Consider the following 288,358-nt stretch of genomic DNA (forward strand, 5'->3'; position numbering starts at 1 on the left):
GGATCTAGAGACTGTCATACAGAGTGAAGTAAGTCAGAAAGAGAAAAACAAATATCGTATGTTAATGCATGTATGTGGAACGTAGAAAAATGGTACAGATGAGCCAGTTTGCAGGGCAGAAGTTGAGACACAGATGTAGAGAATGGACATATGGACACCAAGGGGGGAAAACTGCGATGAGGTGGGGATGGTGATGTGCTGAATTGGGCGATTGGGATTGACATGTATACACTGATGTGTATAAAACTGATGCCTAATAAGAACCTGCAGTATAAAAAAACAAACAAAACAACTAATACTAAACTTTCATTGGGTTATTTGTATGGAAATATGTTAATATAAATGTTTCAGACATTGCATGAAATTTCTAAAAATCCTATATTTGTATTTGTATGGAAATATGTATGGAAATATGTTAATATAAATGTTTCAGACATTACATGAAATTTCTAAAAATCTTATATTTGTATTTGTATGGAAATATGTATGGAAATATGTTAATATAAATGTTTCAGACATTACATGAAATTTCTAAAAATCTTATATTTGTATTTGTATGGAAATATGTATGGAAATATGTTAATATAAATGTTTCAGACATTACATGAAATTTCTAAAAATCTTATATTTGTATTTGTATGGAAATATGTTAATATAAATATTTCAGACATTACATGAAATTTCTAAAAATCTTATATTTGTATTTGTATGGAAATATGTATGGAAATATGTTAATATAAATGTTTCAGACATTACAGGAAACGTCTAAAAATCTTATATGTTCTGGTATAATGTTATAAGTAATAATCCTAGTTATTACTTTAAAATGTATATCTCAGAAATAACTAATTTTCTTGTCAACTGCATTATTATGAACTTTCATCAAATCTTTAACCATGGTCATTTTTAAGTCTTTTGTCATTTACAGACAGTTCTGGGTGTACTCTGATGATTTTGCAAATATGTTCCTATAAAAGAGTTTCATCTTCAAGAAATTCATGGAAAAGACTCTGACAAGTACAGGTTTCTGGTAACTGACTGTACTGCTGAACTGAATGAATAAGCATTTTCAGAACTCTAATGAAAAACTGATGAACTCATAAAAGTGCTAACAAAAGATCAAGATGAAAAAAAAGAAATTAATTACATGGGACTGAGTGAACTGATGAGGATGAGTATAATTTTTGTGACTTTCTGTCTGAATTAAAAAAAAAAAATCCCACAAGGACTCAGAGGAAAAGAATATACAAATCAATTTTCACTGCAAAGTAAAGGAGCTGTTACAGTGGAGGATTACTGGACTGAATGTCAATATTATGACATAGTATGAGTGTGTTTCATGTTTGGTAATTGCAATCATTGTTGCTTTTGTTGTGGTCATCCATGTACAATGCTTGGTGTCAGTCTATCTATCTCTTGTAAAAATAAAATACAGTGTGTGTGTGTGGAAAAAAAAAAAAAAAAAAAAAAAAAGAAAAGTTAGAAGAAATAGGTGAAATTCATTTGAATAATACAGTTTATTTAAGCCAATATATCTAAAATATTATCATATCAACATGTCATCAATATGAAAATGAAATACTTAACATTCTTTTTTTTATACTGACTTTCTGAAATCCAATGTGTATTTCACACATATAGCTCATCTCAATGAGAACTAGTCACATTTCTCTTGTATCCTAGCCTTCTTATTGCTTCCTATTCATCCATAAAATAATCCTCCCTTAACTTGACCCAGCTTGGGTTGGGCTCTGCTTCTTCAAAATGAAGCCGAATACAACAGCCAGTAGAGTGTTTGGTCACAGTGTTTATTGCTTATTTCGTGTCTTAAGGAATTATTTGGTATAGCACCAGACTATTTTTCTTCAGTCATGTGCCATTGGAGATGTTTGGGATTATTTGTGCTTTATGGGATGATAGGGTTTACCTTTATCTTCCTTTCATGTACCCTTTTCTATTTGATGTTACCTTATGTTTGCAAAAATACTGGTAAAATGCTTCCATCTGGCAATTGAGAGTTCCTCTTAACAATACCCTTTGAGACTATTATTAACATTGTTAACATTAAATGTCCTCGCGAGGGGCTATCTCTGATAAAAAAAAAAAAAAAAAAAAAAAAAAGAATATATATGGCAGCACTATTTACAATAGCCAGGACATGGAAGCAACCTAAGTGTCCATCGACAGATGAATGGATAAAGAAGATGTGGCACATATATACAATGGAATATTACTCAACCATTAAAAGAAACAAAATTGAGTTATGTGTAGCGAGGTGGATGGACCTAGAGTCTGTCATACAGAGTGAAGTAAGTCAGTAAGAGAAAAACAAATACCGTATGCTAACACATATATATGGAGTCTAAAAAAAAAAAAATGGTTCTGAAGAACCTAGGGGCAGGACAGGAATAAAGACGCAGATGTAAAGAATGGACCTGAGGACACAAGGAGGGGGAAGGGTAAGCTGGGATGAAGTGAGAGAGTGGCATTGACATATATACACTACCAAATGTAAAACAGATAGCTAGTGGGAAGCAGCCGCATAGCACAGGGAGATCAGCTCCATGCTTTGTGACCACCTAGAGGGGTGGGATAGGCAAGGTGGGAAGGAGATGCAAGAGGGAAGGGATATGGGGATATATGTATATGTATAGCTGATACACTTTATTATACAGCAGAAACCAACACAACAATGTAAAGCAATTATACTCCAATAAAGATGTTTAAAAAAAAAAAAGAAGATAAAAATAAAACCAAAAAACTGGATGAAGTATTACAATGGCTTCTTCTATGAAAATCATCTTGAAACTTGAAAGTGTCACTCAAGTCATTAATTTATTCATTTATTTAATTCATTTAACAAATATTTATTAAGGGCTTGCCACATGCCAGACGCTATTATAAATGTTGTGATATAACAGTGAACAAATTACAAATCTCTGCCCACAAAGCTTACACTATAGAGGGAAGAGGCAGATAAATAAGTAAAACGCAGAGTTTATTTGCAGATGAGAATTGGTACAGGAAGAATATACAAAGGAGGAGGTCAGAGAGTGCTGGTGTGGCTGGGGGTTGCTTCTTCAAATAAGATAGGCAAAGGAGGACTGTCACAGAAAGTGATTTGAATAAAGGAAGACCCAGAAGAGGCAAAGTAAGATTTGTGTTATTTCTACTGTAAATGGTTGGAAAATTCAACAGTGAAACCTACTGGGTGTAGTGTTCTCTTGCAGGAAGGTTTCTAATTGCAGTCAATTTTCTTTTTCAGATATAGGACTATTCATATTTTCTATCTCTTCTTGGTCAGATTTAGTGATTTGAGTTCTTCAAGGAAATTGTGCACTTCATCTAACTTTTCAAAGTTATTGAAATAATGTTCATAACACCTTCTTTTTATCTTTCTAAGGTCTATGGGATTTGAAATTATAAACCCCCAATTGTTTCTGTTATTGGTAATTTGTGTCTTCTCTCTGTTATTGATACTTAGCTTATTTAGGAAATAGTTCTAAAAATTTACTTTTGTCTTTTTATACTATGTTGTACATTTGTTCTCTATTGCTTTGTTTCTTCTCTGTATTATTTTCTTCTTTTAACTTATTTGACTTTAATTTGCTCTTCTGTTGTCTAAATTTTGTAGATGAATACTTAGAGACCTGATTTTCAACCTTTTATCTTTCCTAATATATGTTCTTAGGACAATAATTTTCCCTCTAAGCAACTGCAGCTGCATCACACAAGTTTTGATATATTATAGTTTCATACCATTCGGTTCAAAATAGTTTTTATTTCATTGTGATCTCTTGTTTGATCCATTTTTTATTTTACTTATTTATTTATTTATTTTTGGCCATGCCATGCAGCTTGCAGGATCTTAGCTCCCCGACCAGGAATTGAACCCGGGCCCTCGGCAGTGAAAGCAGCGAGTCCTAACCACTGGACCACCAGGGAATTCCCTGATCTATGTATTTTTACAAGTATATTGATTATTTCTCATATTTGTGGACTTTCCAGTTGTCTTTGGGTATTAATTTTAGTTTTATTCTACTCTCGCTGGAGGATGCATTCTGTGACACCAGCGTTTTTAAATTTGTCAAGATTTGCTTTATGGCCCAGTGTCTTGTTAATTTTGGTAAATGTTCCATATGCTTATGAAACAAATGTAGTTTTGAACACAGAGTTCTATAAAGGTCAGATGTATTAATCATGTTGTTCATATCTACTACATTCTTATTGTGACATTTGTTTGTTTTGCTCTACTTACATTAGTTACAGAGAAAGGTGTGTTAAAACTTTCACCTATAATTGTTGACTTTTTTCCTCATATTATTTCTCCCAACTTTTGTTTTACGTATTTTGGAATTATTTTATTAGGTACAAACACTTTTGTTTTTATTCAACTTCCTATTAATAGACCATTTTATAATTATGAAAAAACAATCCCTGCTTTATCTCTGGCGCTACTTCCTGCCTTTCTCTCTGCTTTTTCCAATAGTAATATATCACAGCAGCTTTTGATGCATTTTGCATTGTATATATTTCCATTATTTTACTTTCAGACTTTGTACTTTCCTTATATTTAAAGATATGTCCCTTTAAGCAGCCTAAAGCTATTTTTTAAATACCGTTTCATGATTTTTTAAAAAAATTATAATGTTTAGTATATTTATATTTAGTGCAGCTACTATGTTTGGATTTAAATCTGTTACCCGGTTTGTCATCTCTCTGCCCCTCCTATACTAGACTCCCTTTTCTTTCCTTTCTTGGCTTCTTGTAAAGGAGCAGTTACAGTAATTTTTTACTGTTCTCTCAGTGGTTACTCTGTGACATCACTGCAAATCTCTTTGGCCTATTAAATTCTATTTTAAATTATTTCTGTCACTACCTTAGAAATGTAAAGATCTCAGAACACTTCAGTACCTTTTGTGCTTCTGAGTTTTGTGCATTTGTTGTCATATATTTTAAATACATACATACAAACATATGTATATATGTATGTTAAGCCCCACAAAACATGATTAATATTCTTGTGTACAGTCAATATTCATTTAGACTTTCTTTGCTCTTATTCTTCATTTCTTCCAGCATTTCAGTGCTTCCATCAGGGATCATTTTACTTCAGCCTAAAGAAAGGCTCACAGTTTTTCCTTTAGTATAGGTATAGGTCTGCTGGTGATGAGATCTCTATTTTGGTCTGAGAGCGTGTCATTTTTTTTCTCTTTTGAAGAATTATCATGAAATATAGAAATCTAGGTTGGCATTTTTTCATGCTTTTCTTTGCAATTTGAAAATATCATTCCATTATCTTATGGCTTCCTGTGTTTCTGTTGAGAATTTAGCTAGCTTAGTTTTTTGCTCCTTTTTTCTTGGGAAGTTCTTGATGCGCCGGGTATGGCTGTTGGCTCATTTGTAACATAAGTAATACTTCTTCAGTTTGTGCCTTGATGTATTTTCATCTGTTTTGGAAGGTTCTCAGCCATTATCTCTTCAAGTATTACTTTTGCCCTCTTATCTTTCTTCTCCTAGGATTCCAGCTATATGTAACTATACCTTTTTACCTAGTTCTCCATGTGTATTACACTTTTTAAAAACATGTATTTTCCATTATTTCTCTCCCTATGACTCAGCTTGACTATTTTCTTCTGATACAAATTCTAGTTTAGTAATATTTTCTTTAGTTTTGTCTAATCTGCTCTTAAACCTGTCTATTAAGATGTAATTTCAATTTTATTTTTCAATATTAGTTCCCATTTGATTCTTTTTATCATCTCCATTTCTCTTCTGAAATCTTTCTCCTTATTTTTTTTTTTGTGCTTTTTTTATTTTTATTTTTTAATTAATTTATTTATTTATTTTTGGCTGTCTTGGGTCTTCGTTTCTGTGCGAGGGCTTTCTCTAGTTGCGGCAAGCGGGGGCCACTCTTCATCGCGGTGCGCGGGCCTCTCACTATCGCGGCCTCTCTCGTTGCGGAGCACAGGCTCCAGATGCGCAGGCTCAGCAATTGTGGCTCACGGGCCCAGTTGCTCTGCAGCATGTGGGATCTTCCCAGACCAGGGCTCGAACCCGTGTCCCCTGCATTGGCAGGCAGATTCTCAACCACTGCGCCACCAGGGAAGCCCATCTTTCTCCTTATTTTTTGAATTATATTCATCTCATATATTTTAATGTCTGAGTCTGATAATAATATTATCTCGATCTTGTATGGGTCTCTTTCTGTTTTCTGCTTTTTATCTTGGATTTTGGGTATTTATTCTTGTCTCTTAGATACCAGTTAAATTTTTATTGAATCTTGGATATGGTATATGAAAAATTATGAAGTGTTGTCTTCCTTCAAAACTAGAAGGCAGATAAAAAGGAACGAAATTGAGTTATTTGTAGTGAGGTGGATGGACCGAGAGTCTGTCATACAGAGTGCAGTAAGTCAGAAAGAGAAAAACAAATACCGTATGCTAATGCATATATATGGAATCTAAAAAACAGTACTGATGAACCTGGTGGCAGGGCAGGAATAAAGACGCAGATATAGAGAATGGACTTGAGCGCACGGAGAGGGGGAATGGTAAGCTGGGACGAAGTGAGACAGTGGCATTCACATATATACGCTATCAAATGTAAAATGGATGGCTAGTGGGAAGCTGCTGCATAGCACAGGGAGATCAGCTCGGTGCTTTGTGTGGACCCAGAGGAGTGGGATAGGGAGGATGGGAGGGAGGCTCAACAGGGAGGGGATACGGGGATATATGTATGCATAGAGCTGATTCACTTTGTTATACAGCAGAAACTAACACAACATTGTAAAGCAATTATACTCCAGTAAAGATGTGAAAAAAAAAAAACTAGAAGGCAGCTAGTGTTGGGCAGATTACCTTAATTCAGTCACAAATTGAAATGATTGGAGGTGGGCTTTTATTCTGTGTGACGGATGGTAAATTCTAGAGTGTAGTCCTTTGTGATCCCAATTGAAATTGTAGGTTGTTTACTAATGCCTCTTCTCGGTAGACCCTGAACTCCAGTTTCTTACCCTCAGTCCCATTAAGAGTTCCAGAAGCTCTGTACAGCTTCTTAGCTGCTGCTTGAAAACTGACAAATGCCTCAAGGGGAAACCTGCATATACGTGAGGTTTATCTAGGACCTTCACTTTCCCCTGGGATCTTGGCTCTTGAAGTCTTTGCTAATTTGGTGAGTTTTCTGATACCCGTAAACAAATGTTTAAAGACATATTCTGCATTTTATAATTGTCTTTGGCAGGAGTATTGGTCTGCAGTAAGCTTACCTACCATGACTGGTAGGTAGTGCTTACCACAGCATTTTGTTTTTGTCTTTTTGATATGCCAACAATTATTTTCTGTTTCCTTCTCTGATTTCTTCCATTTCATCATTTTTCACTTTGTCTTCCTTATTTCAAATCTATTTCATTGAGACACTGACTTAGGATCTGTTTTATTCCTTTCGTCTCATTTCAGTGAATTCATTTGCACAGATGAGTCTCAAATCTGTTTGTGTAAGGCACGTTTTGGGTTTAATCCCTTTATATGTCTACCTATCTTTCTCTCAAAGACAGTCTGTTGATTAAGAGTGGGGATCGGGGGGGCTTCCCTGGTGGCGCAGTGGTTGAGAGTCTGCCTGCCAATGCAGGGGACACGGGTTCGAGCCCTGGTCTGGGAAGATCCCACATGCCGCGGAGCAACTGGGCCCGTGAGCCACAATTACTGAGCCTGCGCGTCTGGAGCCTGTGCTCCGCAACAAGAGAGGTCGCGATAGTGAGAGGCCCGTGCACCGCGATGAAGAGTGGCCCCCGCTCGCCGCAACTAGAGAAAGCCCTCGCACAGAAACGAAGACCCAGCGCAGCCAATTAATTAATTAATTAATTAATTAAAAAAAAAAAAGAGTGGGGATCGGAGTCACATGAGCTGGAGTCACGTCTTGACTTCATCAAGTTACGAGCTGTGTCTCTTTGGTCAAGCTATTTAACCTCTTAAAATCTCAGTTTCTCCATCAAAAATATGGAAATGATATGAATAGGATTATTATGAGGATTAAATAAGGTCATGTGTATAAAAATACTTGACATAAGCCTGACACAGGGTAAGCACTTAAAATTGTTAGCTATTATCATTCTCAATACTTGCTGAAAGTGAGGTACAGAGGTTGATATTAGGAATTCAAAAATATAGTATCTATCTTTAGTCTAATATCTCCCATTCTCTACTGGAGGTATTTCTATTAACGTGTCTCAACAATTCTTAAACTAAATATGTCAAAACTGAAGTCTCTGCTTTCTTGACACAGAGTCAGTCATTCCTGCTATTACCGGTGGCACCTCCGTATATTCAGCTCTCAAAGATAACAAACAGAATAATCTTTTTTCTTTTTTTAAGATTTTTTTTTTTTTTTTGATGTGGACCATTCTTAAAGTCTTTATTGTACTTGCTACAACACTGCCCCCGTTTCTATGTTTTGGTTCTTTGGCCACGAGTCATGCGGGATCCTAGCTCCCTGACCAGGGATCGAATCCGTACCCCCTGCACTGGAAAGCAGAGTCCCAACCACTGGACCACCAGGGAAGTCCCAACAAACAGAATAATCTTACACTTCCCCTAACCCTCTGTCGTATCTGTCACCATCTCTAGCCAATTACTTTCCTCTGATGTTTTTGCTTCTTCCTTTTATTTCTTCCTCCTATGCTTTTATTCCAGGACTGGGCCTTTCCCACCCCATGCATAGATAACTTTAACTAGCTATTTTTAATTATCCAGGGTTTTGCCCATTTACCTATTATATCCTGTACCCCAGTATGAAAATCATCATCTTGCAACACAATTCCACCAGCCACTTCCCTGCTTAGCTTTACAAAATTTCTTTGTGATGTCCATGATATCAAATCCCAATTCCTTAGATTCGTGTGGAAAATATTGTAAAGTCCTAACCAGTGGGTCAGTTCACTTCTGTCTCACCAAGACTAGTTCTCATTAGTGAAAAGAAAAGTCTGAGTATGGCAATAATGAGCTGATCTGGGCATACCTAGCACCCAAATCTTGGTCTCTAATCATGATTCTTCAGTAAAAAGAACCAGATCTTCCTGGAGAAGTGCTTGATTCCAAGGCTAGGGCAAGAAATGTAAGACCTTACAGAAAAACCAGAATGAACTTTTCGGCCAACCCAATACAAGATGAACCTGGAACACCTTGTGGTACCAGAAAACAAGGAAATGCTTTAAAAAATGAGGCTTGTCAAAAGAACACAGGATCCAACCGGAAGGAGCTCCTAGTGGCCAAAAGCGGAACAATTTAAGCAACAGAATAAATAATAATAGTATTGGATTTAACCCATGGAATAAAATAAACATCCACGATCCACACTTGCATAAATAAATAATCAAATAAATAAGTACAGGAGAAGAGACAGCTGTTCTTCACAGTAGAATTTCAATTAACAACCGTAGAAGAAAACAGAGAGATAGAGGATCATCATTAGGCAAATACTATACTACTAATAAATGTTGATCCACCAATGACACTAAAATTAGGGGGCAGTTATTTGGGGAAAACAGGATTTGCATAGACTCAAGGAATCTTCTGCCAAGTCAGTAAGACATGCTGATATCATGACCCCCAAGGCGCGATGTACCGAGAAGGACACAAACATCATTGTTGTGATGTTCTAGCCGGAAATGCATAACCTCATTGCAGTCATGGGAAAATATTGAACAAATGCAAATTGAGAGACATTCTACAAAACAACTGATTAGTAGTTTTCGAAAGTGTCAAAATCATGAAAGACCACAAAAGACTGAAGAACTGTGATGGACCAGACAAGAAATGGCAGCTGAGTGCCATGTGGGATCCTGGATAGGATCCTGGAAAAAACACATTGGTGGGAAAATTGGAATTTTGAATAAGATCCGCAGTTTCGTTAGGAATCCTGTGCCAGTGTTAACTTCTTGTTCTTGATCATTGCAGTGTGGTTTTGTCAGATGTTAATATTAGGGAAAGGGAGTTGACGGGTATAAGAGAACTCTTTTTACTGCCTGTAAGTTTAAAATTAGTTCAAATAAAATGTTTTTAAAAATAAAAGGCCGATCTACTTTCAGTCTTTCACGTGATTCCCCACCTTCATGTCTGTGCTCTATTCTCCAGGAATGTGCTTACCTTTATTTGTCCATTTCTCTAGAGTCAACATCCATCTTAATGCAGCTTATTTTTATTTTTCAAAAATTTTTATTGGAGTATAGTTGCTTTACAGTGTTGTATTAGTTTCTGCTGTACAGCAAAGTGAATCAGCTATACGTATGCATATATTCCCTCTTTTTTAGATTTCCTTCCCGTTTAGGTCACCACAGAGCATTGAGTAGAGTTCCCTGTGCTATACAGCAGGTCCTCATTAGTTATCTGTTTTATACATAGTAGTGTATATATGTCAATCCCAATCTCCCAATTCATCCCACCCCTGCCTTCCCCCCTTGGTAACCAACCGTAAGTTTGTTCTCTACCTCTGTGTCTCTATTTCTGCTTTGCAAATAAGTTCATCTGTACCATTTTTCTAGATTCCACATAAGCGACACTATACGATATTTTTTCTCCTTCTGACTTATTTCACTCTGTATGACAGTCTCTAGGTCCCTTCTGACTTACTTCGCTCTGTATGACAATCTCTAGGTCCATCCATGTCTCTGCAAATGGCACTATTAATGCCGCTTCTTTAAACACAGTATACAGAATGGGTGGCATATCAGCTTTGGTGTCAGACTGCCTTGAGCCTAAATCCTGACCCAGTCTGTCATTAGCTAGGGGACTTTAGGTATATTGTATTGGCTTTCTAGTCCTTGGTTTCCTCATCTTTAAAATGGGAGCAAAATTAATACTTGTTAAAAGACGGCTGTGAAGATCAAATGAGACACTGCTTGTGCAGCGCAAAGCACGGGGGCTTGCACGTAGTAGGTATTCAATCAAAGTTAGGACTTTTAGTGCCGATATAACTTCCTTTAGAGCTTGTCTCTGATTAATCTGTAAAACCTCTTTTCCTCTGTGTTCCCTCAGTATATATAAATTCAATTCATACCATTTAAATGTGTATTTGATATTTAATAAGCTGCTCTTAAGTTTAGATAATTTCCTCAATTAAATTATAAAATCATTTGATGCAGAAGGAGTCTTCTTTTATTGTGCCCCATCTGCCTAATTCAGTATTCTGCACACAACACCAAGATGAATGTTCACTGACTGATTATAAGTTGGTAACACTGTATTCTTTCAGCTTCCTAATGAGCTGAAGCTTTCATATACTGATAATATTTAACAAACTGAAAATAACTGCAACTTTGAATGTTGGCAAAAATATTCAAGTTTTGCACTGATTTGTACACTTTGAATTAATTTAATTTTTCCATGGGGTTACAGTCATATTATGGGGACATGTCTAGGAAATAAGTATATAAAATGTCATAAGGATATGCCATCACATGACAGTTTAGATGACCAGTGACACAAAAGTTCTTCATCACAAGTCATTGTCACATCTTCAGTCTTAGCAACTTTCATTCTGCTGTGTTCATTTATGAATGGTCACGATAACAAACTAAAAAATGCATATGTGATTTTTTTAAAAAAAATTAGATACTGATGAAAAGAACCTCTATTCCAGGAAAGGCATCAATTTCATTCTTTGGTTTGTGGGATGAAGGTCTTCGAGTTAGAAAGGAAAGTTGTGTGATTGAATTTAACAACGATTGCTCTTCGAACTTTAGGGAAATTGGAAGCTGACTTTGAGGAGGCCAGAGGTCCAGAGTATCCGGCTAGGAGAGTAGGTTTTTGCTTTAGGCTGCATGGATTTCTGTCTTCATTCCCTGACTCACTAGGCTAGCTTTATAAAACCGTAGGTATGTGTGGGTTTTGTTGGTTTTTTGGGGTTTTTTTTTCTTTAATTTAGCTATGCCTCACTTTCTTTATCTCCAAAATGGGAATAATAATGGTAACTACCTCATCAGGTTGTTGTGAACATTAAATAAAATATGGTGTATAGAATATAGTGTGTCATGTACTTCATAGTTGCGTAATAACTATTAGGTTTTCCTGCTACACCTTGATCCATCTCTCTCCTTCAGGCCATAGAATCTTAGTGGTTGACAGGACTCTTTCAGATTTTTAAGATCAGCCTGGCTGTTTTCACAGAGAAAGAAACTGAAACACGACTCGCTTAAGGTAGCAAAGCTATTATTATTCATTGAAAATGACTAGTTCAGGGGATGATAAATGAAATCTTTATAGAAATGCATCCATTGGGGTTAGTAAATAAACAGCAGTCCTTACTGAAATGCACTTGAACCTCACTCCTTCCCTTTTGATTGGTTTCATGACTACCTGTCTGAATGATGGAAGTGTGTAAGGAAAAGCACCAGCTGTTCATTGAATCACTATTGATTAATAAGCATACAGGTTTCAGGCCATGCAGGCTGCAAAATGTGAAAATAATCTAAAGGCCCATTGACAGAAGGATGGATCAATAAAGCGTGGTGTATTTATGCAATGGAATACAACATAAGCATCAAAAAAGAATGAAATATAGCTATATAAGACAAAATGCATTCATTTTAGCAATGCTTTTAAATAAAAACAGTCATTCCCAGGATATTACATACAGTACTTTTAAAAACAACTAAAACAGCAGAATATAATTTTCAGACATGGTAAAATGATATAAATGAAAAGCAAACTTACGATGGACCCATAATTTAGGATATGGTTATTTTCAGGGGAGAATAGGGAAGCGATGAGGTAATACAGAGGGAATAAATGTAAGTAATCACCAATGTTCTAGTTTCCATGATGGAGGTGGTTTTTTGGAAACGTCTTATGGAAAAACGCAAACGAACTTTTTGGCCAACCCAAATATATTACTAAAACAAACAAAGAAAATAAGGTCTGTGCAAATCAATAGTAACGGTGCATCATGAACAAAAATATTTTAAGCACAAAGGTGTGTATGTATGTGTATATATGTGTGTGTGTGTCTGTGTGTGTATATATATATACACAATATAAAACGAGACACATATATAATGTGTATATATAATGTCTGTATACCTATATATAGATATATGCATACACACATAGAGAGCCCAAGAGAGCGGCCTACATTGTGCTTTGAGTCTCCTCATACTGGGAATTTAAGATGAACATATCACATGTTGCTTGACCCTCGTAAGACTTTTCAGAACTTCCTTATTCACAGCAGAATGGTCAATACCCAGTGAGAACAGTTATGTTTAAGGCAAATTTAGCCTCTATTTCTGGTAAAGAAGGAAGTGTAATGAATGAGATCTTACACGTACACACAGCGCCTCCCATGGACGATCAGGGATTCAGCAGAAATCTGGGTCCTTTGTTCCTTGGTGTACATTGGTGCTCAGTTACCCTACAGCTTGTCAAACATTGGATCTTCCGTGGAGGAGGCCCTTGCGTGCGTATTACCCATCCTCCCGTTTTATGGATAAGCACACTGGGGTAAAAGGTTCTGTCTGAGCTCCCCTGCAAATACTTGAGGTGGGAGAGTCAGAGAGGTTCATCAGATCTGGGAGCAACCATCCCTGCTCCCCTATTTCTAAGTAGTGCTTCTTTTTTTTTTTTTTAATTTTTATTTATTTATTTATTTGTGGCTGTGTTGGGTCTTCGTTTCTGTGCGAGGGCTTTCTCTAGTTGCGGAGAGTGGGGGCCACTCTTCATTGCGGTGCGCGGGCCTCTCACCATCGCGGCCTCTCTTGTTGCGGAGCACAGGCTCCAGACGCGCAGGCTCAGTAATTGTGACTCACGGGCCCAGTTGCTCCGCGGCATGTGGGATCTTCCCAGACCAGGGCTCGAACCCGTGTCCCCTGCATTGGCAGGCAGATTCTCAACCACTGCGCCACCAGGGAAGCCCTAAGTAGTGCTTCTTTAATTCTTCCTCTTACTTTCGTCTTCTCTCTTTGTCTCGACAATGGTAGATGAATGGGTAGGACATGGCCTGAGTCGATGAAGAATGTCTGGAAAGACAAGGTGAGGGTATGATGAAGACAATGACAACACCAACGATAACTACCACCTCCCGACAGCTTACCTTGTGCCAGACACAGTCCTGCTTTGTGCTGACACATACTTTGTGCTTGGAATAGATTATGTCATTTAATTCTCAGGACAGGATTTAAGAGCTAATACAAGTAATTGCCTCATGGGAACAGAAATCTCCTCCTGTTTCTTCCTTTGCTCTTTACTACACTGAACACATGGCAAGTAGCAAAGCTGAGTATTCACTGAGAAGTCATCTAACACAGGGGTCCCCAACCCCCCGGGCCGCACAGCAGGAGGTGAGCGGCGGGCGAGCGAGCTGAGCTTCATGTGCCGCTCCCCATGGCTCCCCATCACGCCCTTTACTGCCTGAACCATCCCCCACCCCCGTCCGTGGAAAAACTGTCTTCCACGAAACCGGTCCCTGGCACCAGAAAGGTTGGGGACCGCTGATCTAACATGTGATGGTGAAAGAGGTTCCCTAAATGCAGCAGTAGCATAAGTCCTTGACTACAAAATACTTCTGATAATTAAACTTCTAGGTGTGAGTGTTTACTTGGTCTGATCGTTGGCAGACCTTTGAGGCCCTCAGGTTCTCACTCAGTGCTTTCTTCTGCTTCCTCAGGCTATTCTAAAATGATAGGGGATTTGCCAGCCGTACATTTCCTTGATCCATCTGCCCCAGCAGGGCAGGTTTGAAGGATTATGACTTTTCTCCTTGTGATGCAACACGTCCAGAGCGCCATTATCAGTGCCTGTGACTCAAGTATTAGGAATGAATGGAAGATGCATTTGTGGAACTTATTTGGTATTGCCTTCTAAAGCATGACGGCATGGTTTCCAATAATAAAGAACCGTATGATGGTCCATGCTGGACGTATAGTCAAGCTATCACAAGTGGTGTTTATTAGAAAGCTTATGTCATTATTCTAACATCATTCTATATGACATAGTATGCCTGGATCTTTATTCCTTTTGTGCTGCTAAACCTTACCTAGAAGCATACCAAGGGACATGAGAGAGGAAACTTATAGGCTTCGGGGCTTTTGCATGATCCTAAAGAGTATTCAGGACTATTCAGTGAGATGGGAGGGGTGGAAGAAGGTTTGAGGATCTCAGAGCAAATCACACTGTATACTCCTTTTCCCCCGCCCCCTAGCCCCACTGCCCATTTTTATAAATAAAATCAGGTCAAAGTGTACCCAAGGCTTGAAGAGATCTAAAAGTCAAAAACCAGAAGGTCAGAGGGTATATAAGAAGAGCTGGCATTGATATTTTTGGTGGGAGGCGGTTTAATGAGTCCCAGCCTTATGACTTTGGGCAAGTTAATTTCTCTAAGCGTTTATTTCCCTGGCAGGATTAGCAACTGTACCTTCTTCATAGGATTATTTTAAGGGTTACGTGAAATTATGTGTGTAAATGACTCAGCACGGTATATGGCGTGTATTGTGCAGTAAGTAATCATTAGACATAATGAGTATTGTAAAGAGAAAAATGACGTATCCCTTACAAGACTAAATGAGAATGTGTGTCATGTGTCTGGCATCATGCCTGGTACATAGTAAGTAAGGCTGAAGGATAGTTAGCTTTTCTTCCGTAGTGCTTGCTATTAAAACCACACAAGGATCCACAAAGAATGGGGTCCAAGGCTCTGATTTACCATCTTTAGGCTTTGTTATTTGTAAAACTATCTATGATTTACAGAGTGTTTTCCAACCTTTAACTCACTGGGGCCTCACAAGCAGCTTGTTGCTTCCTCTTCTGAAAAATAGGTTTCACCATTCCCCAGTTTTGCATAAGAGGAAATTATAGCTCGTAAAGTTTAACTAATGTGTACGAGTTATGCAGTGGGAGAGGAAGGGTCTGAACTCAGGTGTGCAGGATCCCTAAGCCAGCATTCTCGACACATTACCTCTCTAAAGATCATAGCTCATACTGAGCTAACTAGATCGAATTACAAATTTCTGCCTAGCCATTACCTTAAGTAATTCATTCAAGCTGTCTTCATGGTTCTCTTGATGCAACTGAAGCCATTAACTGTGTCCCTCAGAGCAGTGCCTGAATTGAAAAGCAACTACCAACCAAGAAGCCAGGAAAGTGAATGCCATGTAAAGGTATTTTGGAGGGAAGATTGCAGTTTGTTTGAAGCAAAACAACTTTCTGGAGATGCAGCAGCAACAAATCTATCAGCTCCTTGCAGTGTCATCAATCACAGAAGCACAGGAAGAAAAGCAAGCTGGACCCAGTACCCATCCTTGTAAATTATTTTTCAGGAAATCCTGCAAGCTTGGTTTTTTACCAGGAAACAATTACAGTTTAATATAGAGGACCACGGAATTCACATGGAACTGATTTCTATTTCTTTTTGTTCTGCTTACACAAAGGAAATGCAATTTTTCAAAAACAGCAGAGAAATACACACGCGCTGAACTAATATAGTGGCGCCTGTCACTTACAACTGAGGGATTGTGTCATTTCTCATTGGCAGTCTTGACAGCGCCTCAAATAAAGAGGTGTCTTAGCAAATTATGTTCTTGATATTGTTTACTGAAATGCGACGGCTTCATTTTAAATAATAAAGTTAACAGTGCAAAGACCTGAAGCTGGATGTGAAGAAAGTTTGCCATAGCTTAACTGATGGTTCATTATATTGCTCATGCCATTATCTTAATCTCATATTTTTATCATGTGTCTGTAAATGTGCAGAATTAAAAAGCCAGAGGTAATTTTGCATTTTATCTGAATCCAGAGGAAGCGATTGTTAAATTATCATCACTTTGATATTGAATAGCTTAAACCTGTACAGTGACCTTTGAATATGCAAATAGGGCAGCTTTGTTGCCAAAAAAATGTGGTTTGCTAATTGTTAAAAGGATAAATGAGAAAAAAAACGGAAGAAAACTGGAATTTACTTTGAAGCAAACCTCCATGAAGGTTTATGTGATAAGGATAAAGGAAATGTTTTATATTTATGTGTAGGTTCAGAAGAATGATTGTCTAGAGCTGTTCAAATCTGTGACTTTGCAGCTGTAATCAAAACCAGCGGGAGAGTTTCTGACTTACATCCTTGGCAGAGAACTCATGGAATACATAATACATAACCAGAAGAGTTAAGAGAATTTCAGTAGTTTCTTAGGTAACAGTGTTCATTCTCTGCTTTTAAGATGTTTGAAAAATAAAAGGCTATAACCCCAAATCAAACAATAATTAAACATCCGTCTCCGTTTTTAAATGAGCTTTTTAACACCAGCATGCTCACGAATCTAATGCTCCCAGAAAGGAGGGATGAATGCAGCTTCCAAGAGTGACAATGTCAGTGGGCAGGTTTTTTTCCTAGAATTTAACCATGTTGACCTTGAGCTGCAGCACCTCGGATGCAGGATTGTCAGGATTCTGCCCCCAGCAGAGAGAGTGTCCTGAGTCACTTGGGCTTTGACAAGCACCCGTGAGGACTTGTTTTCACTCCTTGGAGATTTGACTTAGGTCTCCAGGCCAACCATGATTCTGCCATGATACAATTGTGGAGTTCATTGCCTTTGCACCCTGGGAGTTATGTGCACAGCATTCGCCAGAGGGCAGTTCTCTATAGATGTTGACAGAGAATGGACACATTTCCTGACTTCCCATCCCTGCCCACGTGGACCTGGGGAGGCTGAGTGATCTCTGTTGCCTTGGCTGCAGCATATCACAATGATAAACGATGCGGGCTCTGGAGACACCTAGTAGTCATGTGCTCTTGAACAAGTTACTTCTCTGTGCCTCAGTTTCCTCATCAATAATAAGGTTTTCCTGTTACTGCCTATCTCAAAGTGTCGTGTCGCAAGCGTGCAAGTTAGCTATTAACATTCTGTAGTAGAACCGCCTGAGCCGTTGAGGAGGCGATTCATGACTCTTGGGTCCCTCTCAGAAAAGTGGAGGTGGATGAAGCTTGCATTATCTCAAAAGAAGCAGAGAAATGCAGTGAGAAAATGCTACAGATCAATGATTCAGGGCTAACCAGTTCCAGGCATTCTTCTAAGTGCTTAATATCTCACAGTAATGCCAGAAGTTAGACATTGTTTTTAATCCCATTTTACAGGTTCAGAGAGTTGATCAGTGGTAGAGCTTCAACCCCAATTGGTCTGCTACCCAGTCTTAATGCTCTTAGTGACTCTGTTAGAATGCCTCCCTAGGAGGTTGGGTTCAGGAGATGCAGTAGCTTGGAACTTTACTTATGCCATTAACTCGCTTTGTAGCTTTGTGACCTCAGAGAAATTATTTTATTTCTTTGAAACTTTATTTTTTCATTTGATAGAATTTCATGATCTCTATGGCTTTTTCCAGTTATGACAACCTATAATTCTATAAGGAGAGAATGTATTTAGGAGGGAGGGAAAGGGAGAGAGAGAGGAAGAGGGAGAACAGAGAGAGATGGATGAGACAAGAGACTTCAATGCATAATTCTAATTGAACACAGTGGTACCTTTGTAGCTTATAAGGATGTCAAAACCCTTTAACATAATTCAGTACATTCGTTCTTGTAAAATATAACTATATCACCACCATCATTTTATAAATGAAGAAATTGCATTATACAAAGTTTGTAACTTGCCAAGGTCACATAGCTAAGTCATAAAATCGAGCAATTTTACTGCCAATATAAAACAGCATTCTTTGGATTAGGCAGAAAAGTCAATATATAAAGCACTTCTGAAAACCTCTATTGCTTAATAATGCAAATAGTGATGTACTTCATGTTACGCAATCAAAGAGTTATTTGAAAGATACAAATCAGATGTCTTTAAATCAAACCCTACTTGTGCTGGCAACTCTTCAATGGGTAGTATCTCCTTTAGATTTTTCTCCTGCCTTATTTCTTATACTTTGTCTCCAGCCTTTATTCAGTTATTCAGAGCATAGTAGAAGTTCATATTTAAATTGACTCTGCAGTGAATCCACTAAAAATTCTGTGACTACATATTCATAACAAAGTTCATTCATTCTGCTGTACCTCTAATGCCAAAGTTTCTGTATTTATCAGCTGGGGACAGTGGTCTCCTCCTTGTCACATATATGTGACAAAGCTTAGACCAGAATAATTACATAGGAATCATCATCTCATTTGTAAGTATGAATTTTTGTTTATTAAAGTTTCTTAAAAAGTCTTTTTGTAAACACATGAATGTTCTTTTTCTATCATACAAACTGGATTTTTTTTTAAAGTTTTCTTTTTTTAAAAAAAATTAATTAATTAATTTATTTATTTATTTTTGGCTGCAATGGGTCTGCATTGCTGAGCACGGGCTTTCTCTAGTTGCAGCAAGCGGGGGCTACTCTTCGTTGCAGTGCTCAGGCTTCTCGTTGCAGTGGCTTCTCTTGTTGCCGAGCACAGGCTCTAGGCACGCGGGCTTCAGTAGTTGTGGAGCGTGGTCTCAGTAGTTGTGGCTCGTGGGCTCTAGAGCTCAGGCTCAGTAGTTGTGGCTCACGGGCTTAGTTGCTCCACGGCATGTGGGATCTTCCCGGACCAGGACTCAAACCCGTGTCCCCTGCATTGGCAGGCAGATTCTTAACCACTGCGCCACCAGGGAAGCCCCCAAACTGGATTTTGAAAATTGGTTTTGAAGATTCTGAAGTTTTTGACAGCAAACAAATTCCACCCTAGAGGAAACTGTGGAGCTATCCTTAAAGAGAAGGATGCAATTAAATCTGTTAGCAATAATACAATGATAAAAATTCTGATTTCTATTTTTATCAGGAGCCTGGATCTATTAATATTTATGCACCTTCATGTAAGTGTGTATGTGTAAAGCTTGTCCTTTAAGAATCGCAATTGTGAAATAGAATCAGAGGACTCATCCCTTTTTTCTTCTCTCTTTCTCTCTTTTAATTTCCCTATTCCTGGGGAATTATCCTTTGAGGAGTTCCATGACTGGCAGACGAATTTGTTTCTCAAATGGAGCGTTGGTTTTTGCAGTTCTGCTGGAGGGCTGGAGGAGATCGCAATGCCCGTTTGTTTCACAGATTCCCGCAAAATTCAACTTCTCCCAGTCATACATCTCTCTGACTACTGCTTAGCTATATACATTTGGACAAGGAGAAAAATGGTCTCGAATTGTTAGTACCGAAAAGCTCTAAGAGTTTTGTTTCAGCTGCAGCATATGGATATATTTAAAGGCAAATCCTTTACATATTTTGTGCTTGGATTTTAATTTCACTTGCTAAATCATTAAGCATACCTTTAGAGGAGAGTATTCCTATTAAAAAAGAAAAATCCCTAGGGATGGAGAGATATATATACATGAACACACACACACAATACACATATATATAAAATATATTTATATGTATATATTTCCTATTTATACATATTTTTCCTATACACACACACACACGTACACACACACACACACACACACACACACACACTGTTTAGGAAAGGATTTTTATCCAAAATGACTCTGTTAAAACAATCACATCTCACAAATCTCAGACAGCCAGTGTGCTGGGTTTCTAACCTCTGGAGAGCACGGCATTGTGGTTGACTCATGATAACCAGAAATGGTGGAAAAGTTAACTGCTTGGCAGTGGATCACATTTCTGTAATAAGCCAATACACATTTACTTTGATTCGTTTCAGCTCTGGCACAAAATTAAGCAGCAAATATAGACATTTCTTTAGTCTTCTGACACCAGTTTTGACCGTGAACTTCATTCAGATGGCACTTTTTCCTTCTTTGCAACTAATTTCAATGGGGAGTCAGCAGCTCATTTTCAAAAATTTCAGCGTCAAAATTTACAGGTTTGGAATTTTGATCAAAATCCAAATCTTTTGGCATTTAAGTTCATTTGCCTTTGGCAAAAAAAAAAAAAAATAAATCTTGTTTTCAAAAAGAAACAAGTCGTAAAAGAACTTTATTAAAAAAAAAGACTCGACCAGCTGTTTAAAAGGCTATTTTGATGATGTCAGTGCAAATGAATAAAAAACACATGGATTTAAATTCCCTTAAATTATACAAGCCTTTAAAAATTAAAGGAACTATGTTGGGCAAATGTGTTTTAGGTTTATTAACGCAGCAATCAGTCTTCCATGGTTTCTAAATAGCCTTGTATTGGAGGGATACTACAGTTATTTGTTAGACTTAAAGACAAGTGAGAACACAGAACACGGTTCGGTAAGAACCAAAAGGGTTATGTTTGGGGCCCATATGGGAGTGGAAAACAGCCGGCAAGAAAGCACGAGAGTCGCCTCCTTCTCCCTCTCCAATAATCCAGCAGTAACAGGGGAGAACAAGCGGTATACTTTTAACTTGCAACAGCAAGTCTCAGTGAGATTTTATTTGCTGCTTAAATGTTGATTTTCCTAACGTGTAGACAAAGTCCTAGTGAAGAGCTTTTGGATTGATACCAGTTGCTGAAAGAGATCTACCAACCTCAAGGTTTCTGCATGTCTCCTGAAAATCATGGGCTCATTCCTCTGAAACTGAGGGCTTTTTTAGCTTCCATAAATTGGGCAGGAAGACAGACTGTACACAACTTTACTGTTCAGTGCTTAAGGCAACACGGCACCTCTTTGCAGAAGATGTGGTGAAGTTTTGACAAATGAGTACATTCATACATGGACTCTCTAATAAAAGCATTTAGAAAGCATGATTGATGGCCCCAAGCAGTCCTTTTTGGTTCTTAATTTGGTGAAAAAATAAAAGTTTGTGTCTTCACCTGCTAGTGCCTTAGTGTCCTCTAAGCCATTTCTGTCATGGCATTGTGATATGATATTGGGACTTTGAGCCCTGAAATAGCAGACAGAAATAACCAAATCACGTCTGCACCAGCGACATCCTGATATACTTTTTGAATGATTATAAAGCACTAGATGCCAACTCCGTAGCCTTAGACAATAGCCACCTCCATTGGACGGAAGTGGAGCTGTTCAGCCCTCTGGGAACAATGGCAAAACTGACCCAGAGCCTCTGCTCTACAGAAGGCTATGTGTTTATAAGTCTGATGGTAGGGAAATAGCTGTTATTACTGCCTTTGCTCATAAGTATTGATACTATGTCTTACACTCACCAGTATGGGTAAATACTTAACATAGTGGTATATGGTAGATGCTTAAGAAATCGTAGTTATTATTTCACACACATTATTTCATTTATCATTTGCAACTCTTTTATGTGATAATTATTTTTATTACCATGTTGCATATGAGAAACACAAGATTCAGAGAGGAAATGTGACTTGCTTGAGACCACATAAGCTGCTAGAATATGCCACACCAAGAATACAAGTCATGTCTGTCTAATTCCAATCATACTCTTCAAATTAAAAATCCCCACCAGAGCGAATAAAATTTAAAAGGTGAACAATATGAGAACCCGAGCAGTTGGGCCTTCATAACCTGCTGGTGGGAATGTAAACTGGTACAACCACTTTGGAGAACTATTCAGAGATTTCAGTTAAAGCTGAATATCCTCATATTTTATGTTTCCACAATTTTGCTCCTAGATATAGCAACAGAAATATGTACATAGATTTACCAAAAGACATGTACAAAAATGTTCAAAGCAGCATTATTTATGATTGTCCCAAACCGGAAACAACCAAAATGTCCATCATCAGTAGAATGGATATAAAAATTGTGTTATATCCATCCAGCAGAGTACCATACAACTGTAGGAATGAGTCAACAACTACAGTCAACCGCATGGATGAATCTCATAAACATAAAGTAGAATGACAGAAGCCAGATTTAAGGAAGTACAGGAGTCCATTTATATAAGTCTACAGGAGTCCATTTATATAAAATTCGAAAATGAGAAAAAGTTATCTATCATAGTAGATGGAGGGATACTAGTTACCCTTGGGGAACAGATAATGATTGGAAAGAGGCATAGATTGTGCTTCTGGTCTAACTAGAAATGTTTTGTGTCTTGCTGTGAGTGCCGGTTAGATAGGTATGTTCACTTTGTAAAATTTATTGAACTGCACTTGTTTCTGCACTTTGCTGTACAAAGTGTACTTACCAGATTTACTTTTCAGTGCCAAGTTTGCTCTCACAAATTTAAGATATGACACCCAGGAAGAGGAAAGACACCATAGAGAAGAGACATCCTATTACCCTGTGTGCTAGGTCCACGCTCATCTCCCTGCAGCCAGCCTCGAGCTATGAAAGTGTGAGCCCTTTCAAATGAGCCCAGGGTTGGGATGACCTCTGGGCAGAGAGGTCTTAGGCTACCTGTGTGTCACCCAGGCAAGAGGGAGAACTGAGAGCCTTCCTCGCACGGATGCAGCACCACCCGTAGGAGAAGTCCACTCCAGTCATCCACATGTGTAACGTTTTCTAGATGCTGAGTCCACAAGAATTCTGGTCAGTTAACTAAGTTTAGTCTCACTCTTCTGACAGGGATGAGCATTGTAAAGCATGTGCAGCCTACACGCCTGTTTTGGTGGCCAAGGAAACACATGCATCTGGTCAGGGCAATTTGAATTGAGCGTTTACTTTCAAAACCCCTAATAAAAACTCTTCCAGCAAGGGGACACAGCCCTTGATGAGTTTTGCTTCTAGACTTGTTGCCTACTTTCTTTTCAGCTGAGCATGTGGCCATAGCCTAATCTGCATGGTTTATATGCACACCCAAGTTTAATTTGGAATCACAAGACCCCAGGGTCCCTGATGTTAAATAACCTGGGACTTCCATCTGTAGCACAGCTTATGTTAGTCTGATGTAGTAAAACTGGGCAAGAAATCCAAATCTAATTATAAATGTACAGTCAGAATGTCAGGTAAATTGCCCTTCCTACAAGTAAATTATCACCTTAGGACACAGTGGACTTTGGCATGCTGGGCAATCTTCCCCACAGTGCCCTCTGCCTGTAAGTACCCACAGTGGGGCGTTGCCAGCTGAATGTTCATTTAAGGAGTCTTGGAGCCCTTGACAAGTATTTTGCTGCACCTACAAAAAATATTTCATCTAAATTCTGTGACATACAGAGACAGACGAGCGAAGGCAGAGTTTAAACACATTTAATACTCATTTGCATCTTATGATTATGAAGTGCCCTAGGGCAGGGTTTTTCAAACTGTAGGTTTACAATTCATAAGTAGGTTATGAAATCAATTTAAAGGGTCATGACTAGCACTTTTAAAAACTGAAAAAGAAGAGATTAGAAAAGTTGAGAGTGACTTGTACGTGACGATTGTCAGTATTGCTTACAGCAACTTTTTTGTTTAATTTTTGTGTGTGTGTATGTATCATGTATAATGTGTTTCTTACTGGATGGCATGTGTTTTTTTTTGGAGTATAGTTGATTTACAGTGCTGTGTTAGGTTCAGATGTATAGCAAAGTGATTCGGTCACATATATACCTGTATCCATTCTTTTTCAGATTCTTTTCTCATATAGGTGCTCACAGAATATCAAGTAGAGTTCCCTTTGCTATACAGTAGGTCCTTGCTGGTTATCTATCTTATATGTAGTAGTGTGTGTATGTTAATCCCAAGCTCCCGATTTATCCTTCCCCCACACGTTTCCCGTTTGGTAACCATAAGTTTGCTTTTGATATCTGTAAGTCTGTTACTGTTTTATAGATAAGTTCATTTGTATTATTTTTTTAAAAATTAGATTCCACATATGAGTGATATCATATGATATTGTCTTTCTCTGTCTGACTTCACTTAGTATGATAATCTCTAGGTCTATCCATGTTGCTGAAAATGGCATCATTTCTTTCTTTTTTATGACTGAATAGTATTCATTGTATATATGTACCACATCTTCTTTATCCATTCCTCTGTCAATGGACATTTACATTGCTTCCATGTCTTGGCTATTGTAAATAGTGCTACAGTGAGCATTGGGGTACATGTCTCTTCAAATTATGGTTTTCTCCAGATATATGCCCAGGAGTGGGATTGCTGGATCATATGGTAGCTCTATTTTTAGTTTTTTAAGGAAACTTCATACTGTTCTCCATAGTGGTTGTACCAGTTTACATTCCCACCAGCAGTGTAGGAGGGTCCGCCCTCTCCAGCATTTATTGTTTGTAGACTTTTTAATGATGGCCATTCTGCCCAGTGTGAGATGAAACCTCACTGTAGTTTTGATTTGCATTTCTCTGATAATTAGTGATGTTGAGCATCTTTTCATGTCCTTTTTGGCCATCTGTATGTCTTCTTTGGAGAAATATCTATTTAGATCTCTGCCCACTTTTTTTTTTGAATCTATAATACTGTTTATTTATTTATTTGTTTTTTAAACTTTGGGGTTTATTTATTTATTTATTTATGGCTGTGTTGGGTCTTCGTTTCTGTGCGAGGGCTTTCTCTAGTTGTGGCAAGCGGAGGCCACTCTTCATCGCGGTGCGTGGGCCTCTCACTATCGCAGCCTCTCTTGTTGCCAGGCACAGGCTCCAGATGCGCAGGCTCAGTAATTGTGGCTCACGGGCCTAGTTGCTCCGCGGCATGTGGGATCTTCCCAGACCAGGGCTCGAACCCGTGTCCCCTGCATTGGCAGGCAGATTCTCAACCACTGCACCACCAGGAAAGCCCTTTTTTTTTTTTTTTAAATAAATTTATTTATTTATTTATTTTTGGCTGTGTTGGGTCTTCGTTTCTATGTGAGGGCTTTCTCCAGTTGCGGCGAGCGGGGGGCACTCTTCATTGTGGTGCGCGGGCCTATCACTGTCGCGGCCTCTCCCGTTGCGGAGCACAGGCTCCAGACGCGCAGGCTCAGTAGTTGTGGCTCACGGGCTTAAGTTGCTCCGCGGCATGTGGGATCTTCCCAGACCAGGGCTCAAACCCGTGTCCCCTGCATTGGCAGGCGGATTCCCAACCACTGCACCACCAGGGAAGCCCTGCCCACTTTTTGATTGGGTTGTTTGTTTCTTTGATATTGGGCTTCATGAGCTGTTTCTATATTTCAGAAATTAATCCCTTGTCAGTCACTTCATTTGCAAATATTTTCTCCCATTTTGAGGGTTGTCTTTTCATTTTGTTTATGGTTTCCTTTGCTGAGCAGAAGTTTTTAAGTTTAATTAGATCCCATTTGTTTATTTTTGTTTTTATTTTCATTACTCTAGGAGCTGCATCAAAGAAGATATTGCTGCAATTTATGCCAAAGAGTGTTCTGCCTATATTTTCCTCTAGGAGTTTTACAGGGTCTTGCCTTACATTTAGGTCTTTGATCCGTTTTGAGTTTACTTTTGTGTATGGTGTTAGAGAATGTTTTAATCTCATCCTTTTACATGTAGCTGTCCAGTTTTCCCAGCACCTCTTATTGAAGAGACTCTCTTTTCTCCATTGTATATTCTTGCCTTCTTTGTCATAGATTAACTGACCATAGGTGCATGGGTTTATTTCCGGGCTTTCTATCCTGTTCCACTGGTCTATATTTCTTTTTTTGTGCTAGTACCATACTGTTTTGATTACAGTAGCTTTGTAGCATAGTCTGAAATCAGGGAGCCTGATTCCTCTAGCTGTTTTTCTTTCTCAAGATCGCTTTGGCTATTTGGGGTCTTTTGTATTTGCATACAAATTGTAAAATTTTTTGTTCTAAAATCTGTGGAAAATGTCATTGGTAATTTGATAGGGATTGCATTGAATCTGTAGATTGCTTTGGGTAGTATAGTCATTTTCACAATACTGATTATTCCAATCCAAGAACATGGTATATTTCTCCATCTGTTTGTGTCATCTTTGATTTCTTTCATGAGTGTTTTATAGTTTTCTGAGTACAGGTCTTTTGTCTTCTTAGGTAGGTTTATCCCTAGGTATTTTACTCTTTTTGTTGCGATGGTAAATGGGATTGTTTCCTTAATTTCTCTCTCTGATCTTTCATTGTTAGGGTATAGGAATGCAAGAGATTTCTGTGTATTGATTTTGTATCCTGCAACCTTACCAAATTCATTGATTAGTTCAACTAGTTTTCTGGTGGCATCTTTAGGATTTTCTACGTATAGTATCATGTCATCTGCAAACAGTGACAGTTTTACTTCTTCTTTTCCAATTTGGAAAAAAGGATTTTAAAATTGTTTCCACAGGCCCCCAGCCCCCAAACACTTGAATGAAAGTCAGCATTGCTTGCTGATACTTCTGTGTGATGAGTTCTTTGTGAGAAACAAAAAAAAAATGTTGAGTTTTTTGTCTCAGTGGGTGCAAGGTGAAAACAGAGACAGCAGTCAGAAGTTGAAAGAAAAACTGTCTTTTGTTTACCACCAAAGCAGGAAAATATGGTATTTTCTTTTATAGCAACATCAAGATTTCGCTTGGCTTTTTTTAAAAATACTGACAAGAAATAGTGATATGGTGTGAGTTAACTAGTCTGTGTCAGGAGGTCAGCAAACTTTTTCTGTTAAGGGTGAAATAGTAAATACTTTGGGCTTTGTGGGCCAGGTTGTCTGTGTTAGAACTACTCAACTGTCTCTGTAACAGAAAAGCAGCCGGAGACAATATGCAAATAAATGGGTGTGGCTTGTTCTAATAAAACTTTATTTACAAAGGCAGGGCATGGGATGGATTTGGCCTATAGGCTGTTAGTTTGCTAATCCCTGACCTATGTAAAAATGCGAAACTTTAATAGAAGAAAAGGCTGAAACCTATTGACGCTCATGCCAGTGTTATGCTTTCCCAGTAACTGTTTCTTTGCAAAGCAATTGTAATTTTTCAGCGGTTTGTAAAGACTTTAGGGGCATTGTATATTCTTTCTTTAATCCCTTCAGCAAAGAAAAACTTCAAGTGATTTTCAAAACCATTGTGCTTTTTTCCCCCTTCCTGACAGTTGTTCTGATGTTACTCTTTTAAGAATAATCAATGTTTTTCCCCAGAAGAAAAAGTATACCTCTGATTGCCATGTGTTATTAGAAAAGAAATCAAATGCCCTATGACTAGAGACTAGCACTCTGAAACAAATCTAATTAGGGCACTGCCTGTGATTCATTTAGAAGGATAATGTTGGTATTCACTAAGCCTTATCCAAATATAAGTCAAAGACCTCTACATTCATATAATGTTTTCAATTTCAAACATGTTTTCCACTTAGCATAGTGCTCACTCTACAGCTCCACAGAGCACGGTTTTAAAAAGTCAATTTCACAGATTCACGGAGCTGGAGGGAGCTAGGGAGATCGCTGGTCAACTCGGCAACAGTGCATCCATTGGACATCCTGCCTCACCCACACCTGCTTGTACACATTCAGTAATTGCAGTCTCTCTCTGCCCCAGGGCGGTGCCTGCACTTCCTGGTTGGCTCATTGTCATTCAAGGTGTTATTGCTTCCATGTCCTGGCTACTGTAAATAGAGCTGCAATGAACATTGTGAGTGGCATGGACATATACACACTACCAAATGTAAAATAGATAGCTAGTGGGAAGCAGCCACATAGCACAGGGAGATCAGCTCCGTGCTTTGTGAACACCTAGAGGGGTGGGTTAGGGAGGGTGGGAGGGAGAGGCAAGAGGGAGGAGATATGGGGATATATGTATATGTATAGCTGATTCACTTTGTTATAAAGCAGAAACTAACACACCATTGTAAAGCAATTATACCCCAATAAAGATGTTCAAAATAAATTTTTTTAAAAAAGATGTTATTGCTACATTGAGGCAACACTTGCCTTCCTCTGGATTTTTTCTGCCTTTGGGGCAGCAGTACTTTATTCATCTAATCGCCGCCCTCCCCGGGAAAAGCCTTCATATATTTGAGGATAGAGGATAGCTGCTTGTCTTTCATGATTATTTATTTGTCAAAGCCACACATGACCAATTCTTTCCAAGGTCCTACTATAACACAGTTGGGAAAGGAGTCTCAAACTCAGACGTCATCGGGGGTGAGAGATTGAGTATAAACAGGTGAAAGCTTGTTGGCTGGGACTGAGGTGAACCAGAGAGGGGACCCAAGGGAAGAGACAGATGCTACCTGCGATCTACTAGTTGTTGCTGTGTCACGGTGTGGACCAAGGCTGACAGTGAGATTTCAGAAAACCTGAGGATCCAGATTTCTATTGAAAATCTCCCAACTTTTAAATGTCGGCAACTCATTTTTTGAAAATGTTTAAACACTCTGTAAGCCAAACACAACACATCTGTGGTCCAGATTTGGCTTGTGCAACCTTAAATCCAGAGTCATTTTACCATCCTGGTTGCCACATTTTGTACACATTTCAATTTAGTCAGTTGTAACTTGAGGAACATTAACCGTTGAAAAGAGGGAGAGAATTCCTTAATTGAAAGGAAAACAGAGAAACAGTAACTTCAACACAGATGAGCGCTAGAGCTCCAGTTTCCTGCGCAAAGAAAATTTAGGTCACGTGTAACATAAGGTTAAGTTTTAACTTTTTAACCATTATGAACTCTAAAAGTAGAGACGTGTTAATAGTCGATGTGATAGGTGGACAAGAAAACATATTGCTCTTGCCTAGAAGAGGTCTCCTAAAAATGGGAATAAAGCAGTAAAGGAGTATAATATAAAACCATTACCAGACCATATGTTTGTGATATAAAATGAGGAGTTTTCTTGCCAGGATATCACATAACCATGGCAAAGTGCCATTAGCTTCACTTTTTCTAGAAAGAGAGAAAGAGAGAAATTCAACAGACATTCTTGGGATACATGAGGTTGATGTTTTATTATATGTATTTAATTTATAAAATATATTCCTGGAGTTCATTGCCACTCACCAAAGTAAATAGCTGTATCATGGGGCTGCGAGGGTATTGTTTGGTCATTTGTAAGTCTGCCCTTTCCATGACACTTTGGTTTGCTGACTTTGGAAAGAGTTATCTGGAATACATTTTTGTTCCTGTGCTTCTTACGCTCTGTTATATGTTCTGATTCTCAAGCCAGTTTGCCCTTTCCCCCCGATTTCCTCAAGAATCTGTTAGGAGTTTAATTGAAAGGACAGAATGAACACTGAGCCCCAGCTGGACAGCCCCTGGTGTTCAGGTCCATCTGCCAGCACCTTATCTAATTGCAGACCTCTTCCTCATGAAAAGGGTGGTCTTGGATGCTTCTGCAAGTCAGTCGCCGCCATAAAAGTTTCTTTGTCCAAAGCTGGCAGCTCATAGAGTGGGGAAAAAAAGCAGAGAAGCTATGTCAAATAGTTTACATGCTACCAATCCATTAATTTCAAAACTGATGCTTTTTTCTAGTTCAAACAATCATCTTGTAAAAAAAAATTTCCTGACAAGAGAGCTCTGAATACTTTAGGATATATTATTAAGTTAAAAATTTGGATATCTTTTCTAGATGCATATTAAGAAGATATTTCAAATAAAATATTGAAGTTATCTTATGGAGACAAACTTATTATAGAATTTAGAATATTTTGTTATTTCTGGAATTAGTCTTTGTGATTATATAAAAAGAATTGCCAAGGAAAACTGTTGCCCCTCAGCTAATACAGATTAAGAGATTAGACATTCATAGACTTAAATTACCTGCTTCTCTAGCCAGACAACAATTAAAACAATACCATTTATAGTTACAATATACATTTCATCTATTGGTTAAAACCTAGAAGTAATAACACTGAATCTAATACTTAGAAGGAAAGATACTCATCCTCTTGTTTTATGTTAATACTTCTAAAGAGATTTAAATCAATCCAGAAAAATAAATAAAGTCTAGACAATTTGAAAAGCTGGACGATTGTCTCCATTTTCACTTTACTACTTCAATAAACCTAGTAGTCACCCCATAGAGTTACTCTTTCAAAGCCTATTTCTCAAATGTACATTATAGAATCAAATCTTTGAAAGTTTAGATTTTTCTTTCTACTATATATATATATTTAGATTAATCAGCTGTGAAATATAATACACCTATTTCCTACAAACTTTGCTACCTAAAGAAATTGTATTAAATTATATTGTATAATTTCTGTCTTCCTGAATGCCACCTTCCAATTTTCTTAATCTCAGACTCTGAAAATTCCTCTCATGCTGCTTATGAAACAGTTACTATCCTGAATGAAAGTGTTTTGAAAATCTTATAAAGTATAAGCTGTCTTAATGTACAATTTACGTGGATTAGTAGCAGCTTGCCCACATGCTTGTCTATGTTTTGGATGCATATTTATGTAAAGTGCCTGATATAGAATAAGCCATGATATTTGCTGTTTTGTGTGCTATTGCCAAGACACGACTTGTAAACACTAGCAGAATTTCTGATGCAAATGACAGTGTCATTTGGAAAGACTTCCAAGTTGATATCATTGCAGTTTTATAGATAAAGTTATATATACATATTGTATATGTAATATGTATATGTTTAATATATAGACATGTATACATATATATAACATGTATATGTTTAATGTATGTATACATTATTTTAAATTATTTAATTATTACTTTAAATTAATTGCACATATATACGCGCATATATACGCAGTTAAAAACTTTTGCTCTGTGAAGGACTCTGTTAGGAGAATGAAAAGACAAGCTACAGACCCGGAGAAAATATTTATAAATCATATATCTGACCAAAGAATTTGTGTCTAACATATGTAAAGAACTCTCAAAACTCAACAGTAAAAAAAACTAAATCCAATTAGAAAATGGGTAAAAGATATGAAGAGGCATTTCATCAAAAAAGAGATACAGATAGCATGGCAACTAAGCAAATGAAAAGATGTTTAACATCACTAGCTATTAGGGAAAATCAGATTAAGTCCATCGTGAGATATCACTGTATACCTATTAGAACAGCTAAAATACAAAGTAGTGAGAATACCAAATGCTGCTGAAGATGCTGAGGAACTGGGTTTCTCATACATTGTTGATAGGAATGTAAGATTGTACAGCCACTCTGGGAAATAGTTTAGCAGTTTCTTAAAAAGCTAAACATATACTTACCATACAAGCCAGCCATTGCTCTTCTGGACATTTGTGTTGGAGAAATAAAAACTTGTGTCCACACAAAAATCTGTACGTGATTGTTTGTAGCTGCTTTATTTGTAATAGCCCCAAATTGGAAACAACCAAAAGGTCCTTCAACAGGTGATAGTTAAAGAAACTGTGGTATATCGAACATGGAATACTACTAGGCAATAGAAAGGAGTAGACTGTTGGTACAGGCAACAACTGGGATAGGTCTCAAGGACATTATACCCCTGAAAAAAGCCAGTCCCCTAAGGTCCTATACCCTATGATTCTGTTTAACATTTTCAAAACGACAGAATTATAGAGATAGATAATAGTGCTTGCTAGGGGTTAGGGATGGTAGGAGAATGGGGGTGGATGTGACTCTAAAGAGGTAGCACAAGGGAGATCTTCCTGGTGATGGAATAGTTCTGTGTCTTGATTGTCGTGATGGTTACCTGAATCTACAGATGTGATAAAATGACATAGAATTTGGGACTTCCCTGGTGGTCTGGTGAGTAAGACTCCACGCTCCCAATGCAAGGGGCCCAGGTTCAATCCCTGGTGAGGGAACTGGATCCCTCATGCTGCAGCTAAGAGTCTGCATGCCACAACTAAAGATCCTGTGTACTGCAACGGAGACCCGGTGCTGCCAAAAATAAATAAAGAAAGAAAAGGGGGAGAAAGCAAAGCAAACAAACAAAAAAACTCACAAGTTAAAAAAACAATGACATAGAATTTCCAGGCATATGTGTCAATATTAACTTCCTGGTTTTGATATTGTACTATAATCATGTAAAATGTACCCATTGGAGGAAACTGGGTGAAGGGTACCTAGGAACTTTCTGTACTTCTGCAACTTCCTGTATAATTATTTTAACACAAAAAGTATTTTTAAAATCCTCCCGGAGTTATGTGGAATCCATAGACTATAATATTAGTTATTCTTAACAAGGTGAAAAACATTGTTTTAATGAATTTTTGCCCTAAAATGCATGTTAAGAGCCTGGGTTCTGGTGTCAAGTAGCCTTGAATCTCAGCTCTTTATTTAGCAGCCATAGGTCATGAAAAATAACTTATTGTCTCCAAGTCTCAATTTCCTTTCCTGTTAAAATATAATCATGGGAATAATAATGATAATAATACCTACCTTGTGGCATCTTTACAAAGATTAGAACGAATAATATATGTATCGCTCTTAGCACAGTGTCTGACTACTAAAATATACCTCAGTAAATGGGAGTTGAAATTATTTTCTTTCTTTCAGACCTTCGTAGAGTGCTGTACTAATTCTTTATTTTACTGCTGTATTTAATTTGATATATATTTATGACTTGACACTGCAGCTGGGCGGGAAACTTCATGAGCTCAGCGACTGAGTTATACTTTACATGCTGTTAGCACCTAGTAAATTACTATATAAAGTTAAGTTATTAAAATCTGTACTTATCGAATGCATAATCTGCTTTGCACAATCCAGTGGTCACTTTTCAGTGTCCCCTGGAACTTACTTCTCAGCACCATTTGACACAGTTGACTACTTTCCCATTTTAAATCCTGCTCTGGGCTGAATTGTGTTCCCCAAAATTCACATATTGAAGCCCTAACCCCAGGGTGATGTAATTTGGAAATTGGGCCTTTGTGCAGTAATTAGGTTTAGATGAAGTCATGAGGGTGGGGCCGTCATGGTGGGATTAGTGCCTTTATAAAGAGAGACACCAGGGAGCTCTTTCTTTCTTTCTTTCTATACCATATGAGAACACTATGAAAAGGAAGCCGTCTGCAAGCCAGAAAGAGCTCTCGCCAGAAACTGCTCTCACTGGTGCCTTGATCTTGGATTTTCCAGTCTCCAGAACTGTGAAAAACAGATTTCTGTTGGTTAAGCCACCAAGTCTATGGCATTTTGTTATGGCAGCCAAGCAGATTAATACAAATCCCTTTTGTCCTTTCTTATGACATCTTTTTCTTTTTGTTTCTCTTTTATCTCACTGGCTAATTCTACTCAGTCTCCTTTGCTTTCCCACCAGCCTTTAAATATTAAAACGCCTCCGTGTTCTCTCCTAAGATTTTTTTTTTCTATTTTAACTCTGTTCTTCCTTCTTAGATAATCTAATCAGTTGCAAAAGTTCCAGTTAATATCTCTGTGCCAGTAGCGTCCACATTTATACCATCAAGTCACAGTTTGCTTCTGAGCTCCAAACCCATGCATCTAAATTTCCACTGGGATGTCTTACAGTCACCAGTGTGTCTAAAACTGAACATGTATCAGCCAGGCTTCTGGCAGGAAACAGAAGAAATTTTAATAAAGAAGCTATTTGCAAAATGGTGGACAAGATTTAGAAAAAGCACCGTGGGTTGATGCTTTACTGTAGACCTAGTAACAGCAGGAAGCTGTTAGCCCTCTGAGTCTGTAGGGCAAGAGAAGGAAGTGGTTACAAGAACCCAGAGAGAGAGAGAGACAGGGAGAGAGACAGAGAGCACGAGAGAGCTGTATGGAGAGGAATGTCTGATAGATGGTGGGACAAAGTCAACCGAGGAAAACCCAGTAGGAAAAGACCCAGTGAAAATAAATATCCAGTCCTCACTCTCCTCTCTTTCTTTGATCTCTTTCCTCTGCCCCATTCATTGAACCCAATTGGAAGCGAGAGGGCAAAGTCATTCATTGAACCCAATTGGAAGCGAGAAGGCAAAGTCATTCATTGAACCCAATTGGAAGTGAGAGGGCAAAGTCATTCATTGAACCCAATTGGAAGTGAGAGGGCAAAGTTGTCTGTTGAGTAGGACATAAAGATCAGCCTCCTGGGGCAGAGAGCAGGATGGTGAGGAGAGGAGATTAAGTGTGGAAGAGTCAAAGGAAGCTCTCCAGTACAGAAAGCTGGAAGCGCAAACCAACTCCATCTCCAGTATTTCCTAGCTCAGCAAGCGTCCCCGTCATCCACACAGATCCTGAAGCCAAAATCCTGAGAGTTCTCCTGGATCTCTCTTTCCCTCTGCTCCTACATCCACAGCAAGTACAAACACAACCCACATAGCTTACAGATTTGACGAGGTCTCTCCATCACTACTACCACCACCCGGTTTGAACTCCCATGACGTCTCTCCCGGGCTACTGGAATAGCCTTCTGCCCTGGCCCCCTCATTCACTTGGGCCTCTCTCTCTTCCGTTCTCCACAGGCCGTCAGAGCAGTTGTGGCAGGCAGAATCACGGCCTTCCCAGAAGTCCACGTTCTAATCCTTGGAACCTGTGAATATCTTACTTCATATGGCAGAAAGGACTTGGCCGATGTAATTGAGTTAAGGGCTTTTGAGATGGGAGATTATGTTGCACTGGTGGACCAACCTAATCATGAGTTTCTGCTGCTTGCAAGTAGAGGCAAATGTGACTACAGAAGAATGGTCAGAGACATGTCACATTCCTGGCTTTGCAGACTAGGAATGGGGGTCCTTAGGCAAGGAAGACAAGTGGCCTCTGAAGCTCAAGAGGGCAAGGAAACAGATTCTCCCCTAGAATCTCCAGACAGGAACGCACCCCTGTTATGACCTTGATTTTAGTCCGCTGTGAACCGTGGCAGACTTCTAAACCATAGAACTATAAGAAAATAAATTTGTGCTGTTTTAAGCCACTATTTGTGGTAATTTGTTATCGTTGCTCTAGCCAGCTCTTACAATGATCTTGTGAAATCTCAAGTTTGACATTATCACTCTACTGCTTTAAAACCCTCAAAGGCTTGCCGTTGCACTGACAGAGTCTAAAATCCTTTACCTGAATTCCAGAGCCCTGTAAGATCTGCCTTTTCACCCTCATTGCAAACACTCCTCCTCAGACAGCACACCCCAGTTATGCCAGACCGTTTTTGGACCATGCCAAGCCTCTTTTGCATTAGGTTCTTGTACTTACAGCTCCTTTTGGCTGGAGCACCCTGCCACACCTCAACACTCTTTCATTGGGTGTATTAGCTTTTTACTGCAATGTAACAATTTACCACGAACTTAGCAGTATGAAATGACGCACATTTAGCATCTCACAGTTTCTGTGGGTCAGGACTCCAGGCAGCTAGATCCCTTCTTCAGGGTCTCACCAGACTGCGGTCAAGGTGTCAAAAGAGCTGCATTCTCATTTGGGGAATAGGGAACAATCTCCTTCCAAACTCACAGAGGTACCACCCAGTTCCTGACAGAGAGTCTGTTCTTTGCCACTTTCATCTTCAGGTGGCTGTCGGCATTCCTTGACTTGTGGCCACATCTCTCCAATCTCTGTCTCCACGGCCACAGTGCTTCTCCCTCTTTTTCGTGTCTTCTCCTCTTTTGTCCATCTCAAATCTCCCTCTGCATTTTTCTCATAAGGGCTCTTGTTATTGGATTTAGGGCTCACCCAGTAATCCAGAATGATCTCTGTATCTCAAGATTCTTATTATACTCCAGAAGCTCCTTTTTCTAAATAAGGCAGCATTCACAGGCTCTGGGGATTAAGGTGAACATAGCTTTTGGGGGCCACCATCCAAACTACTACAGGTCAACTGCTTGAATGCCTTTCTTCCCATGGGTCCTTCCGTTACATACTGCACAGCCCCTTGCTCTTCTGCGTGATTACAGTTGTGATCACTTGTTCAGTGTCTATCTTGGTCCACTAGAGCACAACCTCCTGCTGTCTTGTTTACAGCTGTGTTCCCAGCACCCAGCATATATTAGGTACACAATAAATGGATTTTTTTTCTCTCCCAAACCAACTAGATCATTTCTTTCTGTTCCACTTTGCTGAGTAGAAACAGCCTAAGTCATTGGTAATGAAAGTTCTTCCCACTAATTGTGAACTTGTCATCTCTCAAGCTGTCTCATTAAAAAAGCATTCATATTCTGAATTTAAATGAAGCCATTTCTCTTCTAATGCATTGCTTTACCTTAGGAACTTCAGACCAATCTCATCATGTAAGAGAAGGGTTGACATAACAGAGGGTGTAACACAACTCCTTTGCTCTAGTCCATGGCATGTAAATGTGGCACAGGACACTGTGTCTGCTTTAACAGCTCAGTTCTGTTAGGCTGCTAAGATTCCTTTTTACAACATGAATATTTAATCCTTTCAAGTCTGAACTCTGTCTTCCTATATGCTGTGCCTTGCACACTGCAGAGTGCAGAAGTGGTACTCAGCAAATAACAAATAACAAATAACAACCACAATGATGATTGTAATGCATACCGTAATATTGTTACTAGAAATATAATTATGTGAACAGACAATTTACAGAAGAGAAGGGACCTCAGAGCCCTTGTGTTGTCAGTCTGGCCTCTCTCTTAATCAGGGATAATAATAATAAAAATATCCCCCCCCCCACATCTGCAGTCAGCTTGTCAACATAGCAATATTTATAGAAGGCTCTATATAACAATGGCATCTCCATGCAGATGGATTAGGATCAAGGAGCAGCTGCAGATGTTCATTAACTGAAAGAAGAAAATGAATCTGAACAAAGGCACTTATGGAACCCCTAATTTATTAGTGCTGTAATAGGGAAGAGGAGCTCTCTGGAATGGTAACTGAGTAAGACCAGTTACAAAGATAATTGTACAAACAAGACACAGATTCAGTACAACGTACAGGGACATTTTATTGCCTGTAAGCTCTGGAGAATTACAAGGTCAACAGATATCAGACTCAACATCTAATCCTTCGTATTTATTAATTACATTCAACAAAGCACTTGCCAACAGTCTACACTCTGAAACTAGATTAATATTCTGTCACAAAAACCTGCTCAGTTCATCCAGAAAGAGGTTAAGATTTCTTTTACTTCTCTGTTGTATTTCACACAGCGTGTACACACACACACGCACACATGCACGCACATGCACGCATCCTTTCCACAAAGTACTTTCTGACTGTGGTCCTCAGAATGACTTCCTAACGTTCCAGGACTTGATGAAGTAAGGTATGTTAAACGCTCAACAAAATGTCAGACATGAAGGAGGTGCTCCCAGCTCTATTTTTTTCCTTCCATGTCACAGCTACCACATAACCAAGAGAATTATTGTCTGCGAGAGTCTCTGGTTTCTGCTTCTCCAAAAGAGTCCATAAGTACCTGTAGTTGTCTGAGGCCAGACATGGGGAAATCCTCTGGGAGGGGGTGATGGAATGCCTCCCTACCTTGATTATGGTGGTGACTCCAAAATGAGTTTACTTACCGCATGTAAAATATAACTCAGTAAGTTGGTTTTAAAGATTCCTTTGCTCAAATATGTTTGAGAAATATTATATCCTGTATTCTCCTCTCACGAATTCATGGTTAATCAATTAAAGACTCTTAATCCATTAAAGGCAATTGAATCATTAAAAGCCCTGAGCAATACTGCGGTGTACAACACTGATTAATTGTTGATTTCCACATTCCCTAAATCTGTGTTATTTCCAAATCCTCCCATTTGAAAAATTAAATCCTATTAACATAGTTGGATTATGAATTTATTAGCTGTGTGATCATGCATGAGTCATTTAAATTCTTTGTACTGCCATTTCCTCACCTGAAAAATGGGATATCTGTCTCTATCTTGTAGGTGTAGTGAGGATGAAATGAGTTAGATGTCTGTAATGCACTTAGAACAGTGCCTGAGAATGTGTTAGTTAGTCTTGGAACACATTCTGGAAAATGGAGAGCCTTCCTTCAATCACTCACTTAAGCGGAGAAAGAAAATCAGGATGAATTATTGTCTTATGCATCCCTGAAAAAGAGGGCAAAAGTGAGTGACACTTCTTAACGTAGAAGCTGCTCAAATGACCTGTATGTGAAGCAATGCGCAATGATGCTCTAGAAAGGAAATCAAACTTGAATTGATGCCCCAGCTGTGAGGTTTACTGACTGTGTAACTTGAGAAGTCACGTGATGTCTCTGGACCCGAGCTTCCCTTCATTTAAAAATAAGGTGGCTAATAGAGGCAAAAAGCAGGTTGGAGACTGACAGGGACTGAGGGGGGTGGGAAGTGACTGTTCAGTGGGTACAGGGTATTTTGGCGGAGGTGGGCAGTGGTGGTGATGAAAATGATGTGGTGTTGGTTGTACAACACTGTGAATGTACTAAAAGCTACCGAATTGTACACTTTAACATTGTTAAAGTGGTGAATTTTATATTATGTGAATTTTATCTCAATAAAAAATATAAGGTGACTGTACTGGATGATATTGAAGATCCCTGATAGTTTGTTCATTCATTCATTGACTTATTCAGTAAATTTCTATGAAGCCTCCACTATATAACAGGCAATATGTTCTCCTGTGAGGACACAATGAATAAAAAAGACATGGTCCCTAACCTCACTAAAATTGTATCTTTGGAGCTTGCCTTTCTAATGGTGCCCCTGGGTTAGGGTATTATATCTATTCCTTCTAAGTCGATGAGTAGTTTGAAGGTTGGAAAGCATGCTAAGGATTTGATGCTATGGCATGAGTTACTATTTGATACTTTAGACAGGAAGAATAAAGGGAAGGGACTATCATTTACTCAGCCCCAAGTAGCAGTCACTGTGGACTCGACCATACTTATCTCATTTAATCCTCACCAGATTCTTGTAAAATAGGTGTTATCATGCACATTGCACAGATAAACTAAGCCTTAAGGACATTAAGTAAATATTACTTAGGTTACAGATTTTATAAGCAGTATAGCATGGAGTTGAAATGCATAAACCCGTGGATTTCATATAATACTACATTTGTTCCCATAACGTAAGTTTTATAAGCTGAAGATTATTTATGTAAAATGTAGAGTACCTGTGACATTAAGATTTACAATGTTTCCGGTGAAGTTTGGCCTCACTATGACAGATGCCAGCAAACAGAGTTAACAAGGTGAAGAAAAGTAATTAGAGGCCAAAGAGCCAGTGATGCCTAGAGAAATATCCTTTGTGGTATTTACATAGTCAAGATAGTTGTTAATATTCAAAACTGTCATTTAGTATGTTTTGGGTTTGTTTTGGTTTGGTTTTGGTTTTTTTTGCAACTAAAGGAGGACATTGTTAAAAAATTTCTTTTGCAACTCCTAGAAGACTCTTTTAAAATAAAATCTTGTGGTTATCATAATTTTCAACCAGATTCTGGGCACATTACAAAAAAATAACCCTGACAGGGCATGTTCCCACAGTCCTTACAGTTTGCTTGCACACATCAAGTGACAATTGAAATGTAACTGGCAAGGAAATTGAAGACAGTTGGTTAGTAAAAGATACTAAGGACAGACAAACATGGACCATTTACTTAGGTAGTAATTCACTGACACAAAGCTCTTGCTACATTTAAGTTATATCATCAACTGGAGTGTTTGGTGGGTTGAAATTATTTGCTTTAATCAGTGTCTCAGTTTTTATAAAAGTTAGATTAACTCTTCACAATCCAATAATTTATTTATTAGCTGAAAAGGAAATTTCCTAAGCAAAGCATGGCTCCTACTTATATCTTATTTCCTTTTTGTTTTTATTTACTTGGCTACAACTGCCATTATAATGTAAAAGAAAAGTGGTGATAGAAAGTACATTGTTTCTGACTTTAAAGGAGATGTTTCTTATGTTTTAGTATTAAATAAGCTGTTTCTTTAGGTTTACTGGGAGAAACTCATAAAGTTAAGGAAGTGTCCTTCTGATCCCAGTTTGCATGGAAATTTTTGAATCAGTGTTTACTTTTACCGAATTCTTTTTTCTGCATCTGTTGATATGAAGATACTGAATTTTCTTTTTTATTCTGTAAAAAATTGTGTATTACATTAATCCACTTTCAGAGATCAAACCATCCTTACATTCCTGGTATAGTGTTGGCCCTTGCTTCTCTCTCCAGTTTCACTTGCCAGTTGCCCTAATATTCACAGTCAACAGTCTGGTTCTGTTTGAATTTTTTTCAGTTCTTTTAATAAATTTACTTTCACACATCATACATGATGTTTTTTCTCCCCAACACAGTCTTCCAGGCTTCTCTTTCTCCCAACACACCAACTTTATTAAATTATAATCTACTACCCTTAACTGAAGCAACCCTTTTTCCAGGAAAATCTATCTTGATACCGTCCACTCCTAGACTCGCCAGTTTAGCACCCTCTATTGGTCCTTTGATAGCACTTATATTGAGTTGTATATTGTACATTCCAAGGGAGAAGATACTAGGTGGTTTTAGTAAAATTTCCCCAATACCTCACAGAGGGCCTGGAAAACTGTAAGAAATCAGTAAATTCCAAGAGAAAGAAAGAAAGTGAGAGAGTGGGGTGGAAAAGAATGGGAAAATATCTTCAATTTCGATTTCTGAGATGGCTCTAAACATGAAATAGCTTGTATTTCTTTTAATTAGCTTAGAATGTTCTGGTTTCATTCAAATTATGATGTATATATAGAAAAACATAGAAACAAGTTCTGTGGGCCACCAGGAAGAAGCAACATTGATGGAGAATAAAGAAACGGTACTACCGTAAAACATTTCCTTCCTATCAATAAAAGCAAAGCTGTATTGTTTTTCTTTCTAATGTCACCGCATGTGAAAACACGTAAAACATTGATTCATGGTTAGGATCTTGAAAACTATCATTTTGTAATATAATCCTAGCATTTGTGATATATAGACATCACAACTTGGGTATTCTGATGTTAGAATGCCAGCAGCTCTGAGATTGTCACAGAAGGTCCTAAGCAACAACAGGACAAGAGAACAAAGTGACAGAAGAGAAAGGAACAGAACAAGTACTTCTAGGACAACCCTAGTAAGAATACAAGTTAAGGGTGTTGAAAGAAAGCAAAAGATGGAATAGACATGCACCTGCCGTTTCTAGATTAATAGAGTTATATTTCAGTGCCAATATCGCGTTCTCATTGAGATTCCCTTTTCCTTTCCACTCCATTCCTACTGCTCTCCCCTTAGTTTATACTCTTATCATTTCATACCTGTATCCTTGACTTCAATCTCTTCCTGTACCCATCTATCTTCCTCCTAGGAATACCTTTATTCACATCCCTCTTCTTCTCCGCTTCTTTCAGGTACCTCTCTATCTCTCTCCCCTGCAAGTCCCAACAGGCTTGGGGTTTTGTTCAAGACATAACAGGAAGCATATCAAATATTCTGGACTGAGCCATCACATTGCTTAAGCTTCAGACTTCCTTCTTGCCAAGAAGAGATCAGAGTGAGAGTTGTCACATTCTTGCGGTCCAGTCTTCTTTCTTGTCACCTTTGGGTCCAGCCTCTTTGTATAGGTTTCTAAATGCCAGATTAATAACCTCAGTGCTTTTTCTTGTCCATTTCTGTTCTTCCTACTCTTGCCATCTACCTGGTTACCAATACCCTGACCCCAAACCAAATTTCCCTGCCTATTATCACTTTGAACACAGAACTCAAATGTTCCCAGTTTTTTCATTCATCTCTGCCCCAGAAATTGTTTTGACCTCATGGCTTTTGTAGACACCTTAATTTCTTTCAGGAATTAGGATGGTCAAGCATAGATAAATAAAAAATAGAAGTCAATAAGGAAAGAGAGTAGGACAGACTCTGTTCCTGTTACGTACATGCTGATTCAGAGTTAACCTACCTGTTGCTGACTCCTACTCTCCTGGATGATTCTGCTTCAGACCTTGACTCGCACTTGACCTACCAGCCACCTTCTCTTTCTCTCGCAGCCGCCCAAGGTCTGCAGCATGCACACTCGCTTGCTGCCAGAAAGATCTGCTTTCATCACTTTATCTCCTCTCCACTTAAGAATCCGCAGAATTCAACTGCTTAACACAGTGGCTCTCAAATGATGCTTAACTCTCGCTGGCGGCCAGGTGCTCCACTGCAAACTACAAATAATGGGAATCTTTTTCTGTGACACAGGAAAATTAAGTGAATGGCTTGAAAATTTCTCATTCTAATACCATTTTGTATTTCTACTAGTCATAGCACACAGCAAAAGCCTAAACACTCAAACAGCCAGTGAGTAAATATTCATTGATTTGACTTCACCAGTTTGTGGTTTGGGATTTATGTGAAAATAAGGGAAAATTTCCAAGAGTAAAGGGTTTGGGGGATTTTTATGCTTGCTCTGTGGTCTCTTGATAATTTGGGAATCTGATACAATAATAATAAAACTAAATATAAAATAACTACTAGATATCTCTACTACATATATGCTATACTATATATATATAGTAAGTACGTCTACTAAAAGTATATATATAATATATATTCCATGTTATATACACACACACACACTTGTGGTCATGATTATATACAAAATATAAATAAATACATCTGCACACACACACACACACAGAGGTATTACTCATGGTGTGATTCCTTCTGTTAGTGAATATTTATAACTCCAGTATGCTTTAATTTATAAGTGAGAGCAATAATATTCTCTACATCTCCTTAATCCTTTTCTCCTTTACCTGCTTTTGCCTTTTAGTATTTGAAATATAAAGTCTGTGTGTTTTTGATTAAAATAAAAAATCTCTTTCTGTTAATAATCAGAATTAATTTCAGACAAGGCTAAGGCTGCAGTTTCTTTGGAAATATGCCTAGGGAGACCCCATGAGTGTCTGGTAACACTTAAACCTTCACTAAATACCCTATTATATATTTATCAAATAACATATCTGTTTATATCAAGCTTTACAATAACTCACTCTCATGCATTAGGCAGACATATGGATTGTTTAATGACATTGGCATGTCTTCTGTCTCCAGAGAAGTTTCCTGCCATGGCATCCACACACTATAAAGAAATTATAGATGCATTTTTTTGAGCAAGGAATGAATTTTGGAATGACAGCCTGGCTCCGCTCCATGATTTAAAAATGAATGATAAAGCTTTTCAAAAAACCTTGGCTAAAAAATTAGTTCTAAAATACTGATTTACAAAGATCCCTGAACTTGTTTTGGTTACTGGAAATTTAGTAGCCTTGGTAAATTATTCTGGTAATCTAGGTGACACTCATTATTCTGTTTGCTGCTTTGCCAAACCAGTAATCCAGGGACATGTTTATAATAACTGTTTTCCTTAATCCCCAGCTGAACTGATAAAGGTGATATTCTGAAATCAGGAGGCAAGAGGCATTCCAAGTAGTGACTGATGATAACAATTGCCGGACAGACTCCAGATGTCTAAAAATAGACGGACATTGGTTCCTACTGCCACAAAAAGAATCTGATGTCAACAGTGTCAGGAAATGCAACCTAACCAGGGTGAAAACACCCCATGGGGTTATATAACTCACTGGAGTCATTTTCAGGTTCTGCATGTAAATTGTATAAAACTCCCAACAATATAATCCTCAGGATGTGGGGATGATTGGCAGGCTGCAAAGCTTTTTCTTTAGACTCAAACAGTTCTTTGATACAAACAATATTTTTCATTTCAAAGGTAATTGTTGGTAGCCAATAGGCACTGATAGTCCCATGTGAGTAGCACAATAAGTGCATTGCCTTTCAAAAAACAGTATTGCTTTTCATGTGATAGAGACCATTTGTGCAATTGAAAACCCATTCAGAAAGCACACTGATAGACAGACCCTTTAAAATTCCAAGATGTAAATGTATTGAAGTGCACTATCAGACAGGCTCTTACACAAAAGCTCCTTGGGAAATAATCTAATATATATATTCAGCCATCATTGTGTTTACTTTTTTGGCAATAATTCCTTTCCCTTATTTTCCACTACACTTAGCAGAAAACCTCAGCTGTGTCTCAGCTGAAACAAAGGGAAGCCACAGCCCCAAATTTCAGTTTTTATCGCTGTCTCAATTACAGTGTTTCCCACTGTCCCATTTTTGTTTCTTACCAGAAATTTGTAATTTATGTACGGGATACAGAGATCGTAAATGATTACATACCTATCCCTGGACAAAACTGTCTAGGAAAGTAGATTTTTTTCAAGTAAATCTTGCAAATTGTCTCTCTTTATCTCCCACGGTGAGTTTATTTTATACAAAATAGCAAACGGTTTTTATCTTCTCATTTTATTTCTAATACTTTTCAGGGAGACAGCAGGCCAGTAAAAGAGATTCTTAGGCTGTTCAATATTTGTACTTATTGACAGAGCCGAAGAAAACATGTAATCAGAGAGTATAACAAAATGAACTATTAAAAAACATAAAGCCAAGAATAAAGGAAGCATTATCATTCATCAAGAGATTAACCATAATCCTATTAAGAAATCAAAGAACAGTTCTAAAAGAATTCCACATTCAAAATTCTGAGTGATCAGTTGTCTGAAAGAAAATCAGTTCTTACATCACATCAAGAACAATCTTTGATGAATCTCAACATAAATATTGATAGCTATGCAATTAAAATAATAAAAGTTCAATGACAATCTTAAAACATTATTTAATCAATTTCTATTAAATGAAAAATGAAAAGCTTATTTAACTGAGTCTTGGTACCTGGGAAGAATTAGGTCACAATATAAAACTGGTGTGGGAATCAAGAGACACAGTTCATTTTTTCTCTGAATCGAGTCACTGTGTGACCTTCAACCAGTTACTTAATCTCTGTTTCATTTTTACCTTGTGTGAAAATGAGAGTTAAACTACAAAATCAGCAGAGATGCCAGAAGGACTAAAGACATCACGTTCCTAAAAGTACCTACAGCTATTGAGAAACACAGATTCATGCACTAAAATTAAAAATCTGTATTTCAGAATTAATGCTTTAACTTACCTGTGTGCTGGGAAGGTTGCATGCTCTCTAATACAGATGTAGAGATTTCAAATGCTACTTTTTTTAAAATGAATGTCTTCAGGCTTTTTTAGTTTTCCTAGTTTGGTTTTTAGCTAATCTAGGGTCTCGTGGGCTGTATTCTCTGTACCAAAGTTATCCTCACCATCACGCAGTCTTCTAGCTACTTTGGCTAAACTCCAGGATGTTTATTAATGACCACACTATAACCGTGCCTTCTATATGCAGACCACTTTGCACTTTACAGTCGAATTTACATAATGCTTTCTTGACTAGTAAAGAGTTCTGCTTTAAGGGTGATGGTACACTTGCTGTGACTTCAGTCCTTTGGAGCTAGGGAGTTGATGGTTTGTCATCCAGAGATAGAAAATTTCTGGGAATTTGCCACTGAAGCTAAATGATACGATTCAGCAGCATATGCATCTTCGTTGGCTATAATAACACACATTTGGCTACAGCAGGGAGTGTGACCGCCAATGTCCACGGGTCAAGATATGTAAAGTGAGTGAAGTGAAACTCGTTGTTGAGACAATAAGGGCAGCCGGAGACTCAGTTCTCATTGTTGCCACGTGGTGACTCAAGCCCAAGAGGAAGCTCTACAAACATTTTAAGGAAAATTTAAAGTCTGTACACGTATACATAAAATACCCCAATTTTTAAAAATAGTAATCAAGCTATTTTGAGAACTCTGAGAAAGACCTCTGTGCTGGGACATGATAATTGAGCTACTGGAAGTCTCACATTGTCAAAAAGTGCCTTATGAGAACAGTTATTTCAATGGGAAAATGGAGATTCCATGCTCGAGAGTTTCAGACTCTCTATAACATGAGTCTTCATCCTGTAGGAGTTTTACAGTGAGGGTGGTTTTTATCGCCATATAAGTGTGGAGCTGTAATATCTGAGCATCACGGAGTGTTGACATCACGTAGACTTCTGCCCAAGAGCAACATCTTCTCTCACCACAAGCACCATCACTGATACAGAACTTCTTACTTTTCCATTACTCTCCTCATCACTGTTAAGATAAACAAATCATAAAGTCACTCAAACAAAAGAGATGGGTATAAACACAACTGCATTTTACATTGGTTGCTTCTGATTTCCATCTCATTAGAACCTGAAATACACCCACTGTTCTCAAATATGCAGCAAAAGAATGATCTTTTCATTTTCTTTAACTATTTTCATCTCACGCTGAGGCACCATGCCTGCTGATGGCAGAAAAAAATACTTCAAAACTTGCAAATTACAGTACCTCGGGCCCTTCCAGTTTCAAATAATTTCTTTTGGTCGGAATAGTCTCGTTTCAGAAACTATTAAGGCAACTCGAAGTTCAAGTCCTATCCAATCTAACTCTTTCCTCTCTCTCCCCAAGGCAGCTTCTGGTTTCCAGGGCTACTCTTCTATCTTCATGATGAGATAGTTGGGGCCCAGGGCCCTCATAGTCTTTCCTGGATCTCCACTGACCACCTGTGGGTATCCAGCTCTGGTGTCCAAAAATGAAGAGCTTGTTTAGTGAAGTCATAATGTTCATGAAATTCATATTCTTCGGAATGTATAAAGCTTGTTGAGTGTTCCACTGGGGAGTTAGCCATCACTCCTTGCTGACAAGGCCCTACTTCTGTGATGATGGTGATGATGATGATGGTGGTGGTAAAATACACATATCATAAAATTTATCATTGTAGCCATTTAAATATACAAGTAAGTGTCATTAAGTACATTTACAAGACTGTGCAACCACTCTAGTTCCTGAAGTTTTTTTGTCACACCAAATGGAATCCATGTACTTAATAAGCAGTTCTCCCCATTCCCTCTTACCCCCACCTCCTGACAGCCACCAATATACTTTCTGTCTCTATGAATTTGTCTGTTCTGTGTGTTTCATGTGAATGGAATCATACAACATGTGACCTTTTGTGCATCATGTTTTCAAAGTTCATCCATGTCATTACATGTATCAACGCTTCATTCCTTGTTAACAGCTGAATAATATTCTGTTTTGTGGATATATTGCTTTTTGTTTATCCATTCATCTCTTAATGGAAATTTGGGTTGTTTCCACCTTTTGGCTATTGTGAATAGAGCTGCTATAAATAATCATGTCCATGTTTCTATTTGAAGATTTTTTTTAAATTCTTTTGGGTCTACACCTAGGAATGGAATTGCTGAGTCATGTGGTCATTCTGTATTTACCCACTTCTACCTTTGCTGGCGTGCAGATCCTCTCATTCTCTGCCACTTCCCTTCGCCTCACCCTTAGTTAATGATGTCCACCCCACAGTTTCCATGCTGGGGACACTTTGCCTCTCATTACAGAAAGCTTCCTGGCAGACCTGCAAGTTTGCAACTCAGCCTTCTGGATGAGGAGAGGCCCTCAGAAATTTCTGAATCTGTTATGTACCACATGTAGGACTACAAAGCCAGCAGGACACCCTGCAGCCCATCCCTCATCTCCCTCCTTCTATGCCATATTGTCACCCCTGAGCCTTGTTGGAAGTGCTGGGAAAACAAAACATCTACTTGAATATTCTCATATTCTCCCTCCATCTCTGAAGATTGTAACAGGTTTTGGTTTTTTTTTTTTTCCTTATTACGCTCCCATCCGCCCTACATACAAATACACGCACACATAGCCTGCCTGGTGTTTCTACTCTTCTCACCTGGTAGGTTGTTTCAACTCTGAAAAGGATAGGACATTTCCCCTAGACTTGTTATCCTTCCTTTTCCTCTTTTTCTCCTTCCATAACTGGAAGGGATTTCCATTACATCATATCTTATTCTTTCATGAGGTATTATTTGCCCTTCGTTCTTGTAACTATAATGGCAGAAGGGCTGCAGGGCAATCTGATTTAGGGGGAAATGGAAAAATGTATGTTTAATAATTTTAGTATTAAATTATCCTCTTTTCATGTCTAATAGCAGTCTATGTAATGCAAATCACATCTCTTAATTAACTGGTTATTTTACATTCACTTATGCTTTGGGAATTCTTGTACTATAAGAAAAATTATATGCATTTTTAGATAATTCTAGAAAAATGAAGCTCTTTGGGAGAATTCCCACTGGGTCCACCTGGCCTATACTCATGTTCTCCAAGTTGTTTATGCCAACCATTTGACTCCATTGAAGCCTCAGCCCCAGAGCTGTGTTTTAGCTCCTGTGTTGTCCAAGGTTTGCAACCACAAGCCTCTCTAACTCGACCTGCATCCCAAAACCCCTTCTATTACTTTGTTTGGAAGGCAGATGAAACGCCACCCAAAACAAAGGTCCTGTCAAGGGAGCAGGGAGCTTCAAGAAGGAAAAAACTAGCAACGTCAGAAATTGAAGAGAGTTCAGGTAAAATGAGGAAAGAAATATGTCTTAATGACCTTCATGAGAGATTTTGGCAGAGCAGTAGAACTAAAAGTCCTAAATAAATAGCTGATACTTCCAGAATTTTTGTATTATCCTCCACTTCTTTATAGCACTCATTTCAGCTCTAATTCATTTCATAATTAATGGTCCGATGTTGCTTTCCTTCCAAAACTATAAGCCCCCTGAGTACAAAGACTGTACCTCTTGTATACTACTTCTCTGTTTTGTGCCCTTAGGACTGGACGTAGTTCCTGGCACACAGGAAATGCTGAGCAAATAGATGTGGAATGAGTGCAAATTAATGAAAATTTTAAAGACACACAACCTTTGAGGTATTGAGTATTAAGGATGCCAGTGGAAATTCCAGGAGATGTTAGTTCTAGTGCCGGTCCCATCATCAGCCAGATGTATAAACTTGGACATGTCACTGAATTCCTCTGACTCCCAGTTTTCTCTTGTAATAAACTGATTGGACCTGTGAAAGATTTTTCTGTCATTGGTTCCTTTTTAGTAAATTCAGCCTTGTTTTTCATGTATGAAATGAAAAGTTTTAACTTTATCTTCTTTAGAGTCACACATTTTATTCATAGCTCCCCAGGCAATGTATTGCCTGAAGTTGAGCTTGCTAGCATGGAGATATTGAGTAACTCATATTTGCCTTAACATCTTGTCTCATTTTCCGGTTTTGGGGATTCTACCTTTCTTCATTTCTCTTACGATTTTACGTTCCCCGGCCTTGTTTATTTCTTACTTGGTCTCTGCTTGTTTTCTTTTCCCTTCTTGGCAAGAGGAAAAACAAAAAAGGAAAATAGAGGCTGAGGCTAAGTATCTTGGGTAGCAGTGTGACTCTTACATGATGATCTTTTTCCAATAGTGAAGATTTTCCTTTGGGAACCACACTACTGTTTTTTCTTTCCAAACTGAATTCATATTTATACCTTATTAAGAGTTCATTTGCACTAAATGGCTCCTCGTCAAACCTCTATTTGGATTTTCCTGTGTGTGTGTATGTGTGTGTGTGTGTGTGTGTGTGTGTGTGTGTACCTGGGTTTATGCCACAGTTTCCTTAAAGGTTGAGCCCACTTTTTATTTTGAACCTTTTAAACAACATCTAAACTAAACACAGCAATTAAATTTTTTTAAAAACTCAGAATTGTGCTCCAGATAATACAGTTTTATTTCAGAGAGAAATGCTTTATAATGGCTAAAGATGGAGACACAAATCCTTCTTGATTATATCAAAGCATTCTGTACTATCATTTCCATGGTTTCTCAGCTACTAAAGAAATTTAATATCCAAGAGGAACCAAATTCAAGAAGCTTTAAAATAGAATAGAATAAGCTTAATATGCAATCCAGTTTTCTAGTCTCCCAGTATTATGATGTAGATTAAATCAGGCTCTGAGAGGACAGAAAAGATTCCAGTTCCTATTAGAAAATCAGGCAATTAGGAAAAAAAGAGTGGTTTAAGGAAAAGAAGAAACCTTGAGCTACTGTTAAATTAATTATGTGAATTGAATCAAAGAAGGTTGAGTTGAAATTATTTTTACAACTTTAGTCTTCTTTGGCAGAAGAATTAGAATGCAGTACTTGGGAGATCTAGAAAAGAAGATATGGGAAGGGAATTTTCAAGAGATGTAGTGGTCGGTTTCTCCTTGAAGTCCCATAACTCTTAATTCTTTTAAGTTTTCCTGCTGGGGAGCATTATTTTCCATTGTAAAAATGTCCTAAGTTCTTGCCAATAAAAGAGCACCTATATATTATAGTCTATTGAATCAAGACTGATGATATGGTAAGTAATTTACAGAGAGAGGCATTGAGGCCAGCCCCCAAAAGATGCTATCATTTCATGCAAAAGTGAGTCAAGGGTAAAATGAACTCTCAGAAATGTTATTCTTTCACTGGCCAACTCCTGTCATCCTACAGTCAGGACTTACAGTTGATGGGCTCAGAGGTGGGAGGTTGCTATTGTAGCTGTGTTTCTAAGTCTAGGAAGTTACTTCTTATATTTTAAATAGTAAGAGGATGTTGTAACATTTAAACGTTTTCTTTGGGGTATTTGCCCGCATCAGAGAATTGAAGATACAACTTGTATTGAAATAAAACTGCAGCCAGAGGGAATTCCTCCCCTTCAGACTTACATTCGTGAAGAATTAAGAATTCCCCTATTTTTCTAAATACAGTGATGGATGCATTTTGGCAAAGTGAAAATTGAATATAAAATGTTATGATGAATTATAAATATAGATATATTTCATTCTCTCATCTCAATACTTTGCATTAAATATGAGTGTTGTATTTCTTTCAAGTGACTAATTTTATCTGAGAAAAATAGTAAAATGATCATTTATTTCAGAAAGGACTTTTGGAAAAGTTTACACTCGTTTCCTTTCTATTTTTACATACATATATAACCCACTCTTGAAGAGCCAGGAAAATGCTTTACATGTTTCATGAACTCCATCAAGTGGGAAAGAACTTAAAGCAAATATTGACATAGGGTAGTGACTTTCCATATTACCTAGTGGGGAGAGATTTAAATTAGCTTCCTGAAGGATGGATCAACAAAACCCAATGGTAAGTTAAGTCTGCACTGATCTTTTGAGAAAGCTTGAACTCAAGGGTAGACTTTGGAAGTTTTAATGAGACTGAAATGGAAAACGGGGTGAGAAGTAGTTTACAAATCATCCATGATTATTTAAAAGATGTGTGTGTGTGCGCACGCATGTGTGTGTGTTTGCATGTGTGTATGTAGATGAAAGGAATATGGGGGAACAGGATAAACCAGAGTATCTTTTAATTATAAACTAAAATAAAATAATCTTAACAAAATAAAATATAACACAAATGTAATAAAACTGCAAATATGACATCAATACAAGATATTCAGCAAAGAGAGTCACAAAACTAGTTTTGCCTTCCCTATGAACTACATGTGAATATGTAAATTTTCTCCATGTGGAAGGGCTTGTGGGTCCCATGAAGAGTTCATAAAGGTGTTTATCCTAGGAAAAGTCACCAAGATTTCACATTTCCCTACAGAGAACAGAATAGTATATTAGGCTACAGAATCGTATATCATTTGAGCCACTTGCTCTTCAACCAGTTCTTCTGTCCTGCAAATCTCTTCATGGATACAAACACAGAAGATACATGATGAAAAGGACATTTAAAAAATTATTGGGTCGGGGCTTCCCTGGTGGCGCAGTGGTTGAGAGTCTGCCTGCCAATGCAGGGGACAGGGGTTCGAGCCCTGGTCTGGGAAGATCCCACATGCCGCGGAGCAACTAGGCCCGTGAGCCACAACTACTGAGCTTGCATGTCTGGAGCCTGTGCTCCGCAACAAGAGAGGCCGCAATAGTGAGAGGCCCACGCACCGCGATGAAGAGTGGCCCCCGCTTGCCGCAACTAGAGAGAAAGCCCTCGCAGAGAAACGAAGACCCAACACACCCAAAAATAAATACATAAATTAATAAATTTAAAGTACGTGCCGAAAAAAAAAAATTATTGGGTCAAATTCAACCCTGTGTTTAATAATGTTTAACTTGTCAAATTCCAGGAGGGCTTTAACAAGTGATTCAAGATTAAATTTAAAAGTAGATAGGGACAAACAGTAATTAATGTTGAAATATGTAAAATTAGTCTAAGATTTAGATTAATACTAAAAACTCATTCTATAAGGAACGGACCCCAAACTTGGCTCTGAGGTTTCTAATTAATAACACAAAAGTTAAAATAAACCAATTATATGATAATTCCAGATGTCTATTATTTCCCTCAAAGGAAGGAAAACCCTAACATTCCCAGTACTCACGCCAGGGAGAAGTTTCTCCCAAGGCTTAATAAAGAACACTGTGAAATGCTACACTTTTAGACTCTGAGAGCAATTTGGAGATCATCATGGCATGATCCTGGAAGTGTCTCTTGCATCGACCAACATACTACTTAGGATAACCTCACTGATTGGTTTTTGTTGGTGTGGGAAGGATTTTGAATTTACAGAAATATATACAGATTAATGGTAGGATAACAAACAGCTATGTAACAAACCCTCAGCTTAATTACATCTTAATTCTTTGCTATGTTTGCATTATATATATATTCTTTTAAAATGAAATAAAACATAGAGTTGAACTCTTCCCAGCCCCACCATCAACCCCTCCCAAGTCTTAATTTCCACCCTCTTTCTCCAGAAGTAACCACTGTTATGATTTTGCTATTTGTTATTCCCATGCGTTAAAACAATTTTTACTCGTTAGATGAATTTTAAATACATGTTAAAGAAGAAGTATATAAATGTAAGTGTACAGCTCAATTAATTTTCATAAAGTGAAAAGGCTCATGCAAACACTAGTTTAGAAAATAGAACATTTTCAAGCCCCTCCCCACCCAAACTTGTACCTCCTGTAACCACTATCCCCCTACCCTTCTCAAAAAGTAACCAGTGTTCTTTCTTCTACAACCATAGATCAGTTTTACCTGGTTTTGAACTTGATATATTAGGAATCAAAATGTATATCTTCTTCAACTTGGTTTCTTTTGCTCAAAGTGGTGTTTGTGAGATTCATCTTGTTCTTGCATGTGGCTTTAATTGTTCATTTTCATTGCTGTATAGTATTCAATTGTATTAGTATATCAGAATTGATTTAATCACTCTATTGCTAATGCCATTTGGATTGTGCCTAGTTTCCAAATACTAATAAATATTGCTATGGATGTTCATCTCCATAGATTTTTTTTTAAATAAATTTATTTATTTTTGGATGTGTTGGGTCTTCGTTTCTGTGCAAGGGCTTTCTCCAGTTGCGGCGAGTGGGGGCCACTCTTCATCGCGGTGCACGGGCCTCTCACTGTCGTGGCCTCTCCCGTTGCGGAGCACAGGCTCCAGACGCGCAGGCTCAGTAGTTGTGGCTCACGGGCCTAGCGGCTCCGTGGCATGTGGGATCTTCCCGGACCGGGGCACGAACCCATGTCCCCTGCATTGGCAGGCGGATTCCTAACCACTGCGCCACCAGGGAAGCCCATCTCCATAGATTTTTATTGGCCATATGTCAAAGAAGGAAATTGTAGAATTAATGAATGATACCAAATAGTTTCCAAAGTGACTCTAATGATCCCACTCCCACCAGCAGCGTTTGAGAGTTGCCATCGCTCTGCATCCTTGCAAAACTTGGCATTATCAGCCTTTTAACTTTTAGCCATTTTGATAAATATAAACTGTTACCATGATTTTTATTTGCATTTTCCTGATGATGAATGAGATTAAACATTTTTCTTCTATGTTTATTGGCCCATTTGGGTGAAGTGCCTATTCAAGCATCTTGCCCAGTGTTCAATTGAGTTGTCTGTTTCTTCTCTTAGTAGTTTGTAGGAACTCTCTATTATGTGCATGAGCTGTTTGTCAATTTATGTATGTTAGAAATATATTCCCAACTTGCCTTTTCATTCATATAATATTTTATTTGATAAATAGAAGTTCTTAATTTTAATGTGTATATCTTATAGTATTTTCCCTTATGGATATGCCTTTTAAAAATCTTATTTAAGAAATATTTCCCCACCCCATAGTGATGAAGATATTCTCCCATGTTTTCTTCTAGAACCTTTATTGCTTTTCCTTTCACATTAAGTTCTTCAAACTACTTAGAATTGATTTTTGTATACAGGGTGTGGTAGGGGTATAGTTTCATTTTTTTCCCCCATATGGATATCCAGTTGATTCAGAAACATTTAATAAAAAGGCCATTATTTACCCAGTGCTATTCAGTGTGTGTTTAACATAAATCATAGACAAGAGGATTTGCTTTCTTTATTATGAACCATTTGTCCATCTTTGTATTAATACCAGACTGTTTAGTTAGCTATTGTAGCTTTATACCTTGTAATCTTGTAGCCTTGATACCTGATGTAGAAATTTCCCTCACATTTATTGCTTCTTGTAGAAGAGAAAAGGATGAGAGAACTCACTCTTCATGAGTGTTTTTGTTATTCTCAGCACTTGTATTTATATGTACATTTTAGACTATCCCTATTAATTTCCACAGAAAAAATCTGCTAGAATTTTGTTTGGAAATGTATGGAACAAATTGTTATACTTGAAGATAATTTAAAATTTTACAGTATTGAGTATTCTAATTCATGATTATGTTATACTTCTTCATTTATTTAGGTCTTTAATTTTTCTAAATTTTTCCAAATTTTCCATGTACAAATATTTCACATATTTCATTAAATTAGTACAAATAATTCCCATTTACTCTTCACCCAGATTTACCAGTTTTTAGTATTTCCCAGACACACACACAGACAGACATAAGTATTTATGTATTATCTATCTATCTATCTATCTATCTATCTATCTATCTAACCTATCTATCTAATCTCTCCTTCCCAGTGCATTACATCAGAAGGCACATACTGTAAGTTTTTTCCATTTTAGTGATGTTACCTCTGATCACTTGACTAAGATGGTGTCCGCCAGCTGTGGTCCACTTTACGCTTACCATTTATTTCTCTTTACCATTTATTTCTATTTTTAATTAAGTTAACTAAGGAGAGATACTTTGAGATTAAGTAAATATTCTGTTTCTTTCCAAATATTCACCCAATAATTTAAACATTCATTTATGATTCTTGCCTGAATTAATTATATAATCATTGTACTGTTAAAAAAACTTTCAATTCTCCTTTATATATTTGTTTATTTCCTTTCAGCATGGAGTCAAGGATTATTATTTTATTCAATGGTAATGACTGTCATTATTCATTTTGAGGGTAAATTTGCCCCTAGTATGGCCAGTGGGGAGCGTCTTCAAGTTGGTTCTGTATAATTTTGACATGTCTTCTTCATTTTGGGAGCACTTTTGTCTTTTCAACATAACAAAATGTTCCAGACTCATCTGTTGCTTTTACTGTAATGACTTTGGGATTAGCCAGATCTTCAAGGAGACTTGTTTCCTCAGTTTGCTAAATTAAATTAACTTTTTTATTCTAAAATTTATTATAGATTCTTTTGGATCTTAAAATATACAATCATGAGATGTGCAAATGATGGTGGTTTTCTTTCTTTCTTTACAATCCTTTTATCATTTATTTTTCTTGCCTTATGGCATTGGGTAGGACATCCAGTACAATGTTTAATAGAAAAAGTCATATTGGGCATCCTTGTCTCATTTCTGATTTCAGAGAGAAATCTTCCAACATTCCACCTTTAAGGATGATGTTCACACTGTATTTTTTGTAGTTTCCCTTTTAAGATTAAAAAAATTCCCTGCTTTTCCTGATTGCTAAGGTTTCTTAACCATAAATGATAATATATTAGTTTCCTATTGCTGTTGTAACAAATTGCCATAAACTTAGTGGCTTAAAACAGTACAGATGTATTATCTTACAGTCCTGGAGGTCAGAAGCCCAAAAATGAGTCAGCAGGGGTGCACTGCTTTTCAAGGCTCTATGAGAGAATATGTTTCCTTGCCTTTTTCAGGATCTAGAGGTTGTCCACACTCCTTTGTTCATTACCTTGCATCATGCCAACTTCTGTTTTTGTTGTCACTTTTTTTTCTCTGACACTGACCTTCCTGCCCCCCTTTTGTAAGGATTCTTGTGATTACATTGGCCCAAACCTGATAATCCAGGATAATATGCCCATATTAAGATCCTTAAACTAATTACATCTACAAGGTCCCTTTTACAATTTAAGGCATTGTATTCATAGGTTCTGGGGAGTAAGATATGTACGTTCAGCCTACCACAAATAATAAATGTTATTAAATAAATTTTCTGCATCTGTTGAGATGATCATACTATCTTCTCTTTTAGGCTCTACATGTGGTAACTTCACTTCTAACGTTCTCATGTTAAACGACCTTCATTCCTAGAATGTTTCGTTGTGTTGTGCTACTCCATTTATAAATTGCTAGATTCTATTTGCTGATATTTTACTCAGTATTTTTGCATCCATCTTCTTAAGCAAAATTGGCCTGTAATTTTTCTCTTTTGATGTCTTAGTTGTTTTTTTTTTCAAAAATCACAGTTTTCTTGGCCTCAAATAATGATTTGAAGAGTGTTTTCCTTTCTTCTAGTTTCATTAAAGTTTCTGCTTTTATTATTTCCTTTCCTGTGCTTTCTATGAATTTAATTTACTTTCCTAAATTCTTGAGATGAGTGCTTAGCTCATGGTTGTTTAGTTTTTCTTCTTTTCTGATAAACATATGCTAAACATATATACATATAAACATGTTTATAAACATATAAATATATGCTAAAAATGTCCCTCTGACATGACTTTAGCTGCAGCAAACAAGCTTTGATATGTAGTCTTTTCACTATCATCAATTCAAAATACATTAAAAATTCTACTTTTCCTTTTGATTTTTTTCTTTCACCCACAGCTTCTCAACTGCCTCTTCCAGAATACATGCAAACATACATACAGATTTTCCTTATGGGTGTATTTATCTAAATTGCTAGTCTGCTATTATGAGCAACAGCATTCTCTCTGACTGTTTTTGACTATTTCTGTATATGTGTGGATCCATAAACAATATATGATGTTTTTCTGTGTGCTTTCAAATTTATATTTGTGTATATAAGTTTATATTTATATAAGATGTCAAATAAACATTAATCAGAAGTTAACAGGCAGGGAATTATTAGTATCAGATAAAACAGAACTTAAGGCAAGAAGGACTTAGTAAGAACAAAAAGTAATAAAAAAAGAATAATTCATAAGGGATACATAGGAATCATGAGTTTGTGTGCTACTAAAAATGTCATCTTGTATAAAGCAGAAACTGACAGATTGTTCACAATCATGATGAGATATTTCAACTCAAGCTTGTAAGAAACTCCATAGGTCAAACAGCCAAAAGTAAAGTAGTTAAGATAGATATAGATGTTTTGAATGAGACATTTACAAATAGCAGGGCAGGGGTTGGGTGGGGAAGACAGAGAGAGAGAGAAAAAACTTTACATCAAAGAAATAGCAAGTATACTTTCATTCAAGTACACAGTAAACATTTATTAAAATTGAGTTCATACATTCCACACTCTCTAATATAAAATTGAATTAATAATTCAACAAATTGATAATTAATATTAGAAAATTTAGAAATTTAAGATGGTTCTTCTAAATTTCTAATAGAAATTTTAAAATATTTTGAGTTGAAAAATAAAAGTATTAAATAATAAAATGTATAATATCTAAGATTATAATTTGAATAAATTCATAGGCTTAAATGCCTTTAGTTAAAAAAACAAGAATACTTGAAAATAACTGAGTTTCGCTTTCAATGCAAGAAGCTAGAAAAGTAACAAAAAACAAACTCTTAATTAGGGAGAAGAACATTTCAAAAGTAAGATAAGAAATTAATGTAAAATGAGTCAAAGAAACAAAAGAAAAGATCAACAAAACTAAATATGTTTGTTTAGTGAACTAGTAAAATAGTGACACTTCCAGGTGATCAAGAAAAACAAAAATATTTTTAAATATCATGAACTAAGGAAACACAACCACAGATATATCAATTTTTAAAATCGTAAGAGAACACTATAAAGTTTTAAAAAATTGAAAACTTTGATTAAGTATAAAACTTTCTAGAAAAATGAACTACAGCTACACATATCAAGATTAATAAATGCCAAAAACATAAGGTTAAGTTAAAAAAAAAGGTAGGATGACACAGTATGATTTATAATTTATGAGATACCCATATTTATATTTTAAATTTCTCAGGGTAGTTTTGTCTTAGATGGATTTTGTTTTCTAAACCTAATTAATAAATCACAGTCTTTTGTTCATTGTTAGCTTTGTTAAATGTTAAATCTATTACATTTATTATATTTATTCATCTGTTTAGTCTTATTCTTACCATCTCATTATGTATTTTCTGTTCACATTCTTTTCCTTTGTTCCTTTTTTCTTCTATTTTCTTTATTTAGGCTGTGCCGTGTCTTAGTTACGGCACACGGGATCTTCATTGAGGTATGCGGGATCTTTAGTTGAGGCATGCGGATTCTTAGTTGCGGCATGTAGGCTTCTTAGTTGCGGCATATGGACCTCTTAGTTGTGGCATGCGGACTCTTAGTTGCGGCATGTGGGATCTAGTTCACCGACCAGGGATCGAACCCGGGCCCCTGAATTGGGAGTGTGGAGTCTTACCCACTGGACCACCAGGGAAGACCCTCTACTATTTTCTTTTGAATTAATAAAAATTTTAATCTACTTTGTTTTCTTCTCAAGGCCTAGAAGCTCAATTATATTATTATTTCACCAGGTATTCTGGAATTTTTAAAAACATATAAGGTTAATTTTATTTTCTAGCAAATTCTACAGCTGCACAACATTTTTTCCCTTCTCTCATACATAACACAGAACCTATCATACTACAGCTATGAACTAATCATTTTAGTCTGTCATCTCATTATTTTCAGTTATATTTCACATTTCTAAAAACATATAAAACAGTAAATTGTTTTTGCAGTCAATAAATAATTACATTTAGTGACATATTTTATCAGTTTCTGAGTTCACTTCTCTGCTTGATGACAATCTAATTTTTTTAAGCTGAGTATCTGTGGTAGTTAACAATCTTAGTATTTGTATATTTGAAAATGTCTTCGTTTTGCTTTCATTGTTTTAGTTTAACTAGGTATAAAATTCTAGGTACAGGTATTGGCCTCAGCACCTTAAATAAATCCATTGTCTTTTGGGGTTTCTTATTGCTGAAGAGAAATCTTCTAAGTGCCATTTTTCTTCAGATAAGGTTTTGACTCCAGCTTTTAGGATTATTTTTAATGTCTTCAGTGTTTCAGTTCTAGCTTTATGGTTTATCTTGCACACTCCTCAGAATTCAGTAATTTGTTATGAACATTTTTGTCTTTCTTCACTTTTGGGAAATTGCCAGTTATATCTGTTCAGATAGTGTTCGTTCACCATTTCTTCTGTTCTCTGATTCTGCAGCCTCTCAAATCACTCATCCATATTTCTTTGATGCTTTTCCTTATCCCTTAGAAATTTATTTTGCTCTTTGTGATGAATTCTTTGTTAATTCTTCAGCATAATCATATAATTCATTAATTCTCTCTTTTCTACCACGTTGCTTCATCTTTAGAATTGTTTCACCTAATGAGTATTGCGTTTTTTTCTTTAATTTCAATGACTATATTTTTCACTTCCAGAGTCTGTGATTCAGTCTGTTTCATCTTCCCCGGGCTTGTTTTATTTATGAATGTATTAATGTACTTATGTTTTATTTATATATGTATTTATTTTATGTTTTATAGATTCTTGCTCTTGGTAAATAGGAATTATTAATTATTCTTTCATTTCAGACTGTGTCATTGCCTTCCCTCATCCCTACAATGCTCTAGTTCCAGGTAGCAAGTCAGCAGTAGTTGGGGTTTTTTTTTCCTCCCAGCTTTATTTTTTCATGAGCTGGAGAACACCCTGGCCCCTATTTTCAGGTAGTGATTCTAGCTTTGGTCCTAATATCATCTAGAACTCTTAATTTCCCATCAGTAGCTGCTACAACCTGAATGTGGACTCATGGATTCAGTCTTCTTTACCATTTTCCTTTTCTTCTATTTCTCATCTCTTTAAGAGTTTATCTTGGTGAACCTTATTATGACAGTTGTAATGCCTAGTATTATATTTTACCTCTTATTGCTGTGGTTTTGGAACTGTACATGTGGTAAAAATGTAGACTCTGCTCCATTTTGCACGTTTGGAAATTTGTTATTAGATTGAAAATTATAAATATGCTCCTACTCCAAGTCTGGTAGGATGTGTGTTATGCCTCCAGATAAATTAGTGGAGAATATCTTCAGGCAAGTAACCAAGAATTCTTGGTAACAATGAGATGATTTGGAATGGAAATAAGGAAACCTTATTGCCACTTAACAGTTCTGCAACAGGAGCCAGGCAACCTTGGAATGATATCTGTGACCCTCAAATTATCTGTCAAATGGGATTTGTTGTAGATGTATAAAATGAATAAATTTTGAACATTGCGGACTCCAAAATTCCGATTTAATATCTCTCATTTCCGACATTGTGGAGTTCCATGAAATATTAACATATTTTACAAGAAAAACAAACCTTCCTTGATCAGATAGGCTTGATAATTCTGTTTAAATGAAGGGAAACAGGTTTCTTTACTGCTGAAAGTCTCAGAACCTTTAATGTGCTCATAGTTGGGAGTCTTCCTGAGCGAGCCATCCATGCAACACTTCAAGTGTTGACCTTGAAATGCAAGGTCAACATGAAACATGTAGGTGTCAGCCTTGGAGCCTCCCTTCCTTTGCTTTTTAAGGAATACTTTCTTTTTTTTGAGAATTAGTGTTCTATGAAACAAATGTTTAAAATTCAGTGTTTGATTTTTTTTTTTTTTAAGTTAGAGTGTGCTTTCTAGAAGAGAACATATTGATAATAAACACAACTGACTGCCTGTCATCTTAATTTTGGTGGAACTGACTGGGTCAAGGTATGAACTCAAAGAACAATAATAACAAAAAAACTCTGCCTAGGACTTCAGCCCATTGTTTAACCTCATTAGCATCCTGCTCTAGTCACTTACAGAATTAAAGGTAAAAGGAAACTTGAATGGGACCTACCACAAATTCAGGGTCAGGATCCTTAGGCTTGGAAAGAGAGAAATCAGCCAGCTAAGGAGAACAGCTTCATAGGGTGATGCTAATGGGCCGTGAAGTGCTAGCTTCTGTTTTTATGGATGGCTACTCTAACCAGTTAATTAGGTTAGATGAAGCCAGGACCTCTATTTCTTAAAAGGGAGCAGATGTCATTTGCCTATTTTTATCCAACATGATGATAAGTAACCTGGATTACAAAGAATTTTCAAATAGCACTGGTCAGCATTCTCAGTAATTATAGGATTTGGGGAATGATTTTTAAAATGAAAGTGTACTGGATCAAAAATATGTGTATTAGTGGATAATATTTTTAGTCGTAGAGTCAGACACATGTCATAAAAAGCACTAATGAGGTATAGTTTGTATATTTACATCTATATCCTTATATAAGGATAGTAAGCTTACTATAAGCTTATAAACTAAGCTTATAGTAAGCTTAGTTTGCTATATTACTTAAATTAATATTTTTATATCATTTGTATCTTTCTTATAATCTTCTATCTGGCTAATCTCTTGAGTTCCTATAATGCACTTTCTTGAAATCTGAAATCATTTCTGAGAAACCCTTGGTAAATATCCTCCTTGTTTGCTATGAAGTGAGCTCTGAGAACAGAGATATTGCACCACAAGCTGAGACTGAGTTCTTAATTCCTTCTTTAGAGATACTTCCCCTCTGGCAATTCTGCAGACACAAGCTAAAAAACAAGGTCGTAATTTTGGAATCTTACAACTGTTATAAGGGACCCCAGAGGTCACTGACTTAATAATTATGCTTTCTGATTGTAATCGGTAATAATCATTTAAAAGATGCTTGTAGCCTGTATCATTATTTCTGATGAATTTTAAATATAGCAAGCAATATTCTAATTAATTAATCTCCATAATATTTATTTTCCTGCCTTTTGCATCATTTCTCCCCAGGCATCAGAAAAACGTAAAAGAAGAAACCTCTACAGTTGTATAAAGTCATTTATTTCATTATCAGTTGTTTAACATGCTCGGCCCACCTACACCTCCCCCATCTCCAAAAAAAGAGAGAGAAGGATTTGAGCTAGCTTAGGGAAGAATGGCTCCCTAGCAAAAGCAGAATTAAGTTTGGACATCAGACGCCCCCATAATTTGACCCTAACTTTGCCCTCCAGTTGCAGCTCTCATGACTCTGTCTTGAAGTTTATATTCCAACAGCACTTAATCTCATGCAACTGACTCATTGTTGGGTCTTATTTCTCCACCTGCAGGAATGGTCTCTCTTCCTACCCACGGCCTGCTTGTCCCTTGGCCTGGTGAACTCCCACTTGAATTCTAAATCTCCCTAAGCAAGGTTAGGGACTTCCCTGGAGGTCCGGTGGTTAAGATTCCTCACGTCCACTGCAGGAGCCGAGGGTTCGATCCCTGGTCGGGGAACTAACATCCCGTATCCCACATGCTGTGTGGTGCTGCCAAAAAATAAAAATAAAATGAAAATAAAACTCCCCGAGCAAGGCTTTGCTGACCTTCTTGGGTTGATAAGTGCCTTTTTCAGGGCTCTCATAATATCTCATGCAAAGATCCACCTTTGCAGTTTTTGTAATGCATTATGTTTATGTGGTTTTTTTCCTCTCTGCTTGAAAAGAAGTTGTGCATCTCATTCTTCGTGTCACCAGTTTGTAGCACAGTAGGTGCCCAATTAATATTTACTGGGCTCATGAGTGCCATGTGTGATAATTACACAATAAAATATTTTGGAGTTGGGTAGGTAAACCCCACTAAAATGAGGACTGAAAAATAAAGCTATGTAAGACAATGAAGAAGGTTTGAAAGATTGGAGATAGAAATCCTGAAGGCTTTAGTGGAGGATAATTACTGTCTCGCATCAGTGAGGCATTGAAGTGTTCCATATCAATGAATTTATCGTATATGCCCCAGTTGGTAAGTGACATGCTGAGTAGGATTAAGAAGTTGGCTCTATCCTTGCGCTCTTTACACCAAACTGTGTTGCCTTCGTGGTTCTCAGATTTATTTCACATCTCAAATATGGGTTCTTTTTTTTTTTTTTTTTAAAGAAATTCACGTTCTTTTATTTATTTATTTATTTATTTATGACTGTGTTGAGTCTTCGTTTCTGTGCGAGGGCTTTCTCTAGTTGCGGCAAGTGGGGACCTCTCTTCATCGCGGTGCGCGGGCCTCTCACCATCGCGGCCTCTCTTGTTGCAGAGCACAGGCTCCAGACGCGCAGGCTCAGTAATTGTGGCTCACGGGCCCAGCTGCTCCGTGGCATGTGGGATCTTCCCAGACCAGGGCTCGAACCCGTGTCCCCTGCACTGGCAGGCAGATTCTCAACCACTGCGCCACCAGGGAAGCCCTCAAATATGGGTTCTTTTTATTTGCATGTATTTCCAGGGTATACGGTGGGATACAATCTCTCTGGTTTACAGATTGGTTTGGAAAGTGGATGTGCTATAGGATAAGTTAAATTCTGAATATGGTGGTAGAAGAGGACCAAAGACAGATTTTGCAAATTTACTGTTTGCTCTGAGTTGACCTTGGGATTATGCCAGATTTCAGGCTTTCTGCTCTAAGCCCCTTAAGGCAGGGACTGAGTTTTATTAGTGTTACTTACACTCTTAGGCTGTTCTCAGCAGCACAGAGTCAGTGCTTGATAAATGTTCAATGACTGACATGCTCATCCAACAGTTCACGCATCAAAGAATAATTTGTTAATTATTATTATAGTGATCTCTATATTTGTTTTCTGACTCAGAATCCCCAGTGTTTCCAATAAATATATTTATAGATATGTTTTGCTGCTGATGGTATTTTTTTCAAAGATAAAAGATATGTTGACCCAAATTAATTACAGAAAGCCAAGAAAGTCAACTGGGGTTTTAAAAAATTCTCTTGCTTCCCTTACAAACACTTTGATCTTAAAGTATCATACTGTCTGTAATCGCCTTACTTCTTAATCCCACTGACTGAAAATATCAATCTTCTAGCAGGTCCAAGTGGGATGTTTCTATGGAGGGGAAAGGGGAATAGAAAGGCAGGAACATAAACCAGATCTCTAGTCTTGAGCTCTCTCCTGACCTCCAAACTTGCATATACAAATTATTACTTGATTTGTCTACTTGCATGTCTAATAGTCGTTTGAAATTTCCCATATCCAAAAATGAAACTTTTCATTTTCCCTACTTCAATAACTTATGATCCTGCAACCATCTGCCATCTCATCAACAACAGCTTCATCTTTCTCTCTGACCCAAAATCTTTACTCCTTCTCTACTCCTGTCTTCTCTCAAAACCATCTCTAAACCATCAGCAACCCTGATAGCTTCTACCTTCAAATTAAATGAGAATCCGGCACTTCCTTGTCCCTCTACAGCCACCATTCTTACCCAAGCCACCAAAATCTCTCACCTGGACCACTCATTGGCTGCCCAGCAGGTTTCCTGGCTTTACCTTTCCCCTCTATTGTCTATTCTTAACACAACATCTCAATATTCCTTTTCAAATGGAAGTCAAATCACATCTTATCTCTGCTCAAAAGCTTCCAATAGCTTCCCATCTCATCCACAGTAAAATTCAAAGTTGTTACCGTAGGATATCAGCCACTGGAGGATCTCCTTTTCTGTGGTGTCACTCTTCTTCCTGTTCCTCAAACACAACATGCCCACTCCTGCCTCGGAGCTTTTGCTTTGACCTTCCCTCTGTTAGAATGCTGTTCTCCAGAAGTCCCCCTATCTCACTCCCTAATTTGCATCATGCCTCAGGTGTTATTGCATTATTGAGGCTTTCTTTAACCAATCCACCTAAAATAACAACTCCTTCACCTCCATCACTCCCTGCTACCTTTACACTACATTTTTACTTCCTTTTATTATCTGTCATACAATATATTTACTAGCTTTATAAAAAAAAATTTATTGTCTATTTCCCTCCCTTAGAACATAAATTCTATTTGGTAATAATTTCTTTTTCTCTGTGCTTTATACTCACATCCAGAGCATTGGACATTGCGGATGCCAGGTAAACATGCGTTGAGAAAATGAATGAGCTTGAAAATGATTAACAAAGAACGTCCTTGTCCATCAACTCACTTGCCCCTCCCAGTGAGCCCATGATAATAGTGGGTCAGGAATTCTTATTTCTGTGGTAGAAAAAGAAAAACCAAGACTTCAAGAGTGTCTTTAGAATTCTTGCGGTTGCAGGGAACAAAGACCCACAAAATCTAAAAAAACAATAGAAAGCGCTCCAAGTGTCATGACTTAGGGGGTCTCACAGAACCAGAGTGTAGGTGTGCAGCCAGATGTCAAGTAGGGTCTCAGTGGAGGTGGTGGGATGGGAACACTGCCAAGGTGATTCTGGCTTCTTTCCTAGGATGGCTTAAGAATACACAAGACTCAGTCTCCCTTTCCTGTATTGCCTCTTCTCTTCCTTTCTATCACATTATTTGCTACCTGCAGATTAACTTTTTCTGCTCTGTTGTCCACATGACAGAATGAAGCTTTCCGTAGCTTACGTTTTATCAACCCTGTTGGGGGAGAAAATCTGATGGGTAAGGTCTAGTTCGTGGTGGGTGAGGAGTATGCAGACAGGATGGACATAGTTTCCCAGAGAAGTGGCAATCATGTTGAGCTGGTCATATACCCTTAAAAATATCTGTCAAGAAGTGGGAAAGGCATTTTCCCAAAGTACCACATCAAAGGAAAGTAGAGGCTGGACTTGAAGTGGGGTCTTCTCTTCCAAATCTTGTGCTTCTCAGACTTCTCCACACATACTCTTTAGCGAGTTACCCATGAAGCTACTATATCCCTTTGATAATCATAAGCAAGAGTAGTTAGGCTTAAAAAAGAAAGACAAAATAGGGACTTCCCTGGTAGTCCAGTGGGTAAGACTCCGCGCTCCCAATGCAGGGGGCCTGGCTTTGATCCCTGGTCGGGGAACTGGATCCTGTGTGCATGCTGCAAATAAGAGTCCACATGCCACAACGAAGATCCCGCGTGCCACAACTGTGACCTGGCGCAGCCTAAATAAATAAATAAATATTTTTTTTTAAAGACAAAATAAAATTAAAAGGGCTTGGGGGAGAAAAAATTAGCATATAGGGATGGGAACTCTGGTATTCTGAGAGCCCAACGCCAACTACCATGTTGCTGGAAAGATGGCCGCAACTCCAGGCAGCTGCGCAGGAGCTGGTGCTGGAGAGCGTAGGGGTAGAGAAGTACGTGCTTCTTTTGTGTTGCCGGGGAGTGTGCCCAGTGGAGCATCAAGGGCACTGGTCTGGCATAATTCCACCACTGGTGAACGTAGGCCTGCTCTGTAAAATATTTATTTTATCAAATTTATTTCAACTTCATTCCTTTCCAAATAAAGAATGGAGGCAGCTCAGTACCCCTATTGGTTTATAAAAAATGTAATTTACTTTACTTTCTGCCCACAGTTAATTTAGCCCCATTGTGTCCTTGCCCCAGTAGCATGGAAATGTGACTTCACTACGGAAGAATCCACGTAAAAGGTTGTACACTATACTTTAATGGCAAAAAGGTGGATGAGTTGACATCGTATAATGGAGAGTGCATTACCCCTTTTACTAAGAGATGTAATAGCAGAAACAGTCTTGACTGTGGAAACTGCCATAATAACTGCTATGCTCATTTTTTATTGATGATGGATAAAAATTCTCATAATTCTGAAGCACAGTAACTTGCTGGATAGCTTCAGGCTGCCCCTAGGGCAGGCTTTATTTATGCATCCCTACTTTCACTGTTTGTATGATAATGATGATAATAATATTATTAATAATAATAATAAATATCAGTACTTTCTGAATTACAGTAGGAACTAGAAGTTTCAGCTATTTTCACTTCGACCTACTCTGCTGAATCTTCTTTTAAAGATGTAATGCAAGAAAAACCATTATAATCCTCACCATTGTTCTGGTTGCTAATAGACCTGTGCAAATATTATTGTAGGCTTTTTAAAAATTATTAATTTATAAAGTGCCCTGAGCCTTACAGAATATAAGCAACTGAGCAGGCTGGGGGAATAAAGTTACATAACTCACTATTAAGTTAGTAGCATAAACCACAGTGACCCTACGGTGGCTCAGTACAGTAGTTTTGGAGAACAGGTACAACCAGGAATTTTTGAAAATCTGAAAAAGAAAGTATATTTTAAAATATGTAAATCTGTCTGTTGATTTATAAAGGCAGTGTCAAATGGAGATTAATGGAGAGCCCAAAGAATCAGCAAAAACCAATAAGATCAGGGTGTTGTTTAAAATTCTAGTATAGTTTGATGATATTTTGATGACTTTCGAAATGTTCATCAGAGAATCCAATTGCAGTCAGGATAAAAAGGACAACTCACAAGTGATAATCACGCTTTCCCTGAATTGGGCTTGCAGCCCACCCAGACTTATGAAACTCCTCACTGCATTTATTATTTGCATGCTGTAGAGGATGCTGTTCCGAACACTGCGTACGGTGTAACTTTGTCAGGTGCAATGGGAGAAATTCCTGTCTGATCTTAGTACCAACCACTGTGGTACTTCTGAGTAATGGGTTTGTTTTTTATTTAATGGGCCCTGGGAACTACGTAACTGACCACATTTCCCTTTTCATAATGGCAGTGAGAGAGCAGAATTCTCATTTGTAGCCTTCCCATAGCAGTGTATAGGTCCATATAGGAAGTGTTTTCTCATCATTTCTGAATCCACTTTATGTTACTATAACACGTTTTATTATGTTTAGTTAGCTTTATACATCTGGTTAGCTGCCTTACCTAAATCCTTACAGAAAAGAATGTGGGGCTTAGGGAGGAAGAGAAACAAGGAGAAAGTTGAAAATTTTAAACTTAGACATAAATATAATTTTCTATTACAAATTATAAAATCTAATTTTTCTGTATTTACAAAAGAGGTAATTAAATTCATCTTAAGGGATTCATATCTCTAATGCTGAATAATAAATAACTTTGATAGTAAATATCAATTTTCATTTATACCATGTTCATGGGTATAAACACATTAATCCACATTGAATATCACCTCAGAGTTTAATACTGTGGGATAGTTGCTTAATAGGTTTGTTAATCTCTGTTTCAATTTATTCATCTGCAAAATGGCAATAATTGTGTGTACCTTAAAGGCTTATTGTGAGAATTAAAAAGAATCTCTATGAAGAACAAGTCTTAACCTTCTTGTACCTCAGTGTTTTCATCTGTGAAAGGGGTATAAAATAGTACCTATATCACAGCTAGGTTGTGAGGATTAAACAAGCAGGCATAGTAACATGTTTAGGAAAATTCCTAATACAGTATAAATGCTAATATTATTATTGTTATTATTTCTTATATTTTTATTTTACAAAGGTTTTATAAATATCCAAAATTAATTTCCCCAACTTAAGGGTTGGAAATATTGGTTTACTGAAACTGAATCCATAGTAGCCTTCTTAAATGGGCTTAAAATGGCCATTAAAAAAAAATCACATGGTCTGCCAATGCCTCCGTGGGATTCTCTGTTCATATTGGTCCTAAATACCATAAGATTAGCGACTGTAGAGCGGTGGTTTTCAACTGGGTGATTTTGATCCCCCCCACTCCCTAATGCTAAATAACTTTGATAGTAAATATCAGTTTTAATTTGTATCATGTTCAGGGTGCATTTGGCAATATCTGGAGTCATTTTGGTTGTCGCAACTGGAGGGGGTGTGCTCATGGCATCTAGTGAGTAGAGGCCAGAGAGGCTGCTAAACATCCCAGAATACACAGGACAGGTCCCACAGCAAAAAGTGACTTAGCCCTAAATGTCCATAGTACCGTGGTTGAAAACTCCTGGTATAGAGTTTCATGGCCAAAAAGGGAATAACAGAAGGAATGGTTAGAGAACTGGTGGAAATCAAAAATCTTTCTTACTTAGTTGCTGCTGTTTCTGCATTCCCCGCCCCCCCCAGATTTTAGTTTTCAATTTGTCAGAAGCCTAACAAATATGGTAAGAAAATTAGGAAATGTGACATGGTGTAGTTTAAAGAGCCCTGGAGACTGCCACTGCCCACTTGCCTCTAAATGTACAAATAGTTCTATTTTCAAAAAGTAACTTAGACCCAAATTAAGAATCTCAGAAAGATCTGCAGAGTCCACATCTAGCACACATCGTAGAGAAACTCTTGTGTGTGTGAGCCTGCGGGGCTGTGCAGAACAATATTTTGGTAGTGGTGAAAAGTTAAGAGACAATCTAAAGGGCCATCAAAAAGAAATGAGTAGAGAAAATAAATTTAAAAGTAAGTGAACTAGATATGTATCAGAGTGGATAGAGGTCAAACGTAATTTGAGTAAAAAAAAAAAAAAACAAGTTGTAAAACAGCATGTTAGGATACCACCATTTTAAAAATCTTGAAAACAATGTATCAGGAGTCGGTTGGTTCCTGTATCCCTGTCCTCGCCGTCCCTCGCCGTCACGCCGATATTCCTGGTGAACGCCAACGTGCCCCGCGCCTCTGTGCCGGACGGGCTCCTCTCCGAGCTCACCCAGCAGCTGGCGCAGGCCACGGGCGAGCCCGCGCCGTACATCGCGGTGCACGTGGTCCCGGACCAGCTCCCGGCTTTCGGGGGCTGCAGCGAGCCGCGCGCGCTCTCCAGCCTGCACAGCATCGGCAAGGTCGGCGGCGCGCAGGTAACCGCTCGACAGCAAGCTGCTGTGAGCCTGCGCGTCAGCCCGGGCAGGATCTACATCAACTACTACGACGTGAACGCGGCCAACGTGGGCTGGGACGGCTCCACCTTCGCCTGAGTGTCGCGCCTCGGACTCCCCTGCCCGCGGCCTGCAGCCCGCGCGCGGTTTTCTGCCCGCCCCGCCCCAGCGACCCCGCCTACCGGGACGCAGAAATAAACGGTGTGGAGAGGGAAACAACAACAACAACAACAATATATCAGCAGTTAGGATTGTGTTTAGTCGCATTCGAAGAAATTTAATGACAGTGGCTTAAGCAAATAGAGGTTTATAATTTTGTCCTGTAAGCGTTCAGCTGGAGGTGATCCAGATGGTGGTGGCTCCAAGAAGCCATCAGTCAGGTCCCACAAAGCGAGGGATGGGCCACTTGTACCATGAACCAGGTCTGGTGGTCCAGAGAGGGGACAGGGTATATAACATGTGAGTATGTTTAATTAGTCCATCTCTGGTGGAGAGCTTGAAAATTGTTTTTAGGGGTCCTCAGACCTGCAACCAGGGTTCCTTCCCCAAAGCTCATTCTATCTTTCTCTGTTTCATCCTCAAGACGACAAGCTGAGAGCTTCCACACCACACAGTGCATCCATGCGTCAAGTCCATAGAGACAAAGGGTAGAAGATGAATCTGAACCTAATCTGCATATACCCCCTCTTACCAGGAAAATGATGGTTTTTACAGAAGCCTCATCTTCTAAACTTCTGCTTCTACCTCCTTGGTCAAATCTAGGTCACATCCTTCCCTACCCACCCCTCCACTCTTTAGCTGCACCAGAGCCTGGGAGGGGTGAATGAATAGACTTCTTGCTCACTGCTTCCTGAACAAGAGCAGGGTCCTGATAGAAGGGAAGAGGGGAATGACAATGATGAGGTGGGCAAACAGAATCGTCTGCCTCAAATAGTATAAAATGTTTAAAGGTGTGTAGTAAAGATGTAAAAACATGGTCTGGGAGAATATATCCCAAATTGATGGGAGTGTGTACCTCTAGGGAGGGAGAAAGAATACCATTGAGTAGACGTACAAAGCAGATTTTTCCTTAATTCCTATTTTATTTATGTATTTAATAGGAAAAATTTCTGAAGCAAATATATAATATTAAATTTTAAAAATCTGGGTCTTCGATGTATGAATCTTTTACTCTGTTCTTTTATGTAATTTTTCTAAGTTAAGGAAAAATCTCATAACTTTTGCCAACCTACAAAATACTCGGGCTAGTGGTATGTATTCTTTGGTCTCAAGAGAAAGAGAGACATGAATGTATCTGCCCAAATAATGAGACAAGAGGGGACTGAGATGAAAATTCCAGGGAGCAGCATTCCCACCGGCCACAGAGCTGGACAGTTCTTGGAAGCGCCAACTCCCAAACCCATATTGCATACGGCTTCCCCCAGGTGCATACTCTGAAACAGTTAAACTAGGATTTAAGCAGGACCATGGGGAAATAATTTTAAGTATTCATGATTCATCTTGTTCTCAGTGAAAGTCAGCATAAAAGCTTGCATGTACAATGTTTCCAAATAGCTGACTGTCCTAACATTTTCTTTCATAAGAGATAGGTCACACAGGATACTCATACAAGAGGTACTTTTATGAAAGGCACTTTTATCCACCCCACCACCAAAAAAAAAAAAAAAAAAAAAAAAGAAGTGTAATGAATTATTTTCCAAAGCTGATGGTTTCGGAGCATTCATTTTCATGAAAGTCAAAGTCACCGCCACTCAGTAATGAATTCCTTTTGGATGCAATTCAGACTTTCCAAGGTTACCAATTCAGGTTTTACAGAAAAAAATTATACTGGTCTGACAAGAGATATGCCTGAGAAGTTGAGGAACAAAAAGTTAAGGAAGCAGAAGGCCCAGGATGAGGTGACTGGGCACTTCATGAGCACTTGAAGAACTTATTTTCGTGCCAAAGCAAAGAAGCCAGTCTAGAATAGGTTTTAATTTATGCAGATGAAGAAATCAGAGAAAGAAGAAAAAGGAAACTTAGTGTTTTCGTTTCACGTTTACTTGCTGCAGACTCCTGACCCCCATGACTTAAAGTGCTTCTATGAAAGAGGAAGAGCTTGGAAGGGAAGGGAAGAAATCTGTGTTGGGAAAACTCAGAAGGTCTTCTGTAGAAGAATCCCACATCTTCCCTGTAACGGTGTCTTTTATTAATTTGCCTAAGAAAATATTGTAGGGGTTTCAGCGTGGGAAGGAAGAAAAATGAGTTTTGTTTTTCCTAGCTCCATTAAATATAGAAAAGGAGACAATAAACGAAAACAGTCTGGCATAATTAATCCCAGTACCACAGAAACAATGGCAAGAGTTTTCTTTGAACAAATCTGCACAATATAAATCTCTCTTTGGGAAGAAGCCGTCAAATTACTTTAATATTCCTGAGGATCGAAGCTGTTGGGAACAAACCAGTTTAGGGCCCAAAGAAATAGAGTGGTAATTTAATCCCATTCTGATTATTCTGACAGATATTGTTGTCATCTTATGGAAGCGGCTTTGGACCCACTTCTGGGTACGGCAGGACAATTTTGCTGGTCAAAGCTAAGTTTGGAAAATTTCAGACCGATGGGAAAAAGCAAGTCTATTTAGATGTTTAATTTGCTGCTCGCTGATGGGTAGAATCATTTCATAATGCATTCCTGCCTGGGGATCTGAACCTTTGGACTTGAGCCCCTGTTCAGACCCAAAGACATGATCTTTGCCAGTCTTTTGGCCACCCTGAGTGCTCATTTCCTCATTTGTTTAAGAAAAAAAAACTTGCATCCAGAGTGGTTGTGAGGATTAAAACAATTTATGTGAAAGCATTGCATAAACTCTAAAATGTTGAGCAAGGAAGATTATCTTAAGGGTATTATAGATACTATGTTATTGGCAGAAAACTAAACATGTTTAATTTTTGTTCTGTTGTATGTTTTTTGCTTTTGTGCACAGGTCATTTCGGTCTTGATTGTGCCATTCACTAGAGTAAAACTAGGACGCCCCTTCTCTTCTTCCAGCTTTCATCTCTTCGCCTTCAAAGAGGTAAGGAGATCTAACATCCCTTCAAGCTCAAAGGCTCCAAAGGTATGTGACTCAAAGTACAAATAAAGAGCCGAATCTGTCCTGAGTAAAATCCTTGTGTAGGCAAATCTGAAAGGAGATCAACAGCATGACACTAAGTGAAAGAGCATCTTTGAGGCCCTTGAAACTGAAAAATAGAAATTATAGTAGTTGATGTTTGCTTTGGCTTCTCCAAGAAGTTGGAGAAATGAGGTCTGTATTCTTTGGAAGATTCTGATTGAAAAGAGGATTTTTATTAAGTTTTAGAAAAGCCATAAGGCAAGGTTGAATTCTCTAATAGCTGCTCACACAGCTCCTGCACATTATCCCTTTCGAGGGACTGGAGCTTTGATGAATGTGGCTGTCACCCCCAGAGGTGTCATGCCCCGTGTAACATGCACCCCGGATCAGCACTGCGGTGTTTAGTCTTCTGTGGAAGAGCACAGAACACACAGATTCGACGGGAAGCTGATTCTGCTTGGTGCTGATTTTACATCTGGGCAGGTAGGTGTGCAGTTTTAAAACACAAATTACCAGGATGCTATAGATCACCGGCACTCAGGCTGTGAAGAGGCGCATGTGTGCAGCAGAACCAGAGATGTCTGTGAGCTCAGTCAGGTCCGACTCAACAGTCTCGAAAGTAGAAGAAACAGCAGATCCAGAAAGACCAGCCATTGCCACTCATGCTTCTGACTCTCAAGGCAAAATAAACCGGGCTGAATGAACTTTTTTTTTTTTTTTTAAGTTTTTAATTAATTAATTAATTAATTTTTATGGCTGTGTTGGGTCTTCGTTTCTGCGCAAGGGCTTTCTTCAGTTGTGGCAAGCGGGGGCCACTCTTCATCCCGGTGCGCGGGCCTCTCACTATCGCGGCCTCTCTTGTTGTGGAGCACAGGCTCCAGACGCGCAGGCTCAGTAGTTGTGGCCCATGGGCCCAGCTGCTCCGCGGCATGCAGGATCCTCCCAGACCAGGGCTCGAACCCGTGTCCCCTGCATTGGCAGGCAAACTCTCAACCGCTGCGCCACCAGGGAAGCCCTGAACGAACTTTTTTGTCACATCTGATTCAGCAGCATACAGCTTAATGGGCTGCTTCCCCAGAGAGAAATGGTGGACATCTGCTCTTAAATATGACTGACATTTTCAGCTAGCTTTTTCTCTAATGCTTTAATGCCATATATTGCTGAAGTATAATCTTAAATTTTTTGAAAAGTACTTGCAAAGAGTTAATGAAAGAGGTTGTAATCTTCAAGTAGAGATCAAGTATGTCTGTCTTCCTTCTAAGATTGTTTTTGCTGTGATGGAAATTGCTAGAATGTGATGGGCCCACGTAGTCTTCCTTTCAGCCCAGTGAATCTGTAAAAATAAATTTCACTGCTCCCTCACATGTGACAAATGAGCATCTTCTGTCCTGGACCTGTACTGGGAACACACTTTAGATTATTCTGAAGGTCCATATCGTGCTTTCAAGTCTTCCATGGTGCTTTCACATGAGCAGTGTCCCACCACTTTGAGCCTAGAAATATGGCTGAGTTCAGACAGAAGCCTCTCCAGAATAGCTGCATCCTTTGAAAAGAAGACAGCAGATTATAGCCAAAATGATTACAGGTCCAGGATGAGATCTTGCAATGTTTGAGGGATCCTACAGTGACCGTCCCACAGTGATCAAGAGCCATCACCTACAAAACGTGTTTTCAAAAAATAAACAACTTTCATTTCTTTTAAATCAGCCCTCTCAGTTCTCCTTTTTTTTTTTTTGCATCCCCTCTTATATGTCAAAGTGTATGTTGGGAACAAGGCTGGAAACTTCAGGTCCTACACAAAACCCAGAGAGAACCAAAATGAGCTCTTCACAGGCTTGAAGACAGGTGGTAGGGAGTGAAGTTTATGGAGTTTATAAACATTTTTTTTAAAAAACCATAGATATAAATTTCCTCAAAAGCAAGGGCAATGTCTTACTCATTTGTGTATCTCTCACATAGCTAGCAGTGGCTTGTATGTGGTAGGTATTTAAAAGATATTTGTTGAGGCCATTGATCATTCATAGAGCAAAATATTATTCTACATATACCATGAGAGTCTCCATGGAGCATAGAAGGATGAATAAAACAAGGTCCCAATTCCAGAACTTCCGCAGGGGCACCATTTGGTCCAGTCTTCAAATTCACAAAGACCCTAAAACAGACACTCTTCATTTCTCCACATGAGGTTATATATGCCTTCATGAAGGTAATACTGACAGGATTGAGAGCTGACATTATTCATCATACAAATTTAAATTAACCCACAGTTTTTGCAATTCTTTTGATGTTTTTTTACCTTTAAAGATTTAATTAATATATTATCCTATTTCTATGAACTCATCTATCTACCTAGCTAGCTAGCTAGCTAGCTGTCATCTATCTATTTGTCTATCATTTTTCTATCTTAAGTAAAAGATTCATGAAAGAATGATTATTATTAATGATGAACATTGCAGTAAGGTGGGATCCCATGTGATTTTTACCCTCTTTTCTATATGTTTGAAATCATTGCATTGAACACATATGACTTGTGTAATCAGAGAAAAGCAACAAAATTATATTCAGTATGCAAAAAAAAATGAAATAAGATTCAGCAAATGTGTGAATGAGTAGAGTCAGTCAAAGATGACAACTTAGCTTGAGCCAAAACGACTGGAAGGACGGTGGTTTTGTAGGCATTGAGCGTTCAAGAAAAGGAGCAGATTTGGGAGAGGACACATTTTGAATCCAGTTTTGGACATGGTGGGCTGGGAGTGCCAGGAGACCATCACCATGGAAACGTGGAGGAGCCGCTTGGAGAACAGCTGGTGCTCTAGACGTAAGGGATCATTGATGGGAGTGGAATTGCAAAGGGAGAGATTAGCCCAGATGGACGAGATGGAACTTGTACATTTAGAAAGTGAAGGAGTAGGCAGACCCACGGTTAGAAGGAACCAATAGTGAGAGAAGATGAGAACCAAGAGGTGAGGATTTTCATATCACCATGGTGGTGGCCACAAAGAAAAGGCATTCCAGGCACCCAAAGCAGAGTGCTGAGGAGGAGGATGGCTGGGAAAGCCTTGGTATTTGGTGATGAGGTCTTTTTTTTAATTAATTTTATTGGAGTATAGTTGGTTTACAATGCTATGTTAGTTTCTCCTGTACAGCAAAGTGAATCAGTTATACATATACATATATCCACTCTTTTAGATTCTGTTCCCATATAGCTCATTACAGAGTACTGAGTAGAGTTCTCTGTGAAAAAGACAGTGATACCACTTTTATGTGGAATCTAAAAAAATGGTGTTTAGAACTTTTTCTACATTCACACAAAAGAGTAGCTGGGCATTATCTTCTCAAAGAATAATTAACGTTAGGAAAACCCCAAGAAATGATAATAAATGAACAAAGCAGAATATACACGTAAATATGTAGTTTAGTTTTATAAAAAATTATAGGTATAAATAAGCACAGAAAAATAATGTACTCAACAATAGTTTTTGAGCAGCTACTATGTGCTACCCACTTGGGACACAGAGATGAACAAGATAGGTACCCTTGACCTTTACATTTTCATTATAGGTAGGATAGACAGTAAACAAATAAACATATAAAGTAGAGATCATTTCCACTAATGATAAATGCTAGGAATAAAGTAAAGATAGTTGTGATGGAGATTATTGGCAAAGGGAAAAAGTGATGGCCTCTCTGAGGACCTTGCACTTAAGCTGGAATCCACATGAAAAGAAGGAGCCGGCTCTGGGAAAATGGGAGGTGGGAGTAGGAGTTGTCCCAGGAAAAAGCACCAGCGGGAACGAAGTCCCCAAGACAGAAAGAAGCTTGGTGAGTTCTGGGAACAGACAAACTTTCAGTGTGTCTGGATTTGTGTGGTTATTATAATAGAGTCTAAGACATGGCCAATGCCCTCCTCGGACAGCTCATAGACACATAAACGAATCATTGCATATATTATTGTAACCACTGGGACAGAGACGAGTACAAAGTGCTGTAAATACACAGTAAAGGAGGAGAGTCACTCAATCTGGGAAGCAGGCAAATGTGATCTTTGAGCTAAGCCTTCTGAAGCTTTTGTGGGTTTCTGCCATGGTTGGCGATCGCTAGGTGAGAAATACTGCTAGAAGGGGGACTCTTCATAAGGAGCAGGGGAAGACATCACTGAGGCAATATAAATAGAAGCTGTTAGATTAGTAAATACAGTAGAAACTGACTAGTTCAGCCAGATCTGAGAAGAAGAGGGGAAAACTTCTGGGGACCACTGACCCATCGCTTCTCCTGTAGATTCTTCTTCGCGATCATGACAAGTGACACATCCCATTGCTCTGCGTCCATGTTGTCGTACCTGGTGTCCTCATCAGCTCTGCTGCTTCAGAGGAAACCCCAGAAATCAATGACCCAGGACTGGGGGATGTCTCTGCTCCCAGAGCAGGTCTGTGCTCACTTTCCTGGGTGCCCTTAGGGTACAGAATAATCTTGGCTCATGGGATTGTTCTTCCTCCCCTAACCATGAACTCGGGATGGGGAAATGGGCTGCCCACGAGAAGTGAGGAGTGAGTGGACCAAGGTGTCAGTAATGGAGTGCTGGCAATGGAGAGCATCACTGAAAAAAAGAAATAGCATGGTGCACAAATGCATAGCAATGTAAAGGATAATGGCAAGTTTAGGGGGGCATGAGTAGTATGTTATGGTGGCAGGTGTGTGTGTGTGTGTATGAGTGCAGTGATTGATGGGAAAAAAGACTGAAAAGTCAGGTTAGGGCCAGCTTGTGAAAGGTCTTAAATGATTTCCTTGGGACTTTATGCTTGGTTTTGTTGAAAGCAAGGCATCACCAAAGTGTTAAATAGGAGAGACATATGATAAATTGTGCATTTTAGAACAGCTCTGAATTCAGTTTGGGATATTATTATGGGGGATTAAACCAGGAGGTTGAATGACCAGTTGGGAAATGACTGCAGTCAGTGAGGCAAGAAATGATGAGACACTAAATTAGGATGGTAGAGGTTGAAATAGAGAGGGCAGGTTAAAAACGGAAAGGAATTATAAGCAACATAACTGAAAGAATTTGGAGATCACTTAGGAAGGAAAGATAAGCAAGAAGAACCAAGGGGCAAGGATATCTCTGGTTTTAACACGGGTGCCTGAGAGGCTAGTGGTGCTACTAGCCATTATATGGAACCCAGGGAGAGGGGCATATTGCGTGTTAAGTGTGGTACAACTTATACTCCATGTATACTGAGTGCACGATGCTTGCAGGATATCCGGGGGCGGAGGGAGATGCAAATCCAGGCACGGAGTCCAGGAAAGAGGTTGACGTTAGAGGCCAATAACTAGGTATTGGTAGGAGTTAGTCGAAACCAAGAGAGCTGATGAAATAATTATAGCTTTTGACCCAGCTGTTAGCTGTCACTCAGGTCATATGGGAGCCCTTGAATACTAGGGAAGAACACTCGTTGCCAGAAGGTAGAAACAACCCCCAAGATCCCAGAACCACAACCATCTGAATTCTCCAGCTACGCACTTGGTAGAAACTGAACAACACCTTCCACAGAGAAAACATATTTTGTCTTGCAGATCCAATTTTCCTTGCCCGAAATTCTTAGTTTAGATACAAAGACTATATGATATCTGACATATAGTTGGTTTAGAAATTTTTGTTTTCCTCACTAATTTGATCAGATTTGCATATGATCCATTTGATCACTTATCACAATCAATTATAAATTTAGTAAATATTTGGCAAAAATCTAAAAAGTTTACATAAACAAATTAGATGGGCTGTAAATATTGACTGGGAAACAGATGCACAGATTCTTTCTGAAGTTTTCTCTTTCAGGGTTCCTTTAGTTCTCTCTCTCTCCTGGGGAAATCAGCTTGACTATGTAATTCAATGTGAAATTCCGCTATGGTTTGTCTTCCTCTATGGTTTTCACACTCTGTGGAGTGTGAAAGTGTCAGACTGCCTCTTGTAAAGTGGTCTCCATGGTGTTCATCAAGACCCAGTGAATCATTTTGGTCAGTTTGATTTTTCCAGGTTCTTTTAGATCAATTCATTATTTCATTTCCTAAGGTTTAACACTTTGTAAGGCAAGCAGAATTTGATATGTTTTAAACCTTTGATTTATCTAAAGCATCCTTAGTTATAATGGCAAAGTCTTTTATCTTCTTGGGTGAAAAAGAATGGTGTGCTTTTCCTTTATTTGCAAAATGATATCAGAGTATCTGTACATAGCAGCAGGCTCTATAAGTTGGTGAGATTTCTTTTTGTTAATAATTGTCTTTAAAATTACAAAAGTAATGCATACTTAAAACTTTCAAATTATAGAAAGCATTAAGGTAAAAAAAAATGTGGGGCTGTCCGTGATCATTGGAAATTCAAGCATCATTTCCTCTATTTCTAGCCACCGGACAAGGCACGTATAACATTTATAAAAAGAGCTCACCTCATGGTTTTCTCCTTTACTTTGATGTAATAAAGTATCTAAGTGATTGTTCCTTAACAGCATTTATGGACCTACTTCAGTCTCTTTAAAAGCTACATAGTATTATGGAGTATAGATGTTCCGTAATTTAATAATGACCCTATTGATGGAGACTATGTTGCTATTGCAGAAAATACTGAGAAAATACTGCTCTGAACAGGCTTGTATACATATTTTTGCACACATTTATCTGCAGGATACATTCTTAGAAGTTGAATTGCTGGGTCAAATGATAAATGTATCTTTAATTCTGACTGATATTGCCAAATTGTCTTCCAAAGGATTGTTCCAATTTACATCCTCACCACCAATGAATAAGTATGCCTGCTTCCCTTGATACCCTTTAATACAGCATTCTAAAAGTTTTTTGAATCTTTGCCAACCTGCTAGTTGAAAAATGGTATCTTGTGGTTTAGTCTGGATTTGAAAAATGGTATTTCATTGTGGTTTGATTTCCATTTTCTTAACTATATCTTTTGCAGTAAATCATATATGTAACCTCTTTTGCTCCTTTTTCCGGTGGGTATATTTTTTCTTCTTATTTGTAAGTACTGTTTGCTCTGAAAACTAATGCTTTGTTACATTTGTTGCAAAAATATTTACCGTGTTTGTTGTTCAACTTTTGAATTCACTTACAGTATTTTTAAGATGTAAAATTTTTAGTTTTACAAGTTGAAATATATGAATCATCTATGGTTACTAGTTTTATATCTTGCTTTGAAAACATTCTCACCATTGCAATTGTAAAAGCAAAGTTCTCGGTGTTTTTTATTTTTAATGTTTACTTTTTTGATCCATCTGGAAATGTTTTGGATACAAGGATTGAAGTAGGGATCCAGTTTGATATTTTTGAGACCTGAAACCACTTATAATAGTCTATCAACCCCAGCCCCATGATTTACCATGTATCAAAATCCTTATGTATTTCAATTTATTTCTTGACCTTATTCTGTTCCATTTTTCTTCTTGACAGAATCAGATTCTCTTGCTTATTGTAGCTCTTTAATATATTTAAATATGCTGAAAGCACTCTAATTTTTTTCTTCCTTTTAGTATTTTCTGGCTATTCTTTCATGTTTATTTAATCATAATATCTTTAGAATCAGCTTGTGTAGTCATTAAAAATTAAAATCTTATTGATTCATTATGGAGATGGTATTAAATTTATAGATCAGTTTAGGAGAAATTGATAATTTTTAAAATATCAAGCCTTCTTACCACTCCCCAATAGAATATGCTCTTTCTATTTGTTAAATTATTCGTTGATGGTCCTCAAAATCATTTTAAAGTTTTCTTCACACGAATCTTGCACATTTCTTATTCAGTTTATTCCTATGTAGTTTATGATGCTAGTTCATATTATAATGGAAATCTCTTATTCAGATATATATTCTATGTGATGTTGGTTTGTGTATAGAAAAGCTATTGATTATTGTGTGATTTCAGATTATTTGTAATAGTTTCTTAGGTTTTTCTATGCTTTTCCTGCATATTCAAGACTCAGTCTTCTACAAGTAAATGATAAATTTGGCTCCTCCTTCCTAATTTCTTTACCTCTCATTTCTCTTGTCTGAGTGCACTGACACCTTTCTCCAGAAAAGTAGATAATAGTGGTGTATTCCTGATACCTTTTGCCATTTAGATATTTTAAATCTTTACGTAAGAAAATCTGTCATTCTTTTCTTTGATAGCTTCTGGGGTTTATATCTTGATTTGGAAGATATTTCCCACTCCCCAAATGCTAAAGACACATTCCATATTTTCTTCTAATATTTTATAGTTTTCACTTTTACACTTAGATCTTCGATCCATCTGGAATTTATCTCTATGTATTGCATGAGATAAAAATCTAACTTCATTTTTTCCAGATGGTTCGCCAAATATCCCAACATCATTTATAAAATTGGTCAGTCTTTCCTCACTAGTTTGAAATGCCACTTTAGTCATATTCTAAGTAGATCAGTTTTCTTTTTAAACCAGAGCTTAAAAAATAAATAAACTGAATTACAGTAGAGAACAAAGACAGGAAATGCAGGCAAAAAACAGACATTAAGATAAAGTTGTACACAAACTATTTAATGTATATAATATAACACAAATGTCATTCATAGCAAAATAGTATAAATATAAATAATTCAGAGAAAATTTTCTTATACAATACTTTTGTAAGAAAGATTCAGAGGATGGACGCCCATGAAATATAAGACTGCAGGAGTTGATTATTCAAACATTGTTTAGAGTTACTCCCATCCTATGGAAAGTTATTTAAGCCTCAAAGCCATAAACATCGTCCAGCTGCCTAGTTTAACGCCAAATCAGATGTTTCTGAGAGTGGATCAGGATGTCCATTAAGTAAAAAGCGAAGTCTGAAATTAGGGGAAAAAAAGTAACAGTCTCTTCTGTTCTTCTCATTCTAGACGGTTTGATTTTTCATTTACGTCTCTGAGGCTCTAGATGTACGTCAGCATGTATGTCACGTTCCTGGCACTGGAGTAGAGTGAAGGTGGGCAGTGGCCCTATGCAATCCTTTCTCTCTTTTTTTTTTTTTTTTTTTAGGATTTTCTTATTTATTTATTTATTTATTTATTTATTTTTGGCTGTGTTGGGTCTTCGGTTCGTGCGAGGGCTTTCTCCAGTTGCGGCAAGCGGGGGCCACTCTTCATCGCGGTGCGGGGACCGCTCTTCATCGCGGTGCGCGGGCCTTTCTCTATCGCGGCCCCTCCCGTCACGGGGCACAGGCTCCAGACGCGCAGGCTCAGCAATTGTGGCTCACGGGCCCAGCTGCTCCGTGGCATGTGGGATCTTCCCAGACCAGGGCTCGAACCCGTGTCCCCTGCATTAGCAGGCAGATTCTCAACCACTGCGCCACCAGGGAAGCCCTCCTTTCTCTCTTTTAACAGGAGAGGTGATTGAGTCATTGAGATCAAATGCCCAAGATACTAAGAGTCAGTGTGGATCTCTGAAACCTGTACGGAAATCCTAAAACGTGCACTGAAATGCATGCCTTCCCAGGGCTTTGAAAAGTCTATGAAATAACAAGTTAACAATTAATATTATGATAGTGAATCTTGATAGTTATTGGCCACATCTTTTTGGTCTTAAAAGGCCTGAAGTGCTATTACATGTTAGCGGAACTACAACAGAGCCAATTGATGAATTCGTGTAACAATCTTCATTTTGGAAGATTAGAAAGAATGTTATTGGCCAATAAAAATTTCCATTTTCTTATGTTATCTGTTCCAGTTTAAATAAAAATTAACAGAATAGTCAAAGAGAAAGACGGTTCACTAATCTTGCAATGTCAAGTCATGTCCTTGGAGACTCCTCTAGTAGGTAAAGAAGGCCCACAAGATGGTTATGAGATGTGTTTCTACACAGCATCACTAAAACATGCACACTGTGTTTTCTCACAAATGGAATGATAGGTTCTTAGGAAGCACATTTGATTGAGCTTTAATCAAGCAATTAAATAACAACAGTAACAACAATAATAACAATAGCACCAGCAACCGCAAATAAGCCACTTTCTTCAGTGGTTGGGGATATGCATGTTCTGTGTCTGTGGAGGCTGGAAGAGAGGTATGGCCCGCATCACATTCTATAGATGATCTAAGTCCGTTATGTTATTCCAGGTAAAATAGAAGCCAGTCCCAGAATGTCAGCCTCTGGGAAGTAACAGCTGTCCAGGGCACTTTATAGCAAACACTTGGAGGCTTTCAAACATTACAATATTTAGCAATCTACAATGAAAACATACAATTAACTGAATCGATTTTGAGCCTTTCATTAGGGGTCCTAGGCATACAACCTGGACTTAGGTTTTATTTTTCAATAAACTAAATGAATATAGATTTTTTTTTTCAGCTATAAAAAGGGTCCAAGAGAGTGGCAGTACTGGCAGTGGGGTTAACAAATGCTGCCCTTAGCAGATTTTCCTGGAAAACCTTGCAAAGCGCGTGTCTATTTTGCCACCAGTACTTGCTGAGATGGTCTTGGACACTCTTTGCCTTCCTGGCACTATAATAAAGCTAGACTCTGAACTTTCTATATCCCAGGACTTTGGAGGAGTGCTAATTACAAAATACTTAAATACTAGAAACTCATTCACAGAGCCAAGCCCAGTCTCGGATATGAAAGCATTTAAAAAATATCCTTGTAACAGCCGTACTACTTTATACTTCATCTGTTTTTAGAGGCCCAATATTTGTTTGGCTGGAAGAAAAAAATTGGAACATAAAAAGTATGCCCAGGAGCAAATCTGCAATAATAAGCAGCACATACATGTTGTGGAGGAAAACATTCAACATAAGACAGTCAACATAAAAACAGATTCTGCTGAGGCGTCTTTATAAATAGCAGTTATTATTTTGCTTTCAATTGCTAAGCGTTTTAAATAGCATGCCCTTAAAAGTTGTCAAGTTCTTTATATAAATATAATTTCCTGATCTTAACTTTCATAAAATTATTATGAAAAATTATAAATGTATTCCTTTAGCTTCACGTGTAATTTTACAATCATCGTATTGTTAAAATGAGAAGCACAAGGAAGAAAAAGAAAGAAATAGAAACATTATCAGGCACTGGAGAAGCTATTAATTGGAAAATATTAATATTTCTGTATAAAAACAGAGTTTGCCTATGCAACTCTTTATTAAATGGTTTGAACAGATATCCTCTCACACAGATTTATAGTTGAAATTGTCCAACTGGTTGTCGGTAGGTCACACCCAATTTAAGGTCATACCCTGCCTTATCTTTAATGTCCCTTTCACTTCCTGAGCATAATAGCAAGGAGGAATTATGCTTTGAACCCTAAAGGAACAGTTTTGGAGCTGTTTGCTTTACATAATTACTGCTATAAAGCCAGGTAGATTTTCACACTGTGTCTTTAAAAGCAAAAAATCATTTTAAAAGGTTCTGAATCGCCTCCACCTGGAAAGTATAGAGGCATATAAAGGGGGACGTATGGCTGTTTCAATACTGGGGAAATGTGGTCGTAATGCAGGGAAGAAAAGCGCGTTTCCTGATTTCCACGATGCTGGGGCATTTTCTGATCCCCGTCACTAATCCAGGGTTGTTGGCCGTGAGTAGGGCTAATGCAAGTCTCCATCACCAACATCTTCCCTGAGACCAAAGGCCGGCTCCAGATGTGGCAGTTCAGAGGAGCTACCTTGACAGCTGGCAGACACCAGCGACTATGGTAACACTTAAAGGGCCTGAAACACCTTTAGTCACTGCTGCAGTGCTTTCTTGCATCAACCCACGCAATTCGACTTGGCAATATAGAAAATGGTAAAGTGGAGTTAAGGAAAATGCTAACGAATACTGCAAATCATGTTTAGAATGGAAATTGTGACTTTGCTAGCATTACAAGTATTTCCTGCCTCCCAACCAATAGATCCGTAACCAGAATGGCTTGCTGTGAATTTTGCAGCACCCAAGCCAAAGCAGTAACACTTCCGTAAGAGCATATGCGCTATGACAGAAGACTACAGCAGCCCAGAAAAATGATTTTTCCTGGGAAGGTCTGTGCAGCGATGAATAGGGCTCTTGATGCTATGGCAGCTGGGCAGAGATTTTCACTGCTTCCAGCCCACAGTGAGGTAATTTTAAAGGCACTTTTCCCTTCATTTATTCTGCATTCACTGAATGTACATTTTTTGATGTCAGAGGGACATTGCAGAAAAGATCAGATGAGATAGTCTGACAATAGAGCCAAAGTTCAAAGCTTCTCTATTCTCAGGTAACAGCCGGGACAGTTTGTCTGCATTAAATGTCTTGAGGGCATGTGTCACTGTAACCCTGTCCACAGCTTTTCAAACAGTTCAAGACAAACAAATCACTTAGCGGTTGAACAACTGTAGCATCTGATGCCATCACACAGACGTTGTAGCGACAGCCACTAATCAAAGTTCTTTTCATTCCGTTGAAAAAGAAGTTCCTTGGCTTTGGTTTAAGATCACTTTTTATGTTGTTCTTTTGAAAATTATTATATGCCAAGGTTAAAAAAAGAGAGAGAGAGAGAGAAGATTCTGTCTGTAGGAACTGGAAAGTCAAGCCTTCTGGGGGCATGCTGCTCTCGGTGACTAACTATGGGGTCTGGAGAGAGTCGTCGGAGGTGACTGGCAAGGCCTGTAAAGGAAGAGCCAAGCCCTCCTTCGAACCACCTGCCCAGGCCCCAGGTGAGACCCCACTCTCAGCTGGAACACCTGGGCGTCTGTGCTCTCCTTTCAGGCGTTCTTGCTGACTTCGCAAGGAAGCATGGACAACCAAGGCCAACGCCACCAGGCGGTAGAGCTGTAACACCACCACCAGGAAGTTCTTGGCAGCAAAGAACACCAGCATCTGGTTGATCACTTTGAAATAGGTCATCAGTATGAGTCGCACAACAAGGAAGGGACCGTCTTGTATGAAGATGCTGATTCCAATGTTCCACAGGTCGGCACTGTATTGGCAAAAGAACCGGCTGGGGAACCCCCTTGTTGTCATAGACACAGGGCACACGACATGCTGTACTGAAAACGCAAGAGAGACCAGTTACCGTAGCTCTCTGAAATGCGGAAAAGTAAGACAGCGTGAAGCGGGGACAGGTCATCAACCATGGGGGTCACACGCTCGTTCACAATGGGGAGTGATTCTGTAATTTCATTCTGGAGGGAAACAAGTGAAACCACCCTGCCATTTTACATCCGTGGTCATTTTATATTCAAAATGGATCATCTGTTAGAAGTCCAATGAAACACATGAAAAAAAGCCAGCCTCTAGTTTCCATCCATGTAAAAAAAAAAAAATCAGCTCATCTTCAAGTCCTCACTCACACTGGGGAAAGCGCAATTAACCAGGCTAGAAAGGATAAAGGGCAGAGGAAGCTGCACTGTCTGTCTTTGAAGTCTGCAGAGTCCGAAGGCAGCCCAGCAGGGCGCTCTGAGCCTCAAGTCAGGGAGCCTGCCTTCCTCTCCTGGCTTCCTCATTTTCTAACAGCGAGATGCAGGCCAAGTTACTTAGGCTGCCTGGGCCTCAGTTTCCTCCTTTGAAAGCTGGAGAACAATGACATCTTTGAGGAGAGGGGCCCCTATTCCCTGACTGTTTTTGTTTCCATTAGACTAACACCCCTGGCACCTCTCCTTTCTCACTGTCTTTCCCTGAGGATAATTCGTGACTTACCTGGCTGCTAAATTTGGGAGGTGAAACAAGAGTGTCGGTGGCCCAGAGCTGTCTGCATCCTCTGTTTGGTACCTGCCTATTTACCGGTTGACTCACTTGGCCCTCTATGTAAATTGTGTTGTGAAAATTCAAGCACTTATCTTCAAATTCAAACTGAAGTCACGTAAAACATATTTCTCTAATAGGGGTGGGGAAAAAAAGCCCAAATAAATGCCATTGTTATTTTATTTTGTCTAATTCCTCATGGTTTTGTTTCACAGTTTACAAGAAAGGCTGGATATAATTACTGATTTTCCAGTTGAACAAAAGGAGGTCCAATCAACAAATGAACCTTTTTTGTTTTAATTTCTAAAATGTAAATTTAATTCAGGGTCAAGGGCAGAAAATAATCCTTTTATAATAATGAAGACTTCCATTTGGAGTTTTCAAACAAAGAATGCCTTCGTCTGCTGGAGCCTGCAAATATTCTGAAGCTGCTTTGATATGGGCGCACATAATGTACCGTTTGTTGGAAAATACAATAGTGATTTAGTCAGAAGTAACATTTGGTCTTTGTTTTTCAAACAGCTGCATAACATTATCACCCCTGAAAGTTTACAGAATTTCTTTCTTAAATAAAAATTTGCTAAGCAAGGCGGTAAACCACAAGATATGGGAGGGTGAGGACCAGCGGAGGGAATGACAAAAGAAAAACCAACATAAGATCAATAGTCACCGTTCCTAAGAAGTTAGGGTCGGGAAATGGCTCCCAGAGGACCTCCTAAAAGTATTATTCGACATCTAAACTGAAGGTGCCTAATATTCTCTCAGAGGATACCAGCTGATTAATGGTATAGAGTACCTTCTGGGGCACATTACGACAAAATCTGTGTGTGTGTGTGTTATTGGCATACATTTGTTTGCAATTATTAACTAGTAATTAGGTTTGGGGCATTTCCAAAAAGCCACAGCCACTCTTTCCTTCTGTTGACAATTTTGTTTTACAAAGTGGATGCTGAGGTCTAAAATGGCCTCTAAAACCTCTGGGCCTATCAAAGTGGACCAAAAAAAGATGATGCAGGAAAAAATTAAATATCTCTGTACAAAGATTAATTCTAACCCTGAGGCCATCAGGTAGAGTACCATAAGAAAGGAGTCAGACTTCAGGAAAACGTAACTATTCAATCCTAGAATTTCTTCAGAGTAAAGTGGCATCCAGGAGAATTTCCAAATCAAAATTCCAGGGCTCCCAGAAGTTATGGGATAACTCCAGGTCAATGCAGTCCAATAGAACCATCTGTGTTAGGAAAAACGTTCTGTATCTGTGCTGCCTGACATCATAGCCATATGCAGCCACGGAGCAGGCTAGTGTGACTGAGGAACTGAGCTTTAAATTTTATTTAATTTTAATTAATTTTAATCTAAATAGCCACATGTGGCTAGTGGGTACTGTACTGGATAATGCAGCTCTAGATCATCAGTATGAAATGCCCAGAAAACTGTTTACTTCTTGCAAAGTCTTGGGGGTTTATGTCTTTATTAAAATAAGCCCAATGGGAGTATAAGAGCCAATACTGAGGAAAAATCTAATTTCCCATGTGGCCCTGAAACTGCTCTTATTCCCTTTGAAGTTCTAATACAAGGGTCTGACAAAGGAATGAAAATGGCCCCTTAAAAAATCAGGAGATAACATTTATATGCCAGTAAGTGTGCTGAAGCACAATCACTACAACCTATGTCTTATTTTTGTCATCACAAGGACCCTCAATCCTCGCTACAATAATTATTATCCCCATGGATGAAAAACTGAGGCGCTGATGTGTTAACTAATTTGCAGAAGCTTTTACAAATTGCCAGTGACGGAACCACTGTATGAAATGAACATAAAGCTGTGCTCTTATCGACTTAATTGTGTCAGGCTCACCATGTACCAGAGTGGATCATGGCTTTCCTAAGTTTCAACCTAGTTTTCTTCTAAACTGAACTGGAACTAACACTGAGATATCGAAGTGATAAAAAAAAATGATAATCCTCTCAAATGCTTCCTTAGCGTCACTGCAGTTCATAATCAAGAGCTGTAATTTTCTGTTTCTTTGAGCAAACATCAGACACTTACCTGCCAGGTCAAGTGGAAACTGCAGCATGCTCCAGGTCCATATAACAAGGATGGCATAGACCAGAGCAGGGCTATTCCTAGAATGCAGACAAAATTTTAAATTAGTGATGAAAAATACGAACATATGCAGAAGAATCTTGTCTCTTTTTGTTCTCATATTTGACTATATCCTAATAAACCTCTTGAGAGTTGTCAGAATATCTTGGTAATATAAGATATCCATGAAAAATTCATGCATGATTAAAATGGAATAATGAAAAAGAAGTTTAAAATATTCTGGGACTTAAAACCCAACTTCCACATGTGCCAACATCTGTGTGAATTATGGCAAAGCCTCTTGGTCCTATATTGCTGTATTTAGTTTTACAGAATCATGGAAACATTATGGGAGGGAAATGCTAGGACAAAAGTTAGACATTAACCTGGAAATTCAGAGGACTGATTTCAAGAAACTTCAAGGAGGGAAAGTGAAAATTGTTCCAAGATCCCAAGACTCTAGCTTAAAAGTACATCTCAAAAGGGCTAGATGAGGCTCAACAATTAAGAGCTTAGCATGTAAAAGAAAGCTATCCTCAGTTGAAAACAAAGTAGGGAGATAAATCCAATAATCAAAGATATACATTGGACACTAGGATGTAAATCAAAGAATGTGATTGTTTCATTCACCATTGGATTTCCCCAGTGCCTATAACAGTGCCTGGCATATAACAGTCACTCAACAAATATTTGTGGAAGGAATTGCTGAACGAATAAACGAAGGATCTGTACTTGGAAGAAATACAAATGTCATAGACCTAGGAAAATGATCTTGAAGACTAAAGTCAGAAAGAAGAGAGGTTACAAAAACGCAAAGGATCCGAAAGAAGTCTCAAAGTCACTTTTTTACAGCAAAAACCCAAAGGAAATTATCAATTTGAGGTTAGTGGCGTAATAACAGGTTTTGTTGCCAACTTCTCTGTCAAGAGGGATTTCCAGAATGGAGAGGGATAGAAAAACATCAGGGAAGAGTAATTGAAACCAAACTCAATGAGGTGATTGAAAGGGATATCTTTAAATGCTTCGAGTATTGAGGCCCTGAAAAATTAGATCTTACAAACTCTGAGAGAATTTATAAATGAGATTTCTAAGCCATCATTATCTGTCCTGGTAGTTAATGGTGAAGACAAGGTTGGTGACAAAAAAATGGAGTCTTAACTTTCAAAATGAAGCAGAAGTAGATCTTCAACTATAAAGGCACATTTACTATTAATCCCTAGTTAGATTATATAACTGATTATTTGAAAGATTTCTGAGAGCCCTTATTGAAGAAGACAGTAATTACTAGGAATCAGCACAGGTTACCTGAGAACAACAGCACTCAGCTAGGATTATTTTCTCTCTCCCCCCCACCTTTTTTTAAAAATAGAGTTAGGATTACTAAACAGGTAATGATACATACATAATAATAGACAGTGGATTTAAACAAAGCTCAGGAAAAAAGCCTCCCATAGTGTTCTTATTAGCAAGATTAAGAAATGTTCTGAGTGTGAGTACAGTTAGGTGGATTCCTAACTGTGTAAATGACTCAGGGATTTGTAAAGGGAGCTCTCCAAGGGTCGCTGCAGGCTCTGCCTTTGATTCTGTTCTACTTCACATTTCATCACTGAGTTGGTTGCCGACATTGATGGAAGGCTTCTCATATGAACATATGACATTAGGGGCTGGATGAGAAACCAATACCCCAGAAGACATAATCAGGATCCCCAAAGATCTTGACAGGATGTAACTGGATGACCTAGAATAGGATGGAAGAGGTAGCACTTCACAGCAGCAGCCATTAAAAAGGCTCAAGGATTTTCCCTTCCTGTTATCTAATTATGAGTCCACAGCTTGACATGATTTATGATTTTCCAAAATCAAATGCAGTCATAGGTCGCTTCCCGAGAAGTTTAAAGTCTAGAATTTTAAGTGAAAATGCCTAGGGGGGCTTCCCTGGTGGCGCAGTGGTTGAGAATCTGCCTGCCAATGCAGGGGACACGGGTTCGAGCCCTGGTCTGGGAAGATCCCACATGCCGCGGAGCAACTGGGCCCGTGAGCCACAACTACTGAGCCTGCGTGTCTGGAGCCTGTGCTCCGCAACACGAGAGGCCGCGATAGTGAGAGGCCCGCGCACCGCGATGAAGAGTGGCCCCTGCTTGCAGCAACTAGAGAAAGCCCTCGCACAGAAACAAAGACCCAACACAGCCAAAAATAAATAAATAAATAAATAAATAATAAAAATAAAGGAATTCCTTTTAAAAAAAAAAGCCTAGGGAATGCAGTCTATAACTTTTCCCTCTTTGCAAAGTCAATGTCTATATATAGTAGACCTTCAATAAGTGCCTGAATTTTTAAATAATCTTACCTGCAGTTTCTGAGCTCATACTATGTGCCAGGCAGTTTTCTAAGTGTTTAACTCTGCGATCACACTTAATCCTCATACCAGCTCGACAAAGTACGTACACTTATTATCCCTATTTGGCCAGTGATTTCAGCATCCATCTTTTTAACCTTTCCATGATAGTATTTCCGTGAAGGAAATGGAAAGTTTTAGCCCTGCTCTATTCTACAATATTCAGAGTGTATCTGACATATTATGTGTTGTTCTTCATGTTTTAGGAGGAACACTGAAAACATTTTTGGTCCAAAAGAGAGACTAGGGTGGTGAGAGGACTCAGAGCCATGTTAGACATGGCATAGTTCAAGGAACTAAAAACTAGAGAAGATTGCTTTAAAACTTTATTTCATACATTTAAAGGGTTATCATGCGGAGAAGGAATTAAACTTATTTCTTATGACTTCAGAGGGCCAATTCAGGTTCAGAGGATTTGAGTTGCACCTGTAAGAATCCAAATTTCATCACAATAGAGGAAAGTACTTTCTAATAATATTAATTCAAAATAGAACACGTTGCCCCTGGGGTTAGTATATTCTCTATTAGTGAAAGTTTTCAAAGAAAGTCTGGACAAAAACTTGAGAAAATTTTGGAGAGGATTTTGTAACAGATGTAAAATAGGTTTCTCAATAGATGGTCACTTTTGAAGTTTCTTCTCATCTCAAACTTCAGTAATTCTACGAAAAACTCATGTGCAATTTGTCTGCAAGGCAGCAGAAAGAAGTGGTAAAGCATGAGCTCTGGTGCTAGGTTGCCAGAGTTTAAATACCAGCTCTAACCCTCACCAGACAGATAGGATGTGGGTTTCCAGTCCCAGACTAATCATTTACCAGCTACACGAATATGAACAAGTAATTTAATACCTATGTGCTTTAGTTTACCCTCCTTCAATGTGAGGATGACAGTAATAATAGCTATTGGATTTTATATGATAATTTTTATTAAATATATTGTTTAAATATGTTAAACATATAAAGCTCTTAGAACAGCACTGGATAAAGACTAAGCATGGTAGACTACCACAAGTTAAGTATTCTTATTTTTTACCACGTAACCTTGAGACTTTTGCAACTTCTCTTGCCTGCCATTGTTCAGCTTATAATATCGTGGTAATGACAGTATCTACCTCATGGTGGTGTTGTAAAGACTAAATAACTTATCACAACTAAAACCCTTAGAACAGTGCTTGGAACACAGCAAGAGATAAATAAATATTATCCACTACTACTGTAAGTAGTAGTAATAGTATTTTTATTTTTATTATGTGAACATATTTCTTAAACTCTTTGTGTTTTAATTTTATTATTATACAAAACAGGGATAAATAATAAACTGACCTTAGCCCTAAGTAAGTCAAACTCTAACCCTCTAATACCAAATATATGTCTTTTGCATTCACAAGTATTATTATCTGAACACACACAATATGGGAGAATGTGGGTGTTGAGAAACATATTACTAAAGTTATCAAAAATAACTTTGGAAAAGATGGCCAGAAAATCTTTGGAGCAGACAAATTTGTATTATTAATTCAGACAGTAAAATTTACCCAGGAAGGTTTAACGCTGGAATATAAATAAGTCACTGAGCTTAAATGGCAAACACTCCAAATTTGTGAAGGAATTTTAGAGTGAATTTCTCCAGCATTGTCTCTATTGTGTAATTGTCTCCCCAACTTGTCTTGCCCCATTTTCTCATGTGTAATCTGTCTTCATAAATGTCAACTGAGAAGCATGTAAGCAGACAATGGGCTCTATTCATACAGAGACAAAAGATCATTTGAAGTATAATTATAGATGTGAGTATCACTTCTCTGCTTGGAAAACTAGGAGGATAAAAGACTGGCATTTGGTAAATCAGTGCACCACAACTATTGGGTGAAAAGTAAAAATAAAGTCATAAATTGCTAATTTTTTTATCAAAGTATAGTTGATTTTAAATGTGTTAATTTCTGCTGTACAGCAAAATGACTCAGTTATACATAAATATACATTCTTTTTTATATTCTTTTCCATTACGGTTTATCCCAGGACATTGAATATAGTTCCCTGTGCTGTACAGTAGAACCTTTTGTCCATCCATTCTGTATATAATAGTTTGCATCTACTAATCCCAAATGCCCTGTCCATTCCACCCCGCCCCCCCCCCCCACCTTGGCAACCATAAGTCTGTTCTCTATGTCTGTGAGTCTGTTTCTGCTTCATAGATAGGTTCATTTGTGTCATATTTTAGATTCCACATATAAATGATACCATATGGTATTTGTTTCTCTTTCTGACTTACTTCACTTAGTATGATAATCTCTAGTTGCATCCATGTTGCTGCAAATGGCATTATTTCGTTCTTTTTTTATGGCTGAGTAGTATTCCAGTGTACATTTGTACCACATCTTCTTTATCCATTCATCTGTCTCTGGACATTCAGGTTGTTTCCATGTCTTGGCTATTGTGAATAGTGCTGATATGAACATAGGGGCGCATGTATCTTTTTGTTTATAGTTTTGTCCAGATACATGCCCAGGAGAGGGATTGCTGGATCATATGGTAATTCTGTTTTTAGTTTTCTGAGGAACCTCCAGACTGTTTTCCATAGTGGCTACACCACCTTACATTCCCACCAATAGTGTAGGAGGGTTCCCTTTTCTCCATACCCTCTCCAGCATTTGTTACTTGTAGACTTTTTAATGATGGCCATTCTGACCAGTGTGAGGTGGTACCTCATTGTAGTTTAGATTTGCATTTCTCTAATAATTAGCCATGTTGAGCATCTTTTCATGTGCATATTGGCCATCTGTATGTCTTCTTTGGGGAAATGTTTATTTAGATCTTCTGCCCACTTTTTGATTGGGTTGTTTTTTTGTTGTTGAGTTGTATCGGCTGTTTGTATATTTTGGAAATTAAGCTCTTGTCAGTCACATTGTTTGCAAATATTTTCTCCCATTCCATAGGTTGTCTTTTCATTTTGTTTATGGTTTCCTTTGCTGTGAAAAAGCTTGTAAGTTTGATTAGATCTCATTTGTTTATTTTTGTTTTTATTTCCGTTGCCTTGGGAGACTGACCTAAGAAAACATTGGTAAGATTTATTTTTTGTCTATGTTCTCTAGGAGTTTTATGGTGTCTTGTCTTATATTTAAGTTTTTAAGCCAGTCTGAGTTTATTTTTGTGCATAGTGTGAGGGTGTGTTCTCATGCATTGCTAATTTGCTTAACTGTTTCTTTTTGAAAGTGTAAATACTCCTATAAATAAGAGATAATCAGTGGATAGAGTTGCTCTAGCTTTTTAAAAAGCATCCAACAAACCTCTTCAGAGGAGCGAAAAAATTAAGGAGAGAGAGAGAAAAGGAAAGAAAGAAAGCAAATGAGCTATTAAGCTAACCTGGAAGAAATGCTTCATCAAGCAAAAAGAGCTAAACTAAAAGAGCACACAGTGTAAACATAGAAAAACTCTCCTTTGTTTGGTCAGATAATCACAGTGAAGTAGCAGTAATGCTAGGGGAACATTTTACCAAGTGTGTTTTTTCTTTTTAGTAAATGATCTGTGTTCAAAAAAAGACTACAGAGAGTGATCTCCAAAGGTGTAAGTAACTACTTAACTCTTCCTGGCAATTATACTGAAATTCAGACTTGTTAAAATGTTGGAGGGTGGCTGTAGCAGAATGAAATGGTCAGCAAATCCTCTCCCCAGCAAACATACATAACACTGGACAAATTGTCAAAAACAACCACTTCAGATCTCTGGAAATAAACCAAAGGCAAATAACAAATTGAGTAACATTTATTCATGAAAACCTGGTAGAAATGCAGGTAAGAACAGTGAGCGTCTAAGGCATTCTTGCCCATGGGATGTTCCCTTAAACCTCCAGCTTTGCTGTGTGAAGGAAAAATTGCACCAGACAGTTAAATAGGCAATGAAGGCTTTATTGAAGTCTACAGTAAGGGAGAGGGACTGAATTCACCCCCACTGAAACAAAAAGCAGAAGAGTTTTTAAACACTGGGGTGAGCTAGTGGAACAGTACTAGAGGTTGTTAGAGAGGGAAGTTGGTCAATGTGATTAGGCCATCTGTGTTTGCTAATTGGCACTGATATAAGTTAGGTTCCTGTCGTCCCAGAGAGACTAGGAGATAGGGGTGTTATCTTTCTTGATGATCACATTTCAAAGGGATGGCTCTCACATCCTTGAGAAAGATATTCCTGTGCTGTAAAGCTGGAAAGAGTCTAAGAGAAGACTTGCATCTCAAAGGGACATAAAAAGAATTTACAGTTGCAAGTTTTCTAAAATCAATGCTCTGAGGAAAGGGGGAGCAGAGGCTTATATTCAGGAATAAACTTTTTTAAGGTTTAATCAAGCTGAGGGGAATGTTAAGGCTGCCTTGGTCAGTCAGAGTGGTGGTTTTACCAGGGAGAGCTTAGCAATGAAAACCAGAGGCCCCTTGTGACCAGAGTATGCTGACTTAATTTGGAGTGGAGTGTGAAATCCATGGTTAAAGGTGTGGTCAGTATATTTAGTTGGAAATGAATGGGGAAGCCTATGGCTTTCCTACTTTGAGGTTGCGGTCCCAGGTGGGTGAGGGGCAGACTAACTTAAAATTTAATGGAGATATCAAGTATCTTTTCCGACCACAACGCTATGAGACTAGATATCAATTACAGGAAAAGATCTGTAAAAAATACAAACACATGGAGGCTACACAATACACTACTTAATAACGAAGTGATCACTGAAGAAATCAAAGGGGAAATCAAAATTTAATGGAGAGATTCCAAAAATAAGAGAGCCATAGAAGGGCTAGATAATGTCTCCAAGTATGCCAGACATGTGCAGGGACGATCCAAGAAGGCCCAGTAGAAATTTAAAACTGGTTATATATGAAAACTTTCTGAACTTGAATGTGCGATCCAGCTCATACACAGATCCATCAGCAGAGGGTGGAAGTCAAAAGGGCTCAGAGTGTTTGATCACAAACGCTGCTCAAATCTTTGGCTGACCATTAAACAGTGTAATTATAGGTGTGACCCTAATAGCCATGCTAAAGACAAAAATAAGAATTAAAAAAACAAACAAACAAAAATAAACAAGTCCGAACAGAAACATCAGTGACTGCAATCCAAGAGAAGATAGAGTCCTCAGATTAAGTTCAGGCAATTTATCGAGACAGCAAAGATGACAAAAAGACTCCTGAGGCATGTGGGGAAGCCTGAGGATAATATATTGCTACAAAACATAATACAAAATGTTCAGTTTTCAGCAAAAAAGTATGAGACATACAAAGAAACAGGAATGCATGACCCATGCTCAGGAGAAAACAACAACAATCAATTAATCAATAGAAACTGACTCTAATGGGGTCCAGATACTGGATTTAGCAGATAAAGACATCAAAGCAACTGTCTTAAATATTTTCAAGAATGAAAGAAAACGATGTTCCATAAACTAAAGAAAAATATGATGACAGGGACTCAACAAATAAATAACTGAAATAAGAAATATAAAATAGAGAATTAAACAGAAATTCTAGATTTGAAAATATGGGAACCGAAATGAAAAATTCAGTAGGTGAACTGTGCAGTTTGACTCTACATATGGATTTGAGATAGTAGAAGAATCAGTGAGCTGGAAAATACATCAGTGAAAACTATCCAGTCTGAAGACTAGTAGGTAAAACAGATAGGAGAAAAATGAACAGTCTCAGAGACCTGTGGAACGCAATTAAGCATTTCTATTTGTAATAGCAGTCCCAGAAGGAAAAAAAGACAATGGGTCAGAAAAAGTGTTTGAAGAAATGATGGCTGAAAATTCCTCAATTTGAGGAAAAACATTAATTTACAGATCCTAGATCAACAAAGTTGTAGTAAGTTTAAGACAAAGAGATCCACACCTAGACACATCACAAACTACTGAAAGTCAAAGAGAAAGAGAAAATCTTGGAAACAGCAAAAGAAAAACGACTCATTTGTACAGGGTAATGACAAAACAATGGCTAACATCTCATCAGAAATAATGAAGGCCAGAAGAAAGCAGAATGATACGTATAAAATGCTGAAGTAAAAACTATGGAGCAAGAATTCTTCATAGAACAAAACTATTTTTCCAAACATGAAGGAAAAATACACACATTTCTCCACAAAGATTAGGAGAATTTGTTGCTAGCACATTTGCCTTAGATGAAACAATAAAGGAAGTCTTTCAGGCTGAAAGAAAATGACACCAGAAAGTAACTCAAATCCACAAGAAGGAATAAAGAGCATCTTCAAATATGTAAGTAAATATAAGAGAACATATAAATATACAGTCATATCTTTTCTTCTCTTAATTTCTTTAAAAAAACACAAGTCTCTAAAACAATAATTATAAAACTCTGTACTGTTTGGCTTATAACATATAAAGATGTAATATATATGACAATAATTGTAAAAAAGAGGGGGAGGGAATGGAGTTATTAACTTGTAATAGAGTGTGAAGATCTAAAATCACATTGTATTCCCTACAGTAACCACTGTAATAAAACAATACACAAATCAATAGAGGAATTAAAATTGTTCATTAAAAATATTTTTAAAGCAGTAAATAATTAACACAAGAGCAAAAAGGAAATGAGACATACAGAAAAACAAATAGCAAAATGGCAGATATAAATTCAACCAAATCAGGACTTCCCTGGTGGCGCAGTGGTTAAGAATCCTCCTGCCAATGCAGGGGACATGGGTTCAAGCCCTGGTCCAGGAAGATCCCACATGCCGTGGAGCAGCTAAGCCCGTGCACCACAACTACTGAGCCTGCATGACACAACTACTGAAGCACGCGCACCTAGAGCCCATGCTCCACAACAAGAGAAGCCACTGCAGTGAGAAGCCCACGCACCACAGCAAAGAGTAGCCCCTGCTCGCCGCAAGTAGAGAAAACCCGCGCACAGCAATAAAGACCCAATGCAGCCATAACTAACTAACTAACTAACTAAATAAATAAATAATTCAACCAAATCAATAATTACATTAAATATTAATGGATTAAACACATTGCAAAAGCTTGGAAATTGTCCCCCCAAATTCATGTCTGCGTAGACTTCAGAATGTGATCTTATTTGGAAGTAGGGTCTTTGCAGAAGTAGTCAAGGTAAGAGAAGGTCATAATAGATTAACCTGTGTCCTAATCCAGTGACTGGTGTCCCTATAAGAAGGGGAAAAATTGGAGACACTGACAGACACACTGGGGAGAATGCCATGTGAAGACAGAGGCAGAGATTGGAGTGATGTGTCTACAAGTTGAGGGACACCAGAACTGCCAGCAACCACCAGAAGCCACAAGACAGCCACAAGAGGGAACAGATTCTCCCTCAGAGCCTCTAACAGAAACCAACCCTTCTGGCACATTGATTTGGACTTTCGGCCTTGAGGACTAAGAGAGTATAAATTTCTGTTGTATTGAGCCACTCAGTTTGTGGTATTTGGTAATGGCAGCCCTGGGAAATTAATATACACTCCAATTAAAAGACAAAGATTGTCTAACTGAGAGGAAAATGCAAGATCCAACTATATGTGGTATATAAGGAATACAGTTTAGCTGTAAAGATACAGAGTTTGAAAAAGATATCCCATGTCAATAGTCATCATAAAATAGAGTGCCTAGATTCATATGAGACAAAATAAACTTTCAGACAAGAAATATCACTAGAGAAAAAGTGGCATTTCATGATGAAAAATGGTTACTACATGAGGAAGAAGTTTAAAAAATTAATGTGTGCACATCTAAAAACAGAGCCTCAAAATACATGAAGCAAAAACTGACAATACTGAAAAAAGAAATAGACAATTCAACAATTAGAGTTGAAGATTTCAATGCCTCACTCTCAATAATTGATAGAACAACTAGACAGAAAATCAGTAAGGATATAGAAGACTTGAACAACCCTGTCAGCCAACTTGACATAATTTACATTTACAGAACACTCAACCAAACAACACATTCTTTTCAAGCCCACATGGAACATTCTCCAGGATAGGCCATATGCTAGGCCATAAGTCTCAATATTTTAAAAGGGTTAAAATAATTTTGTATATTCTCAGACTACAACAGAATTAAAATAGAAAACACAGGGAGAAATTTGGGCAATCCCCATATGGAAATTAAACAGCTTACTTCTAAACAATTCATAGGTCAAAGGAGGACTCACAGGAGAAACTGGAAAATAATTTGAACTGTATTAAACAAAAAGATAACATATCAAAGCTTATGAGATGCAGATAAAGCAGTGCTTAGAAAGAAACTTATAACTTTGAATACCATATTAGAAAAGAAGAAAGGTTTCAAATCAATTAGCTTCCATCTTAGGAAACTAGAAAAAAGAAGTGCAAATTAAATCCAAAGCAAGCAGAAGGAAGGAAAAATTAAACATTAGAACACAAACCAATGAAATATAAAACAGAATAATAGAGAAAATCAATGAAACCGAAAATTAGTTATTTTAAAAGACTGACTAAATTGAGAAGTCTAAGAAAAAATAGAGGAGACACAAATGACCAAACTCAGAATGAAAAGTGGGGGGGCATAATAAGTGACCCTATAGAAATTGACACAAGTATAAAGGAATAATATTATGGACAACTTTATATAAAAAATGAAATTAGATAAAATGTAAGAATTCCTAGAAAGAAAAATATAATAAAAATTGACCCAAGAGGAAATAGAATAACTGAATAGACTTATAAGAAATAATGATATTGAATTAGTAATAAAATATCTTCCCATAAAGAAAAACCTAGGCTTAGATAGATTCCTAAGTGAATTCTATAAAATATTTAAAGGAGAACTAACACCAGTCTTATACAAAGTCTTTCAGAAAATAAAGAAGGAATGCTTCCTGAGGTATTCATTGAAGGATACTACCCTGACACCAAAGCCAGGAAAAATATCATTTGAAAATATTTCTAAAAATCAATATGCTCTATGAGTATAGATGTAAAAATTATTAACAAACTGTTAACAAACCAAATTCAGCAACATATAGAAAGGATTATATACCATAACCAAGTGATATTTATCCCAGGAAGTCAAGGTTGATTTAACATCTGAAAATTAGTTAATGTAATACACCATATTAATAGAATAAAAGATAGCCACCACACAATGATCATAAGAAAAACAGAAAAACATTTAACAACATTCAGTGTCCATAGAAAAAGAGAGAGAAAAGAAAGAACTCTCAGTAACCTAGATAGGGATTTCCTCCAACTGATCAAGGGCATCTATTAAAAATATCTGTGCAAAACCTACAGCTAACATAATCCTTAATAGTGAAAGACAGAATGCTTATCCTTTGAGATTGAAAGGTCCACTCTTACACTTCTGTTGAACATTGCACAAGAAATTCTAGCTGGTGCGATAGGCAAGAAAAAGAAATAAAAGGCGTACAGATTAGAAAGAATCAAAAATATCTTTGCTTTCAAATGACATTATCCCATATGTAGAAAGCCCTAAGGAGTCTACAGAACTAATAAACAAGTTTAGCATGGTTTCTGGGTACAAGATTGTCACACAAAAGTCAATTGTATTTCTACATAGTGGTAATAAAAAACATGAAAATGATATTAAGAAATTAAGAAAATGATTCTATCAAAAAGAAAAATATTTAGGAATAAATTTAGGAAAAGTGGTGCAAGACCTATACATTGAAAATTACAAAACATTGCTGAGAGAAATTAAGGAACATCTGAATAAAAGATGAGATAGTTTATGTTCATGAATTGAAAGACTTAATATTATTAAGATGCCACTTCTTCACAAATTGATGCTTAGATTTAATAGATTTAATTCAATCCTTATCAAAACTCCAGCAGGATTTTTTTGGTAGAATTTGACAAGCTAATTATAAAACTTACATGGAAATGCAAAGGATCTAGAAAAATCAGAACAATTTTTGAAAAAAGAATAATGTTAGAGGGCTTACAGTATCCAGTTTCAAAACTTACCATAAAATTCCAGTAATCTCAAAAACATAGTACTGGCGTAAGATAGACACACAGAGCAATGAAACACAATAGAAAGTCCAGAAAAACTCCTTACATATGTGGTCAATTGATTTTTGACAAAGATACCAAGGCAGTTTAATAGGGAAAGGATAGTCTTTTCAACAAAAGGTGCTGAGACAGTTGGTCCTAGCTGGGACAAGAAATACTGCTGGGATAATGCCAAAACACAAAATGAAACAAGACAAAACATGAACTTAGACCCTTACCTCATGCTACACAAAAATTAAGTGAAAACATTACAGAGGAAAATATTTCTAATTTTTGATGAGGAAAATATTTCTTAGAATCTATGATTCCCAAAGCACTACATAGAAGAAAAAATGATACATGGGATTTTATCAAAATTAAAAAAAAAATTGTTATTCAAATGACAACATTAAAAAAATGAAAAATTATATACTGGGAGAAAATATTTACATTATGTATCTAATACCAGACTTGTATCCAGAATATGTAAAGAACTCTTACAACTCAATAAAAATTAATCCAATGAAAAATGGGCAAAAATTTGAACAGATACTTCACCAAGGAAGATATATGAATAGCTAATCAGCACATGGAAAGATGCTACACGTCATTAGTCATTAGGGAATTGCAAACTAAAACCACAATATGATGCTACTGTGAGCCCACTAGAATGGTTATAATCAAAAAGACTGAAAAAAAAAATGTGTTGGTGAGGATGTTGAGAAAATGGAACTCTCACACATTGCTGACTGGAATATAAAAAGGTATAGCCACTTTGGAAAACAGTTTGGCAGTTTTCTTAACATAAAACCCAGTCATTCTACTTTTAGGTATCTATACAAGAGAAATGAAAACAGATCCATACAAAGGCTTGTAACTGAGTGTTCATAGCCATATCATTCTCAATAGCAAGAAAATTGAAATACACATGTATATTGACTACTGAATAGATAAAATGTGGTATATGCATGGGATACTATTCAGCAATTAAAAAGGAGCTAACTACCCACACATGCAACAATGGGAATGAACCAAAAAAACATTACACTACGTGAAAAGACCAGACACAAAGACCACATACTTTACAATCCCATTTGCATGAAATTTCTAGAAAAGGAATTTCTATAGAGACATAAAGCATATCAGTGGTTGCGTAGGGTTGGCAGTGGCAGTGAGAATTGACTGCAAACAGACACAAGGAATCTGGATTCTGGTGATAGTTACACAAATCTATAAATTTATTAAATATCATTGAACCATAGAATTACAATAGATGAATTATATGGTGTGTAAAGTGAAGCTGTTACAAAAAATTTGCCATATTCTCACAAGTGCATGTAAATTCATAAGAATTAGGAAGATGAACTTCATGTGGGCATGCGGAAGGAAGTTGATTTAGGTTAAAAGAAAACAAAACAAAACAAAACTGGATTTGAGGTATTAACCAGGATGCAGGAGAAAGATGTAGACATCATTGTGATGTAGACATTATTGCAGGTTTTCTCCTAAACCTATCAGCTCAAATTATGGAATAAAATAAAAAGGAAAAGAAAATGTTTTAATAATAAGTGTTGCTAAGTAGGTTATAATGAAGTAACCCCCTTTGCTATATTACATGTAAACATATTTTACATGTATATTAAATTTATGCTTCATGATTGTCTTTTTGAGGCCAAAGGGGAAAGCTACACTACAGTGAGAGGGGTTTAATATTTCCTTTGAAGAGATGGAAATTTGCAGTGTTAATTCTTGCAGTATAGATGGGGACTGAGATGAAATCAGAACTTGGGAGGTGGGCCTTAGAAGGGAATTAAAAACTCTCAGTTCTCTCTGGGCCTTGATTTTGGAGTCTTTGGGTCATGATGGAGACATGCAGAAGTCTAGTGGAGACCACAGAAGGTCACTGACACAATGCAGTTATATTAAAAATAAAATGATTTCATCTGAGATCATGAAACCTGAAAAGAAACTTAAAAACAATAACCTGGGCAGAGTTTATTCAGTTCTATTCTCAGGACATGGTATAAGTTTAAAATGAGAAAAAAAGATTTATAAAACACTCAGATTAATGTATTGGTGGGTGAAGAAATTGCTGAACTGAAATTACCTGGGTTGGGATAGGATTGTGTGTCCTTTATTTCATCACTTGCTCACCATTTGCTCCCCAATCTCCACTAGCACAAGCACACTGCCTGGCCCACACTAGACTGTCAGTCAAGAGTTGGTGCATGAATGAGCCCTCATAATTTTCAAGGTATTTCCCCCCCGGGTGATTGATATTTTAATCATTAACTTATCTAATATTCCACATCTGTTGGGAAACACTGACCTATAAAATGCCTCTTGGTGTCACTTGTGGATGGGCCTCATAAACAGGCCATTAAGGTAGCTGAGTTTGGCATTTCTCACATTTTTATAACCAGCCCCTCAAAACATATTCCTCCTGCACCCCCTCTCCTACTCTATTTCCCATTCATCTCACTAGATATTTGGCATTTATGCGTCTACTTCTATTTAGGTAGAATTAGTCATCCTTATATTGTCATGTCCATATCACTGTGCCTATAGTTATTTATCGTTCTTATGTGCTCGGTCATGATTTCTTCATGATTTTCATTTTTTTAAATAAATTTATTTATTTATTTATTTATTTATTTAATTTATTTTTGTCTGCATTGGTTCTTTGTTGCTGCACGTGGGCTTTCCCTAGTTTCAGCGAGTGGGGACTACTCTTGGTTGCAGTGTGCTGGCTTCTCATTGCAGTGGCTTCTCTTGTTGTGGAGTACGGGCTCTAGGCACATGGGCTTCAGTAGTTGTGGCACACGGGCTCAGTAGTTGTGGCTCGCGGGCTCTAGAGCGCAGGCTCAGCAGTTGTGGCGCATGGGCTTAGTTGCTCCGCGGCATGTGGGATCTTCCCAGACCAGGGCTCGAACCCGTGTCCCCTGCATTGGCAGGCAGATCCTTAACCACTGAGCCACCAGGGAAGCCCTCTTCATGATTTTCTTGTAACCTCATTGTACTGTAAGCATTCTAACATATCTGAAAATGTGTTATACAATGTGAAGCACTGACCAAATATTTGGTATTAAAGCTACAAAGCTAAAGTCAACATTTTGAGGACAATGGGTCAACTTAGATTGGATTCTTTCTAAAATTCTACATCTACTTACGGTATAAGAAAACTTAGTAGCAATGGAACAGGAAATGATCATGTGAAGGTAAGCTATGATTACAGATACACTTTGTACTACAATTGGGGTATTAAGTTTACTCAGTAAGTTAGTGTATTTTGCTCAGCTTTATGTTTCGTTGTTTGAGAAACACAGCATAAAGTGTAGAATTAAAAGCCAGCCTCATTGCAATTTGTTTTTATAGCATAGTGCAAAACAACCAAAGCTGAAAGTACATTTAGGCACCGAGACTTAAATCCCTAAAGGTAAGAAAGTAGTTCCATAAGCAGCTGTGATCAGGAATTCTGAGTTTATTTGCTTGTGGCAAAAATAAAAGTACCAACTCAGTAAGTTTTAATTTATAGGCATCTACACCAGATAGCCTTTGGGCACTTCGAACAAAACTGACTAAAAATAAAATTTAGTAAAATAAAACCTAATCTGCCCCATTCTGCATTCACGTCAGGGAATATAAATTCCCCAACTGGCTAGAGGAGTGATTTCTCCATGTCACCTCTAGGTTCTTCCCTGAAATGGTAGCTTTGCTTTGCTCTAAAAGAGACTCATGATTGGCTACATTCCTGGACACTTGAGCATGTGAAAGAGAAGCTAGGGATGGTCATTCCACCCCCAGAAGGTTTTCGGATAACCACGGCTTCACCTAATCTGTGGTCAGGCAAACAGGCAGAGCTTCTCTGTTCTTACCCATGGGTAATATTATTTGCCCCTTTTGTCTAGCAGCAACATCCTTTACATATTCATATATAAAGTTTTTATATATATATGGTATATACATATATATGTATATACATGTATGTATACATGCATATGTGTATATATATATATATATATACATATGTATGTGTGTGTGTGTGTGTGTGTTAGGGGGCTGGTACCTAACATGTACCTGAACAGCAGCAAATTCTATGGTTCTATCACTGGATATATGATCTACTGAAAATCCGTATTCATGCAGAATATAAATATAATAGAACAAAAAGACAGGTGTGTGGGTCTGACCTTGAAAAGAAGGTCTTTTCATTGCAGGGCCTTCTTACCTCACATTTGCTTCTTCCAGGGTCTCACTTGTAAATTCCAGTATGTCAGCAGCTGTCCCCACAAACATAAGGAGAAGTTGAGAGAGTTGATCCCGAGTAATCCCGCCTCCAATGGGTAGAAGCCATCTTCCAATTATTAGCATTAGCAGGAATGTCTGATGGAGTCCCAAAGTCCAAACTTTCTCGCATACTGTAGATAAGTTATTTACAAAAACTTTGGCCTGTTTAACAGAAATGTCATACAGACAGAAGGATTATGAGCTACCACCTTAGAGAGAGAGGCCTTCTACACCATGGCTGTCAATCAAGAGTTAGCTTTTGTGGAAGGTCATTTTCAGAAAATGATTCTTCACTTAATAAAGAAAGTAAAACTCTTTTCAACTGAGCACTCTAAAAAAAAAAAAAATGCTAATGTGGTCCTTAAAATGGGGCAACCTTATAACTGAAAGTAATTTAAACCTTTCGCTTACTAGGGGCATTGTACTATATGATATTTTAAAAACCAGTTTTGCAGTGTTTTATAGATAATTTATCATTTCATCAGTCTCTGTAACCAGTATAACACATAGCAACATTTTTTAAATTCCATATTAAAATTTAAAAATTCCTGTATTTTTCTTTTATAGATTTCAAATCGGAATTTACTAATCTGGTAATATTTTTAGCATGGTACAAATCTTCTCTTCTGAGTTTTATTGCTATAAAACACTATATCAAAGGAGAAAATATAAAATAGTGTTTATTCATTACCTAAAAGTAAAGAAAGAGAGTAACTATAAGGTTATTTTTATTCTGAACATTTAACATATTATTCAAAAATTCATAAGCTAGCAACCAAATTTTATTCTGCCCTTATTCTTGGACTCCGAGAAAAATTTACATCCCATTCATGTATTCTGGATGCCATCTCTTGCCCACTTAACTTCTAAATAACTTTTAAAGTATATTATTGGCCCTATCAGTTATGATCTTCTAAAGACTACAAGGGTGTAGATCTCAAGTGGATTGGATAGTGATTCCAACGGATGTATACAAGTGACTTAACTATATTTGTGCAAAATTTATTTACCCCTCTTGATCACGTGCTGATGTCAAGTGTAAAGATTAAGGGAGGATAAAAGACAAGGCAGGATGCTAACCTGATTGAAGCCATGAATGTAGATCAGTAACCTTTCATTTGCACACTTCTTTGTATATCTTCTGTGAGACTTTTCACTCACACATTTTATTTAATTCTTGGAGGAAGCATACTAGCAGGGTTAATATTTTCAATTGTCAGATGATAAACTGAGAGACAGTGAGATCGATTTGTTCAAAGTGATATGGGTAAGCTGTGATTGAAGGTTGAAGTAGTTCTGTTAAACCTCACAGAATCGGTAGCCTGTCTTATTGTTGAAAACATGGTTCAGTGGTAGGGGCCTTGGCCTTGAGTCTCTCCAGTATATCATTTTCTAATAGGTCATGGTTAGTTTGCCAAATATCAAGCATGAGAAGAACAAACAAGCAATTCTATTTTGGCTGGAAACCTTCCCTGATTTATTAACATAAACACCTAAAAAATATATAGGGCAGATCCCAATCTTTCCATTATATCATTCCTTCACAAATGTATGTATCTCTCTTTGTACGTAGATTGTCTGATCTAAGTGTTAAAGGTTCCTTAATACTGCAGGTTAAATATATTTATTAATGTGTATAAGATATATATGCCTATTATGCAAGTTAAATATGTTTAATAATATTTTTAAATACAAATTATCTTGTGAATTCCTGAGCCAAACAATTGGCAAATTTCCCTAGGAAAGAATGAGCTGAAAGGTATAGAGTATGTTATCCTCACCAAGTGAAAAGGTGATCTGCTAGATCCTTTAATATACAGTGAGAAAGCTCTCACCGTCTCAATGAGATCATCCGCTCTGTTGGTTTGTTCAGTTGACAACAGAGTTTGATTGAAGTCTTCTTTGGTGCTGGTGTTCTTTGACATTCCTTCAGATTGGCTACTGCAATACTAAGAAGTGTTTTAAAAGGCAATATGTTAAAAAATATCACAGTAGGTAGAGTTTAAGACAGCTTCAGTGTGTCTAAGAGATTATGAGCAATTATGTGATGTTTCTATAGTATGCATAAACATTTCTGAAAATCAGAATATAGGCTTGAGATAGAAAACCACTTTTCAGTTAATATGAGAAAAGAGTCAACTGTACATGTCTTATTTTTCCACAAGTCTATGAGGATGTAGATGCTCTGAGTTCATTGTGGAGAGCTGTAGAATTTATGGATCGATCACTGTGATCCCTTCCTTGAACCCTGGAACAATTATAAAACAAACCAACAACCAATGAAAGCATGTATGATCCTGGTCAAAGCATTCATGCTAAGATTTTGTTTCTTGTCCAGAGCCTCTTTATCTAAAATACCATTTTGCTAATATAGATAATTCAATTACTTTCAATCATGCCTGTTAAGCACTGTAACAACCCCCCCCCAAATAATAATAAATTAACATATTCACGCACCAACATATACATCTTGTGTCACTTTAGAAGTCAGTGTAGGTTTATAGAAAATTTAGCAATAGCCCTAAAATAAATGGCATTTTTTCCCCTTCTTGTTCTTTCATTTTGCATGCAAATTTCTACAAGTGAACTGTAGGTGATTTTTATCCAGCCAGATGCTGGGAATCTGAGGTACAGAAAGGAAGAAAAAAGTACATAAGAGAGGAACGGGGTGGCACTTGAAAATGTAACTGTAGCCAATGATTATTTCACAAATGGGTAAAAAAAAAAAAAAAAGGTTGATTTTTTTTAAAACATCTGCAGAGCAAACATACTTTTGAAACACATACGCAAACACACACACACATGATCACACATTTGGATTTAGAGAGAAATTATTACTTTTTAAATGCTAACACTGTGAGAAGTATATTTTTCTTAATTATTCTGGATACTTCATCATTCTATGAGCTACTTGGAAAAGGAGAAAAGAAAGTCTGTCAAGAAGCTATTTTTTTCCTCCCTTCCATCAAAACAACTAGTGTTACAGGTGAAATGACAAGAATAATTAAGAAAAATGGCCATGTTCCATAACTCTAAAAACAAAAATGCAGTTGTTTGTACCCTTTTTTTTTTTTTGTACAGCTAAGGCTCTGAGAAAAGATAATAAAGATAACAAATTAAATCTTTGAACCAAGCAACAAATCTTCATTGCAGAGGAGTTTTGTGACTCTATCTAAGAACCTAATGTGCAATAGGAAACAAATTTGACCACTTCTTTTACAGGCATGAAAGCAGATTGTATATTAAAAATGGTGACCCTGATATGTTTTTTTACATTCTTATCACTAAAAATCCATAGACATCTTGTTATTTTTAAAAAATCATCATCTATACTGCAGCGTAAGATAACTTGATAGCAAATAGTTTTGTAGTTCATGTTATGGTATAAAGACCTGAGTCCCTCTTTATTCTTAGAACTCTATTTATTATAAATTGATGCGACTTTCCTTTAAGTGGCAGCTGCCTTAGGACTGCAAAGAACAGTGGGTTTGACTCCTAAGACCTAACCTGACTTGTATTGTTTTTATGGTAATATTGTTTACATTCAGCATTGTATAAGTGAGCTATGTGGATGATCTGGGTGCCAACAAGTCACTTTTTCATTGGCTATGTCTTAAAACTTTTAATAGCTTCAAAAATACTCCGTTGGGTCAACCAGACTGTGACACCGTCAAGACCAGAAAATTTCCATTGCTTTATTTGTGCCACTTCATAAATAGACTTGACTAAGAGTTAAGGTCATAATTGTTGTCATAAGCATTTTGTTTCCATTCAGGTAGACCCAGCCAGATTCAGAAATGAAGGTACAGAATTGACCATCTAGGAGAAATGTTTTCATGAAATAGGTCAGGATGTTTTTCTAATGCCAAGTCATAGGGCATTTAGGGTGTAGAGTAAAGGGAAAATGTGAAAGGAAATTCAATTATCCTTTCCCATCATGAAAAATCCAGATGATTTTGACACAAATTCCTGTAAAACATAGAACACATAATTGAGAAAGGCAGTGTGGTTTAATGCACTAGGGGTCAAGACTCAGGTTCTAAGCCCCAGAACTGTGGTTGATTAGCTGTGTGGCCTTGGGAAAATTACTTAACCCTTCTTAGTCTCAGGGTCCTCTTCTATAAAATAGAAATCCATATACCATGTCTAACTTAAGGAGTTGCTGGGTGTATAAATGAGAAAATGTATCTGAAAATACTTCGAAATAAAGGGACCATATGAAAAAAGTGATTATTATCATAACCAAAATTTCCTACATGAATGGACTAAGAATTTCTGTACCTTCCTTTATTCTGCCATTTCTTATTTCTTTAAACGCAATTCCAATACTTTTTTGTCTCTCTCTCACTTTTTTCTACTTCTGTCTCTGCCCACCCTGCCCAGTTCAATCACTGGGCATTCGTTTTAATTCTCAGTGTCAAAATGAGTCAAATCCATTACTACTAAAGGTCCAATTTCTTTTGTAGTGTGAAAATTAGAGAGGTACTGCCCAGGGCTCAAAAATCTTTTTTTTCTTAAAAAGAGAGCTTTTGGTTGCATGCTATTTGTTGTAATAGGATTGGACCTGTATATCAATTAACTGTGCAACGCATTTATATTATAAAAGCATTTGGGGAAATGAATTGTTATCGTGGATGATAGCCACGTCATAGAAATAGATGTGAAGGAAAAAAATGATTCAAATCACCAGAGCTTATTTTCATACCTCTGAAAGCAGTAAGTAGTAAGGAAATTGAAACAGTCCCCTAATCCTTATGGTACAGTTTTTAAAAGCTATGATCACTTGAACCAACCAATCTACTGTGACAAAAATACTTTTGCTACAAACATAGAGAGCGTCTTTGACTTCAGTGTTTTTTAAACAGGAGATTTAGGCAGACAGATGTTTCCTTCATGCCTACATCATTGGTACATGCTTGTGGAATTCAGAAATAGTCTACAGAACTAAATTCCCCTCTGTGTGCCTAAAATTTGGAGCGAGTATTTTCCAGATAAGGTTTGAATATCTGAAACATATATCAGAGGCTTAACTTTGCTATAAAATGACCAACTGTAGCAAAGAAATCTGTGAAACAGTCTCACAGATTTTACCAGTAAACGTCCTAAAATAATATTATAACTACTGTAAAACATGTGAACCTGTAACCTGCACCCTGAAGATGTGAAGTACAGGCTGCAGTCCGATGGACTTCGCCAACTGGCCCTCCCAGTGTTGTACAAGAGCATTTACAACAATCAATGACCGAATCCAGCCGAGAGCCTGCTACCTTGGGTTGCCCAGGCAAGAAGCAACTCACTTAAAAATCAGTACCTCCCTCTGTATCTCCCTAATATAGCTTAGGGACTCTTATTGGAAGCCACTGTTTGCTTTCTAGGTCAGTGTGGTCTTAATACAGAGAGCCCACCCTTCCTGACGGTGGGTCCCCTGGCTCCTCTCCTTTACCCTTATTTCGGGTCCCTAGGGTGAAATTCCTATTTTACTAAGACAGTTCATAGGACCCTCAAAAGTGAATCTCCTGTAACCTGCAAAGCCTGTATTTTAAGACAGACTATTTCAAATAGCCCCTCCAAGTTTGATTGTATTTGTATAGCTGAGTACAGATGATGGGGTTTCTTTTTTGTTTTTGTTGTTCCTAAAAATGTCATTTTAGAGGATGTTAGATGGCTGAGCCCTGCGCGTTCTTAGCACAATAACTCGTTGAAGCTGCAAGGGTTAAAACCGAAATTGTATATCCCCATGTGAACTGTAGCATATTGGAGGGGAAGTCTTAAGAACAAGATCTCTAACCCAAATTGTTAATGAATGATATAGTCTTAAATCTTAAATGAATGCAACATTTTCATGGGGTTTTACAGATCATGGATTCACTTCCTTTTTGCTGAGGCCTCTTACTTATTCAAATCTTGATAACTCCAGTTCCTTAGAAAAGTGCATTTCTGACAGAAATTGGATTATAATATGAACGTACTTTATTGCTGAGCGTTCCACTTCCCTACTTTCCAAAAGGACATACCTGGGTCTCATGGTGCATTTCAAGAAGCCATAATGATGGAACAATGCTAATCAGATATAAAAATATGGCTGGTGAAAACCTGTGAAAGAGGAAAAAAAAGATAGCTCAGCTTTTACAAAATTTTTTAAAAAGAAAACAAGTGCACATGCCCTGACCACACTGAGTCAGATCATTTTATCTCAAGTGTCTATTTCTAAGGGGGACAAAGCATTATGTGATTCCTGCCATATGGATTATAGAGAAACAAAGTAACTGTAAAAGGCAGTAGCAGCTGTCATTCTCACTGAATTTCTAATCCAATTAATAGCTGTTAATTTTAATATAGTTTAATGGGATAGTGCCAATTAGTTTCAGGCCCCAAACTGGATATTTTGTATTTAACACATTTTACAGAAAGCAAATACAGCAATAGTAAATCTTGGATTTTTGAACATTGTACTTTCAGGAAGATTGGCTACATTCTTCAACATTAACCTGAAATTCTGAGAGCTCAAATAATAACGTACAAAAAGACAAAAATCAGATGATATGGACTGAACGAAATCAACTGGCTTTGTGCGTTTCTGCTAAACCTAGTGCAAATGAAAATACAGGCACATCTCATTTTGTTACGCTTTGCTTTATTGCACTTCACAGATATTGTGTTTTTTACAAAGTGAAGGTTGGTGGCTACTCTGCGTGAAGGAAGTCTATCAGCGCAATTTCTGCAACAGTATTTGCTCACTTTGTGTCTCTGTGTCACATATTTCAAACTTTTTCATTATTATTATATTTGTTATGGTGATGTGTGATCAGTGATCATTGATGTTACTTCCAAGACTCACTGAAGGCTCAGATGATAGCATTTTTTAACACTGAAGCATTTTTTAATTAAGGATATGTGCATTGATTTTTAAAACAATGCACACTTCCGCGATGAAGAGCGGTCCCTGCACCGCGATGAAGAGTGGCCCCCACTTGCCGTAACTAGAGAAAGCCCTCGCACGAACTGAAGACCCAACACAGCCAAAAATAAAGAAATAAATAAATAAAGTAGCTATAAAATTAAAAAAAAAAAAAAAAAAACAATGCACACTTAAAAGACTACAGTATAGTGTAAACATAACTTTTAAATGCACCGGGAAACCAAAAAATTCATGTGACTTGCTTTATTGCAGTGGTCTGGAACTGAACCTGCAGTATCTCCAAGGTATGCCTATACGAACAAACAACAGATGAAGGGTTTGGTATTTTTTTAAAGAGCTATCTATATTAATTATTTTCAGACTCAAAATTCAGAGGGCAATTCAAAGAGAGTGCTTCTGTTTGTAGTCAGACACATCAGGTTCAAATGCTAGTGTTGCCACTGACCTCTACTTCCTAATCCACAAAATGGGAACAGTCATATATTCGCTTAGGCTGCCATAACAAAATACCACAGACTGCATGCCTTCAACAACAGAAATTTATCTTCTCACAGTTCTGGAGGTCAGAAGTTCAAGAGCCTCACATGTCCTTTCCTAAGTGCATACACATCACAAGGAGAGAAAGAGATTTCTCTGTCTCTCCTCTTCTTTCTTTTTTTTTTTTTAATTTATCTTTTGGCAGCATTGGGTCTTCGTTGCTGCACGCAGGCTTTCTCTAGTTGCGGTGAGCAGGGGCTACTCTTCATTGTGGTGTGCAGGCTTCTGACTGTGGTGGCTTCTCTTGTTGTGGAGCACGGGCTCTAGGCGCGTGGGCTCAGTAGTTGTGGCTCGCGAGCTCTAGAGCGCAGGCTCAGTAGTTGTGGTGCACCGGCTTAGTTGCTCCGTGGCATGTGGAATCTTCCCGGACCAGGGCTCGAACCCGTGTCCCCTGCATTGGCAGGCAGATCCTTAATCACTGCGCCACCAGGGAAGTCCCTCTCTTCTCTTCTTATGAGGCCACTAATCTTATTATTTTAGGACCCTACCCATATGAACCTCATTTAACCTTACTGACTTCCTAAAAGCTCTGTCTCTAAATACAGTTACATTGGGGGTTAGGGCTTCAACATATGAATTTTGGGGGAACACAGTTCAGTCCGCAGCTGTCACATTTATCTCACAGGAATTTTTATTACACAGTTGACCCTTGAACAACATGGAGGTTAGGATCACTGACCTTCTGCACAGTTGAAAATCCACATATAACTCTGTAGTCGGTCCTCTGTATCCACAGTTCCACGTCCGCAGATTCAAACAACATGGGACATGTAGTACTATAGTATGTATTTATTGAAAATAATATGTATATAAGTGGACTTGCACAGTTCCAACCCATACTGTTCAAGGGTCAACTGTACTTTCTATAAAGCAGCGCCTGGCAGAGTTGGGCATTCAATAACAAGTAGCTACTACTAGTATAATTATGGAACATTGTGCAATGAAAACATGTCCTTAAAAATTTGAAAGAAGATGAAAATTACATACTTTCCAAATTTATTTCTTCCAATTGCATTTAATTTAGATTGGAATCTTGCTTTATGAATCATCTTAAAGTCAAAATTGTAAGTCAATATAATTTTATTAAAATACTTTTAGTACACATATGTGATGGTTTAAAATGACCTGAAAAACAGAAATGTTAATTGCTCAAAAATAGATTTGTTTGAGATGAAATGCTACGAAATTCATACTCTTATAATCCAGTGGGGGAAAAAGTGAACAAACCTAAATGCAGGAAAATTTTTAGAATGGACTTTTTAAAGGCTGTTAACCCTTTCATTAATATCTCCTTTCAACTTCTGAGGAGAAGAAGGGAGAAAGGGCAAAAGAAAGAGAGTCTTTTAAAAAAATCAGTACTTAGTATGTATAGCTGATTCACTTTTGTTATAAAGCAGAAACTAACACACCATTGTAAAGCAATTATACTCCAATAAAGATGTTAAAAAAAATCAGTATTTAAATGGACACTACCCTACCTTTGAATTCCTGCAAAAAATAATTTTGAAACAAAGGGGTATGGGTCATGATATTCTTAAAATCTGATTTAGACGATGGCTGGGCTGCAGCAAGATATCAAAAGCCCCCATGTTGAACATGCTTTCAAAAAGAAAAGGAACACTTAATGCTTTGACCTTCCATATCAAGGGAAACATCAGGAGAGAATATTTCCTTTGTGAAATTGGGAAAGGAAATGAATTCTGGTTGGAGGGACAGTCAGAATATGTAAATGTCTGTTTGGATACATCAGACGTTGGCTGGACTGCAGTTTTGTTGACTCTCTTGGAATTAATTTTGGGACTAACTCCCCTAACAATACTGTTACAATAATAATCTAGGGAAGCTATAGACTGAACATAACAGCTCTTGAAAGAGGTTAAGAATAAAAAAAAACAATAACCCTTAACATCTTCTATGCATAAGATTTATTTCTATAACTGGAAAAAAATACTATCCTGTTTCAACATATTTCCTCTAACTAGGAATCTAGTTATATTAGAAAACAAAAAACTTCCAAATCCAGGATTTTCTGTGCTGCTTACTACAGAAAATCTAAATTCCCTATCTGATATTCAAAGCCTCCCTTATCTAATCTTATCTCTCCTTCCCCTTCCTCTTCCTTTACCACATCCTATCAAGCTGAGCAACTCAGTAGTTTCAACCTGCTGTGTATTTAAAATGAAACAAAACAAAATGTTTTGGAAAGTTTCCCTCACTTCAGCCCCTCTTCATCAGACCTATTTGATGTAAGTGAAAAGGGGGTGGGAAGAGGGAATCACATGGAACGCCCGAGAATTAATCATATTCAGCTCAAGAGCATATGAGTCCATAGTCTCTCTCCCCCTATTTCCCACCCTCTTAACCCTACACTGAAGAGGATTTGCTGGAATTTCCAAAGACTTCCAGGTAGAATTACCAACGAAATGCCTAGTCTGCAAAGTGGTCAATAGCAAATGAGAATCAGGAGCTTCCTTCCCTTCTCTCTCTCTCTCTCTCTCTCTCTCTCTCTCTCTCTCTCTCTCTCTCTCTCTCTCTCTCTCTCATGGAGAAACTAAAATTCTCTATCATCTAGATAAGTATTAAAACATGTATGATAGGTTTTATTTGGGACATGAAGAAGACATTTCAACCATATGTCGCATATGTTTTATTGGACCATGGGTCCCTGTTAAGAGCAAAGTGCTCTATTGCCCCTTCAGCTTGGACTGTCTGAGAAGAGAGGTTCTGACACGGTTTTTGGAGCAAACGTCCAGTCAAATTATAACTACCAGTTTTGGAAAGCCCTCCTCTTACATCTCTACCCATCAACATCCTTCCTGTATTTTGAAATATAGGAATTAATGGCAGCAATTAATCTTAACTTGTATTTCTCTTGTGACCCAACACATTCTCCACTGTTTTCTTGTTATGTGTATAAATGACTTCGCTTTCCTAATATAAGTTCCTTGAAGACAGATCCTGAGTCATATATATCTTTATGTCCCTTCCCTCTTCCCTCTCCTTCATTTTTTTCCCCTCCTCAGTGGTCTCAGGTGTCTTTTTAAGTCTTTAATTAATGTTTATTGAGCAAATACTTAAATGGTTGAATGCCTGAATTTATAAATAAAGGGAGGATTGAGCAAATGTTGTGAATGGAGGCTGCTGGCATCTACAAGGACATTTTATTCCCATCTCAGCGGGTCTGGTAACAAGTATGCTCCTCTTGTTGTGTCCCTTGAGGAACTGTGACACTGTGGTAGAATTTTCATGAACTTGAGAGACCCAAACTTGAATCTTGCCTCTTCCATTCATTCATCTTTGGAAAGTCGCTACCTTTCCTGAGACTCAATGTCCTTGTCTATGGAAATGGGTATAATAATGTCCACCTCATAGGGTGGTTGTGAGGATTAAATAAGACAGCGTTATGAGCTTGATACTGTACATGCTCGATACATGTGAGTTGCTGCCTCACCCCGGCTCAGCTCTGCAGATACACTCATGGCCACATATTCAGCACCTACACTTAAAGCGGACCCACAGGATACCTGGTTAGAAGATTGTTAACAAATAACATCAATCCCATTTTTAAACTATGGTTCTCAAAACCAAACCTATTTAAGACTCCTTGAATCAAGGGAAGTTGTTTGCAATCCTGTGGACATCATTATGTCTAACTTCACGTTCAAGGTTAAGGCAGTCACTGTCACACAGTCATGGTTGGCGTGGGCTGTTTGCTCATCATGACTTATAAAATGCTGAACCATCAGGGCCCTGCCTGCCTCTTGGTCTCTGTTGCTCTCATTCTTCCTCACTGTGCTCCTATAATGGTGTTTTCTTTCAGTTCTGGAAAAAAGCTAAGTGAGTTCCTAACTCAGGGCTTCACACATGTATTTCTCCCCCTTGAAATACCTCTCTCCCTCAGTTTTCACCTGATTATCTCCTCAAAATTCATGTCAGCTCTATAGGACACCACAGAAAAACCTTCCTTGTCCTTCCAGCCTAAATTAGATCTCCTTGTTACGCTTGTCCTATAGGTAGCACTCTTCACTTTCACCCCATACAGTTTCAAATTTTATAACTATATATATATGTATATGTATATATATGCATGTGTATCTGTGGTCACTAATTGTCTCCCAGCAATTCTGAGTAATACTGGATTGGCCAAAAAGTTCGTTCGGTTTTAAGTAAAAATAGAAGACATTTTTCATTTTCATGAAGACCTTTGTTGAACAACGTATTCGCTAAATGAACGAACGTTTTGGCCAACCCAGTACAAGCACAGAACTGTGTCTGGTCTGCTCAACATTATGCCCTCAGCTCCTTCCACAGCGCTTGGCACATGGTGGGCTCCCCCAAACAGTTAGTGATTTCATAAGGTCCTAGTTGATTTATAATTCCGACTTTCTTGACACTCTGTTGCTGGTTTGACTAGATATCTCTTTTTGAAATATCATCATAAATTGATTCTTATCGGAAGTTTTTCTGAAGGAAACTAATTATTCTGTTCTTGTATGAATTTGGTATTTTTTGCCACTATGAAGTATTTTAATATTTCAAGATGACATTTAGCTGTTACTTATTATTTTGAAGGTTTGTCATGTTCTTGATAGTTCATTGTCAGTGCAATTCATTTTTGGAACCAAGGAGAATGTGAATTCTAAAAATTAAAAACTAAGCCTGATCCCACCTTTTTCTGGGTAATTAACCAAATTGCATGCCCTTTCTTAGGGGCTACAAATCATTTTACTCCAGCTTTCATGTCTTAATTGTATCAAAAGTAAGTAGATGCCAACCACGAGCACTAATACCAGAGAGGGGTCTAGCCATCTCAGAAATAAATCAGGTTTCTGGTTGCTTGTTTATAAAATTATGTTACATTATTCATAGACTGACAAAAACTGATAAATATATGAGTAAATGAATAAGACATGTCCAGGTGGGATATTTTTACAAAATTGATAATACCTGATTACTGATGAGCTATCTGCCCTTGGAAACTCAGATTTATTACAGTTCCAATTATCACTACCCTATCACATATAGAAGATGCCCAACATTAATACTTTAATGCCAAATTGCTTTCCCTTTGCTCAGCTAGTTCTTCTAAATTCAATCCTTCCTAAAGATAATTTTTCTCCACAGAAATTTTTGTTTATTTGTTTGTTTGTTTTTTATTTCACAGCCCTTAGCCAACGCACCAATTCTCTCTAAATACACAGCAGGAGCACCATCTTAAAGGATGTTTTTCTCTATTTGTTTACCTACTTATTTGTTCACTAATATGTTTGTAGGTCTTGCTACATGCTAGACACTGCTCTGAGCTCTTAAAGAGCTATACACATTGCTTTATTTTCAGTTCAGTTCATCCAAATATAAAATATCATTTGTCATACAAAGTTGTCATTTCAACATGACAGTGTTTTTCACAAAATGATTATGTCATGACATTTAGCAATTTAGCCCTGCAATGGATATTTACTTCAACTCACCATTAGTCTAGAATTAGGATTCCATTTTCCTCTTCCCAAAAATGATATTTATTATTGTTTTCTTATTGAAAAAGTAACATTTATTCACTTTAGAAACATACAACAATAGAAGTAGGCAAATAGAAGAAAAATTAACCATAATATCACCCACTACCCTGTGTAGCTTTTCTCTCTGCAAACACTGAGGACTCTAATCTTATGATTATACGCATAAATCTGAAGATAGATAATATTTAAATGGAGCAAAAATAATGTTCCAAAATTACTTTGATGCAAACTGCGATTTTATTTATATTTCACTTCTCAGTATTTCCTACTCTACAAAGGCAGCATGGAGTTGTCAGGATATACTAGACCCAGGTTTCAAAATCTCACGTTAAACAGCCTCAAGGGTCTTCAAAATTTCTGGAGCACTTTATATTAATAGGCTTATTTTCATAGAAATCAAGAAACTAGGTCAAGATATCCTTTCATGAGCCCCTAAACCGTGTCTAACAACTTAAGGACTGTCTGGCCTCCTTACTTGTAGACTGGTTTCTTGAAGTGGGCCTTAACAGCCACGGTTTCCATCTGGGCTGCTCAGGAGGGCTTTCTGTTAGCACAGGGGGTAAGGGTGGCCAATACGACAGCCTCCAGATAGCACCCACCTCTCTGCCACCCCTCAAAATGCACCCAGCGCTCCTCTAGAACACACGACCCCCAAATGCCTGGGAAATCACTAATCTGTCACCTCCCTCCTAGAGCCCTTTGCCGGTGCCTGCCCATAAGGGAGGAGTAGGGAGGGGAGGCCGCAACCAAATGGCCGTAAGCTGGTGAGAACTCCCCACAAATGGAAAATTGAATATGGAGTGTGTATGTTTCAATAGGTACCAAGACCAGATGATGGGTTTGTTTCGTCCAGGATCTTATGGGGGAGCAGACTAATAACGAGAACAGAGAGACAGGGAGGAACTTCAAATGGGGTAGGAATACCTATGACAGTGGAATCAGTCTTTAGATTTCCAAAGCCCTTGAAGAATGCCCACATCTGGGTTTTGTAAAAAGGAGAATACTTCTGAAGCTGAATACTAGGGCTCTTAATTATAACTTTCTTTGTTCATTGTTGCTGATTGTTTTTTCAATAAGGTAACATTCTCAAATTATAATGTCAACCACTAGCAAAATTAGTATTACATACTTCACTTCACTTAAGAATTTCCAAGAGGATATCTAAAGCAAGAACAAACTCTGTTAAAACTGAAGTTGCTCACATTCAAACCTCAGCAAAATGCTTCAGGATGACTAAACGAGCTATAGGGACAAAATATGCATCGATTTTAGGATCTGCATTACTGTTTTTCTCATAGAATTTCTGAGGCAAAGAAAATCGTGACATCTTCGTAAATGAACTGGTTCCAACTGAAACCCTGTGTATTACCATCATGATATTCCCTCAACCTGAAGAGCCTTTCTCTCTTCTCTCCACTCTTGTAAAACCACCAGCCACTTTAAAGGCTAGGACATAAAGCACATACCTGAGAAATTTTCCATGTCCAACAAGTCTACCATACAGACCATATCTTTATTCTGAAGCCTTTCTGCACTCTTGGACTTAATTTGTGGAAAATTATTTGGTTCTCAGAGTATTGTTTCGTCTTGTCCTCATATAACTGCGTATGTTTTATATTCCTTCAAGAACACCATCATAGCACCCACTGTAATAAATGATTGTTTAATGAACAAGCGAACTTAAGCACTAATGACTACAGGAATTTTAATGGTCTCTCAGAGGATTAAATGCATTATGGATGTTATTTATATAATACTTTAATTTATTTCACGCTATAAAAGACAATGGCATTTATTTCTGTTCTGTGGAAGAGATTGGTTCTTCACTTCAGGACCAAAAATGAAGACACTCTAGAATTTTTCCCCTCTTCCGTTTTCTTTTGCATCTGCTTTGATTTTACAGGGATGTCTGCTTGTGCAAGTGTCTCTGAGTCATGGCCATGTGCAGTCTGAAATTTTCTGCATTCTAAGCAAAACCATCCTAGTACTCATTAGCAAGTCACCTGAGATTTACCTACCCAGTTTTGAAACAGAGTAAATACTTTGACCCTTTCTCTACTGTAGGGAATCCTTGACCCCAAAAATGTATGTAGTTGTACTGTCCACAGGCAAAACCCACTTTGGTTACTGAATGCAGAGCACAGCAAACAGGCTGATGGAGTTGAATCCGAGCATGGGAATACTCCTCTGAGTTTGGCTTCCTCCTTTGCAAGTAGGAGCTAGAATAGTGGCACAAGGGCTATTGTGAGGAGTGAACGAGGTAATCCATTCAGTGCAAAAGCCTGGCTCGATAAAAGTGAGGGCTCACCATATGCTAGGACTTGTTTTTGTGATTTATTATGACTAGTCGTGACCTTAGGTAAGTGATCTAGCCTTGCTATGCGGCAGCGTCCTCATCATAAAATAGTAACGAAGATGAAAACGGATTCATCGGGTCATCGTGCGGATTACATGAGATAACGGAGGTAAAGCAGGCTAGGAGCATCGTCAGTACTCAATAATGAATAACTGTTAGCACCTGCATTGTCACCATCACCATCACTTTCGTCATCATCCTCATCCCCGTTATTAGCAGACTGTCAGAAAATGGCACAGCCAATTTATTAAGAAGCTATTATTCCTAATAATAAAATAGGTGTGTGGAATAGGAGGCTCAATCAGGGAAGTAAGACAGCAAAGGACTCTTGTAGGACCCAACGAAGGCTGTCAGAGGTATCCATCATAGAGAGGACTTCTTTTCTTTCTAAGAATTACTAATTTTTATTCTAATAAGCATACAACATTACGTCAGTCGTACACCAGCTACCTCTTGGAGGTCAGACAACCCAAAGATAAAATATAACTCCTCTCCCTGAACAACCATGGGTGGTAAGTTTATATTCAGAAAAAATAAACGAAATCAGCCCCACCTTGGCTTTTTTTTTTTTAATTATTTAATTATTTATTTATTTTTTGGCTGCGTTGGGTCTTTGTTGCTGCGCGCGGGCTTTCTCTAGTTGCGGCGAGTGGGAGCTACTCTTTGTTGTGGTGCACAGGCTTCTCGTTGCGGTGGCTTCTCTTGTTGTGGAGCACGGGCTCTAGGCAAACGGGCTTCAGTAGTTGTAGCACGCGGGCTTAGCAGTTGTGGCTCGCGGGCTCTAGAGCGCGGGCTAGGTAGTTGTGGCACACGGACTTAGTTGCTCCGTGGCATGTGGGATCTTCCCGGACCAGGGCTTGAACCCGTGTCCCCTGCATTGGCAAGTGGATTCTTAACCACTGCGCCACCATGGAAGCCCACCTTGGCATTTTATATTAAAATTGTGGATTGTTAACAATCATTAACGTGACTTTCAAAGAAAGTTCATTTTTTCATACCTGCATATTAAAAAAAACTATTTTATTTTTTAAAAACCACAGGTTTTCTTTAACAAAATGATTTATACACTCCAGATCTAACACGCCTGATATTGGTACTTTAGAGGAACTTCCGGAGTAGGGAGGGAAATGCACATGGGGAAAATAAACCTCTATGTAAAGGTGAATTTTCCATTGTTGTAAAAGTGAAGCTATTCAGATTCGTCCTGATGCTGTATGCATAATAATGTCACTGCTATGAGAAGGAGAAATGCTTGAAATTTAGAAGTAGGGATATACACATATATACTGGCTCTTGGGAGCTGCCCACACTAATTTGTACTTTGTTTTTCTCCCAGTCAAGTACACGAAGTTACAAAATATTATAGCCTTAATTTTCACTTTTAAATGTCTCACTTGAACATACTGGTGGAGAAAGACATGGGCATCATTCAATGGTTCAATTTCCTGGGGGTCCCATTCTAAATGCAGCCATAATTATTGATTTGATCCCAAGTTCATTGTGAAATAAAGGAAGAAAATATGACTTCTTCTGGGAGCGAAGCATAGTACTAACTCAAGATAGGTTAAGACTCTTCCTCCTAAACCATGGCTCGGATCACTAAAAGCAAAGTCATTTGCTGGTAACATTCAGTGTATGCCTACAAAAAGGATGCAAATTTAAGTCACCCTTTTGCATTGAGCTCAAGGCTCAGGATAGAAAACGCATACACACAAACACATGTGAAGGTAATGAATATTATAAAGCTCTGGATGTACACTGCAGGCAGTGCTGATAAGTCCAATGCACAGTGGAAAGTGTTATTGGAATAACTAAAAAGTTAAGGAGAGATATCAGGAAATCTGGACAGCAAATGTGAATAAGAAGAGAAACAGTTTATCTGCTGAGAGGATTTCCGGTGCCCACGCTGGCCATATGGAAATCATAGAGTCTCCTTCTAAATGCCTTCATTTTATCCTGTCTGATACCCAACAAGATCAGGAGAAGAGTGCTTTTATTTCCCAACGTCCTCTGTGGCGTTTTTGTAAGCAGTTTTGGTAGAGGAAGATACATATTATCAAATACTACAGCATTAGAATCCTACAGAGCTCTTCTACACTGCTCAAAACTTGTTCAAGATCAGACTTCATATGATACCTGTCAAGTCTAGGTTTTTCATTTCTGCTGTTGAACCGTCTAAATACAATTGATTAATCAAATCAGATTTCACTGAGTTTTTTTACACAATTGGTTTGAATTTGCAATCAATTTAGGATGGAATCTCTTTTGATGCTTAATTTATCTTTCCTGTTTTTAGTTGGGGGCCAGCCAGACATTTTCAAACACATGATGTTTCAAATGAGATATGGTAACAGATACACACTATTGTGTATAAAATAGATAAACAACAAGGACCTACTGTATAGCTCAGGGAACTCTATTCAATATCTTGTAATAACCTATAATGGAAAAGAATCTGAAAAAGACTATATATATACACATATATGTGTATGTATGTATGTATGTATGTGTGTATAACTGGATCACTTTGCTGTACGCCTAAAACATTATAAATCAACTATACTTCAATGTTCTAGAATGAGATATGGTAAAATATAAAATTTAGAAGGAATTTCTCACTTGGAGGCAGGGGACATGGGGAGAAGAGACAATGAAGACTAGAAGAGAAAGTCAGTATTTCTCTGTCTTCTGGGAGGATGTCAGAAGTGTCCCAAAGCACGCATAGCTCTTCTTCCTCTCACTTCTTTCATCGTCTCCCTGGCTCTGCCCTTGCCTGGCTCCTTCTCTCTCTACCGGACTCAGCTCACGTGTCGCCTCCCCAGCTAGACATCTCTCTTTCCACCCAGTGGAACCTTCCCCCGGTCCTCCATCCCTCTATAACCCATCCCACTTAGGCCTTCATACTTCTGATCACTCATTTGTTTACCAGCTTATTGTTACTCATCAGCACACCTGGTTTTTTTCTTCCAGTTTCACTGAGGTGCAATTGACATACAGCACTGTGTGAGTTTAAGGTGTACAGCATTAATGATTTGACTTACATACATCATGAAATGATTATCACAGGAAATTTAGTGAACCTCCATCTCATACAGATACAAAATAAAAGAAATAGGAAGAAATATTTTTTCCTTGTGATGAGAATTCTTAGGATTTACTCTCAGTAACGTTCATATATAACATACAGCAGTGTTAATTATATTAATCATGTTGTACATTACATCCCTCGTACTTACTTATCTTATAACTGGAAGTTTGTACCTTTTGACTGCCTTTATCCAGTTCCCCCTCAGCACACTTGTTTATTATTTACTCCTTTATTTTCTGAGTCCCTTGACTAAGATACGAGTTCTTTCAGGGCAGGATTTTACCTGCTTTATTCACCTCCGTATTCTTGGCACTAAAAAAAAACATCTAACACACTTGAGATGTTCCAGGTATTTCTGCTGAATGAAGAATGATAAGGCTCTGTGTTTGCTCCAGAGAAATCTGTTATCGTTGCCCCACACTCACCTCCCTCAGGATGTCCTTTACTTACCCAGCCTTGGCACTCTTCTCTCTCATATCTGCTTTTCCTGCTCCAGCTCAAGTGCTGTAAAGCCCCCTCTCCCTCCCCACTCACCATCCCCTGCCCACGTCCCCACCCTGCCCCATCACTCCTCCTCACAGCCTTTTCTCCTCTAAATTGTTAGAGTCTTAACATCCCTGCTTTCCCAATCACCAACTCAATGATCTTAAAATGGTTTAACAGCTCTGTGCCTCAGCTTCCTCACCTAAAAATGGGAGAAAACAAACAGAAAATAACTACAGCTGCCGTCAGGATCAAGTGGGAAGTTCTGTAAAACACTTGAAAGAGCCCGAACATCACAAAATGCTAAATATTCAGAATTATTCTTATTCCCACACATTTGAACACTTCATTGAAATGCTACGTTTTATTTTAAAATCTCAAATGTGTCTGTTTTCTGTTTCTTCACAGTGTCTAGCATGTGTCATGCTTACTTAGTAGGCAGGTCAACAAGTAGTTGTCTGATTCAACTGAATAAAAGAGAAGGGAGGGGACTTCCCTGGTGATGCAGTGGTTAAGAATCCGCCTGCCAATGCAGGGGACACGGGTTCGAGCCCTGTTACGGGAAGATCCCACATGCCGCGGAGCAACTAAGCCCGTGCGCCACAACTACTGAGCCTGTGCTCTAGAGCCCGGGAGCCACAACTACTGAGCCCGTGCGCCTAGAGCCCCTGCTCCACAACAAGAGAAGCCACCACAATGAGAAGCCTGCGCACCGCAACGAAGAGTAGGCCCCCGCTCGCCGCAACTAGAGAAAGCCTGCGTGCAGCAATGAAGACCCAACACAGCCAAAAATAAATAAATAAATTTATTTAAAAAAAAAAAAAGAAAAGGGAAAGAGACAATGCAGAAAGGTGACCATATAAGTGAGGTGTTTTATTAACTCAATGATATTGACCTTGTATTCTTGAAATTTTGATGAAGGAAGCTCAGTGCTTACAATTCTACAGTTTTATCAATAACTTCAACTTAGATTTCTACTTATTCTCAGATACCACCTGCTTTTAAGTGAACAGGCTTCAAATTTGTCACAATCTTGATCGTTTTTCTATCTCCTGAGGAATATTTTATTAGCATTAGCTAGAAAGCAACTGGAAATCTTATCTTCTGTTTGACTGTACCTAAATGGTAATTCACAGATCCTTTGGACTGTTGCCCAGACAATAGAAAACAAAATCAAGAAAAAATAAAGCAGTGATACTAATTTTCATCTTAATGAAATGTAAGTGAATAGCAGATGAAATTAATAAATACTAGGGGAAAAGGGCCAAATTCCACCAGCACACATCTGTTGGACTTCACAAGGAATGTGTCGTTGGCTTACCCTCTTTATCCTATAGGATTCCAACAAATTAAGCTCCTCCAACTGGCAAGTTCTTAGTGTTGACGTAATGTTGCCTGTCCCTGGACCGCTGAGCTCAGCAGCTCTAGTTCCATTTTTCCTATCCAAAGAATAGCTAAAGAAACATTCTTTGGACACGTGTAATATGTTTGCTACGTTTCAAGAAATTTTTTTCACATTTTCCTCTATAGCTCTGTTTATTGCACCATGATTTCTATAGATTTGATTTATTTGGGGCCAGGTGCAAATTTTAACAAAAAGAACAATGTTCAAACTAGCCCGGAGCAGTCTAAAGGAGTTTCATGGATCTGATGTTCCAGAAAAGAAATTTTCACTTCATGTGTAAGCAGAGTTTAGTCCACCATTCAGGCCTTGATTGATTGATTGATTGATTTTCAGTGTGAGAGGGTTGTCCCTCTTCCTCCTCCTCCTCCTTCTTTCTTGTCTCCTTTTTTTTCTTCTTCTTCTTCTCATTCTCTTCTCCTTCCTCCCCACCTCCCTCTCCTCCTCCTCCTCTCCCCCCTCCTTCTTCTTCTTGACTAGTAAATAGACAATGTATTCAATTGATACAAAGGGTGGTTCTTTGACAAGTCTGTTTTTTTTTTAATTGAGGCCATAATATACATAAGTCTGTAACTTTATTCTCCTGACAACATATCATGGACATCCCTCAAAGTCAATAGATAAAATCTAGCTCATTATTTTTAATACCAGCAAAATATTCTATAGTATGGGTATATTACAATTTTTCAACCAATCTATTGGTGAATAATCAGGTTGCTTTTAGCTTTATTTTCCACTAACAAGATGAAAATTAGTATTTTTATATGTGTGTCTTTGCATATGGGTACTTTTGGTTCTATAGAGTAGAGTCAAAAATGTAAGACCAATGGATCGAAAGATACATATATAGGGACTTCCTTGGTGGTACAGTGGTTAAGAATCCACCTGCCAATGCAGGGGACACTGGTTTGATCCCTGGTCCAGGAAGATCCCACATGCCACGGAGCAACTAAGCCCGTGCGCCACAACTACTGAGCCTGTGCTCTAGAGCCCATGCTCCACAACTACTGAAGCCCATGCACTCTAGGGCCTGCATGCTGCAACTACTGAGTCCGTATGCTGCAACTACTGAAGCCCGCACACCTAGAGCCCGTGCTCTGCAACAAGAGAAGCCACCACAATGAGAAACCCGCCCACCACAACGAAGAGTAGCCCCCCGCTCGCCGCAACTAGAGAAAGCCCACGCGCAGCAACAAAGACCCAACTCAGCCAAAAAAAAAGATACATATATCTTTTTTTTTTTTTTAATTTATTTTTATTTACTTATTTTTGGCTGTGTTGGGTCTTCGTTTCTGTGCGAGGGCTTTCTCTCTAGTTGTGGCAAGCGGGGGCCACTCTTCATCACGGTGCGCGGGCCTCTCACTATCGCGGCCTCTCTTGTTGCAGAGCACAGGCTCCAGACGCGCAGGCTCAGTAATTGTGGCTCACGGGCCTAGTTGCTCCGCGGCATGTGGGATCCTCCCAGACCAGGGCACGAACCCGTGTCCCCTGCATTAGCAGGCAGATTCTCAACCATTGCGCCACCAGGGAAGCCCCGATACATATATCTTTATATTATGTAGATCTACATAAAGATCTCTGCAGTAACATTTTCCTACTTAGAGGTACAGATACTGCCATCATTTTTACTTTATCTTTTTTTATTCCATCAGCCTTGATTTTCTAATGACAACTTTTTTTGATGTTCAAAAACAACAAAAAATTATGCTTTGCCTTACTCAGAAAACTTCAATCCAGAAATGAAGTATGTCCCAAATCAAACCCTTTTTAAGTGTCACCATGTTATATCCGGGATAATTTTCTATACATTTTTAGCATTCCACTTTCTGATTTTTTTCTCAAACTTATGAAAGAACAGCATGTGACCTTTGTCCATCACGAAAATGACGATATTTGTAGACTCGGTTTTATTTGGTAACATCAGTAGAACAAAGAATTACTAATCACATTTCTGTTTAGATCATTTTACAAAGACTCATTTGTTCCTGAAATTTTATAATAGCCAAGTCTATCAAGGATTTTTTTTTTTTTTGCTAACTCTCAAATATAGTCTTGATATTGAGCCAGCAAAAATTTTTTTCAATTAGTGCTATAATATACAATATACATCATGGGCCTGTTCTGAAATAAAGATGAGAATTATTTTCTGCTTTTTGGCTCTGAACCAATGGTTTATTGGCCAGTCTCTCAAGTAAAGTTTTTTGACTTTTACAGACAGAAAATATGTCCACTGGACACAGAATATTTTTTAATAAGAAGAAAAATAGGAAAAACTCTAGTATCTAGAAAAGACCATTTCTTTTGTATTCATTGATCATCAACATATATTATTTCATTTAATTCACAACAACCTATGAGATAAGTATTTATAGATGTGGAAACTGAGACTCAAAAAGGTTAAGTAACTTATTCAGTGCCTCACAGCAAGTAAGTAGGAAAGCCCAGATTTTTACTCCATTATCTGTCTGATTTTGAATCCACGCTCTATATACAAACATGTCCCCAGTTTCCTGTTTAATTTGTCATATTGACCATCACCAGTCTTTGGTCTAACCTTTTTTCCTCTCTCAGTTTTAAATTACATGTCAATCTGAGTCAATCAGCAGTCAATGGTGATATGGACATGAAGGTTCCATTGCCTACAGTATTTCTACACAATTGGCATGCAATTTTGACTTAATGTGAGCTAAGCCCTCACTCTTGGAGAAGAAGGAGGATATTTCAGGGCCAGGTGAGCTGGTCCCTCTTCTGAGGTTGACATTTCTCCCAGAAGCTCTGATGATGGCTGGTGGCAGGACTACTTTCCATGGAACATATTTAAGCCTCAGACTTCATCCTCATGTTACTGAAGATATTTTTTACCCTAGCATGTTAAAGCTACTCAGTAAAAACGACATCAATCTCATGTGATCTGCTTGCTGGGTGAACACTTTTCTCCCTTTTGTTTCTTTAACCCTAACACTTATTTGGGGAACTAATACTATTTTTCTTTGAGATTTCCGAAAGGCATACTGGAAAGTACCTCAGATCTCTCTTGCTTAATAAGCTGTTAATGGGGGGAGGAGCAGTGACATTCCTCCAATCCTTGTTGTATTAAATTAAGATTCTACTTGAATAATTTCTTCATTGATAATTCTACAAATTTTTCGACAGTGGAAAATTTAAGCAAGACTCACATGATTTTAAGAAACAACACATTCTCGCCCTTGGATTGTCGTGAAATACACAGCCTTTTGTAGTTTAATATGTAAAACTGTCCAGAGGGGTTTTTTCTTTTATTTTTTCTTAATATGCCATCGTGTATATAATTCTTGAATTGGCTAACAGTATTTTCCTCTATCTCACAGCAGTAGGTATTCTTCTTAAATATGGCATATTTGAAAACACAGACTCATTGTTTTAGAAAATAATACAGAAAGAGGCCTAACTCGGATAAGTTTGGGATGAAAATTTCCTGGGAGTGGAGCCATAGAGGTAGAGTCTCTTTGTAAATGGCAGGGAATCTTTTTCTCAATTCTTTGATTGCCATCCAAGTCTTTGGCGAGGAAATAAAACATCACGGCAGAGTCTGCAGTTTGGCACGTTGAGGTGAAGGCTGAACCACTGCCTGCTAGTACCTTCACCAGCATCGTAACCCATCTTTGACAAGATGGGCTGACCATTAACCAAGGCTCGGAAGCAACCAAGCCCGGAGGACACCTGAAGCTAGTGCCATGCCGGGGCTGGTGTGCGGCGAAGCGGCTGAAACCACAGACGTGCTGCGAGTGGCTTCTCACCCCGGGAAGCGCTGCCCCCAGCGCTGCCCGATGTGCGCAAGCCCTCACACAAGTCGCTGATGCCCGGCTAAGGGCATTCCCATAACCGCATGCACTCAGGCTAAGCCGTGCACACCCACCCCCCAAATTCAGAACTCAGAGCACATGACACCCCCCTCGCCCCACTACTGTCCCGCTTTGGAGCACTTTCTGCAGAGCATGCAAGCGCTTCCCTTCTTTTTTCCCATCTTTCAAGTTGCCAGACCTGGGGTTGGGTGGCGCGTGGCTGCAACTGGAGCCTTCCCCGTGTTGCCCTGGGACCCTGGGGCACTCCGTTGTATCCCAGCGACGCCCAAGCATCCCGGGCTCCTTCGACGCTCCCAGCGAGGACAAAGGGGGTCCGCATCCCAGTAAAGAATCGTCGGGGCGACGGGCTCTTGGGCCGCCTGAGAGTGCCGCAGGGGACAGCACCCGGGGACTCGGCGTGCCCTCCCTCACCCAGGGGGCGCTCACCATTTGTAGCCTCTGCCGCGCTTGAATTTAAGGGTCAGCGCCGTCTCCAGAAAAAGCAAGAGGTTGAGCAGCGCCAGCAGCCAGTACCACGGCTCCTTCTTCACCTCGGTCACTCGCCACACTCCAACCAGCGAGTGCAGCACGAAGAGCAGCCGGGTGGCCAGGGCGTTGAGCAGGACCAGTCCCTCCATGCCGCCCGGCGCGCTCTGCCCGCGCCCCGCGCCCCGCAGACCCCGCCGCCGGGAGCACCCGAGCCCGCCCGAGGGCGGGACGTGACGGCTCCGAGACCTGCCGCTGCTGTCGCCCTCCCTCGCCTCCCGCGAACAGGAGCGAGCGGAGCGCCCCTCCCCCAAACTTCCTGAGAACTCTTGAAAGAGAGGAGATGCTGCACCTAGCTTTTCGGGCTTTCCGGGGAGTCTGGGGCTGCGCCGCTCGGGCTCCCAGGCCTTATTGTCCCGCGCTTGCCCATCCCCCGCCCAATCCGGGGAGTGGGGAGGCGTCTCTCCGTCCCTGCCCTCGACCCCCGCTGCCCGGCCTCCGTGGGGTCCTCGAGAACCTCGCCGCTCCGAGGAATTGGAAAGAGGGAGGCGGACTGAAGGTCGAGGGGCTGCATAGCCAGAAAGGGGGAGGGGGACGTCGGGGGATGGGGGGTTCCCTTACTTTTCCACTGAAGTGCTTTAATTCACTCACACTTCTTGCAGGAACAGGCTCTCATGGTGACTCTGAGATGGGATGCAGGAGAGCCGGAGAATCTGCTGTGCAGGCAGGTTTAGAAATACGGTTCCAGCCCAGTTTGAAGAATTAAAACTTCCCAGGACTAGAGGAAATGAGGCGCCCTGGGCTTTCCCAGAGCTCCCTGCCCCTCCCTTAGCGGATGGGTAGTCCAGGTCACTTCCACTGTTTGGACAAGGTGTTATTAAAGCAAAGAGATAGTCTTTATTATGTCTCCCCCCCACCCACTATTTTTTCTGAAAGGAAGCAGGGTGGCAAGACAAGAGGGCAGAGGGGACAGTGAGGAGGAGACAGAAGGTAAAGCTGGGTGTAGGTCAGACGGAGAAATTCGTGGAGCAGGGAACTGTACCCTTGACATCAGTGACTCATGAAGTAAACTCCGACTTGCCAGCCTCCAAGGCAAGGAGGAAACTGAAGTCAGCGTTTCCCAAAGCACCTTCATGATTTTTGTTTCCTTGTTTGGTCTCCTACCACCTGTACCACTATTAACATTTTTCCTTAAACCAACTCAAATTTTTACTGAAATAATTTCTAAAGAAATCTTTTTATCACTTGTAAATGGAAAATCAGTGTTAGTAGGCTATAAATGGAAGGTAATTACCAAAAATAAATAGAATAAAATGAAGCTAAGTTATTGAGATCTTGCTAGATATTATTACCTCCCAAGCCTCTGTGCCTCAACTTCCCTCTTTCTGGGAAAATAAAGAAATGCTAGTCCTGGGACTTTCCTGGCGGTCCAGTGGTTACGACTCTGCGCTTCCACTGCAGGGGGCTCTGTCCCATCCCCGATGAGGGAACTGAGATCCGCCATGCCTCGTGACGCCGCCAAAAAAAAAAGAATGCTAGTCCTCTTACTACCAAGCAGGAATGCTCTCTTGACCACATTAGTAAAATGGAAAGTAAAACTCAAAGAGAATATCTTTCTTGCTTAGGTTTATGCAGTTTAAGATCATCCCATACCTGTCTTAAATTAGGTTGAAATCTCTGAATTATACAGTTACTGTCTTCGTTAGGTGAAAAAAATCCGGTTACTTAAAAGAAACTCAGTTATTTCTGGTGCTGTGATTAAGGAGATTTTTTTTTTTTTCCTGTGGGTCTGCATTCTTCCATATCTTACAGGAAACCTAGCAGTGATATCCTGGGGCTGTTTATTATAGTGCCCTTCAGTGTAGGCTGATGGCACGGTGACCAGTGACTGTGCAGCAGTGATTCTGTACAGCGGGAAGCAGCGTGGTGTGGACTTTGGAGCCCTAGCACTGGGTCACCTGGCTGTCCTGGACTCCTGCCTCAGCCACTTAGTTGGGTGTAACCTTTGTGCCTCAGTGTCCTCATCTATAAACGGGGTACTGAGCCTCTCCACTCGTAGGGCCATTGTGAGTGTAAAATGAGTTAGTTCATATAAAGCTCCTGGCAGGTCCTAAGAGCTTGGTAAACCTTGGCAATTCCTGCCTGGACCAGGAAACTTAGTCCAAGGGAGCTTCTCTTTGATGATCTGAGACAAGTAATAGTAAAAGCGCAGAGAGAAACATGACATTCCTAAGACCTGTCAAAATCCGACACCACCAGGAACACGTCTATTGCTGAACAAGTTGGTTTTATTACATTTTTCGGGAGGGAGTACACACTCCATGGAGAACTGTGGGGTGTCTCACTAAGAAGCTGTCAGAAAGTTTAGAGAAGACTTACTAGAAAGGACTGGGCTTGTGTTAGGTGATTTTAAAGAGGGCTGAAGAAGGTGGGGCTTCACTCTAAGTGGGATGCTATCGGGAAGTAGGGTTAATAATTCTACAGTTGAGTGTCTTAAAGGTAATTTAGGTAGGTGGGGGATGTTTGGTCATCTTTGTGGTTTGGACAATGTTCATGTTTTGTCTGTGATCAGACATGATTGTAGAGTGGTCCTACTTTCGTCTTGATCCATCACGCTCACAGAGTGGCCTTGCTTGATGTGGACGTGCTGTGAAATTTCTGTGTTCACCAGGAGGAGACCGAGACCTGGCTGACAGTGCCAGACCAGTTGCCTGCTTTAGGGGGTTGCTTTTCTCTTTCTCAGGTCTCCTGAGAAGGGCTCTCCAGGGGAAGAGGTGAGCAAAAAAGAAAGGAGGTCAATCTGACATCTTCCCCACATCTTTGCTTTTCTCTGTTTTGAAGGTTTAGATTCAGTATAGGTTCTGTTGTCTCTGGATCTGAAAAAGAAAACTGTCATTAACGAGAACTTTAAGGTTAGTTCTTTTTAATTTTCTCCTAAACCCGTTTTAGAAAACTGGAAGCTGTGAAAAATATTTTGAAACCTTCAAACCAATAGTCCAATAATCTTTAAAAAAGAAAAAGGCATTGAGCAATTAAAAAAATCTCCTCCACCTACAGTGCTAGAGATGTCCCTGCCTGATACTATCCAAATAGTGTGCATGCAATTATGGTCCCACCTATGGCTTCCCAATAGTGATGCAATCCAAAGTCATGTCTGCATCCAGAGCCATCAACGTTTCAGGTTGGTCTCAGAAGCCACAACCTCCTAATAATGTTCATTTCTCCCATAGCCCCATTTTGATCCTATTCAGACGTCACTCTGACACACACGCACACACACACAGAAGCAGGCAGTGGTGTCAGTGTAAGGAGGGTTCCCCTGAGCCTCTGAGAGCTAGTGCTCAGTGCGTCTCACTCAGGCCTTGGTAGAGCTGCCTTGACTTCTCTCCTCTACCCCATCCCCCAGCCCTGGCTGCTGCAAGAGCCAAATCCACCCCCAAGAGTGTTCTGATTCTCTTTACACCCTTACTAGGAGTCTTACCCAGCCCACCCCCCTCTTTCTTTAAAGAACATTTCTCAGATTTTAACTCGAGATCATTGAGGGCTCTAGGTAAGGAGTAGCGATGGTCCCCCATATAGACGGTCTGAATATAGTTATTGAATAAATACCTTGAGCACAGCTACTCTTTACACTTGCTGGTATGACTTTAGCTTCTTAGGACCTCTCATGGAAAGATCTGTGCTCACCTCTTTTCTCTTAGGCTGTTTTCTTCTGCTCTACTTTCTCCATTGACCCTATCCTATCTGTATTCTATCTTCCTGAAATTCTTCAAAATACTTGGTCTGTCCCCCCATGCTTTCTAGCACTGTTTTTTTTTTTTTTAATACTTTATTTATTTATTTTATTTATTTATTTATGACTGTGTTGGGTCTCTTAGTTTTCGTGCGAGGGCTTTCTCCAGCTGCGGCAAGCGGGGGCCACTCTTCATCGCGGTGCGGGGGCCGCTCTTCATCGCGGTGCGCGGGCCTTTTCACTATCGCGGCCCCTCCTGTTGCGGGGCACAGGCTCCAGACGCGCAGGCTCAGCAGTTGTGGCTCACGGGCCCAGTTGCTCCGCGGCATGTGGGATCCTCCCAGACCAGGGCTCGAACCCGTGTCCCCCGCACCGGCAGGCAGACTCTCAGCCACTGTGCCACCAGGGAAGCCCTCTAGCACTGTTTTAATTGCGTCCTTTCTGGCTTTAAAAATCTTTTCTTTTATTTCAAAGGTGAAGTCTTAGCTGCTAGATCACAAATTTGAACCAGAAAACTCACAGATTTATTTACTGTTCTGAAACATAAGGATTAAATAGGAACTCTAATTGCAACTATTTCACATTATATATAATAGTAGAGGAAAAACAGATCTTTGCTAAGTTACTAATAACTTTAATAATTACTTTAATTTTAAAAAAAGGAAAAGTCAGAGGTAATTTTCAATCTTCAGACACTTTAACAGCTAGCAATGAAGAGAAATCTGAAGTGTAGGCAAAGGGTCTGGAGTGAGGCTGCCTTCAAGTTGCCTTCTTCAAGCCTTGTCACCACCTCTTAAGTGATTGGCAAGTTGCTTAACCTCTTTGAGCCTTGGTTTCTCATCTGTAAGATAAGAATAATGATAATACCTTCATGTATTATGAGGATTAAATTGACTGATATTTCTAAAGTGCTTAGAAAAATGCCCAACTTATAGCAAACACTCAGTAAATATTTGTTGAATAAATAAATGAAGATACGAGTGAGGGCTGAATAAGCAACACCCCAAAACAGAAATATGTTATTCCCCAGCTGGTATCATAGCTGAGTCCTCTTCTAAGGCCAGCTGCTTGTAAATGATGGGGTAAATAATAAAGTAGTAAATGTTATTGGTATGAGCTCAGTGCTTCATTCTATCACATGGAGGGAGATCACAGATCAGTGGAAACACTGCATGATTGGCTGTGATGATAAGTAAGTCTAAAAATGCTGGTGGTTTTGCTACCCTGAAGGTGTAAGATTCATCTCCCAGGATAGCTAAATAGTTAAGATTTTGGCTTGGGAGTCATGCAGCTTGGGTTTGAGTCACAATTCCTGTTATGGGCTGAATTATGTTCTCCCAGTATCCATATGTTAAAGTCCCAACCCCTAGTACTGTAACTCAGAATGTAAGTGGATTTCAAGATAAGATCTTTAAAGAGGTGATTAAATTAAAATGTAGCCATTAAGGTGGGTCCTAATCCAATTTGAATGGTGTCCTTATAAAAAGAGGAAATTTGGGTTCACAGAGACGGCAGGAATGCACATGCACAGAGGAAAGGCCATGTGAGGATTCAGCGAGAAGGCGGCCGTCTGCAAGCCAAGGAGAGAGGCCTCAGACAGAAGCAAACTGCTCTCTGTGATCTAGGACTGTGAGAAAGTAAATATCTGTTCTTTTTTTTTTTTTTTTTTTTTAATTTATATGGCTGTGCCAGGTCTTAGATGGGGCATGTGAGATCTTCGTTTCCACGTGCGGGATCTTCATTGAGGCATGCGGGATATTTTAGTTGCGGCATGTGGGATCTAGTTCCCTGACCAGGGATTAAACCCGGGCCCCCTGCATTGGGTGCATGGAGTCTTAACCACTGGACCACCAAGGAAGTCCCAAATATCTGTTCTTTAAGACAGTCTGTGGTATTTTATTATGGCAGCCCTAGCAAAGTAAATACTTCAAGAATATGACCTGTGAAAACTTTGGTGTTTCTTTATCTCTCTGAGCCTCAGTTTTCTCATTTGCAAAATGAGGATATAAATCTATGGGTTAAGTAGCACTTAACCCATAGATTTTGATGATGAAATGAGATTATCATTTAGCACAGATTCTGCCTCACAGTAAGAGCTAAATATGTTAGCTATTATTATTATTGCTATCATTGTAATACCAATGATTATTATTGTTACGAGTGTCTCCAGAGGGACAGTTATCAGGCCCCTTTCCTATCATATTGAAATACACACCCAAAATATTGTATCTCTATGTAAATCACAAGCCTGTTTTACAGATGAAGAAACAACTTTCTTTTAAAGATTTTTGGGGTCTGGTAAGAAGGTTTGAATCTTTCAGAAAATAAAGTATGACTATCAAACACCAAGTAATCCGTTCGAAAAAAGAAAGTTCATTCCAAATGTGAATTTAAATAATGATTAGTTGGTTACTTGATTGGTTGATTGGACATGTTGATCCATTTTGGATTTGTCCAAATAAGCCTAGGATTATAGCTATAGTCGTGAAGATACCATGTAGCATTTAATCATGAAAATTCTTAACCACAGGAGCACTAAAATGAATGTATACAGGAAAGCATCGTAAGATGCTTCCTATAAATGCTTCTTTTAGGTGTGACTTAGAAGAGATTGTCAGGGGGCTAGGGAGAGATTGATAGGGTGACAGTCATAATGCCTTGGCTCCAACCCCCAACTCAGGGTCTTCCTTTGTAAAATGGAGCTGGGGATGCCAGGCTTGCATACGCCGTGATCCTTAAAAGAGTCACATGAGGTAACGAATATGAAATTGCTCCATAAAAGGACACTGAGGTTAAGGTTCACATTACAGTGACAAGTCATGTTGGTATACATTCCCTTGATATGATGCGATGAGAATAGCACTGTATCTCTGTGGTCTTCCTCCCCAAAACCCATAACCCCAGTCTAACCATGAGAAAAACATCAGACAAACTCAAATTGAGGGACATTTTGCAGGATACCCTACCAGTACTTCTCGAAACCATCAAGGTCATGACAAACAAGCAAAGACTGAGAAACTCTCACAGCCCAGAGGAAATTAATGAGACATGATGAATGAATGTGGTGTCCTCACTGAGATCCTGGAACAGAAGAAGGACAGTGGAAAACTAGTGAAGTCCAAATGAGGTCTAGAGTTTGGTTGGTAGTAATGTAAGATTTTAACAAGAGGGAAACCAGATGAGGGGTATACAGGAACTGTCTGCACTATCTTCGCAAACTTTACGTAAATCTAAAATTATTATAAAATTTAAAAGTGTATTTTCAAAAAGGAAATTGATATACTAATATAAGAATTTATCTGATTATTTCATTTAATTTGAAAGCAGCTTATAAATTCAAAAGCTCACTTTAGAAATGTCACGTAAGGGAATTATTATGTGATAATTTGAAGATACTTTTAGAATAGCAGAGTCAATTATTTTTCTGCTGTTGCCCAGGCCTAGAGTCTCTGCTTGATTATCATCGTCATCAAACAATCATCTCATTACTGAAGAGTTCACTGAGTTTACCAAGTCCAGCCTCCTCACTTTGCAAACTGAGGCCCAGAATGGGCAGGTGACTTATTTAAAGTTTATAATAGAGTTAAGAATGGAAAACAAAAGATATTTTTTATTGCACATAAAGTAATAGAAAAATTATGAATATGTATGTGTATATGTATAAATATATATATATATACACACATAATATATGTTATATACTGCATTATCTATAAAATCTTTCTTTTTAATAGAAATGAGATGTAAAAGCATAGGATGTCCTTATTGAGTCTGTTAGTCTGGTGGGTTTTTTTATGGGGGGGGATTGTTTTTGTTTTTTTTTTGTCTAGACTGTTACGGAAACACATCCAGCTCAGTTAAGGAAGGAAGTTGATAACAAAAACATATCAGTAAAACTGTGTCCCTTTTAGGTGACAGGCCTGCACTACATTGAGGATTTAAAGGTGAGCAGGGTCAGGTCTTTGACCTTGGGGACCTCCCAGCCTGGTCCAGGCAGCAAACACCTAAGCAGCTTTACACTAGCACGTCAGAAGCACGAGGGTAGATGGGAGTCACCTGACCCAACTGTGGGACCAGCTCGCCGGAGCCCGTCTTGGAAGAGTGACCATCTGAGATGCCTTAACAGAGGAGGGAGGAGTTAGCCAAATGGAGAGACAGGGGGAAGGGAGAAGAGAAGAGACCTCTTGTCCTCTGAGGTTGCAAGGAAGGAAGGAAGCATGTGGATTTAGATAAGGCAAAACCTGAAAGGAGACGGGAAGTTGACAGAGATCAGGGTCGAGGACGTGTCGTCACAGTGAAGTAGGGCATGAGGCCGCGTGCTGACCGTGAGGGGAGGGCGCTGGGTGGGGGTCTTTAGGAGTGTGGTAAAGCCTTGGGCCTGTATCTGAGGGAGAAGAGAGTGGACTCTAGTCAAAGGCAAGTAAAGGGTTAATGAACATTCCAAGCTAGCATTAGCACCAACATGCAGGAATATGCAGCTTCCTCTGGCAGCCTTCAACTGTCCAGCTGTAAAGAGGGTACAGAGAAAGTAGGTTGTAGCCTTCATCTGGGGTTCAATTTTCCCAGACAGGGTGAGCAGAGTGTGGGGATCTAAGAGAACCAAGGATGGTGAATATTTGCTGTTCGGACCTCAGCTGTAAAGGTCACGGGCAGGGCAAACAGGGAAAGGAGGAAGTCAGCAGGCTGGAAGAAAACAAAGGCGACACGAAAGCCGATGTTCCTGTAAGGATAAGAGAAAGTCACAGTCTCTTAAAACTAAATTTGTTAGAAAAGAAAACCAATCCATGTGTCAAGCTTCTGAGTAAAGAAAGGAGATGTATGGAGGATTAAGAGGGCAGAAGACGTTCAACCCAGATGACATTGACTTTGACAGAGGGTGACACTTAGCTGAAGGCAGAAGCTCGATGGGGTGCCAGGAGAATGCACCTGGGGTGTTGGGATTGTTCAGGGGTACAGAATTGAAGAACAGTAGGGGATAAAAAAAAACCCCAAGGAGAGGAGATGGAGTGGCAATACCTTTTGTTCAATGACCAAGGATTGCAGAAATGGGAGGAATGGTCAGAATTGATGCTTCTAATATGACCAGGAAAGAAGCAGCTCCCGGTGAAGGGCTTAGGTACCAAGTGACCTAACTATGTAACTACAGGCAAGTACATGAATCTAGGCCTCCCTTTCCTCATTCTAAGAGTTCTGCTCTAACAGGCTGTTGGGGCACTGGAGAAGGTAATGCACCTGGACCACAGTAAGTGGTACCTAATAAAGGAGAGCCAACTTTGACTGTGGCTGAGAATCCTAGGTGGTCTGACCAGTCTACGCAAGACCTGCACACAGTGGACAGAGACGTGGTGATGCCCAGGTGCCAGGCAGGCAGAGCTGCAGTGGGAGTCTGATATGACCAAGAGCTTAGGTTTGAAAACCCATAGCAAGAGTTTCATGTTGAAGCCTACTTTGAAATACAAAAAATAGTGGAGGTTGGTATCCTAAATCATTACTGCAGATACGTGTTCTAAAAAAAATTCCCTTTTTGGCCCTGATTGCACCCCAGAAGGCTAATCTATTGTTTGTAGGTCAAGAGGAGGCATATACATGGCAGAAAATAAGTAGAGGGAAAAGGCGTTTAATTGAGTAAGGGACAGGAACAAAGAGACCAGGAAAACCTGTATAGAGGCAACATTGTCAAGTGAACTCAATCGAATTCCAAGGCTCTGGGCTCAGATTGTGTTCATGAGGAAGGGCCATTCATGAGATCCATGGGGTCTTTCGCTCTCATTATTCCTAACAAGTTGGTTATGTTTATAAAATAGAATCATAACTACATCTGGAACTTTTACACAGAAATTAAGGTTGACGTATGTACCAGAATGATTTATATTCCCTGATAAGATGGTAAAGATTTACTTTACTTGCACTCTTACAGCTTGGATTATTATTCATACTTTATTTTGCAAATTGGTAGTAACCCAACTGCAGCCAAATCAAGAGTTCACATGCCAAGTTTTGGTCTGAAAAGTTTTTGCATCCAATATATACTTGGCCACAAAAATAAGGAGATTGAATAAGAGAAGAGAAAAGAAAGTGTTTTATGTACTCTGGAGGTCAAAAACAGATGTGAGTAAGGTTCTCACGGAGTGTGGCTAGCTAAGGTCTCGTAATCCCTAATGCATTTCACTGCCCATTTGTAAGTTTCCCCCAATGTTTAACATCAACAGCTATTCAGGAACGTAGTGACTTGCACAAAAATAAAATTTATAGATACGAAAGACAAAGCCAGAAAATTACTCTGTTCTTGGCATTCATCCTTCCTGGGCAAGGAGTTCACATTTTCTTTCGGTCGATGCTATGTTTAATAACTCTATGTGATTGGTTAGATTTTGATTGAGCTGAATGTGTTTTGTGTCTTTTGTATGACTCAGTGAAAAAAGAAACATAAAACCTTAGGCTAACTTTAATCAGAGAACTCTGTTTTTTTCTGTGTAATCTGAAGAAGAATTGGGAAAACAGCCCCAGAAGGACTAGTTGTGCCTCTAGTTGGGGAGGAAGGCGAGTAAGGGTTGGTGAGGAAGGTGGATAACTTAGCCTATTTTCTTCTCTTGGCACAGTGTCTCTGATTTCTTGCTCCCTTTCAAAAAACTCTCTTCTACAAAGACAGCTCCCACGACCTGCAGAATTTGTAAAGAAATTTGCAGAGGAGAGCAGACATGTCTGTATTTCCGAACACAAAGGTCACAGAGGCTGTGGGACACAGCTGCAAAGTTGGTGGCTGCTAAATGCAGCAATTAAGGTTGGACATATGTTCCTCACTCTTCCATAGATCTATGTTGCATTTTATAAATTAACAGTAATCTAGACATTCCTTTGGCAGGTCCATAGGGCCCACAGAATTGATTAATTAATAACAAATTCAGAGATGACAACAAGGTATCCACTTGTGTGCCTACTCAGGTCCACTGGTAGTGGCTGCCAGGAATACAAGGCATTAGAAGAATTCTAAAGCTCTTCCCAAGCTCAGTGGTAAAGTGCATCCCCAGTAGACTTTGGATGCTGGCCAGGGCGGTGGGCAGGGAGGGTAGCAGCACATGAGACACCTGGTAACCATCCTTCATTTAACCTAAGGTGTTTGTCATGATAAGAGATAAGACCTGTTTCCTAAGGTTTGGGAATTTTTAATTCAAAATAAACCCACAGTTACAAATGCATATGCGTGTCATGCAGTAATAGTAATACACCCAGTAATGTGATGACACTTTGTAGCTTTAGAAGAGCTTTTACGAGTCATCCCATGAGATTCTAAAGTGATCTCACAGTATAGAAAGGGGATGTATTTTTATCCCCATTGCCAAATGAGGAACTGGATTCCAGAGCAGATAATTCATCGTAGTTCATGCAGCTGGTAAGTTAGAGAATTAAGGAAATATTTTGCAGTCATCTGAATATTTTGTAACCATTCAAATTTCTGACTCAAATTAGGAGTCATAGAACTGTGGGAACTCTGGCTAGGATTGTCTGATTCCTAAATTTTGCAACAACAAAAGCTGAACATGACTACACGGGAAACATTTACAATAAATGTGTGTACACATGATTAAGTGACAAGTGGGCGATAGCCAGCCTTTGAAATGCATGAATGACTATTAGTCAGAGTTCTCCAGGAAAAAAAGGATTTATGTATGTATGTATGGATTACTTATAAAGAATTGATTCATGTGCTTATGGAGGCTGGCACGTCCAAAATCTGCAGAGTCCGTGTCCCAGTTGGGGTCTGAAGAATGGCAGCCTGCTGTAGAACCAGGAAGAACAGAGGTTCCACTCTGAAGGCTCTCAAGCAGGAGAATTCTCTCTTTTTTGTAGAAGCGTCAGCCTTTTGTTCTATGCATGCCTTCAACTGCTTAGATGAGGCTCATCCACATTATGGAGGGCAGTCTGCTGTACTCAGTCTGCCAATTTAAATGTTAATCTGAACCCAAAACACCTGCACAGAAAAACCCAGAATAATGTTTGACCAAGTATCTGGGCACCCCATGGTCCAGTCAAGTTGACACACAAAATTAATCATCACAAGTCCACCTCTTGTCAACTTGTCATCTATATACTTCTCCTTAAGCCATATTTAATCTCCAAATAAGGTAAATAACAATGTCATCCTTATACGTAACATGACACAATTGTCCTATGTACAGCCAAAACACACTAAGCCTTTTCCCAGAAGAGGACAGAAAACCCTTGAGTGATATTTACTCTTCTCACTGATAAGTCATAACTTAAGTACTATGAGGGTGGAATGTTATGGACTGAATTGTGTTCCCTCAAAATTTGTATACTGAAGCCCTAAGCTCCAATGTAACTGTTTGGAAATAGGGCTTTTAAGAAGGTGATTAGGGTTAAATGAGGTCATAAGGGTAGGGCCTTAAACTGATAGAACAGGTGTCCTTATAAGAAGAGGAAGAGACACCAGAGGTCTCTCACTCAATCTGTGCATGCACAGAGGAAAGCCCATATGAGGACGTAGCAAGAAGGTGTCCATCCACAAGCCAGGAAGAGAGGCCTCGCTAGAAACCAACCCTGCAGACACCTTGATCTTAGACTTTCAGCCTCCAGAACTATGAGAAAATAAATGGCTGTTGTTTAAACCACCCAGTATGTGGTATCTTGTCCTGAGCTGACTAATGTAATGACCACAGCCCTACCTGAGGACGTTTGTTACTATCACAGAAGAGGGAATTTATTCAAAGTATATCAGTCCAATAATTGTCTGCATGTGCTAATCCATTCTGTTAAGCTTCTAGGCTGGGCGTAGACCCAAAATACCCTTCCTGATATTTTGAGGGCTGGATTATAAATTATAAATTGCTGAATCTTCCCATGCTGTTTCAGGGGCAGCATGGCAAAGTTGCTAATAGTAGGGGGATGACTGGGAAAGAGAGGAGAAGGTCAGTCCATTTTATGGAAAGCTTACCATATGCTGAGCCTTTGCGACACAATGGGGAAAAGATGCAGATAGTATTCTAGCGAGTGACCTAGGTTCCAGGGTGGGGCTAGGGGACTTCTTCCTCTGAATCTTTAGGGTTGTAATGACAAAAAACATTGATTTTAAAAAGTTTATTTGGAGGTTCTAGCAGAAACCCAGCTATACATATAGGCTTACCTGGAGGTTACTCCTCCCTCACTGGGGAGAGTGTACGCTTTTTCACTTGTCATCTTTGGCTGTCGGCAGGGCTAGCAGGTGCCACGGCCTGGTTATCCTGACGTCTTGACATTGTGCTACCTGCTGAGTTGTAGAAGATTTGATTTAGGTCTAAGGAGTTTGCAATCGACGCATGCCTAGAAGATAAACTAGACTAACAAACACAGTGTCTGGTGTCTCTGTGTATGTGTGTGTTTTTTAATCACACAACTTCTAGGACCCTAATTTGTTGCAAGGCCTCTATATTTGTAAGGAGTTGGGTTTCATTCTTTGGGCAAAACTACTTTTTTGACAAAGTTGAAGAGAGCTCTTGAAATATTTTTAATGTTAATATACCACCTTTATGCTGTAAGTCCTAAAGAAAAGCCAAGCAGAGTGGGGTCTACGGCATCCCTCACTGTTTCAGTTTTTCACTGTACTGCCTTCATAGCTTTTGGAGATGACCTATGAAGCTGTAAATAAAAGCAGCACAACTTTTCTCTGACACTATTTCTAAACTCTCCAGTAGGCACAATGATAGATTCATTTAATAGATTGGTACAGACTTTCCTTGGGGAAACTAAAGAGTTTTTTGTTTTTTTGTTTTCCTTTCTGAGTCAGAAGTTGATAATGCAGAAATATTGCGCAAATACCATGACTATGGCATCTTTTCTTTTTATTGAACAGCAGTTGTGGTTTGAAGAGTAACTTTCTTCAGGAAATTGTGGAGACTCTGCAGCAATGGCTGAAGGTATACTCTCCAAGTTACCTAATGGAATAGGTAAGCTTTATGCCTTTAAAATGAGCCGTGTGTTCCTTTTCTTTGAAGCCTCCAGAACTTTTCAGTTCATAACATTTTGTATTGAGCATGAAATTGACTGCAATTCTTACTGCTGCATTTTTTAAAAGTCCCCAATGTAGGGGGGAAAAAAAGGAATTTTTTAACAAGCCCAAGATCCAACAATTATACCAATGCTGCCTTTGTTTCCCATAGAGCCTTAAGAAAAATCGTATCTCAACACAGCTCCTGCTAAGTTACTAACTCCTATCAAATTGATGCCCTTCTAACAGCAACAACAAATTCCCTGAGATGGGTTGGTAAAATGAGTGATGAATGATGAAACAGTCGGGAGTAGGTTAATAGACAGTGGTACTTTTTATAAGAAACTCAAGATTAAGTTTCAAAAATAGTCTCTTATGAATCAACCAAATCCAATTTTGAGTCAAGGGCATTCAAGACAAGTTTTACCATTTTCTCAAACTACTAAGAGCTGAAAAATTTAGTCACAGATGAAAATATCCTTAATGGAATAAGCTAAAAAGTGATTCCAAGGAATGAAACGTCGGCGTGGCTGGCCACAGAAACCTATCAGGGAATCCTGAGGGCAGAGCTGAGGCTTAGCCACGCTGGCACGGAATGCACCAGCATGTTCCCTTTCCCGCACACCTCCAACTCCCTCTCTATCCCCCTGCCCCTGCTTCACCCCCTCCCAGCCCCACGCTGTACAGGGCTGCTGAAACTTGCTCTCCTGACTTCAGCGAGAAAGAGGCTGTTCATTCTTTCTTTTCCACAGTCACCCCCAACTCTGTACATTCCAAACTCGTAGACCTAGCCACGCTCCAGGCTTCTGTGGGACCCCTAAGTCTCAAAGGACTTGAGTTTCATCCACAGCAGGGATGTAGCCTGATGCAGCTTGGGGTTGGAGGTCGTGAGTTTAAATTCGGGGACAAAGCGTAGGAGGGCCCCTGAGAGAAATCGCTTACCAAGATGGATGAAGGATTCTGCCTCTGTGGGTCAGACTCAGGTGAGCAGCCCAAGGAGGGGAGGAAGGAGAGGTCCTGGGTGCCGTGAGGCTGTTGGGTAAGTCCCGCAGCCCTGAGTCACCTGTATGCTTTGGGTGAGGATTACAACCGGCTGTCACGAGGGAGCCGAGCCACTCCACCATGGGACATGCCCTGTAAGCACAGGGGTGAGAAAGGAAAGGCGTTTTCCTGCTGTCTGAAAGAAGAGGACCAGAGAGTCCGAGGCAAGTGGCAGTGGAGCTCTGAGTGCAGTCCTGGCACTTGTGGAGATGATCGTCTGTCTCAAGAGCACTGACCCCCAGACACGGCGGAGGGAGTATCCGTCATGCCTGACAGCCATCGGCCCTCGGAGACTTGAGGAAAGACTCCTTTGGTGACTTTACTATAAGCTGGAGAGCCACAAGCTGGAGAGACCTGGGAACATTTGAGTTACGTATGACTTAAACCACACTCGATCAAGACTTACTCATGATTCCAGAGCAAACCAAGGCTGGTGTTAAGAATGTAATTTAGACGTTCACTGCTAGCTTGAGGGACCACCTGCTCCCTTTCTCTTTTTTGTTTGTTTTGTCTGGGTTGCTTCAGTTTTCATCAAGAAAGGGCAAAAGTGAGTCTATTTAATTTTTAATTCTACACCTTTTCATAGCAAAAGAGAGACCTCATTTTAAATTCTGCACTCCTAATCAAATACTGTTCCTATGAATTATGACTTGCCTTGAGGTCAGAGCCCACAGTGGCATAAAGGTAATAGTTGAATTCTGAGAATAGAACATAAGGAGAAAGAGTTGAGGGTTGAGGACTCAGCCTTCGGGGACTCCGCTGTTAGGCATTGGAGGGACCCTATTAGAAGTAAGAGTTGAAAGCCAGTTGCCACATGTAAAGATCAACCAGCCTAGATATCTACAGTAACTAGTACAGACATTGATTCTTATGTTTACTTAAAATATAGACCAAACTTGATTTATACATACATATATACATGCTTATATAAATATATATGAATGAGGAATTTGTCTCTATGATTTATATGGATAAGAGATCAATATAGATAGATAGGTAGATAGGTAGATAGATAGATAGAGAGATAGATAGATAGATAGATAGATAGATAGATAATTGGGTTGGCCAAAAAGTTTGTTCAGGTTTTTCCATAAGATGTTACAGAAAAACCCAAGCGAACTTTTTGGCCACCCCAATAGATAGATAGATAATGTGTGTATTCCATAGATGGGTATATATGTGAGGTAACAGCAGGAGACAGGAGAAAAGAAAAATAGGAGAATTTATTCCTTCTTATCCCTTCCTGTCTAACCTCATTTCTGCCAGTGACTGCCTTCTGGGATTACTGCTTCAATCAAATAGACTCTGTTCCGTGGCTCAAATCCTTCTCTGGGCTCCTTGCCCTTGTCCCTACATGCAGGCTTAAAGGAGACAACAGCTTCCCAATGTTACCAATCCTTGGGTGCTTCAGCATCATCTATTGGCTCCATTAATTCTACCCACACCTCTGTAAACTGTTTTCTCATTAAACTTGCCTGCTTAGACAAAAGTTAACCTTCAAGGCTGCCAGATATCCCATGACGAGACCCTGACTGTCAGAGGATCCGACTTCATGTTGATCTTCCTATTAGGCATCCAAGTGAAGATATAGATAGGCAAGCAAAAATGAGTCTGGAAAAACCTTAAGGCTGGGCAAGTCTGAGCTGGAGAAAATAACATTTAAGAATTTTCAGCCTTTAGATGCAGAGGGGAATAGTTATGACCGCTTGCTCTCTGGGAGGGCAACCAGCTCCTCGTGCTGACACCCACTATCTTGAATTACCATCTTGTTGGATTCAAGGCAGTCCTGGACCGCCCCATCCTCACGCTGAGGAAGGCTGACATCTAGGGTTAAAACCTGAACTAATTACTCTCCTTCTTCTAAGTGTCTGTCAAGACCAATCGCCCCATGCATCACATCACTGCTTATGAACAGAAGCCCAAACCTCCCAGGCATCTACTTTTGCCAGGATTCTCACCTGTGTACTGCTGTGTGCATCCCCATAGTATGAACTAATTCTTCTCTCCTTCTCAAAATCCTTTACTTTAAGCAATTTTAGATTCTTAATCATATATTATTTAGTCTGTGACCATAATGGACTATTCAAAAAATGGGTAACATTTGTCCAAGAAGAGCACAAAATAAATTCACTTAAGCCATTTGTTCGTAATTACAGTAGACACAATGCACTTCATCACTGAGCAAACTCCAAGGTAAACATTTGGCCATGGAGACAATGAGCAGAATTATATGGATCACTTTTTTTTTTTTTTTTTTTTTTTACTGTTTTGGGTTTGCCCCGACATACATGGCCATAGACAGTTAATTGGATCTATAAATACTCCCAGTTAAGTTTAATTATTTCTCTGTGCAGAATCTTAGGTTATATTAACTCTGGTGATCATTTGGGATAATTTTTTTTAATTCCACAGAAGTTTGTTTTGAAAAATTGACCTAGAATATGCTCTGAGAGAAAAAATAAAAAGAAATGGGATAAAGGACTGAGAAATAAGAGTATGAAAAGATTACTCTGTAAAAAGCCAATATAATTGTAGAAGTATTAAAATCCCTATAGGAGATTTACAGAGCAGTGTGCCCTGGATTAGAATTTGATATCAAATAATTTAACTGAAGTCATACAATTTCAGTGCCATTTGTAGTTGAGTTAATAGCATATGTTCCTGGAGGATTACAGCCAATGATTAAGGAAATTAGGTTTTGTTTGAATTTAATTTAGTTATATAAAGCTGCTACTATAATTTACAGCTTTGATATTTAATATTTAATAAGCCAGATCTTAGAAGAATACTAGATATAGCTGTGTCATTAGTCCTTGAAATATTATTCCCATAAGTCATTTATATTTGCTGGCTGATAAGGATGTTCATCAAGTAGATGGACTCAACACGAGTCCACTGATAAAGCCAATGCAGGTTTACAGTTTGCTGAGTCCCTTGTACGTTTCCACTCCATTTCCCACACCTGTAACTTACTGAATCATCATTTATCTGGCCGGTCAATTGTCATAATAAAAAAACATTGCAGCCTTTCCTTCAGCAGCCAGCTGTGGGAATGACTCAACTCTGCCTTTCTCTCACATTTTACGTATCTGTGGCTTTTAGTCATTAAAAATCACGGGAATGTCTTTGTAAATATTGCACCCTCAATTTTTTTAATTATTATTATTATTTTTTAATCAGTCATCAATTTTATACACATCATTGTATACATGTCAATCCCAATCGCCCAATTCAGCACACCACCATCCTAACCCCACCGCGGTTTTCCCCCCTTGGTGTCCATACGTTTGTTCTCTACATCTGTGTCTCAACTTCTGCCCTGCAAACTGGTTCATCTGTACCATTTTTCTAGGTTCCACATACATGTGTTAATATACGATATTTGTTTTTCTCTTTCTGACTTACTTCACTCTGTATGACAGTCTCTAGATCCATCCATGTCTCAACAAATGACTCAATTTCGTTCCTTTTTATGGCTGAGTAATATTCCATTGTATATATGTACCACCTCTTCTTTATCCATTCGTCTGTCGATAGGCATTTAGGTTGCTTCCATGACCTGGCTATTGTAAATAGTGCTGCAGTGAACATTGGGGTGCATGTGTCTTTTTGAATTATGGTTTTCTCTGGGTATATGCCCAGTAGTGGGATTGCTGGATCATATAGCACCCTCAATATTTTTCTTTCTTGTTTTTTTTTTCACTGCTTTGTCACATTTTTTTCCCTATCCATCTCCTTGACTTTTCCTTCCTTTCTCCTTCATTTTTCTGAAGCTCCGTAGTAATGATTCCAATTTCTTTCCTGCATATGTCTATAGCTCTGTGTAGAAATTTAATTTTTCTTTTTTCTCTGATTTATAAAAATTAATCCTAAATTTCTAATCCCATTAGACTAGCTTTTATTTCCTAACATTCCCAATTTTTTCTCCCTAGATAAGAATATTTGTACTATGTAAACTATTTTTTTTTTAGTACTTGTGTTTTAAACCGTTTATCTCACTTATTCACTTGCTTTCATTGTCCGTACAACTACTGAGAATCCTCCTTTTGTTCCTCTCACTCTCTTTTACTTCCTGGTTTGGGCTTCCTTCAAAGACAGGTCAAGTCAACCTTTCAGAAAATTCACAAGGCACACTCTCTAACCTCAAAGATTTTAGAGGTCTAAACAGAGGACTTATGCAAGAATATCTCCTTTAACAATTTATTTTATATATATGTTCATATACACATACACACTTTAGGTAGGTAGCAAAGTGTAGAAATTAATAAAAATGAAATAAAGTTGGCCAATGCATAAACATGCAAGTTGAAACAGCAGGAGTTTGTTTGAAGGGAATAAAAAACACATTAATACAGTCTAAGACACAAGTTTCTTTTGTGCTTTCCTGCTGTACCTCTAAAAATTCCAACATAGTACATTTAATAATAATAATAATATAATAATATAGTGAATAAGTGTATGGTTTTCTGGCGCTAGATTGGCTGACTGGCAGTCTTGGCTTCACCATTTAGAGCTGTGTGACTTAGGACAATTACTTAATCTTTCTGTGCCTCGGTTTTCAAATGTGTAAAATGAGGATACCAATGGTACTCTGTTGGCCAAGTTTTTGTGCTAATACATGTAAAATGTTTAGAATCATGCCTCAGACATAGTAAACTCTCAGTAACTGTTATTGTTATTTACTGTTATTTTTGTTACTGCTACTGTAAAATAAAGCACCAGTTAGTAGAAAATAGCAGATCAAAGTGAACATTAAGAAACAAGCAAGCATCACCGCAGTAATTGGAAAGTCATTTACTTAATCTGTATCTTTTCATGTGTTTTTTGCTGTATACCTGGAGTTAAAGATTCTTAGGTACTCTTTGGATTAGTCCCCAAATAACACATATCAAAATCACCAGTACAGTACAACAATCACTCTTCTTAGCTCAAAAGTAACCCCTGTAAGAAGTTGAAGGAACCCCTGCATCACGGATATTGGAGATGGGAAGTTTTTTTTTCCTGTACCTGTAGCTGCTTCAAATCCTGCAAAGTTTGAAGCTCTGGTGATTGTTAAAAAAATTCCAACTCAAGAACTAGAGAAATAGTATGTTTGCACTAATATAAAAATTAGAGCCATAAAGCAACATCCAGAACTAAATCAAAAGACCCCACAACTCAGATTAGACTTCCCTAATTGATTTGAAGAGAACTCAATGAGTGCTGGCTGTACAGAGGCACTGACCTCCACCCAGTAAGGAAGTTAAGAACAGAGGATAGGGTAACTGGAACAGCAGTTCTAATCCTTCATATGCCATACAAAGGAAGGGAAAGAGAGAGTTTATTATGTTCCAACGAATCATGAAATAAACCAGACCACTCCATGAAAGAAAGAAAATTCACATTGATCAAGGAGAGAAACAAGGGCACTTCCTCTAGCTGTGTTTTTATCTATTCACAAACTGGACCCCATAGAATACTGGGAAAGGGGGAAAAATCTACATAATGATTAATACCAAATAAAGTATCTTCAGCTAAAGGGGAAGACAGGCAGAATCTGTAAGACATGAAAGTATAGCAGCAGGGGCTGTAAGAAATGTAAGTTTAAGTTATCAAGGGAAGAGAGAAATGGAGTGGTTAATGATGGGCATTCCTGGGAAAATAGTGCTAGTTATAAGAAATAAAGCAGAATGAGAGTCAAATCCAGGTCTATTACAAAATTATTTTTAATTACATAAGACTTTTAAAATAGCCTAACAGTTATAAAGTTTTAGAAATTGTCAATATTTCTGAGTCAGAAAATCTGAGTGTGTCACATCTATGCCATTTATTAGCTGCACGATTTGAGCAATCATTAAGCTTGCTGAACTTCATTCCTTCCATAGGAAAATAGAAGTAATAGTATCTACACACTACCACCTTGTAGCATTTTAAGAGTAGTCAAATGAAATTATACTTAGAAACATAAAGCATTATTGGAATGTACATTGTTAATATCACTCAGCTTTTGCTCAATTTTAATATTGGTGAGGATATTACTACTTTATCATATTATTGTGAACAGGTCTAATTGCTAAAGAGAAAACACTGTAAAATATATGAAAAAAATATACAACTCCCACACTGATTCAAGCTATATCCCCTGGTACATCAGAATTAAACTTGATCTACTATCCAATGGTATTTCTTCAATAATGATAGTTATCATAATACCCTTTAAGTTTTCTATTCTGTATATTACAGAGGAAAATTCAAGGGTTGGTTAATTCGGTTGTTTAATGACGTCAAGATCTGGATTTACCTCGTTCCATTTTCTACTCAAAATATGATGCATTTTCCAGCCCTGGAAATCCTGGTCCTTTTCTTCCAGATTCCTTTGAGTTTGTTAATATCCTTCTCAAAACTTGATGCCTATACCTGTGACAGACTCCTGCTCACCTAGCCCATACACATCTCCATTCCAATTGCGCCTTCTCTTTGCCAGCAGAGGCCTATTTTGTTCAGATATTGGAGGGTGTAGTAGTAGTTGCTACTACTACTAAAGGCAGCCCCGCCCCCAGACCCAAGAGGTGAATATTGATTAGTTTAAGTCAATCATGGCAATTTTATTACCCTGCCACCTTCATGTGATGCAATCTTGGCCACTAACATACAAGAGGAAGTCTTCAGGAGAGCCTTTAGAAAAGTCCTCTTCACTCTTTAGAAAAGATCTGAGATCGGGCTTCACCCCTTCCTGCCCGTGGGGTGATGTTTGGATGTGCTGCAGACGACCTGAAATGATGCTAGGAGGAAAGCCAAGATTATTGTAGAACCACCTGGTTCTACAGGTGCCTGAACCTCTTCTCTTCTTGAAGGTCCTGTGCTAAACGTGGTAGGTGAGGAGGAATTTAAGTCCCTTCCCCCTGAGCCTCAATCAATAGGGAATGGGATTTAGTGGAGCTGGGGGGTTAAATCTCCCCCGACTCTGGTGGCCCATCTCTGAAATGCATTCCACACGGTTTCTCGAAGGGCTCCAACAGAGTCCAAGTTGCCTACAGCAGAAACCCACTTATTAACTCACCTTTTGCTGGGTTGTCTCCCTTCCTTGTCTCACTTTTTTCTTTTATAGATTTATTTTATTTATTTATTTATTTATTTATTGGCTGCGTTGGGTCTTCCATTGCTGCGCACGGGCTTTCTCTAGTTGCTGCGAGCGGGGGCTGCTCTTCGTTGCGGTGCGAGGGCTTCTCATTGCGGTGGCTTCTCTTGTTGCGGAGCACAGGCTGTAGGTGTGTGGGCTTCAGTAGCTGTGGTTCACAGGCTCTAGAGCGCAGGCTCAGTAGTTGTGGCTCATGGGCTTAATTGCTCCGGGGCATGTGGGATCTTCCCGGACCAGGGCTCGAACCCGTGCGCCCTGCATTGGCAAGCGGATTCTTAACCACTGCACCACCAGGGAGGCCCCCGTCTCACTTTATTTTCCCCTCAAATTTGCTTTCCTTGACCTTGGAATCACCTTCTAAATAAATGACATGTGTCTAAGACCTTGTCTAGGGTCTGTTTTCGAGGAACCCAAATTAAGACAAGTTGTATATTCTGTTACTTACAGCTGAAAGCTTTCTGTTGCAAACGTGCTGGAGCAGTGCTGTCCAACAGCACTCTCTCTCTGTGATGGTGGAAATGTTCCATAGCCGTGCAGTCCAATAGCCGTTCGTTCCATGTGGCTGTAGTGTGTGAGAAATGTGGCTGGTGTGCCCGAGGAACTGAATTTTTCATTTCATATCATTTTGATTCATTTAAATAGCCTCATTTTGCTAGTGGTGACCATATTGGACAATTTAGCTCTAGAAGCAGTCCAGTGAGGACCAAATGAATGAAAGAACTGCATCCCTGTTGTTTTAAACGTCAGAATTATATTCCACAATCATATATTTTGCACAGTGAAGATTCGTACTAGGCTAGGCTTTGTGAAGAATACAGAGATGAATAAACAGCTGCCTTCTAAAACACAGTCTATTTAGGAAAACACACACACATAAAATATATTATAAATATATTTATAAACATAAACAAAGCAATATGCATGTTAAAAGTGGCATAAACAAACCACTATGGAAAATAGAAGGATGCACAATTAATTTCTGCTGTGGAAATGTAAGACTACTTCCCTAAGGTAGCATTTGAGCTGAGTCTTGAAGATAAATATACTGTCTTTAGAGAGGGACAGAGGGAGAATTATATTTATAGATGTATAACGATACATAGAAAAGGAGTACCAACAAGAAGAATGAAAATGCAAGTGGTACAATAAAGCGGGGCTGTAGAACAAAATTCTAGGTGAGGTCAAGAGTGCACAGAGCTTTGAATTCCATATTAACACACTTAGATTTTATTGTTCTACGAATGATAGCGAATCATCAATGAGTTTGAGCGTAGGTGGCGATGATGGTGTTGTCGCTGACATAATTGGTTATAGACAGGAATAATTGCAGATATAGAAATCAATTAGAAATTTACAACATTAGTCCGGGCAACAAATGACATTGATGTGAACTTTGTCCATATCATTGAGAATAAAAACAAGAGGCAGGTAGACGTGGTAAATCCTGACCACAAACTGAAACTAGGCTATGAGGGAGAACAGTTGGAGATGCCCCAAGAAAACACAAAGGAGGACTGGGTTGGAGGGAGAAAGATAATGAATATACTGGGATGAAAGAGATGTTCAGCAGATATTTGTGCAGGCAAATGCTGGGTGTTTGTTGTTAGCTACATCAAAAGAAGCAGACTTAGCAGGAAAAAGAAAGAGAGGAAGCTCTTAACGTTTACTTCGTCACCCAAGGGGGATGCAAAGAGTTTAGAAAACGTAAGTGAAGCAAAGGAAAGAATTGGTCTTTTTTAATGGCCACGTTATACTTTTAGCTAATGTTGAATAAAAGATAGTTGTTTATTTCTGTTAAGTTCCCTTGTTGATTTGGGCTCATTATTCCAGTCTACTGAGTTTATTTTTTGGCTAGCAGTCATTGTACAGAAAAGTTACTCCATTTTCCCAATTGTCTTCTTTTGTATTTTTAGCCTCAAAAAGTTATTTAAGATATAAAAAAAATTGAATAAAAGGAAAGGCTAATCATTTCCCTGGAAAAGGAAGCAGTATTGTGAAGCTTGTGCAGTGGACGCTGTGGGTGCACCGCCCATATCCCCATTCAGGATCAAGACTCTCACTTCCAGAGGTTGAGTGTTGACGCCTGACAGCTCATAGCTGAGTCCTTCTCTAAGAACTGGCCTTGGCCTTTGCGCATTAGACCTCCCTCAACCTGTATCTATTGCCTGGTTAATGTAGCCCCTTTGTTTTAATTCTGGTCAATCCGGAAGAATCATCCTAGCCCTATAACCTCTGATGGGATCGTCTGGAGCCTCTGTTGTAACTTCATCATAGCTGGACTTCTCCTCTGCAGCCTTCCCTCTCTCACAGGTGTTATTCCCACAAGCATTCTCAATAAACTACCTGCATGCAGATCTCCATCATAATGTCTGTATCCCCAAGGAAACCTACCTAAGGTGAATTTCAAATCAAAATCTCAGTCGGTAATTTTTGACTTGACAAAACCATTTTAGACATCATTTAGAGTATCAGGATCCTTTTTACATTTGAAAAAGAAGATTAATGAGGATGATTGTTTTTAAGTTATGTTAATTTAATCAGCATGGCACTGGTGCAACAATAAAGAGACAGATGAATAGAGGAGAATAGATATCTCAGACACAGATCCTACTACATACAAGAATTTATTATATTATAAAGGCCATTGACATCACAAAAATATGATAAAGATTAATGGCATAACAAACCAAAGAGGAAGGGAAAAATTATTCAATAAATGGCGCTCAGACAACAGGATCGGCAAAATAAATTAATTCTTATATCATGCATTAAAATAAATCCAAGATGGATTAAAAATTTTCAGTTTTACTAATAATCAAGGAAGCAAATTTAAACATCAGTGAGATACAATCTTTTGCTTGTCATATTGGTGAAAAGAGTTTATTGATGAGGGCATGGGGATAAAAGAGTACCTTCATATACTGTTGGTGGAAACCTAAATTGTTACAGCTTTTGAAAGATAATCTGATATTTACTATGAAAATTTTTAAATGTGTATCTTTGATTTAATTCATTCAACTTTTTAATTAAAGAATAAAAAAGTAGTATAAAACATTAAGAATAACATGCATATATGATAAACTTCAGAAATCTTCGTTTTTACAAATTCATATGCTTGTGCACATGTAAAAATATATACAATCACGTAACCACCACCCAAATCAAGATATGAAATGCTTTCAACACTTTAGAAGTTTACCTGGTGTTCTATCCTGGATAATATTTCCTTTCCACTAAGTGACTAGAACCTCTCATGGAGCTTCTGGTCTACTGGCAGAGACAAATATTAAGTAACTAAGTAGACAAATGATTATTAATACTTGGTGTTCATATTATTAGGAAAAATGAAAAGTGCAAAAAGAGAAATACTATTTAGATTGGGGAAACTGTGGGAAGACAAATCAGAAGGAGTAATATTGAACACGAAGAATGAGTAGGAGTTAGTCAGGCATAGACAGTAGGGAGGGAAGAGCACCCCAAGGAGAGGGAATAGTACGTGGCTTGAGTTGAGAAAGAGCTCCAAGGACCTGAAAAATAAAAATAGTGCTGTAAGGCGAAAAGAGTCAAAGCAGGAGACTGGAGCAACCGACAGGAGCCAATCCCTGCAGGGCATTTTAAGCTGATTAAAGATGTATATTTTAACCTAATTGTAATGGAAAACCACTCAATGGCTTTGAAGGAAAGCATATTTTTTCAGCGATCATTGTGGGCAACTATGAAGTTAATGGATTGTTGGGAAGATGGAGTGGAAGTTGGGAGACCAATTATTAGGCTGTTGCAAGAGAGGATGATGACTCAGACCAGAAAAGAAAACAAAAAGAAATGGAGAATTCAAAATGTATTTTGAAAGTTGCATCTACTGAGCTTATTGGCTGATAGGATGAGAAGGATGAGGGCAAAGGAGATTGTAAATTCATGTAAAAGAAAAGCTATGAAGGATAAACATCAAACTGCTGGGTGTTATCTCTGCTTTGGGTTTGGATGAGGGGAGACGTTGGATGAAGACAGATTTTCACTTTTTATTTGGTATACTCCAAACTAAAATGGTAGTGGTGGTGCTGGTGATGGTAGTAGTATTAGTTTAGAGTTATTTAAGTGACCTTGCATTATTACCTGTGATTAATTGCATTGTTTAATGGAAATAAAACAAACAATAAAGGAAATGGCCATTAATTTGATTTCATAAAATACTTTTTATTCTATAAATGAAAGAAAACATAATCCAAATTAAAAGGAAAAAAAAAATCTGGAAGCAATGTTATACAAGTATGACAATGGGTTGAGATATTTTCTATATAAAACGTCAAACAAATTATTAAGGTTTATATAAGGTTTTCCATATTAATCAGCAATTCACAAGAGAAAAAATAGAAATATTTTTTCTAGCTTTATTGAGATATAATTGACATATAGCATATTGATTTGATACATTTATATATTGCAAAATGATTATCACCATAGCGTTAGCTAATACCTGCATCATGTCACATAATTACCATTTCTTTTTTGTGATGGGAACATTTAAGATTTACTCTCTTAGCAAATACCTAATACAGTATTAACTGTAGTCACTATGCTGTACATTTGATCCTCAGAACTCATTTATCTTATAATTGGAAGTTTGTACCCTTTGACCAACATCTTACCTTTTCCTCCACCCCCTAGCCCCTGGTAACTATCACTGTAGTCTCTGTTTCTATGGGTTTTGGCTTTCTTAAAATCTACATATAAGTGATATTATACAGTCTTTTTCTTTCTCTGAATTTTTTCACTTAACATGATGCCCTCAAGGTTCATTCATGTTGTGGCAGATGGTAGGATGTCCTTCTTTCTCATGGCTGGTTAATACTCCATTGTATGTATATATACAACTTCTTTATCCATTTGTCTGTTGACGGGCACTTAGGTTGTTTCTATACCTTGGCGACTGTGAATAATGCTGCAATGAACACAGCAGTATAAATATATCTTTGATATCCTGTTTTCATTTCCTTTGGATATATACTCAGAAGGTGGATTCCTGGATCATATGGTAGTTCTTTTTAAAATTTTTGAGGAACCACCAATGTACATTCCCACCAACGGGGCAAAAGGGTTTTCTTTTTCCCAATCCTAGACAGTGGCTGTTATCACGACTCTAACAGCGGTGAAGTGATATCTCATTGTGGTTTTAATTTGAATGTCCCAGATGATTAGTGATGTTGAGTATCTTTTCATGTGCCTTTTCATGCACCATGGACCCTGATGTTTGGTGATATAGAGCACATTTTCCTGTACCTGCCATTTGTATGTCTTCTATTCAGTTCCTCCTCTGCCCATTTTAAATCATATTGTTGTCGGGGGGGGGGTGTTTATTTGTTGTTTTGCTATTGATTTGTATTGGATCTTTATATATTTTGGATATTAACCAAACCAGGGGTGAGGAGTGAGAGGGGAGGTGGAGGAATCAGCGAGATGGGTCCTCTCAAGCATCCATGCTGTAAGTGAAACTGTTGTGAGTCTGGCAGTTAGGCAATACTGTATGTAGTCATTACATTCTTCATATTCTTTGACTTAAATTTTTACCTCAGGGACTCCGCTCTAATGAAATGAGCACAAATATGCAGAGATCTTTATGCGTTCCACATAGCCATTATTTATAATGCAACATTAGAAACACTGTAACACAACAGTGGTAAATGGTATCTCCATGATTATCATATAGTCATTTAACTTTACATGGAGAAATGCTTAAGCTATAATTTTAAGTGAAAGCATGTTTTATGTCTTCTTGATGCCTTACTCTTTGATGACCCCTGCCTGTGCAGACCAAACATAGCTTTAGTCCTGTCAGTATCAGCAACCAGATTTTACCTCGGTGTATCATCTCCACTTGGATAATCCTTGGATAATCTTTGGCAGGCTCATTTATAGCCCTGTCTACCTTACCTTGTTTCTCAGATCTCCAGCTACTCCATTTAAGATGGATGGAAATCACTATCTTCGGGAAACCTGCAATAAAATTAGGTACATTTGATTGCTGTAATTGAATTGACTTCATATATGTAATAAGGAACACATTCCAGAGGAAATAAATTACAAAGTTGGAACTGTAAGATAATCGTAAAATCTATTAAAAATAAAAAGCGGAATGCTATAATGGTCAACATAGATAGAAGAGAAAAACAGTCTGCAAGAAGCTTAGCAAAAAGTAGAGCTGAGAATTTGTACTTGTCAGTGTATCCAGTACTCTGCACCGTGTCTAACAGGCACTCAAAATCTGTCTGTCAATGACAATATTTTAAGTTAGTTTTGTCTTTTTACTAAAAGGCAAAGTATTTGAAGGCCCTTACCTGCTAACTTACTTGTGTAGAAACTTACCTCGTATGGAACAGTTTACATTCAAAATGTATATATTCTATTCCTAAAACAGCTAGCCTTGAGAGCAGCAGACTGAAAAAACAGACTCAAATGGGGAATGGAATTGGGAGAGAATAATACAAGACAGTCATTCTTCTGTTTCTTCAAGTACTTTACTTTTTACATTAAAACTCTATATTATTTTTTGACATTTTTTTAATTGATATGTATTAATTTTATTAAAAATAAATACATAAAAGCATATTACCACATTCTCCATGATCTTTCATTGTTTTTAATTATATAGGTGTGAGAGGAATGTACATACGTAGTTTATCTATATATATATATTAATCATATGCAAACCCAGGATGAGAAATAGCTGCTTGAAGCAAATCCAAGAAAGAATAATGCTGTTAGCAGTGGTGGTAGCCATTGTCATAGCAGTAATAGTAGTAAAAGTAGTATTAGTAGCTATAGTAGTAGTAGCTGAGCCTTACATGTGTGCATTCAACCCTTGTGAGTCTTAAATGAACTTCATTATCACCTTTGTACTAGTAAATAGCACTATGAAGTCATTCCCATTTAACTAAAGGGAAAAATGAGGCTCAACGTTTTTGCCTAACAAATGGTATACAGGTAACAAATGATAGAACTAATACAAAATTCTTTCATTTGATTCCTAGACCTGTGTTAGTTTCACTATTTTTTGAGGCATTTTATATTCAGTCATCCCAAGTCAATATAGACAACAAATTGGCACAAATGTTTAGGCTAGTAATATATTATAATTTCAAAGGTGTTGTATTCCTCAATATGAAAAAATGTAATCTTTTCATTATTTGATTTATCCTAATCAGTGAGCCTAATAGTAGTAGTGATGATTATAGGATCTTATGATTTTATTTATCTCATTGTCAATGACCTTTTTCACGGAGAAGGTATAAAAATAAAGTTCAGTGTGTCCTTGGGACACATTATAATTTTGAAGTAGTTCTGAGTAGGAAATGAAATGATTCACTGTAGTGGCTAAAAATGAAAATTGCTTGCAAGGTCATCTGGATTACAAAAATTATTCTAATGAATCCTAAGCTTAATATAAACTTTATGTGAGTTATAGCCACTTGTAGCCACTTTTGCTAACAGATGACATTCCTAAATGCTATTATTTGTTGACAACTAATAAGCCTTACAAAAGTTTTGTTCCTGAGCAACTCACCTCCTGCTAAAGAAACTGTAAATCTTCACTTTAAACTACAATTTCTGCTGAGACACACACTTCAGGAGTTAAGTTGGTGACCATTTTAGAACTGTGAATTTTAACATCCATGAAGTCTGGCGGTTTGTTACGTTCCTGTTGCCATGAATCACTTCTGTACTGTCATCTTCTCTTACTTCTCCTGTCATTCCTAAAGATTTGCCGTAGTCTGATACTCACTGGGATACTTAACACTCTGTTGTTCCTCTAGTGGCTACACCCTGTTTTCTGTGACATGGGAACTTGTCCACGACTTCAACACCACCACTACCATCACCACCACCATCAGCCAAGAGACACTTATCCAGCACCTTCTTTGGAGCACAGCCTGGGTAAGACCTGCTTCTTTCCTTGCATTGGGACCAGGCGTCTTCTTTGAATGCTCAAATTTTTTATTCTTCTTTAAAGTATTTCAATAGCAGTTATACATTTCCTTTTTGTGTCAGTGGACTCTTATCTTCCATTTAGATCTTTAGCTTATGAAGATATAGGAAAAGATGAAGCTAAAACTACTGATGATTTTGAGATGCTAACATTGTGTAGTGAGTATTTTACTGGGACTAAACATTTACGCTTGGGTTCAATTTGAGCAGAAAGATGAGAAAGTGAAGTGTCAAGAGAGAATACCATGAACAAGGATTCTTAGAGTCCAGAAATAACTTCCAGCATAAGACCTTTTAGAAGAGAAAACTTGAGAAGAAATAATCTCCTCTTTAACTTATTCAGATATAGAACTCTGTTTGGGACAGTATATTTTTCTTAATCTAGCATCTTGGGGGGGATTTATTATATACTAAGAACACTTCCAATTATTTTACATGCAATGTCTCATATAAATGTCACAATAACTTGAGATAGATACTGTTATGCATATTTTATAGGTTAGACACAAAGGCTTAAGGAATTTAAATAACTTATCCAAGTCAAATAGGTATTAAGAATCAGGAGCCAAGACTTATATACAGATCTTTCTCTAAAGAGAATCCAGATCTTTAATCAAGTTTGGAAAAAGGTACCAGAAACTTCTACTAGATTCAATAAAATTTTTTTAGTGGGAATATTGCCTAAATTGTATTTGAGTTATTTCACTCAGTAAACATATCTTAAGGACCTGTTGTGTACTGGGCGCTATGTAGATGCTGGCATTAAAGTTACAGCACTCTGGGTATAGAGAAAAGAGTAAACAGAAAGAAAATTACATAGGATGAACGATAAGGCAGTAAATGTCACAAATTATGTCATGAGAATGAGAAGAAAACTGGCTATGCATAAAAACTTTGAAAATGATACGGGGCTTGGAGCAGATTACAGGTTAACATATCGGTCAGAAGTGCAATGCCATTTGACAGTCACACAAAGACATAACATGCAGTAACTGCAAATAATCTTCTATCTGTACTTAGTTTTGGCTGAGATTTTATGAGGACGAGTCATTCCACTGTGACCACATTATAAGCAAGATATGGGAGACTTGGAGAGGGTCCAGAGGTTTATAATGAAAATAATTAAAATTTAAGAAGAAAAGAAGTCCTTGAGGAAATGTTGAAGGATGTGGGGTTATTTTGTCTGAAGAGAGCAAAGATGTGAGCAAGGAGAGCCTTAATAGCTATTTCAAAATACAAGAAGACTTTTTCAGAGGATGGGAAACAGTTGTTCCCCTTTTACACTAAAGAAAGAGCAAAAGAAATGTGTGATCCTCAGAGGATAATACCATAAACGTGATAAAGAGGTCATTCTTTATCCTGTTTAAGAAGAGTCATCTTAATTCTCCCTCTTGGGACTTGTGAGTAGGCAGAAACAAAAACTTTAATATGATCAGAGGACAAAAGTTTCTCTTCTCACACTGTCCCTGAAACACAAACTGCCAGAGAGTATCCATCTTCCAACCAAAGACATAAACAATTGTGCACTGTGAATGCTGCACATTTATGGGGTTTCTGGGAGGAATGTACAGCATAGGCCAAAGGCCTGAAACTCTTTTTGTTGGCCACGTATTTTATAAGATGGAATAATTTACTAAAATTAAAAATATTTTATTGTAGATAATAATAGAAGTTTAATAGATAATAGGAATACTAGAAATTTAGAAGTAATAGAAATTTAATAAAGTGTTAAAAATAGTTTTATAGAAATAATAGAAATTTAATAAAATATTTTAAATATTTTCAATGTTGTACATTAAACAAGAATGTACAGCATAGGCCTGAAACTCTTTTGGTTGGCCACATATTTTATAAAATGGAATTATTTACTAAAATTAAAAATATTTTAGATAATAATAGAAATCCTTATGTCTCTAATTTTTAAAAAATCAGGATACCTGGCAAATCTGGACCCATTCTTACTGGGCTGGAGGTATGTGGTGCAGCCCACATTAAATAGCACATGGGCCCGAGTCCCCAACATTTCCTGCCTGGCTTGGTTCATTCATTCTTGTTGCCTGCCTTGTCTCTTTAGATATTTGACTCCATAACTACGGGTTTAAATTAAAAGGAGCAATGAAAGGGGGACCATTCAATGGCTTTGCCAAACTTATCGAGCTTACAGAGTCCCCCACCCCCACCCCGCTCCCCGCACTCTCTTACTGTCATTTTATTTTAGAGCTATGTAAGCAAGTTCGGAGTCCCTGGACAATAGTGCATGAAGAAGAGATACAAAAAGGAGATAATCCTCCAGGGCCTTCCAGAAGTATTCTGTGGAGCCAGGCTTCTCTAAGATTGGGACAGTATGGTAGGAACCACTTCAAGCAACAAAGAATTGTAGTAACTGGGTCTTCTTGGAGCATCATTTATTTTCAATGAGGAGTCATTTAAAACATGATTTTTGTATTAAAATATAGTATTATATTTTGAAGAATTCAAGAACATTTACAAAAGAAAGCATGAAATTTCAAAGGCATTTGTCACTAGTACCAGAGAACCAGGGTTCTCATACTTCTGCCATTCTTGGGTATTTTACTGGCAGAGTTTGAGCAGCATAACTAGATTTCTGGCAGCTCCAAATCATTGCAACTTCTATCCCCTGTGCCTTCAGTTGCTCCTGAATCTCTTCTCAGAAGTTTTATAAGCATAAGCCTATTTGTCCAAAGCACAAGTAAATTTAATTAAAATTATGTCCACCCAAATCAAGCAACTCTTCATTTGAAATATTATTTTTAAAATTATCCCCAATTAAAGCACTATTTCAGCATACTATCCTGGTTAATGACACACGTCTGGAGTCAGACTGTCTGGACTCTCTACCATGCAACAGCTGTGTGACCTTGAATGAGTAACTTAACCTCTATGTCCTTCAATTTCATTGGCCCTTGTTACAAGATTTAAATGGGTCAACATTTGTAAAGCATCTAGAAAATTACTTGGAATATAATAAGTGGTACAAACCTTGTTGTACAGAGCCCTAAAGTTTTATTTTTCTAAAGCTTTATTTTCAGGTAGAAGGAATATGGCCGTCCATATAAGGAGTTTCATAACCTCATCTCGAGGCGATAACCTTGGGTGGAATATATCTATTGGTCAACTTTCTAATAATCCAACCTTTAGTAGCATTAGAAGGGAAGGCAAAGTGCCAAAAAAAAAAGAGAACTTCTAACCCTAAAGAGCTGTTTAAGGGTGTTTTGACATCCCAAAAAGCAATAGAAAGACTAGAACAAATGGAAGCCCTGCCAAATAGCATTTATTTCAAAAATGTGAGAGACTTGATCTCTAAATTTTGTTTTGAAGAATCACATTTTAAACAAAGGGGCAAACATTAATGCCGCGTTCTATTCAGTGGCATTTAAATAAGACCAACTACATTTACTTAAGGGTGTTCTGGGGAGGTTGTTTTATTTTTTGTCTGATAGATTCTAAAAGCATAGACTCTATTCCAAATACCATATCTAAGAAATTAACTAAGCTTCTGCCCAACTAGATGACAGAAGCTTATTCTAAGAGTGAGGAGCCATGCTTTTGCTCTATTATAATATACCCATAATTAAATGGCAGTAAAAAACTAGCAATCTTAAGTTTTTCTGATAAGCCTGGCTTAGTAATTCTCAAACTTTTTAGTCTCAGGACCACTTTACACTCTCAAAAACTATTAAGTACCCCAAGAGCTTTTTTTAAGTGGATTATATCAATAAACATTTACAGAATTAGAACACTTGAAATGGAAAATTTTTTAAGTTCTATTTTTATGCCATTAAAAATAACATTAAATCAAATGCATGCTAAAATAAATGACATACTTTTAGGAAAAAATAACTATATTTTCCAAAGCCATAAATAAATAAAATCATTAGTGACAAGAGTGACTTTGTTTCACATTTTTACAAATCCCTCTAATGTCTGATTTCAGAGAATATAGCTGAGTTTTTATGTCACCTACTACATTCAGTCTGCTGCAATATATGTTTGGTTGAAGTACAAGAAAACAATCTGGCCCTCACAGATATTACTATATGTTTTGAAAAGGGAAGAATATTTTAATAGCTTTTTTTGGACATTTCTGGATATTCTTCTTTGATACTACACTCAAACCCAGCAAGTGGTGGTTTGTTACAGGTTTATTGCAATATGGAATCTGAAACCATATCAATGATATTTTTGTACATGTTATAGTTAAATCTATAGGTCTGTCTTGCACTTCCATTGGGTGTTTTACCCATGCATAGTTTGGTAACATTATGCACTGGCCATCTGGAAAATTTGAGTCACTGAATTATGTAAACCACCCAGATGATGACACAGCAATGTGGAAAAAAATCACATTTATTAATATAGCTTCATTCTCATCAGAAAAGCCTTTAAAAATTGAGATGCTGTGAAGCTCATGGCGACTGATAAACATTTTCAGAAGTTCTAATTTTGCTTGAGAGCTCAAACTTTATCATTAAAAATGAATGCTATCATTTGTTTTCTTGAAGTAGGTTTACTTGTTCATGTTTAAGAAAATGTTCAAATACCCAAGTTAGAATAACCATAGTTTATCTGCTAGTCACTTTTTCAAGTAATAAATGTTTTCCATTAAAAAAAAGTGGCTACTTCAGCTAATAACTCAAACAATCACACAAGTGCTTTTCCTCCTGACGCCATTATACTTTGGGATGCGGCAGAATTGTTTTATGTATAATTCCCATTTTACCACACAAAGTATTAAAAAGACTGAATAAAATCCGGGCTTGGGCTTTCATAAAAATTAATAATTTTTACTGCTTCATTGAGGTCATTCTTAAGTGAAAGTGCCATTTTCTTTTCTTTTCATGAGAACACGGTCCGGATAAATACTATGACTACTATACAGTTTGATGCCCCATCTTGATTCATGCCAACGTGCCATATGTTTGACTCATCATTGCTTTTGCATCATTACTACATGTGCTAACAGGAAACAGTCAAATAACATCTTAGGATTATCATTAAAAAACAGTTTTGACCTCATGGACCTCTTGAGAAGGTCCCATGTCAAACTGCAGACCATGGTTTGAAAACTGCTGATGTAGCTTAAGGAAACTCTCTCTTCTTGGAAATCCTAAGCTACCTATGGCCTTTACAGTTTGTGTGACATTCCCGTTTTCCACGTGTCTTCTGTCGTCATCTTGAATTACCATTTGTACTTTTTATCATTATGGTTATCTTTCCACATGCTGACCTTGGCCCCCTCAATAGATAGTAGAGTGCTTTGCTGCTCAAAATGTGGTCCACGCAGCAGCAGCAGCAGCAGTATTACCTGGGAGCTCGTTAAAAATACAGAATTTCAGACCTTACCCCAACATTACTGAATCATAATCTGCATTTTAACAAGATCCTCAGGTGATTTGTATGCACTGGTGTAATGGAGATCTGCTATATTCACCTACCATTCTCTATTTCAGAAAATCTATCATTTCCCTATTTCAAAAAATAGCCCAACTGCAACACATGAGGATGGCTCCACTTTTTCTACTGCAGAGGAGGATGTATAACTCAGGTAAGCTATTGAGTTACCCTATCCCTGTCAACAGAGCGGTCCATGGCTGGGCATGGGTAAACCAAACCCTTTTTCTGAATCATAAGGATGCTGGGAGACATGACATGCTCTTTTCTCTGGGATTATTACTTGTAAGTCCATGTAAACCTAGAGTTGGTGCTGGTCATCTTTGGTACAACATGAAAGAAAGCTCTCTGAAATGAGTCCAATAAGAGAAGGTCAGAAGTCAGAGGTAGAGATAGACCCTTAATGACATAATTTGAGCTCCTGCATCCAGCTTGCCTTGAAACCATTTATCCCTGTGATTATCAATAGATTCTCCTTCTTTGGCCAAAGTTAGTTTGAATTGGCTTCCTGCTCCTTGCAACCAAAAGAGTTCTGACATAAGATGAAAAAATGTAAGGACAAATGTATAATTTGTATTTTTAAACCTCAAAATATTAACAAGTGCCTTGAATATGATGGTCACTGTTGTTCAGCATCTCAGCTTCCATTTAATTGACTCTCCTCATTTTATACCTTTCTAAAATGTTCATTAGATTAGGTCAAACCTGGCTCAAATGCTTCAACTGTTCCTTACCATGGTGGGAAGGGGAGTATTTTTTTTAAGTTTTTCACAATGTAGTACTACCCACCCTTACAGCTTCTCTGTTAATTCTTCTTCACCTGTGCCCTTTATCCCATTTGCCGGTTCTTAAAGGAGACCTAGACTTTCTTGCCACAAAGGCTTTGCACCTGCTTTTCCCACTAAACCCTGGATATCTAATTGATGATCTCCTACTTGTTCTTGAAAAGCCTTTTCAAGGATCACCTCTTTCAGGAAGTCTTTCCTAATGCCCACTCATTTCCTTCCCTGAGATTGTGCTCTTTCTGTGTTCTTTATTAAACCTTTACAAACTGCATTAAAATGGCTTGTATATTTGTCAGTTTAGCCTGGAAGATTGTGAACCTCTTGAATGCAGAAATTTCAGTTTTCACCCCTTTATTCCCAGGCTTAGTACAAAACCTGACTCTTAAAAAGCACCCTTTAAATATTTATTGAAAGGGAAGAATAACTGAAAATAACAGAAAGACGTTAGTCATTACCCTTGGATTCTGCCATCTACTTGCTCTGTGACCTGGGTTAAATCACTTATACTACTGAGATCCTGCATTTCTTCATCTGTAACACTGGGATAATAGTGTTCTCCTTGCCTAGTACAATAATTCCATGAAATAATAGGCAGAAAGACATCCTATCCCCAAAGATGTCCATGCCTTGATCCCTGGAATCTGTGAATATGTTATGTTACATGGCAAAAACGACTTTGAGTTATAATGAAGGTTACAGACCTTGATATGGTGAGAGTCTGGATTATCCAGCTGTGTCCAATCTAATCACTTGAGCCCTTAAAAGAGGAGAATTTTCTCAGGTGGGAAGCAGACAAGCGATGAGGCAGAAGGGGAGAACAGAAAGATTCATAGCGTGAAAAGGCGTTGATCTACCATTTCTGTCTTCGCAGATGGGGAAAGCAAGCCGTCAGTGTAGGAGTGTGGGTGGCCAGTGAAACTAGAGAATAATCCCTGGCCAACAGCTTCAGAGAAATGGGTACCACAGTCCTACAACCACATGGAACTGAATTCTGCCAGCAACAGTGAATGAGCTTGGAAGTGAATACATCCCCAGAGCCTCAAGAAAAGACTACAGCCCTACAGGTACCTTGATTTCAGCCTTGTGAAACTTGATGCAGAGAACCAGCTAATTCAACCTGTGCCTATACTTTTGACCTACAGAACTATGAAATAATAAGTTGCTGTTTTAAGCCACTAAATTTATGGTCATTTGTTATGGCAGCAATAGAAAACCAATACATATGAATTTTATAAACTAAAATGTCAGACAAATATGTGCTGTTATAATTTGATACTGCAGTCTGTTGGAGATTTTGGGTTAAAGAATGTGCTGACCCAATGTTGTATCTTACAAGGAGGATAAGGGTGAGAGAAGAAAGGAAGTGATGTTAAAGTCATGCATTTAGTTTGCTCTTCAAATGTTTAACTTTGAGGGTGCCTTTTTCCAAATCCCTGGAGATTTGGCCTTCCTGCATGCAGAGAGGTTTTATTAAAGCTTGTAAAAGCTTTTAATAGCTTTCTTTAAAAAAAATCATTCTTAACTCTCTCTTTGGTGCTATTCCCCTAAATGTAAGAGAGCACAAAGATACTAAAGAAACACAGGAGATCAAATTAAATCAGGGGCCCTCCTAGCTCCTCCATTATTCAAAGCACTTAGTGGACTATAAATGATTTAAGAGTGATACAGCCAGACATCCCAGAGTAAATAATTTTCATTTTCCTGATTGGTAAGCAGGAGAAAGAAGATTCCATATTCCCATTAGCAAAGATTTTGAGTCATCTTTTGCCAAAAATAAGAGAGCATCTTTCTTCCTGTCTAGTCTACTTTTTTTTTAATATGTGAAGGCAAATCAAGAGAAAAGGAAAGGAGATTACAACTTTATTACTGCTTTTATTGGATAGTTATGATATGCCAGCAGGCTGCCGGGCACTGCACAGAAAGTAGAAATGAGCCCCTGAGTACTTGATCTGTGATGTAAATGAAGTCAATCAGAATGTAATATTACTACAAGGTTCAAACCAAAGCTGTGGTGTTTCTTATAAACGCGCTTGGCACTTAGAGCAGTTGAGACTAAAAACATGCTTTATAAACATTAATTAATTATGCTGGGCTTAAATTTAATTCCTCCAGTGGATAGAACGTATGTACAGAAGATGAAAGAGTCAGCTGTAACCTGGTGCTCATTTTAATTCTGGATTGTAGGATCAGCTAATAATAATCACTGTAATAGCTGACACTTGTAATCTTCAAAGCATCCTTTAAGCATTTATTAATCAACCATCACCCTGCCCTGTGGAAAAGATAAATATTATTCTCCTTATTAATAGCTTAAGAAATTGTAGCTTCATGTGGCATGGTTTTGCCCAGGACTCCCCCAGAATACCTCAACTGGAGAGTTGAGAGTTGAGTCCCTGGATTGGCTAGGAGCAGACCATAAAGTTTACCAATACCACATTATGAGGGGAGCTTCAAAGTGGTGAAACTTACAGAGGACTTCTGTTACTAGAGAAGATGTCCCAGGGTACATCTAGAAAAGAGGGAAAAGGGCAATGAATCAGAAAGTTGGGCTGCTCCCAGAGAAAGTCTCCCACTCAAGGAGTTTCCTTAGACTGCAACACACGTTTTCCCAATTTCTCCAGCACAGTCAGTGTTGGAATGTTCACTAAATGGGTTTAAAATGGGGGAAGAAACTTCCAGCCCAAAGGCCTTGTACAGCCCACAGATGTATCCGTCTGGCCTATATAGTGTTTTATTTTTAATTGCACATATTTAGGGTGCAGATGTCCTTGCACTCTCTCCACTGGGTAGGAGACAAACGCATTTGACACCCCTGGTTATTAACACGTGTAGAGCACACCGTCCAGAGATGCCTTCTTACACCCAGAACTACCACAAGCTCGGGGCAGACAATGCTTCCTTTCTTGGAACCATCCTGGGAAAGGATAGCTAAATGAGGGCGCTAGAGCATCTCCAGTTTGCTGCCACCATTGCAATCTTTACTCTTTGTCCCACCTCTCATTTTGCTTCCTTTTCAGCCTTAGGCTTTCTTTCCCCCCATGTGTCTGGCCTTCTTACTCCCAGTTCTGAGCTTTCACACTGACTTTTCCCTCTGCTGGGAATGGTCTTATCTCTTTATCTATTCAAATGTCATTCCCACATACTCCCCCCATTCCTTACCCTGCCTTATATTTCTTCATAGCAATTATCATTCCTGAAATTACACTATGTATTTGTTTAGTTTTTAATTTTTTGAACCTCTCACTGTTTTCTTTACTGCTGAAACACTTAGATGAGAGCCTGGCACATAACAAGCATGCAACAATATTCGGTGAACCAATGAATTAAGAAGTAGTGAACATATTTCCATGTCTCTCTCTATATATTTATGTCTTCATTATTATTTTAATAGTGGCATAATATTCCTCTAATATCTAAATTTATTAAACAACCTTTGGTTTTTGGAAATTGAGGTGGTTTTCCACTTTTTCTTTCGTTTAAACTAGTATAACATGAAGATCATGTTGGGGAAGGGTGAGTGTAACGAGGAGGAAGGGATCTGGGTGACAAATCAAAGCCACCCTGTTTCTTGGCGGTCGGGAATGCTCGGCTCCCTGTGACCCAGCTGACTTCCAGGGACTCCATCTCTTTTAACCCTGAGTTCCTGCAGGAGCCCTCCCAGGTCACATGCCTTCCTTCTGCTACTTGGTTCCCGTATCTGGCTGTGTGGGTCCCAGTTCCTGCTTAAAGATGATGAGGAACTATATGCATGAGGCGTGTTCTCTGTAAATGTCAAGTCCTTTCCTACCCACATTGATCAAAGGGGAAGGCACTGAGTTCGTGATTCCTTTTCCCTCTGGGCTCATCCTGTGTTTTATCCCCTTCGGGAGCTAATCATGGATAGAATAATCTAATTACACTAATTTAGGATAATGCATCAATGCGAGAGGTTTTGAACAGCCAAATAATTTTCTGCTAAATTTGGAGCCTTCAGGAGAGATTATCATGCATTGTGATTTTCAAAAACAGTTCTGGGAGGGGTAGGAGTAGTTAAGGGGCCGAGTGAGGGTGTTTGTGGTTACTATCAAACGAGTCACATTATCTGGAAAATAGAGTGCTGAGTTCACAGAACAATCCAATGCACTGTTTCCCCAGCTCCTCACTTACAGTATGTAGACTCTGCCATAAGACTATTTTAGGCCTGTCCTCAATTCTGCCCTCAGTTTTCTTGACTGCAATTCAGCCTGGGAGTAACTGATGGGAGGTTAGTGCTCAGACTGTGTCTGTTTGTCGCTGAGAATGGATTTTAATCTTACATTGCTGAGAGACCCTGCCATTCCACAGTGCGTACTGACGTGCAGCTTCTGCTTCTCTTATAATTATAAAATACAAGATTCCTGGGTCTGTTTCCTAGAGGCAAACAGTATTAATCTACACACCTGAAATGCTGTTTCAATATTCATCTTTGTAAAAGCATCTGTAGGTTTTGTCATAAACACATAGTGTTTAAGGAAACTAAATTAATTACATGCACTTTAGTATTATAGTACAAAATAACAAACCTTACCTTGAATGCATATGTTACCTGTCTTGCTGAGAGGAAAGACAGATGAAAGAAAAATGTGTACTTAAATATTCATTTAACAGTGGAGATGGTGAGGGGCAAACATGTGTGGATGAAAAATGAATTCTATAATCAGATATTTTTGAAATAAATGAAATAGAAATATTTATGGCTAAAATACAAGCATAATCTCAGGAACTGCTGAAACAAATACCATTACTAATAAGATACTTCTGGAGGTTCACAAAAATATAATCAATTTTTCAGTTCATAAAATTTCAAAAAATTGAATTTACATTTGCTAAACCAATTAACAAATTCTAATTTACACAGTGTTGGTGCTTCTAATTGGCAGCCGTGCATTTTTATGAGTCCTCTTGTTAATCTCTTATGGTAATCAAACTCACAAATTTAAAATTCATTGGTGTTCTTGATACATGTAACTAGTTAAAATTCTTAATTAAATTAGGGTGACTAAAAGAAAAGTCGTTTTAAAAGTAAAATCATAAAGTGTTATGACTCATGCTGTACAAATTAACATAAAGTAGGTTTGGGGAGAATCATTCTGAAGACTTTGCAATTAGGAGCACCTGCTATTAGTGCGCTTGTTAAACTTTTATCAATTAATCATTACTCTCTCAAATAGCAAGAAGAATTGAATGTTGTGAATATGAAGAGAGTGATTAATTGCAAGTGGCAAATTGCTGACTGGCTCCATTATTACCTGTGCTTTAAGGATTTTTAGAAATAGATGTCTATTATCAGTTTTATGAATACTAAATTATACTAATGTGTTCAGTATTGGTTGGTTTTCTGTCTTCCTTATTCAGTAATGATTGTTTTCTCCAAGTTTTAAAGATGACTTGGAGAACATGGATTCTGTAATAGGATATTATTATGGCCTCATCAAAAACATTTAATGATTGCATTATTTAATCTTATTGTCTAAAGATATGCCATCCATATCTTTTATTAAAAAAAAGCATGGAAAGAGAAAATAGGGTTTTTTTTGCTCTGATGTAGAAATCGATCCCTATTTGAAGTACAATTTAGGATTAAGCAATATAGCACTATGGCTTCAAAATGTTAACTAATTCTCAATTTGGCCTGCTGTTTCTCAAACTAAGCATTTAGATTGCAAAGGGCACTTTTGTTAAGACTCATTTTATTACAAGTTAAAATTGCAGGGAAAAAAATTGATTTAGAAATGTGTTTCTAAATCAATGCAGCAATAGTAGAATACCTAAAATATTTGCGAAAATGTACTTTTCATTATTTCAAGATTCACACAGGGATCTCTAATGGTCCCTGAAAATCTAGAGATTATCAAGAAATGTGACTTTAACTACCATGAAATTGCCATAGCTATTTATCTTAGCTACTCATAGATAAAGCCATATAACTGTTAGATGGGAAGAGTCTCAAATATAGGCAAGACTTCAGCTATATACTTTTAAAAGTAAAACTGTCACCGTTTGCAGATGACATGATACTATACATAGAGAATCCTAAAGATGCTACCAGAAAACTACTAGAGCTAATCAATGAATTTGGTAAAGTAGCAGGATACAAAATTAATGCACAGCAATCTTGCATTCCTATACACTAATGATGAAAAATCTGAAAGAGAAAGTAAGGAAACACTCTCATTTACCATTGCAACAAAAAGAATAAAATACCTAGGAATAAACCTACCTAAGGACACAAAAGACCTGTATGCAGAAAACTGTAAGACACTGATAAAAGAAATTAAAGATGATACAAACAGATGGAGAGATATACCATGTTCTTGGATTGGAAGAATAAACATTGTGAAAATGACTATACTACCCAAAGCAATCTACAGATTCAGTGCAATCCCTATCAAACTACCAAAGGCATTATTCACAGAACTAGAACAAAAAATTGCACAATTTGTATGGAAGAACAAAAGACCCCGAATAGCCAAAGCAATCTTGAGAAAGAAAAACGGAGGTGGAGGAATCAGGCTCCCAGATTTCAGACTATACTACAAAGCTACAGTAATCAAGACAGTATGGTACTGGCACAAAAACAGAAATATAGATCAATGGAACAGGATAGAAAGCCCAGAGATAAACCCACGCACGTATGGTCACCTTATTATTTTTTTTTTAATGCACACACTTTTATATTTATTTATTTATTTATTTATTTATTTATTTTTGGCTGTGTTGGGTCTTCGTTTCTGTATGAGGGCTTTCTCCAGTTGCGGCAAGTGGGGGCCACTCTTCATCGCGGTGCGCGGGCCTCTCACTATCGCGGCCTCTCCTGTTGCGGAGCACAGGCTCCAGACATGCAGTCTCAGTAGTTGGTTCACCTTATTTTTGACAAAGGAGGCAAGAAGATACAATGGAGAAAAGACAGCTTCTTCAATAAGTGGTGCTGGGAAAACTGGACAGCTACATGTAAAAGAATGAAATTAGAACACTCCCTAAGACCATACACAAAAATAAACTCAAAATAGATTAAAGACCTAAATGTAAGGCCAGACACTCAAACTCTTAGAGGAAAACATAGGCAGAACACTCTATGATATAAATCACAGCAAGATCCTTTTTGACCCACCTCCTAGAGAAATGGAAATAAAAACAAAAATAAATGGGACCTAATGAAACTTAAAAGCTTCTGCACAGCAAAGAAATCCATAAACAAGATGAAAAGACAACCCTCAGAATGGGAGAAAATATTTGCAAATGAAGCAACTGACAAAGGATTAATCTCCAAAATTTACAAGCAGCTCATGCAGCTCAATATCAAAAAAACAAACAACCCAATCCAAAAATGGGCAGAAGACCTAAACAGACGTTTCTCCAAAGAAGATATACAGATTGCCAATAAACACATGAAAGGATGCTCAACATCACTAATCATTAGAGAAATGCAAATCAAAACTACAATGAGGTATCACGTCACACGAGTCAGAATGGCCATCATCAAAAAATCTTCCAACAATAAATGCTGGAGAGGGTGTGGAGAAAAGGGAACCCTCTTGCACTGTTAGTGGGAATGTAAATTGATACAGCCACTATGGAGAACAGTAAGGAGGTTCCTTAAAAAACTAAAAATAGAACTACCATATGACCCAGCAATCCCACTACTGGGCATATACCCTGAGAAAACCATAATTCAAAAAGAGCCATGTACCACAATGTTCATTGCAGCTCTATTTACAGTAGCCAGGACCTGGAAGCAACCTAAGTGTCCATCGACAGATGAATGGATAAAGAAGATGTGGCACATATATACAATGGAATATTACTCAGACATAAAAAGGAACGAAACTGAGTTATTTGTAGTGAGGTGGATGGACCTAGAGTCTGTCATAGAGAGTGAAGTAAGTCAGAAAGAGCAAAACAAATTCTGTATGCTAACACATACATGGAATCTAAAAAAAAATTTTTTTAAAAAAGGTTCTGAAGAACCTAGGGGCAGGACAGGAATAAAGACGCAGACGTAGAGAATGGACTTGAGGACACGGGGGAGGGGGAAGAGTAAGCTGGGATGAAGTGAGAGAGTGGCATGGACATATATACACTACCAAATGTAAAATAGATAGCTAGTGGGAAGCAGCCGCATAGCACAGGGAGATCAGCTCGGTGCTTTGTGACCACCTAGAGGGGTGGGATAGGGAGGGTGGGAGAGAGATGCAAGAGGGAGGAGGTATGGGGATATATGTATAGCTGATTCACTTTGTTATAAAGCAGAAACTAACACCATTGTAAAGCAATTAATACTCCAATAAAGATGTTAAAAAACAAAGTACTAAAAATGAATAAACACTGTCAGTTAAAAAAAATTTTTTTTAATTGAAGTAGTTTATTTACAGTATTGTGTTAGTTGCAGCTGAATATAATCTTCAGCTAGATTTTATATTTTAAAAAACAATAGGACATTGTTCTAAATTAATGAAAAGTGTTGAGGGTAGTTGGGGAGAGATGAACTATAAACGAGACCTTTACAAATTTCAGATTTCACCAAAAAATAATACGTATCAAAGGAGAATGCTCTTCCTACCTTCTGGGAAAAAAATATTCCACATCGTGTTGCCTTTCATAGAAGCTCTGGGAACATGTGCTGCCTCTTTACGTTTCCCTGAGTTCCTGTGCTGGCCTTTTAGGTCATGTTTCGCGATGACTGCCTGAACCATTAGAAGGGAGTCCCTGATTGACCTCAGAACCGCCCTGGCATGGAAAGACAGGTCTAGGTCGGGATTTTTCTATTGACATTTTGGACCAGATCATTCTTTGTTGGGGGTCAGGGGGGTGGTGCTCTGATCTGAAGGACGTTCAGCATCATCTCTGGTTTCTGTAGCACATGTGAAGTCATGACATCAGCACATGTGAATTCATGACATCCACAGATGTCTCCAGACACTGTCACATACTCCCTGGGTGGCAAAATTGTCCTCCATTGAGAACACTGGTCTAGACTGATATTAAAATTCTAGATATTTTTTAATGTGGTAAATCAGGTAGATTCCGCTTCCAGAAATGGTGCCCCCCTTTGGGTATTGGCAGCTATACTGACCAGATTCGGTGTCTAGTTCTGACCCTCACTATCCATGTGATTTGGGTGATCATCTCTAAACCTTGGTCTGTTCACCTGTAAAATGGGAGTAATAAAAAAGTTCCAACTTAATAAGATTATTGTGGACAATAAATAAGATAATGAATATAAACACAGACCACAGTGCCTGGCACGTTATTAGTCCTAGTAATTATTAGCACATTATTAGTAAGAGTTGGTTGTTATTTTTTGTATTATTATTTTTGGTTGTTAGTGGTCCAGTATCAGTCTAAAGTTATAGAATCCGAAGTGTCTAGATGTCTTTTTGAGTTGCACTAGAGAAAGCGTCAAACATAAATAATGGTAAGAACTTACATTGTTTAGCCCCTTAGAGGGTCTAAATCCTATCACAGAGGTGATTTTTTATTTTCCCATCAAAGACTATTTTTAGGATCAATATGCCCCGTAGTCCACTGAACATAGTGAAGGTAGTCAAAGGAAATAAAAGTCTTTGGGGGACTTCAAAGAGCTTAAAACCTGGTGAAGAAAAATCATCTTCTATACATAAAATCATTAAAGAAAAACAGATGCTGCTGTTTCATACGTATTTACTGGATTGCAAACTTGTTGAAAATAGTAGTGTCCTAGACACCTCTTTAATTCCCCCACTGGTACTTTAAACTTAGAAACAGCTCCATAAATATTGGTGGGATGAAGGAAAGGAAGGAATGTCAGAGTAAAAGTATTTTCTTCCAAATTGTCCCTGACTTATTATATGGCCTTGTTGAAGTCAGTTCTGTAAGTTGGTCCCTCAATAAATGGAGAAGATAATAATGTCTAACACTCGACATTTATATAGTTTGCAAAGCATTTTCATTTACATTATTATATCTCATGATAATATATCATCAACCCCATTCTTCTCGGAGAGCTCAGCAATTTAATTGCTGCAGCTATATCATGGGTCTTGGCCCTGGAATGTTTCTCAGCCTAGGATATACTTCAGTCCTTAAATGACCTTGATCCTACAAGACTACTTTGAAAACACCAGACCAATTTTATTATATGTAAGATTCAGTTAGGAATATAAACCCCTTAGAATTTTTATCTGGTGGCACAGAATCATGGAACTAGGTAGAGCCCCAAGAATCAGTTTCATCTTATCTTTTACAGATGAGGAGATGCAGGCCCATGGGTTAAGAGAATTTCCCAAGTTCTCTTGGTGAGTCAGAATTACAAGCTGATTACTCTTTCATTGTCTGATGGTATTAATCATTACAAAAGACAGAGGGTTTAAATCTAACTCAAATTAGTCAGTCTTCCTTTGGCTCTGTGTTAATATTTCACTTGTAAAAGCGTGTACATTTTTTAGCCTCTCATTTATTAACCCAATAAACTAATGAGCACATCATTTAGTTAGCCAGTATGGAAAGTAGTAATGTAATGCAGCTGACATTCCTTCACCAGTCATTTGTTTATGAAGTCCAAATGAAGTTTCTTTCTCTTCAATTTCTGCTTTAACATCTAATACACATCTTCATTGTAATGTTGGAACTATCATTCAGTGAGAATGAATCAACTATTTTCAAGCATTATATGTACCCATCATGAACTTTTATTTTTAGCTTACTATCACTTGATATTTTTGGAGATCATATCAATCACGCAGCAAGCTTTATGTGCTGCTTGTGTGATGTAGCTCCTCATAGATTTAGACAATGGGTCTGTTGCTCCTTTTGGACACAGCATGTCAGAGGTGGCTGATAAATATTGAAAATGTGGGTGGCTGCTTGCTAAGACTTAAAGAGCCACCAGTTACAATTATGCACTTGGTAAGGTGAGCCTTCTTCATATAATTTGATTGTTTGTAGGGTTCTTTATATAGAAAGGCTTTAATAGTAAATATGTAATTGTTGGTAAACTATGAAGCAGAAGTTACACTTCCTTTTAGCACTTTGTGAAGCTGCAGGTGCTCTTCACAGTCAAGTTTGGCTGAAAATAGAAAGATAACGGTCAGCTGTAAATTTCTAAAGGACAGAGACCGTCTTTTATCCATTTCTATATATGTTAGCATGCAGAGGCATTTAATAAATTTTTATTAACTGAACCAATGCTATCTCTAGAATATTAAGACAGCTGCCACTCCTCCCCTGAAATCTAAGGGTGGCACAGGTGCCAAGGAATCTTTTGCTTGCTCCTGTATGCATAACTAAGTTTAACCATTTGGGTTACTTATGTGTATGCTGACTAGTTACCAAATGACCTGTAGTTTCTAGAAGCTAGGTTGGCTAATCCTGTGCCACTCTTGAGCCTTACCATTGTTTTTTAAGCCAGGAAAAAAAATAACCTGTGTAAATAGAAAATCCCAAGTCTTAAACCCCAAATCAAAAGAAACATGATATTCTCAAAAATACCTTGACACCAGAGCCAATTGCTGCAGGTACCTCATCTGTATTAATAGTTATTAAGGAGAACCTGAACAGAGTGAAATCCTAGTAGAATTTTGTAAGTGAGATCAGTTGTGGAGGCCCTCTTAATTCATCAGAGTCCATGATAGACCACTCAAGGAAACACAGACTATCAGAACTTAAGGACGAGAGATCCGTTTTATCAGAGTCAACAGGCTTATCTCTCTTAGGAAAAGGAGATAGCTTTGTCTGCTGCTTGCCAATCCTTTGTCTATATCCCTAAGGGAGAATAAGTTAATGACCCATAGGAGTTGCCTTCTCTGAAAGGTGATTTAAACAGCCTCTAATGCCTCTACCCTAATACTAATATTCATCTCATCCAGAAACTTCTGTCATGTCTCCTTACAAGATTCTACCAATGCAGAGGCCTGCTTTTTCCTATGAAAGCCCTGACACATGATTATATAACCTTTGGACCAGTACCTAGCTTCAGGAACTGGCACCCTCCCTTCTCCCTTTCCAGATTAAGAAAAGGTACATTCTTGCTGTCATCTCTCTCAGCCCAACACTACTCCCGAGTAAGAGTCCTTCATCATTTTCCAGGCGTGACTAACTCACCCGTATAGGTAACCATCCCAGAAACCCTGAAGTTTCAAAAATGAAAACTCTTGCTTAGAAATGTTCTCCATAGACAAAATGAGATTGGTTTGCCAGGTCCAAGATGAACTATCCACCAGGAGCAGTGGATTCAGGGAATGCCCACTCACAGTAAATCCAACAGTTTCAATGCTTTATGCCTGGTAGGCTCACTTGCAGGTACTTCTTGAAAGGTAAAGTTTCTGTTATGTAAATCAGCATGTTGTGGGTCCCAAAATTAAGGAATCCAATGGATTGAGCCTGATATAATAACTATATAATAACACAACTTCTGTATAAGAGATCTAAACTTTAGAGCAACCATCTCTCCAGAATCACGGTATTTGATTCTTTACCTGTTGGGGAAAAATATTTTTAGAGCATTGTCCATTCTTATTCCTGGTTTGAAAGGACTTTCTGGTAGCAGAATAAGCCACTAGCAAAGCTGGGAGGAACAATTTTAAAGGGACTGCTTTTGAGCTGCCTATCTCATATAACCAGAACTTCTATTCAGTGTGTTTTATCTGGTATGGTAAGTGCAATTTGTAATAACATATAAATTCCCTTGTCAAGGAAAACAGCCCCTGCCTATATGAGTTATTTTCAATCTTGATGCACATTAGAATCACCTAGACAGCTTTAAAAAATACTGATGTCCAGGCCCCACTCAAAATATTCTTATTTAATTGATCTGGGGCAATGCAAACCCATGAGTATTATTTTTTCTAATTCCCCAAGTGATTCTAATGGGTGCCCAGAATTGAGAACTTCTGCTTAGATTTATAATCTCTCTTTGATAATCTTTTAAATTTATTTAGCTTTACAGTGTTCTACAAAGATAATCTTCCCTGGAGGACTAAAGGGTGAGATTGATGATGAACTCAGTAATTTTCCTACCTGAAGCCATCGGGGAATGGATTGGTCACCACTTCCCACTGGGCCACTATTTTAGATATAGAAAAATTAACCTAAAAGGGATATTTATCATTAGACGTGTTCATGAACTGAATGTGGTTGTGCTACATGGGAGATATAAATCTAGAGGAAATATTACACTTGTCTGTAGATCAAATATTCTCACTTATCATTTATCATCTAAAGACATATTTAAAAATTCTGCCTTGGTTACTCAGGGGAAAGGTTTCTTCCCTCACTTTCTTCTAACAGATTAACGATGACTTAAACCTGGTCTGCCCTTGATCTTCTCAGGTCTGATTTGACGAGGAAGGTTTGGCAGCCAAATGAATCCCTGACCAAGTTCATGTGCAATATGTGGAGTAAAAGATAAGAAAGGTTGATTGTGATTTCTACAAATTTTAAATCTTTCTTCTCTGAAAGGTGTAAAGAAGTCTGGCTGCAAAGGGACCCCGAGACTTGAGGAATAACATGGTGGTGAGTTCCCCATGTCTCCTTATTACTGCCCATATATCCCAGACAGGGCACTGCAGAAACCTGCAACAGACACAGACCAAAAGAGCTTCTGGAAGAGCTTGCTCTCCCCAAGCCAAGGGACCAGAAAACATGTAGCCTAACATTAGAAATCTTCTTGGCAATACCCTCCTTACTCCAGCCAAACAACCAGGGGAAAAAGTCACACCTTGCACCCCTGCAGTTTCAGCCATGGAGTGGGAAGTTGATCTTCTACCCCAGTCCCTGGCCCAGACAAAAGCAGGCAGCACTCAGATCCCTCCATCATTGTTTGATGTCTGAGGGACTCAGCAGGGAGATGATCATCCAGCCTCTGCCTGATGAAGAGGGCAATGCTCCAATTTCCCCGCCAGGGTACTGGAGCCCACTGGGAGCTGAGCATCCACCTCTACTCAACATCAAAGAGACTGACAGTGAGATGCCAGTTGGAGCTAATAAGTGCTCCACTCTCACCCCACCCCTGGCGTCAGCAAGACTTAGTGAGGACCTGCGCCCCCACATACACCTAGCATCCAGGAGGTAGAGAGTGGTATGAGGTGGGGCAGTTAGTTGACAGTCCACTTACCCCTCATGCTCCTTCCCCTCGTGTCAGTAGGGCATAGTGTGGAGCCAAGCTTCCAACCACACCCTGCAGCAACAAAGCAGTGTGAGTGGGTGCTTACTTTTGCCACAATGGAGTAGACTAGACTTTGCAAGAAGCTGAACATATACAGTCACCCAGACCTTGAGGTATACTTTAACAGGGGCATGACCTTCACATAAAAGGTGATTAAACAGGAACCAGTCTCATAATATAATACCCAAAATGTCTAGGGTACAATCGAAAATTGTGCACCATATCAAGAGCCAGAAAAATCACAGTACAATTTAGAAAAGCAACCAACAGATACCAGCATAAGATGAATCAGATGCCAGAACAATTTGACAAGGATTGCAAAGCAACCACCATAAAAATGCTTCAATGAGAAGTTACAGATTCTCTTGAAACAAATGAAAAATTAAAATCTCAGCATGGAAATAGAAATTTATTTTTTAAAAAAGAACCAAATGGAAATTAGAGAACTGAAAATTACGGGACATGAAAAAAAACTCACTATACATACAACAATAGAATGGGAATGATAGAGAGTAGAATCCGTGAACTTGAAGACAGATCAATAGAATTTACCCAGTCTGAACAATGAGGAAATAGGGTGAAAATAAAATAAAAAGAGTCTCAGGGACCTGTGAGACAATAACCCACATAAACATACAGATTCAAGAAGCTAAGCAAACCTAAAGTAGAATTCAACCCAAAAAAAATCCATGCCAAGACATATAATAATTAACTTTTCGAAAACTGAAAGATAAAGAAGAAATCCCAAAGCAGCCAGACAGAAATAACACAGTACAGGCATACCTCAGAGAAATTGCAAGTTTGGTTCCAGACCATCATGATAAAGCAAATATCACTATAAAGTGAGTCACGTGAATTTTGTGGTTTCCCAGTACACATAAAACTTAGGTTTACAATATACTATATAGACTATTACATAGTACAATTGCATTATGTCTAAAAAATATATTTACGTACCTTAATTAAAAATATTTTCTTGCTAAAAACTGCTAACCATCATCTGAGCCTTCAGTGATTCATGGTAGTAACATGAAAGGTAACTGATCACAGATCACCAGAACAAATAGAATGATAATGAAAAAGTTTAAAATATTGCAAGAATTACCAAAATGTGACACAAAGACGTGAAGTAAGCAAATGTTTTTGGAAAAATGGTGCCAAGGGACTTGCTCGATGTAGGTCGCCACAAACCTTAAATTTGGGAAAAATGCAATATCTGAGAAGTGCAATAAAATGAGGTATGCCTGTATAAAGATGTCAGAAGAAAAATTTAACCTTCCACGTTATAACTAGAAAAGGTAGGGAAAGTTAAATTCAAAAGAAACAGGTGCAGTGGAATAAAAATATAAAAACAGAAATGAAGGAAATTAAAAACAGAAGAGAAATAAAAAAACATGAGGCACAAAGTCTTAAGGTCTGTAAAGACCAATGAAATTGACAAATTCCTCTCCAGACTGATCAGGAAAATAAGAGCAAGGATAAAAATGACTGGTATCAGAAATTAAAGATCATCACTATAGGCAGTAAAAATATTAAAAATAAAATAGTATGAAAAACTTAATTACAACACATTCAGCAGTTTAGATAAAATAGACAATTTCCTAGACAAACATAAGCTTTCCAATAGTCGGTTAAAGCCTGATATCTATTAATAAGTAGCCCTATATCTCTTTAAATTGTATAAGTAAAATTTTTTCTTACAAAATAAACTTCCGGCTAGATGTTGTGCTGGTGAATGTCAAACATTTAGGGAAGAAAAAATAACAATCTATACAATCATTTTTTCCAGCCCAGCTTATGAGACAAGTATAACCCTGCTTCCAAAACCAAATAAAGGTTTTGCAAGGAAACTTCAGGCCACAATTGCTTATTATATAAAAGCAAAAACCATTAACAAAATGTTAGCAAATTGAAATCAGTGATATGTAAAATGGAAAGTGTTATAATTAAGGAATTTTATCATAGGAAAACAAGGTTGTTCAATATTTTTTTAAAATTCATTAAAGTCAATTCACTAAATTAACAGCATACAAGAGAAAAATATAATGAGTGACTGGATTTTAAAAATGCATGTGACAAAATTTAACATAAATTTGTTAGAAAAATTCTCAATAAGGTAATAATATAAAGGAAAGGAACATCCTTAACCTGATAAAAGTCATCTACAAAAGCCGTACAGGTGACATCATACTTATAAGTGAAAGACAGTGTTATTCTTGTATATTAAGACAAGGCAAGATATCTATGTTCACTACTTCTATTCAGGATTGAACTGGAGTTCTTAAACAGGGCAACAGAAGAAGAAAAATTTCTTAAAGGGTTACAAAATAAAAAGAAAGAAGTCAATTCTCTACTCACAGATGATTTGTACCTATGTGTAGAATATACTAACAAATCTAGAAAACGGCTACTAGAACTAAAATGTCTAGCAGAATCAGATGTTACAAGATCAATATACAAAAAATCAAATGTATTTCTGTATACTAACAATAAAGTGGGGAATTGAATTAAAGATAATTTATCATAATGTCAAAATTAAACATGTAGAAAGACACATTTAACAAATTAGTATTAGTCTTATACACTGAATATTACAAAACGTTTTTAGGAGAAATTTTAAAAGAACTTGGTACATGCAAGATATATAATATTCATGTGTTGGAAGACTCAAAATTGTTATGATGTAATTTATCCCCAAAGTGATCTAAAAATTCAAAGTAATCTCAATCAGAATCCCAAGAAGTGATTTTCTTTTAGAAGAAATTACCAAGCAGATTACAAAATTCATGTGGAATAGGCAAAACAATCTTGAATAAGAACAACAAAATTTGAGAACTTACAATGTCTGATTTTTAAATTTATTTTAAATCTATAATAATAAAGATAGTGTTATATTGACATAAAAATAGATAAGCAGTCCAATGGAACAAATTGGTGAGTCCAGAAATAGACCTAAGTGTAAAGTGTCAATTAATTTGGGGAAAAATTGTCCAGAATTTAACTAAATATGTGTGGTCAAGCTTGTTTTTTTTTTTAACCGAAGGATCTTTCATGGGGAAAGGAGAGAAGGTAATTTAATGGGGAAAAAGATAGTCTTTTGAACATATGGATACTGCTGTATCAAAAAAGGTACCTTTACACTTATTATGCACCATGCAATGAAATTAACTCAAAATTAATCATTGCTATTCACAGCTATAATATATTTAGAATAAAACATAGAATATTTTCATCATTGATGTAGTTCAATATTCCTTAGATGTGTTTCTGTAAGCACAACATAAAAAAATCACTTGTTAAATAGGACTTCTTCAAAATTAAAACTTTGCTCTTTGAAAGGCATTATTAAGGAAATGAAAATGCAAGACACAAACTGAAAGAAAATATTCACCATGCATATATATGAAAAAGTATGTGTATCCAAAATGTGTAAAAAATTAGAATTCAATAATGATATGACAAATAGCACATGAAAAGATACTGAATTTTATGTCACTAGGAAAGTAAAAATTAAGAGCACAGTGAGATAACACTATACTAAAAATTATGTTATAAAGACCAACAACAGCAAATTGGGGTGTAACAACTAGAAATTTCATACATTGCTGGTCAGAATGTAAAATTTTGCAAACACTTTGGCATTGTCTTTTGAAGGTAGTTATACACTTATATTATGGCTAAGTGATTCAACGCTAAGGCATTTACCCAAAAGCGAGAAAATCACATGTCCACACAAATATTTATACATTAATGTTCATAGCTGCTATAATTCATAGTAACCCCAAACTGGAAACAGAACAACTGTAAACTCCTGGATGAGTGGACAATCCAATTTCCTAAAATCTATAGAATAGAATTTATTCAGCAATGTAGGTATTCAATGAATAGATGAAACTGATACATGAGAAAATGTGATACATCTCAAACAATTAAAGTGATTTCTTATTTTATTTACTTTTAACTGAAATACAGTTGATTTTAAATATTATATTCATTTCAGGTGTAAAACATAGTGATTCGATGTTTTTATAGATTATACTCCATTTAAAGTTATTACAAAATAATGGCTGTATTTCCCTGCTCTGAGCAATATATCCTATTGCTTATTTATTTTGTACATAGTATTTGTGTCTCTTAATTACATTTCTATCTTTCCCCTCCCCCTTTCCTTACCCCACTGGTAACCACAAGTTTGTTTTCTATATCTTTCAGTCTGTTTTGTTATATACATTCATTCTATTTTTTTAGATTCCACGTGTAAGTGATAACAGAGTATTTCTTTCTCTGTCTGACTTATTTCACTAAGAATAATATTCTCTAGGTCCATCCATGTTGTTGCAAATAGCAGAATTTCATTCTTTTTTATGGCTCAGTAGTATTCCATTGTATACATATACCACATCTTTATGCATTCATCTCTCGATGGGCACTTAGGTTTGCTTCCATATCTTGGCTATTGTAAATAATGCTGCTATGAACATTGGGGTGCATGTATCTTTCTGAATTAGTGTTTTTGTTTTTTCAGACATATATCCAGCAGTGGAATTGTTGGATCATATGGTAGTTCTACTTTTAGTTTTTTGAAGAACCTCCATACTGTTTCCCATAGTGGCTATACCAATTTACAATCTGAGCAACAGTGCACTAGAGGTCCCTTCTCTCCACATCCTCACCAACATTTGTTATTTGTGTTCTTTTTGATGATAGCCATTTTGACATGTGTGAGGAAATATCTCATTGCACTTTTGATCTGCGTTTCTCTGATGATTTGTGATTTTGAGTATTTTTTCATGTGCCTGTTGGCCATCTGCGTATCTTCTTTGGAAAAATGTCTATTCAGATCTTCTGACCATTTATTAATCAGGTTGTTTGGTTTTTTGATCTTGAGTTGTATGGGCTGTTTATATATTTTGGATATTAACCCCTTATCGGTCATATCATTTGCAAATATTTCCTTCCATTTTCTTTTTGTTTTGGCAGTGGTTTCCTTTGCTGTACAAAAGCTTTTAAATTTAATTAGGTCCAATTTGTTTATTTTTGTTTTACTCTAGGAAATGGATCCAAAAAAATATTGTTGTGATTTATGTCAAAGAGTGTTCTGCCTATATTTTCTTCTATGAGTTTTATAGTATCCAGTCTTCCATTTAGGTCTTTAATTCATTTTGAGTTTATTTTTGTATATGGTATGAGGAAATGTTCTAATCTTATTCTTTTACATGTATCTGTCCAGTTTCCCCAGCATCACTTATTGAAGAGACTGTCTTTTCTTTGTACCTTCTTGGCTCCTTTGTTTTAGATAAAATGACCATAAGAGTGTGGGTTTATTTCTGGACTCCCTATTCTGTTCCATTGATCTGTATGTCTGTTTTTGTGTCAGTACCATGCTATTTTGATTACTGCAGCTTTGTAGTACAGTTCGAAGACATGGACCGTGATACATCCAACTTTGTTCTTTTTTTCTTAAGTTTGCTTTGGCAATTCTGGGTCTTTTGTGGTTCCATATATGTTTTAAGATTATTTGTTCTATTTCTGTGAAAAATGTCATGGGTATTTTTAATGAGGATTACATTAAATCTGTACATTGCTTGGGGTGGTATGGCAGTGTTGTGACAATATTAATTCTTCCAATCCAAGAACACAGAATATCTTTCCATTTTTTTGTACCATTTTCAAATTCCTTCACCAATGTTTTGTAGTTTTCAGAGTATAGGTCTTTCACTTCCTTAGTTAAGTTTATTCCTAGGTATTTTATTCTTTTTTTTTTTTTTTTGGAAAAGAAAAAAGTTTTATTTATAGGTTCCATCCCTAACTGAGCTGGCCCATCCCCTCCCATGGTTCTAAGTGCAGCCCAAGGCTGCAGACTTCCCACCGTGGTCTTCAGCTCCAGAGCAAGCCACCTGCAAACCACCCACATCTTCCCAGGGGCTGGCAATGATGATATAATCTATATTCAATTAATTTATACATACCCTACTGTAGAACAGGGTTTGTTACAGTGGCAGAGCCTGGTAATTATTAAAACTGAAACCTTTATCTGCACTGGTTCAAGTCCTCTTCCTAAGAATATGTTTATAATCAACATTCTTTCACAAATTACCCAATTTAATTCATCATAGCATTCCTCATATTAACTAAATGGAGAATCCTAGGCTATATACAAATCCAGAAAGGGCCAAAAATCATCAACCCCCATGGATTATTACAACCCATTGCTGAGGCATTCAAATTACTTATTAAAGAACCACTATGTCCATCAACATCTTCAATTTATATATTATTGCCCCAATACTAGCCTTAACCCTGGCTCTCACAACATGAATTCCTCTTCCCATATCTTATCCACTAATTAATATTAATGTAGGCATATTATTTATATTAGCCATATCACACCTAGCCATTTATTCCATCCTCAGATCTGGATGAACTTCACATTCAAAATACTCACTCACTGGAGTTCTAGGAACCATAGCACAGACAATCATCTCATATGAAGTAATGTAGCAGTTATTCTATTCTCAGTCTTACTGATAAATGGATCATTTACACTTTCAACAGTAATTATTACACAAGAACACCTATGACTAATTTTCTCCTGACCCCTACCCAGAATTTGATTATCTCCACAGTAGCAGAAATCTAATGAAGCCCCACTTGATTTAACAGAAGTAGCATCAAAACCTGTGTATGTCTTCAATGTAGAAAATGTAGCAGGCCCATTCACCCCGTCCCTCCTAGAGAATATGTCAATTTCCCTATAATAAACATTTCCACAACAGTCTATTTTTAGGAGCATTTGACAATCCCTAGGTGCCAGAATTATAGATTCTTTCATCTTGTGAATATAGTTTTTTTAAAAAATAATTTTTATAGTTTTACTACCTTTAAACAAAATGTACTCCATTGCTGTGGAATATTCCTTCATAGGAGTGTGCATGGTTCATTTCTGCATCCGCCTGTGATGGCCTTCAGGTTCTTTCAGGTTTGGCTCCTGTGGCTGCGAGTCCATGTCCGTGTGTCCTGGTGCAGGGCTGGTGGGTTTGTGTTCAACTGGGAGGAGCACTGTGGGTCTCTGTGCACGGACTTCGCTATCTGAGGCCCGATTGTTTCAGAAGTGGTTGCATCCCCCCGTTGCGTACCAGGCTTTCCATTGCTCCACATCCTGCTGATATTTGATACTATGTCTTTCATGTCTGTCATTCTGGTAGGTGTATGCACAGTATTTTTCTTATGGCTTTAATCCCTCTGTTGTTAGTGAAGTTGTGCATCTTGTGGTATTCATGGACTATTTCCTGGCACAAGGTGGCCATCCCTGGTTTCACATCAACATGATCTCAGGCACAAATCTCCTTGTTTTTCCATTTTGTCTTTAAGTTACATGCTGAAACAACCGGCCCGTGGTCCCCAGGACTGTCGCGGCTTCGGCCGCCGGGGCCCCTCCAGAGCTGGCAGCCTCAGTGAGGTCACCCTCCCCTTGGGCTCCGGGGCACTTCAGTGACGGCGAAAGGAACAGACCCCGAGCCGGGAGTTCCAGCTCTGCGGAAACGCGGGCTCCGTTCTGGGCGAGGAGGTGGAACCGCTCTCTATTTTACTCTTTTTGATGTGATGGTAAATGGGATTGTTTCCTTAATTTCTCTTTGATAGTAATTACTAGTGTATATAAAAGCAACACATTTCTGTATATTAATCTTGTATCCTGCAACTTTACTGAATTCATTTATTAATACTAATAGTGTTTTTGGTGGAGACTTCAGGGTTTTCTATATATGGTGTCATGTCCTCTGTAAATAGTGACAGTTTTACTTCTTCCCTTCCAATTTGAATGCCTTTTATTTCTTGTTTGATTGCTATGGCTAGGACTTCTAATACTATATTAAATAGAAGTGGTGAGAGTGGGCATCCTTGTCTTATTCCTGATTTTAGAGGAAAATCTTTCATCTTTTTACAGTTGAGTATGATGTTTGCTGTGGGTTTGTCATAAGTGGCCTTAATTATTTTGAGATATGTTCCCTCCTTACCCACTTTGAAGAGGGTTTTATTGCAAATGAATGAATGAATTTTGTCAAATATTTTTTCTGCATCTATCAAGATGATCATGTGATTTTTAGCCTTCCTTTTGTTAATGTGGTGTATCACATTGATTGATTTGTGAATATTGAACTAACCTTGCATCCCTGGAATAAATCCCACTGCATCATGGTGTATGATCCTTTTTATATATTGTTGAATTCCATTTGCTGATATTTTGTTGAGGATTTTTGTATCTATATTCATCAAAGATATTGGCCTGTAATTTTCTTTCTTTCTTTTGTTTCTTTCTTTCTTTCTTTCTTTCTTTTGTAGTGTCTTTGGCTTTGGTATGCAGGTAATGGTGGCCTTGTAGAATGAATTTGGGAGTGTTCCATTCTCTTCAACTTTTTGGAATAGTTTGAGAACGGTAAGTGTTAGCTCTTCTTTTTATGTTTCATAGAATTCCCTTGTGAAACTGTTCGGTCCTGGTCTTTTGTTTGCTGGGAGTTCTTAAAATACACATTCAATTTCACTACTAGAGATTGGTCTGTTCACCTTGTTTATTTCTTCCTGATTCAGTCTTGGAAAGTTGTTTGTTTCTAGAAATTTGTGTGTGTCTTTAGTTCTGAAGTGAGTCTCTTGTAAGCAGCATATATGTGGGTCTTGTTTTTTTTTATCCAATCAGCCACCCTATGTCTTTTCATTGAAGCATTTAGTTCATTGACATTTGAAGTAATTATTGATAGATATGTACTTACGGCCACTTTATAACTTGTTTTCTGTTTGTTTCTGTAGTTCTTTCCAATTCTTCTTTTTTTATTTCTTCCCTTGTGGTTTGATTGATTTTTCCTTTAGTGGTATGCTTGTGTTCTTTTTTCTCTTGTTTTTATGTATTTGTTGTAGGCTTTTTATTTGTGTTTACCTTAGCGTTCATATATGTTGACCTATATCTATTTGTTTTAAACAGGTAGTGCTTTAAGTTCAAACAAATTCTAAAAGAGCTACATTTTTTACTTCATTCCCCCACACTTTGTGTTTTTGATGTTATATTTTACATCTTCATGTTTATCCCTTTACTGATTATTATAGTTATACTTGATTTTACAACTTTTTAATCTTTGTATTAGCTGATTTAATTATTTGATCTTCAGCTTTTACTATATATTTGGCTTTACTAGTGGGATTTTTCTTTCCTATAGATTCTTATTTCTTGTTATGGCCTTTCCTTTTCCACTTATAGAAGACCCTTTAACATATCTTTTAGGGTCAAGTTAGTATCGATGAACTCTTTTAGTTTTACTTATCTGAAAAGTTCTTTATTTCTCCTTCAGTCCTAAATGATAACCTTGCTGGGTAGAGTATCCTGGGTTGAAGATTTTTCCCTTTCGATGCTTTAAATATATTATGCCACTCCCTTCTGACCTGCAGTGTTTCCACAGATAAACCAGCTCATAGACTTCTGGGGGGTTACCTTGTATTTGACTCTTTTTCTCTTGCTGCCTTTAGAATTCTCTATTTTTAACTTTTGCCATTTTAATTATGATGTGTCTTGGAGTGGTTTTGTTTGGGTTCATCTTGTTTGGGACCCGCTGTGTTTCCTGTACCTGGATATCTGTTTCCTTCTTCAGGCTTGGGAAGTTTTCAACCATAATTTCGTTAAATACATTTTTGACCCCCTTCTGTCTCTTCTCCTTTGGGGACCTCTATAATGCAAATGTTGGTACATTTGATGTTATTGCAAAGATCCCTTATACTGTTTTCATTTTTTGTTTTTGCTGTTCTGCATGTGTGATTTGCATTATTCTGTCTTTTAGATCACTTATGCATTCTTTGAATCACCTAGTCTGCTCTTCATTCCTTCTGTGTGTTTTTCATTTCAGTTATTGTATCCTTTAGTTCTGATTGGTTCTTTTTTATATTTTCTTGTTCCTTGTTAAAATTCTTACTGTGTTCGTCTATTCTTTTTCTGAATTCAGTTACAGTTCTTATTACTAATGTTTTTAATTCTTTATCTGGTAAATTGTTTATTTCTCTTTCATGAGTTGTTTTTCCAGTGGTTTTTTTTCTTGCTCTTCAATTAAGACAAATTTCTCTGCCTTCTCATTTTGCTTATCTTTCTCTGTCTCTATGAAATTAGGTGAAATAGTTAACTGTGGTGGTCTTGAAGTGGGACCCTTATGTGGGAGCATCTCTAGACAGTCTGTGTGTGCCCATTGGCTTTGGTGGGACAGCTGGATTTGAATTGAACACAAGTAATGTCTTTTCTCAGGGTGTGCTGGCAGCTGTCACCTTGGTAAGAGGTGGTGCTGGAGATTGAGGGGATAGGACCAGAGCCAGGTATGAGGCCAGGCATCCCCACAACTCAGTGACCATCACCACCCTATGGAGGGGGTGGGCAGGGGGCAGGCCCCAAGTTGCTGGAGCAGAAGGCCTGAGGGTTGGGTCTAAGCTGGCTCAGTTCCCTTTAACTGTGTGCTCTTCTCCTCCTAACACAGGCACCCTTACCCCAGAGGGGAGTATTGCTAGAGTAAGAGGGCCAGATGTGGGTATTCAGCAAAGGTCAGGGCGTGGGCTGTGGCAGTCTAGGCTCTGTCAAAGATCTGGACTGCCGCTAATGTGACATTTATGCAGTCACCAGTAATGGCTTCCCCCTCCCTGTTCAGATGCCGCTTAGGGTCTGAGCTGCCTCAGCATCGCACAGCCAGCCAAGCTTTTTCTTTGGTTGGGGCAGCCGTCACTCCAGTTTGAACCTGTGACACAAGGCGAGCGGTGCTAGAGTGGGTGGTCAGCCCAGGCTAGGGCTTGCACCGGATAGGTCATGGGAAATGAATCAGCCACCTGCACAGTTTCAATTTCAGTCAACCCCCTCTGCCCTGCTTTGGGAGCAGGCAAGCATTCGTGTGCTCCTCATGAGCAGGGTCCGGGCTTCCCACAGCCCTCTTGTTAGTCCCACTGGCCTTCCAACCAGTCAAGAGGGTTCATCTTCCTTTCGTAGAACCCCAGGGCTGGGGCACCCAATATGTGGCTCAAATGGCTCACTCTCCAGAGAGGGTCTCCACCCATGTAGTTTCCCTTTCCCTCTGAGTCCCTTCCCAGGGGCACACAAACCTCATTACTTCTCTTCCCTTCCTACCAGTTTCCCTGTGGATCTTTCTTACAGCTTTGATTGTACAGGAATCATTTTGCCAGTCTCCAGTTAGTTTTCAGCAAGAATTGATCCACATGTACATGTATTTTTTGATGTGTTCATTTAGGGGAGGTAAGTTCTGCATCCTTCTACCCTGCCATCTTGATTTCTCTCCCCCATCATAGTGATTTTTTTAAAAAGCCAGGCAAAGCCAGTCAATACTGTATGATTCCATTTCTATGAACGTTTACATAAAATGTATTATTTCCATTCATATGATACTCTAGAAAAGTTAGATTTCATCAGTATTGGTATAAATGAGACAGTAGTAACATGAGCACAGGAATGGATGGAGATTAACTAGTGAAATAAGTTTTTTAGGAAAATGGAAATGTTTTACATCTTGATTATGGTGGCAGTTACATGGGTATACACATTTGTCAGAACTCAGTGAATATACAATTATGTATATATGTATGTATAGATAGATAGTATATAGCACTTATATAGATGTGTGTCTGTGTGTACATATATATGCATGTATATATCCTCAATGAAGTTGATAAAAAATTTAAAAATATATAATTTTTTATTCCTGAGTATCTATTATTCTGCTTCCTCATCATAGAAATTTCAAAGCCCAGAGACCCTCCTTTTATTATAAATCATTTCTGGCCCTTTAAGTCCAAGCTAGTTGTAGCGTTTTCTTTCACACAGCCTTCTTAAATCCTTTATGCATTTGCTATGAATATAATTGGGATTCACACCATGTTCCAAAAGCCTCACCTGTAAGTCTTTTTTGAGATAGATCCTTTTATACTTTGGTCCTTGGATAAGAAAATTGTAGCACAATGCACTGATGATTCTGCGAAGCCCTTTTGTTAATTCTACCTGAGTCTACTCTGCACTGCCTTAAATCTTTCTGAATCTTTAGAAGTGGGCCTTATAGTCACATCCTGATTTCCTCTATATCTAATGCCTTTTATTGCTACAGTGTTTTCTAAGAATGAAAATCCTTTTTTTATTCTTCAATCATACATCCTGTCTTCTATATTGCCACTAAATTCTGCTTGCAAATTGAACACAACTGAAGAAAAGAATTTTTAAACAAACTCAGTTGAGAATTTCAAAGAGGTCATGGGAATTGGAGTGTGCATCCCCAAGAAGAAAGTTAACAGGGTCTTATTTGTACATCTTCGTTGCTTTTACCATCTCATCATTGCCTTTGCTGTAACTCTTTAAACAAGAGAGCGCTCTTAAACCTTAAATAGAGGGCACAATTCTTCTCGATGAAAATCTGCTCTCAGAAACAAGGATGACCTAGGCCAGTTCAAACAGAGATGATTAAGAGAACAAAAATATTAGAAAGGAATACATTCTAGACTGCAAATTCATGAACCTCTTTGGGACATTTTCGGTTTCTCAGTTCTCCATTTTTTTGAGACTACTCACTCTTCACCTCACCGCTCTCCTGTAACCTCCCATCCACCAAAATGTTTTCATGCAGGAACATGAAAGTAGAGCTCTCCCCCCAAAAGGGAAAATAATATAACACAGGAGTTTCTTAGTGAATGAGTACTGACCATATTTTGTATCTTCTGCCTACATGATTTAGATTTTATATCATACCAGAAAATCTCTACATTATCTCTATTCTCTAACTAGTAAGTTCTAAAGAATATGACACAAATACCATTTAAGCAACACCAAACCAAATCACATACTACTTATAGGAAAACACCAACTTAAATGAAAGCCCATTTCTTATCTAAAACCGTGGAGGCCAGAAGCAAGTGACACAACATTTTTCAAGTGTTAAAAGAGAAGAACTCAATTGCAAAGTCTGTATCTGGTGAAAATATCAAAAATCAATGGGAAATAAAAACATTCTCAGAAAAAGGAAAACTAAGAGAATTTATTGTTAGCAAATCTACCATAAAAGAATGACTAGGGCTTCCCTGGTGGCGCAGTGGTTGAGAATCTGCCTGCTAATGCAGGGGACACGGGTTCGAGCCCTGGTCTGGGAAGATCCCACATGCCACGGAGCAGCTGGGCCCGTGAGCCACAACTACTGAGCCTGCGCGTCTGGAGCCTGTGCCCCACAACGGGAGGGGCCACGATAGTGAAAGGCCCGAGCACCGCGATGAAGAGCGGTCCCCGCACCGCGATGAAGAGTGGCCCCCACTTGCCGCAAGTAGAGAAAGCCCTCGCACGAACCGAAGACCCAACACAGCCAAAAATAAATAAATAAATAAATAAATAAAGTAGCTATACAAAAAAAAAAAAAAAAAAGAATGACTAAATGAAGTTCCTTAAACAGAAAGGAAATAGTAATAGAAGGCTTTGAACTTCAGGAGGAAATAACATCAGAATGGGAAAAAATATGTCAAAATGTAATAGAAAATCCTACTTCTCATGAGGTTCTTATATTATTGTTGATGATTAAAGCAAAAATTATAATAACAGTGTCATCCTACTCAAAGTATATGGAGTAAATCCTTAAGACAATGATATTTAAAAGGTAGGGAGGGTAAAAGGACCTAAGTGGAAGTAAACTTTCTAAACTTTACTCAAAGTGGTAAAATGCTGACAATAGCAGACTGTGATAAATCAAATATGCATGTTGTTATACCCAGGACAACCCCTACTGAAACTAAAAATTCTATAAATATAAATAAGAGGGAATCCTTAAAAACTGTTCTAATAACCCTCAGAAGGTTAAAAAGAGAGAGACAGAAAGAGAAATAGAAGAAAATGAAACAGGAAACAAACAGAAAGCAAATCTTTTCCTCTGTACTTTTTGCTGTCTTAGAAAAAATATATAAGTATATATATTATATACTTGTATATAAGTATATATATATGTATATATATACACCCACATACACACAAAATGGAATATTATTTGGCCATAAAAAAGAATGAAATGCCATTTGCAGCAACATGGATGGACCTAGAGATTATCATGTTAAGTGAAGTAAGTCAGACAGAAAGACAAGTATCATATGATATCACTTATATGTAGAATCTAAAATATGACACAAATGAAGTTATTTACAAAACAGAAACAGACTCACAGACATAGAAAACAAACTTATGGTTACCAAAAGGGAAAGGAGGGGAGGGATACATTAGGAGTTTGGGATTAACAGATACACACTACTATGTATAAAATAGATAAACAACAAAGACCTACTGTATAGCATAGGGAACTATATTCAAAATCTTATGATAACCTACAATGGAAAATCTGCAAATGAATATATATGTGTGTGTGTGTATAACTGAATCATTTTGCTATACACATGAAAATTGTAACTCAACTATACTTCAATTTAAAAATATCTATCTATCTATCTATCTAATCAAGTATCAACATAAAAGTACCTGAATTTGGCAGTCAGACCCAATAATAAAGAAGAATCTGAGACATAATTACCTAGGGTATAAGTTGAGTGAATGTACAAGTGACTTATTAAAAGTGGGAGATTAAAATAAGCACTCAAAATATTTTTTTCTGCTCTCAAAATAGTAGCCTTCATTTTAGTCAATTTTTGATTGTTCACATGACTAATACTAAAGTTAGTCCCATCTGGTTGACCTAAAATGAGGTATTCCTATTTTTTTTAAGAGCTACCTTTTACTCTTCCAATATTATAGAATCAGTAGCTTATTAGAAGAGCCATATATATCAAAATATTTTTTAAATTTTAATGTAAAAGAAAGTATATTGATAAATTGAAAGGTAGGTTTTGAAGGCCAACATTCTACTAAAAGAAGAGATAGTTAAGGTACATTTTTTTAAAATGCTGATCACTATTACATATTTTGTTTAACTTCTTGAATCCTTTTATTTTTTGCTTTCTTATTGAAGTACAGCTGATTTACGATGTTTCAGGTGTACAGCAGTGATTTAGTTTTATATATATATAAATATATATATAATATATATATATTCTACTTCAGATTCTTTTCCATTATACAGTATTAAAATATACTGAATATAGTTCCCTGTACTATACAGTAGGTTTTTGTTGTTTATGTATTTTATATATAGTAGTGTGTATCTACTAATCCCAAATTCCTAATTTATACCTCCCCCTTTTCCCCTTTGGCAATCATAAGTTCGTTTTCTATGTCTGTGAGTCTGTTTCTGTTCCTCGGTTTTATAAATCAGTTCATCTGTATCATTGTTTTAGATTCCACATATAAGTGATATCATGTGATATTTATATTTTGCTGTGTGGCTTACTTCACTTTATATGATAATCTCTAGGTCCGTTCATGTTGCTGCAAATGGCATTATTTCATTCTTTTTTATGGCTGAGTAATATTCCATTTTGAATACAAAATGTGCGTGTTTGTATACATATATATGTGTGTGTGTGTGTGTATATACATATATATATATACACACACACACCACATCTTCTTTATCCATTCGTCTGTCGACAGACATTTTAGTTGCTTCCATGTCTTGGCTATTGTAAATAATGCTGTTATGATCACTGGGGTGTATGTATATTTTTGAATTAGAGTTTTTGCATTTTTTGGATATATGCCCAAGAATGGGATTACTGGATCATATGGTAACTCTATTTTTAGTTTCTTAAGGAACCTCCATATTGTTGTCTATATTGGAGGCACCAATTTGCATTCTAACTGACAGTGTAGGAGGGTTCCCTTTTCCCCCACCCTCTCCAGCATTTATTATTTGTAAACTTTTTGAGGATGGCCATTCTGACCGGTGTGAGGTGATACCTGATTGTAGTTTTGATTTGCATTTCTTTAATTATAAGTGATGTTGAGCAACTTTGCATGTGCCTGTTGGCCATCTGTTTGTCTTCTTTGGAGAAATGTCTGCTTAGGTCTTCTGCCCATTTTTTGATTGGGTTGGTTTTTTTTGGTTTTTGGGTTTTTTTGTAAATTGAGTTGTAGGAGCTGTTTGTATATTTTGGAAATTAAGCCCTTGTCAGTAGCATCCATTGCAAATATATTCTCCCATTTTGTAGGTTGTCTTTTCGTTTTATGGTTTTCTTTGTTGTGCAAAAGCTTTTAAGTTTAATTAGGATCCATTTGTTTATTTTTGCTTTTGTTTCCATTACTCTAGGAGACATATCCAAAAATACATTGCTATGATTTATGTCAAAGATTGTCCTACCTATGTTTTCCTCATCCGGTCTTACATTTAGGTCTTTAATCCATTTTGAGTTTATTTTTGTATGTGGTGTTAGAGAGTGTTCTAATTTCATTCTTTTACATGTAGCTGATCGGTTTTCTCAGCAACACTCATTGAAGAGACTATCTTTTCTCCATTGAATATTCTTGCCTCCTTTGTTTTAGATTAATTGCCCATGAGTACATGGGTTTATTTACGGGCTTTCTATCCTGTTTCATTGATCTTTGTGTCTCTTTTTGTGCCAGTACCTTACTGTTCTAATGACTGTTTGTAGTATAGTCTGAAGTCAAGGAGAGTGGTTCCTCCATATCTGTTCTTCTTTCTCAAGAATGTTTTGACTATTCAGAGTCTTTTCTGCTTCCATACAAATTTTAAAATTTTTTGTTCTAGTTCTGTGAAAAATGCCGTTGGTACTATAATAGGGATTGCATTGAATCTGTAGATTACCTTAGGTAGTATGGTCATTTTAACAGTATTAATTCTTCAATCCAAGAACGTGGTACATCTTTCCATCTGTTTGTGTCATCTTCAATTTCTTTCATCAGCATCTTACAGTTTTCAGAGTACAGGCCTTTTGCCTCCTTAGGTAGGTTTATTCCTAGGTATTTCATTCTTTTTGATGCAAGGGTATGTGGGATTATATGCTTAATTTTTCTTTCTGATATTTTGTTGTTAGTGTATAGAAGTGCAACAGATTTCTGTGTATTAATTTTGTATCCTGCAACTTTCCTGAATTCATTGGTGAGCTCTAGTAGTTTTCTAGTGGCATCTTTAGGATTTTCCATGTATAGTATCATGTCATCTGCAGACAGTGACTGTTTTACTTCTTCGTTTCCAATTTGGATTCCTTTTATTTCTTTATCTCTGACTGCCATGGCTAGGACTTCCAAAACTATGTTAAATAAAAGTGGTGAGAGTGGACATCCATGTCTTTTTCCTGATCTTAGAGGGAATTCTTTCAGCTTTTCAAAATTGAGTATGATGTTAGCTGTGGGCTTGTCATATAGACCTTTATTATGTTGAGGTATGTTTCCTCTATGCCCACTTTTTTGGAGTGTTTTTATCATAAATGGAGTTGAATTTTATCAAAAGCTTTTTATGCATCTATTGAGATGATCATACGGTTCTCTTCAGTTTGTTAATGTGGTGCATCACATAAATTGATTTACAGATATTGAAAAATCTTTGCATCCCTGGGATAAATTCCACTTGATCATGATGTATGATGCTTTTACTGTATTGTTGGATTCAGTTTGTTAGTATTTTGTTGAGGATTTTTGCATCTATGTTCATCAGTGATACTGGCTTGAAATTTCCTTTAGGTGTGTGATATCTTTGGTTTTGGTATCAGGATGATGGTGGCCTCATAGAATGAGTTCAAAAGTGTACCCTCCTCTGCAATTTTCTGGAATAGTTTCAGAAGGATAGGTGTGAATTCTTCTCTAAATATTTGATAGCATTTGCCTGTGAAGCTATGTGGTCCTGGACTTCTGTTTGTTGAGAGTTTCTTAATTACTGATTCAATTTCAGTCTTGGTAATTGCTGTCCATGTTTTCTATTTCTTCCTGGTTCAGTCTTGGGAGATTGTACCTGTCTAAGAATTTGTCCATTTCTTCTAGGCTGTCTATTTTTTTTGGCATATAGCTGCTCATATTAGTCTCTTATGATCCTTTGTATTTTTTATGGTGTTGATTCTAACTTCTTTTTCATTTCTGATTTTATTGATATGGGCTCTCTCCCTTTTTTTCTTGATGAGTCTGGCTAAAGGTTTATGAATTTTGTTTATCTTTTCAAAGAACCAGCTTTTAGTTTCATTGGTCTTTTCAATTTATTTTTTAGTCTCCATTTCATTTATGTCTGCTCTGACCTTTATGATTTCTTTCCTTCTACTAACTTTGGGTTTTGTTTGTTCTCCTTTCTCTAGTTGCTTTAGGTGTAAGGTTAGGTTGTTTATTTGAGATTTTTCTTGTTTCCTGAAGTAAGCTTGTATCACTATCAACTTCCCTCTTAGAACTGTATTTGCTGCATCTCATAGGTTTTGGATCGTCATGTTTTTGTTCTCATTTGTCTCTAGGTATTTTTTGATTTCCTCTTTGAGTTCTTCAGTGATCCTTTGGTTGTTTAGTAGCATATTGTTTAGCCTCCACTTGTTTGTGCTTTTTCCGTTTTTTTTTTTCCTTGTAGTTGATTTCTAGTCTCATAACAGTATAGCTGGTAAAGATGCTTGGTATGATTTCAACTTTCTTAAATTTACTGAGGCTTATTTTGTGTGCTAGCAGGTGATCTAACCTGGAGAATATTCCATGTGCACTTGAAAAGAATAACTATTCTGCTGCTTTTGGATGGAATGCTCTGTAAATATCAGTTAAGTCCATTTGGTCTAATGTGTTATTGAAGGCCTATGTTTCCTTATTGGTTTTCTGTCTAAATAATATGTTCATCAATGTAAGTGGGGTGTTACAGTCCCCTATTGTTACTGTGTTATTGTCAATTTCTCCTTTTATGTTTGTTAATATTTGCCTTATATATTGAGGTGCTCCTATGTTGGGTGCATATGTATTACAGTTGTTATATCTTCTTCTTGGATTGATCCCTTGATCATTATGTAGTGTTCCCCTGTCTCTTGTAACAGTCTTTATTTTAAAGTATGTTTTTTTCTGATATAAGTATTGCTACTCCAGCTTATGATTTCCATTTTTGTGGAATACCTTTTTCTATCCACTCACTTTCAGTCTGTGTGTGTCTCTAGATCTGTAGAGAGTCTCTTCTAGGCAGCATATATACCAGTCTTATTTTTGTATCCATTCAGTCAGCCTGTGTCTTTTTTGATTGTAGCTTGTATTCTGTTTACATTTAAGGCAACTATTGATTTGTATGTTCTTATTGCTATTTTAATTGTTTTGGATTTGTTTTTGAAGGTCTTTTACCCCTTTCTTCTTTTGTTCCCTTCTCTTGTGATTTTATAACTATATTTAGTGTTATGTTTGGGTTCCATTTCATTTTTTGTGTGTATATCTATTATAGATTTTTGGTGTGTTGTTACCATGAGGTTTTTGTGTAGCAGTCTATATAGATACATGATTGTTTTAAGTTGCTGATCTCTTAATTTCAAATGCATTTTAAATACCCTGCATTTGTTCTCTCCTCCCTTCACAATTACTGTTTTTTAAATCATATTTTATAACTAATTATCTTGCATATCCCTTAACTGCTCATTGTGGATACAGATGATTTTACTACTTTTGTCTTTTAACCTACCTACTAGCTTTGTGTGTGGATGATTTCATACATTTACTGTATGTTTTCCTTTACCAGTGAGCTTTTCCACTGCATAATTTTCTTGTTTCTAATTGTGGGCTTTTCTTTTTTGCCTAGAGAAGTTACTTTAACATTTGTTTTAAATCTGGTTTGGTGGTGCTGAATTCTCCTAGCTTTTGCTTGTCTGTAAAGCTTTTGATTTCTGAAGGAGAGCCTTGTTGGGGTAGAGTATTCTTGGTTGTACGTTTTCCCCTTTCATCACTTTAAATATATTGTGCCTCTCCCTTCTGGCTTGCAGAGTTTCTCCTGAAAAATCAGCTGGTAGCCTTATAGGGGTTCCCTTGTATGTTATTTGTTGCTTTTCCCCTGCTGCTTTTAATATTTGCTCTTTATTCTTAATTTTTGTCATTTTGATTACACTGTGTCTTAATGTGTTCCTCTTTGGGTTAATCCTGTGTGGGACTCTGTGCTTTCTGGACTTGAGTCACCCTTTCCTTTCCCAGGTTAGGGAGGTTCTCAGCTATTATCTCTTCAAATATTCAAGCCCTTTGTCTTTCTCTTCTTCTTCTGGGACCCATATAACGAGAATACAGAGGTCTCTTAAACTGTCCTTATTCCTTTTCGTTTTTTTTTTTCTGTTCAGCAGCAATTTTTTCCACTACTGTCTTCCAGGCCACTGATCCATTCATCTGTATCCTTTAGTCTACTATTGATTCCCTCTAGTGTATTTTTCATTTCAGTTATTGTATTCTTTATCTCCATTTGGTTGTTCTTCATATTTTCTAACTCTTTGTTAAAAACGTCTATCTTTTCCCTCTATGCATCCATTCTTCTCCCCAGTTCTTTCATCATCTTTATGATCATTTCTCTGAACTTTATCTCCAGTGGGTTACTTGTCTCTACTTCATTTAGTACTCCTCAGGTTTTATCTTGTTCCTTTGTCTGGAACATGTTCCTCTGCTGCCTCATTTTGTCTGAGATGCTATTTGTATTATTATGTATGTGGTAGGTTATTTACACTTCTTGACCTTGGAGAAATGGCCCTCTGTAGGAGGGACCCTTATGCATCCTGGCAGTGCACTCCCCTCTCATCACCCAAGCTGTATGCTCTAGCAATTCCTCCTAAGAGGGCTGCATGGGTCCTTCTGTTGTGATGGACTCGGTGGGTGGTCTGATAGGCTTAGTTGGTCCCTAGTCTGCTTGGTTGCCAGCCCCTGCCTTGTGCAGTGCTACAGGCTGCTGGTTAGTGAGGCCTGGTCATGAGGCAGCTGACTGTAGAACCCCAGGGTGCCCCTGGTCTAGTGCTGGCTCATTGGTGGGCAGAGTCAGCGTCCCCAAAACTCTGGGGCTGTTGCCCACCCACTAGCAGGTGAAGCCAGATCCTAGGGTTAGTGCCAGACTACTCACAGGCAGAGCTGGTTCCTAAAGTTTGGCTGCAGGGCCCAGGGATCCCAGACCTTGTTTCAAATCATTGGGTGGGGGGCAGTTCCTGACACAGTTGGGTATGGGGTCTGGGGTGTCCCAAACGTTGTGTTTGCCTGCCAGTGGGTAGTGCCAGGGTCTGGGCCCAGCTCATCCCAGGGTAGGGTCTGGACTGCCCTGTGGGATCATAGTTTTCTTGCTTCTGATGTCTGGCCCTGGTGGGTGAGGTTGACCTAGAGGCTTGTTCAGGCTTCCTCATGGGAGGGGCTGGTACCTACCAGCTGGTGGGTGGAGCTGGGTCTTGGCCCTCTGGTGAGCTGGGCTGTGTTTAGAGGCATGTCCAGAGGCAGCTGTGGGCTCTTTGGTCTTTATGGAGCCGGTCTCCTGCTGGGTGCAGCTTTGTCCCTGCCCAGTTAGTTGTTTGTCCTGAGGCATCCCAGCACTGGATCCTACAGGTTGTTGGGCGGGGCCAGGTTTTGGCACTAATTAGCCAATATGGCAGCTGCCAGGCGTGCTCACACAGTTGAATGTTCCTCCGTATGTCTGCCCCCAGTATTTTTGTCCCCAAGGTGAGTCGCAGCCTTGCCCCACTTCTCCGGGAGACTCTCCAAGACCAGCAGGTAGGTCTGGCCCAGGCTCCTGTCAAATTACTGCTTTTGCCCTGGGTCCTGGTATGCATGGGGTTTTGTCTGTGCCATTTTAAGAGCAAAGTCTTTATTTCCCCCAGTCCTGTGGGGCTCCTGCAATTAAGCCCCGCTGGCCTTCAAAGCCATGTTCTGGGGGCTCATCTTCCCAGTGCCAGACCCCTAAGCTGGGGAGCCCGTTGTGGAGCTCAGGACTCTCACTCCTGTGGGAGAACCTCTGCTGTATAATTACTCTGCATTTTGTGGTTTGCCTATCCTGGGGGTATGAGATTTGATTATATCACTAGTCCCCCCCCCCTCATACTCTTCTTGTGTGGTTCTTTCTGTATGTCTTTAGTTGTAGGAGATCTTTGGAACCTACCAGAAAAGGTAGGTTCCACACTGGTAGGTTCCAGTTTGTTTTTCATCAATGTTTGTTCTGCAGATAGTTGTAATTTTGGTGTGCTCATGAGAGGAGGTGAGCTCAGGGTCTTTCTACTCCTCCATCTTGGCCTCTCTCCCAACTATTATATTTTTTAATCATTTGGCGAAAAGATTATTCAAAGTGGTAAAAGACTGTTGCTTTTATTAACATTATTACATTATTGTATTTTCTTTGTGCTCATTTTTACTTGGTAAGATTTCTTCCATAAGCATGCACTGGGTTTATAATGACAAAAATTCCACGTTTCCATTATATAATGGCCATTAGCAAATTCTGGTTTCTCCATATTCTCCCACTAAACATACAAGTCAAGGAGACAAGCAAATAACAAATAACAGTAACATCACAGAGGACACTGAAAGAAGGAAAATACTCAAATTATTTTTATGAAGTGAGTATGACATTGAAACTATAAAGCTGGAAACTCAAGCAATTAAAACTAAAGATAATTTAATTCATAAATATCAATGCAAAAACCTAAGATAAAACAGCACATTAAAATATAATAATCCTGACCAAGTTGGGTTTATTACTGTAATACAAGAAAGGTTCAACATTTAAAAAGGCATTAGGGTCATTCAGTATATCAATAGATTTAAGGAAACAATATCATACATCTCCCTAGATGTTTAAGAGACATCTGAAAATTCAACATCAATTTCTAACTTAAAAAAACTTTCTGAAATAAGAGTAAATGAACTTGTCCTTACAAGACTTATCCTTATCAAGAGAAACACTGGATAAATTCTTACTTAGTTAGGAATAAGGTAAGTTTGCCTATCATTTGTATTATTATATACTCTTGTTTAAAAGATACTATCCAATGTAATTATTTTATTTTTAAATTTTCTTTTTTAAAATTTTTAGTGGAGTATAGTTGATTTACAACGTTGTGTTTCAGGTGTACAGCAAAGTGAAACAGTTATACACATACATATATCCACTTTTTAGATTCTTTTCCCATATACTTCATTACAGAGTATTGAGCCTTTCCAATTGTGATTCAGTAAATTCAACAACAACAAAATCTTTGCATAGAAAAAAGAGGAAGAAATGAAACACTAAATACAAGTCAAAATATAACTATATTCACCAGCTTCTGTAAGGTTATTTTGTGTAACAGTCTCAAAGTCTCAGGGGATATTGGCAACAGAGGTTTATTTCTCATTTTCCTTGCTGGACAACTCTTGATTGGCTGTGGCTTTGTTCCACGTGGTGCCTCCGGAATCTAGGCTGATTCCCTTTCTGACTCACTGCCACTCTCCTGTGTCATTTTGTGCTCCCACATGTGCTTTATGAGTGTTCCAGCTGTTCCACATCTTTGGCAGCACTTGTTTTTATCTTTAGTTTTTCTGGTGGGTATGTAGTAGTATATCATTGTGGTTTTAATTTGCATTTCCTTAGTGACCAATGAAGTTAAACAACTTTTCCTGGACTTGTTGTTCAGTTACACAGCACTTGCACATTGTTTATTTGGTTGTCTTCTTATTGAGTTGTAAGATTTCTTTGTATACTCTGAGTCCAAGTCCTTTTTAACATATATTTTTTCAAATATTTTCTCCCCATTTGTGACTTGCCATTTAATTTTCTTAATGGTATTCTCTGGCAAGTGAAAGTTTAATTTTGGTAAGCTTCAATTGCAAATGTATTTCTTTTATGATTCATATTTTTTGTCCTATCAATGCAAATTTGCCTTTCCCAAGGTCACAAAGATTTTCTCATATGTTTTCTGCTAGAAGTTTTAGAATGTTAACTTTTTTAAGTTCTATAATGCATTTTGAATCAAATTTTGTGTGTGGTGTAAGGAAAATGCCAAAGCTCCTTTTTCTGTACAGATATCCAGTTATTCCAGCACCATTTATTGAAAAGACCAATTTTCTTCCCCATTGAATTATCTTGGTAATTAGTCGACAATTAGTTGACCATATAATCATACATCCATTTCTGAACTTTTAATTGTTCCATTGATCTAAATGTGTATTTTTATGCCACTATCATACTACCTTGATTGCTGTAGATTGGGAGTAAGTCTTGAAATCTGGGAGTATAAGTCCTCCAAATACATTCTTTTTTACATTTCCATATTCAAAATTTTTTGTATTTCCATATAAACTATAGAATAAGTTTGACCATTACTTTTAGAATGTCCAGTGGGATTTTAATTGGGGTTAAATCTGTAAATAAATTTAGAGAGAATCAATACCTTAATAACATTCAGTCTTTAAATTCATTAACACTGTGTAGCTCCTAAATTATTTATGTCTTCCTTAACTTCATTCAGCTGTCTTTGATAGTTTTCATTGTACAGGTGTTAAACATATTGTTAAAATTATCTCCAAGCACTTTGTATTTTTTGATGATGTAATTTTTCATTGCCAGTATCTAGAAACAGACTTGATTTTGGTGTACTGCTCTTGCATCATGGGATGCTGTTATATTCGCTAACTAGTTAGCTAATGGGTTTGTTTTTTTGTTTGTTTTGGGGGTTTTTTTTTGTAGTGTCCTTAGTAATTTCTATGTACATCATAATGATATCCAAAAAAAAGTTTTATGTCTTTATTCCCTATATATATGTGTGTTTCTTTTTCTTTATTACACAGGCTACAACACAACGGAGATACCTTAAGAGTGAGTAGACATTCTTACTTTATACCCAGTCGTAGAGCAGGAAACTAATCTTTCTCAGCAAATATGATGTCAGCTGACTGTTTCTGTTACCCTCGTATTTACATTTAGCTGAGAGCTTTTAGAATTAATGGATGATGCATTTTATAAAATGTTTTAATATATCTATTGTGATGATCATATGCTTTTCTCCATTACATGGAGAATTACATTGAGTTTAGAATGTTAAAGCAGCCTTACAATCCAGGGATAATACCACTTGATCATTATGTGTTATCTGTTTTTTGTATTACCTGATTTGGTTTTTATATGGTTAAGGATTTTTTGAATCCAGTTTTATGAGGGATATTGTTCTCTGGGTTTCTTTTCTTGCAGTGTTTTTGTTTGGATATGGTATCAGGCTAATGCTGGACTCAGAGTGCATTGGAAAGTGTTGCATACTCTATTTTCTAAAAGAATTTGTGTATGATTTTTATTATTTCTTCCTTAAAAATTCAATAGAATTCTACTCTGAAACCATCTGAGCCTAGAGTTTTTTTTAGGAGAGCTCTTAAGAAATAAATTCAACTTCTTTAGTAAGTTTGGAAGTATACAGTTGTCTGTTTCTCTGGGTTGTAATTTATGCCCTTCAAAGAGTTTATTCAATTCATTTAAGTAAGTTCTCAAACTTACTGGAATAAAATGTTCATTATATTTCCTTATTATTCTTTTAATGACAGATCAATAATGACATTTTTTTCATTCTTGATATTGATAATTTGTGTATTCTCCTTTTTTCCTTGATCCATCTACTAGAAGTTTATCAGTTTTACTGACCTTTTCAAAAAATCAGCTTTGAATTTTGTTGACCTCTATTGCTTTATTTACTTGCATTATTATTTACTTGCTTTAACTTGCTCTTTTTTTAGCTTCTTATGATGGAAGCTTAGACAATTATGTACTCCTCTTCCACATTAGCATCTTTTAGGCTTCTATTAATAATTTCTCTGTAAACTGTGCTTTAAAGCTATAACCCACAAATTTTGAAATGTAGTTGTTGTCCCAAATATTTTCCAATTTTCCTTGTGATTTCTTCTTTGACCTAAGGACAGTTTAGAAGTATGTTCATTATTTTTAAGTATTTGAGGAATTTCTAAATTCACTCATTAATTTTTTTGCTTACTTCTATTATAATCATAGAATATATTCTGTATGACTTCAGTTCCGTCAAATTTATTATTAATCTAATCTACTTGTTTTATGACCTTGTGTGGTAGAAAGAAAATGATCGCCCCCAAGGTGTACACATCATAATCTCCAGAACATGTGACTTCCCAGAACCTCACATGACAAAAGGGATTTGCAGAGGTGATTAAGAGTCTTGAGATTGGAAGATTTTAGATTATCTCTCTCTGTGAAGTTATAAATATATAGGGACTTTTGGTATTTCCTACTCCTCTCCATGAAGAATTATATTATTTTGCATTGTCACCAGCAATATATGTATGATTGTCTCTATCCCTGCAGCCTTGCCAACAGATTATGTTGTCAAAGTTTTGGATTTTTGCCAGTGTAGGTAAGTCAAAATTTATACCTAAATAGAGTTTTAACTTACATTTAACTTATTATGATCAACTTAACATAGGAAAATAGGCTTAAGATTTATTTTCATTTATTATTTAGGTTAACTGTTGTTAATATCTCCACCATGCTTTCAATGTTTTTTATATATCTAGTAGTTCTGGGATATTAACCATTTGCTTGTGATAAAAATTATAAGCATTGTTTTTGTCTCGTGGTATTTTTTACCAAACAGATGTTTAAATTACTTTTGACCCAGTGCTCTGACTGCACATCCTAAGGTCATATCCTTAAAGGAAAAGAGAAGTCAAACAATTTTAGACCATACTTAGAGTTTTATTATTGGTAAACATATTGGAATTTTATTTTCTAACCATTTTATGCATGTCGTAGAATAAAGTAAATGTGCTAATTAGAAACCAAGGATTTCAGAATAAAACAAATAATATGAATTTACAAGTCAAAAGAATAAAAGCACTATAATGTTAAATTTGAATTAGAAATGAAAAATAATTTATAAAGTATATTTATATTTACATATACCTAGATTTATCCACTGAAATACTCTGAGAGCAGTAACACACCTCAGTAAAAATGAATACTCCTGATCAGTTCCCACTGAAAGAAATCAGAGATCTTCGAGGAAATTGTTGACTTCAGATCTGGAGCATAGAAAATACAAGGTAATGCTGTAATACCTTATTATATCATAAAGCAAAAATTTAATCAAAACTGGAGTTTTGTCGAAAGGACACAGAAGCATTTTTAAGGGACTTAACACTAGTCAATTTTGGAACTTGAGTATGGAGGTTTGAGTATCAAAAGGGATAATTGGAAGTGTTTGTTTGCATATAAAAGATTTGGGTATCAAAATGCATAATACATTGAGAAACACTGAATAAATTAACACTTAGGATTCTCAAAATGACAGAGATTTTGAGAGAGAAAGTCAAGGTGACTAATACATGGAATGTTCTTATAATCTTTTGTTTAATATGTTAAATTATATAAATGGGAGCACAGCAATAGTTATGTTAAGTGACATAACCATGACTGTCCTGGATAAACTGGAATGTATAGTCATCTTACTATTACACCAACTCCTTACCCTGACAGGTGGTTATTAAAGGGAAGGTGGTAAGCAATTTTTAGGAGGAAAAATACTTTTTTCACGAAAAAGCATCAGTTAATGAACATAGAAAGAATAATAGTATTAGAAAAATCATAGTTCTGACCTCCGTATGAAATCAGTAATTCAGGCAAAGTTCTTTTATAAAGGCTAAAACTATTAGATAAAATGTTGCTGGAATAGAAGATAAATGCATATTACCAAAGGAAAGCATAACCCTATAAAGGAGAGGTCGGGTGGTGATCAAATCAACTGGGTGAGCAAACTTAGCATCACTAATTTTGGGACAACTTGGCATTGTGTGCCTCTTGATATGATGCAGAACAAAGCACACAGCATCACCTGTGAAATTCTGTTTTCCAAAATGTTCACTGTGAATCTAGACCAACCTTCCAGTTTTCTAGAAATAGAGGAGAGAAAGAAAAGGTGAGAACATCAAAAGAAAACAGACTTGGCCTTTTGAGAGTCAATGTAATTAAATATATCAATAAATTAAAAGCTAGGGTAATCTAGGTTTTAAAATACTAGAGACAAAGCAGGCAAATGCAAATATGAGTATTACCTATTGCTCAATCATGATGGTGGATATTCATTTTTGTTCAATTTTTCTGCATGTTTGAAATTGTTCATAATAAAAAAATGGAAAAAAATTCCATTTTTGATACACTGCCTTGAATGGAAACTGATCAGGTAAGTTAAATGGCTAAAAAAAATAGTATATAAACTTTAAATATTGAATTTTCTTCTCTTTATGAGCATCTAATTAGTTAATAGGACATACCATTTTTAGTTACTTGGTTCCTTAGTTTACCCTTATAGTTGTAGAAGATACTGGTCTTATCTGAAAGAAATACGATATTCATTATATCAACAGGAATGTTGCTTGATTTATTTTGCAGAGATGATGGCAGGGTTGTAATTTGGGCAACATAAAAGGGAATAGGAAGCCAGGTAAGTAAATTCTCAAGTCTTTTATGTAATTGTATTATGTTTGCATTGTGTATGTCACCCACAGTTCAAGCCAGCTGGTGTGTTGAACTCAGAGCAAAATAATAATAAGATAACATTAGGCATCCACTCTGTCTGCCTTTGCAAATCAATATTTTGTCTCCTTAATTAAGCATGGCTTACAACTGTTAAGTAAAGAATGTCTACAATATCCACCCCCTTTCATCCTCAGAGTTAAACAGGGTGACTTTTAATGGCCATCATCAAAAAATCTACAAACAATAAATGCTGGAGAGGGTGTGGAGAAAAGGGAACCCTCTTGCACTGTTGGTGGGAATGTAAATTGATACAGCCACTATGGAGAACAGTAGTATGGAGGTTCCTTAAAAAACTAAAAATAGAACTACCATACGACCCAGCCATCCCACTACTGGGCATATACCCTCAGAAAACCATAATTCAAAAAGAGTCATGTACCACAATGTTCATTGCAGCTCTATTTACAATAGCCAGGACCTGGAAGCAACCTAAGTGTCCATCTACAGAGGAATGGATAAAGATGTGGCACATATATACAATGGAATATTACTCAGCCATAAAAAAGAATGAAATAATTCCATTTGCAGTAACATGGATGAACCTAGAGATAGATTGTCATACAGAGTGAAGTAAGCCAGAAAGAGAAAAACAAATATCGTATATTAACGCATATATGTGGAATCTAAAAACAACTGGTATAGACGATCTTACTTACAAAGCAGACATAGAGACACAGACATAGAGAACAAACATATGGATACCAAGAGGGGAAGTGGGGGGTGGGATGAATTGGGAGATTTGGATTGACATATACACTATTGATACTATGCATAAAACAGATAACTAATGAGAACCTACTGTATAGCACAGGGAACTCTACTCAGTGCTCTGTGGTGACCTAAATGAGAAGGAAATCCAAAAAAGAGGGGATATATGTATACGTATAGCTGATTCACTTTGCTGTACAGTAGAAACTAATACAACATTGTAAAGCAACTGTACTCCAATAAAAAAAAATTGGCAGCAGGCCAGAATTGACTTGCAAGCTATTGTTTGCCAACCCCTATTATATAGATGATCAAATCAGTCAAGTAGAATATGGCATCTGATGTAGACTTTGGCTCCTGAAAAAGCAGAATTGAGGAAGTTAAATTATGTTAAGATAGAAATTACTTAAGATTTCCAGTTTTGTCTTCTTTATAAATTAATTCTTATTTGCTATTAGTATGAAGGTGCCAAATATCAAAACATAGAAGGCTGTAGTATAGGACAAGGAGTCAACTAAACACACAGAAACGCTTTGTACATTTTTCATTCTTTTTGTCCCATGTAACCATGCAAAGTTAACATTTTCTTCAAAAGAGGAATACATTTTTGAGTGTTTTGCTCATACCTTGCTGGACAAAGGTTAAACACTGAGCACAGAAATTGCTTGTACGTTAGGGCCATATGTAGAAACATAGCAAAAAAAAAAAAATGAAACGCATAGTATACCCTTTCCTAATGCGCAGCATTGAGAAAATCTTCACAATGAACCAAAATGTTTGAAGTCCAGCAGTGGTCTTCCTGCCTAACGACTGCATGCTGACACATACATTTCGTGAAGATTGATGAGTACTCGTGGAATACCCAGCTCAAGGCCTGGCAAACAGTTCTTTTTTCAACAACTAGGTTTTGACGGCCTACTCTGCCTCAGTATTACGTGTCTATGCGAGACTGGGTACACTGGTTTAGAGTCTGGATTCTGGAGTCAGGCCTGCCTGAATCCCAGGTGTGTGCCACTGGGCCAACAGTTCAATATAACAGTTAAGATGCAGTTTTCTGTATCTTAACTTCCTCACCTATAAGTAAGGATAAAAATACTGACCTCTTCAGATTATCTTGAGGAGTAAATGAGTAAATGTGTATAAAACACTTAGCAACAGTAGCATATAGTTAAGAACATATGGGTTTGAATGAATTTATATCAGATAGTTTGCAGCCTGTATTCTGAAGCTCAAAGTTCTTTCTTGACCTGTTAAAGTAAAAAGAATGAGGGAACCATGTGATTAATACCTGTACATTTTCTATTCTATCCAAAATAGACTTTTTACATTTGTCATAGATAGTACTGCTGCTCACAGAAGGACTGTACTTTTCTTCTCAGTTGAAGTTATCCATAGACATGACTTTTTTGGTCAATAATACGTGAGCAGAAATGAAAAGTGTGAGGGTGTGTCTCTCCAATATCTTTAGTAATATTCATGGTGCTGAGTGTTCATCAAATTCTAGGAAAATCACAATGGATACTAACCCTTGATGTTGTAACAGAAATGTGATTTTTCTATAAGCATTAATTATGTTAGGGAACCATTTATTTATGTAATATATAAGATTTCTAAGAGACTGAAACTATGTGATTCTCCCATTTGGTGGTCACTGAGATATAAAGAGGGAATTCGAAATTCCCGATCTCCAGTTACCAGCTTTCACCCTCCTTCATTGAATATAGAGGTCCAAAGGTTGCTTCATGGGTCCCATATCTTGGCTTCCTTTGCCATCTCTCTTTAATATTGCACTGACTCACAGCTAGGCTTTTTGCAAAAAATAAATAAATCTTCAGTTGGAGAAGCAAGATGTAGATTTTAATTTTTTAAAACAAAAATCAGAACCACAAAAACGTGCGTATAGATTTTTTTCTGCCTCCTATAACCATAACATGATTTATAGGTTCCATGGATATTTAGAAGAGTTAATATTCTGGGTAGACCTGAAATAGACTGTGCCCTGTGCTATGCATGTTATTTATCTATTTCTACACATTCAACAACCCTACTCTGAGAGCATTTTTTTTTTTTAAACAGATATGGACACTGAGACCCTTAGAAATGGCATTCATCGAGCCCCTAATGTATGCTAGGTATGGTTACAGCTGTTTCACATGTTCTTTCATTTAATGCTACAAACCTTTCAATGGTAGTGTTACCATACTTTCTGGTGAGGAAACTGAAGCTCAGAGAAAGTTATTTGCCCAAAATCTAGAGACTTGAATTTGACCCACTCTGGCTGGTCCATATATATGTTCCTTTTTGCACTGTATCGTCCATCATTTTAGAATGGATTTTTATTTAAATCATTTTCTTATATTTCTTCCCATTCCTCATCAGAAAGAACCTTTGGGGTAACTTATTATTCAGCAGTAGATAGCTAATACAAATGTTAAGCAAGTTAAATGCCGGAGAACTAGAACCTTTTCATTTCTGCTTTCCACAATTGATTTTTAAAATACTGGTTGAGGTTTTACATGTCAGGCATGAGATATTGTCCCTGTCCTCAAACAGCTTCTCATCTAATGGGGGAGGGATGGGAGGAAAAAATTTTAAATTGGACTTTTCAAAATTAAGCCAAAAGTACATAGATGAATGGAAATAACAAAGAACTTGCAGAGATAAATGAAATTAAAAATAGAAAACAAATCAACAAGTATAGTTGCTGATTAACCTCTAGATAGAATGATTAGGAAAGAGATAAAGAATGAGAACACAAATTATCAATATCAGTTAATAAAAGGGACATCAATACAGAGCCTAGAGATAATTTTTCAAAATAAACATTTTATGAACAATAGCATTAAAAATGCTTAGTCATAAATTTAACAATACATGTTTAAGACTTCTGCAATGAAAACTATACAACACTGTTGGAAAAAAAATTAAAGCAAACCTGGAGATCGGCCATGATGATGGAGTAGAGAGACCCTGAGCTCACCTCCTTTCATGAGCACACCAACATCACAACTATCTGCAAAACAACTATCTATGAAAAAGACAAAAACCTACCAGAAAAGATCTTTTACAACTAAAGATGTAAAGAAGGAACAATGAGAGGGGTAAAGGGGCGAATTCATGATATAATCAAGTCCCATACCCCTGGGGGTGCAACCCACAAACTGGAGAATATCTATATCGCAGAGGTTCTCCAACAGGAGTGAGGACTCTGAGCCCCACATCCGGCGCCCCAGCCCAGGGGTCCGGCACTGGGAGGATGAGCTCCCAGAGCATTTGGCTTTGAAGGTCAGTGGGGCTTAATTTCGGGAGTCCCAAAGGACTTCGGGAAATAAACCTCAGTCTTAAAAGGCACACACAAAATCTCATAAGCACCAGGACCCAGGGCAAAAGCAGTAATTTGATAGGTGCCTGAGCCAGACCTACCTACTGGTCTTGGAGAGTCTCCCGCAGAGGTGGAGGGTGGCTACAGCTCACCCTGGGGACATGGACACTGGCAGCAGCCACGTTTGGGAGCTCTTTCTACCCTGTGGAAGCCAGTGCTGGCAGATGCCATTGTAGGATCCTTCCTCTAGTTCATTAGTGCCAAGACCTGGCCCCACCTAATAGCTTGTAGGTGCCAGTGCCAAACAACTGAGTGGAGACACAGATGCACCCATCAGCAGACAGTCTGCCTGAAGACTTCCTGATCCCACAGCTGCCTCTAGACATGCCTACACACATGGCCTTGCCCACCAAAGGGCCAAGACCCAGCTTCACCCAACAGTGGTCAAGCAGCTAGCCTCTTCAGGAAGGCTGCACTGGCCTCTAGACCAGCCTCACACACCAAGGGGCAGACATCAGACACAAGAAAACCACAGTCCTGCAGCCTGCGGACCCAGGCTATCCACAGCAAGCCAGACCCTACCAGCTGGGCTGCAGGACAACACAAGCCTCCAGACACCCCAGACTCCATACCCAACTGTTTCAGGAACCAGCCCCCTGCCTACCAGCGATTGGACACCAGCTCTGGGATCCCTGGGCCCTGTAGCCAGATGCCAAGCCCCAGCTCTGCCTGCCAGTAGTCTGGCACTAACCCCAGGACCTGGCTTCATCCATCAGTTGCGGGGGGCAGGGGAAAGCAACAGCCCCAGAGTCTTCTGGACCCTGACTATGCCCACCAGCGAGCCAGCACAAGACCCGGGGCCACCTGGGGTTCTACAGTTGGCTGCCTCGTGACCAGACCCCACTAACCAGCAGCCTATAACATCTGCCTGGCAACCAACCAGACCATGGGCCAACCAATCTTACCAGACAGCCCACATAGCCCACCACAACAGAAGGACCCATGCAGCTCTCTTACGGGGAATCCCTAGAGCATATAGCTTGGGTGACAAGAGGGGAGTGTGCTGCCAGGATGCACAGTACTTCTTCTAGAGAAGGCCACTTCTGCAAGGTCAAGAAATGTAACTAACCTACCACATACCTAAAAATACAAGTAACAAGTTCAACAAAATGAGGCGACAGAGAGACATGTTCCAGACAAAGGAACAAGATAAGACCCAAGAAGAAGAACTAAGTGAAGTGGAGACAGGCTACCTACCAGAGAAAGAGTTCAGAGTAATGATTGTAAAGATGATGAAGGTACTTGAGAGAAAAATGGATGCACAGAGTGAGAAGTTAGAAGTTTTTAACAAAGAGTTTAAAAATATAAAGAACAACCAAAGAGAGATGAAGGATACAATAACTGAAATGAAAAATACACTAGAAGGAATCAGCAGTAGACTAAATGATACAGAGGAAATGAATCAGTGAGCTGGAAGACCGAGTAGTGGAAATCCCTGCCACTGAACAGACAAAAGAAAAAAGAGTGAAAAGAAATGAGGACAGTTTAAGAAACCTCTGGGGCAACATCAAGCACAGTAATATTCATATAATAGGGGGTCCCAGAAGGAGAAGAGAGAGAGAAAGGGGCTGAGAACATATTTAAAACATAATAGCTGCAAAGTTCCCTAACCTGGGAAAGGAAATAGTCACCCAAGTCCAGAAAGCACACAGAGCCCCATACAGGCAAAGAGGAATACATCAAGATGCACTGTAATCAAAATGACAAAAGTTAAGAATAAAGAGAAAGTATTAAAATCAGCAAAGGAAAAGCATCAAATAACATACAAAGGAACTCTTATAAGGCTATTAGCTGATTTTTCAGCAGACACTCTGCAGGCCAGAAGGGAGTGGAACCATATATTTAAAGGGTGAAAGGGAAAAAACCTCAAACCAAGAACACTCTACCCAGCAAGGTTATCATTCAGAATTGAAGAAGAGATAAAGAGCTTTCCAGACAAACAAAAACTAAAGGAGTTCGTCACCACTAAAATAGTCTTGCAGGAAATGTTAAAGGGACTTCTTTAAGCTGAAAAGGGCACTAATTAGTAACAAAAAAACATGTAAGTAAAAATCTCACTGATAAAGGTAAATATATAGTAAAGGTAATCAGTCAATCACTTATAAAGCTAGTATGAAGGTTACAAGACAAAAGAGGTAAAAATAACTATAACTAAAATAGTTAAATAAGGAATACACAAAATTAAAAACTTTAAAATGTCACATCGGGACTTCCCTGGCAGTCCAGTGGTTAGGACTCCATGCTTCCACTGCAGGGGGCACGGGTTTGATCCCTGGTTGGGGAACTAAGTTTCCACATGCCCCATGGCACAGCCAATAAATAAATAAAATAAAATAAAATAAAGTAAAATAAAATAAGATATCAAAAACACACAACAGGAGGGGTAGTAATAAGCTGAGTTTTAGAATGCATTCAAACTTATCTTGCTATCAACTTAAATAGATTGTCATATATATGTAGGCTGTTATATATGAGCCTCATGGTAACCACAAGGCAAAAACCCATAGTAGATAACCAAAAGATAATGGGAAAGGAATCTAAGCATAACACTCTAAAAGACATCAAACCAGAAGGGAAGAAATCAAGAAGAAGAAAGGAATAGAGAAGAACTACAAAATAGCCAGAAAACAATTAACAAAATTTCAATAAGTACATGCCTATCCATAGTGACTTTAAATGTAAATGGACTAAATACTCCAATCAAAACACAAAGTGGCTGAATGGATAAAAAAACAAGCCCCACATATATGCTGCTTACAAGAGACTCACTTCAGATGTAAGGACACACACAGACCGAATGTGAAGGAATGGAAAAAGATGTTTCATGAAATGGAAACCAAAAGGAAGCTGATGTAGCTATACTTCTATCAGACAAAATGGGCGTTAAAACAAAGACTGTATAAAAGACATAGGGAGACATTATATAATGATAAAGGAGTCAATCCAGCAAGAAGATATATGACACTTGTAAGTATTTATGCACCCAACCTAGGAGCACCTAAATACATAAAGCAAATATTAATAGACCTAAAGGGAAAAACTGACAACAATACCATAATAGTAGTGGACCTTAACCCATATTTTTATTCAACGTAGTACTGAAACTGCTAGCAATTAGGCAGGAAAAAGAAATTAAAGGCATCCATATTGGAAAGGAAGAAGTAAAACTGTCACTATTTGAGGACAACATCATTTTATATATAGAAAACCCTAAAGACTCAAAAAAAAAAAAAACCTGCTAGAACTAGTAAGTGAATTTAAACAAATTCAGTAAAGTTTCAAGGTACAAAAGCAATATACAAAAATAAGTTGCATTTTTAGAGACTAACAACAAACAATCAGAAAAAGAAATTAACAATCCCCTTACAAAATACCTTTGATTGAATAAAGAATAAAATACCTGTGAATGAACTTAACCAAGGATGTGAAGGACCTATACACTCAAAAATATATTAATGAAAGAAATTTAAAAAAACACAAATAAATGGGAAGATATTCTATGTTCATGAACTGGAAGAATTAATATTGTTAAAATGTCCATACTAAATCAAAATTCCAGTGGCATTTTTCACAGAAATAGAACAATCAATCCTGAAATTTGTATGGAAACACAAAAGGTCCCAAATAGCCAAAGGCATTGTGAGAAAGAAGAACAAAGCTGGAGGCATCACACTTCCTAATTTCTAATTATACTACAAAGCTATACTAACCAAAACAGTATGGAATTGGCAAAAAGACAGACATATAGGTCAATGGAACAGAATAGAAAGCCCAGAAATAAACCCATGCCATATGGTCAACTAATTTATGCCAAAGGAAGCAAAAACATACATGGGGAAAGGACAGATTTTCAACAAATAGTGTGGGGAAAACTGGACAACCACATGCAAAAGAACAAAACTGAACTACCATCTTACACTATACCAAAAAATTACCTCAAAATGGATGAAAGATTTGAATGTAACACCAGAAACCATAAAACTCCTGGAAGAAAATATAAGCAGTAAGCTCTTGACTGACCTTGGTCTTAACTATATGTATATTTGGATCTGACCCCAGAAGCAATGGAAACAAAAACAAAAATAAACAAATGGGCTACATCAAACCAAAAATCTTTCTACACAGTGAAGGGAATCATCAACAAAATCAAAATGCAACCTACTGAATGGTAGAAGATATTTGCAAATGATATGCCCGATAAAGGGTTACTAACCAAAATATATAAAGAACTCACACAACTGAATAACAAACAAACAATCTGACTAAAAATGGGCAGAGGATCTGAATAAACATTTGCCCAAAGAAGACATACAGATGGCCAACAGGCACATGAAAAGATGCTCAACATTACTAATCATCAGGGAGATGCAAATCATAACCACAATGAGATATCACCTCACACCTGTCAGAATGGCTGTTTATATTAAAAAAAAAAAAAAAGATAACAAATGCTGGTGAGGATGTGGAAAAAGGGAACCCTTGTGGACTGTTGGTGGGAATTTAAATTGGTACAGCCACTATGGAAAACAGTATGGAGATTCCTCAAAAAATTCAAAATAGATCTACCATATGGACCCAGCAATTCCACTTCTGGCTATTGATCCAAAAATGAAAACACTAACTCAAAAAGATATATTCACCCCTAAGTTCACTGCAGCAGTATTTACAACAGCCAAGAACTGGAAACAACCCAAGTGTCTATTGATGGATGATTGGATAAGGAAGATGTGATGTGTGTGTGTGTGTATGTGTGTGTATACACACATACACACACAATGGAATACTACTCAGCCATAAAAAAGAAAGACATCTTGCCATTTGAGAGAACATGGATGGACCTAGAGAATATTATATTTAGTGAAATAAATCAGAGAAATACTGTATAATTTCACTTATATGTGGAATCTAAAAAGTGAAACAAACAAAATGCATAAATAAAGAAAACAGATTGGTGGTTGCCAGAGGTGAGGGGGTGGTTGGGAGAAATGGGTGAAGGGGATCAAGAGGTACAAACTTCCAGTTATATTAAAATAATTAAGTCATGGGGATATAATGTACAGCATGCTGACTATAGTCAATAATATTTTATTGCAAAATTGAAAACTGCTAAGAAAGTAAATCTTAACAATTCTCATTACAAGAAAAAAAAATTGTTTCTGAAACTTTGTGTGATGACAGGGTAAACAGACTTATTTTGGTGATCATCTCACAGTGTATACAAATGTCAAATTGTTATGTTGTACACTTAAATCTAATATAATGTTCTTTCTCAGTTATACTTCAGTAAAAAAAATTTTTTAATGTTCCTTGTAAAAATATGCAAGATATCATTTCCTTCAGAAAACTGTAATAGAAATATTTGGCATATATATATAAAGAATACCTACAATTAAATAATAAAAAGACATGCAACACAATTTTTTAAAATTCGATGAAGGTATATCCACATGCAAAAGAATGAAACTGAACCTCTATCTTACACCACTCACAAAAATTAACTAGAAATGGATTAAGTACTTAAATGTAAGGCCTAAAACCATAAAACTCCTAAGAAAACATAAGGGAAGACTCCTTGACATTCGTCTTGGCAATGAAATTTTGGATACAATACCAAAAGCACAAGTAATAAAAGCAAAAATCAAGTGTGACTACATCAAAGTTCAAAGCTTCTATACAGCAAAAGAAACAATCAACAAAATGAAAAGGCAACCTATAGAATGGGAGAAAATATTTTCAAGTCATATATCTGATAAGAGGTTAATATCCAAAAATATAAGGAGTGCATACAAATCAATAGCAAAAATCCGAAATAATCAGGCAAAGGACCTGAGTAGACATTTTTTCACAGAGAACATACAAAGGCCAACAAGTGCAAGAAAATGTACTCAACATCACTAATTATCAGGGAGATGTAATCAAACCCACAGAGAGATATCACACCTGTTAGAATGGCTAGTCTCAAAAAGACAAGAGATAACAAGTGCTGAGGAAAATTTGGAGAAAGGGAACTCTTTTGCACTGTCGGTGGCAATGTAAATTGGTATAACCACTGTGGAAAACAGTATGGAGGTTCCTCAAAAAGATTAAAAATAGAATTACCATATGATCTTACTTCCTGGTGTATATTCGAAGGACAAGCTATCACTACCTCAAGGAGAAACCTGCACTCCCATGCTCACTCACTGCAGCATTATTCACAGTAGCCAAGAAGTGGCAATAACTTGTGTCCATCAAGGGATGAATGGCTGAAGAAAATGTTCCCTATATATATATGTGCATATATATATATGTATACATACATACATATACATGTAACATATACCTATATATAATAGAATACATGTGTATTTTATATAGTATATACTTACCTATATGTTACCTATATATAATGTATATGAATATTATCCAGCCATAAAAAATAACAAAATCTTGTCATTTGCAACAACATGGATGGAACTTGAGTGCATTATGCTAAGTGAAATAAGTCAGACAGAGAAAGGCAAATATACTATATGATCTCACTTACATGTGGAATCTAAAAGAGCTGAACGCACAGAAATAGAGAGTAGACTTTTGTTTCTAGGGTCTGGTGGGTGGGGGAAAGGGGGAGATGTTGGTCAAAGGGTACAAACTTGGAGTTAAAAGATGAATAAATTCTGGGGATCTAATGTACAGTACAGTGACTGCAGTTAACAGTACTATGTTGTATACTTGCAGGTTGCTAAGAAAGTAGATGTTAAATGTTCTCATCACCATAACAACAAAAGTTGGTAATTATGTGAGGTGATGGTGATAGATGTGTTAACTAACTTTATTGTGGTGATCATTTTGCAATATATTTGTGTATGGAATCATGTTGTACCCTTTAAACTTACTTCCATGTTATATGTCAATTATATCTCAAAAAAGCTAGAAAAATTTTTAACTCAGTGAAGGACTCAAACACTTTAAAAAGGGAGATAAATGTATGGCTAATAAGGATATGATGAAGTATTCAACATCATTAGTCACCAGGAAACTTCAGATTGAAACTTCATTGAGATACCATTTCACACCCACTAAAATGGCTGAAAATTAAAATGACTGGCATAGCAAAAGTTAATAAAAATGTGGAGAAGCAGGAATTTTCATACATGACTGCTGAGAGCATAAAATAGTAAGTATCTTTGGGAAAAGATTAGGTAGTGTCTAAGAGAGTTAAACATACCCTTATCCTATGGCCTAGCAATTCCACTCCCAGCTGTAATCATCAAAGAGAAATGAAAATACATGTTCCAGGGCATCAGCAAAAACTGTATTAGTGAAACCTGCCTTTAGTATGTCTGAGATTGAAACATGTTTTAAAACACTGCCTTTTCAAAATAAACTTTAACTTCAAATAAGTATAAATAATTTCCTATCCATTGGGAGATTATTTCTGACTGAGTCATCAAAGTTTTAAAAGACTGAATTTTTCCAAATTCTTTGCAGCATTCATTCCATTCAACCAACATTACTTAATGTCTCCTATATATATCCTATTGTATCAGAGTTCAAGTGATAAAAAAAATTACCAACTTTCACTGCACCCATAACATAGTTGGGCAGATGAACACAAATATCTCATCTACGGTAGACAGTGATAAATGCTACAATGGAACTAGAACAAATTTGCTATAATAGCTGTGGAAACAGACATTAATTTGTCTGAGAATATAGGGAAATTTTCTTAGACAATCTGGAATTTGAAAACTTTAACAGGCAGATATGGTGACAAAAATAAAAGACAATCACTCAAACCTTTCTCCAAAGTTGTCTTAGTTTCTTAAAGCTTTGATCTAATTATGTTAGCAAATATTTAATGAATTCACTGACTAGATATTAAATCAGCAAATATTTACTAAGGACCTAGTATGTCAAATCTGACAATTGACATACTAGGTACTTAGTAAGTACTTATACGTCATATTCTTTCCATTACCACTTCAACAACCCCTAGTCCAAGATACCGATGGTCTCCTACCTGGATTGGATGACTTCTTAAGTAATTTCCCCTTCTTTTCTTTTCCTCTGATACATTCTCTTCATAGCAGAATGATCTTTTAAAAACCTACTAGGAACATGTCATAAGGGCTTTAAATAAGATGATACCTGCTCTTGGAATGTTCTTTCCCTGCTTTTATATGGCTGTATCCTTCTGACACTTCACATTTTACCTAACATTCACATCCTCAGTGCATCCTTCTTCTGACAACGCTATCGAATTTGGTCTTGCCAACTCAAAACACATCTTTAGTTTAGCACCATTTCCATTTTTAATTTGCACTTAAATATTGGTCTGTTTCTATATTTTAGAATAGAAACTGTCAAGCCACTCAGGACAGGGATTTTGCTTTTTCAGCCATCCAATGCACACCTAGCATCTAGTTTGGAGCCTGTACACATTAGACATTGAATAAATATTTGCATAATGCTGTATTGTGGACAAAATCAGACATGATCCCTGAATTCAACTAACAGCCTAGTGAGAGAGGCATGTATTAATCAAATAATCACAGAGGTAAATGGAAAATTATAAATTGATAAGTGCTTAAAATAGAGCATGTGACTTTATGAGAACTTATAGTAGAAGGATGAGACTTACCTAGAGGACTCAGGAAAGACTTTCCCAAGAGGAGTGCCACTGAGCTGAGATCTGAAAGGTGAGGAAGAGTTACCAGGAGAGGAGAGGTGAGCAGCTCCTTTCAGTAAATGAGCACGGTTTGTGAAAAAGCTTTGTTGTGAGATAGAATATGATGGATTGGAGCAACAGTCCTCAGCTGGGGGACATATGGCAAAGTCCGGAGGTATTTTGAGTTGTCATAACAGAGGAAGGTTGTGCTACTCGTATCTAGTGGGTAGAGGCCAGAGATGCTGCTATACATCCTGTAAAGACCATGACAACTCTCCACCATAAAGAATTATACAACCAAAATGTCAACAGTGCCAAAGTTGAGAAACCCTGGGTTAGAGAATTGCTTCTCAAACATTTTTACTCCAGTAAGAAATATATTTCACCACATAATCCAGTAAACATATACGTAAAATAAAAAGCATTTACATAAAATAACATTTACCCTTTTACTTGTGATGTTCTTTATTTTCTGTTTTGTTCTATTTCATGTTTTTTAATGTTGGTCTTAATTCACTAAATTTGTTCCATGACACACTGTAAGTCTCAATCTGCAGGTAGAGAAATTCTATGTTGAAGGACCTGATAGAAGGTCCAATTGACCTCAGAAATCAAGGGGAAGATTGGGAACTAGTAGAAACGGTGAGGCAGGCAGCACTAAGACTCTTCAGGGGCTCACAGGCCACATTAAAGATTTTTGTCTTTTTCTAAAAGTAACAGGAAGACACTGACAGCTTATGAGCAGAGGTATGACATAAATAGGTTTTTACTACAGTATACAGCAGCACTGTCCAACAGAAATATAATGCATGCCACATGTCTAATACTACATTTTCTGGTATCCTCATCTTTTTAAAAAAGGTAAAAAGAAATGGGTAAAATTAATTTTAATACTATGATTTATGTAACCCAATAGATCATTTCAACCTGCAATCATGATGTATATCACTTGATACTTCTTGTATCACAGAGTTTAACAGTTCCTTAGTTATTGGGTGCTAGTATTTATCAGTATGAAGGCATTAGTCTTTCCTCATCAGCTTTCCCAAGCTTCCTTGGCAAGCAATTTTTTCTTGTTTATATACATACATTTGTGTGTGTGTGTGTGTGTGTGTGTGTGTGTGTGTATGTATTCTGGACTGAAAAATCTATCCATGTTCCACCCATCAAATACAAAAAGGTATTACATTTCTTTTCTTTGTGACGCATTAGAATCAGATGTGAACTTATATCATGCAGATTTCTTGATCATTCTGGGCTCTGCCTCTGGAGCTGTAGTTCATCTAGCAGTCATCCTACCTCAACAAGAAGGAGCATTAAAATGTCCTGAATGATGTTATGATCTTTCCTATTGTTAAATGTTACAGTATAAATTCTTACCAGAAACTTTTGAAATACAATAGGAAACAAAACATCTTTTAAAATTTTGTTTATTGCAGAAATTATACGTTTCTTATATAGAATGCAGATACATTATAGATGTATATACACATATATATGTGTGTGTTTGTGTGTATATATATATATATATATATGGGAGAGAAATAAAATGGGATGACACAATATAAATTGCTCTGAACCCTTCTTTTCCCACTTAACAACAACTATCACCGTCTTGCTACATGAATAAGGCATTCTTGGGTTTCCCTGGTGGCGCAGTGGTTAAGAATCTGCCTGCCAATTCAGGGGACACGGGTTTGAGCCCTGGTCCGGGAAGATCCCACATGCCACAGAGCAACTAAGCCCGTGAGCCACAACTACTGAGCCTGCACTCTAGAGCCTGCGAGCCACAGCTACTGAGCCCGCATGCCTAGAGGCCATGCTCTGCAACAAGAGAAGCCACCGCAATGAGAAGCCCGCGCACCGCAACAAAGAGTAGCCCCTACTCCCCGCAACTAGAGAAAGCCCGCGCGCAGCAACGAAGACCCAAAGCAGCCAAAAATAAATAAATAAATAAATAGTAAGGCATTCTTTGGCATCTGTAATGTACCTACCAAAGGGTTGAATAAATTCCTCATCCCTGGGATTTCAGATTGCTTACAGCTTTTTTGCTATTGTAAACAATGCTGCAATAAACATTTATGTTAGTGTTTCTGCACTTTTTTTTAGAGAGAGGAGAATTCCCATGTTAAAGGTTATGCAAATGCTAAGGGCCTTAATACGGACAAACTGCTTTTAGAGAGGTTGTGCCCACTTCTGCTGTCCCAGCAGTTTGCAGTGCTAGAGCGCCAAAAGCCACACACCTGTCCAATCAAACTCTTTGCCTTTGCCAGTGTGACAGATGAGAAAATGTCATCTCATCCTCATATTAATCTGCATTTATTTTATTACTAGCAAGTCAAGATGAACTTTTTTCCCATGTATATGTTGGTAATTTGTATTTCCATTCCTTTATTGGTGCATCATTTATTCACGTCCTTCGTCCATTTTCTCTCAGAAAGAGCACCTTTTTCTCATCTGTTCGTAAATGTTCTTAATTTATTAAGAATATTAACTCTGAATAACATGTATTTTAAATATCTACCAGTTGGTCATAAACTTGGATAAAGGGGTCTTTTGCAATATTGTGGTGTAACTTTCTATGTCTTCAATTCTATCAGTCTTTTTATGTAGGTTCTGAATTAATATCACATGAGCAAGTCATTCCTCATCATAGTTTATATAAACATTCATCAATATTTTCTATTATATTACTTTTATGGTTTCATTTTTTAATATTTAAATATGTCATCCATATAGGCTTAAGTTTGGTATAAAGGATACAATTTGATCGTTTATCCAAATGGTTAGTCAGTTAGAACAAAGGTATGATGATTTGTTCACTGACCCGATTTTCCAAATTTATTATATAAAAAAAGTTCCACTCAATGAAGTAACAGAGGATTGGATAAAAGGGGAAGATACTTTAACAGAGAGCTAAAAATAGTAGAAAGATCTCTAAGTATGATACATATGGCTAGTTTTTCCAAAATTTTGTGTGTTAGGCAATGTATATGCAATTGCCAAAGTCTAGATTAAATATGAAATTAAACCATAAAATAAATTTCCAAAGTTATTTCTTATCTCTCAGTTATAATTTCTAGTTCCATCAGCTTTCCTGAAACAACTTTTATGAAGCAGAGGAAATTGATTGGAAAGAAAATTTGCCAGTGTTAAGCTTGAGCAGGTAATTGAGTTTCTAACTTTAATGGTGTGTTATTAACTTCCTTGAAATATTAATCAAGAAAAGTCGAGCATCAAAATTCTTCTCTTGATAAAGAAGTTCTCATTGTTGCTATTAGTAACTACACAAACTTGAATTAATGGAAACATTTTTAACTTGTCATTATGGAAATTAAAAACAAACAGAGGAAGAGAAAATAATATGATAAGCCTGATATACCTGCCATCCATCTTCACCAATTTTTTAAACTTAGGGCTCTTGTGTTTACTTTAAAGACAACCATCATCACCTTAAAATAATGTAAAACATATTCTTAACACCTTCAAATATTCATCATTCTTCACAGGTCCTCAGTTATTTTCTTCTCCCTTTTTAAATTTTCCCTGCTTGATTTGTGATTCAAATAAAGTGCACACATCACAGTTCTTTCATTTACATCTTGTCTCTTCATGGATTCTCCTTCAACATCCTGGGTTTTTAATCTTCGCAGTATTTTTGTTGTTGTTGTTAAAGAAACAGGCTCTTTTGTCATATAGAATTCCCCCCGAATTTGAATTTTGTTGATTGCATCTCTTTGATGAGATATAGAAGAGAAAGATTCAGATTTAATTTTTTGTGTGTGGCATGATTATTTTATAAGGGGTTTTGTGTATTTCTGTGAGGAGACATAATATCTATTACCTCATTTTTTTTTAAGGTTAATAGCCATTGATTATCATTACCAGTTTAATACTGGTAATATTCTAATTCTGCCATTTCTTCATTTATTAGCTGGAACACAGAAATAAAGAGAAATTTGGTTTCATGAAGTTACTGTAAGGTACAGGTCATCCTGGAAAGTCAGGGTAAATATCTGTATCTTAGTTTACTAGTTTTTAAAATAATGAGCTGTTCCCTAACATACGTAAACCACAATTAATTCTGATTTTTAACTATTTGATATTTCAGATGTTTCCATTCCAATGGATTGTCTCATCCTTGTCCAGTGGGAGCTAGTTCAGGTTAACGGTTGAGTCCTTTCAATAGGGCCTCTTTGGCAGGTTCCTTCCTATCTGGTACAAGGTGTGCCAATTTCCCTTGTACATTTCCCAAATCAGATCCAGCATTCAGTCATTTCCATGAAACTCTGGTTTCTTTAGGTGGAAAATGATACTTCAGGATTCCAGTCTGGGTGCTGATGGAACTTAACTAGGTGGACCCTTGTTTCTTGGCTTTTTCAGAGGACCAATCAAGGTAATCTAAGAAATACCTATTCTATTAGTCCTGGCTCAGCTCATTTGATAACTTTTACCAGATATTAAAATACATATTTACAATAACTAAAATATCATATCAGCATAGAGTGGATGGCATAATGGGACATAACAGAAAGTCTGAAAATAGATCCATGTATTTTTAAAAATTTAACACAGCTAAATAGTTTTCAACGTTCATGCAACACATTTTTCTGTACTTTGTGCACTGACACCCCCTAAGGTACTCTGCATCAGCCATATTTGGGTTTATATACATATGCTAATCACTCTTTTGCTCTAGAGAATAGTCCTAACTCATAGTGTAATAAGGAAGAACGAATCTGCCTCCATATTGGATCTGTTTCTATTACTTTAACCTTTGTATTCTGTTGCTTTTGCTACAAGAATGTTGCCTTTAGCCTGAAATGTACAGGATATCCCATTCTCAAGGCTCGGACCTTTAAAGATATAACACTTTTCCATTCATATACAGATAAAAAGTTGCAGAACAGAGAATAGCATTCTTGTTGGAGGTTTACAGGAACATTGAGACCTGACCTACATGGACAGCTGCAAGAACAAAGGATTACAACACCAAGAAGTTTGCAGCAACGAACAACACCCTCGCCTCTTTTAATATAAGAGAAGCTGGAATTCTAACTCTGCTAAGATGGTCCTTTGGGACACTAGTCCACCGTCTCCTTGGACTGCTGGCTTTCCAAGTAAAGTGCTGTTCCTTGCCCCAGTAACTCGTCCTTTGATTTATTGGCCTGTTGTGCAGCCAGCAGTCTCAGACTCAGTAACAAGAGTATAGTTTTGGGAACATTTTCATCATATTTACCTGTGGAATTTTGGTGTTTGGAATTTTTTTTTGTTGTTTAATTCCCCTTAGGTGAAAACAGAAACATGGAAGTGCTGATATTAGTGATAATATCGTTAAGATAAAATTGTAAATGATCAGTTAAACCCAAAGTGTTGCATCCTTATTTTCTACTGCATGTTTATTGGGCTTAAGCTCATCAATTGTCTGTTTGCTTATCAAATTAATATAATAAATTAGAGGTAATATAAGGGTCCTTATAAGTAAAAGAGGAAGCAGGAGAATCAGTGTTTGAGTGATACAGCATGAAAAAGACTCAACTGGCCATTGCTGGCTTTGAAGATGGAAGGGGCCATGAGCCAAGGAATGTGAGTAGCCTCTCTAAAAGCTGGAAAAGGAAAGGGAAGGATTCTCCTCTTGGGCCTCCAAAAAGAAAAGACCCCTGCCCACACCTTGACTGTAATTTAGTGAGACTGCATCAGATTTCTGACCTCTAGAACTGTTATATAATAAATTTTTGTTGTTTTAAGCCAATAAGTTTGTTACATCAGCCATAGAATACTAGTACACCATGGAAGTCTTTTTTTTAAGAATTCCACAAATAATATATTGGGAAACATTGTATTAAATTATGCTTTGAATTTGGATTGAGTTTTTTATTTATTAACAGTGGGTCCCAAAATCTAGCCAAGAATCTAGGTTGACACAAGCAAAACTGTATTACAGTTTTATCCTTAAAATCTTCCTATTGCACAACTATTGCTAGAGGGCCTACTACATGAAAAGCACATTTTATCTCATATGTGCACATGTGTGTGAGTGCACACACATATGCATACACAGAAAACTAAGTTTTCATATGTTCCCAGTATTCTCTCCTGCACTCCACTCACAGAATTCTATGCTCTGAACTTATCTTCAAACTGCTTCTTGCTACTAAATTTACCTTTCTTGTGTTTAATTCATCCACGCACTCCAGAAATGTTTACTGAACACCTACAATGTCATAAAAATGTGCTTCTCATTCCAGAGATTCAGATAGGTGCCCTATATATTCCCCCCTCCAGTTTGTATGCAATGAGATCAACTGCCTTAGATGCTGACACTAATGGAATTGCATTGTATTTCTTGGGTATGTTTTAGTGGGGAAAACATTTGCAAACCCCTCTACGGGCAATTGGGCAACTTTGTAGAGTTTCAGCATAGTACTGACATGGTGAAAAGTTGATGGCTGCCATGTTGAGAAAGGATTAAAGACAAGATTGAAAGCAGGAGACTAGTCAGAAGGCTGTAGGAGATATCCAGTGAGAGATGCCTAGGGTGGTGGTAGCAGAGATGAAGTGTGTGGATTTTAGAGAAACTTAGAAGTTAAAACTAACAGAAGTTGGTTGTGGGTGAGAGCAAGCAAAGAGCTGAGGATCACTATAGGCAATGGTATGGATAGTAGTGACAAATACAGATGTGGGGAATGTGGGAGGGGAAGGTATCTTTGTGGAGAAAGATGATGAAGTCAGATGTAGAAGAGGTTACCTGTTTAACTGGAATGGAGAGGTGATCACTAATCAACCCAACATTGATACCATAATGTGTGCCACTGTCTGAAAGAGCTTTTATCACTGGGGTTCAGAAATAATTCTTTGGTCTTTGTCGTTTAACTCAAAGGAATTATAAATAACAAAATTTCAACCAGGATGGAGAATTTAAGACTAACCTGAAGACAAGGTCAGAGCAGGTATAGAGGTCCTTTTGGAGACAGAAGCAATTTTTGGAGCTCTTCGTGTCATACTCTAGAGCCAGAGACCCACCCCATGTGCTTGCTGGATGACCCTAGTGTATGCTTATCCCCACATATGGGCCATAATGTATCCCTGGAAAAAGCAATGACCTGAATTGTATTTAATGAGCCACATGATTCAGACAAATGCAAAGATTGTTTTCCCTGAGCTATTCTGATTGATCGCATTCTCAGTGCTTTAGTGACTGAAATCTCTTTGATTTTGGTTGTACAGACACTGTCGAAAGGCATCAATGAAGCCTAACCTGGAACGTGTAAGAACAAGTGCTACCCGGGCAGCCCAGGAGAATTAAATACAATGGCAGTCTGGACAAAAGTAAAATTATAAATCTTTCTATCACCCTGATTTCTATTCTGAGATAGACTCATCTCAGATTGATCAATGAGGACTTCATGTTGAAAAAGGATGATTTTTGAGCCTTAAATTTTGAAGATTTCTGGAAAGACCTAACACAGGGCTGCTGGGTTTTCCCAAACATAAACCCCCCCCTGGGGAAACTGTGGAAGGAAAAGAACTATTGATCTGAGAAAATAACATAAAAACTAAGAAATCCCAGGAGAGTGAAGACTGCTGTGAATTGGCCTGGGAGGAGCTGGGAATCCTCTTAGGACGAAGGCAGCCTGAGAGCAGCAATGATGTACAGACTGGGGCAGATTTTTAAAGTTCTGCTCTAGTCTCACCTTTCATGGCCTTGGGATAATCATTGCTTCCTCATTTGCATCAGAAATCAACAGTAACCACCAAAGCCCATGGGTGTGGCTATTCTTAGAGCAGCCTTTTGAGGGTGAGGAGCTGATTTAGGTGTAAACTGACCAGTCACCCTTGGATATTCATTGATCCAGCCTCTTCTCTACCAAACATCAGGGAAGGAAATGTATAATATAAACCAAAGGGACTGCCACCTCATAGCACTGCTCCCTCCTAAGAGTTTAGAAGTGAATGCTAACACAGAGCTATTGCCCAATGGAGTGGAGAAAACTAAATTAATTTGAGAGATCCTGTAGTGCCTGGGACTCTAGGACTTACTCCTCTTATCCCTCCTTCTTAACCGTTGCCTGACTTTCAGTCCTGCCCTCCCACGTCACAGAGTTTTCACACTGTAGGTGTTGACCTATTAGCGGATGATTAAATCAATATACTGACTAATAACTAGTATTTTTCAATAAAATCAGGTTGACCAGAAATGTCAGAATGCATTGCTCATCATGAAGTAAATATTATTATAATACATATAAAATATGTTTACTAATATCATTTTGTAAATATATATCAAATGGGTCATATATATATAGAAAATATTTCTTACTGTAGAATAAGGTCAAAAATGTTTAAAAGCCCCTTCATGGGGCTTCCCTGGTAGCGCAGTGGTTGAGAATCTGCCTGCCAATGCAGGGGACACGGGTTCGAGCCCTGGTCTGGGAAGATCCCACATGCCGCAGAGCAACTAGGCCCGTGAGCCACAACTACTGAGCCTGCACGTCTGGAGCCTGTGCTCCGCAACAAGAGAGGCCACGATAGTGAGAGGCCCGCGCACCGCGATGAAGAGTGGCCCCCGCTTGCCGCAACTAGAGAAAGCCCTCGCACAGAAACGAAGACCCAACACAGCAAAAATAAATAAATAAATAAATTTTAAAAAAGCCCCTTCATGGCTGCTATCCTCAGGGAAGCATGACTTCAGAGAGCTGAGGGATGCAAATTATAAAATAAAGATAATAAACTGAACAATAACTTTATGAAGAAAACCTGTTGGAATAGATAATCCAAATAAGCATAACAAATATTCTTGAATAGAGAATGGAGGATATTGGTAGTGTTATGTAGTACCAAGAAGAAAGAAAAGTTAACAAGGTGAAATACAAGGTGTGAAAAATATGACAGGTGAATATAGAACACCAATTTGTAAAATTAATTAGTGAGCTGAACTATCAGGTTGAGGAACTTTCCCAAAAGGCAACAGGAAAAGATAATGATGGGATATATAAAGAAAATAAAGACTTCTGGAGAGTAGAAATAGAAGCAAAGGGCTTCCCTGGTGGCACAGTGGTTGAGAGTCTGCCTGCCAATGCAGGGGACATGGGTTTGAGCCCTGGTCTGGGAAGATCCCACATGCCGCAGAGCAACTAGGCCCGTGAGCCACAACTACTGAGCCTGCGCGTCTGGAGCCTGTGCTCCACAACAAGAGAGGCCACGACAGTGAGAGGCCCGCACACCGCGATGAAGAGTGGCCCCCACTTGCCACAACTAGAGAAAGCCCTTGCACAGAAACAAAGACCCAACATAGCCATAAACAAATAAATAAATAAAATTTAAAACAAAGAAGAAATAGAAGCAAAAATTTATAGATAATAGAAGTACTCGATGGTACGTTTTAAAATACAGAGGAAGAAATATAAAATGATAAAATAAGGAAAATAAATTTGTCCAATTTAAAGAAAGATGAAAATTGAAAAGAGGTCTTTATAGAGCACAAAATATTAGATAAAATCCTATACCTAGGCATATTTTAGTAAAATTTAATAACATCCAAAAAAAATTCTAAAAGCTTCCAAAATGAAAGAGCAAATATATTTTAAAAGAAACAAGAATTACACTGAAGAGAAGCAAGAAGACAATACAGTATTACTTCTAAGCTATAGAAAGAAAATGTGATTGTAAAATTTCATATTTGCCAATTTGTCATTTAAATCTGATGAGAAAAAAATCCTTGGACTTAACAGACCTCATGAGGTTTGCAAAAGTCTGACTTCAAACCCCTCTAAGGGAAAGTACTCAAACAAAAATAGAGCTAAACCCAGGGGGATAATTGAAGATATTGGGAAATAAATATAGTCAAATCATTTTTAAAATATATTGCTGTCTTAAAAAGTAAGGATAACATAAATAAAAATACCTCTAAAACAATCTGGAGCTAAAATTCCAAAGAAATCAACAAAAGAAGAAACAATACATGAGAGAGTATTTATCTCTTGAAGGGAAGATATAAATGTTCAAGAAATCAATATAAAATGAATAGTTTTTTTAGAAAACTGCAACTTACCAAAAATAACACCAGTGGAGACAAAGAGTCTAAACAGATCATTTTCCACTGAAGAAATAAAAATAGTAGTTAATGAGATCCAAAAGCACTAGGCACAGAAGATTTCATAAGAGAATTCTACCAGTTCTGCTTTTATGAAACAATTATAACATGATGCAAAAACCTGACAAAGATTTCACCATAAAAAATACAGATTCATCTCATTTATAAATAATGCTGCAGAATTTTAATATAAATTATATATTATCAATCATTAGACTCCAACAACACATTAAAGCATATGATTAGTATGAGTAAGTAGGGTTAACTCAAGGAATGCATGAGTGTTTCAGCATTAGGAAACTGTTAATATAATTCGTCATTATAATCAAGTAAAGGAGAAATATAAATCATATCCCCATCTTCATAGACCCAAGAAAGGCACTTGACAAAATTCAATATCCATTCATTTTTAAATCACTCAGTAAAATAGGAATTGATGGAGATGTTTTTAACATGGTTTTATCTACCTACCTACCTATATATCTATCCATCAAAAAGCTGGTATCTTACTTAATAAGGAAACACTAGAGACTGTCCTACAACAGTCAGGAAAAGAAAAGACTAGCCACTAATTCCCCTGCTGTTAAACATTGTACTGGAGTTACTGATGAATGCATTTAGACAGGAGTAAAGTATGTACTATGGACTGAATGTTTGTGTCCCCCCAGAATTCAAATGTTGAAACTTTAAACCTTGGTGTGATAAGTTGAAGATGGAGCCTTTGGGAGGTAATTAAATTATGAGGTAATTAAATCCCCTCATAATGGGATTAAAGCTTTTTTAAGAAGAACAGGAGAGATCTTGCTTCCTTGCTCTCTCTCCACCATGCTAGGTCGTAACTGGGAAGAGGGCCTTCACCAGGAACCAAACTGGCTGACACCTTGATCTTGGACTTCTCAGCTTCCAGAACTGTGAGAAATAAGTTTCTACTGTTAAGCCACCCAGTCTATTGCATCTTGTTCTAACAAAGTGAACTGACTAAAAGAGTATGTATAATATGCTACCTTTTATTTAAGGAAGTGGGTGGATACATAGTTTTTTTAAGTAGTTAACTACAAGGGAATGGAGGGAACAGAATGGAAGGTTAGAGATAAGAGCTAGACTCACATAAATATAGCCAAGTGATCTTTCACAAGAAAACAAATGCAATTCAATAGAGGAAGGATACTCTTTTCAATAAATGGTGCCAGAATAATTGGACACCCCTATGCAAAAAGATGAATCCAAACACAGTTCATACTTCCTTTCACATAAATTAACTAAACGTAAGTTTTACCATCAGTCAAGCCATTGCTGTGTGTATGTGTGAACACATATATACATACATACATACATATATATATATATATATATATATATATATATATATATATCACATCGTCTTTATCCATTCACCTATCAAATGGACACTTAGGTCGCTTCCATGTCTTGGCTACTGTAAATAATGTTGCCATGAATGTGGGAGTACAGATACATTTTGGGGATAGTGATTTTTTTTCCTTCAAATGTTTACCCAGAAGTAGAACTGCTGCATCACGTGGTAGTTCCTCATGTCAGACTTCTATTAATTATTTTTAAAAATCAAATAAAATGAAAGAATTATGTATATCCAGATAGTGGCATTACCACACATAGACACACTGCTTGAAGTGACTTTAAAACACAGTAATTTGACTATACAGTTCTAGTGAATAATTTATAAGGATAAAAGGACTGAAAAATAAAATCTTTCACTATTTTAATAATCATATTGCTGGTGGTAGTACAGGTATTGTTCTTCTGATACTGTTGTGTGTGTAATGTAGGATCCAGCAAGTAGTCATTATCTGAAAGACTAATTCTATCAGGCCCAGTACTATTGGTAACTTGGATTCTCATAGTAGGAAAGAGAACATACAGATGTAATATAAAAAAGGCTTAGTAAAAAACACAAAACAAAATGCTGTGGTTCTGAATTCGAATAATGGGAATTCATTACATATTCCCAGATTTATCTATGGAAGATACTTAAAAATAATTATCAACCAAGTAGTAATTAATGTGCACCCCTAGCACCCAGATTATGGCCTTGAAATAGCATTTTACTCAAAAGAGAAGCAGGGCTCCTTAGAGAAATGACTGATTCAAATTTAAAGCAAGAAATGTACATGATAAGTGTGAATATCACAACAAAAGAAGGGAAGCTGTCAAACACTACTATAACTGTGTCAAAATGATTTAGGAGCCAAATTAAAGAGTTCAAGAATGGAACAATTTGAGCATCAATAATGAAAATAATTTCAATGGGTAGAAACACATCAAATACATTTAAATCCATGAGTCCATGACTTTTTTAGAAAAAAAGAAAAAGGAATGGAAAAAAAAATGATTGCTGTTTGAGGAGGCAAGATATTATGGTTAATTTTACGTGTCAACTTGAATGGGCTATGGGGTTCCTGGATATTTGGTCAAACATTTTTCTGGATATGTCTGTGAAGGTGTTTTAGGATGAGATTAACATTTGGATTCGTAGACTGTGTAAAGAGGATTGTCCTTTCTAATCCAATTAGTTGAAGGCCTGAAGAGAACAAAAAGACTGACCCTCCCATGAATAAAAATACACTTCACCTGCCCAACTGCTGTAATGGGGTGTCAGGCTTCTCCTGCCCTTGGAGTGTAACTCACACCATCAGCTCTCCAGAGTCTCAGGCTTCAGACTCAGACTGGAACTACACCTCTGGCTTTCCTGGGTCTCCAGTTTGTCGGCCTATAGATCTTGGGACTTAGCTTCCATAATCATGTGGGCCAATTCCTTAAAATAAATCTCTTATACACACATATACACCCTCTCTTGTTTCTGTCTCTCTGAAGAACTTAGACATTGCAGAACCACCTCATTTTTTTTGGAAAGCTTGTACATTTAAAATAAAACATTTATCCTGCATTTCTTTTTAATTTTATTTATTTTTATACAGCAGGTTCTTTATTAGTTATTTATTTTATGCATATTAGTGTATATATGTCAATCCCAATCTCCCAATTCATCACACCACCACCCTCCGCTTTCCCCCCTTGGCGTCCGTATGTTTGTTTGCTACATCTGTGTCTCTATTTCTGCCTTGCAAACTGGTTCATCTGTACCATTTTTCTAGATTCCACATATATGTGTTAATGATATTTGTTTTTCTTTCTGACTTACTTCACTCTGTATGACAGTCCCTAGGTCCATCCACGTCTCTACAAATGACCCAATTTCATTCCTTTTTATGGCTGAGTAATATTCCATTGTATATATGTACCATATCTTCTTTATCTGTTCGTCTGTCGATGGGCATTTAGGTTGCTTCCATGACCTGGCTATTGTACACAGTGCTGCAATGAACATTGGGATGCGTGTGTCTTTTTGAATTATGTTTTTTTCTGGGTATATGCCCAGTAGTGGGATTGCTGGGTCATATGGTAGTTCTATTTTTAGTTTTTTAAGGAACCTCCATACTGTTCTCCATAGTGGCTGTATCAGTTTACCTTCCCACCAACAGTGCAAGAGGGTTCCCTTTACTCCACACCCTCTCCAGCATTTATTGTTTGTAGATTTTTTGATGATGGCCATTCTGACTGGTGTGAGGTGATACCTCATTATAGTTTTTTGTTTTTTGTTTTTTGTTTTATATATTTATGGCTGTGTTGGGTCTTCGTTTCTGTGCCAGGGCTTTCTCCATTTGCGGCAAGTGGGGGCCACTCTTCATCGTGGTGCGCGGGCCTCTCATTGTCGCGGCCTCTCTTGTTGCGGAGCACAGGCTCCAGACGCACAGGCTCAGCAATTGTGGCTCACGGGCCTAGTCGCTCCGCGGCATGTGGGATCCTCCCAGACCAGGGCTCGAACCCGTGTCCCCTGCATTGGCAGGCAGATTCTCAACCACTGCGCCACCTGGGAAGCCCCTCATTATAGTTTTGATTTGCATTTCTCTAATGATTAGTGATGTTGAGCATCCTTTCATGCGTTTGTTGGCAATCTGTATATCTTCTTTGGAGAAATGTCTATTTAGGTCTTCTGCCCATTTTTGGATTGGGTTGTTTGTTTTTTTGATACTGAGCTGCATGAGCTGCTTGTATATTCTGGAGATTAATCCTTTGTCAGTTGCTTCATTTGCAAATATTTTCTCCCATTCTGAGGGTTGTCTTTTCATCTTGTTTATAGTTTCCTTTGCTGTGCAAAAGCTTTTAAGTTTCATTAGGTCCCATTTATTTTTGTTTTTATTTCCATTACTCTAGGAGGTGGGTCAAAAAAGATCTTTGTGTGATTTATGTCAGAGTGTTCTTCCTATGTTTTCCTCTAAGAGTTTTATAGTGTCCAGTCTTACATTTAGGTCTTTAATCCATCTTGAGTTTTTTTGTGTGTATGGTGTTAGGGAGTGTTCTAATTTCATTCTTTTACATGTAGCTGTCCAGTTTTCCCAGCACCACTTATTGAAGAGACTGTCTTTTCTCCATTGTATATCCTTGCCTCCTTTGTCATAGATTAGTTGACCATAGGTATGTGGGTTTATCTCTGGGCTTTCTATCCTGTTCCATTGATCTGTATTTCTGTTTTTGTGCCAGTACCATATTGTCTTGATTACTGTAGCTGTGTAGTATAGTCTGAAGTCAGGGAGTCTGATTCCTCCAGCTCCATTTTTTTCCCTCAAAATTGCTTTGGCTATTCGGGGTCTTCTGTGTCTCCATACAAATTTTAAGATTTTTTGTTCCACTTCTGTAAAATATGCCGTTGGTAATTTGATAGGGATTGCACTGAATCTGTAGATTGCTTTGGGTAGTATAATCATTTTCACAATATTGATTCTCCCAATCCAAGAACATGGTATATCTCTCCATCTGTTTGTGTCATCTTTGATTTCTTTCATCAGTGTCTTATAGTTTTCTTCAAAGAGGTCTTTTACCTCCTTAGGTAAGTTTATTCCTAGGTATTTTATTCTTTTTGTTGCAGTGGTGAATGGGATTGTTTCCTTCATTTCTCTTTCTGATCTTTCGTTGTTAGCATATAGGAATGCAAGAGATTTCTGTGCATTAATTTTGTATCCTGCAACTTTACCAGATTCATTGATTAGCTCTAGTAGTTTTCTGGTGACATCTTTAGGATTATCTATGTATAGTAACATGTCATCTGCAAACAGTGACAGTTTTACTTCTTCTTTTCCAATTTGTATTCCTTTTATTTCTTTTTCTCCTCTGATTGCCGTGGCTAGGACTTCTAAAACTATGTTGAACAATAGTGGCAAGAGTGGACATCCTTGTCTTGTTCCTGATCTTAGAGGAAATGCTTTCGGTTTTTCACCATTGAGAATGATGTTTGCTGTGGGTTTGTTGTATATGGCCTTTATTATGTTGAGGTAGGTTCCCTCTATGCCCACTTTCTGGAGAGTTTTTATCATAAATGGGTGTTGAATTTTGTCAAAAGCTTTTTCTGCATCTATGGAGATGATCATAAGGTTTTTATTCTTCAATTTGTTAATATGGTGTATCACACTCAGTGATTTGCATATATGAAGAATCCTTGCATCCCTGGGATAAATCCCACTTGATCATGGTGTATGATCCTTTTAATGTGTTGTTGGATTCTGTTTGCTAGTATTTTGTATCCTGCATTTCTACACAAATAGTGTCACTGTGTAACCAAATAGTAGATGAGAAGTTTGTTTTACTTTATGGAAGAACTCCAGCTAAATATGAAGAAAGTAATGATAGAATTAAGTATCATTTTGCAGCCCCTAAGTGACTTAATGGATCTAGGAGTTGATCACCGGAGACAGAGAAAGAAGAATCATGTAGTATATGCCTGCTGATTAAAGAACAAAATACTACCTTTGAAGAAGTCTTAGCAAGACCCTATATCCAAACACCCATTTGCAGGGAATAGATTGATCAGGGAAGCACATTAAATGGCATCACTGGGACACAATCTATAAAATGCCAACTATCAGAAAATCTACAGGACAACCAATATAGCTTTATCAACAAAAGAAAAAAAAATGGCACCAAAAAATAAATAAAAACTATGAAAAAGGAACCTGTAGATTGAAAATATTTTTAAAGAAAAAATTGCAGTAGGTGGACCTTATTTGTGTTCTAGTTCAAAAAAGAGAATTCTGAAAATAAATGGTGACCTGTAAGTTTAAAGTCTTTATATTTGCTGATATAATAATTGTGTTTATTTTTTGAGATTCCTTATCTTTTACTTGCTAAAGTATTTATGGATACAATAACTTAGTATTTGGGATTTTGCTTCAAAATAATACAAGAGGAGGAAAAATGAGTCAGGGGTAGGTAGAGATGAAAAACATGAGCCATTAGCAGATAATTGTGAGGTTGGTGGTGAGTCCAGGGCACTTCGTAAATTTTTTTTTCTGTGTGATTTTAGTATGTTTTAAAATTTCCATGATCACACATTTTTATTTATATTACTAATGCATGGTAAAGAATACATGTTCTCTGAGCTATTTTTAAAAATAAATCAGTAATATTTGTCCAGTGATTTAAAAAAACATGTACTTATAAAAGTGAAAGAGAATAATGGGAAAAAACAGGGATAGAAGCCAAACTTCTTAGATTTGTAGACTTAATGTTGGAGCCATAAAAATATTTTACATGATTGTAAAATAAAATTCAATCAAAAAGAAATCATTAAAACTCTAAAAATGAAAAAAATGAAGCTAACTCAGTCTCCAGTTGGTGGCATAATCATGAAGAGAAGAGCTATTCCAAATAACTTTAAGACACAGTAATTTCATTTTACACTCTCAGTGGGAAATAATCTGAGAATAAACCATTTTGGTAATTGTATTTTTGGTGGTAGTAATGGTATTATCATTCTACAACTGGTGTATTTGTTATCTGGGATAGAGTAAATGAGTAATTTTTCTTTTTTTTTTTTGTCACTGAGAACTGAAATTTTCAGCATGGGAGAAAATAAATACTGATGTAAATTTAATGAGGATAAGTCAATACCCAGTAGTTCTGAATTTGACTTGGAAGTAACAGTACAAACACATCATGTATTTTGTATTCTAAAAATACATATATTGTGAAGCAATTATACTCCAATAAAGATCTATTTTAAAAAAACAAACTCAAAAAAATAAAAATAAAATCATGGGCTTCCCTGATGGTGCAGTGGTTAAGAATCCACCTGCCAGTGCAGGGGACACGGGTTCGAGCCCTGGTCCGGGAAGACCCCACATGCCACGGAGCAGCTAAGCCCGCGTGCCACAACAACAACAACAAAATACCCATCTTTCTCTGCTCTAGCCATGAAAAGTCCTAGAAACAATGACCAGTATCAACAATGTATTAGATTCCTATTGCTGCTGTAACAAATAACCACAAACTTAGTAGCTTAAATAAGCACAAATTTATTCTCTTACAGTTGTAGAGGTCAGATGTCCAAAATCACTTTAACTGAGCTAAATTCAAAGTGTCAGCATGGTTACTTCCAGAGTCTCTAGGAGAGGAAACGTTTCCTTCTTTTCCCCCCACTTTTTTTCAGGCTACCTGTGTAACTAGGCTTTGGGGTTCTTTTTTCCATCATTCCAACCTTTAGCTCTCTCTTTTTTTTTTTTTATAGTAATCTTTTATTTATTTATTATATTTATTTTTGGCTGTGTTGGGTCTTCGTTTCTGTGCGAGGGCTTCCTCTAGTTGTGGCAAGCGGGGTCCACTCTTCATCGCAGTGCGCAGGCCTCTCACTATCGCGGCCTCTCTTGTTGCGGAGCACAGGCTCCAGACGCGCAGGCTCAGTAGTTGTGGCTCACGGGCCTAGCTGCTCCGTGGCATGTGGGATCTTCCCAGACCAGGGCTCGAACCCGTGTCCCCTGCATTGGCAGGCAGATTCTCAACCACTGCGCCACCAGGGAAGCCCCATACCTTTAGCTCTCTTGATCACAACTCCTACTGGTCATCTTGCCTTCTCTTATAAAGACCCTTGTGATTACATTGGATCCAGCAGCATAATTCAGGATAATTTCATCATCTCAAGATCCTTAATCACATCTGCAGAGTTCCTTTTACTACCTAAGAGAATATATTGCATGTTCTAGGGATTAGGGTATGAATATTTTTGACGGGCTATTATTCAGCCTATTATAGTCTTCTCTCTAGCCCCCAAAGATTCATATCCCTCCCATATGCAAAAATACATTCACCCCCATCCCAAGATCACCAAAAGTCTCAACCCATTACAGCATTTCCAAATCCAAAATTTCATCTAAGTCTCATGAGTTCAAGTCAAATATCTCATCATCTATATTAGGTATGGGTGAGACCCTAGGTGTGATCCATTTTGTAGAAAAATTCCTCTCCCCTTGTGAACCTGTGAAACTCAAGGGACAAGTCATCCTCTCCCAAAATACAGTAGTGGTACAGGCATTAGATAACAGTCATAGATATTCCCATTTGAAAGGGGAGAAAATGAAAGACAGAAAGGGAATGATCAGTCCCAAGCAATTTTGAAATCCAACTGGGCAAACTCCTTTAGCTTTCAAGTCCTGGAAATAATCCTCTGTGACCCACAGCTCTACCCTCCAAACAGCTCTTCCCTAATCATCATCCTTCCTTCCTTATGAAGGGTAGCATATGTTTGCAACCAAGTAATTTTATCAGCCTGTTTCCTGCTTGTAGAACTTTAGGAGTCCAATAGCTTTCTTTCATTTTGTCCTCTCTCTATCCCATTCAGTCTAAGTTTGTCTCTGGGGTATAACATGCTCAAAAAACTTGTGGGTCTTTCCTGTATTTCACAGGGATTCACTAATGTTAGACAACAATGATAGTATCAGTGAGCCTCTCTAATACTCAGATTGTAGTCTTGAAACCATTTCACACCCAGAGACACCAGATTCGTTGTAGAAATGGCTAGTGGTTTGGGATAGGAATGTTTATGAGATTAACATACCAGAAAGCTTATCATACCAAGAAGCAGAGAAGTTACAAAAGCCTACTAAATTTAAACCAAAAGGGTTGAGAAGCCAACCTGGTCTAAGATGGGAATATTTGAGCATCAATAAGGATACTAATGGAAATGTGTTGAAATACATCAAATGTGTTTAAATCCATGAGTTTATAATGATGCCAAAATGAATAAATAAACGAATGAAAGAATAGCAAACAAAACAATACAAAATAAAAATGTCATTGGTCCTTTTTAAACTGATGCTGTTGATCAATTTCATATTTTAAAAACTGGTAAACAAAGTGAAAGAATCAATTTATTCTGCTTTTCCCATGTGATCTGTATCTCAGTTGACAGGCTTCACAAAAACAGACACAATCAGACACTGTGTATCTCCAAATGAAAATACATACCATCACTTATGAAATTCTTTTTAAAAAACATGTACTTGAATGTAATCCAAACTCCAGATCTATCAATTTACATAAAATAGGAGGTTCAGAAAAACATATTAAGAATACCACAGGGAGTAATCATCAAAATCTAAACTAAAAAAGTCTATGGAAGAGGGACTTCCCTGGTGGTGCAGTGGTTAAAAATCTGCCTGCCAGTGCAGGCGACACAGGTTCAAGCCCTGGTCCGGGAAGATCCCACATGCCACGGAGCAACTAAGCCCATGCGCCACAACTCCTGAGCCTGTGCTCTAGAGCCCGTGAGCCACAACTGCTGAGCCCATGCGCCACAACTACTGAAGCCCTCTTGCCTAGAGCCCATGCTCCACAACAAGAGAAGCCTGTGCACCACAACAAAGAGCAGCCCCCACTCATCGCAACTAGAGAAAGCCCACACTCAGCAAAGACGACCCAATGCAACCAAAAATAAATAAATAAATAAATTGATTAAAAAAAAAAGTCTGTGGAACAGATGACCCATTTACTTCAATTAAAAAATGAAGGAGAGAGAGAAACAGGAGGGGCTGATTGTACAGTGTTTGTTATGTTTTAATATGTATTTTTAACAACTGGAGTTCCTATGAAAATGCAGATTCAGATTTGGTAGGTCTCATGTGGAGCCTAAGATTCTGCTTTTCTGCCTAACTTCCTTGTGATGCTGAATCTGCTATAACTCAGAGGAGCATGGCCAAAAATATAAGAGACTTATAACCAGTCAAATGCGAGCACATGATTTAGACTCTGATTTAAACATATTGTGAAGAAAAAAATTATAGACAATTAGGAAAATGTGAACACTGAGTATTTGATTACATAAAATAATTATTTGATTCTTTTAGCTCGTGATAATTGCATCGTGGTTATGTTTTTTGAGTTCTTATCTTTTAGAGATAAGTTCTAAAATTTCATGGGTAAAATGACATGAAACCTTGGATTTGCTTCAAAATAATCTTGGGAGTTGCAGTGTGGTGGGCATGAGGATGTTAGAGATACAACAATATTGCCAGTGTGTTGCTTATAGATGAAAGAGGATGGTGGTACATTGGTTTTATTATATCATTTTCTGTTTTTAACTTGATGGAAATTAACATAATAAGAATCTTACAAAAATCATTAAGGATAAGTAAATGTAAGTATTATTTGTACGTTGAGGCAAGCACCATAGAAACAGATAACCAGGTTACTAAATAAATTTTTTTTTAAAGAATACATAGGTAGGGGCTTCCCTGGTAGCACAGTGGTTGAGAATCTGCCTGCCAATGCAGGAGACACAGGTTCGAGCCCTGGTCTGGGAAGATCCCACATGCCGCGGAGCGACTGGGCCCGTAAGCCACAACTACTGAGCCTGCGCGTCTGGAGCCTGTGCTCCGCAATGAGAGGCCGCAATAGTGAGAGGCCCGCACACCGCGATGAAGAGTGGTCCCCGCTAGCCGCAACTAGAGAAAGCCCTCGCACAGAAACGAAGACCCAACACAGCCAAAAATAAATAAATTTTTTAAAAAAAGGTATTAAAACATGTTAGAAATTATTAACCGAAAAAAAAAAAAAAAGAATACATAGGTAAAATTTTAAACCAACAAAAGAAAGCCTGGTCTGTCCAATGGAAAATAGGAAAGAAAAAAAGTAAAACAAATAGAAATTATTAAATAATAGTATGAAAAGAAATCCTAATATAACACCAATAAACAAGCTTACCAATTAAAGTCAGAGTCTCAATTTTAAAAAAATAACATATTTTCTGTAAGACACACATTTAAAGCAAAAGGAATCAAAAAGAGTCTAAATAATTGAAAAGTTACACAGAAAATATTATGGACCAGAAGTTGTGATAGCAATCTTAAATCCTGTCAAAATAAAATCAAGTCAAAAATTATCACAGCACTCCCTCTTGCGAGAACACCAGAATCACAACTACCTGCTGGACAATCATCGACAGGAAGACACTGGAACTCACCAAAAAAGATACCCCACGTCCAAAGACAAAGGAGAAGCCACAATGAGACGGTAGGAGGGGTGCAATCAGAGTAAAATCAAATCCCATAACTGGTGGGTGGGTGACTCACAGACTGGCGAACACTTTTACCACAGAAGTCCGCCCACTGGAGTGAAGGTTCTGAGCCCCACATCAGGCTTCCCAACCTGGGGGTCTGGCAACGGGAGGAGGAATTCATAGAGAATCAGACTTTGAAGCCTAGTGGGAATTGAATGCAGGACTTCGACAGGACTGGGGGAAACAGAGACCCCACTCTTGGAGGGCGCACACAAAACAGTGTGCGCATCGGGACCCAGTGGAAGGAGCAGTGACCCCGGGGGAGACTGAATCAGACCTACCTGCTAGTGTTGGAAGGTCTCTGGCAGAGGCGGGGAGGTGGCTCTGTTTCAACGTGGGAACAAGGACATTGGCAGCAGAAGTTCTGGGAAGTACTCCTTGGAGTGAGCCCTCCCAGAGTCTGTCATTAGCCCCACCAAAGAGCCCAGGTAGGCTCCAGTGTTGGGTTGCCTCAGGCAAAACAACCAACAGGGAGGGAACCCAAGCTCACCCATCAACAGTCAAGTGGATTAAAGTTTTACTGAGCTCTGACCACCACAGCAACAGTCAGCTCTAACCACCACTAGAGCCTCCCATCAAGCCTCTTAGATAGCCTCAACCACCAGAGGGCAGACAGCAGAAGCAAGAAAAACTATAATCCTGCAGCCTGTGGAACAAAAACCACAGTCACAGAAACAGTCACAGAAAGATAGACAAGATGAAAAGGCAGAGGGCTATATACCAGATGAGGGAACAAGATAAAACCCCAGAAAAACAACTAAATGAAGTGGAGATAGGCAACCTTCCAGAAAAAGAATTCAGAATAATGATAGTGAAGATGATCCAGAACCTCGGAATAAGAATGGAGGCAAACATCGAGAAGATGCAAGAAATGTTTAACAAACACCTAGAAGAATTAAAGAACAAACAAACAGAGATGAACAATACAATAACTGAAATGAAAACTACACTAGAAGGAATCAATAGCAGAATAACTGAGGCAGAAGAACGGATAAGTGACCTGGAAGACAGAATGGTGGAATTTGCTGCTGCTGGACAGACTAAAGAAAAAAGAATGAAAAGAAATGAAGACAGCCTAAGAGACCTCTGGGACAACATTAAACGCAACAACATTCGTATTATAGGGGTTCCAGAAGGAGGAGAGAGAGAAAGGACCAGAGAAAATATTTGAAGAGATTATAATCGAAAACTTCCCTAACATGGGAAAGGAAATAGCCACCCAAGTCCAGGAAGCGCAGCGAGTCCCATACAGGATAAATCCAAGGAGAAACACGCCGAGACACATAGTAATCAAACTGGCAAAAATGAAAGACAAAGAAAAATTATTGAAAGCAGCAAGGGAAGAACAACAAATAACATACAAGGGAACTCCCATAAGGTTAACAGCTGATTTCTCAGCAGAAACTCTACAAGCCAGAAGGGAGTGGCATGATATACTTAAAGTGATGAAAGGAAAGAACCTACAACCAAGATTACTCTACCTGGCAAGGATCTCATTCAGATTTGATGGAGAAATCAAAAGCTTTACAGACAAGCAAAAGCTAAGAAAATTCAGCACCACCAAACCAGCTCTACAACAAATGCTAAAGGAACTTCTCTAAGTGGGAAACACAAGAGAAGAAAAGGACCTACAAAAACAAACCCAAAACAATTAAGAAAATGGTCATAGGAACATACATATTGATAATTACCTTAAACGTGAATGGATTAAATGCTCCAACCAAAGGCACAGGCTTGCTGAATGGATACAAAGACAAGACCCATATATATGCTGTCTACAAGAGAGCCACTTCAGACCTAGGGACACATACAGACTGAAAGTGAGGGGATGGAAAAAGATATTCCATGCAAATGGAAATCAAAAGAAAGCTGGAGTAGCTATACTCATATAAGATAAAATAGACTTTAAAATAAAGAATGTTACAAGAGACAAGGAAGGACACTACATAATGATCCAGGGATCAATCCAAGAAGAAGATATAACAATTATAAATATATATGCACCCAACATAGGAGCACCTCAATACATAAGGCAACTGCTAACAGCTATAAAAGAGGAAATTGACAGTAACACAATAATAGTGGGGGACTTTAACACCTCACTTACACCAATGGACAGATCATCCAAAATGAAAATAAATAAGGAAACACAAGCTTTAAATGACACAATAGACCAGATAGATTTAATTGATATTTATAGGACACTCCATTGATATTTATAGGACACTCCATCCAAAAACAGCAGATTACACTTTCTTCTCAAGTGCGCACGGAACATTCTCCAGGATAGATCACATCTTGGGTCACAAATCAAGCCTCAGTAAATTTAAGAAAATTGAAATCATATCAAGCATCTTTTCTGACCACAACACTATGAGATTAGAAATCAATTACAGGGGAAAAAACACAAACGCATGGAGGCTAAACAATACGTTACTAAATAACCAAGAGATCACTGAAGAAATCAAAGAGGACATCAAAAAATACCTAGAGACAAATGACAATGAAAACACGACAATCCAAAACCTATGGGATGCAGCAAAAGCAGTTCTAAGAGGGAAGTTTATAGCTATACAAGCCTACCTAAAGAAACAAGAAAAATCTCAAGTAAACAATCTAAACTTACACCCAAAGGAACTAGAGAAAGAAGAACAAGCAAAACCCAAAGTTAGCAGAAGGAAAGAAATCATAAAGATCAGAGTGGAAATAAATGAAATAGAAACTAAGAAAACAATAGCAAAGATCAATAAAACTAAAAGCTGGTTCTTTGAGAAGATAAACAAAATTGATAAGCCATTAGCCAGACTCATCAAGAAAAAGAGGGAGAGGACTCAACTCAATAAAATTAGAAATGAAAAAGGAGAAGTTACAACAGACACTGCAGAAATACAGAACATCCTAAGAGACTACTACAAGCAACTCTATGCCAATAAAATGGACAACCTGGAAGAAATGGACAAATTCTTAGAAAGGTATAACCTTCCAAGACTGAACCAGGAAGAAACAGAAAATATCAACAGACCAATCACAAGTAATGAAATTGAAACTGTGATTAAAAATCTTCCAACAAACAAAAGTCCAGGACCAGATGGCTTCACAGGTGAATTCTACCAAACATTTAGAGACGAGCTAACACCCATCTTTCTCAAACTCTTCCAAAAAATTGCAGAGGAAGGAACACTCCCAAACTCATTCTATGAGGCCACCATCACCCTGATACCAAAATCAGACAAAGACACTACAAAAAAAGAAAATTACAGACCAATATCACTGACGAATATACATGCGAAAATCCTCAACAAAATACTGGCAAACAGAATCCAACAACACATTAAAAGGATCATACACCATGATCAAGTGGGATTTATCCCAGAGATGCAAGGATTCTTCAATATACGCAAATCAATCAATGTGATACACCATATTAACAAATTGAAGAATAAAAACCATATGATCATCTCAATAGATGCAGAAAAAGCTTTTGACAAAATTCAACACCCATTTATGATAAAAACTCTCCAGAAAGTGGGCATAGAGGGAACCTACCTCAACATAATAAAGGCCATATATAACAAACCCACAGCAAACATCATTCTCAATGGTGAAAAACTGGAAGCATTTCCTCTAAGATCAAGAACAAGACAAGGATGTCACTCTCACCACTATTATTCAACATAGTTTTGGAAGTCCTAGCCATGGCAATCAGAGAAGAAAAAGAAATAAAAGGAATACAAATTGGAAAAGAAGAAGTAAAACTGTGACTTTTTGCAGATGACATGATACTATACATAGAGAATCCTAAAAATGCCACCAGAAAACTACTAGAGCTAATCAATGAATTTGGTGAAGTTGCAGGATACAAAATTAATGCACAGAAATCTCTTGCATTCCTATACACCAATGATGAAAAATCTGAAAGAGAAATTATGGAAACACTCCCATTTACCATTGCAACAGAAAGAATAAAATACCTAGGAATAAACCTACCTAGGGAGACAAAAGACCTGTATGCAGAAAACTATAAGACACTGATGAAAGAAATTAAAGATGATAACAACAGATGGAGAGATATACCATGTTCTTGGATTGGAAGAATCAATACTGTGAAAATGACTATACTGCCCAAAGCAATCTACAGATTCAATGCAATCCCTATCAAATTACCAATGGCCTCTTTTATGGAACTAGAACAAATCATCTTAAAATTTGTATGGAGACACAAATGACCCCGAAGAGCCAAAGCAGTCTTGAGGGAAAAAAACGGAGCTGGAGGAATCAGACTCCCTGACTTCAGACTATACTACAAAGCTACAGTAATCAAGACAATATGGTACTGGCACAAAAACAGAAACATAGATCAATGGAACAAGATAGGAAGCCCAGAGATAAACCCACACACCTACGGTCAACTAATCTATGACAAAGGAGGCAAAGATATACAATGGAGAAAAGACAGTCTCTTCAATAAGTGGTGCTGGGAAAACTGGACAGCTACATGTAAAAGAATGAAATTAGAACCCTCCCTAACAACATACACAAAAATAAACTCAAAATGGATTCGAGACCTAAATGTAAGACCGGATGCTATAAAACTCTTAGAGGAAAACATAGGAAGAACACTCTTTGACATAAATCACAGCAAGATTTTTTTTGATCCACCTTCTAGAGTAATGGAAATACAAACAAAAATAAACAAATGGGACCTAATGAAACTTCAAAGCTTTTGCACAGCAAAGGAAACCATAAACAAGACGGAAAGACAACCCTCAGATTGGGAGAAAATATTTGCAAATGAATCAACGGACAAAGGATTAATCTCCAAAATATATAAACAGCTCATTCAGCTCAATATTAAAAAAAACAAACAACCCAATCCAAAAATGGGCAGAAGACCTAAATAGACATTTCTCCAAAGAAGACATACAGATGGCCAGGAAGCACATGAAAAGCTGCTCAACATCACTAATTATTAGAGAAATGCAAATGAACACTACAATGAGGTATCACCTCACACCAGTTAGAATGGGCATCATCAGAAAATATACAAACAATAAATGCTGGAGAGGGTGTGGAGTAAAGGGAACCCTCTTGCACTGTTGGTGGGAATGTAAATTGATACAGCCACCATGGAGAACAGTATGGAGGTTCCTTAAAAAACTACAAATAGAATTACCATATGATCCAGCAATCCCACTACTGGGCATATACCCAGAGAAAACCATAATTCAAAAAGACACACGCACCCCAATGTTCATTGCAGCACTATTTACAATAGCCAAGTCATGGAAGCAACCTAAATGCCCATCGACAGATGAATGGATAAAGAAGTTGTGGTACATATATACAATGGAATATTACTCAGCCATAAAAAGGAACGAAATTGGGTCATTTGTAGAGACGTGGATGGATCTAGAGACTGTCATACAGAGTGAAGTAAGTCAGAAAGAGAAAAACAAATATCATATATTAACACATGTATGTGGAACCTAGAAAAATGGTCCAGATGAGCTGGTTTGCAGGGCAGAAGTTGAGACACAGATGTAGAGAACAAACGTATGGACACCAAGGGGGGAAAACTGCGGTGGGGTGGGGATGGTGGTGTGCTGAATTGGGCGATTGGGATTGACATGTATACACTGATGTGTATAAAATTGATGACTAATAAGAACCTGCAGTATAAAAAAATCAAACAACTAATACTAAACTTTCATTGGGTTATTTGTATGGAAATATGTTAGTATAAATGTTTCAGACATTACATGAAATTTCTAAAAATCTTATATGTTCTGGTATAATGTTATAAGTCATAATTCTAGTTATTACTTTAAAATGTATATCTCAGAAATAACTAAATTTCCTTGTCAATTGCATTATTATGAACTTTCATCAAATCTTTAACCGTGGTCATTTTTAAGTCTTGTCATTTACAGACAGTTCTGGGTGTACTGTGATGCTTTTGCAAATATGTTCCTATAAAAGGGTTTCATCTTCAAGGAATTCATGGAAAAGACTCTGACAAGTACAGCTTTCTGGTAACTGACTGTACTGCTGAACTGAATGAATAAGCATTTTCAGAACTCTAATGAAAAACTGATGAACTCATAAAAGTGCTAACAAAAGATCAAGATGAAAAAAAAATTAATTACATGGGACTGACTGAACTGATGAGGATGATTATAATTTTTGTGACTTTCTGTTTGAATTAAAAAAAAATCCCACAAGGACTCAGAGGCAAAGAATATACAAATCAATTTTCACTGCAAAGTAAAGGAGCTGTTACAGTGGAGGATTACTGGACTGAATGTCAATATTATGACATAGCCATGAGTGTGTTTCGTGTTTGGTAATTGCAATCATTGTTGCTTTTGTTGTGGTCATCCATTTACAATGCTTGGTGTCAGTCTGTTTATCTCTTGTAAAAATAAAATACAGCGTGTGTGTGTGGAAAAAAAAATTATCACAATTCGGTATGATGTAGGTGAAAACAGTAAAGAATATAATCCTAAACATAGCCTCATTATATAAAGTGATAACTGATAGAAAATGAAGATTTTTAATACACCTCTTTTAGAAATTAATAGATAAAGCAGATAAAGAATAAGTAAATGTACAGATTTCTTGATATTCTCTTGATCCATTTAATTGAATAATACAATTTATATGCTTGAGTTGTTAGCTATACAGAAATACCTATGCATGAGAGAGAGAATACTATCCTCTATGAGGGCACATGGAACATTTGCATTTATGTTTCTTCTACAAAGTAAGTCTAAAAAATCTAAACAGTCAACATCTTACAGATGTTTTCTGATCATAATGCAATAAAACTAGAAAATACTATGAAAAACATTGCTAAAAATCAAATTTTAGAAAGTAATATATTACTTCATAACCCTTAGAATAATTAGCAATGAGAAGGGATATTGTAAGGTAAAAAATAAACAGTACATGTCAGCATTAACAATATTTAGAGCTAACACAATATTTAGAGGAAAAAACATAGCTTTAAATACATGTATCAGAAAGCAAGAAAGGCTGGGAACAAATGAGCTAAGTATTTATTTCAAGAAGTTTTGGGGAAAGGCAATAGAGCTAACTCACACACACACACACAAAAAATAAAACAATAATGGTAAGGACAGAACACATCCCCCAATGGAAAACAGAGAGAGAAAGTAAAAGAGAGAGTAAAAAAAAGCAGTTACAAAAAAATACAAAGTGAAAAAAAGAAAAATTTTAAAGTGCTATTAAAAAAGCTGTATATGTGTAAATTAGAAAAAAATCTATATAAAAACTGATGAATTTTTGGATACCCTAAAAAAATAGGACATGGAGAGACAAATGAGCATTTTAAAAATTGACATTGTAATCAAAGATACTTCCCTGAACCCACACACATACAGAGGTAAATTCTACCAAGCTTTCAGCAACCAAGTAATTCTTACAAGTTGATCCAGACAATTGGAAAAAAAAAAAAAAAAGATAAATTTGTTTGGCTCACTTTATGAGGCTAGCATAACTTTTTCAAAACAGGAAAAGGAAAAGAGGGGTAAAAAGAGGAGAAAAAAGAAGAAAAGAAAACTTTCAGTGCATGCTACATGAAACATAGTTGTAAATATCCTCCATATAACATTAGTTATCTCAATTTCACATTGTATTAAAAGAAGACATCATGATCTCAAGAATTCAAATATAATTTTCATCAGAAAATCCATGAATACATTTCTCCAGGTAAAAAAAAAAAAAGAAAGAAAAATCATGTCATTACATCAATAGTTTGAGAAAAAGAATTTAGAAACTTCAATGCCTATTCATAATGTTAATACATTAACTCCCTTGGAGAAACTTTAGATATGATCCTTTCAGGTTGGGAATACCACACAGATACCCAATTTTACTACTGTTACTTAACAAAGTACTAGAGAACGTGATGAATGTTTTAAAGAAAGAAAAATAAGTAGGAAGCATAAGGATCAGAAGAGTTCCTTCCTGTATTTACTTTCAGACTTTTTAATAATTTTAAAAATGAACAGATTCAAAAATTTTAAAAGTGAACATTCAAGAAAGTTAACTAGATAGAAGATCAACTTACGAAAATCTAAAGCATTATTCATGAATATTTATGTCCATCAAGAACATGTCTAAAAATGTTCATAGAAAATTTACTCTCAATGGACTCAAATCAACCAATCCAATCATCAATAGGAAGATGGAGAAACAAATTGTGGTATATACACTAATATATTACTCAAGAATCAAAAAGAATGAACCATCATAGATAAATCTCAAGGCATAATGTTGAACAAAAGAATGCAGACACAAAGGAGTACATAAGGTAAGGTTCCACTTGTATAAAACTCAGATAAATGGTACAAGACATGAAAGAGACTTTGGAATCCTACAAAGATTTCCTATGTTGACCTCAGCAGTAATTAGATGGCGATATACAAAATAAAATTCATCAAGCTATAATATTAAGATTTATACAATTTACTATATGTAATTTATACCCCCATTAAAAAATAAAAAAAAAATAATCAGTAACATTTCTTTAATAAGCAATAATACAAAGTAAAATATAATAAATGAAAGAGGGTATTCATAATACTGCAAAAAATACTATTAAATCTAGGAATTAACAAATAATACACAAGACTTTTAAGAATTTTTTTTTAAATCATAAAAGGACATATAGATTTGAATACATGGAGAGACAGTCCCTATCCCTGGTTGTAAATAATTTACTAATATGAAGATAACCATGTTCCCAGAATTTTTTGAAGAAGATAATAAATTTATTCTATAATTCATATGCAAAACCAAATGTAAGCAAATAGCCAAATAATCTAAAAATGAAAAGGAACAAAAGGGGTTCTTCATTTGTGGAGCTTAGAAGGCACCACTGTGTCCTAGCAAGTAAAAAGGTGAACATACTGAAAAATCAACAACTTTTCTTAGATCTGCAAGACAGGGGAGGACATAGGCAAACTACTGCCCTCAAGATTGGAGAGACAGATAGGCAAATACAGGGAGTCATGGCTTACCAGAGCAGAGACTCACAAGTGGAAACCACCTCAGAAACCAGTGCTGGTAAAGGAAACCTCAACTGTAATTGATGAGTTGCTGGGGGTTCTGTGTACACAACTCTGAAAATTAAAGTCTCCAGGGGGACCCAGTCATATGGAGACTCCCACAATATTTTGAGATTTACCCCCAGGTTCCACAGTAAATGTGGGAGAAAAATCCCCTTCCCCTCATGCTTCTAGCAGGAAGAGAGGGGGAAAAAATGTTTGAAATATGCCAGAGCACTCTGTTCTTCACGAGGCCTGTCCTCAGGGGAAACTAGTTAACTAGGGTCTAACCTGCTAGTATCTGAGTATCAGAGCCTGACTTGAATGAAGGGAAATACCCAACTCCAGTCTACTCTAGACATTCTGCCCTACTTGGGGGTGGTGGGTGGGGTCAGGGAGAGAAAACTTGTGAAATTCAGTCAGATGTGTAGGCTCACTAAAAGACTGAGACTTAATCAGAGAACTATAAAACACTTCCCCTCTCCCCACACTTTACTACCACATTACTAACGACCTATTTATAGCAGTTTATTTTACCTGGTACACAATGTCCAGCTCTCAAGAAAATATAACAAGGCATACCAGAGGCAAAAACAAACAAACAAAAAACATGATTTAAAGTGACAGACCCGGCATCTGAACAAGACATGGCACGGATGTTGGAATTATCAGACAAGGAATTTAAAACAACTCTGATTAATAGGCTAACAGCCTAATGGATAAAGTACACAACATGCAAGAACAGATAGGAAATGTAAACAGAGAGACAGAAATCCTAAGAAAGAACCAAAATGAAATGCCAGAGATTTAAAACACTGTAACAGAAATGAAGGATTTCCCTTTGATGGGCTTATTAGTAGACTGGACATGGTTGAGGAAATGATCTCAGATAGAATAGAATCCATGAAAACTGAAAAGCAAAAAGAATATGGGGGAAAAAAGAACAGAATATCCAAGGACTGTGAGACAACTACAAAAGGTGTAACATATACATAATGGGAATAACAGAAGGAGAAGGATGAGAAAACGGAACAGAAAAAATATTTGAAACAATAATTACTGAGAATTTCCCCAAGTTAATGTCAGACACCAAACCATATATCCAGGAAGCACAGAGAAAACCAAGCAGGATAGATTCCAAAAAAAAAAAAAAAAAGCTGCACCTAGGCATATCATTTTCAAACTAGAGGAAATCAAAGATAAAGACAAAAAATTCTGAAAGAAGCCAGAGGGGAAAAAACTCTTACTTATGGAGGAACAAAGATAAGAACTACGTTCAACTTTTCCTAAGAAACCATGCAAACAAGAAGAGAGTGGAGAGAGTGAAGTGATATATTTAAAATATTGAGAGAAAGAAAACCAACCTACTATTATGTACCTTGTAAAATTATGCTTCAAAAATGGAGAAGAATAAAGACTTTCTCAGACCACCAAAACTTGATGGAATCTGTTGTCAATAGACTGCCATGAAAGAAATGTTAAAGAAGTTCTTTAGTGAAAAGGAAAATAATATAAATCAGAAACTTAAATCTACATAAAGGAAGGAATACCATCAAGGAAGGAACAAATGAAGGCAAAATAAAAACTTTTGCTTTTGTTTTTTTCAATTGACCCAAAAGATAGCAGTTTGTTCAAAATAATGTTTCCAGTAATGTGTGTGTGTATACATATATTTAAATATGTATATTTATGTATGCTTATATATAAGTAAATGGAATGACAACACTGATATGAGAGAAGACAGAGGGATTATGACTATTTTGTTGTTATAAGATACACTACCCATGAAGCAGTATAGTGTTCTCTGAAAGTGGATTTGCATTAGCTGTAAATGTACATTGCAAACTCTAGGTAAGCAATTTTAAAAGTTTAAAAAGGAGTATAACCAATATACTAAGAAAAGAGAATATGAAATCATAAAATTCTCAGTTAAAACCATAAAAGGCTGAAATAAAGTGGAACACAAGAATAGGAAAAAAAACTAAAGACAGCAAGTAGAAAGCAGTAACAAATATGGTAAATATTAATCCAACTATATAAAAAAATCAGTTTGAAAGTCAATGATCTAAATGTACCTTGAAACAAAGATTGTTAGAGTAGATCAAAACAAACAAACAAACAAACAAGAACTATACTGTCTACAAGAAATCCACTTTAAGTTTCACTAGGTCCCATTTGTTTATTTTTGTTTTTATTTCCATTTGTCTAGGAGATGGGTCAAAAAGGACCTTGCTGTGATTTATGTCATAGAATGTTCTGCCTATGTTTTCCTCTAAGAGTTTGATGGTATCTGGCCTTACATTTAGGTCTTTAATCCATTTTGAGTTTATTTTTGTGTATAGTGTTAGGGAGTGTTCTAATTTCGTTCTTTTACATGTAGCTGTCCAGTTTTCCCAGCACCACTTATTGAAGAGGCTGTCTTTTCTCCACTGTATATTGCTGCCTCCTTTATCAAAGATAAGGTGACCATATGTGCATGGGTTTATCTCTGGGCTTTCTATCCTGTTCCATTGATCTATGTTTCTGTTTTTGTGCCAGTACCATACTGTCTTGATGACTGTAGCTTTGTAGTACAGTCTGAAGTCAGGGAGCCTGATTCCTCCAGCTCCGTTTTTCTTTCTCAAGGTTGGTTTGGCTATTTGGGGTCTTTTGTGTTTCCATACAAATTGTGAAATTTTTTGTTCTAGTTATGTGAAAAATGTCAGTAGTTTGATAGGGATTGCATTGAATCTGTAGATTGCTTTGGGTAGTAGAGTCACTTTCACAATGTTGATTCTTCCAATCCAAGAACATGGTATATCTCTCCATCTATTTGTATCATCTTTAATTTCTTTCATCAGTGTCTTATAATTTTCTGCATACAGGTCTTTTGTCTCCTTAGGTAGGTTTATTCCTAGATATTTTATTCTTTTTGTTGCAATGGTAAATGGGAGTGCTTTCTTAATTTCACTTTCAGATTTTTCGTCATTAGTGTATAGAAATGCAAGAGATTTCTGTGCATTAATTTTGTATCCTGCTACTTTACCAAATTCATTGATTAGCTCTAGGAGTTTTCTGGTAGCATCTTTAGGATTCTCTATGTATAGTATCATGTCATCTGCAAATAGTGACAGCTTTACTTCTTCTTTTCCGATTTGGATTCCTTTTATTTCTTTGTCTTCTCTGATTGCTGTGGCTAACACTTCCAAAACTATGTTGAATAATAGTGGTGAGAGTGGGCAACCTTGTCTTGTTCCTGATCTTAGTGGAAATGGTTTCAGTTTTTCACCATTGAGGACGCTGTTGGCTGTGGGTTTGTCATATATGGCCTTTACTATGTTGAGGAAAGTTCCCTCTATGCCTACTTTCTGGAGGGTTTTTATCATAAATGGGTGTTGAATTTTGTCGAAAGCTTTCTCAGCATCTATTGAGACGATCATATGGTTTCTCTCCTTCAATTTGTTAATATGGTGTATCACGTTGATTGATTTGCATATACTGAAAACTCCTTGCATTCCTGGGATAAACCCCACTTGATCATAGTGTATGATCCTTTTAATGTGCTGTTGGATTCTAATGAAACTTAAAAGCTTTTGCACAGCAAAGGAAACCATAAACAAGACGAAAAGACAACCCTCAGAATGGGAGAAATATTTGCAAATGAAGCAACTGACAAAGGATTAATCTCCAAAACATACAAGCAACTCATGCAGCTCAATATCAAAAAAACAAACAACCCAATCCAAAAATGGGCAGAAGACCTAAATAGACATTTCTCCAAAGAAGATATACAGATTGCCAACAAACACATGAAAGAATGCTCAACATCACTAATCATTAGAGAAATGCAAATCAAAACTACAATGAGATACCATGTCACACTGGTCAGAATGGCCATCATCAAAAAATCTACAAATAATAAATGCTGGAGAGGGTGTGGAGAAAAGGGAACCCTCTTGCACTGTTGGTGGGAATGTAAGTTGATACAGCCACTATGGAGAACAGTATGGAGGTTCCTTAAGAAACTAAAACTAGAACTACCATACGACCCAGCAATCCCACTACTGGGCATATACCCTGAGAAAACCATAATTCAAGAAGAGACATGTACCAAAATGTTCATTGAGGCTCTATTTACAATAGCCAGGACATGGAAGCAACCTAAGTGTCCATCAATAGATGAATGGATAAAGAAGATGTGGAACATATATACAATGGAATATTACTCAGCCATAAAAAGGAACGAAACTGAGTTATTTGTAGTGAGGTGGATGAACCTAGAGACTGTCATACAGAGTGAAGTAAGTCAGAAAGAGAAAAACAAATACCGTAATGCTAACACATATATATGGAATCTATTAAAAAAAAAAAAAAGAAAACAAAAATGGTCAGAAGAACCTAGGGGCAAGACAGGAATAAAGATGCAGACCTACTAGAGAATGGACTTGAGGATACAGGGAGGGGGAAGGGTAAGCTGGGACAAAGTGAGAGAGTGGCATGGACATATATACACTACCAAACGTAAAATAGATAGCTAGTGGGAAGCAGCCGCATAGCACAGGGAGATTAGCTCAGTGCTTTGTGACCACCTAGAGAGGTGGGATAGGGAGGGTGGGAGGGAGGGAGATGCAAGAGGGAAGAGATATGGGGACATATGTATATGTATAACTGATTCACTTTGTTATGAAGCAGAAACTGACACACCATTATAAAGCAATTATACTCTAATAAAGATGTTAAAAAAAAAAAAGAAATGCACTTTAAACATAAAGATACATGTAAATTTAATGTAAATGGATGGAGGAAAATATAACATACCAGGACTAATCTAAAGAAGCAGGAGTAGCTATGTTCATTTAAGACAGAGTGGACTTCAAAGCAAGAAAATTATCAGGGATAAAGGGAATAGCATGATAATAAAGGAATCAACTCACTAAGAAGACATTACAATTCTTAATGTGTATGCACCTAACAACAGAGCATGAAACTACATGAGGCAAAAATTAGTAGAATTGCAAAAGAAATAGATGAATCTTCTAGTATAATTGGAGACCTCAACACTCATCCCTCAGGAATGGACTGATTCAGCTGGCAGAATATCGGTGAAGTCATAGTTGAACTCAACAACACCATCAATCAACTGGATATAACTAACATATATAGACTACTTCATCCAACAGCAGCAGAATACATATGCTTCTTAAGCTCACATAGAACATTCGAGATAGACTGCATTCTGGCCCACAAAACACAATAAATTTAAAAGAATAGAAGTCATACAATGTCTTCTCTCAGACCACAATGAAATTAAACTAGAAATTAATAATGGAAAGATAAATGGAAAGTCCCACCGTATGTATAGATTAAACAACACACTTCTAAATAACTCATGGGTCAAAGAAGAAATCTCAAGAGAAACTTAGTGATATTTTAAACTAAATGAAAATGGAAAAAACAAAACAAAATTTGTGAGATGCAGTGAAAGCAGTATAGTTAGAGGGAAATTTATAGCCTTGAATGTGTATATTAGAAAAGAAGAAAGCGCTAAAAGTAGTCCTCTAAGTTTTCATCTTAGGAAATTAGAAAAGGAAGAGCAAATTAAATCCAAAGTAAGCAGAAAAAAAAGAATTAGAGCAGAAATCAATGAAATTAAAAACAGGGAATCAATAGAGAAAATCAATAAAACCAAAAGCATGTTCTTTGTAAAGATCAATAAAACCAATAAACCTCTAGCTAACTGTGGTTAGCTAAGAAAGAAAGCGAGAAGACACAAACTACTAATATCAGAAATGAAAGAGGGGCCATCAATACTGATCCTATGGACATTAATGGGATAATAAAGGAATACTATGAACAACTCTGTGCCCACAAATTTGGATAACCTAGATGAAATGGACCAGTTCCTGCAAAGACCCCATTTGCCAAAATTCATACAGAAGAAATAGACAATATGAATAGACCTATATCACTTTAAAAATTAAATCAATAATTAATAACCATTCAAAACAGAAAAGACCAGGCCCAGGTGGATTCACTGGTGAATTCTAACAAACAGTTAAGCAAGAAACTGTACCAATTCTCTACAGTCTCTTTCAGAAATTCAAAGCAGAGGGAATACTTCTTAACTGACTCTATGACCCTAATACCAAAATTAGACAAAGACATTACAGGAAAAGAAAACTACACACCAACATCTTCATGCATATATATGTGAACATTTCCAACAAAATATTAGCAAATTGAATCCAACAGTGTGTAAAAAAGAGTTACACTCTATGTTCAAGTGAGATTTATCCTGGGTATATAAGGCTTATTCAACATTTAAAAATCATTTGACGTCATCCATCACATCAACAGGCTAAAGGAGAAAAATCACAAGTTTATATCAATAGATGCAGAAGAAGCATGTGACAAAATCCAAACACCCGTTCCTAATTAAAAAAACAAAACAAAACACTCTCAGTTAACTAGGAACAGAGGAGAACTTCAACTTGATAAAGAATATCTACCAAAAAACTACAGATAACATTATACTTAATGATGAGATATTGGAAGTTTTCCCTTTCAGATCAGGTACAACTCAAGGATTTCCCCTTTCACCACTTCTTTTCAACATTGTACTGGAAGTTCTAGTTAATGTAGTAAGAAGAAGAAACTAAAGGTATACATATTGGGAAGGAAGAAATAAAATTGTCTTTGTTCACAGATGACATGATCATCTATGTAGAAAATCCAAAAGAATAAAAAAAAAAACTCACAGAACTAAAAAGTTATTAGAGCAAGTTTGTAGGATTCAAGGTTAGTATAAAAAAAAAAAAAAAAGATAGGAAAGTGAATCACTTTCCAATGAACAGGTGCAATGTGTGCAGGTTGTGTGGACATAAGTTTCACTCCTTTGGGTAAATAACAAGGAGCATGATTGCTGGATCATACGGTAAATGTATGTTTAGTTTTTTTAAGAAACTGCCAAACTGTCTTCCAAAGTGGCAATACCGTTTTGCAGTCCCACCAGCAATCAATGAGAGTTCCTTCTACTCCACATCCTTGCCAGCATTTGGTGATTTCAATGTTCTGGTATTGGCCTTTCTAATAGGTGTAGGATGGTAACTCCTTGTTTTAAATTTTATTTCCCTAATGACATACGATGTGAAACATCTTTTCATATGCTTATTTGTGTATCTTCTTTGGGGAAGTGTCTGTTAAGGTCTTTGGCCCATTTTAAAATCAGGTTTCTTGTTTTCTTATTGTTAAGTTTTAAGAATTCTTTGTATATTTTGGGTTACAGTCTTTTATCAGATGTGCCTTTTGAAATACTTTCTGCCAGTCTGTGGTTTGTATATTTAATCTCTTAACAGTGTTTTTTGCAAAGCACAAGTTTTTAATTTTAATGAAGTCTAGCTTATCAGTTATTTCTTTCATGGATTGTGCCTTTGGCGTTGTATCTAAAAAGTCATCACCATACACAAAGTTATCTTAGTTTTCTCCTATATTATCTTCTAGGAGTTTAATAGTTTTGCATTTTATATTTAGCTCTGTGATCCATTTTCAATTAACTTTTGTGACAGGTATAAGGTCTGTGTCTAAATGTATTTTTTGTATGTGGTTGTACAATTGTTCTAACACTATTTCTTGGAAAGATTATCTTTGCTCCATTGTATTGCCTTTGCTCTTTTGTCAAAGATTACTTGACTATATCTATGTGGGTCTATTTCTGAGCTCTCTATTCTCTTCCACTGAACTATTTGTCTGTTCTTTCACCAGTACTACACTGTCTTGGTTACTGTAGCTTTATAGTAAGTCTTGAAGTCAGGGAGTGTCAGTCACACAATTTTGTTCTTTTTCTTCAACATTGTATTGGTTGTTCCGGGTCTTTTGCCTCTTCATATAAACTTTAGAATGAGTTTTTTCAAGATACATAAGATAATTTGCAGGAATTTTTATTGTGATTGCATTGAATGTATAAATCAAGTTTGGAGGAATTGACTCCTTGACAATAGTGAGTCTTTCTATCCATTAACATGAAATATCTCTCTTCTTTGGTGGAATATAACAGAACCGAGAGTCTCTACAACGTATCATTCCCAACTCCCAAGATACAGTTCAAAATTACTTTTAAAAACAAACAGATTAATGCTACCCATTCTCAATAGAAGAGATAATCAATGGAGACCAAACCGGAGCTAAGGTGGTGGAATTATCGAAGAAGGATTTAAGAATATCTATTTTAATTATGCTCAATGATGTAAAGAAAAATATACTCACAATAAATGGAAATGTAGAAATTCTCAGCATAGAAATAGAAACTATAGGAAGAAATTCATGGAAATTCTAGAATGGAAAAATATAGTATTTGAAATAGAATTTCACTAGCTGGCTTAACATCATAATGTAAATGACAGAGAAAGAGCTGATTGGTAAATAGAAATTATTCCATCTGAAAATGAGAAAAAATTAGGGAAAAAAGGAACAGAGCTGTAAGGACCAGCAGGACAAATGCTGCTGGCCTAATGGTCTAATAGATGTGTATTTGTAGTTCCAGAAGGAAAGACAGAGTGGAACAGAAAAATTATTTAGAGAAAGAGTTGATACGTAATGCTGGAAAACATCCTTGTGTGTTAAACTAAACCCCCAGAACACAAACCATATGTGGAAGTTGCATACAAACACTGCATTGAGAGTATCACATACAGAAGCATTCAAGGTAAATGCAATCAGTGAAATGGATGCACCTAGAGATTACTGAATCAAATGTGTCAACATCACAAATGGTCAAATGAGCATTACAAATAAGTGGGGGGGGGGGGGGGCTTCCCTGGTGGCGCAGTGGTTGAGAATCTGCCTGCTAATGCAGGGGACACGGGTTCGAGCCCTGGTCTGGGAGGATCCCACGTGCCACGGAGCAGCTGGGCCCGTGAGCCACAATTGCTGAGCCTGCGTGTCTGGAGCCTGTGCCCCGCAACGGGAGGGGCCGCGATGGAGAGAGGCCCGCGCACCGCGATGAAGAGCGGTCCCCGCACCACGATGAAGAGCGGCCCCCGCTTGCCGCAACTGGAGAAAGCCCTCGCACGAACCGAAGACCCAACACAGCCAAAAATAAAAACAAACAAAAAAAAAAAAAAAAACAAATAAGTGGGGGAAAACACAGTTTATCTAGTAGGTATTGTGGGGGAAACTATCTCACTCTAATTCTCAATCTCTTTATTTGCTGTTCTTTTTTATTTATACATAAATTTTAGGCAAAATCAATCACTGATTCATTACAGAGTTGCTTCCCTGAATTCCTTTACATATATATCACCCCTTTCCACCATCACCCTTGGCAAATGAGAGTCACTTTTCAAAACTTTCATCCAACTCATGTGGCAAGTTAAGGAAAGAATTTGAGGATCCAGCAGAGATTGGGGCAAATTTAAGACAGAAGGCATGCCTGCCTCTCTGCTTCTGAAGCATCCTCAGGAAGAGAGAGCTAGGTCTAGAAAGGATTCAGACACCAGTTATCTAATTGCACTCCAGAATATTCCCAAGTGGACCTCCAAACCAAAGGTGCCCTGAAAGCCAAGATCTACACTGGGAAGCTTGAGCTCATTTTTCTTCCTTTCTGAAGCACTCTCTTGCTCTCCCAGGCCATTGCCTGGGTAAAATGAGCTCTTAGAGAGTCTTCCATTTTAATCAGGGCTCTTACCAAATGGAGCAAAAGCTGTACTAGGTTGGCAAGCTTAGGAAATGCCTAAAAGTAAAGGCAGGTACCAGTCTTATTTCATAACCTTCCTCTCTTTCCATGATACTTCCCTCTCTTTGGCCTACGTATGTTTTCCTACCAGACAACAAGTGTACTAAGATTGTTTCTCAACTGCTCAAGGTCCTCTTACTGTGATAGCCTTTTCACGTTCTCTCTGACACAGCTTAATATGTTTTACTTTTCTCCTCAATCTCTCTCCAAATTAGAGCTCATTTCTCCTCTTGCAGCCACTCTGGGCTCTGCTAGTTACTGGCTAACAGAAGAGAATAAAGGCAGGAATGGCTGATTAGTGATGGCAGAATGTGAAAGCCCTCCCAGATGTTTACATTGTAGCTAAGGCCTTCAGAGTCTTAATCCAAATGAATGAATAATGAGCATATTTCCTGTCCTCTGCAAGAGTTCAGAGAGGAAATGATTTGCCTTGGATGGGAGAGAGCTTCAAGGGCCGAAGTTCAAGGCTCTTACCACCATTTCAAAAGCAGCTTATCTGCTTTTTCCTGCTTTCGTGTTGGGCTTATGAAGAAGATTTAAGAGGGAAAAGAGCATTCTACTGTTTAAATTTTAAAAAGAACAAATGTAAAGAAAACCATTGAGGTAGAGGCTATGGATAGGAACTTCCTGACTATCCCTATAGAATCTCTGTAGACATGAGCCCCACCAGTGCCTCATATCTATGTTAGAAGGTCTGCATTCCCAGCTGCCCCAGAATCAGCAATGGGGGGAGAAGCATTACTTTACACATTGGTCTCAATGTTTCTATTTTTGCAGGTCACTACTGCACAGCTTTTAAATGCCCTTGTAAATGTAAAGCATACACACACAGAGACCAAATAATCCTCTCTATAGCCAGTGTTGATCATTAACATTGTTCCTCAGAAGTATTATAGAATTGTCATTATGACATAATGGGTTTTTCTTCTTTATCATTTAAAAACATCCCCATCTGCTTACCTGTTTCAAACCCCTTTGCAAGAAAACCTTGCAAAGTTTTATAGACACAGGTTGGACTCCCTAAGCAAAGAATACTGCTGGATGCTTTTATATGTTATGAGAACTCCCAAAATCCACAGTCTTAGAGCAATCCAGGTATCTAAATTACTGATGCATTAAATTCACTCAGGTAATAGAGTAGTAAATAACGCAAACTTTAACACAAACATCATTGGCCAGTTTCTGGTTTTTATAAATTGAAATATATCTTCATAATCAAATTCCTTGGATTTTCCTTTGTACTGTTTCAACTTTATACATATAAATTAAGACCTAAAGCTTATATGTAATTTAATAAACACTTAACGCAGAATGCTTGTCATTAGAAGAAATGTTTGTCATTATATACCCAGCCCCTGTGTTAAGAACAGTAGCCAGAAATATTGTTTTCACTTCCTCAAATGTCGAAGTCAGAGCAGTCTGTGCATATAAGTAATGCTTAGTCTAGTTCAGCCGAAATATAGAAAGAACAAAGTAGAAAAGGAAGGAAGCAAGGAAGGGAGGATGGAAAGGAGAGAAGAAAAAGATTACCCACATTGGATTCCAGTTCTAATCAGCATTTTGGTTTACATTATTTTAAAATCCCCCCACTGAGGGGTTTAGCTGAGGATAATTGCAATATTTGAGTCACTAAATCAATTTAAGTCACATTAATGATCTGTAAACTTTAAAACTATTAGTTTTAGCATTTCTGTAGCATTCCTGATTTCAGTGAACACATTTGTAATCATGAGAACCACGGCCTTGATGCAGAGGCAAAGGGAGCTAGAGATCAGCAGTGGTCACACTACATTATTATCCAATTGTGCTTAATGAAGAGTTCATAGTGAATGGGAATGATAAGAATTCTTGTTTCAGCCTCAATCAATGTTTTGCTTTGCTTAAAAAGTTACTGTAATATTGAGTAAATGTTCTCCTTTAGTAGGAATTATGGAATATAATTATAATCTACTAAGTCAGTGAAGAGAAATCAGCTTGAAACAATTACATAACAATGCTCTTAACTTTTGTTTAATGCTTAGAGATTTTTTTCAGTAATAAAAAGTATGTTTAACTTTAACCGTTAATAAATTGTCATGATTTCATCTGCCCCTCAAATTCTTCTTTGCCTTTTTTTCCTTTTTTCAATTAGTGGCATGACCCCCTATCAATACGTAAATAGTCTCTAGAGACATTGACTATAATTAGTTCATAAATGTATGAATGAAAAAATATAAAAATTATGAGTAACAATAACTATATACATCCATAGGCCATGCTCTGCATTAAGTACCAAGGATTCCTCCATGAATAGGATGTGGCAACTCCCTGGTGGAGCTGAGAGTTTAGAATCCCCACTAAAGACATTCCTATTTCTACCAGTGTTCTCATTAGAGCAAGAGGATGGCAGCTCTTAATTCCTCATATAGCTATTCTGAAAGGATATTTCCCAGGTCCAGCAAACAACTAAATCAGTCTGTGGTCTCTAGTCTCCAGTAAAATGGCCACTGAATTCTGTAGCTTGGAAAGGATGGCTGCCATGTTAATAGTGGCCAGGTCACTTCCCAGGTGTCTTGCTCTTTATCAACATCTTAAATCTTAGCCATCCAAAGTGATACTTAGAAAGAACAAGGGCTAGTCCTTTAATTTTCCCCATTTTATGACCATTGGAAAAAAGTCAAAGATGGGGTTAGCTGCAGTCAACTTTTAAAAATACATTTTGGTTTGAAGTATAGAAATATGCCATACTTCCAGACATAGCTGAGGAAGAGGTAGAGTTTATGATAAGATGCTTTAGAATGATGGCCAGGTCAAGGACCCAAGAAGTCTCCACACAAAAACTATTAGAACTAATAAATGAATTCAGCAAGGTAGCAGGATACAAGTTTAATATAGAGAAATCTGCTAGATTTCTATATGCTTATAATGAAATATAGAAAGAGAAAAGTAAAAAAAACCCAAAAAACAAAAAACAAAAATGAGAAAAGTAAAAAAAAAAAACAAAAAACAAAAAACCTGGGAATAACTTAACCAAAGAGGTGAAAGATCTATATGCTGAAAACTCTAAAACATTAATAAAGGAAATTGAAGATGGATCCCCCCAAATGGAAAGATATCCCATGCTCTTGGATTGGAATAAATAATACTGTTAAAATGGCCATACTACCCAAAGCAATCTACAGATTTAATGCAATCCCTATCAAAATACCCATGACATTTTTCACAGAACTAGAACAAATAAATCCCCCAAGTTATATGGAACTAAAGATGCTAAAAAAAATAATAAATAAATAAATATAATAAAATTTTCATACACCCCCCCCAAAAAAATGGAACCACAAAGACCCAGAACTGCCAAAGCGATCCTGAGAAAAAAGAACAAAGCTGGAGGTACAACCCTCACAGACTTCAGACTATACTATAAAGCAACAGTAATCAAAACAGCATGGTACTGGCACAAAAACAGACACATAGATCTATGGAACAGAATAGAGATCCCAGAAATAAACCCATGTACCTACAGCCAATTAATCTTCAAAATGAGGCAAGAATACACAATGGAGAAAAGATAGTCTCTTCAACAAATGGTGCTGGGAAAGCTGGACAGCTACATGTAAAACAATGAAATTAGAACATCTGCTCACTGTATACAAAAATAAACTCAAAATGGTTTAAAGATCTAAATGTGAGACATGACACCATAAAACTCCTAGAAGAGAACATAGGCAAAACGTTCTGACATAAATTGTAGAAATATTTTCTTAGATCAGTATCCCAAGGCAAAATAAATAAATGCAAAAAATAAACAAATGGGACCTAATCAAACTTAAAAGCTTTTGCACAGAAAAAGAAGTGATCAATAAAATGAAAAGACAACCTATGGAATGGGAGAAAATATTCACAAAAGATGTGACCAACAAGGGGTTAATATCCAAATTATGTAAATAGCTCATACAGCTCAAAATCAAAAAACAAACAACCCAATCAAAACATGGGCAGAAGACCTGATTATACATTTTTCCGAAGAAGACATGCAGCAGCTAACAGGCACATGAAAAGATGCTCATTATTGCTAATAATTAGAGAAATGCAAATCAAAACCACAATGAGATGTCACCTCACACCAGTCAGAATGGCCATTATCAAAAATCTACAAATAATAAATGCTAGAGAGGATGCAGAGAAAAGGGAAGTCTCATACACTGTTGATGGGAATGTAAATTGGTGCAACCACTATGGAAAATAGTATGGAGTTTCCTTAGAAAACTAAAAATAGAACTACGATCTGATCCAGCAATCCTACTCCTGGTATATATACCCAGAAAATGAAAGCTCTAATTCAAAAAGATACTTGCACCCCAATGTTCACAGCAGCACTATTTACAATAGCTAAGACATGGAAGCAACCCAAGTGCCCATCAACAGATGATTGCCTTAAGAACCTGTGTTTTCATTTAAGAAGCAGGTATATGGCATTTTCAGGAGGTAGCATGGTCCTCAAGTGAGTTATTGGTATTTTACATCAGCAAAATAACTCAATTTTATAGGTTACAAACAAAAAAAAAAACTCTCTTTATTCATTTTATTCTTTTAGAATAAAATAAGTACATGCTGCTGTAATAAAATTGCCTTTAACCACTTAACAAGCCTAACCTTGACTCAAGCAGTGAATGCCTGTAAACATAATGAAAAAAGCTAGTATTTTTAGAACATAAAACAGTATCATTTATAACTTGTCAATTGCATATTGTCATCCAGCAAAAATAAAAAGCCTGGTAGAGAATTAAGTTATCTTCATACCTGCAAATGATGGAGGCTATTTTTGTTAAGACTGTCGGAATTTACTAACCACAATTATGACATATAGTCCAAAGAACGCAGTAACCTCCTTATCATGTTAATTAATTGTCCTCTTTTGAAGATCTATTGTGTTGACTCATTGAACAATAATTCAAGTAGAGTGCCCCAGAAAAAAAACCACTTGGGCTCCCTCTTTGGAGTCTGGCTGGCGGCTCTGAGCATTGCCAATGGCCCCGACTCTCCCTCACTTTTTGTCCTCATTTAGAGACCTCATCTTCTGCACACAGCTTCATTCCCAGTGGGCTGGAAACAACCTGGGGGTGTATTTTGTTTGGGAGTTGTTTGGCCAGGGCCTTTTGAACAGTAGTATCCCAATGAAGTACTAGATATTATTTATGTAAGAATTAGCTTTTCTTTTTTTAACAATAATATCCTTTCAGAAATTTCTAACTACTTTGTAACTGCATGACTTAACCTGGTGACAAAAGCAGTTTTTAAAAAGGCTACCTTTTCCAAAAAAAAAAAAAAAAAAAAAAAAGAACCTGTGTTTTATATATACACTGGAATATTACTAAGCCAGAATGAAATATTGCCATTTGCAGCAACATGGATAGACCTAGAGAATACTATACTATATGGTATCACTTTTATGTGCAATCTAAAAAATAATACAAATGAATCTATATATAAAACAGGAACAGACTCACAGACATAGAAAACAAACTTATGGTTACCAAAGGGGGAGAGGACAAATTAGGAATATTGGATTAACAGATACAAACTACCATACATAAAATAGATAAGCAACAAGATTTACTGTATAACACAGGGAATTATACTCAATACCCTGTAATAACCTATAATGGAATATAATCTGCAAAACAAACAAACAAATCATCATTCTGTACACCTGAAACAAACACAATACTGTAAATCAACTATAGTTCAATTTAAAAAAAAGAGTGATGGCCACATAGAATAAGCAATGGTCCCAAGTATGACACAAACCCAAGATTGGACCGAGATATAGAGGCAGTTTCAGTTCCAGCTCTCTTCTGTAATTCCCCATCTTTTCTCTCCTACTCCAGTAAAAGTACTGCATGCAAGTGAAGGTAATGGCATTTATAGAGATGCCGTAGCATCTGCTTTAGTTTATAGCTGAAAGAAAATCCTGTCCATTTCAGTACAATAAATCCTTCTCATTAGCAGATTGTTTGTGATATATTTCACAGGACACATCAGAGTGTGGTGGCACCAAGGTTTAAAACTCTTGGAGTCATACTGCCCAGTGGACATCTGGGTCATCAGTGGCTTTAGGCTGTGTTCAACTTGTAGTAAGTAGCCTGGGTGCCTCACGCAGAAGGCTCTCATTAGAAACGCACCCTAGAGCATGTAGCTCTGGTGACCAGAGGGGAGTGTGCTGCTGGGTCTGATAGGACGTCTCCTACAAAAGGCCAAGTCCCCAAGTTGGGAAATGTAACCAACCTACCAAATACATAGAAATAAATACAGCAAATAAGGCAAAATGAGAAGACAGAGGAATATGTTCCAAAGAAAGGAACAAGATAAATCCCCAGAAGAACAGCTAAGTAAAATAGAGACAAGCAATCTACCTGATAAAGAGTTCAAGGCAATGATCATAAAGATGTTCAAAGAACTTGGGAGAAGATTGGATGAACAGAGTGAGAAGTTAGAAGTATCCAACCGAGAGTTACAGAATACAAAGAAGAGCCAAACAGAGATGCAGAATACAATAACTGAAATAAAAAAATACACTAGAAGGGATGAACAGTAGATTGCATGATACAAAGGAGCTAGGGAGTATAGTCAGTATTGATTGTGTATAGTTTTTCCTATATGGTTTTACATTCAACAGATAATTCTTTGACCGTCCCATTTGATTTTATCTAAATAAACAATTTCCTTTATGAGAAAAAAAAAAGAAATGTCTGGAAGGTGATGGGGGCAAGCACCCTGTTAGGAACATGTTACTCTTTTACAGCATGAGTGCTAATAAACTCTTCTCTTCCCTCTTCATGGTTTGAAGCTGTGTTTTCCCTAAGTGATCTCTTCTACTAAATTTACAATTTTTGCTCTATCTTTGTATGCACCAACACACAAATACCCCGGTTCACAATATGTACATCCTCAGCAATAATATCCGTGAATCAAGGTTTGATATGCCCGCTGTATACTTTCTACTACATGCTAACATGTATTCTTATTAAAATCTAAAATGCCCATTGGTGCACCTCCCTAAAACATTTCATCCATCTTACCCCAGAAATGTGAGGATCATTCTTAGAAAAGCAGTTTTAGCGCAATATGGGATCTGTTCCAGTCGAGAAAATGGCATTATAAAAAATTTTGTGATATTTTTAAAATGCAGGTATAACTGATTTTTTTTTAACACATGGAAAAACAATCTGTAAAGTGCTAATATGACTCAGTTTGAGTGTCCCAAGAGATTATGGAAAAGCAGCATCTGTCAGATACTTTGCTCAAACTATGATGTCAGGAACATTTTGTCTGAAAAAACTGGCCTTAAGAATTCTCACAATGTATTCACAATAAGTAAACAATCATTAACTTGTGACAACTTTCTTATGAATTTATTATAAGAGAAGCCTGTCGTTTCTTATAATCTATTTTTTTAATATATATATAATTCTGGACCATTCTATATGCTGTAACTATTTGTGCATATTCTATTAAAACTTTTTTTTTTAATTTTTATTTATTTATTTATTTATTTATTTATGGCTGCGCTGGGTCTTCGTTTCTGTGCGAGGGCTTTCTCTAGTTGCGGCAAGTGGGGGCCACTCTTCATCGCAGTCTTATAATCTATTAACACTATGCTAAGTAATATCCTCAAGTAAATCCTTTGGGGGGCGGGGCTCTCTCTCAAGAAGGAGGATCTTCTCCTACTTCCTCAACCCCAACAAACCCACATGTGGAGATGTAGCACATAGTGCACTATCACATGTCCAGCATCATGCTTGCTTTTAGGAAGAGGCCTTCATGGGAGATGCGGTCTTTGGTCTCTCAAGCAACCCTTTAGTCTAGCTGATGAGATGAAGGCTAACATATGTCAGACAAGAGAGAGACAGAAATAGAAGACAGTCTATAACCACGGGCTAAATCATGAGTGAGTCACTGTCAATCAGCACTAAAGGAAAGGGAGATAAAAGGGGCCAGAATCCTTCAGAAAGACTTCATGGAACAAATGGAACTCAGGCTGACCCTACGATTGGTCAGAGTCAGAGAAACAAAAAGAAGGAAAGGCACGCCGGAAAAGATAAAACATGAACAAGGATACAGATGCCAGTGGGAGTGAGCTGGTGTTTCCTATGCCCACATGGGGCAACGCTGAGACTGGACTAATTGTTGCTGGGACTGCCATCAGCCCTGTGTTCGTTAAAATACATCATTGCCTAGATAAAAGCAAAAGAGAGTTAGCTTTCACAAAATAAAAACTTGCAGAAAAACTGAATGCATTCCCTTAGGGTAAGACAAAGCATGGAGAATTTCAACTCCAAAAGCAGAATTTTTCCGAGTTGGAGATAATAGGGGAAACAGAATTGGAAGCCAGTCCGTAGCCCTAGGAAGGAGCTTGCCACTACGTGCGGCAGCTACACATTTTTCCTTTGCTTTGTATTAAGCTACATCTGCACTCACATTTGTTTCCTTGGGGATGAGGATCTGTTTCTCATTAGAACCCCCTACTTTATCTTCCTTTTTGGTATCGTTTCTCAATTATTAAATTTTATGCCAATTAATCTTATTAATAAAAGACTCCAGATTCAAATAACATCTTTTCCTTGGGTTTGGGATAGTTCAAGCCGACTAAGACTAGAGTGAAATCAATTGCTCCCATGGGTATTAGTGAAGAAATCAGGAAAGGGTGTTGTTGCCTGGGAACCCAGTTCATGTTACAGAGACCCTGAGACTGTGATTTTCCAAAGACTTTTTTCAGATGGGCCTTTGTCCTTCAATCTCTGTTGCTGATGAATTGGCTTGCTACAGAATTTTTAACCTCACAGTCAGATGCACTGCCCTGTTCACAAGATACCAAACATCTGGTTGAGAGGAGAAAATATCAGCCCCAAATGGACATTTCCAAACAATCAGGTAAAGTTTAGATACGTGTAGAGAAAACATGTGGGATTTGGGGACCATGTTTATTCAAATGACAATCTTCACTGTTAAATTTGAATGGCCCTAGGAAAATGTGTATTCCTATTATTTGTCTATAATTTATCATTACTTTAGAATTACTACCTTCAAGAATGGGAGTTTAGCCTTCAAATTAATGTTAACACTGTACCACAATGCAAATTTTAAAAAGCTTTTCTCGAACAGGTTACCTAATTAGCCTTCTCCCCCCTGAGTGCTAGTGCTACTTTAATATCATTCATACATAAATAGTTCCTCATCCTGGGGGCATAGCCCATGAACAGGCTTCATTGCCCAAGCATATACATAGGGGACACTATATCAACGTTTTCAATTCTGCTAACGTTGGCAGACATCTTGATATCGACCTGAGACACACCCTCTCTCTCCATTAAAAACAGATGCACCCTGATCACTTCAACTTCAAAATAAAAGTGCAGAATCCCTCAGTGAGCTTGTGTGAGTAATATAGTTCAAGGAGAAAAGCTATATTTATGAAGACTTTGGACTAAATTGAGCATAGGCTTCTGGACTCAAACCAACAAGTAAGGCAAAGGAAATAAGGAAAACGGACCCATTTATTATTACTACGTTTTAGAAAATACCCAACACTCTTTGCTTCAAGATATAAGAACACATTCGATGAGTGGTCTTGTTTCATGATGTTGGCAAGGAGCGGGTCCAGCATCCCAATAGGGATCTCAGCAATTGTCTAGGGAACTGTTTTCCTCTTTGGGAAGCCATAAATCTTGCGACTGTTTATCATGACCTAACAGGACCTCCGTCTGAAGGAATGAATCTCTGAAAGCAGCCTGGGCTGGCTGGTAACGTGTGTTTACACAGAGCTGTCCCAGAGCTGTGGCATGCGACGAGTGTCACGGCCCTGCCGTCCTTGGGCAGCCTAATTGCCTCTTGCTACCTGATACAGTAGGGAAGGGGCCCCTTGCCGGGCCGGGAAAACCCAGCAGGAGGAAGGGAAGAGTTTCTAAGGCGAAGTCTGAAACCAAAGGAATGCAAACAAGAATTCAACCGATTTCCAACGCTTATCATCCATAAACTAGACAAAATCACAAAGCTTGTAGATTCTATTCCGGGAAGATCTTAAAGAAATAAGATGACAACAGGAGGTCGCTATGCTGACAATGACTAACAGATTGAAATAAAAACTGCACACGGCCTGGGACGCGGGCTGCGCGAGAAGCTGTGAGGAATCAGCCCAGAAGAGCTTTCTCCTCGGATGAAGAGCCCCCAGCAGACAGGAAGAGAGAAGGGGCTGGGAGGTGGATGAAAGCTTCCGGAACAAACCATAAAAGTGCGTAACTGGGCCCGCCAACGGCGGCATCAAGGAAAGTAGCTGGAAAATCAATATGGAAAGGAAAAAATTTTTTTAAAGAAGTCTTGAGAAAAATGAAAAACAGCCTCATTAAAACATTTGGAAGTGATTATAAAAACCACCTTGAAATAATCAGTGTTAAACACAGCTTCAGAAAAATGTACTGAGATTTAACTCAATTAACTCTTCCTGTCCTACACCTATGTCAGTTTTCATAGACACAACATTATGCTAAGTATAACCTCCTTCCCACTGTACCAGTTTTAAATAGGAACCATTAATGCAAAGGGGAAGTGACTCAAAATTGGGAGAGATACGAATTAAAGAATCCATGCAAATTAACTCTGATTTTTTTCTTTAAATCTTGGTTTAGAAACCAAAAGAGAACCCCAAACAACTCCATCATGGTTTTACATAAAGGGAGCTGCTTAAAATAAATGTTTGTAATGAGCTGATGAAGAAAGCATTATTGGATCAGACTCCTCTGATTTATTTGTTAAATGACCCCATTTCCTTGGCCAGAAAACAGATCACAATGGAAGTGAGGCTTGAGAAAACCAACAACAGGACATGTAGACTTTCTGGCCCTTCCTCTAGCTCCACAGTCCCCTGACCAGGGGGTCACTAATGCCCCAGGTCAGACTTCAGGGAGCCCTTGAACCTCAGGAATCCTGGACTAAATTCTGTATGTGTTTACTTATACATTTTTTTTCCTGGGCAAAAGGTCTGTTATCCTTTCATCAGCATCTCAAAAGGAGTTTGTGACTCAAAGGTTAAGATAAAAGTTCTACAATGAATAAGTGACTGCTTTCACAATGTGACACAGGAGGGCAGTTAGCCCAAGGACCACAACCTAAAAATTCTGCTACCTCTTCCATTAATGCTAAAGAGTACAAAGTTAGAATTTTATTCCTGTTAGCTTACTACTAAGTCTTATTAAAATAAAAATCATATACATCTACATATGCATACTTATGTATGTATACAATGTGTGTGGGTAATATATATATGTAATATGTACATAATGTAGTATTATGTATATTATATATTTATATATATTTAAATAAATATATATATATATATATATATTTTTTTTTTTTTGATTTCAAGCATGCTTAGCACCCGGATCTTGGTTCTTAATACCATTCTCCAATAAAAGGAATCAGGGCTCTTTGTAGAAATAGCTGATTCTAGGACTGGTGCATGATGAGCCTAGAGCATTTTGTAGTACCAGGAAATAAAGAAGTGCTTAAATAAATACACAAATGTTGGAAGCATGTCAAACTGAAAAGAGCCAGCTGAAAGAGCTCCCAATGACCAAAGCTGCAACAATCTGAGCAAAAAAATAAAATAGTATTGGGCTATAACTCAAAGTATAAAATAAATATCCATGAATCCATACTGACATAAATCAACGACTGAATAAATAAATAAATAAATAAATAAATAATTAGGGAGGAGAGACAAATCTCCCATGCAGAACTCCCATCTTCAAAAGAGGGAGCATAATTCCCCACTCCTTAAGTGTGAGCTGTGCATTAGTGACTTTTTTTCCTAAAAAGTACAGTATGAAAAGAGGAATAAAAAGAGGAACTTTCCCGTAGAGTTCCAGTAGAGAAATCTGACACACACTTCCTCATCCAGGTGATTAAGGTCAATTTCAATAGTGATAAATCATGTATGTATTAGGTACCCTTGATATGATGTAAAGAAAATGGCACTTTGCCTCTGTGGTCTTCCTCCCCAAAACCTATAACCCCAGTCTAATCATGAGAAAATAACAGACAGATTCCAATGGAGGGGTGGTCTACAAAATACCTTACCCAATACTTATAACTGTCAAGGGCATCAAAAACAAGGAAAGCATGATAATGTCACATCCAAGAGGAACCTAAGGAGACATAACTACTAAATGTCATGTGGTAGCCTGGATGGGGTCCTGGGACAGAAAAAAAGTACATTAGGTAAAAACAAAAGAAATAAAGTGTGGATTTTTTTTCAGGTGAATTAGAAGGATAAACACCAATATTATGAAACAGGTTGGGGAGGACAGAGTTGGACACAGAAATGGAGAAAGAGGAGAATGAGCCTGTGTGGTATTTTAAAGGAATTCTAACTAAATCTGAAATGCTTTATTTCTTTAAAATAATACTAGGCCCACATGTGATGTGTGACGTGAGGTAGGTATACTACTATTGCCATACTATTCTTTTCATTTTTCTGTAAGTTTGAAATTTATCAGGAACAATAAGTAAACTTTTTTGTCAAAAGCAGGAAGCAGGTAACCGTTTGAGTTGTGAGCTGTCATCTTTGTAGTATGGTTTTCAAACTGAGATTTGCAGTCCTATATTTTTCAGCATTGCCTCAAGAACCACAGCAAAGGTGTAGAAAGCTGAGTGTGCAGAACTCTAGAAAACCTCCTATGCTTCAAACAGAGTTATGTGCTCCTATCTGTCTCATAAAATGAGGTGACTATGTAATAAGTTAGGGTGTTTCCCTTAGAATGGGCACTATTGGTTTTGACAGCATCCCTCAATTTTAGCAGGACATGTGACCACCTGGAATACAAGTCACATTTCCCATGTTCCCTTGCAGGTAAGTGAGGTCTTTTGGCCATCTAAGTTCTAGACAGGGGGATGTAAAGAAAGTAACCTTAAAAGGAGAGTCATTATCTTTCTTTCCTTTTGCCTTCCCTCTTGGCTGGAATATGAATTTGATGATTGCAGCTTCCAGCTTTAGTGAACACCCTGGTCTATGAGTTGTCTTTGGGAAAGTAGGAACCACATGATAGAGCAACAAGATAGAACATGAGAAAGAAAGAAATTTGTGTCTGGTTCATGCCATTACTATTTGGTGTTATTTTTTTTTGTTCCTTGCAACCTAATCTAATTCTAACACCTCTAAAGAAATATCACTTATTTGGATGCACCAAATGAGACAGACTTTGGGACCAAGAGAGGACTTTCTCCAGTATCATGGGCTAGGATGCTGATGTTATAAGAGAAGCTGGTTCAGGATGTGAGCTGTTTCTAAGATAGGAAAACCTTCACCCACCAGCTCCCCAGACACTGGGGGAGGGTCAGCCTCGGGAAAATGGCAATTTCTTGGTAAAGCCGTAAGAACAGGAGCATGGGTGAGCATAGCTCTGCCTAACACTGCGTGAGAGGGGTTTCCTTTTACTCCTCACATCCAGAGCCCACCACCAGCCAAAGATGTCGGTGTGTGTACGTAGGTGTCTGCCTGCTTCCTGCAGTGGACACACACTGCTCCCGTCTCCAGCAGTGACATCTCGCGGCAACAACAGCAATAACAGTAGTGGAGATCTCAGCTCCTGGTAAACACATTACACTATTTTGGATTTTTTCCCATTTTCCATGTTATGTCATGGACTGAATACACACTTCTACTGTTCTTGGGCTTGTAATGGGAAGGAGGGTCCAAAGCAGGAAAGAAAGACATTTCTATGAGAGCAAGACGGAGCTAGGAATAATTTAATTTGAATATTAAAAGAGAGATGACCTTGTTTTGAACCCCTGGATGGTGAAGTGGGACATATCGGTTACATGGGTAAGATTTCATTTAACATAAGGTTTTGCTGCTAAAGTGAGTTTGAAAAATCACTGCCTATTGTGAATGAAAGGTGAGGATTTTATAGTACACTGCTGAAAACCCAACTTCAAGTTAGACACACAGGATTTGAATCCCAGCTCTCCACTTTTATGTTCTGGACAACACATTTAATTTTTCTAAATCTCTACTTTCTTCTCCAGAGAGGAACACTGCATCTAGCTTTCCTAGTTATGTGTCAGGATGACATTGTGCACAATGGGTACCTGTGTGTAAAACAGTGAAGATGAATCAGCGATCAAATGACTAAAAGTGATTGGCTATGAGTCATGGGTAGAATACAGATTCCTCAGAGGGACTTCCCTGGTGGTCCAGTGGCTGGGACTCTGTAATCCCAATGCAGGGGGCCCGGGTTCAGTCTTTGGTCAGGGAACTGGATCCCATATGCCGCAACTAAGAGTTCACATGCTGCAACTAAAAGATCCCGCATGCCACAGCTGGGACCCGAAGCAGCTAAAAATATATTAAAAAAAAAAAAAAAAAAAGATTCCCCAGAGATATCCACATCTTAATCCCAGGAACCTGTGAATATTTCACCTTATGTGGCGAATGGGACTTTATAGATGTGATTAAATTAAGAACCTTGAGAAGGAAAGATTATCTTGGATTATCTAGGTGGGCTCACTCTAATCACAAGGATCCTTATAGGAGTGCCAGAGTCAGAGAGAAATTTGAAGACACCCCATAGCTGGCTTTGAAGATGGAAGAAGGGGTCACAAGCCAAGGAATACAGGTGACCTCAGGTAGCAAGAAAAGGCAAGGAAACGGATTCTCCCCTGGAGCCTCCAAAAGGAAAGCAGCCCTGACAATACTTTGATTTTAGGACTTCTGACCTCCAGAACTCTAAGAAAATGCATTCTTTTTGTTTTAACCCACTATGTGTGTGGTCGTTTGTTATGGCAGCAGTAGGAAACTATTATAGTAGTTATATATGAAGTAGCATTTTATGGGAATATTTTGTCAGTTTTCTCCTAATTTTAAAGGAAACACATTCCTATTTTATGAGACAGGAAACTTGAATGAGATTACCAGTTCACTACCAGTACTGAGGAGACTGCATGGATTATGGATCCAAGCAGGTTCAAGACCATAACTAGACACAAATTATTTTGTGAAGCCATCTCCCAGAAGAACATTCCTCACGCCCTTGAAAGAGAAACTCAGACTTCCTGAAGACAAAGGTGTATCTCTGGATACACAAGGCTTTAGCCCAGTCTGTGTCCAAGGAATTGTGTACCAAGCTTCATACCTATTCAATGGTTGGCAAATGACTTTCATCTTGAGTCTCAATTCAAATATTTTTGCTGCCGCCCTTGGAGAATTATGTTGAAGAAGATCTTGAGGGAGCCTAATTTCAGTGGGAAAGTGCCCTGAGTCCCAGGGATGAACAACACGGGTACCTGTGTGGAAGGAGAGTCAGGGGGTCCAGTACCTGCCATGTATTTAGCATTCTTGTTCCAGACGCAGTCAACCATTTGCATGGAAATGCACGTATCTTGTAGAGTCAGATGAATACAAGAAAGAAACCAGAAAATTGGCCACGTAAAGCAGACATTTCCCAAAGAAGAAATTCAGGTAAAAATGAAGATTCTGGCAACAGAAGCTCAAACATGGAATTTAACCACTCATTTACACAGATTCTAAAAGGAAGTATGTAAGTATATATTTGTGTTATCTAAATGAACATGGCTGATATCTAAATGAGTATACATAGTTGAATGCCACCTATAAATACGCAAATCCATAAACCATGTTGATTAACTTCCTATCAACTCTCACCCACCTCTATCTTAGAAATTCCTTGATGGTCATCATTTTGGGGCACGTAAGAGGGGAAGGACTAGGAAACCTTGAAAAGAGGATACAGTTTATCACAATTTTTCTCAAGTTCATTTTAACTATCAAGCTCACATGCGACTTCCCATGGGATTAAAAGTTAAGGCGTGGAACAAGACAAATTACCAAGCACAAAAAGGAGGTTTGGTTCTCTTCTTCCGATATTGCTCCTCTGGGGCTGTCCCTGCAGACTGTAATACATGAACGCAATTATGAGGTAGAGCAGGAAAGAAGCTGATTTGGGAATCACGTGAAAACTGCAAGTTTAATTGCACTTCTAGTTCAAACCCGCTTTGTGATCTGCACCAGAACGAACTAAGACAGTTTAGAAACATTCTATACTGCTTTATGTATCTCTGATGAGCTGGTGAGACCAAACTAGAGAATCTCTGCAGTATCGCTCAAGTTGTTCCTCTGCCCCAGGTGTCTTTCCAGTTTCCATTTGCCTGCAAAGTCATACCCACCCTTATGAAGTAAAACAGAAAGCCTAACGAACCCTCAGATATCATCAGTCAGGTGAATCTCTTCTTCCATATTCATGGAGTTCTTTAGAATCACACCTATCACTAGATAGAGATTAAATATATATACTATATGTTATTTACATATACATTATATATACACATATGTGTGTGTGTGTGTGTGTATGTATGTGTGTGTGTGTGTGTATATATATTTATCTCCCTCAGGAGACTTAGAAACTCTTAGAAGTCTTTCTATACACCCAGTAAGATTTAGCGCTTAGCACATAGTATACACTCATATCCCTGAAGATGTGTTCAGCCACAGTAACAGAAGCAATCCCCCCCAAATAGCTTAAACAAATTAGGAGTTCTATGTTCTTTACTGAATGAGAAGCCTGGAGGCGAGGAATCCACGGCTGGTGTGACGTCTCGCAATGTCACGTGGAACCGAGGCTCGATCCAGCTCTGCACGCTGCCATACTGAGGATGTATTATTCACAGAACTACTTTGTGAATTCAACACGAATGTCCTACATCCAGCACTGCATCCACATCTCAGAAAAGGAGAAGGGTGCAAGCAAGGAGCATGGCCATTTGGGTCAGCCTCTTCCTTAACTTTAGTGAGCTTTACGGGAGCGCAGTCCTGTGATTTATCTTTCTATCGCATTGGATAGGATTATGTCACATGGCTGGCTACCTCTGGTACAAGCGAAACTGGTAAATGTAATTTCTCAAAGCCATGTACATTGCCAATCCAAGTGAAACTGGAGATCATTTAGTTATTTAAAAAAGTGGTGGGGGGAGTGGGCAAATAGATGACATACGTGACTAGCAGTGTTGCAGTGTCTACAATGTTATTCAGTAGTCACATATGATCTTAGCCAATCATTCTACCTGCTCTGTTTTAATTAGTATGTGGTTTGAGGACGGTGTTAGCATAGTCCAAAAAAAAAAAAAAGCTAATATATAACATGTATTTCCTTACACATAATCATTGGAATTATTTCTTTCCCACAGCCTTCATCATTAGAGTCAAGTGCCAAGAATTTTTTTTTTTAATCTGAGAATTATCTCAAAGAAAACAAGAGAGAATTATTCACTGCTGTATGAGTCAACTCTTAATAGATTTGTTTAAACCATGATAACGAGTTTAAAGATCAGAAATCCTCAATATAGGAGAATTCAGTGGTTAAATAAAAACAGGCTACAAACTGTAATTATTCTCCAAATCACTCTTTTGTCATTTAATTAAATGTGCCCTCAAATCACAATTCTCCTCTCTTCAACAGCACTATAAGCTCTCCTGAGGACCCCAACCAAACTCTGTGGTTTGAGTACCAAGAGTACCTTGCACTCAGTTGGTGTTTAAGGATTGCTTGTTGAGGATTCTGGAAAGTATTTCCCAAAATTACTGTTCTAAGCACTGAACAAATAGGCTGTTAACACACATTAAACTGAAAAGCATTCAGATTTTTGTAAGGGACTAAAGCCCAATGGGAAACCATATAAATGAGGTTAATCTTAGCTGAGAGAAGTATTGCAATCAGGATCCAAAAAAATGATCAGTCTACATCATTTTATCAATTCTTCCCATGCTTCAAACATGCTAACAGTACTGTCTATGTTTTAAAGGAGCTTGCTAGAACACAAAGGGACTTAAGCAATAACCTAATCCAAACCATTTGTTTACAGATGAAGAAACTAAGACTTGGAGAAATCAAGGGGCTTGAAGCCATTTAGCTCTTCAGTAGAACAGGTCTCCTGTCTTCTGGGGCTCTTGGTAAAATCAGTGCGGTGAACTGAATATTCCACCTCTACTCAAATGTTTGCTTTGTTCCACATGGCCTAATTGTTTTACGTCAACATGTTTCATCTGCAAGTGAGAAGTGCCTTTCATAAATGCAGCAGTGAGGTATGTATTACCATCTGCCTTTGCTAAACCTTGTCAGTGCCACTCCCCCAGCTTTGAGGAAGCACACTTCTGAGCTCAGTTACCATAATAAAGGAGCCAGATCTGCCTACAGAGGGATAAGGCTTTCAGAACCACTGTGGTGGTGAAAAGATCCTGAGCTACTATATTATCAGCACTTGTGGTTGGAATAATGACGCCACTATAATGTGTGGCAATGGCTAAGATCACTCAAAAGGGCAGAGGCACGTGCTGTACACACCAAAATTAAATTCAAAGAAAGGGACTCAAGGGCAGTGACAACTACTTGACACATAAGTGCTCCTAAGAGGAAACTAGGAGACATAATGGCATGAGAAGAAAGGAAATACCTTTTCTAACTCAGCCAGTTAGAATGGCATGACAAACTCTGTGTCTGAGCTGTAGTCTCAACACCTTTGAAAGGGAGTTGAACAATGCATGTGGCTCTAAGGTCCCCACCAGGTCTAACTTTAAAGTCCATAAGAGGTAAGAACTCCCTTTTACTGCCAAAGGGCTCACTCTATTAACATTTCTTTCTTTATGGGTAAACATGTAAAAAGGCTTATAATCAAGTCACTTTCCTCTTGATGGGCTTTTTTATGTGTTTTCTTACTTTCCAAGAAAAGTGCTGTATTTTACCAAATCTTACAGTTGTAATTCCAAACATGAGCCATGACTGTCTAGATCCATTTGGCCTATTGGACTAGTCCCTAAGGTATCGTAAAAAAAAATCCTTGGTTCTTATTCTCGTCTGTTCTTTCATCCAACATTTTTTCTCCTCCAGCATTTTATTTGCTACAGCCAAGCCAGCTGGGCAGAAACTGATTCACAAACCCTCTAATCTGTGAGGCATTGAGGTTTCTGACCAACATACCAAAAACATGGGATTCTGGGTTGTGTTGAAATGAAAACAAGATAATTCCCCAAGCCTATTTAAACTTCTGAAATGATATCGCCATTGCAAAAACCAAATATTTAAATTCTAAAATATTGAGAGATAATAGAGTCATTATTATTAAAGTGAAATAATTTAAGCCTCCTCTTCTTTTGTTTGTTGATTCATTCTTTCTAGTCCATCACTCAGCCTGTGAATCAGACCTCCCAGAATAACCTGATTGGGGCAAATTCAACACGTTTTAGTTTAATTTTCTCCAATTCAAACACAACTTGCACAATGAGGTGAGTGTCTAACAATTCAAAGGAGCACACCATTAAATTAAAATTCCTAACTTGATTGTTTGAATCACACTGAGCTAAATTTACATCCTCCATAACACTGTGGGAATTCACGCTGTGGGAGATTTTTCTAGCTACATTTTTTTTTAAGCAAACCTTTTGTTTTCTTTTTTAAGGGTGAATTACTTGTCTCTGTACCTTTAACGATAAGAAGAAAGAAATAAAACTGGGCTCTAGGAGAAAACAATGAGGCAATAATTTTGAAATTAAAATACAGCACATGATATATCAATATAATTTTCTTGCGTATGTGAAGATAACTCCGCTTTGATGGTGTTATTTCCCAAGCACGCAAAACCTAATAAAATCCGGAGGGCTGAAGTGATGAGAAATTCAGCGTTAGAGATTATGAAAAACACACATTAAAATAGCCAAACAAAATTACTGAAAAACAATTTTAGTGGCAAATTATTTATCTAAGTAATGTAGGAAGATTTATAGAGATCTCCCAACATTAAACTAAATTACTTAAAACACTGAACTTCTTTGACAAAGGAGAATGTGTTTATATAACTATCTGTTTGACCTTGAGCAAGTCAGTCAACATATCTGTGCCTCAGGTTTCTCCATTCTTTATTATTCATCCTAAAGGAAACTTTTTCTAAAATTTCTATAATTATATTTTTGTGTGACAAGTTTTTTTCCTTCTCCTTTATTTATCTCATTTCTTCAAAATGGAGTCATTAACTATAAAATAGAAAAGAAAGGTTTGGTAGTGACCAGCTGGCTAGCTGATGTTATAAATACCAAATTGCAACAGAATCAACCACGGAAGCATCTAGAATGATGCTTCAAAGCCTCCCAGCAAGCATGAAGCATCTAAGGACCAAAATCCTTATGATGCTAGCCTTCACTACACAAATAACAGTTTGACCACATATAGGCTTGATTTGACCTTGAGCATGTCATGTAACTGTTCTGTGTCTGTTTCCTTTTCTTCAGCTCTAAAAATGGAGATATGTAATAACACACTCTGTTGCAGAATTGCTGAGAGACTTATATGAGATAATGCTTACATAAAGCCAAGTGCCTGCCATACAATAAAACCTCAAGAAATATTTCCCATTGTTACCATCATCATCATAATTATTACAGATAAGCTATCACCTATGATCACCATTTGGGGAATAAATTTGAATGAACAGAATATTCACTTCAACATAAACATTATAATTTAACATTAATAAGAGACATTTGATAGGAGAAATTCTTCAGCTCTTTCCTTATAAATAGTAAAATGGTCACCCAAATTAGAACTAATTGTCTTATAAGAAAGCAATGCACCTTGATTGCATAGTCATAAAAAGGGAACTTGCAAGCTATGGCTCTGTTATGAAGAAAAAGATGAAGGAGAAGGAGGAAGAATTTTCTTTCCACCTCTTGGCATCTGTCCCTAGGTTTTGAATTATCTTCCCAGGAAGTTAGTTCCTTCTATGTATAAACCCACAAATCAGACTTTATAAAAACTCCAAAGGTTTTTGTAAAAAATTTTTTTACAATTTTTGTAACTTCTCCTCTTTCTACTCACCCTCATACACACATACTAGGTTTTACCAGCTCACCTGGGAGTCAGGAAGTTATGGGTCTTCTTGCTGTTTCTGTCAGATGTTGATGTGTTAGACCAGAGAATTCCCCTAGCCTCAACATGCACTGCTAATTCCTAACCCCAAATTATTTTAGTAGATCAGATTTATTTACCTGACATTAATAAGAGAGATAGTTCATAGGTGATTCTAAGTATTAAATAAAATAACAAATTTTTGGCAGATAGTTCAGGCAAGGAAAGTGCTCAGGGTGGAGGGGAGAGAAGAAACCTAGCAAGATGGAGGTTTGTAGGCCATGGCAGCAGGAGGAACAATGGCCAACAAGAAGAGCTGAGAGACTTTTAATGGACCACAGATGCTGTATGTCCATATAAAGACATTTATCGTGCAAAAATGCAAATGTAAAATGCTCCCTGCTCTATGTACTGGCTCCATTCTGCACCCACACCCAATTTTTGTACAAATCTTTTATGTACTGCATTTTGTGTCGTTAGTCCTCTGATGAGAAACCAAAGTGGAATCTAGTGTAGGGGGTGACAAATCAGTAACAAAAAACTCAGATTTTTTTTAATCGATGGAAGAAAATGATCGGAGTCAGAGAAACCTAGGCCCCCCAACACCAAGAACTTCTGGAGAAGTTAAGAAGGGTTTTTGCGTTTCACCCCCATACATGGAATGAGAAGTCAAGTGAATTTTAGGTAGCAAGTACTTACTCAGAATGCTTAAGTGCTCAAACATCAGCTATACTATTAGTGATGGTTTTCTTTGCTTTGATTTCAGGTGATTTTAGTAATAACGACAACAATGAAGTCAGTCATAGACTAAGCATGTCACGTGCCACTTCCTAAAAGTTGCTGACCTTTTGCATATCCCAAGCATGAAAGAATGAGACAATGCTCTGGTTATTTGCTCAATATTTGCACTCTATCTTTTCCCCTCATACCGCTTACTAAAATTTGTAACCATATATTTAATTTCGTAGCCTACTTGATTGTTTTTCTTTAATCTGGTTAAATTTTGTAGAATAAATATGCCAAACGTCACATATTGCCACATACACAGTAACAAACCTGTTTGTACTACTCAATTTTCCTCTTTGCCAGATACAAAAAGACACCATTTACCCACAATTGAATTAATCTACAGCTTTCTTTACCTTGTCATTTCTCCTGACTATACTCTGGTCACCTCAGGTAGATTCCAAAAATGCTCTAGTCCTAGAAAAGACAATCACAGGCTTGTACCCAAAAGGGAAACTTCAGCAAATGCTGATAGAGTGGCATGAGACAAGTATGTTTGATGGAGGGATAAAGGAAAGATTTCATAATCATAAATCTGCATCAACCTCTAAGTAACTGAGTTGGTTACTGAGTTGTTAGGCTTCTTTACTTGCAATCAACAGAAACCAACTTTGGCTAACTTAGTCACACACTAAAAAGAAAATGGGACAGGGAAATTGTAATTTGCTGGCACATAAAACTGAAAGTTGAGTAATGTCTTTGTACTGTTTGATCTAGAGGCTTACATGTTATCATTAGTGTCTGGTTTCTCTCCACCTTCTTGTTCTGCCCTGTTCCATGGTGGTTTCGATATCTGCTCCAAATAGTGACAAGAAGATTACCAGGAACTCTATCTAGGGCTACATCAACTCAGGTTCAGTTCTAATAGAAAAGAGAACATGAATCTCAAAAGCCCTAGAAAGGACTTTGATTGAACTTGATTGACTTGCTTTTGTCCTAACTTGACCAATCACCATGACTACGAAAAATGAACTATGCTATTATATTAAGCTTAAGTCACAAGTGCACATGAAGGCCAAAACTTAGACTGAGAATGGAAAGGAGGTTGTTCCCTAAAGGAAAGTTAAGAATCTGATACCTGGAAAATAGTGCCTAATAATAACAACAATAATAATAAAGTTAACATTTTAATGGTCTATTTTATTGGTCCAAAGTAATTCCTATGTGCCAAGAATTATTCTATATACTTTATGTATACTAACCCATTTAATCTTCACATTACAGTGTATACGACTATGTCTTATATCACAGATGAAGACGTTTGGCTCATAGCAGTTAAAAGTAACTTGCCCAGAAATAACCAGATAGTACATGACAGATTTGAGATTTAAATGAAGGCAACGTGAAGCCAGAGTGTCTTCATAACGATTCTAATACACCAACTGTGCTATGTCTAGGTGGTGGAAAAAAAAGTCAGTTATAATTGTAAATTTTCATAGATTCTAGCTATGTACTTCTGCTCATTGATTTACCCCCAGTCACTAAGGATAATATTTGGCATTAAGAAGCATTTGTTAAATAAACATGTTAATAAGTGAGCAAAAGAATGAATGAATGGTATATGAATCCTGTTGCAATATATCTGAGCAAACTCTAAACTTCAACTAAATAATAAACTCTTGAGGACAGTCATGTCTTATGAGTTTTCTGTGTCCTACCCAAAGGTAAGCACAAGTGTTAAAAACATAAGAAGTTCTTAAAAATAATAATTTCTAATTATTGAAAGCCTACTTTGCACAGTAAATTCTACAGATTAAGTCTTTACAATAGGTGTCCCATTTTACAGATGACAAAAACTGATGCTAAAAAAGTGTTAAGCCATTCTCAAGGTCATATAGCTAGTAATGAAAGAGCTGGTATTAAAACTCTTGTCTGTCTTACCATCATTGATGTTTTTCACAACGTCATTCTCCAATATACTTCTTCCCGAAGAGCTCCAACTTACAAGCGGTCATCTAGAGCAACCAAGCATTTTGTATTTACAAGCGCTCATGTAGGTGGAGCTGTCTGTGCATGTATGAAAGTCAAAAAAATTCATATTCAATATTTAAATTTAAAAAGCAAATTTTTGGAACCATACACTGGTGGGAGGAAGGTGTGTTTTCTTTCATTCCAGTGATAGAAAAAGAAAAGAGGAATTTTTAAGCAGAGAAGAAATAGTCAAACTAATGTGATACTGTGTTGGGAAGGTGAACAAAAGGCTTTGTCAAGTGAGGAGATTCAAAGACAAGCACCCTTTATTGAGAGTGATTTGACCGGCCTTAAGTCTCCTAAATTCAAATCTGGAATCTGCCAAGGGTACTCAAGTGTATTCAGCCAGTCAACTGCAATAAAGACAATGAATGGGTTCCAGAACTTTCTGTTACTTAACTCATTGTGAAAAATTTTAGGGTTTTGTTTCTGTATTAGATTACTTGTCAGCTGAATCAAAAGTTCAGAACTAACAGTAAGGAATAAATCAGTAGAGAATGAATGCCTTTCTCCTCAAAAACTCCAGTAATATAAAATTACTAGAGCTAGCTAAGTTGGAATATACTGAATAACTGTATATATTTATACATTACAGATGGTGTGGAATGCTGCCAGTGATACCTTGGGGATAACTTAAACTCTGGCTTTCCTAGGGGCAGAGAGATAAAATAGCCAAAATAGAATCCCTTCAAACTTGAATCAAAGAGACGGAATGAAAATGTAAACTCATTTAAAGACTCGAAGGACTTATCTACCCTAATACAAACCAAGGGAATAACTCAATACCTTTGGAAAAAAAATATTGTTTCTTATCAAATAATCAGAGTAAAAGGTCTTTGGAAAAATAAATAGGCCCACAATGCCACCATACAGATGAAAAATCTGAAACTGTGCGTTCAAAGGCAAAGTGGAAAGGAGAAGAGATGAATCAATTTTTTGTATAATTCACATAAACTATTCTCCATTTTAAAGGGGCTGGAGGCCCAGAATTAACCAGATTGGCAATGTTGATTTAACTCACAGAGCAATTTAGAATTCTATTTTTATTAGAACCAAAAGGAGACTTTAAAAATCTAGTCCAACCAATTCACTGTATAGCTCACACGATCCAGGTTCAAAGGGATTAAACTGCCTGCCCAAGGTCACACCACTAGTCTAACTGTAGAAGAAGAAGAAATATCTAGGATGATTAACTCCTAGTCAGCTGTTTTTTCCAACACACTATACTTGGCTTGATTTCTGTGTCTATTATATTTTCTCTGGGCAGCCGCATTTATGAAGATATATCTAAATATAAGCAGAAAACAGAATTTTAGGGAGTTGAATTTAGTTGCAAAAGAAAATGCTACATCTGAATTTCCCTAAAATGTATTAAGGCAATATTTTATCATCATTTTCATCAAGATATCTGTTGGACATCTGTGACGCTCATGGCATACTTAAATATTTTACCTTGTTTTCATTCAGGAGTAACTTGGAACTAAGGTTTCCTTAATATTAATCTTGTTTATATAATAATATAACAAATTAATTAATAGGGCAAAAAATTCCCAAAGTGTCTGAATATATATATATATATATATATATATATATATATATATATATATCTCCTCTTTGCTGAGATCATGTTTTTCCTGACTTTTCCATTTATGACCTCATTGTTATTACAGGGTTTCTTGACATGTTTGGAGTGTAATCATTATACATGTTTAATTTCACAAAGATTATGCTCCGGTAAGAAATGTATTTTATTCTTCTTTTCATTGGTATAAAGCTTAAATATTCTTTTCATAAGTCTGACTCCTTGTCATCAGATAATCTATTTTAAATGAATTTTCCTTCTCTTGGTTCCAAAATGCAAATTGAGGCAGGCACTCAAGAAAGATTATTCCCTTGTTTTTAGACTGCCTTTTTCAAAGAAGATGTAGATTTGTCTTGCCACCCATAAGGGCCTTTGAGAACACTAGGTCACTTGTCCCATAAATATTCTGACTAAATGCTGATACTCTAGTTAAGGAAAAGTACCCTATGGTTTGAAATAGAAAGGATAGTCTTCATTTCCTGCTCTAATTTGTAGTTACATGTTCTCTCAGGACAGTGTTGTGTATCACAGAACCCCTGTGACTGGGTCAACAGCTTCATCCAGAAGCTGGACACCCTGGGCACAACTGTTATTAGTCAAAGGTAAAGGGATTAAGGTTCAGATGCATTTTCAGTGTCAATGTGAAAAGTCCAGTTGATCCCCTAAGATGGCCAGTGTTAATCTTTTAATATTATCTATTGATATATTCTACTGCCTTTAATGGTATCACATTTTGGCTTTTAGGGCTAAAAATTCCTTTCCTCCTAATGAGTCAAGAGACCAGAATTAATAAAACATAGAGTTACACAAATAACAACAATCTCCAAGGAACTGCCAACCCCAGAATCTGACTCTATTCTGGGTTTCTCCAAATAACAGCTCATTAGATCACAAAATACTTTTCACTGGTAAGGGTTCATCTCTCTAAGAAGGTTAATGGAAAGTGGATGGATGGATCCAAGCTGTTTCCAGCAGGCCAAACACATCTTTTTGTGTGAATTTAAATGATCTCCAGCATTTCCTCAGACACAGATACAGAGCCACACAACTGCATCCTTAAAAGTAACTCTAAAAGCTATC

At 37.6% G+C, this 288,358-nt stretch overlaps 2 protein-coding genes and 1 long non-coding RNA gene across 14 annotated transcripts; 2 read left to right on the top strand and 1 right to left on the bottom strand.

Moving 5' to 3' along the window:
* Positions 1-66,667: 66,667 nt before the first annotated feature.
* LOC103014799 (macrophage migration inhibitory factor-like) lies at positions 66,668-70,311 on the top strand. The gene is made up of 2 exons (XM_057530617.1): positions 66,668-66,741; positions 69,933-70,311. Exons 1-2 carry the CDS (start codon positions 66,668-66,670, stop codon positions 70,309-70,311), a joined length of 453 nt encoding a protein of 150 aa, XP_057386600.1.
* An 11,524-nt stretch (positions 70,312-81,835) lies between these two features.
* TMEM26 (transmembrane protein 26) lies at positions 81,836-131,334 on the bottom strand. Of its 3 annotated transcripts, none has more exons than XM_057530677.1 (6): positions 130,961-131,334; positions 111,743-111,821; positions 107,510-107,677; positions 105,670-105,890; positions 89,040-89,116; positions 81,836-86,295 (listed from the first exon to the last, which is right to left on the bottom strand). In XM_057530677.1, the coding sequence occupies exons 2-6, from the start codon at positions 111,758-111,760 to the stop codon at positions 85,871-85,873; spliced, it is 909 nt and encodes a 302-aa protein (XP_057386660.1). In that variant the 5' UTR covers positions 111,761-111,821; positions 130,961-131,334; the 3' UTR covers positions 81,836-85,870. The 3 variants fall into 3 exon arrangements, with proteins under 3 accessions (XP_057386660.1, XP_057386658.1, XP_007170900.2); XM_057530675.1 differs by lacking the exon at positions 130,961-131,334 and adding an exon at positions 130,301-130,862; XM_007170838.3 differs by lacking the exon at positions 130,961-131,334 and adding an exon at positions 130,301-130,859 and having other exon boundaries at positions 107,564-107,677.
* A 4,235-nt stretch (positions 131,335-135,569) lies between these two features.
* LOC130705022 (uncharacterized) lies at positions 135,570-227,573 on the top strand. 10 transcript variants are annotated; one of them, XR_009005623.1, is made up of 17 exons: positions 135,570-135,709; positions 143,920-144,013; positions 160,021-160,141; positions 165,664-165,758; positions 167,261-167,453; positions 176,633-176,681; positions 179,842-179,895; positions 187,919-188,152; positions 188,888-188,981; positions 205,209-205,236; positions 206,740-206,788; positions 207,341-207,476; positions 208,822-208,873; positions 211,753-211,808; positions 224,779-224,874; positions 226,011-226,104; positions 226,600-227,573. It is a non-coding gene; the product is annotated as an uncharacterized LOC130705022 (long non-coding RNA). The 10 variants fall into 10 exon arrangements; XR_009005620.1 differs by lacking the exons at positions 187,919-188,152; positions 188,888-188,981 and having other exon boundaries at positions 135,571-135,709; XR_009005614.1 differs by lacking the exons at positions 176,633-176,681; positions 187,919-188,152; positions 188,888-188,981 and having other exon boundaries at positions 135,572-135,709.
* The last annotated feature ends 60,785 nt before the right edge of the window (positions 227,574-288,358 follow it).

The sequence above is a fragment of the Balaenoptera acutorostrata genome, chromosome 16 (assembly GCF_949987535.1).
Source record: "Balaenoptera acutorostrata chromosome 16, mBalAcu1.1, whole genome shotgun sequence".
Classification (NCBI taxonomy): domain Eukaryota; kingdom Metazoa; phylum Chordata; class Mammalia; order Artiodactyla; family Balaenopteridae; genus Balaenoptera; species Balaenoptera acutorostrata.

Bases quoted from the DNA above. Each gene is read 5' to 3' on its own strand.
- LOC103014799 (XM_057530617.1), top strand. From the start codon at position 66,668: ATGTTGCTGGAAAGATGGCCGCAACTCCAGGCAGCTGCGCAGGAGCTG. The intron at 66,742-69,932 runs GTACGTGCTTCT...ACAATGTATCAG, and splicing joins GAGAGCGTAGGGGTAGAGAA to GAGTCGGTTGGTTCCTGTAT.
- TMEM26 (XM_057530675.1), bottom strand. From the start codon at position 130,491: ATGGAGGGACTGGTCCTGCTCAACGCCCTGGCCACCCGGCTGCTCTTC. The intron at 111,822-130,300 runs GTGAGCGCCCCC...CCTCTTTCACAG, and splicing joins CGCGGCAGAGGCTACAAATG to GTTTTCACCAGCCATATTTT. The intron at 105,891-107,509 runs GTGAGGATAACA...TCTGTTAAACAG, and splicing joins GCAGATCACCTTTTCACTTG to GCCAAAGTTTTTGTAAATAA.